Source organism: Dendrobates tinctorius, unplaced genomic scaffold, assembly GCF_039654945.1.
Source record: "Dendrobates tinctorius isolate UK_male_01 unplaced genomic scaffold, ASM3965494v1 ptg000167l, whole genome shotgun sequence".
NCBI classification, from domain to species: Eukaryota; Metazoa; Chordata; class Amphibia; order Anura; family Dendrobatidae; genus Dendrobates; species Dendrobates tinctorius.
In genome coordinates, this window is record NW_027361834.1 from 3325635 (window position 1) to 3613992 (window position 288358).

The 288358-nt window shown below is 44.8% G+C and overlaps 1 protein-coding gene across 4 annotated transcripts; it reads right to left on the reverse strand.

Annotated features, from left to right (window-relative positions):
* Positions 1-26139: 26139 nt before the first annotated feature.
* On the reverse strand, positions 26140-204214 carry DAZL (deleted in azoospermia like). 4 transcript variants are annotated; one of them, XM_073550732.1, is made up of 11 exons: positions 204015-204196; positions 188023-188139; positions 163456-163547; positions 138836-138887; positions 138039-138102; positions 137824-137957; positions 116850-116927; positions 116714-116764; positions 115373-115498; positions 70269-70364; positions 54942-59073 (listed from the first exon to the last, which is right to left on the reverse strand). In XM_073550732.1, the coding sequence occupies exons 1-11, from the start codon at positions 204015-204017 to the stop codon at positions 59002-59004; spliced, it is 885 nt and encodes a 294-aa protein (XP_073406833.1). In that variant the 5' UTR covers positions 204018-204196; the 3' UTR covers positions 54942-59001. The 4 variants fall into 4 exon arrangements, 3 of the variants coding, with proteins under 3 accessions (XP_073406835.1, XP_073406833.1, XP_073406834.1); XR_012221256.1 differs by lacking the exon at positions 54942-59073 and adding an exon at positions 74095-74226 and having other exon boundaries at positions 204015-204212; XM_073550734.1 differs by lacking the exons at positions 54942-59073; positions 70269-70364 and adding an exon at positions 26140-26275 and having other exon boundaries at positions 204015-204214.
* Positions 204215-288358: the final 84144 nt, after the last annotated feature.

A 288358-nucleotide genomic window follows, 5' to 3' on the forward strand; every position in this document is an offset into this window, starting at 1 on the left:
AAATAGGGGGATGGGGGATTGGGGTGAATGAAGAGAGATTGGGCAGCGATCAGTTAGGGTTGTAGTTAGGTGGCACAAAGGGGGGTTGAAAAAATGAAAAACGGCAGGCACAAGCTTTGATAAGTGACGTGTGTCACTTATCCAAGTTTTGCGGCTGTGGGATGTGTGTATGGAGGTGGCACTAAGGGGGCTAAGGAAAAAAAGCTAGCACAAGTGTTGATTGGTGAACTGTGTCACCGATCAATGCTCGGCGGCTGCGCACGGAGGTGGCACAAAAGAGGGGTGGAGGGGGGTAAAAAGAGGGGGAAGGGGGATTGGGGGGGATGAAGATAGATTGGGCAGGGGATCAGGTAACACTTACAGTTGGCGGTTTTCTCTTTTTTCTGCAGGGATTGTGATGCTTCAAGTTGTGGCACCACAATACCCAGCACAGGAGCTCTTACTGGGTCTGACCTCTCTGCAGGAATCCTCAGCTAAGAGTGAGGACCCCTGCCGAGATGCCAGACAGGTCATCTGCAGGTCAGAGACAGGTCACAGAGCGGTCACATCGCTGCTGTGACCTGTCATTGGTGGGATTGAATGATTACATCGATCCCACCTATCCCTGCTCTGCCTGGTGACCATGGTAACTGTCTAGGACCAGAGCTCACAGCTCCGATTCCTAGGCAGGTCATGGCCAGGTCACCAGCAGGGCACAGAGCGGTCGCAGCGTGACCGCAGCTGTGCCCTGTGGTTGGTGCAATCGCCGATCTAATCGATCGCGCCAACTAGCTCCTGCAGGCCCTGCTGGGCCTGCACCAGGCTCCGGTCTAGGATCGGTGCTAATACAGCAACCATCTGGGCCGGTACTGGCAGGGCACAGCGGTGATATAGTGCCGCTGTGCCCTGCGATTGGCGTGATCGATTAGATCGGCAATCGCGCCAATCCGGGGGCAATGCCAGGCACCGGATGACGGCACATTGTCGACACATGCTGCTTTACGGCATGTGTCGCGATGCGCCCGACAATGGAGGGCAATGGCTGCGTTAACGGACTGTTACACCGCGGACTGCCTAAACTCAGTATGAACCCAGCCTAAGCCTCACTCCTAAAGAACACTACTTTTTTTTTTTAACGTTTGATGGTATTTCTTGGTGAAAAAGGTAACATTGTCAGAACTTGACTCATCGGACATGGGGGGGGGGGGGGGGGAGTACGTTTGATATTGAAACTTCTTGGTATTTGGCTTTAAAAAAAAACTTAATTGATACAGTCATGTGCGAATTACATCTGTTCTCAGTGCATTTCTGCAGTGTGTATTAAAAGTGCATTAACCTTTTACCTGCAGATTTTCTGCATCTAATACAATTCAATGGGAGAAAAATCATTCATAAAACTCAGTGTCCCGCAAGAGAAATTGACATGTTGCATTTTTAATCATGCACCACAAGTCATTTTAAATTGTTAAAAAAAGCACAGTGGGCATGAGGTTTCTATAAAAACCCAACCACTTAGCTGAAACAAGATGATGCAGCTTTTGCGCAGTGAAAAAAAACTCATTGGGGGAACTTAACCTTAATGGTCCATTTGTGAATGAGAATAAGAACACTCATTACGTTCTTTCAACCTGTGGCTTTGCATGCCTCAGATCTTCTTCATATCCAATGAATTGTGCCATTTTCCATCACTTTTAGTAGTTCAAAGCTTTTCTCAATAAGTTACCTCATGGCAGAACAGCATATAGGCATACAGACAGAGTGCAATGCAGCATGGCGCTGTGCATAGCACAGTAAAGGAAGACTGAAATGAAGCTTGCAGCATCTGCAGGCTGTTCCTTAATTGTGCACTTATGAAATATATAAATTACAAAGACAGTGTTCTCAGCAATCAAGAAACGGAAGATTTAAAATCCTGACAATTTAAGAAAATCCTATTCCTATTCCACTTATCTGTGAATGGGAATCATCAGTTTGGCTTTGGAGTTTGCAAGACATAATTGTTTATTAACCATCTCATTTCCAGAGTACCAGGTTTATGGTCTGTGTCAACCGTTTGTCATTTAAGTTTTTATTGGTGTAACAATTTTTTCTCATAAATGTATATGTAGTTATTGATATTTGTTTTACATACGAGTTGTAAAGTAAGAAACAGAATCTTAAAAGATTTCATATAAAGTAAACGCATGTATATCACATAAAAGATACATAAAGTACATAAAGTGCAAATGTATCTTACAATAATAATAGAGCGAAGACAAATAGGAGTCTGGGCAGAAAGAAGTGGAGGATAACCCTTGATTGAGGATGATGCTTGAGAAGCTAAGATGGAGGCATTTCTGATCTACCATAGTCTCTAAAATAATAACCAGATGGTACGGAGAAGACGAAAAGTCACTGACACTCTAGAAAAATGAAATCCTGAGTAATTATAGAAGAAAAAAAATAGAAGAAAGATTAAAAAAGGGGAAGAGAATAGAGTGGAATGTAAGGAACAATATCTTCTTTTATTTGGGTCTTTGGTCAAAATTGTTTTGTTAACGAATAAGGGAATTACAGGTCAAATATGAATGAGGATCAGAAGGGGTAGAATACCAATAATATTCCTGGAAGAGCTGAAAAGACACTTATGGGGCATGATGAAAGTTAGGCTAGTTTCACACTAGCGTTTATTCCATGCAGCGCACGGCACCGCTAAGCCCCGCCCCCTGCCGGCTCCCTGCCCGCCCCATCCGGTCATCGCCGCCTACTATCGCACATGGACGCATGCGATCTGCGCACCCTATCCTTAGCAGGGTGCGCCGAGCGTGCCAAAATGCAACATGCTGCGTTCGGTGCACACGGGCGCACCTTCAAAAGTGCACAGTGCACGCTAAAATCCTACTAGCGCATGGCCAGCACACGATCTGCGCACCCTATGCTAAAGATAGGGTGCGCAGATTGCATGCGTCCATGTGCAATAGTAGGCGGCGATGACCGGATGGGGCGGGCAGGGAGCCGGCAGGGGGCGGGGCTTAGCGGCACCGTGCGCGGCATGGAATAAATGCTAGTGTGAAACTAGCCTAAGAAGATATCCTGCTGACGTTCCTCAGATAAATTCATCCTCCAAGTACCCTGGCATCCTGCACTAAAATCGAAAGTTATCTCTCTGGATGATTGCACCAAGGGGGTGATTAATACGATGCTTTATTGATAGATTGGCCACCAGGGTGTGTACCCACCATAAGAAATAAAGTGGTCATCTCAGAAAGCCACAATCACTGCTCTCCATAATGCATTGTCACAATGCTGCTGCCATTACAAGGGTTAATTAGGATCAAAGGTCACAAACAGCACGCATATACATTTTCCTTGAAAAGTTGCTCTGCACAGTGCCCATTTTCCTGCCCTATGCTGCTTAATTACAGCCTGAAGCAGCATCATGCAGTATTTTCATTGTGACTGCTGATACTACACTTCCCAAACTGCACATTAATAATGCAATGTGTGAGCTGTAACTACAACCACAACTCCATGTCTCAGCGTCACAGCTTCTGTGACATTAGTCCCCCAACCTCATGGACATTTTACTGTAACATTTTAAAATAAAGTATTTCCCCTAGCAATGAGTCTTCTTGGGAATGATGCAACAAGTTTTTCACACCTGGATCTGGGGATCCTCTGCCATTCTTCCTTGCAGATGCTCTCCAGTTCCGTCAGGTTGGATGGTGAACAGCCATTTTCAGGTCTCTCCAGAGATGCTCAATTGGGTTAAGTCAGGGTTCTGGCTGGGCCAGTCAAGAATGGTCACAGAGTTGTTCTGAAGCCACTCCTTTGTTATTTTAGCTGTGTGCTTAAGGTCATTGTCTTGTTGGAAGGTGAACTTTCAGCCAAATCTGAGGTCCAGATCACTCTGGAAGAGGTTTTCATCCAGGATCTCTCTGTACTTGGCCGCATTCATGTTTCCTTGAATGGCAACCAGTCTTCATGTCCCTGCAGCTGAAAAACAGCCCCATAGCATGATGCTATCACCACCATGTTTCACTGTTGGCATTATATTGGACAGGTGATGAGTAGTGCCTGGTTTTCTCCACACATACCACTTAGAATTATCACCAAAAACGTCTATCTTCGTCTCATCAGACCAGAGAGTCTTATTCCTCATAGTCTAGGGGTCCTTCTTGTATTTTTTTTTTATCAAACTCTATGCGGGCTTTCATATGTCTGCCACTAAGGAGAGGATTCCGTCGGGCTACTCTGCCATAAAGGCCCGGCTGATGGAGGGCTGCAGTGATAGTAGACTTTGTGGAACTTTCTCCCATCTCCCTACTGCATCTCTGGAGCTCAGCCACAGTGATCTTGGGGTTCTTCTTTACCTCTCTCACCAAGGCCCTTCTCCCAAGATTGCTCAGTTTGGCTGGACGGCCAGGTCTAGAAAGACTTTTGGTGGTCCCAAACTTCTTCCATTTTAAGTATTATGGAGGCCACTGTGCTCTTAGGAATCTTGAGTACTGCAGAAATTCTTTTGTAACCTTGGTCATATCTGTGCCTTGCCACAATTCTGTCTCTGAGCTCCTTGGCCAGTTCCTTTTACCTCATGATTCTCATTTAGTCTGACATGCACTGTGAGGTCTTATATAGACAGGTGCGTGCCTTTACAAGTCAAGTCATATAAGTTTAATTAAACACAGCTGGACTCCAATGAAGGAGTAGAACCATCTCAAAGAGGATCACAAAGAAATGGAGCTTCTACTCAATATTGCGCAAAGGGTCTGAATACTTATGACCATGTGATATTTCGGTTTTTATTTTGTAAAAATTTGCAAAAATTTCTAAATTTCTGTTTTTTTTCCCTGTCAAGATGGGGTGCAGAGTGTACATTAATGAGAAAAAAAATGAACTTTTTTGAATTTACCAAATGGCTGCAATGAAACAGAGTGAAAAAATAAAATTGTACATTCATTAATTATTAAGCAGAACAACCTGCAAAGTTCAACAACACTTAGCAGATGACAGCAAATGGTGAATAATGCTGTAGTAAAGAGTAAGGGCCAGCGCAGAACAAGCAGCTGTCAGTTTGGCCTGCACATGTGGGTTAGGCTACAGAGACCAATATTTTTAAAGCCTTACCAGTGATGGCACTCGCAGAAAAAGTTGACCCAATAAGGCTAGTTTCACACTAGCGTATGGCAAAAGCTGCGGAGGGATGCGGACTTCTTCCAGGAGGCTCCGCCCATGTCATCATGCGACCTGCATACCCCATGTTTAGCATTGGGCACGCAGGCCATGCCGATGTATGCGGATGCCTCCGCATGTGTTGTTTTGTACACAACGTGTGGCATTTTGTTGCGGTCACTGCACCGTCAAAACGACGGTGGAGAGAGGCAGCTCAATGTATGCATGGTCCCTAAATTAATATTGATTGTACCACCAGATACAAGTGCTTCTCACTAAATTAGAATATCATCAAAAAGTTAATTTACTTCAGTTCTTCAATACAAAAAGTGAAACTCATTGAGTTATTACACACAGAGTGATCTATTTCAATTGTTTATTTCTGTTAATGGTGATGATTATGCCTTACAGACAATGAAGACCCAAAAGTTATTATCTCAGTAAATTAGAATACTTTATAACACCAGCTTGAAAAATGATTATAAAATCCAAAATGTTGGCCTACTGAAATCTATGGTCAGTAAATGCGCTCAATACTTGGTCAGGGCTCCTTTTGTATCAATTACTGCATCAATGCGGCGTGGCATGGAGGCAATCAGCCTGTGGCACTGCTGAGGTGTTATGGAAGCCCAGGTTGCTTTGATAGCAGCCTTCAGCTTGTCTGCATTGTTGGGTCTGGTGTTTCATCTTCCCTTTCCTATTCTCTAAGGCCTGTTTCATATTTCCGTTTTGACGGGAGGCAATCCGCCAGAGCGGTTAAAAACGGATCCGCCTCCATCATGGGCTAAACGGATGCTACAGGATCCATGTTGTGTACAGATCCGCTGGAGGGGAAATTTAAAGGAACCGCGGCCTGGAAGAGAGAGAGAGACAATTTTTTTTCTTTTCTCTGCACGGCTATTCCGGAACGCCATTCAGGGGTTAAAAGCCCTGCTCCAGTGAATCTGCCGGGCATGCGCAACAGAAATTAGCGAACCGTCGCTCGGAAAAAACGTTGCAGAGTCCGTCCCATCCGCCCGGGAGACGCTAAAATTTTGATGGATCCGCCAAAACATGGGTGGGACGGACGACCGTCAATCAAGATCCGCCGCTAATGTAAGTCTATGGGGGAAAAAACGGATCCACCCCTTTTTTGGCGGATGTTTTTTTTTCCCGAAAATTGGCGGATTTTGACTGACGTCAAAAATCGGAGGTGTGAAACAGGCCTAAGAGGTTATGGTCAGGTGAGTTTGCTGACCAATGAAACACCGTGAGTTTTTAAACCACGTATTGGTACTTTTGGCAGTGTATACAGGTGCCAAGTCCGGCTGGAGAATTAAATTTCCATCACCAAAAAGCTTGTCGGCAGAGGGAAGCATGAAGTGCTTAAGAATTTCCAGGTAGGCGGCTGCGCTGACTTTGGTCTTGAAAAAACACAGTGGACCTAAACCAGTGGATGACATGGCTCCCCAAACCATCAATGATTGTGGAAACTTCACACTAGACCTCAATAAGCTTGGATTTTGGACCTCTCCACTGTTCCTCCAGACTCTGGGACGTTGATTTCCAAATGAAATAAAAAATGTACTTTCATCCGAAAAAAACACCTTGGACTACTGAGCATCAGTCCAGTTCTTTTTCTCCTTGGCCCAGGTAAGACACTTCTGGTGTTGTCTATTGGTCATGAGTGACTTGACACAAGGAATGTGACACTTGTAGCCCATGTCCTGGATTCGTCTGTGTGTGGTGGCTCTTGAAGCAATTACTCCAGCAGCAGTCCAATCCTTGTGAAGCTCCCCTAAATTTTTGAATGGCCTTTTTTTTAACAATCATTTCAAAGCTGCCGTTATCCCAGTTGCTTGTGCACCTTTTTCTACCATACTTTTTTCTTCCACTCAACTTTACATTAATATGCTTGGATACAACCAGCTTCTTTACAAATGACCTTTTGTGGCTTACCCTCCTGTGGAGTGTGTCAATGACTGCCTTCTGGACATCTGTCAAGTCAGCAGTCTTCCCCATAATTGTGGAGCCTACTGGACAGACTAAAGGCCCCGTCACACAAAGATGTACCAGCGATCCCGACAACGATATGACTTGTCAGGATCGCTGGTGCATCGCTACATGATAGCTGGTGAGCTGCCAAACAGGCAGCTTCACCAACGATCAGCACCAGCGAGGACGCTGGTCTCTAAGGTAAATATTAGGTTACTAAGCAGCGCGCGTCACTTAGTTACCTGATGTGTACCTTAGAAACCTGCGTGCTCGCGCCGGGAGCTGCCAGCACACAGATTTCTAAGGTACACATCAGGTAACTAAGTGACGCGCGCCGCTTAGTAACCTGATATTTACCTTAGAGACCAGCTCCCAGCGCCTGCTTAGAGCGCTGGGAGCCTCGCTGATCGTTGGCTCCCGCCTACCCTGTACCAACACAACAGTGCAGCTGATGGGCAAAACTGGACAGTATTTAATAAAAGCTTAAGGCTAAGTTCACATTTTGCTTTTTTTCTGCAGAAAAATCCTTATCTCTTGGCAATAAAAAGCTGCAGCCAAAAAACAGGTTTTCCTAGCTTTTTTTTTTTTTGCTGCTTTTCTTGTTGAGTTTTTCACTTTTTCAGGATCCCAAAGTACAGCTTTGCTACCACTATACAAGCATGAACAATATTTTATCAAATTATTTAGTGAAAGATTTTTATGTCTGAAAAAATAGTGACTATTCTGAACAAAAACGTTCACATGCGTTCATGAAAAAATACACAACTGCAAATGTAAAAACAGCAGGGGGCGTTCAATTGTTTACCTAAAGGCTCCTTTACATTTAGCGATGCACCAGCGATCCCCACCACGATACGACCCGGTCAGGATCGCTGGTGCATCGCTAAATGGTCGCTAGTGAGCTGCCACACAGGCAGATCTCACTAGCGATGCAGCAGTGGTCGTACTCATCTGTCAGACGTGGCGAGGGTGACAGTCTTCCGCCCGCGTCCATGGAGTCGCTCGTCGGTGCCAACAGGAAGCCACCGACGAGAAATGGACCAGGCCGATCTCGCGCGATCAGCGATGACCAGCGGGGGAGCCGAACGGAGGTGAGTATCACATGTAGCGATATCGCTAGTGATATCGCTGCTGCGTCACAAAATCGGTGACGCTTTAGCGATATCGCTATGCGTAAAGGGCCCTTAAGACATTGGCAGTACATTGAGTTGGTCAGGTATTGTTCAATTTCACTCACATTCATCAAGCAATGTTGAGTTTCACTCATCACAATTTAGTTAAACTTTACTATTACTAACATCCATGCTCAGATGAGTACACCAAGACATTTTGGTTTAAAAAAAATAAATGGGTTTCATATCCTCCTGTACCTGCTTTTTTTCCACTAAAAACACTGCAAAAACTTCTGACAACTCGGTTTGCTGCTTTTTTGCACATGTTAATTGCTTTCTATGTGTGAAAAAAGTTGTAAAAATGTGTAAAGAAGTGACCTGCTGCAGTTTTCAAAAAGGAAGCAGTTTTCCAATTCAGTCAGGAAAAAAAAAAAACAGGCGTGCATGAGATTTCTGAAATTTCATATCTATTGCTGGTAATGTAAAGTCTTAGTTACTCACCGGTTAACGGTGTTTTTCGGAGTCCATGACAGCACCACCTGAGAGAGGGGATCCGCCCTTCAGGAACAGGAAACCTACAGATACAAAAGGGCGGCACCTCTCCCACGCATCAGTTGGATTACAGAGCACAAGAGGACCACAATGGTTAATAGCAAAGTTTATACACAGTGTTTTTTATACAACTATTCCTTACTAGTGTACATATAAGAGAAAGAAGTGCATATCCAAAATTAAACTACAAAAAGGGAGGGAATATACGGGTGCTGTCATGGACTCCGAAAAACACCGTTAACCGGTGAGTAACTAAGACTTTATCGGTCGTCCATGACAGCACCACCTGAGAGAATTACAGAGAGTAATAACTATTTAGGGAGGGACTACAGCCTGCAGTACCCTTATACCAAAAGAGAGGTCTGTGGAAGCACCCAAGTCTAGCCTATAATGATTATAAAAGGTGCTCGGAGAGGACCAAGTAGCCGCCTTACATATCTGGTCAATGGAGACTTCTGATCTCTCGACCCACGAGGACGCCATGGCTCTGGTGGAATGCGCCCTCAGGTTTGCAGGTGCCGGTCTGCCCTTTGAGGTGTATGCAATTGAAATAGCCTCTCTAATCCACCTAGCTAGTGTATTTTTTGACACTCTACAGCCTTTCCTGGGACCCTGATGGGAGATAAATAGGGCATTTTCCTTTTTCCAGGGGTCAGTAACCGCTAGATATTCTTTAAGGCATTCTCTAACATCTAAGGTGTGTAATTTCTTTTCCTTCTCATTAGCTGGATTAGGGAGGAAGGATGGAAGGACTATTTCCTGTGTTCTATGAAAGCTAGAAACTACCTTCGGTAAGTACGCCGGGTCAGGTCTGAGTATTACCCTATCGTCCATAAACTGTAAATAGGGAGGACGCCTAGATAATGCCTGGATGTCGCTTACTCTACGAGCTGAGGTTAGAGCTACCAGGAAGGCTACCTTGAGGGACAGGTTTTTTATAGAGGCTGATGAGATGGGTTCGAATGGAGCTTCTGTCATGGCCGTAAGGACTAGGTTCAAGTCCCAAGGCATGAATCTATCCTTCACCACTGGCCTGGATCTACCTGCTGCTTTGATGAATCTACTGACCCAGTAATTACCCGCGATGTTGCAGCTAAAGAGGGCCCCCAAGGCTGAAGCTTGTACTTTGAGGGTACTAGTGGAGAGCCCCATTTCTAGACCTTTCTGAAGAAATTCTAAGATTTGATTTATAGGAGCCGAACCCCCAGCGACTACTCTAGAGTTCTTTAGGAATCTCTTCCAAATTCTGACATAGATCTTGGTAGTAGTGATCTTTCTACTTTTAAGTAGAGTGTCAACCAGGTCTGGGGAGAAGCCTTTATCTTTCAGCAGTGTCCGTTCAAACTCCACGCCGTCAGATGTAGGCCAGCCACCTGAGGATGAAAGACTGGGCCCTGGGATAGGAGATCCGGGATCTCCGGGAGGACCCAAGGATCGGACACTGACATGGTCCTGAGGCATGAGAACCAAGCCCTCCTGGGCCAAAACGGAGCGATCACTATAACTTTCGCTCTGTCTCTCCTGATTTTCCTCACCACTAGAGGTAATAGCGATAGGGGAGGGAAGGCATAGGATAGCTCGAAATCCCACTTTATCAGCAAGGAGTCTACCGCCAGGGGGTCTTCTCTGGGATTTAGTGAGCAAAATTGTCTTACTTTCCTGTTTTCTCTGGTGGCGAAGAGATCTATCTCTGGCAGTCCCCACTTCTGAACAATCAGGTCGAAGATAGAGTTTTTTAGGGACCATTCTCCTTGCCTTAAGAGATTGCGGCTCAGGAAATCTGCCGTGTTGTCTTTCCCCTTTATATGTAGAGCTGTTAATGATAGGAAATGCTGCTCTGCTAGCTGGAACAGCCGTTCTGCTACATTCATCAGGGATTTGGAACGGGTCCCGCCTTGGTGGTTGATATACGCTACGGTGACCAGATTGTCGGAAAACACTCGCACATGATGGCCCTGTAGATACACAAGCAGTTCTTTAGCCGCCAGCTCTACTGCTGTCAATTCTTTCAAGTTGGATGACATCTCTATCTGATGATGCTCCCATAGGCCCTGGACCAGAATTTCCCCCATATGAGCCCCCCAACCGGAAGGGCTAGCATCCGTGGTGATTATGCGGGATATGTCATATTCCCAGGGAACCCCTCTGGATAAATTATTCTCATCTAGCCACCATTCTAGGGACTCCCTTGTGTTTCGGGACAAGGTTAGCTGGCCCTCTAAGTAACCCCCAAGGATTTTTTGATGCCTTAAGACCTCGCCCTGTAGAGTTCTTGAATGAAACTGGGCCCACTGGACCGCCGGGATACAGGAGGAAAGTGAACCTAGAAGGGACATGGCTTTCCTGAGGGACATGGTCGGGTTTTTGGAAGCGTTCAGGACCTGACAGTGTAGGCGAACTAGCTTCTCCGGGGGCAGACGACATTCCTGTTTTACGGAATCTAGGATGAGGCCCAAGAATTGTTGAATTCTCATCGGCTGTAATCGAGATTTTTTAATGTTAATCAGCCATCCTAACCGTTCTAGGGCAGACATTGCCCTTTGTAGCTGTTCCAAACAATGGTTAGCCGTTTTCCCTACAATCAAGAAGTCATCTAAGTAGGGGACTACTAAAATGTCTGATTCACGTAGATGGGCCATAACTTCCGCTACTACTTTCGTAAACACACGGGGAGCGACTGCTACCCCAAAGGGGAGGGCCGCATACTGGAAATGTTGAACTGACCCATCTAACTGCACTGCCACTCTGAGAAAACTCGGATGATCTGCATGAATGGGTATATGGTAGTAAGCATCTTTCAAATCTAACACCACCATGAAGCAGTTTTGAAACAGTAATTTTATTGTTGAATTAATTGTTTCCATCTTAAATGGACGTGTGACCAGGAAATCATTGAGGGATTTAAGATTTATTATGGTCCTAAAGGAACTGTCTGGCTTGCGGACCAGGAACAAAGGGGAGTAGAAACCTTTCCCCCTTTCTTCATCTGGAACTGTAGTTAGGACCTTTTTATGGCAAAGATCCCGAACTTCAGCTTCCAGGGCAGACTGTTCTGATGAGGATGACCTAAGAGGAGTGACCTTAAAACGATCTTGGGGAACCCGGGAGAATTCTAGTCGTAGGCCCGCAGTTACCACCCCCAGTATCCAGTTGCTATTAGAGATTAATGCCCAGGCCGGGTAGAAGGCAGCTAGTCTCCCCCCTACCGGAGCAACTAGTCATTGGGGCGGCTTTTTAGTGTCCCGTGCTGGACCTTCCTGGCGCCCCCCTCCTCCGAACATGAATCCAGTACCTCTCCTTCTTTTGTCGTCCCATCTGCCCTGATCCCTGGACGGCCTCCTACGGAAATATCCTTTCCTAGTAAAGGGGCGTCTAAAAGAGGGGTTCGGCAGACTGGGGAACTTCTTTTTATCGTCCCCGGCCTTCTCTAAAAGTTCATCCAGGACGGGCCCAAACAGGTATTCGCCCTCACAAGGAATGGAACAGAGTCGAGATCTGGCCTGGATGTCTCCTGGCCAGCATTTTAACCAGAGAGCCCTTCGAGCTGCGTTGGATAAACCTGCGGTTCTAGCCGCCATCCTCGCAGAATCTGCTGACGCATCAGCCAGAAAAGCAGCAGCACTTTGGATAACTGGTAAGGCTTTTCGAATGTATGCTCTTGAAGTTCCATCCTTCAACTGGGAATCCAGCTGATCCAGCCAGACCATCAAGGATCTGGCCGTACATGTGGCCGCTACCGCTGGTCTCAATGCACCCGCTGACGTCTCCCATGTTCCTTTCAGAAAAGAATCCGCTTTTTTGTCTAGCGGGTCTTTTAAGGAGGCCATATCATCGAAAGGTATGGAGGACTTCTTGGAGGCTTTGGCCACTGCCGCGTCCAGCTTAGGGGCCTTGTCCCATTTGGTTACCACTGGGTCATCAAACGGGTACCTTCGTTTGAAGGCAGGTGGCAAAGAACCTCTTTTTTCAGGCTTTTTCCATTCTCTATTTATTAGGTTCTGGACTTTATCGTTCAACGGGAAGGATCTACGCTTTCTGGGATCTAGGCCTCCGAACATCACATCCTGTACTGAAAGTTCCGGTTTTGTGTCTGCTACCCCCATAGTAGACCTTACTGCTTTAACTAACTTATCCATCTGGTCTAAGGGAAAGCAGAAACGGCTCGAGTCTTCCTCTGAAGATGATGAAGTGGAGGCCGGGGAATCTGAGGAGATATCGATTCCAGGTGCGGCTGAGGACTCTGAACCAGAGAGGTTAACATCTCTTCCCTTAGAGGAGTCTTTTTTAGATAGGGCCTTCATTTCTGTCCTGATTATCTCCCTCAGGCTTGTGGTGAAGTCCGGTGTTTCTTCCGCCACCTGTATGGACGGGGAAGAGTGTAAGGGCCTGTCAATCTACCCCTAGCGTACCCCTATCCAACCCCTACCGTTTGTCGCACGCATGGCTGACACAACTTTTTAGGGTGGCCGTCTGGCAAAGGGCAATTACAGAGGGCACATTCCCTGTGCTTCTGCTTCCCCGTAGCTTTCCTTGCCTGCGAAGGAACAAAAATAAAACACTGCATCAGGGTACATTCACGGAGATCTCTTACCCATGCAGATGAGGCAGGTACCGGGTCACGGAGGGAGGCAGGAGGGTCCTTTAGCCTGGAGGAACTTCTGTGGCTCTGTTCGCCCGTCCGTTTCTTCTTCTGCTGGCCACTCGCCTGTGAGTTCACAGTGGCCTGTTTCTCTGGGCGCTCCTGCGCCTCGTCCTGCTGCTCTGTGGGGGCTTCTGTCGAATCCATTGCTGGGCCTTCAGAAGCACCCCAGCAGCGTCACCTCCTGTCTTTTAATGCCTCCCATAGTGTCCGGATTAGCAGGGCTGTGGCGCGGCACCTCCCCCCCGGGTCCTCCCCCCCGCGACTCCCCCCCCACATGCTCCGTTCCTCCCCCCCCCGGGTACCGCGCGCCGCCCTAGACCGCCGAGCAGCGGCGGCGCAACCCGGAAAGCCGGCCGGCATCCGACTTCCGGTTTCGGCGTTCCCGGCCCCGCCCCTTCCGCTGCGTCACTTCCGCAGCGCGATCAAGAGCGCGGGAGCGCGCGGAAAGGAGCCGGCACGGCGCCCCCGGCTCCGGAATGCCTGCCGCCCCCCCATGCGCCGACCCGCGCCCGCCGCACAGGCGCGACCGCCAGCCCCCGGAGAGAGAGAGAAAGAGAGGACCAAGCGGAGACCGGGTGGATGTAACAGGAGGGGTTCCAGGGGTCATACATACCTCGTGCCGGCCCTATGGAGACGGCTGTCCACCGGACCCTCTGCTCCGCCTGCTCCAACCACTGTCGTGGTGACCTACCCGGCCCCACCGTGGCGCATCCAGGGACCCGAGCTTGACCGAGGTAGGAGACCCCCCCGCTACCTGGGTCCGTCAGCCGGCCTGGGAATCCCTCGACGACTCCATGATGGACCATCTGTAGGAAGTCCCGTCCTATAGGAACAGGAAACCAACTGATGCGTGGGAGAGGTGCCGCCCTTTTGTATCTGTAGGTTTCCTGTTCCTGAAGGGCGGATCCCCTCTCTCAGGTGGTGCTGTCATGGACGACCGATAAAAATCACATTTTAATTTACATAAAAAAGTAGCAAAAAAAAGGCAGCAAAAACACAACGTGTGAATATAGCCTTGCTGGATACAGCACTGAGCGACACCTCTCCTAACTGGTAAGGTGTCATCCAGACAGTGCGCTAAAACAGGACATCATTGATGACGTCACAACACCGGGACAGAGCCAGAAGTGCTCAGGATCATGTGACCAGTTGACATTAATCATGGTCGGCTCACCACTACCTAGTACGGGTCTGGTGACCTCTCCCGTCAGAACACAAGGTAGGAGACATTTTCACTAATGTAAATACAGTAGGCAGGATGAACCAAATAACTTGGGGACACATTTAGTTCCCAACAATAACGTTGAGCGAATTTACAGACATGCAAAATATATCAGTGAAATATGTTATATGGTGTGAAGATCTGTGATTCCCATCTGTTTGGTCCTTTTATATACAACTTGTGTCATAATAACTGTTTAACAAATGTCCATAATCAATATTTTATCCGTTTTTAGCCCTTAGACAGAATGTTTTTTTCTCTGTACCCACGCATAATGCACAGGGCTGGTAGGGAACCATCACAGGTTGCTTTTTCCTCAGATTCTCTTTAGAATATCACATGAGATGAATTAAAATGAGATCGTTCTAAGGTTGGATCACAGAACGTGAACATATGGCAGCCATAATGTGAGACTGTTTCCCTTCACTCATGAATCAATAGTCTTGGCAGAATATTTATTTTCAGATGATCCTTCATAATCCTGGATTATGATTCAGGCTTTAGAATTTTTTTTTTCTTTCATAGAAAATAGACGGAAGAGATCCGCCAACGGCTGCATCGCCAGAAGCACAACATGGGTCTGAGGAGAAGAAACCTAAGGCCGGAGTCACACTGGCGAGGAATACGGGAGAGTGAGAGGCGCAAAAAGCACGCATTAGACACGGACCAATGTTTCTCTATGGGGTCACTCGCACCAGGCGTATATTTCTCCTCCGTATCCTACGCTCCGTGCCACTCACAGCATGCTGCGATTGTCAGCGTACTACGCCCGTAATACGCCAATGCAAGTCTATGGGTGTGCAAAAAATACGGATTACACACGGACCACACATGTGACTTGCGAGAAATACGCACCAGGTGTCTTTTAGAAACCCTGTCATAGGGCTCCATTATATGTCCATTTTGCAAGCCTGCGAGAAAATCTCGCCATACGGATGCCATACGGATTGCATACGGATGCTGACATGCGCAAAATACGCGACCACACCTTGATTACGGATGACATACGGAGCACTATTTAGGGGTCTGTCATCCGTATTACGCATGTAAAATACTGACCATATTTTGCACAGGTTAGTGTGACTCCAGCCTAACTAATACTATTTCACATGCTGATTTTGGAATCTCTAATAGATGCCATAATCTATTTAATTTTTTCCTAAAAGTGAGTTTTTCGGCTCAAAAAGCCACATAAAAGTGTGATACATTCTTGTAGGGGACCATGAGCTAAGAAAAAAAAAAACATACCGTACTTTTAGTTTAAAAAGCAACTCGATTGATTCCTCCAAAACTTTCTCTGTGTTCATATTCAATTGCGATGTTCAGTGCACGCTGAGGTGGGCTGTGCTCTCCAGACCACCCTTCTGCTGCCCATTTTTTCTACTACATGTAGTCCCGCCCATGCTCATTGATGGACAGCAGAGTGAGGCTAGTTTCACACTAGCGTTTATGAGCGCAGCGACGGCCTGCGCACGGCCGCCGCTAAGCCCCGCCCCCTGCCGCGCCCCGCCGGTAGCTCCGCCCACCGTGCGCAGTATGCGTTTGGCGGCGCATGCGTCCTTTTGACGGTGCGCCGACCTGCGCCAAACGCAACCTGCTGCAGTTTGGTTGCGTCGGCGCACCGTCAAAAAGGCGCATGCGCCGCCAAACGCATACTGCGCACGGCCTGCGCCCCCTGTAATAAAGATAGGGGACGCAGGGTGCATGCAGCATCATGCGCCGGTGGGCGGAGCTACCGGCGGGGGCGCGGCAGGGGGCGGTCTTAGCGGCGGCCGTGCGCTCATAAACGCTAGTGTGAAACTAGCCTAAGCCGGCAAAACTGCTAGAAGGGTCCGGAGTGCTCTCATCACCTTATTTCCATAGGAACATAAAAAATTATTTTCTCCAGAACTACCCAGTTGATTTTTATACTAAATGTATGGCTCCTCTTAGAATAAGATCCACTAAACAGACCTGTGATCGTTTTCAAACGCATTTGAATTTTTTTTGTTATAATTATATTTAGATGATAAAGCAGACCAAAAATTATAACGACGAGCTTGTGCATATGGGTGTAGTATAACTTTGCTTAGTAAGGACCCATAATTGGACAGCCATAGAGGAGCATAAGCCTCTCTAGTTTCTTGTATCGCCTCTGGTTTTCCACAAAATTTTACAGAAAAAGCTGAGGCGTGCTACATCAATTTCTGCAATTTTGAGGGAGAACAACATTGCACACTGACATGGGATGCATGGCTATAGGAAGGGCAGTAGGCATGTGCCCTAAGTGTAATGCATATTAGTGGGAAGTCCATTGGTTTGTGGGTTTACGCTACAATGTTCTTTCCTTCAATAAGAAATCCTAATAACTAGAAAATGCTACATTAAAATAACATTTTGCCACATGAAAACTCATGATTCTGGTGTATAAATGACTTTTTGGAAAACTGTAAACAGGAAGCAATATAAAATCCTAGCTGTCAAACTGTTGACTCATATGTAGAAATGCTGAAAGGGGTTTTCTGGACCAAGTTTTGGATTCCTATAAAAAGTCCCTACCAAGTTGTAATAATGCCCCCCAAATACCTTTTTCTGATTTTTCTCGTTCCTCTCATCTAATTTAGCTTGCAAAATCCATGTACATGCTTAAGAACAACCCCAAGCAGACATATAGAAGTGATTTTGTGTATCAGGCATTGCTAGGTAGGAAAGATTAGAAAGGTTCCCTAGATCTTCACAGTTGTGAAGGCCCCGGGGTACAGATCACTTGTGTTCTTCTTATAATCCAGCCTTAAATGCACGTTTAATAGAGACTTTATATTTTCTATTATCCTATTAATTCACAAACTGTGACGTAAGTGAATTAATTTCAGAGAGTTTCTAAATTACCAAGACAATCACATTTATTAGTTTTGTACAGAAGAACGGAGACGCCTGAAATTCAAAGATAAGATGCGCTGATGGTGTTCAGATCTTTATAAATAGCTTCCAGGTACTTCAATAACTTATCCAATTCCATGCCCTCTACTGAGATAATGCCTTGCCCTCATATCTACAAACTGTCACATTAATCTCTGTGTATCTATTTTTTCTGCATAACTTGGTGATCAGAAAATGAGTGATAATATGATATAAATTTAAGCTCATAGTCGACTGCTGCTTCCACATGTACGAGAACAACATATGAGTATATGAGACCCACCAGGGCCTTTGATGGCAAAGTAGAGTGCCCAGGTGTCTACGAAATAAAACAAACAGGATTTTATTACCGCTTTCAAATGTCCAAATAAACTGAAAATAGGAGGAAAACAGGAAATAAAGATGCGTGCTTTAAAAAATTCAGTTTGTCAAAGCTGTAAGTAGGGCAGACAAATTGCTAGAGTTTTAAAAGAGCTGGGACACGGGGTCAGGAGCCATGCAATTTTCAGTAACAGTGAAATTCACAACTTCACAAAGACTCTACAGTCAGGTAACATGAGTCATATCTTATTATCAGCAGTCTAACAGGGTATTACAGAGTAAAGGTTATTCTGCAATTCAATTTTCCAATATATTTTCTGCCTTTCAAAATCTCAGTTTTCCGCGATTCAAAAGGGACATTCATTGTTTACTCCCAGAGGATAAAAATCTGTCCTGGTCATGTGATGGACACACAGGTACACGGCTCGTTACAAGACGCCTCTACTGCACAAACCATACCCCTAATCAGGGCCGGCCCGAGAGATTACGGCGCCCTAGGCGAAACTATTTTATTGCGCCCCTACTATTCTTGGCAGTAGATGAAAACTTGGGATATAAATTTAGGAGCAAAATAAACCACAACAACAATGATTAATTAACTCTCTCCTAACTCTTTAATCTTCTGAGAAGTTGTATAGGACAAATATATACAAAGTAATCAATAACACAAAACAAAAACGACCATAGGTAATTAAAATTTTTGTTTCCTTGCCTTTTTTTTTTTTTTAAAAGGATGACACTAAGTCCCCGAGATTAATTTGTTTAGCAACTTCAGATTCTATCGAAATTGTTGCCAACCCAACCAACCTCTCTTGCGTCATATTTGCCCTTAAATATTTACACTTTTCTTTCCATCCCTAAAACTTTTTGCCTTTTGAAAAGATTTTTTTATAATTTTTTCTATTTTTTCTCTGGCGCCCCCTTTGGGTCGGCGCCCTAGGCGGCCGCCTAGTTCGCCTATACGTTCGGGCCGGCCCTGCCCCTAATCTGTCCTGGTCATGTGATGGACACACGTGCACAGCTCGTTACAGGGCACAATTCTAACGCACATACATTTCTAATATTCTGTTCTGGTTATGTGATGGACACATAGGTGCATGGCTGGATAACAGCACACAGTTTAAATGTACATACCGGTACATTACCTATAATGTGTCTTGCTCATTTCATGGCCACACCAGTGCATGGCTCATTACAGTCAGTAACTACGTCATGCTGATGGAGAGCTGGCTCCCCCTGAGTTAGGTCAGTGTACGATGGGCTCTCTTCCAACTGTCCATGCTGCTGACATAGATCAGGGCTGTTGATCTGTAAAGATGATAATGTTCTCCTCCTGGTCACTAAAGCTGGAGTCACACATAGCGACTTACCAGCGATACCGACACTGATATCAAGGTGTTAGGATCGCTGGTAAGTCGCTATGTGATCGCTGGTGAGCTGTCACACAGACAGCTTCACCAGCGATCAGCACAGCGATGCCGAGCGCCCGGCATCGCTTGCCATCCCTGTAAAAAATAGAATTAAAATAAAAAATATTGTTATTCTCACCTTCCGACGTCCCGCGCAGCATTCCTCTCTCCACGCTCCGGTCCCAGTAATCCTTTGCGAGAATGACCGCGAGACGTCACGGTCTCGCGGGAGCGCGAAGTCTCACGGTCATTCGTGCAAAGGATTACTGGGACCGGAGCGTGGAGAGAGGAATGCTGCGCGGGACGTCGGAAGGTGAAAATAACAATATTTTTTATTTTAATTCTATTTTTTACAGCTGATCGCTGGTCTCCCGCCTGTCACACGCAGCGATGCGTGCTGGCCAGCGGGAGACCAGCGACCAAAAAAATGTCCAGAGGTTTCTTACAGCGATCAGCGATACCGGCAGGGGGGCCGCTCGCTGATCGCTGTCACACACAGCGATCTCGCTGGTGAGATCGTTGTTACGTCACAAAAGTTGTGACTCAGCAGCGATATCGCTAGCGAGATTGCTATGTGTGACTCCCGCTTAAGACTACACTGAACCTTTTTGACTTGGCAGTGACACTGGAATGAGCTAAAGCAAAACCAGAAAGAGGGAACAGAGGACTAAATCATTCGTCAAGAAATTAGTTAATACAATCCAGTGTCAAGTCCCAGTAGAAATGAGGCCCAATTAAGATGTCCATTATTTTCCACATACATCAGTGTTTTCAGTTCAGATTTTCATTAGTGTGTTTGATATATTTTTTAAAAAATTGCAAACTTTCTCCTAATGATTACTATGTTAAAAATATAAGGCACACAAAGTGCATGCTTGTGCTGTGTGATTTTCACGGCCCAATAAACTTGGACGGTGAAATTTGGGCCATGACTTGAATCGAAACCGGCCATGTCGCCGTGAAAAACACCAACATGTGAACAGCACTATAGATTATAATGTTAAGTATTCTATCTATGTGAAACAACTGAATGGGGCCTAAGGGTCAGACAACAGAGTTGTAGATAATGAGCCAAGTTAGGTTTCAGAAATAGGAAACAGAAGTTGCATCAGGAGTACATTATAAAAGCAAAACCTACAGCAATATAAATAAGAAAATGCTGGGAAGCCATCACGCTGCCCAGAGGATGGAGTCAAAAGGTGGAGAGAGCAACACCAAAAAGGACAGAACTTTAATACATACAACTTCAATTCTCAAAAAGTTGGAACTATGTAAAATGTAAAGAAAAAAAAAATGCAATGATTTGAAAATCTCTTCTTGCCATTTTTTATTCACAACAGAACAAAGATCAGAAGGTGAACCTTAGATATCTTTCCATTTGTAAAAATTAACTCATTTAGTATTCCTAAGCTCATACACAATTGAATCATGCCCATTCTTAATATGGTGCAGCTTGAGGGCCTATAGATCACAAATGTCCAATATTCACGTTGTAGTTTTTCCATTTATACATGGATTTCTGCAGAATGAGTTTTTTTATGATATGTACTGTAAATGGTGGGATAGTCAATCGATTTACAATTTTTTCATTGATTAACATTTTTCTCAAACTGGTCCACAATGTTTAGAAACAGTGGTTCACACATACGGTAAGTGAATCTCTGACCATCTTTGCTTCTGAGAGACTCTGCCTCTCTAACATGCTCTTTTTATACAGTCATGTGACTTAATGGAAAATTGACCTTCAAGCTATTTTTTATTGATACCATTTTTTTTAACCCTGTCCCAATTAGGAGATATGTTGCTGACATAAATTTCTGAATTCATTAGTTAATATTTTCATATGATATGGAAAATTGTCTAACTTTCACCTTTTGATTTTTTTTTTTTTACATTCTGAATAAAATATGGCTGCAAGAGATTTCCAAATCATTAAATTCTTGTTTTCTTTACATTTTACATAGCATCCAATTTTTTCGGGAATTGGAGAAGTAGAACTACGAGTTGGGTGGGAAGCAAGCTACGGTAACTAGCAATGGAGTCACCACCTCTCGCTGAGTCATTGTGGCGTCACCTTCCAATGGGGGCAGAAATCACAGGAATGTGGCCAAATGCTTATGTAACACTTTTACAACTATCTAAATGGTGCACGAATGATTACTGACCATACAAAGGATAAAAGAACACACTGCTGGCCTGAGTATATGACTAGAAGTTTCCCCTGCTTATATACTCTGATAAGGGCAAAGATACAGTATGTACTTAGCCTAACAGTTACTATCAAGCCAATTTAAGTCTAGCCATAGGATGACTGAAAATCGCCTGTGACTCGCTGCTCACATAAAAACTGAAGTCATGTTGTAATATCACGTGTGACTGGATACACCGCCTCCAGCAGGGCGAATTTCTATAACACCCGTGAACCTGGATACACCGCCTCCACAGCAGGGCGAATTTAAACAGAGTTAAGGGAAACACCGGGGAAACCGTTACAATGGAGGGCCCTGCAATAGGGAACGGGAACGTGGAGACCTCCTGCACTCCCCTGAGTCAGTGTCCCTACACTCCTGACGATCCCTAGGCAGGTTCCACACCTGGCACCGAGCTTGATACCTCAAATTCCTAGCTCGCCCTGCACCTATCCCTTTCTAGTGAATTGGACAATGCAGAAACTAATCCCACCACTGCACTAATACACACACAAAGAAAGTCACAAACAGGGAAAAACACCACTTAGCTTTGCTCTGTTGCTATTGCTCCCAGCAACAGAGTACAACACCAAAGTTCAGCTTCACCCCTGAAGCGCGACACCTGAATTCAGCTTCCGCCTGAAGCTATTACACCAGAGCTCCCCTGAGCTGCCAGGAACTCCTCTCTGTAGTTCCTTCCTTCACCAGACTTGGTTGAAAATGAGCAATATCACCCAGTGAGTGAGACCACCTGCTACTCCTTTATAGATAGCAGCCAGGGAATCACACCTGCTTCATTATCGCGTGCAATAACACTAGCGGCCACCAGGGGGCAACTAAACTGAAGTAACCAGAGTGCAATGACCCTAACGGCCACCGGGGGCAAAACTAGAACTAAAACAACCACAGTATAATGACCCTAATGGCCACCGGGGGCAAAACTAACTTTAAGCAAACAGCTTCAAGGAAAAAAAAAGGTTACTTGTGCAAAATCTGTCATAATCCAACCTGGATCATGACACATTTTTTTTAATCTTATTCTCCATGGGGAAAAAAACTGCATGTAAATATCAGTTTGAAGTTGTTGCTACATTATTATTGCACTATAATGTGTTGCGTAGAAGTCTTATGCTACACTCACACAGAGCAGCGCTTCTACCGCATTGGCGGAGAAAACTCAGAATAATAGAATAGTATTGTCAGTAGTAAGTTCAAAAATATCTCATCTGTTGGATAAATATGGTGCAAGCGGACTACCGTACTAGTGTAGGAACTCAGAGAATTCCAGATTTTTAAAAAAAGTCTGAATAAAAATTACATTTATTGCACCTTAGGCCAGGTTCAGATCAGGTTTTAGACACCCATCAAGGCTCCGTTGGGGCTTATGCCTGAAGCTCTGAAAAACGGAATTCAGATGTATCCATCGACAGGGCCATACACTTTTATGAAGCAGATGGAGTTACTTTGAGTTCGGACTTCATTTTTGTCAGTGCCCGCCTTTTTAATCTGGTCATAAAAAAAGTCACTGCCGAAAAGGAGTTCAGACAGAGCACAAGCTGCTCTGTGTACTTCAGTAAAATCAATGGTCCCATCAGTGGATACAGTTTCTCAGGAATTCAAACAGAAGCCCTGATGAAGCCACTGACGCTGTTTAGCTAAATGTGCTGTAAACCCAATAGCACATAACCACAGGCATAAGAAAAGCCCAGAATACCAAATGTATATTAAACCATACTTAGGCTATGTGCCCACGTAGCGATTCTGAAGCAGAATAAACCTGAGCAGAATCGCACACCCTGCTCCCGGGAAAACGCATGCGTTTTTTGACGCGCTTTTGTAAGTGTTTGTCAAGCATTTTTGCATGCGTTTTCCTAAGCGTTTTTGCCAATATAATTGATGGTATGCGGAATCGCATAATGAACATGCTGCGTTTTTAATCGCTAAGGCCTCTTTCACACATCAGTTTTTTGCCTTCAGGCGCGATCCGGCTTTTTTTTGTAAAACCGGATCCGGCAAAATGCAATGCCGGATCCAGTTTTTCCCCATTGACTTGCATTAGCGCCGGATCGTGCCGGATGGCATTGCGTTTCATCCGTTTTTTGCCGGATCCGGCAACTTGTCTCATTCCGGCGTCTGGAAAAAACGGCTACTGTAACGTTTTTTGTCTCCGGCGAAAAAGCCGGAAGCGCCGGATCCGGCGCTTCCAGCTTTTTGCTACAATGAAAGTCTATGGGCGCCGGATCCAGCCACCGGATCCGTTTTTTTTAAGTCTGCGCATGCTCAGATCCAATTGGCCAGCCCCCAGGAACAGATATAACCTGCTAGACGGATCCAGCAAAAAAACGGATCCGTTTCTACAGTTCTCCAAAATTTATGCCGGATCCGTTTTTTCTAAAAATAGCCAGATCCTGCCTGACGGCAAAAAACTGATGTGTGAAAGTAGCCTAAGCGTTTCCGCAGCGGTTAAAAATGCACCATTGGCACATGTGTGTTTTTCATTAAAAATCAATAGGATGCTTTTTTTTTTTTTTTTTAAGCGTTTCTGCAGCAGAATTGCTTGTCTAAAAGCGCTGCAGAAACGCTTAAAAAGCGCTACGTGGGCACACAGCCTTAATCTTTTTTAGATAGATAAAATTTTAAAAATAACAATAAAACTAAGTGCTGCTATTAATATGCGGTGATATATGACTTTACACCAGCTCAATACACAGAGCCCAGTAGCGCTAATATGACTATAAAGTAACACCTTGTAATACAGTCACTTAAACTATACATCTATACAGACCAAGTCCACATAACAATGTAATTAGTGACCAGGCTGTGGTATAAAAGTGACTGTGCAAATATGGTGTACCTATAGGATTAAGGTTATAGTAGATGAGGCACTTACATGTAATGCTGCTGGTTAGGGGATCTCCCCGCTGCCCCAAAGCGTTTCACCCTTTCTTCATCAGGGGGTGTGTGGATGGATTTAAATAAATGGTACAGTCAGAGAAATTTCTGCAAATCTACAACAGACGCACACATCATTTTTATTGAATATCACATATTGTGCATATTTGGTGAAGTTCTATCCCCTTTAATTAGATTATACTTCTTACAAAAATATTTATTAGGTTAAGTGACTGGTGAAAGGATGACAACTCTTTTAAAGAAGCAATTTATTACTTGGAAATGCAATGCTGTAAATACCATGCCACAGATGTTTCATCTTGAGGCAGTAATGTTGTTTTTCACAGTAATTTCCCAATTAAAAAACTCTTCTTGAGTTTGTTAACTGATAAAAGGAAAGAAAAGTCCTGAACTCCATAAATGACTCAGTACAGCATGAAAAGCAGAAGTGCAGTATCATTTCACTGTAAAATGAGTCACGTTGACAGGTACGTGGTTAATTTTGTTTTTTTACAAAACTATTGTCTCACGCACAGAAGCTAATTAGGTATTTGCTTTATAACAGTCACATGATGCTTTCTGTTCATTTTCAGAATCCATCTTGGCTACAACTAAGGTCTTTAATTCTCCTGTGTATTTTTCATTCATTGAATGGGGTTATCAGCTAGTGAGGACACTGGTTTAGCCTCATGCATTTAAGCCAAAAAAATGTCCCCACAGATGGAGACAACCCTTTTATTACTGCAGTGATTCATACTCGGGAGATTATCTGGTATAAGGCTAATTTTTAAGGTCAGGGCTGTAAGGTTACATTGCCCATGATCAGGAATAGCAGCGTCTCCGCTACAGAAATGGACTTGCTGCGGCTTGTATATCCGTGCTGCGGGTGAGTTTCCGCAGCGGTACATAGAAGCACAGTGGGCGTGGGATTCCTATAAATCCCATCCACTGAGCTTGTAATGTAGAAAGCAGCCTTTTGGACGCAGAGCAAATGTGCTGCATCCATAATGCTCCTATTCCTGATCGTGAGCACGCAGCCTAAAGGGACATATGTAATACAAAATCGCAGTGGGGACACGCCATACGATAGCCATGTTTTGCAGCACTTGTAATAAACCTGAACAGTAAATAGACTTAAACTTGATTTTTTTATACATCACTAATAAGTGACTTTACACTTGTACTTCTCATGGAGTAACTTTACATGTGATACAACAGTGACATTTTCTGGGCATTTGAAAGGAAAATTGCATGATTAACAATTCCTTAGAGGAATTTTCACAAAATCAATATTCAGGAGCACACTCTACCTAAACTTCCTGAAACAAAGGGGATGGGAAAGGTTGCACCTGAATGATTGACACTTCGGTCAGGTGGCACCAGGGATGAAAGGGTTAAAAATCTCTCCGATACTAAAAATTTCTCTCTGTTCTTCAGAACATGTACATTGCAAGTAGTTTACAATTTTCACCATTTATGTTGTGAAACAACACTTTTAGCTGGAGATCAATGTCTTTTCACTTTAGTTAGTCTTGGATCCAAGCCACCTTACCCAAAACTACAGCAGAAAAGAATTTCATATCCAAATACAAAGACTTTTTTCACAGCACTTTATGTAACCCCCAAAAATTCCAAAAAAATTTGGACGCTGTGTAAAATGCTAAGAAAACAGGAATGCAATGGAAATCTCCTTTAGTCATATTTTATTCAAAACAGAATATGGAACATATATTAGCAATTGAAAGACATTTTATTATTTCATTTGAAAAAAAAATAAATTTAGAAATTGATGTCAGCAACACATCTCAAAAAAGTTGTAACAGGGTTAAAAAAAAGGTTGAAAAAGTCACACGACTGTGTATAAAAAGCATGCTCGAGAGGCAGAGTTTCTCAGTTCAAAAGATGGTCAGAGGTTCACCAATCAATAACTCCATCTAAAAATTGTAGAACAATTTCATAAAAATGTTACTCAACATAAAATTGTAAATACTTTGAATATCCCACTATCTACAATACAAAATGTCATAAAAAAATCTGCAGAAATCTACGTGCACAAGGACAGATGGTTAATATTAACCAACCCATAGATTTTCAATTGGATTCATTTCAGGGGTCTGGCTGGGCCATTCCAAAACTATGATCTTCTTCTGGGAAAGTCATTCTTTTGTTAATTTGGAGGTATGCTTATGGTTGTTTATATGCTGGAAGGTGAATTTCCTCTTCATCTTTTTAGCTGAGCTCTGAAAGTGTCTGCTACTTGGAATTAAAATTCATTCCACCTTGACAAAAGCCAGTTTTAGTTGCCAAAATAATCAGAAGCATAATGCTGCCTCCACCATGCTTCACTCTGGGTATTATGTTTTTTTACTGATGTGCAGTGTTGGCATTGCGCCAACTATACCTTTTGGAATTGTGGCCACAAAGTTCAACCTAAGTCTCATCAGACCATAATAAGTTTTCTCACATGCTTTTCGCAGACAATGTAGATTTTGGAAAAAACAGCGGGGCCTGGATGTTTTTCTTTGTAAGAAAAGGATTCCATTTGTTCACCTTAACACACGCCAGACATATGAAGAATATAGGAGATTGTTGTGAAAACATAACCAATACTTGACAGAAATTACTGAAGCTCCTTTAACCTCTTCAAGACCCAGCCTATTTTGACCCTAATGACCTGGCCATTTTTTGCAATTCGGACCAATAACTCAGAAACACTTCAACGGATCCTAGCGATTCTGAGATTGTTTTTTCATGACATATTGGGCTTCATGTTAGTGATAAATTTAGGTTGACAATTTTTGCATTTATTTGTGAAAAAACTGGAAATTTGTCGAAAATTTCGCAATTTTCAAATTTTTATTCTGTTAAACCAGAGTTATGTGACACAAAATAGTTAATAATTAACATTTCCCACATGTCTACTTTACATCAGCACAATTTTGGAAACAAAATTTTTTTTGTTAGGAAGTTATAAGGGAGTTGACCAGCGATTTCTCATTTTTACAACACCATTTTTTTAGGAACCACCTCACATTTGAAGTCATTTTGAAGGGTCTATATGGCAGAAAATACCCAAAAGTGACACCATTCTAAAAACTAGCCCAACACACCCCTAATCCCAACCCTAATCATAACCCTAGCCCACCCCTATCTCTAATCCCAACTCTAACCCAAACCACAAGCCTAACCCTAATTCCAACCCTATCCCTAATTCCAACACTAACCCTAATTCTAACCCTAATGGAAAAATAAAAATATTTTCTTTATTTTATTATTTGACCCTACCTATGGGGGTGATAAAGGGGGGATTTATTTACTATTTTTTTGATCACTGTGAGAGTTTATCACAGTGATCAAAATGAATGAATCTGCAGCGTGACAGGCGCACTGCGCATGCGCCCACCATTTTCCAAGAAGGCGGCGCCCATGATCCGGGACGGTGGGACACCGGGATGGCCAGAGGGACATAGGAGGTACTGGGGGGGTGAGGGGGGAATTGGAAGATGGGGGGGAGCGGAGGGAAGCAGATGTTAATGGCGGTGTCAGATTGCTGCCGTCAGTCGGTGTTGGGGGCCGATCAGCCCCGTCAGTCGGTGGCGGGGGGGTCGGATCTCGGTCTCCAGCCATGGCAGATGCTATTGCAGCATTGGCCATAGCTGGATTGTAATATTTCACCAAATTTCATTGGTAAAATATTACAATCGCTCTGATTGGCTGTTAAAAGTGAAACAGCCAATCAGAGCGATCGTAGTCACGGGGGGGGCTAAGCCACCCCCTCTCGAGTGAAGCACAAAGGGCCCTGTGTCTGCGGGTCGGCTGACCTTTCAGTGACCCCGGTCACCCAACATGTTCAGGAAGGCAATCTCCCCATGACACAGCATATGCGTCACAGGTCGGATTGGTACCAACTTTCATGACGCATACGCTGTGTCGAAGGTCGGGAAGGAGTTAATATAGCGTTATGCCTCTTGGCAGCCTGCTGGACCAATGCTCTTTGCATCAAGTTTTTGAAAGACTTCCAGTTCTAGATATTGTCAGTGTTGTCCTAAATTTAAGAGACTTCTTGATGACCGTCTTCACAGTGTCCCTTGGTCTATCAAATGCCTTAAAATATTTCATACCCTTTTCTTGACTGAAATTGCAACAAGACACCTTTGTGGGGTTGTAAGCTGTTCCCAGGCCATGGATTTGGCTGTAAAATGAAACTAAGAAAATGTTAGGAAAATACTATTAGAACAGCTAAACTTTATAGGAGGTGTAAGGGTACCGTTACACATAACGATGTCCCAGCGATCCCACCAACGATCCGACGTGGATGGGATCGCTGGGACATTGTTAGCTGATCGCTGGTGAGCTGTCACTTAGCCCATCCAGCGATCAAGACCAGCGAGCACGCTGGTTACCAACGTAAACATCGGGTTTCTAAGGGCCGCGGGGCCCTTAGAAACCCGATATTTACCCTAGATACCAGCGTGCACTGCAGGCAGGGCAGGAGGTGGAAACAGAGCGGCACAGACAGACCGGCATAGCTCTGACAGACTGGAGTAGCAGATAGCAGAGCTACTCCGGTCTGTGCGCCGCTCTGCCTCCACCTCCCACCCTGCCTGCAGTGCACGCTGGTATCTAGGGTAAACATCGGGTTTCTAAGGGCCCCGCGGCCCTTAGAAACCTGATGTTTACATTGGTAACCAGCATGCAGCATCGCTCATCGCTGGCTGCCGCTGCCACCCGCCAGCGGGAGACCAGCGATGAAAAAACGGGCCAGGACGATCCAGCACGATCAGCGATACCCCGCGGGGCGGCCAATCGCTGCTGGATGTCACACACAGCAATCTCGCTGGAGAGATCACTGATGTGTCACAAAATTAGCGATCTCGCCAGTGTGTAATGGGCCCTTAAAGGGTTGACACACTTCGCTGCTTCCTCAGGAAGACACAGGAAGTGTTCTGGTAGAGAATCATCTGTTAGTTTATTGTGGATAGCATAAACCTTGGCAGGTTTCAGCAAAATAAACGGCCTTGCCGGCATAACGGTAAGACAAACAAAAACAGTCCTTAGGAGTCTATTCCCTGCAGGGTTCACCTGCAGTTATCCCCCACATTCCTTTAGCTCCTCCGGGAGCTATGTGGGAGTTCCTGCTCTCCCAATACACAACATCCCACTGACTCTCATGGCCAGGTATTTAACATCCATGTGATGTCACATGACCTACCTTGAACTCACAGGTCCTCTCAGGACTCTGCATGTGGAGATACGGTGGATGTCCGCCCACCCGATCTATGAAGGTTCACTAAAACCAGCCCATAACATAGGTTCTTATTAATCTTCCCAGCACTTAGCATGCTGTGGATGTCCGCCCACCCGATCTATGAAGGTTCACTAAAACCAGCCCATAACATAGGTTCCTATTAATCTTCCCAGCACTTAGCATGCCAGAGGCAAAAACACTTTGGTTTTACATCACTGACCGCAGTATGCGCAGTGACACGTATCTCCCGTCACATAGTATGCCAGTGAATTTGACACGGGTTAATCAGATTCACTGTAAATGATGACAGCCATGTACGTACTACTATTTAACATGAGCTTAAATGTGATTGGTTAATTCTGAACACAACCACATCCCAAATAGTAACAGGGTGTTCACACTTATGCAACCATATTATTTTATTGTCCTCTCAAAACAATTTCAATTTATTTCTCAATGAATTTGTACAGATTGTGGAGGACATGAAAGGTCGAAAAAGTTCTGAAATGATTCTTCTTGATATGATTTACAACCATGTACTTAGGACTCTGCTGCTGTATCTAGAAATCTTGGGCTCAATTTACATCTCTATCAGTCACTGGAACCAGCAAAAAAGCAATAAGCAAATCAGGTTGGAAGTTCGCTGGTGTAGATGGGTTGAGGAGGTCGTGTAACAGCATATTTATTCTTTATTTCTCCTCACTCCCCCCACAACCCCGAAGATGAAAGCCCAATCTGGGCACATGCCGCCTTCGGCGGTCCATGGCTTCAGATAAGTGGCCGCCAGGAAAGCAATGATGTACTCTGCTCTGCTCACTGCTGACAGGGCCCGCAGCATCATCACACTTTTGTCACTGCCGGCATCCTGAAGAACGGACTCTGCTCCACGCAATGAACTCTGCCTCACCACCGACACTGGGCCAGCAGCATTGCACCGCTGGGATAACCCCTCCTCCCACCCAGGGCCTGTAGCATTGTCCCACTTCTGCTGCCGCCAACTTCCTGAGGAAGAGATCATGCCTCCTTTGATCCCGATCCACTGCTGACGGCCCCCAGGTAAAATACCTTAAATTCGGACTATAAGACGGACCCCAATCTTCTAAAAATCTTTTTTTTTCCTGTTTTCCATCCCAGAATTTGGGGTGCGTCTTATAGTCCAAAAAAATACAGTATATAAGGTATACATACACATTACATAAAAATTAGGCTGAACTTATTGTGATAAAGGAGGAAAACCATTGGAATAAACAAACATGAAAAAGAACAAAATGTAGAACTATTAAACCCAAATCTACAGAGAAAAAAGGCAAAACAAAACATGCCTGGTCATGAATGTTAATAGGACAGGAGCTGTATGTGCAGCAGGAAGCGATGTCCGCTTCCGTCACACTGTAGGAAGATGTGCTGCCAGTGGATATTCAGATCTAATACTGGAGACACCAGCAGTGCTGAGGTAAAAAGAGGCTGCTCACACTGCTGTCCACCCTGTCTATCTGATCTAATATTGGAGATATCAGGGGTGCTGAGGTAAGAAAAGGCTGCTCACACTGCTGTCCACCCTGTCTTTCTGATATAATCCTGCAGATACCTGGTGTGCTGAGGGAAGAAGAGGCTGCTCAAACTGCCGTCCACCTTGTCTTTTTTATCTAATACTGGAGATGTCAGGTGGGCCAAGTTAAGGCCAATTTACATTTAGCGATGCACCAGCGATCCCGACCACGATATGACCCGGTCAGGATCGCTGGTGCATCGCTAAATGGTCGCTAGTGAGCTGCCAAACAGGCAGATCTCACCAGCGATGTAGCGACGCAGCAGCGGTCGTTACTTACCTTTCAGACGCGGCGACCATGACGTCCTCCCGCCCGCATCCACGCGTCGCTCATCGGCGCCAGCAGGAGGCGCCCGACGAGAAATGGACCCGGCCGATCTCGCGCGATCAGCGACAGCCAGCTGGGGAGCTGGTCGGAGGCAAGTATCACACATAGCGATGTCGCTAGCAATATCGCTGCTGCGTCACAAAATCGGTGACGCTTTAGCGATATCGCTATGTGTAAAGCCCCCTTTAAGATGCTGATCACACTGCTGTCCACCCTATCTGATCTAATGCTAGTGATATCAGGAGTGCCAAGATAAGAAAAGGCTGCTCACACTGTTGTCTACTTTGCTTATCTGATCTGAACTATTATTGTAGATACCAGTGGTGCTTAAGAAGAGGCTGCACACACTGCGGGGTCCACCTTGTCTTTCTGAAAAAATATTGGTGATACCAGTGGTCATGAGGTAAGAGGCCCCTCACACTGCTGCTTAGGCTGTCTTAGTGCTGAGATGTGACCTGTTGAAAGCCTGAGAATGTGGTATATGTTATCACCAGGTCAAAGTAGCAGAGCTTCCTACCACACATGCTCACAGACACCTATCCAATTAACATCCTACAAACACGTCTATGAATAAAACAAAACAGTAACCCTTTTAAAATTTACAGTGATAAAAAAAAGTTTTGACAATTGAAGTATTTAACAATTTATTAATTACATTTTTTTTTTATTCCCAGGGAACCCAGAAAACTTGGACACAGTAGAGAATACCTTATAATATCAGCATATGAAAAGCAGTTAGTACTGTGTAAACACACATTCACAGACCTAATATTCAATTACCAATGGATATACTTCTGCTGCCACCCTGTGGTAGTTTTAAAAATGACAGTTAAACCAACCAGATGTATAGTAATTTCTGTAAAGTACAGTATACTGTAACACTATAGAAAAGTACAACTTTCTAAAAAAAAAATTGATCCAGACATCTTTTAGAAGTAAACACAGCACACAAGCATACCATGAATTTAGATAAGGCTTTAGAATATTAAATGCAAACTTGTAAGTATGCCAGGGTGGGCAATTCATTTTCCTGGGGCTACATGAGAGGTCATGACTGTTGTGGAGAGCCAAACAAATACGCTGAAATTCTCCTCAATACAAATATTAATTTGCATATTAATTTTATTGCTTAATATTGAGAATCAAGTATGTGAATACACTAATACATGCTAGCACAGGGCTTATAGTAATGTATCGTAATCAAAACCATATAATTAACGGCTTTTAGAAAGATTTTTATAAACAGTATCATACTGCTCTTTTTACACAGCCCCTGTAGCTTGATTGACAAATCCCCCCACACAGTATAATGTCCCTACTTCTCCCCTCACAAAGTATGATGCCCGACAGCTTCCCACACAGTATGATGTCCCCACTTCTCCCCTCACAAAGTATGATGCCCGACAGCTCCCCACATAGTATGATGTCCCCACTTCTCCCCTCACAAAGTATGATGCCCGACAGCTCCCCACACAGTATGATGTCCCCACTTCTCCCCTCACAAAGTATGATGCCTGACAGCTCCCCACACAGAATGATGTCCCCACTTCTCCCCTCACAATGTATGATGCCCGACAGCTCCCCACACAGTATGATGTCCCCACTTCTCCCCTCACAAAGTATGATGCCCGACAGCTCCCCACACAGTATGATGCCCGACAGCTCCCCACACAGAATGATGTCCCCACTTCTCCCCTCACAAAGTATGATGCCCGACAGCTCCCCACACAGTATGATGTCCCCACTTCTCCCCTCACAAAGTATGATGCCCGACAGCTCCCCACACAGTATGATGTCCCCACTTCTCCCCTCACAAAGTATGATGCCCGACAGCTCCCCACACAGTATGATGTCCCCACTTCTCCCCTCACAAAGTATGATGCCCGACAGCTCCCCACACAGTATGATGTCCCCACTTCTCCCCTCACAAAGTATGATGCCCGACAGCTCCCCACACAGTATGATGTCCCCACTTCTCCCCTCACAAAGTATGATGCCCGACAGCTCCCCACACAGTATGATGTCCCCACTTCTCCCCTCACAAAGTATGATGCCCGACAGCTCCCCACACAGTATGATGTCCCCACTTCTCCCCTCACAAAGTATGATGCCCGACAGCTCCCCACACAGTATGATGTCCCCACTTCTCCCCTCACAAAGTATGATGCCCGACAGCTCCCCACACAGAATGATGTCCCCACTTCTCCCCTCACAAAGTATGATGCCCGACAGCTCCCCACAGTATGATGTCCCCACTTCTCCCCTCACAAAGTATGATGCCCGACAGCTCCCCACACAGTATGATGCCCGACAGCTCCCCACACAGAATGATGTCCCCACTTCTCCCCTCACAAAGTATGATGCCCGACAGCTCCCCACACAGTATGATGTCCCCACTTCTCCCCTCACAAAGTATGATGCCCGACAGCTCCCCACACAGTATGATGTCCCCACTTCTCCCCTCACAAAGTATGATGCCCGACAGCTCCCCACACAGAATGATGTCCCCACTTCTCCCCTCACAAAGTATGATGCCCGACAGCTCCCCACACAGTATGATGTCCCCACTTCTCCCCTCACAAAGTATGATGCCCGACAGCTCCCCACACAGTATGATGCCCGACAGCTCCCCACAGAGTGATGTCCCCACTTCTCCCCTCACAAAGTATGATGCCCGACAGCTCCCACACAGAATGATGTCCCCACTTCTCCCCTCACAAAGTATGATGCCCGACAGCTCCCCACAGTATGATGTCCCCACTTCTCCCCTCACAAAGTATGATGCCCGACAGCTCCCCACACAGTATGATGCCCGACAGCTCCCCACACAGAATGATGTCCCCACTTCTCCTCTCACAAAGTATGATGCCCGACAGCTCCCCACACAGTATGATGTCCCCACTTCTCCCCTCACAAAGTATGATGCCCGACAGCTCCCCACACAGTATGATGTCCCCACTTCTCCCCTCACAAAGTATGATGCCCGACAGCTCCCCACACAGTATGATGTCCCCACTTCTCCCCTCACAAAGTATGATGCCCGACAGCTCCCCACACAGAATGATGTCCCCACTTCTCCCCTCACAAAGTATGATGCCCGACAGCTCCCCACACAGTATAATGTCCCCACTTCTCCCCTCACAAAGTATGATGACCGACAGCTCCCCACACAGTATGATGTCCCCACTTCTCCCCTCACAAAGTATGATGCCCGACAGCTCCCCACACAGTATGATGTCCCCACTTCTCCCCTCACAAAGTATGATGCCCGACAGCTCCCCACATAGTATGATGTCCCCGTAGCACTTACATACATTTTGATGTTCACACACACATGCAATTTCTTTGCTGACATGACTTTTCTGTGGCCTATAGATCAAAATGTAATAAAATAACCAAATAATTTAATGAAAAATTGCAATGTGTACATAAAAACCAGATGTAATATGGATGATTAGTATGGGATACAATTTTTTGTGTGCGAAATACGGAAAACACTAGGCACCAAAATGTAGTCCCAAAAGCAGTAGCAGACCGAACAAAAATTCTGTAAGTAAAAACAACACCAAAGGCAACCAGACTCCGGGAAAGTACAGTAGTACAAAAAAATGCCAGGGTGGTAGCAATTACCCCAGTTTACTCATGAAAAGGTAATTTCTTACCAGTAATTGGATTTTCCAGAGCCCATGACAGCGCCCCAGAGGGAGGATCCATGTTTTCGAGGACCGGAAACCCACAAGGATGGCCTGATCACTTGCTGAATATGCAAACATGATGGCTGCTATAATCCATCTAGCTAAGGTGACTTTGGAGGCCCCCAAATAACCTTTCTTTGGATCTTGAAAGGAAATGGAGACAAAAAAAATACTTCCAGGATTTTGTGGCTAATATGTAACCTTCGAGGCTCCTCTTCATGTCTAGACTATGGAAGTCAGTTTCTTTAGGAGTTCTAGGGAGAGAGAGAATGACAATTTACTGATCCTTGTGGAACCTAAAGGCCTAGTCAGGTTTTAACACAACCGTGTCTACCAAAAACTGAGTGAATTGAGGACCCACTGACAGTTTTCGGAAGGTTACTAATCCTACGAGCCAAGGTTAGGACCACAAGAAGGATAATTTTGAGTGTGGTGACTAATAGGGGCTGAATTCTTTGGTACAAAGCAGGCTTTAGCTAGGGCAGATAGCACCAAATTTAAGTCTCAAAGAAGAAAGCTTTCGAATGGGCATTGGCCTGGACCTAAAGCTTGCCTTTATGAATCTGGAAGTCCAATGATTGTTTGTGCATATAATGCACCCAATGCAGATACCGGTCCTTTTAATTGTACTCGTAGACAGTCCTTTTTTTCAACGAGTCTTGGAGGAATTCTAAAATGGATTGAACTAATAAGCGATCATCCTTTTTGAGCCCCGAGATATTTAGGAATTTTTTCCACGTTCTAGTGGCTATTGTTTTTATGCTTTTCTGTAAAATAGTAATCAGATTAAATTTTCTAGTAATTTCCTCTTGAAATTCCAAGTTGTCAAATATAGGCTGGATAATTGAGAATGAAGGATTGGCCAGTAGGATAGTAAACCGGGAATTTCTAGTAGTATCCCAGGGATTGTAGACTGACATAATTCTTGTCCAATAGTGATATGGCCTTTTGGGCAAAAAAGGGGCTGTTATGATCAATCTTGTCTGATCAGTTCTGATCTTTTTCAGAACCGCAGGAATTAGAGCACTTGGAGGAAAAGTGTACTTCAGTCCGAAATCTCAGTTGCGAAGGAAAGCTACTGAAGCTCTGTTCTCTGATATGATCCCTATGTGACAACTTTGAATAAGCTGAAACATCTCCCAGAGTGGCCATTTTACTGCCTAAATTTCCTGTAGAACAGGCCTGCACAACATTCCTCGTATGGGTCGCAAAGCATTTCTTGTACCCCGCATTTCTTTCTGGGAGAAGCTGGTTCCCTCTTCCTATATTCAATTGTATTTGCGTCTTTTAGATGCGAATACATTTGAACACAGTGGCGCTGGAACTGTTGCAGAGAAACACGCGTCGGCACCGGCATGCAGCAGCATGATGAGGTCAGCACGTTGCTGATGTCATTACACTGTTGACTGCGCCAAAGAGCCATACAGGAATGTAGATGAAAGCGCAGGAAACAGTAAGTGCTCCATGAAGGAAAAGATTATGTATTGTTGTAGAGGAGGGGGTTGTTACTGTAAGGGCACATAATGGTGAGACAATTGTGAAAAGGCACACAGTATAGCATGAAACAGTGTGTGGAATGGTACTTTGTTCAGAGGAGCAGTGTGGGGGGATATTTTGAAGACAGGCAGTGTGTGTGTGGGGGGCGGTATTTTGGAGAGTGTGTATGTGGGGGGTACTTTTGGATAGGCAGTGGAGGACATTTTGGAGTGTGTGTGGATGGGATATTTTGAAGAGGCAGTGGGGGGTTATTATGGAAAATGGCAGTGTGGGGGTATTTTACACAGAGGCAGTTTTGGAGAGCAGTGTGTGGGAGTATTTTGGAGATAGGCAGTGTGGGGGAAGATATTTTAAAGAGGCAGTGTGAGGGGGTGCATTTCGGAGAGGCAGTGTGTGGGGGATATTTTGAAGAGGCATAATTATGGAGATGGGCAGTGTAGGGCGGATATTATGGAGCTGAGCAATGAGGGAAATTTTGTGCAGTAGACAAATTATTTATTCAGGGGCGCAGCATAATATATTTCTATTCATGGGGAAGTATAATTAGGGGCATAACTATGGTGGTCGCATAGCTTGCCACTGTGACTTGTGGGGGAGGGGCTCACTGACACCAGCAAATACTTCAGCTGGTTGTGCGTCCTCGGACACAGCTTATGTGTATTGCGGGACACAGACCTGTCAGGTCTGTGAGCGGCAATCAGAGGCCAGTATAAGACGTGTTGCGTGCACGTCAGTGGGGACACATGGCGGTGAAGTCATGCAGTTCCGTTACTTTCACGCTGAAGTCAGAAGCCAACCGCAGAAGAGTACGCCGCACAGTGGTGGAGCGGAGCAAAGATAAGGATAATTTTTTTTTTAAAAATATATATATATATATATATATATACACTCACTGGCCACTTTATTAGGTACACCATGCTAGTAAGGGGTTCTACCCCCTTTTGCCTTCAGAACTGCCTCAATTCTTCGTGGCAGAGATTCAACAAGGTGTTGGAAGCATTCTTCAGAGATTTTGGACCATATTGACATGATGGCATCACACAGTTGGCGCAGATTTGTCGGCTGCACATCCCTGATGCGAATCTCCCGTTCCACCACATCCCAAAGATGCTCTATTGGATTGAGATCTGGTGACTGAGGAGGCCATTTGAGTACAGTAAACTCATTGTCATGTTCAAGAAACCAATCTGAGATGATTCGAGCTTTATGACATGGCGCATTATCCTGCTGAAAGTAGCCATCAGATGTTGGGTACATTGTGGTCATAAAGGGATGGACATGGTCAGCAACAATACTCAGGTAGGCTGTGGCGTTGCAACGATGCTCAATTGGTACCAAGGGGCCCAAAGAGTGCCCAGAAAAAATTCCCCACACCATGACACCACCACCACCAGCCTGAACCGTTGATACAAGGCAGGATGGATCCATGCTTTCATGTTGTTTACGCCAAATTCTGACCCTACCATCCGAATGTCGCAGCAGAAATCGAGACTCATCAGACCAGGCAACGTTTTTCCAATCTTCTACTGTCCAATTTCGATGAGCTTGTGCAAATTGTAGCCTCAGTTTCCTGTTCTTAGCTGAGAGGAGTGGTACCCAGTGTGGTCTTCTGCTGCTGTAGCCCATCTGCCTCAAAGTTCGACGCACTGTGCGTTCAGAGATGCTCTTCTGCCTACCTTGGTTGTAACGGGTGGCAATATGAGTCACTGTTGCCTTTCTATCAGCTCGAACCAGTCTGCCCATTCTCCTCTGACCTCTGGCATCAACATGGCATTTCCGGCCACAGAACTGCCGCTCACTGGATTTTTTTTCTTTTTCGGACCATTCTCTGTAAACCCTAGAGATGGTTGTGCGTGAAAATCCCAGTAGATCAGCAGTTTCTGAAATTCTCAGACCAGCCCTTCTGGCACCAACAATCATGCCACGTTCAAAGGCACTCAAATCACCTTTCTTCCCCATACTGATGCTCGGTTTGAACTGCAGGAGATTGTCTTGACCATGTCTACATGCCTAAATGCACTGAGTTGCCGCCATGTGATTGGCTGATTAGAAATTAAGTCTTAACACACAGTTGGACAGGTGTACCTAATAAAGTGGCCAGTGAGTGTATATATATATATATATACACTCACTGGCCACTTTATTAGGTACACCATGCTAGTAAGGGGTTGGACCCCCTTTTGCCTTCAGAACTGCCTCAATTCTTCGTGGCAGAGATTCAACAAGGTGCTGGAAGCATTCCTCAGAGATTTTGGACCATATTGACATGATGGCATCACACAGTTGGCGCAGATTTGTCGGCTGCACATCCCTGATGCGAATCTCCCGTTCCACCACATCCCAAAGATGCTCTATTGGATTGAGATCTGGTGACTGAGGAGGCCATTTGAGTACAGTGAACTCATTGTCATGTTCAAGAAACCAATCTGAGATGATTCGAGCTTTATGACATGGCGCATTATCCTGCTGAAAGTAGCCATCAGATGTTGGGTACATTGTGGTCATAAAGGGATGGACATGGTCAGCAACAATACTCAGGTAGGCTGTGGCGTTGCAACGATGCTCAATTGGTACCAAGGGGCCCAAAGAGTGCCAAGAAAAAATTCCCCACACCATGACACCACCACCACCAGCCTGAACCGTTGATACAAGGCAGGATGGATCCATGCTTTCATGTTGTTTACGCCAAATTCTGACCCTACCATCCGAATGTCGCAGCAGAAATCGAGACTCATCAGACCAGGAAACGTTTTTCCAATCTTCTACTGTCCAATTTCGATGAGCTTGTGCAAATTGTAGCCTCAGTTTCCTGTTCTTAGCTGAGAGGAGTGGTACCCAGTGTGGTCTTCTGCTGCTGTAGCCCATCTGCCTCAAAGTTCGACGCACTGTGCGTTCAGAGATGCTCTTCTGCCTACCTTGGTTGTAACGGGTGGCAATTTGAGTCACTGTTGCCTTTCTATCAGCTCGAACCAGTATGCCCATTCTCCTCTGACCTCTGGCATCAACAAGGCATTTCCGGCCACAGAACTGCCGCTCACTGGATTTTTTTTCTTTTTCGGACCATTCTCTGTAAACCCTAGAGATGGTTGTGCGTGAAAATCCCAGTAGATCAGCAGTTTCTGAAATACTCAGACCAGCCCTTCTGGCACCAACAATCATGCCACGTTCAAAGGCACTCAAATCACCTTTCTTCCCCATACTGATGCTCGGTTTGAACTGCAGGAGATTGTCTTGACCATGTCTACATGCCTAAATGCACTGAGTTGCCGCCATGTGATTGGCTGATTAGAAATTAAGTCTTAACACACAGTTGGACAGGTGTACCTAATAAAGTGGCCAGTGAGTGTATATATATCAAAACACAAAGTGGAAGAAGGGGTGAAATATACAAGGATTGGGAATATATATATATTATACACACAATTGGGAAAATAAGTATTTGATACACTGCTGATTTTGCAAGTTTTCCCACCTACAAAGAATGGAGAGGTCTGTAAGTTTTATCGTAGGTGCACTTCAACTGTGAGACCGAATCTAAAAATAAAAAAGTCAGAAAGTCACATTGTATGAGTTTTAAATAATTCAATTGTATTTTAAAAGCTGTCTAAGGACAGCAGGGACAAAATTGTAGACCTGCACAAGGCTGTGATGGGCTACAGGACAAGTAAGCAGCTTGGTGAGAAGGCAACCACTGTTGGCACAATTATTAGAAAATGGAAGGCACACAAGATGGCTGTCAATCTTCCTCGGTCTGGGGCTCCATGCAAGATAAGGATGATTCTGAGAAAGTTCAGGAATCAGCCCAGAACTACATTGGAGGACTTGGTCAAAGACCTGAAGAGAGCTAGAACCAGTCTCAAACATTACCGCTATGTAACACTATGCCGCCATGGATTAAAATCCTGCAGGGCACGCAAGGTCCCCCTGCTCACACCAGAACATGTTCAGGCCCGTTTGTAGTTTGCCAATGACCATCTGGATGATCCAGAGGAGGCATGGTAGAAAATCATGTGGTCAGATGAGACCAAAATAGAACTTTTTGTTATCAACTCCACTCGCTGTTTGGAGGAAGAAGAATGAGTACAACCCCAAGAACAGTCTCAACCATGAAGTATGGCGGGGGAAACAACATATTATGGGGGTGCTTTACTGCAAATGGAACGGAACGACTGCACCATATTAAAGGAAGGATGGATGGGGTCATGTATCGCAAGATTTTAGCCAACAACCTCCTTCCCTATGTAAGAACATTGAAGATGGGCAGTGGCTGGGTTTTTCTGCATGACAATGATCCAAGACACACACACAGGGCAACTAACGAGCGGCTCTGTAAGGAGCATTTCAAGGTCCTGGAGTGGCCTAGCCAGTCTCCAGACCTGAACCCAATAGAAAATCTTTGGAGGGAGCTCAAACTATGTTGCCCAGTGACAGCCCCGAAACCTGAAAGATCTGTAGATCTGAATGGAGGAGGGGGTCAAAAACCCTGCTGCAGTGTGTGCAAACTGGGTCAAGAACTACAGGAAACGTCTGACCTCTGTAATTGCAAACAAAGGTTTCTGTACCAAATATTAAGTTTTGTTTTTCTATTGTATCAAATACTTATTTCACCCAATAAAATGCAATTAAATAAAAATCATACATGATTTTCAGGATTTTGTCTCTCAAGTCTACCTACGATAAAAATTACAAACCCCTCCATTCTTTGTAGGTGGGAAAACTAAACTTGCAAAATCAGCAGTGCATCAAATACTTAATTTCCCCACTGTAGCGGGATGGGGCCCAGGATTAGGGACATATACCAGGATGGAGGATTATATATACACTGCTCCAAAAAATAAGGGGAACACTTAAACAACAGAATATAACCCCAAGTAAATCAAACTTCTGTGAAATCAAACTGTCCACATAGGAAGCAACACTGATTGACAATCAATTTCACATGCTGTTGTGCAAATGGAATAGACCAGGGTTCCCCAACTCCAGTCCTCAAGGTCCACCAACAGATCATGTTTTCAGAATTTCCTTTGTATTGCACAGGTGAAGCAATTATCACCTGAGCAATACTAAAGAAATCCTGAAAACATGATCTGTTGGTGGGCCTTGAGTTGGGGAACCCTGGAATAGACAACAGATGGAAATTTTTGGCAATTATCAAGACACCCTCAATAATGGAGTGGTTGTGCAGGTGGGGACCACAGACCACATCTCAGTACCAATGATTTCTGGCTGATGTTTTGGACACTTTTGAATGTTGGTTGTGCTTTCACACTGGTGGTAACATGAGTATGTTCGTTACTAGATTCCCTGAGCATGCTCAGGTTATCTCAGAGTAGCTTGGGCGTGCTCGGAGATTTGTTTTGTGTCGCCGCAGCTGCATGATTTGCGGCTGCTAGACAGCCCGATAACATGTGGAGAATGCCTGTTTGTTAGGCAATCCCCACCTGTATTCAGGCTGTCTAGCAGCCGCAAATCATGCAGCTACGGCGACACAAAATAAATTTCCGAGCATACCAAAACCACTCGAACACCCAGGCATGCTCAGAAATCTCGAGTAATGAGCATACTCACTCATTATTACTCACCACCTCTCGTTGCAACCTGTTCCACTCACTGATCACCCTCACTGTCAATAACTTTTTTCTAATATATTATTTGTATCTTTTCCCTTTCAGTTTCATTCCATTGCTTCTTGTGTTTCCATGTGGAATTTAAAAGTTCGTCCTTCTCAACATCATTTTTTTACCACTTCACCCTGTAAAAATCCTATAGCATCTTTGATCTTTCTTTTACTATCCCCCAAAATTTTTTTTAATGCGTTTGGTCTCCCTTGCAAGCCTCACTTCATTACTGGGTTTAGCTCTTCTAACTCTTGCCCTGCATTGTCTGCAAACAGCATTATATTCTTCTTTAGATATGTCCCCTCTATCCATTTGATATACATTTGTTTTCCTTTTTAGCAAGTGTTTTAAGTTGTGCGTTCATCCATCCTGGTCTCTTTAAATGCTTCCACTTCTTCCTTCTTTTTGGGATGATTGTGCAGTGAGAATTTGTCATCCTTCTTGGACATTTCTGTCCTTTAGAACCTTTCCTACCCTCTTTCTGAGTGCCATGATAACATTTCATGCTGGTCTCTGCAGACTTCACTCTTCTCCATCTTCAGCAGCACATTCCAACACGGTGCCCTTAAAATTAAGAGTAATATACTGCCCCATAAAGATATCGCCCATACAGCTCCACTGATTAAATAATTGCCACTTCCTGCACAAAATATGTCCCCCCACAGCTCTTCTCCATATTCCCCCCAAACAACCAGTCCCTCTGCATACTGAGTCATTCGCAATCCTCTACCCCGTTGCCCCATAATGTGGCCTCATTGTAACAGTAACCTTTCCCCCTCTTTTTACAATAGGTTGCTTAATATTCAGTGTGATGAGGTCAGAGGGTGGTGTGATGATCCTATCACACTGCTGCATGTCAGGACTGAGGCTGAATAGATCTGTTCTGCTCTGACCCAGTCCTGGCACCAGTGTTTAACTGTATTCACACCTGAAAGACATGAATATAGTTGAATATAGCGAGGTGAGAACCGGAGACTCCCCATTCTCTACGGGCTGCAAAACATCTTTCGGTGGGCCGCTTGTTGTGCAGGCTTGGGTTAGAGAGAAGTTTCTGTAGGTGTTTGAATAAGAGAGCATTGTGAGAATTTGTGATCTACAGTGGCATGTAAAAGTTTGGCACCCCTGGTCAAAATTACTGTTCTTGTGAACAGTTAAGCAAGTTGAAGATTAAATGATCCCTAAAAGACCCAACGTTAAAGATGACACATCTCATTTGTATTCTAAGTAAAAATTTTTTTATATACGTTATATATTTACACAAATATATACACACACACGTTTTCAACTTTTACATTTAAAAAATTACAAAGTGGAAAATAGGCCAATGCAAAAGCTTGAGCAACCTGCATGGTTAGTACTTAGTAGCACGCCCTTTTGCAAGCATCACAACCAAGACTCTATTCTGTTTTGAGGGATTTCCATCCATTCTTCCTAGGAAAATTCTTCCAGTTCTGTGAGATTCCTGGGTTGTCTTGCTATTTTGAGGTCTAGCCAGATTTTCAATGAAGTTCATATCAGGGGACTGTAAGGGCCATTGTAACACCTTCAGCTTGCGCATTTTGAGGCAGACTATTGTGATGCATTTGTAGAAGCCATTCTTTAACTTTTTTTTATTATTATTACAGATGGTGTTATGTTTGCATCAAGAATTTGTTGAAATTTCATTGAACTCATTCTTCCCTCTATTCATGTAATGTTCCCCGTGCCACAGGCTTTAACACAACCTCAAAGCATTATTGATCCACCCCCCTCATGCTTAGTGGTTGGCGAGATGTTCTTTTCCTGAAATTATGTGCCTTATTTTCCTCCACACATACCTTTGATCGTAGTGGCCAAGGAATTTTATTTGAACTTCATTGGTCCACAGGACATTTTCAAAACACATCAGGTTTAAATGTTCTTTTCAACACTTCTGACGCTGAATTTTATGACGTAGGAGGTTTTCTTCTGATGACTCTTACATGAATGCCATATTTGTCTCTGAACAGTAGAACAATGTACCACAACTCCAGAGTCTGCTATGTCTTTCTGGAGGTCTTTTGCAGTCAAGCGGGGGTTCTGATTTACCGCTCTAGCATTCCTACAAGCAGCTCTCACTGAAATTTTGTTAGGTCTTCCAGACCTTATCTTGACCTCCACTGTTCCTGTTAACTGCCATTTTTTAATTATATTTCAACCTGAGGAAAGGGAAACTTGAAAATTCTTTGCCATCTTCTAATAGGTTTCTGCTTTATGGGCCTCAACCATTTTCAGAGTGCTTGGCAGTTGCTTAGAAGAACCCATAGTTGTTTTTGGCATAAGGTTAAAGGAAGCTGGGATTTTCTAAAGTTAGGAAATTTGCATCACCTGGCCTCTCCTATCGATGATCGTGAACAAGTCATAACCCTAACAGGCCAATAAATGTCTCAAAATTTGGTCAAAGTTATCTGAGCACACAAATCTCCAAGGATGCCCAAACTTTTGCATTGGCCAATTTTCCTTTTTGTAATTTCTAAAGTGAGAAAAATTAAAATGACTTTTTTGCCTAAATTAAGTCTTAGTAATGTAATTCCCAAATGTTTACATGTCATTGTATATGTTGATGAATCCATTACAACTCCACTTTATTAATCAAGCATATTCCTGTAGTGAATTTAATGCTGCATACTGTAAACAAGTATGCATCTATTTTTAATTTTTTCTCCTTTTATATCTTTATTTTATAGTTAGAGTTGTCATGTGATGTTTACAGATATTCTTATTGGTACTCTGTAGCATAGATTAATTAATAATTCACTTATTTGATATTTGTGCCAGACAGGGATTAAAAGTTTCATCCTTCCTCTTACCTGAGTTATGGAGTCTCTGTTTTAGGCTTTTTGTTTGCAAAAACCCTGTGTTTTTCCTATGAACTCTCCACCTATCCTTGCCTCTAGGTGGCTTTTGTTTACAGTTATATCTCCTCTTACAAAAGATATTTTGAAAGAGGGCAAGACCAGGTTTGGGCACCACTTTTCGTTGTCTCCAGCCTACTCAAGGATGTCATCTATTGCAGGTATTCCCCTATGGTAAGGTATGGAACATAGTGTTGGATTTAGACTGTATATTCCCAGACAAGCAATTTGACTACAGAGAACACTGCTGCATTCGATGCACATCATGCTGGTGACCAAGCAGCGAACTGGACAATGTCTGCTTGTGTGTCTCCTAAAAACAATCGTGCTCTTTGGATCATAAGGAGATAAGATAAAATGCTTTCCTGTGGCTTTACTTAATTGAGCTTCCAGGCAGTCCAGCCATATCATTATTGACCTAGCCATAGAGGTAACTGCTATGGCCACATTATAAGAACCTGCAGAAGACTCAATTATTCTTAGGAGGTACCCCATGTAACAAAAAGGCAGCAACGGTCTTTTGGAGGCTTTGACACAACTACGCTACATTTTTGGAGGCCCGTTCCGAATAGCTTAAGCATCCTCTTCCAAGGGGCATTTCTGTTTCACTGCCAAAGGTAGAGAAACCCTTTTCACTGTGGATGCTTTGACTGCAGTTTTAGGACTGATAGAACTTTGTCATTAACCAGAAAGGTCTGATTATGATGTTCCAGGCCCTCAAACATTATATTCAGAATGGACCAAAGTGCTTTGTTATGCAATTTCTCCCGAACGTAGCGATACCGTGGTAAAAAGACGAATGCTTGGGGCACAGGGCAAGACTCAAGAGTGTAAAGACAGCTATTTAATTTTTGGAACACAAATTTGGACACCATGTTGCATTTACAGGGCTCCTAAGGTGCCAAAAAAACACAGTCAGAAGTGACTCCATGTGGCACACCTAAACCCCATAAGGAATTCATCTAGGTGCGTGAGGAGCATCTTCTTACACTAAACTGTTACTCTAGCCTCCATTTCTAATTCACGAATTCACGCAAGGACTAAAGAAAACTGACACGATAGTTTACTATGCAATTTTAAGTAAACATAATACCGCACATGTGGTTGTACACCACTGTTTGAGCACACGGCGTGTATCGTGTGGGAACGAGCACTACTTTATTTTTTGGACCACAGATTTTGTTTGCATAGATTGTGGGCGCCATTAGAAGAGCAAGCTCAACAAACAATCCAAGTGACCCCCATCTTGTAAATTTCACTGCTTAAGGAATTCATTTTGGGGTACGTAGTATTTTGAAACCACAGGTGCCTCACAGAATTTTGCAACATCGGGATGTGGAACAGTAAAAATTTTAGTTTTAACCCCTTAACCCCCAAGGGTGGTTTGCACGTTCATGACCAGTCCAATTTTAACAATTCTGACCACTGTCCCTTTATCAGGTAATAACTCTGAAACGCTTCCATGGATCCTGGCGATTCTGACATTTTCTTGTGACATATTGTACTTCATGTTAGTGGTAAAATTTCATTCAAATAACTTGCGTTTATTTGTGAAAAAAATGGAAATTTGGAGAAATTTTTGAAAATTTCGCAATTTTCCAACTTTGAATTTTTATGCCCTTAAATCACAGAGCTATGGCACACAAAAAACTTAACATTTCCCACATGATTACATCAGCACAATTTTGGAACCAATTTTTTTTTTGTTAGGAAGTTATAAGGGTTAAAAGTTGACCAGTGATTTCTAATTTTTGCAACACCGTTTTATTTTTACGGACCACATCACATTTTGAAGCCACTTTGAGGGGTCTATGATAGAAAATACCCAAAAGTGACACCATTCTAAAAACTGCACCCCTTAAGGTGCTCAAAACCACATTCAAGAAGTTTATTAACCCTTCAGGTGCTTCACAGGAATTTTTTGAATACCGTATTTAAAAAAAAAAAAAAAAAAAATCAATATATAACTTTTCCCAAAAAAAAAAAATACTTCAGGTTCAATTTTCTTTTATTTTACCAAGGGTAACAGGAGAAATTGGACTGCAAGTTATTGTGCAATTTGTCCTGAGTACGCTGATACCTGATATGTGGGGGGGAACCACTTGTTCGGCGCATGGCAGAGCTCAGAAGGGAAGGAGCACCATCTGACTTTTTCAATGCAAAATTGGCTGGAATTCAGATCGGACGCCATGTCACGCTTGGAGAGCCCCTGATGTACCTAAACAGTGGAAACCCCCCACAAGTGACCCCATTTTGGAAACTAGACCCCCCAAGGGCTTCACAGAAGTTTGTAACGTACAGCGGTACAATTAAAAAAAATCATTTTTTCCTCAAAAATGATCGTTTCACCCCCAATTTTTATTTTCCCAAGGGTAACAGGACCCAAAAAATTATTGTGCAATTTGTCCTGAGTACGCTGATACCCCATATGTGGGTGTAAACGACTATTTGAGCGCATGGCAGAGCTCGGAAGGGAAGCAGCGCCATTTGACTTTTTTGGCTGGAATTGAGATCGGACACCAGGTCGTGTTTGGAAAGCCCGATGTACCAAAACAGTGGAAACCCCCCACAAATGACACCATTTTAGAAACTAGACCCCTCAAGGAACTTATCTAGATATGTGGCGAGAACTTTGAACCCCCCAGTGCTTCACAGAAGTTTATAACGCCTGGGCGTGAAAATAAAAAAAAAAAAAATTGTATTTTTTCCACAAACATGATCTTTTAGTCCCCAATTTTTTCATTTTCACAAGGGTACAAGGAGAAATTGGACCCCAAACGTTGTTGTCCAATTTGTCCTGAGTACGCCGATACCCCATATGTGGGAGAAAACTACTGTATGGGCACACGTCAGGGCTCGGAACGGGAGTAGTGACGTTTTGGAATGCAGACTTTGATGGAATGGTCTGCGGGTGTCATGTTGCCTTTGGAGAGCCCCTGATGTACTTAAACAGGGGAAACCCCCCAAAAATGACCCCATTTTGGAAACTAGACCCCCCCACGGAACTTATCTAGATGTGTGGTGAGCACTTTGAACCCCCAAGTGCTTCCAGAAGAGTATAATGCCCGGGCGTGAAAATAAAAAATCATTTTTGCCCCCAATTTTTTATTGGACCCCAAAAGTTGTTTTGCAATTTGTCCTGAGTAGGCTGATACCCCATATGTGGGGGTAAAACACTGTTTGTGCGCATGGCAGAGCTTGGAAAGGAAGGAGCACCATTTGACTTTTTCAACGCAGAATAGGCTGGAATTGAAATCAGACGCCATGTTGCATTTGGAGAGCCCCTGATGTGCCCAAACAGTGGAAACCCCCAAATTCTAACGCCAACCCTAACCCCAACACACCCCTAACCCTAATCTCAGCCCTAACTCTAGCCCTAATGGGAAAATGGAAATACTTTTTTTTAATTTTATTATTTTTCCCTAACTAAGCAGGTGATAACGGGGGGTTTGATTTAGTATTTATGGCGGTTTTATGTTTGGCAGGTGTCACATGCTAAAAGACGTTTTTTATAGTAAAAATAGTTTTTGCATCACCACATATTGAGAGCTATAATTTCCATATTTTGACCCACTAAGTCATGTGAGGTCTTATTTTTTGCGGGACGAGTTGACGTTTTTATTGGTATCATTTTCAGGCATGTGACAACTTATGATCGCTTTTTATTCCGATTTTTGGGACGCAGAATGAACAAAAACCAGCGTTTCATGAATTTATTTTGGGGGGTGCGTTTACACTGTTCTGCATGTGGTAAAATTGACAAGGCAGTTTTATTTTTCCGGTCAGTACGGTTACAGCGATACCTCATTTATTATGTCTTTTTATGTTTTGGCGCTTTTATGCAAAAACAATTTTATATAAAAAAATTATTTTTGCATTGCTTTATTCTGCGAGCTATAACTTTATTTTTTGCTGATGATGCTGTGTGGCGGCTCGCTTTTTGAGAGACAAGATGACGTTTTCAGCGGTACCATGGATATTTATATGCGTCTTTTTGATTGCACGTTATTGCACTTTTTGTTCGGCGGTATGATAAATCATTTTTTGCTTCGTTTTTTATTTAAGGGGTTCGCTAAAGGGGTTAACTAATGGGACAGTTTTATAGGGCAGGTCGTTACGGATGCGGCGATACCAAATGTGTAATTTTATTGTTTTTTAATGAATTTATTAGGGAATATTGTTTTTTTTTAATATATTTAGCGATTTTTTAAAAAAATTTTTTACACTTTTTTTTTAACTTTATTACATTGTCCCAGGGGGGACATCACTGATCTGTCACATCAGATTGCTGTGACAGATCAGCAATCTGTCACAGGCATTGAAGCAGACGTTCTCATGCCGGCACCTTGCAGGCACTGAGGAAGCCAGCTCCCTGCAGGCCCCCGTCGCCATCTTGGATCCGGGGACCTGCAGGGAAGCAGACCCCCGCAGCAGCGCTGATCATTGCGCTGCTGTGGGGGGCTCAGAGAAGCACGGAGGGAGCCCCCTCCTTGCCGATGCTTCCCTTTAACCCCCGGTACACCGTGATCATGTTTGATCGCAGTGTGCAAGGGGTTAACGTGTCAGGGGCGGTCCGTGACCGCCCCTGACACACAGTGCTGGGTGTCAGCTCTGATAATCAGCTGACACCCGGCCGCGATCAGCGGCGCTCACTCTGAGCGCCGCTGATCGCTGTGACGTACTATCCCGTCCCTGGGCATTAAGTCCAAGGGCACATGGACGGGATAGTACGTCACATGGCAGAAAGGGGTTAAAAATGTATTTTTTTTCATCCTTGGGGATTTTCATTGGCAATTCATTGGTTGCACAACATTTTTTTGATCACTCATTATAAGGCTGGGATCACATTCTTGTGTTCTATATTGGGCATTTACAACAGGGTTTCCGTTTAAATCCCACAAAAACGTGATGCAGACAAAATAAACCATGGAAACCACAATAAAGAGGTTGATACACACTTTGGACCCCGTCTGGCATCTGTTCAAGTGGTATCCATCTTTTAGGAGGCCACACAACTGTGTTCGTCCACATTTGTGTGCTAAAAAATACGCCTAAAACGATGGGACACTCCTGGTACAGATGCCAAATGGGGTCCAAAGTGAATTCATCTGCCTCATTATAAGGAGTGTTTTTCACACGGAGACCCCAACGTAAGCACTCAGTGGAGAGCACAGGCAAATTGTGAACTGAGCCTTAGGCTGGGTTCACACGTAGCGGACGTTACCGCGAGAATTCCGGAATTCCATTCCGCGGGAAAAATCCCATTTTAAATTCCCGCGGAAAAACTAGCATTTTGCAAGCGTAATTAGCTTGCAGAATTGCTAGCGTTTTCCAAGCGATCTGGAGCATCGCTTGGAGAACTGATTGACAGGTTGGTCACACTCGCCAAACAGTGTTTGACGAGTGTGAAACTTTTTACTATTGAGGTCGCCTATGCGGCCTCAATAGTAAAAGATAGAATGTAAAAAATAAAAAAAATGTATTGTTATTCTCACCTTCCAACGTTCCGCGCAGCCTTCCCGCCTCTCTCCACGCTTCCGGTCCCAGTAATCCTTTGCGACAATTACCGCGATGACGTCCGTTCTCACGGGATCGCAACGTCTCGCGGTCATTCGCGATGACATCGCGCGAATGACCGTGAGACTTCGCGATCCCGCGAGAACAGACGTCATCGCTCGCAAAGGCTTATTGGGACTGGGAGCGTGGAGGCGGGAAGGCTGCGCGGGACGTCGGAAGGTGAGAATAAATATTTTTTATTTTAAATTCTATTTTTTACAGGGATATGGTACCCAAAGCCCGGAGGACAGTCTCCTCTCCTCCGGACCGTGGGTACCATCCGCAAATGTTCCGCTTACTTTTCGCATGGTGTGCACAGCCACATGCGGAAAGTAAGAACTATGCATTCCTATGGGTGCGGAATCGCCGCGATTCCGCAAAATTAATGAGCATGCTGCGTTTTTTACAGCGAAGCGATTCCGCCGCGGTAAAAACCGCATTAGCACAGCATTGCGGAATCCCATAGGAATGAATGCTTCCGTGAGAGTTCCGCTACGTGTGAACCCAGCCTTACAGTGATACCAGATTTATAGTTTTTTTTTTATGTTTGCCATCATGCTACCACCTAAATTTTTTTTTTTTTTTTAATAAAGAAGCTTTTCGTTGCCATATTTGAGAACTGTTAACTATTTTAGCTAACAGCTGTGTGCACTAAAAGTGATCAGACCAATTTATTAAGATTAGTGCAATAATAGCAGTTCCAGATTTAAATAATTTTTTAATGATTTGCCATGTTTATTTTTTGTGGAATGATTTGGCAGTTTAATCTTTTTTTACATAATTGTTTTGTGCACCAGTATGATAAAGCTACACTTTTGGAGTGATTTTTATTCTTTTGTTATGGCCTTCAACGTACAGAATAAACAACCATTTTATAGTTCAGGTCACTCCGAACGTGGCGAATTTAGTGTGATATGAATATTTTTCACCTTTGCCTTGAAGTCCTCGTGCACGGCACGGCGTAAGACATGTCAGTTCTGCTCTGACACAGCCCGATAGACCTTGCTTATATCAGTGTCAAACAGGCCAACAAACAGAGGTCATCCAATGGCAACTAGTACCTGATATTACAGATGCAAAGAGTTAATAGGGGGGGTCCTCTCCCTCTTTTAACCAATGGCAACTAGTACCTGATATTACAGATGCAAAGAGCAAAGAGTTAATAAGGGGGGGTCCTCTCCCTCTTTTAACCACTTAGCTGCCGCTGTTGTGATTGACAGCAGCATTTTTTACCGCAAACTGATCAGTGCCAATGCCACAATTCAACTGTGATGTACAGCTGACACAGACAAGATTTTTACCCACTGGTGTTTGTGGTTACACATTCCTCAGTGCCGTGCAAAAGCAGCATTAAGGAATAAGGTCCTTTAATGGCCTGAAATGGTGCATCAGTGGTCGTTAAGGGATTTATTCTTAAAAGAGCTAATAGGAGAAAATGAACCCCTTAGTTTGTTACCCGAGTTCAGTACACGAATACCCTATGTGTATCGGAAACTATTTGTCAGACACAGTGAAAAAAAAAAGCTCAGAAGGGATGGAGCGCCACATTGGAGCGCAAATTTCGCTGAGTTTGCGGGTGTCACACAGGCAGATCTGATCATCTCATCAGTATCATTGCACCTGTGTTACTGCCATCTTAGGCCTGTTTCACACTTCAGTTTTTTGTGTCAGCTAAAATCCGCCAAAAAGGCGGAAAGCGGATCCATTGCTAACTGATGTGAACGGATGCCACCGGATCCGTTATGCCAGATCCGCCGAATGAAAAATTTTAAAGGAAACGCTGCCCGACCGAGAGATTTTTCTCTGTCCGCCAGAAATGATTTCAGGGTTAAATTTCCTCCTGACTTCATTCCTCCGGGCATGCGCTCTATAAAAATGTGGATCCTGCACTAGAAAAAACGTTACAAATTGACAGATCCGCAAAAAACCGGATCCAACGGATGTCCATCCGTCAAGATCTGCCGGTAATGCAAGTCAATGGGGAAAAAAACGGATCCACCCAAAAAAAATGGCGGATCCGGTTTTTTTGCAGAAACGGCGGATTTTGACTGATGGTCAAAAACGGAAGTGTGAAACAGGCCTTAACCATATTGGCCTGCTGTGCCCTGAAGTGCATTTGGCTGGAGGTCTAGGCAGGTACAAACAATGCTGCCTTTTTTTCTGCTGTCTTGAATTTTTGGAGGATTTTAGTCCTCTTTTAGTTGCTGTTTATTGTAGTGACTAGTGATAGGGACCCTTGACGCTGTGTTGCGAGCTTGAATACTTTGGCCAAAATATCGACTAATACCTCACATTTTGGATGTATTTTTTTTTTGCACTTTAATATCAGGGTGCAGCTAGGCCCATTTTGTCTTGTAATCCGTGGTGCCTGTTCAAGTGGTATGCATCTTTATAGAGCTGGGCAGCCCACCTGATCTAATAGAAGGGCGTCACTAATAGGCTGGTAACCTGAATGCTTTGCATTACCACAGCACTACATACAAGTCCTCATTGTGCAATCATATACTAAGCAGCCACCCCCTCCATGAATTGGTAGGTAGTGAGTGGCTGACTCATCAGTATCTTTGCATCTGTGTTAGGCCGGTTTCACATTTGCGTTGAGCCGCAGCGTCGGCCTGCGCACGGCCGCCGCTAAGCCCCGCCCCCTGGCGCATGACGCTGCATGCGTCCCCTATCACTAAGGATGCAGGCCATGCGCAGTATGCGTTTTGGCGGCGCCTGCATCCTTTTGACGGTGCGCCGACCAGCACCAAACGCAACCTGTTGCAATTTGGTTGCGCTCGTTTGCCGGAGCTATCGGCGGAGGCGCGGCAGGGGGCGGGGCTTAGCGGCGGCCGTGCGCAGGCCGACGCTGAGGCCTTAAACGCAAATGTGAAGCCGGCCTTACTGCCATCTTAACCACATGGGCCTGCTGCGCCCTGAAGTGCATTTGGCTGGAGGCCTAGGCAGGTAAAAACATTGCTGCCTTTTTTTATACCGTCTTTTAGATCTCAGGGGCCAGAACAGCAGAATCCTACCATAAAAAGGCCTTAGGCCGGTTTCACATTTGCGTTTAAGGCCGCTGCTAAGCCCCGCCCCTGCCGCGCCTCCGCCGGTAGCTCCGTCTCCGGGCGCATGACGCTGCATGCGTCATGCGTCCTTTATCTTTATCACTGAGGCCGCAGGCCGTGAAAAGTATGCGTTTGGCGGCGCCTGCGTCCTTTTGACGGTGCGCCGAGCGCAACCAAATTGCAACAGGTTGCGTTTGGTGCGGCGGAGGAGCGGCAGGGCTTAGCGGCGGCCGTGCGCAGGTCAACGCTGCGGCCCTAAACGCAAATGTGAAACCGGCCTTATTTTACAAACTACACTCAATGATTTCATCTATGGGTGTAATAAGCATATTACCACAGGTGTGTGTCAGAATTTTATACCATTGTGCAGTGAAGAAAAAATAAATTACATTTTTAGCCCCAAATTTCACAAGGGTAAATAGGTAAAAAAGGCCCCATAATTTCCTACAATATTTCTCCTGAACATGGCAGTAGCCCATATGTAGCTGTACAACAATACTGTTTGGTCACATGGTGAGACTCGGGAGGGAAGGAGCGCATTTGACTTTTCAAAAGCATATTTTCCTATAATAGTTTGCGGATTGCATTTGCTAAGCCCCCCAAGACCCAGAATAGCAGCAACCCCCCTCAAGTTAATGTTAATATTTTTTGAATTTTTTTTGTTGGGGTTTCTTTTCCGCTTTACACAATTTTTTCAAACTTTTTACTTTGGCCCACTAGGGGATTTTAACTTTATCTCATCACTCGTCTAATAGTCCTGTCAACTAGCAGGCCCTGAGGTCATTATTTGACCTCCAGCTGCCATGACTACCATTGGCTCCCTGTGATCGCTTTGCAGGGGTGGTGATGGGGTGAAAAAGGGAGTCTTTTCCATCTCTCAACCTTGTAAATGCTGCAATCGCTACATTTCGGGGATTAAACAATCAGGGACGTTATCAGATTAACAGAGCCCTGACGCAGATTGTACAGGCATAATTGCCAAGATGTAATGGCACGTCCATTTGAGGGAATGTACTGCAAAATAAAAAGTCTTAGTGCATCCAATGTCAGAAGGAGTTTATAAAAAAAAAAAAAGTTAAGCCATCATTGCCGCAGAAATGACTGAACCACTTGATGGTGTGTATATGTGCATCTTTTATTATAGACACCAACGCTATGCAAACGCCAATAACTGGTATCAGAAACATTGTTTTTGAATCTCTTTATTAAATTTAAATTGTAGACAAAGATAAAGAGTAAAATATTAGAGTAGAAAGACAAACAGGATTGCTGAGAAAGTACTTTGATATTACATACTGTGAAATCTTCAAAACCACGTTTGACTTGAAGCAGTAAAACATTATTTAAAGGAGAGGAATAGTTACTTTAATCCCCCCACCCTCCCAACCAACTGGCTTTTCATTATTTTACTGCTTAAAATACTGTGTGTGAAGTACTTCATACCGTACAAAAAAGGCTGGGGAAAAAAAATAGGACTCCCAGTAGAAAAAAAACAAACATTTTTAAAATATTTTAATAACTGTTTGCAGTAGAATCATGAAACACTCATACTGAGGGCATGTTCCATATTCCTCTCCTCACTAGAAACCAAGTGCTGCCCTCAATACATTTAAAGCGAGGTTTCAGGATAGTCACCATTATAAAACCTAAAGCTACTATTCTGTGGATCGCTGTAGCCTATGAAAGCCAGAAATTGGCTCTGGATTAAATTGTTCAACACCTTCGCTCTATTGTGGGATTACATTTGCATAATTTAAAACCATTTAACAAAATTATTTTCTGCATGAAGTGTCAGAAAAGATGGTCTAGGACTAAAAGCTTATGAATGTTAGATGAGGCGGGTCACTAACAAGCATTTGGCTAGTGCACGGCTGAGGCTGCTGTAGGTCAGCATGGGACTGTACCATGGTCACACTGGCTGCATGTGTGGCTCTACCCTTAGATCAATCACAGCTCAAGCACCATGCTCTTACATGGTCTCCTGCTGAGACACCTGTGCTTAGCAAGTTTCACAAGTATGCCTCCCTCATGCACTTGGCAGACACTATAAGAAAGAACAGTAAAAGCCCCATCCACATCTACGGTGGTGTGCATGAGCCCCGAGGAAGCAAACTTTGATATTAAAGGGAGTGTTGTCACCCACCAAACTCAAATGAAACCACTTATGATTTATATAATATGATAAATCTTCTATACAAATGTGTGACTGTTTTTAGCGTTCACTAATTTCGTTTTAAGTAAAATTAGTTGTATCATAGATGTACATGAGGGGTCCTTGATGAACCCTTGCTGTGGTCAAGGGCTCAGTGGGGCAGTCAACCCCAGTAATCACAATCCTCCACACCTCCCCTTGTGTCTAATGAAAATGCTTATTTTGGAAAACTGCCTGAACTGAATCCCCAACTCCGTACACACCGACAGTGCAGCAACCAAGACCCCACAGTGTCCGTGCAGGCGTTCTCTGCCCCCTTCTCCTGTCTGCAGCTAGCGGCACACAAAATCATACAATAGTGGGTGACCGATGCTTATGTGGTGTCAGGGCATGGGATTTGAAAAGGCAGCGCTTTTTATCAAACAGAGGTATGGAGATTTGCAATTGAGGGGCGGAACAGTGCACTGAGCCCTTGACCATACCGAGAGAGCACCGAAGACCCCCTCCGTTACAAATGTAATAAAACATTTTATACAAAACAAAATTAGTGTACCAGGTCCCAATATAAATAAACAAGTGGTTTATTTTGAATTTTGGGGGTGAAAGACTTTCTGTAGGGTTGATCCTTAAACAGTCATTGGGATCATCTAGGTTTGACGGTATGGGAAGAATGGCTGTCAATATGATTTAATACATACAGTTTGTCTAAAAATCTGCAGCCTGGTTTTTGTTAAATCATTGTGATAAATTTCAGTTTCCTCGGTGCTTCGTGGCATGGTGCTGGTTCATGCGCAGATCAACATTGCAGCATTCTGCAAAATGGCAGCATTTTTCTGAAGACCGTTTGAGGTCGATCTTTGCATGTGCCATTTTCATGACGATCGCCACCAGCAAGAGCGCCGCTCACAGCTAAGATGGCGCCAGCCCAAAATTTAAATAAATGCATGATGATGAATGCAACAGAGGCCTCTGAGCCGAAGACCCTACCCACAGACCCACCAAGAAGCACCGAGGATACCGAAATTTATCATGATGATTTAACGAAAACCACGCTGCAGATTTTTACACTAAAGGTATGCAATAAATGAGTATGACAGGGCCATTCTGCCCATACCTTTACTTTAACATGGATGATCCTGATGACAGGTTTTCTTTAAAAGAATATGTCAGATGCACATCTCAGTTTAATGCATATTTTTTTAAAGGTGGTATCCAGAACAGGTAAAAAAAAAAAAAAATAAAAATCAGCATTTCATGAGTTTTGTATGGTATCATTCACTTCTATGGAGATCAAATGCAATTGAAGATCCAGCCACTGGACAAAGATGGTATGGGTTAAGGGAAAAAAATAACTCAGACTTGTTTTTCTGGTCCTGATCAACAACTTCATTGGAAGTGCAAAACTCTATGTTAACAATGTAGTAGTTGCTTATCCGAGCACAGGAATACAACGGGAGTTTTAACTACAGCCTCTCTGTTTATAAAATCAATTTTAAAAACCCTACATAATTCCTGGTAAAAGAAGAAATCTGTACCAACAGTAAAACTAGTGTAACAGATTTAGAAAGGGTTAAGTATTTGCCCAGTAATCCAATCTGCTGACTGGACATTTCTCATGTGGCAACCACAAGGCAAAAGGAGGCCAAAAAAGGCCTCACAGTTCTCCCGACAGGTCTGCGAACAGGTTAGGAAATTCTTGTATACACCATGAAACAATCATTCTAGAGCACCTTTCTTATGACACTGTGCCATTCCTGCAAGAGATGTAAGAGTAAATTGACATAAGGATGTTATTAAGTCTTTTGTCAAAGAGGTGTGTCAATACAGGTCTGATAGTGGACACCTTAACCATGTGTAAGGACACCCTCCCCCTGCCTGACTAGTAACACTCAATTAGCAATTGTTGCATACATTTCTAGGCGTAACAGAGGAATAACAATGCACAGGTCTTGGGAATGATGCTCCAGATTACGGAAAATACAAGTATTTACTAAAGCAAATCGGTCCGGTGAAATGACAGCAAATTGTTAAGTACTTTTCATTTACTTTGAAATAAAGCCAACACCTCATACCCATCAATAGTGCAACATAAACAGAGATTGGGTAGCGAGATGGCACCGGTCAGGTATATACACACCTGTGAATACAATAGGGGAGGGTGCAGTACCGTACCAGAATATAACCACGTGCACAAGAACAGGGAGTGCCATGTCAGAAAAATCAGTGAAGTAACATTGCAAAAAATACAAGGGTTTTTTCCATAAAAAAAAAATAATAAAACCCTGCAAAATCAATACTTTGTGCAGGTAAATTTGTAAGTGGCAAAGTACCAAATAGGTCACCTCTGCTGTGTCTATGGGGATTGTAAATTACAGCACAGTGCAAAAAGAAAAAAAATATACATTTCTAAACCACCACTTGTAGAAAAATATGTTCTTCTTATCCCCTCCAAGTGAGAAAAGTGAACTCGGGCTGTGGTAACTAACATCTAAATTAGAGACCAAAAGTTTAAGGTGCAATATCAAGCTTATCACATACAAAGGGGACAGACATGTGGATATAGATTCAGGCATCAAACCAAAAATACTGTATAACTAGTGATTAACATTACTCCGTGTCTATAAAATTGTAAAATTACAGGATAGTGCAGAAATAAAAACAAAAAATTACATATATATAGAATCTGAGAATAGCAGTTTGGTGGGGAAAAAAAAGCTAAACTTTTTTTCTAGACCAAGTGAGAAAAGTGAACTTTAGGCTGTGGTGATTAACAACTAATGTGAGACCAAAAAAATTAAGAGGTTTAGGTGCAATATCAAACTTATCACATACAAAGTGGACAGATACATGGTATACAGTTTCAACATCAAACTAAAAACATAACTAGTGATTAACACTGGTGGCTCGAATGTGAAAATTCGGCAAGTGCCAACTGTACGGAAAATGGTGCAAACAAACGCGTACAGGGTAACTGGGCTGCGTAAACAGCCTGCCATCTCCAGTACAATATGTACATTTAAATAAGTATATAAAACTTAACCATATTAACACACAAACATTAACAGGATAACGCAGCAACCCTCCAGCACAAGACTTAAACTCCAGCTTTGTCAAATGTTGGCTTCATAAAAGGCCTGCTTCTTCTAAACTGATTCACACGTCTGTCCTTAAAAATGAAACAAAAAAAGGCATGAAACAAAAATTTTGTATAAAAAAAATAAAATGACATTATTTAGTCAACGTTAAAGTGAATCTGTCACCAGGTTCTTGCTATGTAATCTGAGAGCAGCATGATGTAGGGGCAGAGGCCCGGATTCAACTGAAGTGTCACTTACTGAACTGCTTGATGCAGTTTTGATGGAATCCCTGTTTTCTCTGTTGTACTTGTAGCAGTCCTCAGAGTGCAGAGCTTTGTATAACCCCTCCCACACCTGACTGGCAGATTCCTGTGTACGCCATGCATAGTCAGCATGAAGTCACTCCGATTGACCTGACTGGTCTGCACGTGAGAACTAGTCTTCTAGTGATCATCTCCTAATGATAAAACACTGAGGGCCCAATTCATCAAGACTTGTGATGATCACCCCAGTCTTGATGAAGGGGCTTGCTGAAGTAAGACGCTCCTGATTCATGAATCTAGATCTTTGCCATAACAAATGCTGCTACTCATCATGAACTGGAAGAGCCGTGGTCCTCGTGCCCCAAACTCCACCCATTTTGTTGGAGACGAGAGAAACTGAGGTCCACATAGCTGTATGACAGTTTGTTTTTTTGCAGTTTTGAATGACACCATTTATTTTACCATTCAATGTACTGCAAAATGGGAAAAAAATGCAATTCCATTAAGGTTTTGCTTTTACAGTGTACAATCTGGGGTAAACGTTACTCTGAATCATGATTTACTACCATTGGGGGGGGATTGTGTTGCCATTTTCCCAAGGTCCATAACATTTTTGTTTTTCCATCGATTGAGCTGGTTGACTTGTTTATTTTGTGTGATGAGCAGACTTTTATGGATACCATTTTTGACTACATATGATATTTTGATCTTTTTACTGCATATTTAGCTTATTTTTTAAATTTTGATCAGACTTGTATGAACTCGGCGATCACAAATATGCTTATTTTAATTTCTTTACTTTGAATGGGGGAAAAAAAGGCAGCGATTTGAAGTTTTACATTTTTTTTATTATCTATATAATATAGTTGGTGTGTATCATGGAAAGAGCTAAGCTCCTGAGCCCCATAAACACAAGATTATCCCTGCAATTACGAATATGTACCGTGGGGAAAATAAGTATTTCATACTCTTCCGATTTTGCAAGTTTTCACGTGAACTAAAAATGGAGAGGTCTGTAATTTTTATGATAGGTACACTCCAACTGTGAAAGACTATAAAAATAAAAAACAGAAAATCATATTGCAAGATTTTTATATATGTTATAAGCTGAGATCCCAAATTTTACTACAAAAAACTGGGAAAATTATTGACTTGAGGATAAGCTGGGTATGCATTGTCGCCTCATACCCCATCCTGGCCTGCATGGCGCCTCATTCCCCATCCTGGTCTGCATGGCGCCTCATTCCCCATCCTGGTCTGCATGGCGCCCCATTCCCCATCCTGGTCCGCATGGCGCCCATGAAAAAAGCATAAAAGAAAAGAAAAAAAACAAAAACATCCTACTTACCCCTTCCCTGCGCCCTCTCGCTGCATATTGTTCCAGTGCCAGCAGCTCCAGCAGCTCACTCAACGCCTATGGGAGTGGGGAGAGGTGAATATTCATTACCTTAATGAGTGGGCACCCGTGATAGGCCAGCAGCTGCTGGAAGCCAGCGGCTAACACTGTGCACGCTACAAGAGAAATGAATATTCACTGCCAGTGCAGTAAATATTAATTTCTCTTTAACGGCGGGCACAGGAGTTAGCCGCAGCCACCAGCTACAGCCTCCTGTGACCAGCTGCCCATCTCCCGCTGTCTTCTGTGGCAAAGACTCGAGTATAAGCTGAGGGGGCGTTTTCAGGACAAAAAAGATGTGCTGAAAAAACTCAGCTTATACTGGAGTATATACAGTATTTATTAACACCAACCAGACTAAAAGTAATATGAACATGGATAAAGGAAAATACCAAACATACAAATGTACACACAAACAGCATAGGTAAACACCTGAGGGGTGGAGGATGGGGTTTAAATGAAGTAGGAGAGGAAATTGAATTATCACACACTCAAAACCTTGCAAGGGTCACAGGGTAAATCCACCAAATGCCTTCTCCAATTACAACTACCAACAACCTCCCTCCAGCCGTGCAGCATAAGCTACTCTGACCATGAGAGCTAGCCAGGACCCAATTTATATAACAGACGGGAGTGGCTAACAGTGAACAGCTGAGCGCCTTAATGCAGGAAAGCTTCCAGGAGCCCTCAACTGAGCAGATTAACCCATGCACTGCTAAAAGAAATTAAAGGGAATCTGTCACCTTATTTTCGCGCTGTATGTAATGCTGTACGCAATATTTCAGGTAATTTCTGTAGTTCTTGTCCATATTTTGCACGTGCGCATTGCAATCTCCACTCACACATGCGCAGTATGCTTTACCCAACTGCGGGCAAAGCCAGAAAAAGTAGCTCCCATGCGCAGGAAGAACTATGTCCCGGAAGTATTTTGTTGCCATTTCTGTGTTCCGGGACATAGTTCACCGGCGCATGCGCACTAATGCTTTTCAGCTTTGCCCGCAGTTGGGCAAAGCATACTGCGAACGCGCGAGTGGAAATTACAATGCGCACGTGCAAAATATGGACGAGAACTAAGGAAATTACCTGAAATATTGTGTACAGCGGCCAGAGAGGGGTGGAGGGAAGGAGCAAAAACACCGCCCATCAGACCGGACCCAACTAATTTACATACAGCGCGAAAATGAGGTGACATTCCTTTTAACACTGTAAAAGTGAAGGGCTTCAAATCAGTGCACGAGTTAAAGAAATCAGACTCTGCGGTCTTCTGGCTCCTCTTTGTTGCAGTAAACCAGTGACAATTTTATTGCATTAAATAAGTATTTGATACAATAGGAAAACAGTACTTAATATTTGGTACAGAAATTTTTGTTTGAAATTACAGGTGTCAAATGTTTCCTGTAGTTTTTGACCAAGTTTGCACACACTGCAGCAGGGATTTTGGCCCACTCCTCCATACAGTTCTCCAGATCATTCAGATTTTGGTGCTGTCACTGGGCAACATTGAGTTCCAGCTCCCTCCATAGATATTATATTCGGTTCAAGTCTGGAGACTGTCTAGGCCACTCCAGGACCTCTAAATGTTTCTTATGGAGCCACGCCTTAGTTGCACTGGCTGTGTGTTTCAGGTCACTGTCCTCCTAGAAGACCCAGCCACGACACATCTTCAATGCTCTTACTGGGGGAAGGAGGTTGTTGGCCGAAATCATACATGACCCAATCCATCCTCCCTTAAATAGGGTGCAGTCTTACTGTTCCCATCGCAGATAAGCACTGTATGTTTCCCCCACCATGCTTCTCGGTTTGGACGGTGTTCTTGGGATTGTACTCATCCTTCTTCCGCCAAACACGGCGAGTGCAGTAGATACCAAAAAGTTCTATTTTTGGCTCATCTGACTACATGACCTTCTCCCATGCCTCCTCTGGATCATCCAGATGGTCATTAGTGAGCTTCAAATGGGCTTGGACATGTGCTGTTGAGAGCAGGGGCACCTTGTGTGCCCTGTAAGATTTTAATCCATGACGGCATAGCGTGTTACTAATGGTAATGTTTAAGACTGTGGTCCCAGCTCTCTTCAGTTCACTTACCAGGTCCTCCCATGTAGTTCTGGGCTGATTACTGACCTTTCTCAAAATCATCCTTACCCCGTGAAACAAGATCTTGCTTGGAGCCCCAGACCGAGGAAGACTGACAGTCATCTTGTGCTTCTTTCATTTTCTAATAATTGTGCCAACAGTTGTTTCTTTCTCACCAAGCTGCTTGCCTATTGTCCTGTAGCCCATCCTAGCCTTGTGCAGGTCTACAATTTTGCACCTGGTGTTCTTACACAGCTCTTTGATCTTGGCCATGGTGGAGAGGTTGGAGTGTGTGGACAGGTGTCTTTTATACAGGTAACGAGTTCAAACAGGTGCAATTAATACAGGTAATAAGTGCAGAGCAGGAGTGCTTCTTAGGGCAGAGACAGTCTAACGTATTTATCGTGCGAGAATCACATGGTAAACCTCGTTCTGGCTGTCGGCTCTCCTGATGTGAGCTTGACAGCTGCAGAGTAATGCATCATGCTGTCCTGCTCAGGTCAGGAGAGTTGCCTGGCCAGTCCGTGCAGTTTGATGCAATTCTTGCACGAGTTTTGCGACCCTGACCTTAAACAAAAACTAACAGGTCTGTGAGCGAGAATTCTTGCCGGTTGGTAGGTGATCAAATACTTATTTCAGGCAAAAAATGCAAATTTATTTAGAACTATATAACGCTATTTTTTTTTTTTTTTCAATTTTAGATTTGGTCTCTCACAGTTGAAGTGCACCTACGATAAAACTGCAGACCTATCCATTCTTTGTAGATGGGAAAACTTGCAAAATCAGCAGTGTATCAAATACTTATTTTCCCCACTATATGTGATATTGTGTCAAGGAGTTTTTCCTCTTCTTCCAAGATCTGTAACTTTATTTTTTTCATGAACATGGTCATAGGAGGGCTTGTTTTGCTGGACTAGTTGTAGTTTTGGATGAGAAGCCCGGACTTTTAAAAAAAAAAAAAAACACAAGCCAGAAGAATCGACGCCTTAAAAATGTTGGGCTGAAAAGGAGGTTATCAACACTATTGATGGCAAGAAGAACAAATCAATCTTGGAACAATTAAAGCCAGACATGTCACTCAAAGCAAGGATCACCAATCTACGACTTACCTAATTTGGACATCATATGAAGAGAGGCATCGCTGGAGAAGGACATCATGGTAGACAGTATAGGAGAAACAAGACAAAGAGGAAGACCAGCAACCCAACTGCCTGATACAATCAAAATAATGGGGGAGAAGACCCTGGTGAACCCATCTTGGCTCATACAAGATCAATCTTATACAGATCTTTCATCCATCAAGTCACAAGGCCTCAAGATCGAGCCGAAAGTCATAATAAAATATTCAGTTTACCATTCAATATAGTGAAAAACCGGAGCAAAATTGGTTTGTGTGCCATTTTCTGAGACCTGTAATGTGATTTTTCAGTTGAAAGAGCTGATCACTGGTATTCCTTATTTTGAGATACAGAGTTTTGACTGCAATTATTGTATTTTTTTTCCTCTCTACTGGATCTACTGAATGGGTTAATTTTGAATATTTCTAGATTGTACTTTTACTGAAGCAGCAAAGCCAAAATTGATCAATTCACTTTTTAAAACATTTTTAATGGGGCGGGAGGGGGGTTGGAGGAAGCGGGCTTTTGAAAAATGTATTTTTTAAAACTTTAGATTCTTTGAGGGCACCTTGACCTGCAATTATAGAGAAAATTATATTATCTCATTAAGCCAACTCATGGTGCTTTATAAGAGCACTAAGAGGTCAGCTATGCAAGCTTTCAGCAGGCCCCCGTCAATCCAAAATCACGGGGGCGACACATGCACTTGCAGTCTCGTCATTTGTTAAAAGCAATGATGTAGGCAAGTCCAATCGCTACTGTTACATGTAACGTAGCCAGCATCTTTCAGGTATGGCGTGAGCTTTGCTCTTGAGCTTGTATCATACATAGGTGACAGACGTATGATGTATTAGTACATCCTACATTGAGAAAGGGTTACATTACATCAAGGTGACCGATACCCGCATTGAGGTCACTTTCTATGGTACAGAAAGCACAACTGAGTTGTGCGTTTTAGTGATGAGTGGGGGTGGTAATTATAAGCGCACCAGACCTTCACTACTTATCCGAGACATACATGCCTTTCCAGCAGAGAGTTTGCTTGAGAACATAACAGCTGGAAAAAAAGGGCTTAAAGTAGGAACACAATTTGGCTTTGGGAGCGCTTTTTTTGTTGATGACATTTGAAAAGCCCCTAAGTGCTAGAATAGCAGAAAACTCCCCAAAATTGGTCCATATTGAAAATTAGGCCTCCCAATGAATTGATGCACAGCCTCAGTGATCATTTTGGCCCCACAGCATCCACTCCCATACATTGTGCCCAGTTTGTGCTTCTGAACACACATACTCTGTGTATTAAATTGGTTCTTCCCTCTACAGTAATGCCATACATGTGGATGCTGCCCACTGCGATTCAGTCACACTGTGGGATTCAGGAGGGGGCACAGATGTCACTAGATTGTATTTTTGGAGGGGGTCATGTCACTTTTTTCAGGCTGTATGAGCTATCTGCGATGTGGCATCTCCCATATTTCTGTTCACAGATGACAAACTTAAAGGGAAGGTGCCATCCCAAAAATTTTTTTTCAGCAATTGAAAAAGTGTAAAGAATTAATGTTTACATTTTCTTAAAAAATATTATCATTTGTTTTTAATTTTGTAAAATATGAAAAATAATTTTAAAAAGTTTGGCATTTCCACTTAACACTAGGGAGAGCAGCTACTGAAGTTTGGCACAAAAACCTAGTGTACAACTAGCTCACATTACTGTCCTGCAGTAATTATGGGCGTACAGTGTCCATGATGTTTGATTTTGATATATGATCATGCCCTAAAATGGACACTGTATGGGTGGAATCTGCTGACATGGGGGTGGTGTCACTCCTCTCCTCCCCTACTGGGTGCTTGCTAAGGGAAAAGAGAGGATGACATTTAGGAACACAGTGAGCAGCCATTTTGATGGGGCCTGCAAAGTTACTGTCTTTTCATGTAAAGTCTGGATCAGAACAGGTCATCAATCAGCAGAAATGTTTCCTGGATTTCTGTGGAGCAGACAAGAAGACGGTCCATCCATGTGTATAAAACACAGCACTCTATGTACAATCCCTGGCACCGAACAGGGTGCCCCCCACAGACCAGCACACTGCTCTCCTGAAATACTCTGTGGCTGCTGTTACCCTGCTCCTCCACCATATATCAGGCCCTGTCGCCTCGCTTTCACACATCGCCAGGACAGGATCTGAGGAGAGGAATGGGGTCTTCGGTCACCGAGGATGGCAGGCAGCAAGGATTCTGGGAGCAGGGTGACAGCAGCACAGAGTATTTCAGGAGAGCAGTGCGCTGGTCTATGATGGGGCACAGAGGGAGATATATGGGGGAGGAGCAGGGAGACAGCAGCACAGAAATCCAGGAAACATTTCTGCTGATTGATGGCCTGTTCTGATCCAGACTTTGCATGCAGAGACCCCATTCCCCTCCTCAGATTCTGTCCTGGCGATGTGTGAAAGCGAGGCGACAGGCGCAGTCCGGGGTGACGCTGGGAAGCAGGCTGGGGGGAATGGAGCCATACAGTAACGATAAAAATGAGACCCCTCTCTTCAGCTGCTTCACTAGCCCTCCCCTGACTGCACCTGACTATTACCCCCCTGACCCGTGTGCAGGTGCTCAGCCAGAACCACCCCAGAATGGGTCCCCTTTTAGCAGATCACAAATAATACCGCCATATACTTCACACACAATGCCGCCATATAGATCATACATAATACCACCATGTAGATCACACATAAAACCAGCAGGGTGACAGCAGCACAGAGTATTTCAGGAGAGCAGTATCACACGGCAGAGAATTAGATACAAGGCTGAGCAGACAGTATCACACAGGAGAGGATTAGATACACGGTTCAGCAGTCAGTAGCACACAGGAGAGGATTAGATACACGGCTCAGCAGTCAGTATCACAGGGGAGGATTAGATACACGGCTCAGCAGACAGTATCACACAGGATAGGATTAGATACACGGTCCAGCAGTCAGTATCACACAGGATAGGATTAGATACATGGCTCAGCAGTCAGTATCACACAGGATAGGATTAGATACACGGCTCAGCAATATCACACAGGATAGGATTAGATACATGGCTCAGCAGTTAGTATCTCACAGGAGGATTAGATACACAGCTCAGCAGTCAGTATCACACAGGATAGTATTAGATACACGGCTCAGCAGACAGTATCACACAGGATAGATTAGATACACGGCTCAGCAGTCAGTATCTCACAGGATAGGATTAGATACATAGCTCAGCAGTCAGTATCACACAGGGGAGGATTAGATACACAGCTCAGCAGGCAGGATCACAGGAGACAGTATTACAGATATGCTCACACTGGTGTAACTGCCCCCCCCCCCCCCCCCATACACTAGACTATGGGCTGTATATGTCACTATAAAAGCAAAGGTGTCAGATTACCGGAGATCACTGGGGCTGTGTGTGAGTGAGGAGGCGGAGACAGAGCAGGAGGACACAGGACAGTGGAGCTGGAGCAGGAAGCACTGTGCAGAAAGTGGAGCTCAGCAGATAGCACTGGGCTACAGTAAAATGGCGCCCAGCCACACCTGCAGCAGTGAATGGTGCAGCCCACAGGGGCGTGCCCAGTTCTCTGCTAATGAGGCTGCAATGTGGGGTCGGGAGCCGACCGCAGTCTCCTATGTCCAGGGACGGCCATATTTGCAGACTGTATGAGTCCTCCACAGATCTGCAAGTCAAGATGTCAGCGCCCAGTGGCTACATTAAAACATTATTACAAACAAACCATAAATCCTGGTTAGTACAACATTTGCTTTAACAACATGTTTTGTTACTTACTCTTTTTTTTTGCAAATTATATAAAATTGCGGCACCTTCCCTTTAAGTGAAGGCTTGTTTCATTTTTGGGACAAATTGAAGTTTTTATGGGTAACAGGTTGAGGTACATAGCATTTTTTGCTCACTTTAATTATAAGGTTCAGTTCACATTAATCATGAGCTCGTCACTGAAATTATATGGTGGGGTCTCTACTTTTTCTTTGATGGGGCTGGTGGGGTTTGGCACGGGTTGTGTGTGAGAGGGGTGGGGTGGGGGCTGGGAGTAAGATTTAGGAGGACATGGTTGGTATCTTGTAAAAGGAAATGTAGAAATCAGCAAAACTTTTCCCACATCTGTCCAAGCTATCCTTATGCAGGCCTATCAAGAGAACAATAGAGCGCTCATCCACTCATTGCAATCCTCCACCTCTATTATGAGGACTCTTCAGTAGTGTAGTGGACTGCGTTTACCCCGTTCTCTTCAGGAAGATTCTCGGATTATAATATTTAGCATCTAATTATTAATTGCTTAGTATTGCCAAAACTGTTTAAATGTCTAAGAAAAATAAAGCTTCCATGAATGTGGTTTTAAAAACAAAGCAAAACAAAAAAAACCAGAAAGCTGTTTTGGTATTTTATCTCATATCCATAGGATAAAGAGCTGTTTTGGTATTTTATCTCATATCCATAGGATACCTCAAAAATTTGACAAGATATGGTCCCATCTCTGGAACCTGCACCCATCTCTAGGGTCAAGGGTCCCCTAACCAGCTAGGTGACCAACACATACAGACAGAATAAATGGAGAATGTGCAGGTCTCCCCATTTAATTCAATGGGAGTTGAAGAGCAAATCTGCTTTCTTGTTTCCGCAAACACACTATTCTCCTGTCTGCAGCCCACAGCGACCTGACCAGGTAGTATATGTGAACCTTGTTCTGGAGATATGACCTGGACCCAACTTTAAGACCTGCATTAATCAAACATTTAAAGCATATCCGTGGGACATTTGTGCCATAAATGACTGAGCAGATAACTTTTACTCTGCCTGTAGCTATTCCCCTTCACCGTTCCCCTGATTTCTTCCTTTTTCCCTACACTTTTCTAGAGAAGTCCCCTAAATTGAAAAAAAAAAAAAAAGGGGGGGGGGGAATCATTATGCTATTGAAGGTTGAAGGGAACCTGTCAGGACTATTTTAGTACTGAAACTAGTGGTAAAGCTGTAAAGGCATCTGAGCTACAATATAAAACACTTGTTTTGTGGCAATCAGATGTTTCAAAGCTCAGAAGTGAAGCCGCATTCAAATTAAACACGAAGCGCTTTAGGGTTTTGTCCAAACACTCAGAGAAGTATGGTACATAGATTAAACAGGTGTGCAATGAGCCCAACTAGATCTGCTCTTCATCAATCTCTGTTCACTGCTAAGAGCTCTCTTAGGCTGGGTTCACACGTACCGGAACTCTCGCGGAAATTACAGCGAGAATTCCGGAATTCCATTCCGCGGGAAAATCGCATTTTAAATTCCGGCGATTTTCCCACGGAAAAACTAGCATTTTGCAAGCGTAATTAGCTTGCAGAATGCTAGCGTTTTCCAAGCGATCTGGAGCATCGCTTGGAGAACTGATTGACAGGTTGGTCACACTCGTCAAACGTAGTGTTTGACGAATGTGACCAACTTTTTACTACTGAGGCCGCCTATGCGACATCAATAGTAAAAGAGAGGATGTAAAAAATAAAAAAAAAATATTGTTATTCTCACCTTCCGACGTCCCACGCAGCCTTCCCGCCTCTCTCAACGCTCCCGGTCCCAGTAAGCCTTTGCGCGAATTACCGTGATGACGTCCGTTCTCGTGGGATCGCGACATCTCGAGGTCATTCGCGATGATGTCGCGCGAATGACCGCGAGACTTCGCGATCCCACGAGAACGGACGTCATCGCTCGCAAAGGCTTATTGGGACCGGGAGCGTGGAGGGAGGGAAGGCTGCGCGGGACGTCGGAAGGTGAGAATAATAATATTTTTTATTTTAAATTCTATTTTTTACAGGGATATGGTACCCAAAGCCCTGAGGACAGTCTCCTCTCCTCCGGACCGTGGGTACCATCCGCAAAAGTTCTGCTTACTTTTCGCATGATGTGCACAGCCACATGCGGAAAGTAAGCAGAACAATGCATTCCTATGGGTGCGGGTTCGTCGCGATTCCGCGAAATTAAGGAGCATGCTGCGTTTTTTACCGCAAAGCGATTCCGCCGCGGTAAAAACCGCAGCATTAGCACAGCATTGCAGAATCCCATAGGAATGCATGGGATGCTTATTTTTCACGGCAAAATCGCGGGGTTAAAACCGCCGTGGAAACGCGAAAAAACTGCAACGTGTGAACTCAGCCTTACTGGTAGTCACACAAGAAATTCAAGAATTTCAAACACGTAATACTACCTCCCGCTCAGGTGGTCTACATCACTTACAACAGAATGTTGTCCTGTTCATCACCTGCCTCTGTGGTCAAGCAGTGGCTTCAGCTCTCAGGCAACTATGTAAAAGAGATCTAATCACTTATGGTCCCAGCAGGGACCTCTAGAGCACTTTGAGTTCAGAGAGACAAGTCACACTTTATGCCAATAGAGAAAAATGTTGGTTGATTCTCTATACCTTTAAGTAATAATCTTGTGGAAACATAGATCTTGGACGCCTCCCATCTCCATGGATAAGACATGATAAAATGGTCTGAATGCTTCTGTCCACTTTCTGGAATGGCAAAAATAGAAAAAAAAAAATCTAATGTGACATATGCTACACCACTGCAGATAAATGTTACCTGTGACTAGAAGGCCTGAAGAAATCACTGTGTATATATACACCGTATGTTTCGGACTATAAGACTCACCTTGGTTTTAGAGGAGGATATTTGGAGAAAAAAAAATTGAAGCAAAAAATGTGGCCAATTCTGTACTTAATATATCCCTATCCTGGTATATTTGGTCCCCTCAGGGTCTGTGGATGGATACCTGGCGTTGGTATTTCCATTGTCATACCTGTAAACTCAAAGAGCTGGATATTGACTTAAAGGGCCACTTAATATGGTGGTATTGGTGGTTTCCGAAAGGAGCCACCCCTTGGCTGGGTCCTTCCCTGCAGGAAGATCTGGCTAGTCCCGTGTTTGAGACTCTTAAATGAGGCTCCACAGACTTTATTTGCATATTCGTATTTCCCAGGGAGCATTGCACCTAGGATTTCACTGATTGAGCGCCTTTGCCGGCTGCCGCAGTGTTTTCATTGACTGGTCTCCCTGAGCTCAGTGATTGTTTTGTGATGTTGGTCTACTAGGCATTGCTCCCACCTAGCCAGAATCCTACTCCACACTGGGGAGGGGCAACACGCCAAAACAGCTGTCTGTGGATGGATACCTGGCCTTGGTATTTCCCTTGTCATATCTGTAAACTCGTAAAGAACTGGATATTGACTAAAAGGGCCACTTAATATGGTGGTAATGGTGGTTTCCGAAAGGAGCCACCCCTTGGCTGGGTCCTTCCCTGGAGGAAGATCTGGCTAGTCCCGTGTGTGAGACTCTAAAGATACTGTCACACTTAGCGATGTACCAGCGATCCCGACCAGCAATATGACGCGGTCAGGATTGCTGGTGCATCGCTAAGTGGTCACTAGTGAGCTGCCACACAGGCAGATCTCACCAGCAACATCGCTGGGGACGGGGGTCGCTACTTACCTGTCACACTAGGCGATCCTGCGTCTTCCCGCCCGGCTCCACGCTCGTTGCCCGTCTCTCCACAGGAAGCTGACGACGAGAAACAGTCCTGGACGTTCTCACGCGATCAGTGATAACAAGCGGGGGAGCGGTCGTAGGTAAGTATCAGACACAGCGATGTTGCTAGCAATATCGCTATAATGTCACAAGTTATAGCGATATTGCTACCGATATCGCTTAGTGTGACAGTACCTTTAAATGAGGCTCCACGGACTTTATTTGCATAACACACAATGTAACTGAGGGCCATCATAATGCATATAGGGGAGCTGTGGTGACCATCATACTCTATATAGAGGGCCATCATCCATATTTAAACTAGATACTAGAACCACCAAGGGCATTAATAGTAAATCAGACCCCAAGAATATGTATTGAATTTTGAGTTGGAATTATAGGCTTTTATTTAATTTCAATAAAACATAAAGAGGCAGGGTCACTGCTTCAGGAGGCTGGCTGCAGAAGAAGTAGGACGATGCTGTGGGCACCGGCCTGGGAGGAAGGGGTGTTCTGGTGTTGCTGTTCCTGTGCTCTCTTAAGAGGTTGGCGCTGAGCGGAAAGACCTTCCCAATGATTTCCCTGTGGTGGGCCTTGGGAAAATGGCCACCAGAGGAGTCAATGCGCAGATCGAGATTTCAGGAGACGAGATCTCAGAGCCGGTACACACCCTGCTCCTAGTCCAAGCCCGCAGCATCACCCTACTCCTGCCTCCGCGACGCTGCCTCCTGTGACCCCAGCTTCACCGCCGAAACCCAGCCGTAAGCCATTTTCAGATTACAAGACGTAACCACATTTTCTTCCCAATTTGGGGGGAAAAAAAGTGCGTCTTCTAATCCGAAAAATATAGCATACATGATTGGTTCACGTCATTTCCTCTCCACATACTACGTAAAGGAGTCTCTGCGCTGTGGGACTATACCACACTATGATTAAGAACATGACCGTTCGAAACACTTAAGGCTACGTACATTCCCGGGAATAGATGCTTTTCTAAATTTTAAATTCTTGACTTTTAACATGAATTTAATAAACCATTGTTTTTAACTCCATAATGAAATCTGAATAGCATTAAATATTAGGCATTCACATTAGTCAGGTTTCCAGCAAACCGAAGATAGCCTTGTTGCTTGGTGCTAGGCATGCATGAAATGGCCAAATTATGTGCCATTCTTCTTATTATCAAGAGTAGTAATGCTATTCATATTTGCTTTAGCGCTACAGAGTGCAACTTTGTTTGTTATATATAGAGAGGGCTACTCTTAATTCGCACCTGTTCACACCAGTTTTCAGCTTTGGCAGTGCCCATTTTTTGCTAATCATGCTGTAGATGTCTGGGGGAATTTACAGCAAGGGTATCATACTGTATGTGGGGGTGGTATTGTGAACATGGTATTGTAGCAGGTGAAAAAACTAAGCAGCTTCTCTGAGCAAATATCAATGATTACTTGTAGCTTCGATAAATTATTGATATTTGACAACTGGAGGTTCAATATCAGGCACCCATGCCAATTAGCTGTAACAGTCTCTGGCATAATCTGAATGTAAACATTTAAGGATCTACACTGCACAGCTTTCTCCAAAGTTTCACTTTATCATTATAAGGAGTTTTGCAGGCCAGAGATGTTCTTCTTCAAGCACTGCTATGTAGAATACAAACAGTGCGTAGTAAACTCACTCACAGAATTAAGCCCCCTTCTCACATAGCGAGATCGCTGAAGCGTCACAGATTTTTGTGACGCAACAGCGATCTCGCTACATGTGACACGCAGCAGCGACCGCGCCCCCCCCCCCCCCCCCAAAGATATTGCTGATCGTGCTGGAATGTCCTGGGCCATTTTTACGTCGGCCAGCGCGCATCGCTGTGTTTGACGCCGACGAGCGACTTCGTTAGCGACGCAGAACTCAGGGATGCAGGCGGGAATCGTTTGAAAAGCTACTGTGTGACAAGGTACTAACTACCGCCAGGTCGTTGCTGTGTCGTTGAAGAGATCTCCTCCGGGTTATCACAATGCTTTAACATTTTCAGAAAAGCAGGAAGATTAGGTCATCGGCCCGTGACCACAAATTGCGATGACTGGTTACACAGGCAAGCCAAATCTTTAACATTGCGTATCTTATGTCAATATCATAAGATACAGTGCCTGACAAAAATTTGCCCTGGTCAGAAAAACTCAATATTAAAGGGGTTGTCCGCTACTAGGACAACCTCTTCTTGATCTCAATGTTTGGCCCTGATAAAATTAAAAAAAGATCAGCTGCAGCCCCCTGACTTCCTCTTAAAGTTCAATATGTGCAAAGGCAGGGATAGTGACTCCATCGCAGATTGGGTGCCGGGCATCACGTGTCACACCAACTTCAAGAGACTCCTAGGACTGAGTGCCGACACCGTGGGAACGGTGCCTGCACGGGAGAAGAGTATAGGCTTTTTTATTTTATTGGCCCCAAACATTTAGATAAAGAAGGGGGTTGTCCTAGTAGTAGACAACCCTTTTAATGATGATGTTTTTGCACAGAGGAAAGGTGGCCCTCAGAATAAATTCCTCTGGTGGGCTCAATGTTCCCCAGTCCATCACTATGCATAACAAACATCTATCTTCTAACAAAGCGACATCGACAGGAAGGTGTAAATCTATTGTAAATGAGATGCTAAAACACAACAAAATGCAACAGCACCGTGTAGGGGTGAAAGTTTCTGCAAAGGAGATTATTTTATACCTCATTACTTCTATACTTTGCTTCTTGTCCTTGGCACACATATTAAAGTTCACTTGCCACAAGGAAACTCCATAAAGATGATCTCCTGTTGTGCAAATATGCTATTCAGTATGAGGAACCTCTCTTCTGGGCCTAAAAATAAAATTAAAGGAGTTTTCCCACAAACCAAGTTAATTTTAAAAGTTGATTTTAATCACAGCAGATTAAAATGACCCGACACAAAGCCGATTTCCACCACTTTCTTTTAAAGGGGTTGTCCCATGAAGAAAGTGGATTTTAACCCCCTCAACTTCCAATGACTGATATATCCTTCCATTGGAAGCCTCCCCGTTTGGTGCGGGCTCCGGTGATGAGCTTGCACCTTTTCCAACCCATGACCGCTGATCTGATCAGCAGTCATGGGCTCCTAACAGCCCCAGGTGGAATTGCGATTCACCCGCGGCTGTAAACATGCTAAGTCAATAACCCCACCCATTTCACATGACCGTGGGTCAATAACCCCACCCATTTCACATGACCGTGGGTCGCCGATGAGTTAGCATGGCAACGCGGGTTCTACTAAAGAACCCTGTGGTGGTCCTAGACGCCTCGTCACAACCGGAGAGCTAAATAAGCCTAAAGCAGGAAAAGAGGAAAACTAACTGCCCCAGAGCAGACCCCAAAGGAAAGACAGCCCCCCACATGTATTGACGGTGAAACAAGATGAAAACACAAACAAAGGCAGGAAAATAGGCTGAGCAAACGATGGGGCCAAACTAACTAGAAAGGACAGAAAAGGAAAGACACTGTCTGCAATCTGCCAAAAACCCTACCAAAATGTCCAACACAACCGATAGCAAAATTAACCCTGAAGTCACTAGACTTTTCCCACTATATCAGCACTCTGAAATATTCTGAGACAGAGCAAAAAGAGGCCAATCTAATAAGGGACAAAAAAAGGCAATTTGGCAAATACAGATAAATAAGAGTGGAAATTCAGCACAGCCCAGTCGGGCTGGCTGACCACACAAAAAACTGAATTGACCAACAAGAGCAAGTGTGAACATTAGCAAAAACAAACTTAACTTGAGAAGACAGGAACAGAGCCGAGTCCAAGACCTGAGAAGCAGACTGAATCACCAGCATAGGGCGTCGGCTGTCTTATATCGAGTCTGATACTCCGGAGATCCAATCGTTATCTTCCTCACCAGGTGGCAGATCACTACCAATTAAACCAACCTCACTACCTCCTGTCACCACCAGAGGGAGAACGGAAGGAGAACTCTCAACTGGTGGAGCAGAAAATGAGCTCATAACAGGTTTGGAATTGGTAAGAAAGCATATCATCAATGAACAATGGAGAGATAGTCAGTTCAGAATAATGCATAAAATAATATGTGGCTTCAATAAACCTCCGACTCCGCGGAATCCTGATAGGCAGACAAGTTGCCCAAAATGTACACTGCCCAAAACAGACACAGAACATGGATTGTGGTCATGTCCCGGGACACAAGAACTCTGGTTAAAAGTCCAGGATATGTATCTGAAGATATGTGGGATATGGGTAGAAGTAGATCCACTGTGTTGGTTGTTTCACTTTACTACGAGTAAAACAAGAGTGGGACGGCTACATGACTTGTTTCACACCATTGCAATGGTGACAAAACGTCTAAGGCCGGGGTCACACTAACCGACGCAAAATACAGTCAGTATTTTACATGCGTAAGACCGATGAACTAAACAGTATATATATATATATATATATATATACACACACACACACACACACACACACACACACACTATGTGTACAGTCATGGCCAAAAGTTTAGAGAATGACACAAATATTATATTTTCACATGATCTGCTGCCCTCTGGTTTTTAGGTGTGTTTGTCAGACGTTTTTATCACATCCAGAAATATAATTGCAATCATATCATGAGTAACAAAAGGTTATATTGACAGAATGAGTTAATGCAGCAAGTCAATATTTGCAGTGTTGACCCTTCTTCAGGACCTCAGCAATTCTCCCTGGCATGCTCTCAATCCACTTCAGGATCAAATCCTGACTGATAGCAGTCCATTCTTGCAAAATCAATGCTTTTATTTTGTCTGAATTTGAAGGTTTTTGTTTGTCCACCCGTCTCTTGATAATTGACCACAAGTTCTCAATGGGATTAAGATCTGGGGAGTTTCCAGGCCATGGTCCCAAAAACTCTATGTTTTGTTCCCTGAGCCATTTAGTTATCACCTTTGCTTTATGGCAAGGTCCTCCATCATGTTGAAAAAGGCATTGTTGATCGCCAAACTGCTCTTGGACGGTTGGGAGAAGTTGCTCTTGGAGGACATTCTGGTACCATTGTTTATTGATGGCTGTGTTTTTAGGCAAGACAGAGAGAGCCCATTCCCTTGGCTGAGAAGCAACCCCACACATGAATGGTTTCAGGATGCTTGACAGTTGGGCATGAGACAAGACTGGTGGTAGCGCTCAACTCGTCTTCTCCGAATAAGCCGTTTTCCAGATGTCCCAAACAATCGAAAAGGGGATTCATCAGAGAAAATGACTTTACCCCAGTCCTCAGCAGTTCACTCCCTGTACCTCTTGCAGAATATCAGTCTGTCCATGATGTGTTTTCTGGAGAGAAGTGGCTTCTTTGCTGCCCTCCTTGAGACCAGGCCTTGCTCCAAGAGTCTCCGCCTCACAGTGCATGCAGATGCACACTCACCTGCCTGCTGCCATTCCTGAGCAAGCTCTGCACTACTGGTAGCCCGATCCCGCAGCTGAAACACTTTTAAGAGATAGTCCTGGCGCTTGCTGGTCTTTCTTGGGCGCCCTGGAGCCTTTTTGGCAACAAGGGAACCTCTCTCCTTGAAGTTCTTGATGATGCGATAGATTGCACCTCAGTCAACAATCTTTCTAGCTGCGATACTCTTCCCTGTTAGGCCATTTTTGTGCAGTGCAATGATGACTGCACGTGTTTCTTTAGAGCTAACCATGGTTAACAGAAGAGAAACAGTGATGCCAAGCACCAGCCTCCTTTTAAAGTGTCCAGTGGTGTCATTCTTACTTAATCATGACAGATTCATCTCCAGCCCTGTCCTCATCAACACCCACACCTGTGTTAATGGAGCAATCACTGAAACGATGTTATCTGGTCCTTTTAAGGCAGGGCTGCAATGATGTTGAAATGTGTTTTGGGGGATAAAGTTAATTTTCTAGGCAAATATTGACTTTGCAAGTAATTGCTGTTAAGCTGATCACTCTTTATAACATTCTGGAGTATATGCAAATTGCCATTATAAAAAATGAAGCAGTAGACTTCGTAAACATTAATATTTGTGTCATTCTCTAAACTTTTGGCCATGACTGTATATATCTATTCTTTCGTTTCTTTATTAAAACTGTCAGTGTGAGTTTACTGTATAGCGCACTGAATTGACGGCTTTGCTAAAAGACACCTGGTGCGTATTTCTCACAAGTCACATGTGTGGTCCGTGTGTAAACCGTATTTTTTGTGCACCCACAGACTTGCATTGGCGTACTACGGCCGTAGTACGCTGACAATTGCAGCATGCTGCGATTGGCACGGACCGTAGAATACGGATGAGAAATATACGGCTGGTGCGAGGGACCCCGTGTGTAATGCGTGCTTTTAGCGCTTCTCACTCGGCCGTATTCCTCGCCAGTGTGACCCCGGCCTAATTCTGCAACACTGGCTAGCTAAAACACTCCCAGGGATAAAAGAGATCAAGGAAGGTTTAACATCGGTCTTATTTTTGGAACAAAGAGAAACAGAAAGAAATAAAGATAAAATGACGAAATTTGTTTTTTTTTTTAAAAATGGAGTGTGTTTATAGAAACGTCACTGACCACCAGAGAAATTCAAGACTTAATGAGCGCCTTTGTGGATTTGGAGTGGTGTCTATTAGAGGATTTGAGTGGTAATCTGGGTAAACTGAAATGTGTTATATGAGCTATATGGAGGATAAGGTGGAGCTGGAGATAAGGTGTCTGATTTCAGTCAATGTAATCTATAAAAATGTGGACGTAAGGGGGTTTGATAATTTTATATTTGTTAAGTTTATTTTTGCTTCTATTCAGGCTTAGGTGATAAGCATGTTTAAATATGTTCTTTGTAACAATTCAATGCAATGTTTATAACTTGTAATATGCAACTTCATTACAAAATCAATAAAAATGATGTTTCAAAAAAAAAAAAAAAAAAAATTACGCCATTTTCTGATACCAGGAGCGTCTCTTTCGTGATCTGGGGTTGGGCGAGGGCTTATCTTTTGCGTGCCGAGCTGACTTTTCAATGATACCATTTTGGTGCAGATACGATATTTTAATGCAATGTCGCCGCAAACAAAAAAAACGTAATTCTGGCATTGACTTTTTCTCGCTACGCCGTTTAGCGATCAGGTTAATCTTTTTTTATTCATAGATCAGGCGATTCTGAACATGGCAATGCCAAATGTGTATGTTTGATTTTATTTTTATTGTTTGATTTTGAATGGGGCGAAAGGGGGGTGATTCGAACTTTTGTTTTTTTTATATTTTTAAAAACATTTTCTTTTTAATTTTGGCATGCTTCAATAGCCCCCATGGGAGACTAGAAGGTGCCATGACCTGATCGGCTCTGCTTCATAGAGGCGATGGTCAGATCGCCTCTATATTGTAGAATTGCTGACTTGCTATGAGCGCCAGCCACTGGGTGGTGCACACAGCAATCTGGCGCCGACAACCATAGAGGTCTCCAGGAGACCTCTGGTTGTCATGACGACACACTGGTGACCTGCGACCACATGATGCGGGTCACCGGTGTGCGCATTTCCGGCGCGATTGCCGGAAGCGCTTGTTAAATGCTGTTGTCAAGTTTTGACAGCAGCAATTAACTGGTTAATAGCCACGGGTGGATCGCGACTCCACCCACGGATATTGTGGGCACATGTCAGCTGTTCAAAACAGCTGACCTGTCCTGGGAAAAATGTGGGCTCACGCCGGAGGAGTCCGACTTTGGCGTAAATGTACGCTCGATGTCGGAAAGGGGTTAATCAACGTATGACAGCGTCCTGAGTCAGATGTTGCCCTAGCTATTCCCTTTGAAATTGGAAGATCTCCAGCAGTACCATCAACTCAGAATTGTGAATTGCAGGAAAACAAAAAATACAACTTTGACATGGAAATAACGCTAAGTGACTCAAGAGTGCAAGAACTCAGAACAGAGATGTAGAAAAATGACAGCAGGTGTGTGACTAGGGAGTCAAAACGTGGCCTATTTGGCTTTTTAGACAATATATTTGCAACATCTGTGCAGGTTTCTGCTTTGGCAGCTGCGCCGCTGTTGCGGGTGATACTTAACAGCATCAATCCTATATTACTCCTGGAATTTGCGGTTCTAGCCGGTCTAGAAACTACATGGTTAATCCAGTTCATTTGGGTTTCTAGAAGCTGTCAGCACTGGGTGGGGCTGTTACTGTATAAACCCCACTGGCAGTCAATGCTTTTACCTGTGTGCTGTGCATCTGGGGTTTCTTCTTGACTTATCCTGTTTCCGCACCTCGGAACAGCAGTAAATCTGCTACATATGGGCGATCTCCTCATCGCCCATATGTAGCAAAGTCAATCGAGGTATTAGGTATCGCCACGTTCAGAATCACCCGATCAATAAAAAAAGCATTAACCCGATCGCTAAAAAGCGTAGCGAGAAAAAAAAATCAAAAACGCCAGAATAACGTTTTTTGGGTCGCCGCGACATTGCATTAAAATGCAATAACGGGCGATTAAAAGAACGTATCTGCACAAAAGTGGTATAATTAAAAACGTCACCTCGGCCCGCAAAAAATAAGCCCTCACCCCGACCCCGAAAAATGGAGACGCTACGGGTCTGGGAAAATTGCGCTTTTTTTTTTAAGCAAGCTTTGGAATTTTTTTTTTTCACCACTTAGACACCAAGCATGTCTATGTTCTCTTTTATCTATGAACTCGTAATGACCTGGAGAATCATAATGGCAGGTCAGTTTTAACATTTAGTGAACTTAGCAACAAAAGCCAAACTAAAAATAAAGTGTGGGATTGCACTCTTTTTGCAATTTCATAGCACTTGGAATTTTTTTTCCCGTTTTCGAGTACACGATATGCTAAAACCAATGATGTCATTCAAAAGTACAACTCGTCCCACAAAAAATAAGCCTTCACATGGCCATATTGACAGAAAATTAAAAAGTTAAGGCTCTGGGAAGGAGGGGAGTGAAAAATCGAAAAAAGCTCCGGTCATGAAGGGGTTAAAAACTGCCTTCAGCGTAATAAAGAACAAGAAGAACTAGAAGTGATAACATGGCCATCACAGAGTCGTGATCTCAACATCATCAAGTTTGTCTGGGATTACATGGAGAAAAAAAGAATTGCCCAAATCTGTGGTTCGTTCTCCAAGATGTCTGGAACAACCTCCCTTCCAAGTGCCTTGAAAAAACTATGCAAAAAGTACCTAGAAGAACAGATGCTGTTTTGAAGGCAAAGTGCACCCACACCAAACACTGATTCGATTAGATTTATCCATTCACTTTGCATTTTGCCAATTGGTAAAAATAAACTAATTCTATTTTTTAAAGCTTTCTTACATTGCAGAATTGTTTTTCCAAATAAAACTCTTGCACAATACTGTACACAGTGGGGGAAATAAGTATTTGATCCCTTGCTGATTTTGTAAGTTTGCCCACTGACAAAGACATGAACAGTCTATAATTTTAAGGGTAGGTTAATTTTGACATTGAGAGATAGAAAATCAAAAATAAAATCCAGAAAATCACATTGTATAAATGATATAAATCTATTTGCATTTTGCAGTGAAAAATAAGCATTTGATCGCTCTGGCAAACAAGACTTAATTGGTGGTAAAACCCTTGTTGGCAAGCATAGCAGTCAGACTTTTTTTTTTTTTTTATAGTTAAGGTTTGTGCACATCTCATGAGGAATTCTGGTCCACTCCTCTTTGCAGATAATTTCTAAATCATTTAGATTTTGAGGCTGTCGCTTGGCAACTCAGTGCTTCTTTCTATGGGATTAAGGTATGGAGACTGGCTAGGCTACTCCATGACCTTAATGTGCTTCTTTTGAGCCACTCCGTTGTTGCCTTGGCTGTATGTTTTGGGTCATTGTCTTGCAGGAAGGCCCAGCCACGGCCCATTTTTAATGTCCTGGCGGAGGGAAGGAGGTTGTCACACCGAATTTTAGGGTACATGGCTCCATCCATTCTCCCATTGATGCGGTGAAGTAGTCCTGTGCCCTTAGCAGAGAAACACCCCCAAAACATAATGTTTACACCTCCATGCTTGACAGTGTTCTTTGGGTCATAGGCAGCATTTCTCTTCCTCCAAACACGGCGAGTTGAGTTAATGCCAAAGAGCTAAATTTTTGTCTCATCTGACCACAGCACCTTCTCCCAATCACTCACAGAATCATCCAAGTGTTCATTGGCAAACTTCAGACGGGCCTGCACATGTGCCTTCTTGAGCAGTGGGACCGTGTGGGCACTGCAGGATTTTAAACCTTTATGGCATAATGTGTTACCAATGGTTTGCTTTGTCACTGCGGTCCCAGCTGCCTTGAGATCATTAACAAGTTCCCCCTGTGTAGTTTTAGGCTGATCTCTCACCTTCCTCATGATCAAAGATACCCCACGAGGTGAGATTTTTCATGGTGCCCCAGATCGATGTCAATTGAGAGTCATTTGGTATTTCTTCCATTTTCTTACTATTGCACCAAAAGGTGTCTCCTTCTCACCCAGCGTCTTACTTATGGCTTTGTAGCCCATTCCAGCTTTGTGCAGGTCTCTGATCTTGTCCCTGACATCCTTAGAAAGCTCTTTGGTCTTGCCCATGTTGTAGAGGTTGGAGTTTGACTAATTGAGTCTGTGGACAGGAGTCTTTTATAAAGTTGACTATGTAAGACAGATGTCTTTAATGCAGGTAACGAGTAGATTAGGAGCGTCTAACTGGTCTGTAGGAGTCAGAACTCAATGGTTGGTAGGGGATCAAATACTTATTTCTCACTGCAAAATGCAAATAAATTTATATAATTTATACAATGTGATTTTCTGGATTTTTGATATTCTCTCAATGTTAAAATTAACCTACCCTTAAAATTATTGACTGTTCATGTCTTTGTCAGTGGGCAAACTTACAAAATCAGCAAGGGATCAAGTACCTATTTCCCCCACTGTATATACCCTGCCGTATACATGCAGATACAAGGGGTATGCACAAAAGCAGTGAGTGAGCTCTGCTGAATATAGCCCCGCCTACCCACAGCATGAAAAGTCACATGACATGAGGAAGCTCAGCCAGCCAGAGATCATGTGACTAGAAGAGCAGATCAGGTCACAAAAAGATTTGGAAAGAAAAGTATTTAGAAATGAGCCCTTTCTATGCAGCCAAGTCACATGAAAAGTTCTAAAGCACTTGCCAATCAACTTTAACCTCTCCCCCAACATTGGTCAATTTCCAGTTTCATTTTTTCCTCCCCTTTCCCCACAAGAGCCATAACTTATTTTCCTGTCATTGTTTTGGCAGGCGAGTTGTACTTTTGAAAAAGACAATTCATTAAAATATATAGTGCACTGGAAAATGGGAAATAAATTCCTAGTGTGGTGAAACTGGGCAAATACGTAATTGTTTTTTGGGGAAAAAATTTTCGGTTAAAAAAAAAAAGTACAATGTGTGGCAACAATCACCTAGCATATGATGTCTCCGCGTCAAGTATGTTTACGGCGATCCCAAACTTGTCTAGTTATTTCATTATGTTAGTGGTGACAAAACAAACATTTTTGTATTTTTTTAATGAGGGAAAAAGGAATGGATTCGAACAGCCCAGCTCTGTCCCTGGCCTTATAAGCTTCCAAGATGAAAAAACAAATTCAGCGAGTAATTGTTGTCTTAAAGAGAAACCTTGACTATGGCCTTCTGGAATGGCAATCCGAGAATAAGAAAGTCTGACTAGAACAGTCACTGACAAGTAGTAACACACAGCCCTGACCAAATCCAAATTGTGTAAAAATCACTCTGCTAGATGAGAGAGGGGGGGAGGGGGGGGGGGGGGGGAGAGAGTAAAGAAGGAAAATAGTGCAATGTCCTCATTAACATGGAGGAGGGAAGAAACCATCTGGGGAAAGGTGCTGGATGCAAAACCCCCTTATTCATGTGGAGAACAAAAACTGAAGGATAAGATAAAGCCATCAATTGAGATGGAAGTGACTGCCACTAGGAAAGCCATTTTAACCCCTTCAGCCCCAAGCCCGTTTTCACCTTCACGACAAGACAACATTTTACAGTGTGACTATGTGGTAAAAACTCTGGAACACTTCAATGGATCCCACTGATTCAGAGACTGTTTTTTGATCCATCACCATGCCTAACGGTTGGCGAGATGTTCTTTTCCTGAAATTCTGTGGCCTTTTTTCTCCACACATACCTTTGATCATTGTGGCCAAGAAGTTCTATTTTAACCTCATCAGTACACAGTACTTTGTTTTTAACCCCTTCACCCCCAAGGGTGGTTTGCACGTTCATGACCGGGCCAATTTTTACATTTCTGACCACTGTACCTTTATGAGGTCATAACTCTGGAACGCTTCCATGGATCCCGGTGATTCTGACATTGTTTTCTCGTGACATATTGTACTTCATGTTAGTGGTAAAATTTCATTCAAATAACTTGCGTTTGTGAGAAAAACGGAAATTTGGCGAAAATTTTGAAAATTTCGCAATTTTCCAAATTTGAATTTTTATGCCCTTAAATCACAGAGATACGGCACACAAAAAACTTGATAACTAACATTTCCCACATGTTTACTTTACATCAGCACAATTTTGGAACTAAATTTTTTTTTTTGTTAGGAAGTTATAAGGGTTAAAAGTTGACCAGCGATTTCTCATTTTTACAACACCATTTTATTTTTAGGACCACATCACATTTGAAGCCACTTTGAGGGGTCTATATGATAGAAAATACCCAAAAGTGACACCATTCTAAAAACTGGACCCCTTAAGGTGCTCAAAACCACATTCAAGAAGTTTATTAACCCTTTAGGTGCGTCACAGGAATTTTTTTTGATAATTTAAAAAAAATGAACATCTAACTTTTTTTCATAAAAAAAATACTTCAGGTTCAATTTTTTTTATTTTACCAAGGGTAACAGGAGAAATTGGACTGCAAAAGTTATTGTGCAATTTGTCCTGAGTACGCAGATACCTGATATGTGGGGGGGAACCACTGTTTCGGTGCATGGCAGAGCTCAGAATGGAAGGAGCGCCGTTTGACTTTTTCAATGCAAAATTGGCTGGAATTCAGATTGGACGCCATGTCACGTTTGGAGAGTCCCTGATGTACCTAAACAGTGGAAACCCCCTACAAGTGACCCCATTTTGGAAACTAGACCCCCCAAGGAACTTATCTAGATATGTGGTGAGAACTTTGAACCCACAAGGGCTTTACAGAAGTTTATAACGTAAAGCGGTACAATTAAAAAATCATATTTTTTCCACAAAAATGATCTTTTCACCCCAATTTTTATTTTCCCAAGGGTAACAGGACCCTAAAAGTTATTGTGCAATTTGTCCTGAGTACGCTGATACCCCACATGTGGGGGTAAACCACTATTTGGGCGCATGGCAGAGCTCGGAAGGGAAGCAGCGCCATTTGACGTTTTTGGCTGGAATTGAGATTGGACACCATGTCGCGTTTGGAAAACCCCTGATGTACCAAAACAGTGGAAACCCCCCACAAATGACACCATTTTGGAAACTAGACCCCCTAAGAAACTTATCTAGATGTGTGGTGAGCACTTTGAACCCCCCAGTGCTTCACAGAAGTTTATAACGCCCGGGCGTGAAAATAAAAAATTCGTATTTTTTCCACAAACATGATCTTTTAGTCACCATTTTTTTATTTTCCCAAGGGTACCAGGAGAAATTGGACCCCAAAAGTTGTTGTCCAATTTGTCCTGAGTATGCTGATACCCCATATGTGGGAGAAAACTACTGTATGGGCACACGTCGGGGCTCGGAAGGGAAGTAGTGATGTTTTGGAATGCAGACTTTGATGGAATGGTCTGCGGGTGTCATGTTGCCTTTGGAGAGCCCCTAATGTACCTAAACAGTGGAAACCCCCCACAAATGACCCCATTTTGAAAACTAGACCCACTAAGGAACTTATCTAGATAAGAGGTGAGCACTTTGAACCCCCAAGGGCTTCACAGAAGTTTATAATGCCAGGGCATGAAAATAAAAAAATCGTATTTTTTCCAGAAACATGATCAATTAGTCCCCAATTTTTTCATTTTCCCAAGGGTAACAGGAGAAATTGGACCCCCAAAAGTTGTTGTCCAATTTGGCCTGAGTACGCTGACACCCCATATGTGGGAGAAAACTACTATATGGACACACGTCGGGGCTCGGAAGGGAAGCAGTGACGTTTTGGAATGCAGACTTTGATGGAATGGTCTGCGGGTGTCATGTGCGTTTGGAGAGCCCCTGATGTACCTAAACTATTGAAACTCCCCACAAGTGACCCCATTTTGGACACTAGACCCCCCACGGAACTTATCTAGATGTGTGGTGAGCACTTTGAACCCCCAAGTGCTTCACAGAAGTTTATAACACTCGGACGTGAAAATAAAAAAATCATTTTTTTTCCACAAAAATGATATTTTTGCCCCCAATTTTTTATTTTCCTAAGGGTAACAGGAGAAATTGGACCCCAAAAATTGTTTTGCAATTTGTCCTGAGTTGGCTGATACCCTACATGTGGGGGTAAAACACTGTTTGGGCGCATGGCAGAGCTTGGAAGGGAAGGAGCACCATTTGACTTTTTCAACTCAGAATTGGCTGGAATTGAGATCAGACGCCATGTTGCATTTGGAGAGCCCCTGATGTGCCCAAACAGTGGAAACCCCCCAATTATAACTCCAACCCTAACCCCAACACACCCCTAACCCTAATCTGAGCCCTAACCCTAGCCCTAACCCTAATGGGAAAATGGAGATAAATACTTTTTTTTTTAAATATTATTTTTCCCTAACTAAGGGGGTGATATCGGGGGGTTTGATTTACTATTTATGGCAGTTTTTATGTTTGGCAGCTGTCGCACGCTAAAAGACGCTTTTTATTGTAAAAATAGTTTTTGCATCACCACATATTGAGAGCTATAATTTTTCCGTATTTTGACCCACCGAGTCATGTGAGGTCTTATTTTTTGCGGGACGAGTTGACGTTTTTATTGGTACCATTTTCGGGCACGTGACATTTTTTGATCGCTTTTTATTCCTATTTTTGGGACGCAGAATGAACAAAAACCAGCGTTTCACGAATTTCTTTTGGGGGGTGCGTTTACACCGTTCCGCGTGCGGTAAAATTGATAAAGCGGTTTTATTCTTCGGGTCAGTACGGTTACAGCGATACCTCATTTAGGTCTTTATTTATGTTTTTGTCGGTTTTATGCAATGAAAACTATTTTATATAAAAAATAATTATTTTTGCATCGCTTTATTCTGCGAGCTCTAACTTTTTTATTTTTTCGCTGATGATGCCGTGTGGCGGCTCGTTTTTTGCGGGACAAGATGACGTTTTCAGCGGTACCATGGATATTTATATGCGTCTTTTTGATCGCACGTTATTACACTTTTTGTTTGGCGGTATGATAAATCATTTTTTGCTTCGTTTTTTATTTTTATTTTTTAAGGGGTTCGCTAAAGGGGTTAACTAATGGGACAGTTTTATAGGGCGGGTCATTACGGACGCGGCGATACCTAATACATGTACTTTTATTTTTTTTTTTATTATTTCCAAAAAATGGATTTATTGGGGGGAATTTTTTTTTTTTTTCTCTAATTTATTTGGCGATTTTTTTTTTAAATTATTTTAAACACTTTTTTTTTTTTTTTTACTTTATTAAATAGTCCCAGGTGGGACATCACTGTCCTGTGATAGATCGCTGATCTGTCACATCACAGATCACTGTGACAGATCAGCGATCTGACACAGGCACTGCAGAAGGCTTCCTCATGCCTGCGCTTTGCAGGCACTGAGGAAGCCAGCTTCCTCAGGCCCCCGTCGCCATCTTGGATTCGGGGGCCTGGAGGAAAGGAGCCCCCGGCAGCAGCGCTGCACATTGCGCTGCTGTGGGGGGCTCAGGGAAGCACGGAGGGAGCCCCCTCCCTGCCGATGCTTCCCTTTAACCCCCGGTACACCGCGATCATGTTTGATCGCGGTGTGCAAGGGGTTAACGTGTCGGGGGCGGTCCGTGACCGCCCCTGACACATTGTGCCGGGTGTCAGCTGTGATAATCAGCTGACACCCGGCCGCGATCAGCGGCGCTCACCACGTGGGCGCCGATGATCGCGCCGATGTACTATCCCGTCCATGGGCATAGGGGCCCAGGTCCCATGGACGGGATAGTACGTCGGATGGCATAAAGGGGTTAAAATACAGCAGGCTTTTTCAACTCTTTTGCATACTTCTGATGCTGAATTTTAGGTGAGGATGCAGGAGAGGTTTTCTTCTGATGACTCTTCCATGAAGGCCATATTTGTGCAGGTGTCTCTGAACAGTAGAACAATGTACCAAAACTCCAGAGTCTGCTAAATCTTTCTGAAGGTCTTTTGCATTCAATCAGGGAATCTTATTTGCCTCTCTAGCAATCCTACGAGCAGCTCTCACTGACATTTTGCTTGGTCTTCCAGACCCTATCTTGAACTCCACTGTTCCTGTTAACTACCATTTCTTAAATATTTCAAATGGAGGAAAGGGCAACTTGAAAACGCTTTCATATCTTCTTATGGCCTTCTCCTGTTCTGTGGACCTCCACCATTTTCCTTTTCAGAGTGCTAGGCAGCTCCTTAATCCCTTCATCCCCGAGCTGTGGTTGCCATTTTGAATATATGGTATCCATTTTGTCCTATGTAATGGTCACCAGGTAATGTGAATTACAGTATTCAGATGTACGGGATATCTTGTTCTCAAAGACTCCATTTTTGTGTTTGCGACGCCATCTTGTTGTTCACGAGTTAAATTTTGTAACTAGGTGAAAGTTCGCAGCTGTTATGAAATCAGACTATCCCAGTCCGAGCAAGATATGAAACCCTGAAGAATGTGCTATTGTTCTATTCTCTATGTCACGTAGCTAGGGACATGTTCCGATTTTCTTACAATACTATTGGCTTATAAAGTGAAGTATTACCATGATGCTATTGGTAGTTGAGAACTTTGCATAATTAAGCAAAAGATTATAAAAGTAGTGACTAAAATAAAGGGGACTAGTGATCTGCCTTGATCCTCCCGTACAGAGACCCCCGTCTCCGTGTGGTCATTCCCAGTTGCTAACAACGCCCCGTGGATTAATTTGAAAATCACTTGGTCAACCGTGAAGGGTTAATTTAGCCCTCCCTCAAAAGCTACCTCAACAGTAACACTGATGGGCAGGGACGTTTCACATTTCTTTTTCACACCCCTAAAGTTACTATTGATTCATAGGTCAGAGGGAACTTTTCTTTTGTTTGTGACCCTATTTAAAGTGCCACATGTGTTAATAAAGCAGAAGTCTTATCTAGTACATCATACATGGTTATGCTGAATTGATTTCTTCAAGATCGCGAAAACATAATTTAACACCTTAGTAACAAGAGTCAATTTTGACTTTAATGACCAAGCCAAAATTTACAATTCGGACCAGTGTCACTTTACGTGGTAATAAAGAGCTGGATATTGACTTAAAGAGCCACTTAATATGGTGGTAATGGTGGTTTCCGAAAGGAGCCACTCCTTGGCTGGGTCTTTCCCTGGAGGAAGATCTGGCTAGTCCTGTGTTTGAGACTCTTAAATGAGGCTCCACGGACTTTATTTGCACATTCGTATTTCCCAGGGAGCAATGCAGCTAGGATTTCACTGATTGAGCGCCTCTGCCGGCTGCCGCAGTGTTTTCTTTGACTGGTCTCCCTGAGGTCAGTGATTGTTTCGTGACATGTGTTAATAAAGCAGAAGTCTTATCTAGTACACCATACATGGTTATGCTGAACTGATTTCTTCAAGAACGCGAAAACATAATTTAACATCTTAGTGACAAGTCAATTTTGAGTTTAAATGACCAAGCCAAATTTTACAATTCGGACCAGTGTCACTTTACGCGGTAATAACCCTGGAACGCTTCAACAGATCCCATGGATTCGGATTCTGAGATTGTTTTATCATGACATATTATGTACTTCATGATAGTGGTAAAATTTCGATGACTTATTTGTGGGAAAAATGGAAATTTGGCGAAAATTTAGCACTTTTCAAACATAATTTGTATGCCCTTAAGCGAATTATAGCACACAAAATAGTAAACAACATTTTCCTTATGTCGACTTTACTTGAGCACAATTTTTGCAACAATTTTTTTTAGCAAGGAAGTTGTAAGGGATAAAATTTGACCAGCAATTTCTCATTTTTCTTTTTTAGGAACCACATTACATTTGAAGTGACTTTAAGAGGTCTGTATGACAGAAGGTGCTCAAAACCACATTCAAGAAGTTTATTAACCCTTCATGTTGGTACACAGGAATTAACGGAATGTGGATCGAAAAAAAATTACATTTAACTTTTTGGTCACAAAAATCATAGAATCGTAGAGTTGGAAGGGACCTCCTGGGCCATCTGGTCCAACCCCCTTCTCAAAGCAGGATTCGCTAAATAATCCCAGTCAGATGTCTGTCCAAATGTTACTTTAGACCCAACAGGATAAACAGGACTCCTAAATTTGTTGCGCAATTTCTCCCGAGAACGCCAATACCCCATATGTGGGGTAAAGCTACTGTTTGGGCACACGGCAGGGCTCAGAAAGGAAGGAGCGTCATTTGACTTTTTGAATGTAAAAATTGCTGGAATAATTAGCAGACACCATGTTGCGTTTGGAGATGTGCCTAAACAGTGGAAACTGCCCACTAACTGACACAATTTTGAAAACTAGACCCCTGAGGGAACTTATCTAGATGTGTGGGGAGCACTTTGAACGCCTAGGTGCTTTACAGAAGTCTATAACATTGAGCAGTAAAAAGAAAAACAAAAAACACTGGTATTACATACCTGGTAATGTGTTTTTTCATGAGACATGACGGCAACACGAGAGAGGGGATCCACCCTTCAAGGACAGGAAACCTTCAAGATAAAAGGGGCGGCTCCTCTCTCCGCATCAGTTGTTTTACAGAGCACGAGAGGAACTCTGCAGGTTAGCGCACATATAAATAATACATCCTTTACACTGCTAAACTTCCAACACCCAAGGGAGTGTATATAATGCTAATAATGCACCCAACTAATGATGTGATCAATAGGGAGGGAATATCAGGGTGCAGTCATGTCTCATGAAAAAAAACACATTACCAGGTATGTACTACCCATGTTTTTCCATCATACATGAGGGCACCACGAAAGTTAGAGATTTGTATTCTCTTAGGGAGGGTTCACTGTTGTAACAGTCTTCTCCTGAATGTGAGATCAGAGAAAGCAGATAGGTCTAACCTATAATGTTTGACAAAGGTAGACGGAGCGGACCAAGTGGCCGCCTTACAGATTTGGTCAATGGGACAGTCTGCTCTCTCTGTCCAGGACATCGCCATGGCCCTCGTGGAGTGTGCTTTTATACCTTCTGGAACAGCCCTGCCTGCACTACTATATGCTGGTATAATGGTCTTTCTCACCTATCTAGCTATAGTCTGTTTAGGGGCTTTAAGGCCCTTCTTTGCCCCCTGGTATGAGACAAATAAGGCCCTGTGCTTTCTCCAAGGTCTCGTTACCTCTAAATGTGCACTATCCGTTGAAAAATGGACTCTTTTAGGGATCATTCTCGTCTCGAGTGGTTCCTGTTCAGAAAGTCTGCCTTCAGGTTGTCTACACCTCGGATAGGCAGGGTTGAGAGGAACTGGTGTTCTGCCAGTCATGATCCTCTGTTTTTTTTCGGGCCCGGCCTCAAGCTGCTTAGCGGAGGCCATCTGACGAGAGCAGTCACCTTCAACCTAAAAGGGCCGGTGACTATCTGCATCAAGGACTGAGAACGGGTGTCTCCCTGGTGGTTTACATATGCAACCACTGTTTCGTTGTCCGATAGAGGAAACCATGTGAGAGTCCCAAGTGTGGTAACAATTCCTTTTGTGCCTTTTGATTGTTAGAACTTCCCAATCGTTCGGGGATAGATTTTCTTTCCTCCTGGGCCCAGAGCCAATGCCTGTGCAAAACAGGAAATTTCCCTCACACAGTAAAGAGCAGAGTTACATCTTTGCCTGTGTGTCCCCCGGCCAGCATTTAAGCCATACGGCACGGCGTCCCACAGTAGCCAAAGCTGCTGATTTTTCTGCTAGCCTTGTGAATCCTGCTGAAGCCTCAGCTAGGAATACTGCCGCTGCTCTTATGGCCAGTATTGCCTGTAGGATAGTCTCCCTGGGGACTCCTTGCTCTAGCTGATCCTCCAGGTTATCAACCCATATTTTTAGGGATCTAGACACACAAGTGGCCACGATGGCTGGCCTTAGTGCCCTAGATGAGGCCTTCCAGGCTGTTTTAAGACAGCTATCCGTCTTTCCGTCCAGAGGTTCTTTCAGGGAACCTAAATCCTCAAAGGGTAGGGAGGATTTTCTGGTGACTTTTGAGATCTCTACGTCAATTTTTGGAGCTCTATCCCAGGATGAGGATGCTCTTCCTCAAAGGGGTACCTCCTTTTCAGGGAATTGATTTATCTGGGACTTCTCTGTTTTTCCCATTCCCTTTTAATGAGTCCTTGCCACTGTTAGTTAATAGGGAAGGCTCTACGTTTTTCTTATAGCAAGCTGTCGAACATAAGTTCTATGGCTTTTTGCTTCCTCATCTACCAGCCCATGGTAGGCCAGACTGCTTTAATAAGCTTGTCTGTACTGTAGCTTCCACTAGGAATGTATCTTTCTCATCTGAGCTACTTTGAGTAGCGAGATTTAACCGAGTCCTCCTCTGATCCTATGGAGTCCTCATGAGAGAACAATGAGGAGCTGGCCTATCCCTTGCTTTGCTATCCGTGTCAATTGACTGCAAAGCCCTTACTGACTTACAGACTTCTGACTGGATCAGGGATCTCAGGCTCTCAGCAAATAGGGTGTCTGCTCTGCTACTGTTTTATCAATACAGCCCTGACACAATCTCTTATTCCTAAGGGACCTTTTGCATAAGGAACATTCCTTATTCTGAGATTTTGATTTACCCCTTTTATAGGGACCTCCAATGCTCTACCCCACCAATGTATGTAAAAAGAGGGGAGAGATGAGACAAGAAAGAGAAAGAACAGACTTTATCGTGCTGGACTTTCTCGAAGCTCACTCACCACTCGGACGCTTCACAGGATGGGTACCGGATCTGGAGGCTGCCTGATCTGTTCACTGTCTCCCATGGAGACTATGGACCCCTCCTTTTTAAAACCATGACGATCCGCCCATACGCTGTCCGAGCGGATTCCACTGTTATGGCGCGTCTGGCTCTTCTCATCTGAGCGAGACCGCCACTCCTGCACCTCCTGGTGCGGCTGTAAGTACTCTGGCAAAAGGCTTTCAATCTTACAAGCCGTTTTAGCTGCTGCTGTTCCTGATGAGAGCAGTCACATTCAACCTAGAATGGCTGATGACATATGCCAGCACTTCTGACAGCATTGCCCCTTTTTTTTTTCACCTGGTTGATCCTGCACCTGCTGGCCACTTGCGCTTTCTGGATTCATCCCCACGCATGCGCACTATACCTGGCTTGTGCGCGCACCCGGTAATCACTATCAGTGGGCGCTGAACTCTTCCCGGTGTGCACAACCTTCTCAGCGCTCAGGGTGCCATGACCGGTTGCTGGTGCGTGCTCTGTCTCCCGGTGTACACACTCCCAGCGCATACCGGCTTTTGGTGCGCGTCCCCGAGTCACTTCTGGTGTGCGCCCGCGTCATTGCCAGTGCGCACCCCGACTGTATTCAGTACGCGCTCTCTACTGACCTCCCGGCCATACCAGTCAAGGGGACTCTGAAATCCCTCTGCCCGCACCTGGACCTCACTTCCGGTGTGCGCTGCTCTCTGCGTTCCAGCGCCATGATACTGCTGCTCCCTCCATACCTGTGCCTCCTGAATTCGGCCTCACCTGGAGGGAGCATCCACTCGCCCTGGCCACTGCTGCTGCAGGTATTTCTCTAGGCATCCCAAATGGTGACCGGCCTTTTAGGCTCAACAGGGAGGGTAGATAAATCTGACCTCCGAGGAGTTTTACTTCTGCCCGGGCACCGATGTGTCTCATGTGCTGCATGGCCACCAGATGTCAACAGGGAAGGAGCACAGAAAGTGGCCTCCGAGGACTTCCATGGAGCATGTCGGCATCAGGGAGGGTATACCCATTGTGGCCTCCGAGGCTCTAAACTTCACCCGGGCATTTGCCTCACGGGCTGTGGCCATGCACTCGCTCAGGGGGGGGGGGGAATGGGAATACATGGCCCCCGAGGAGACTACTGGTACCTGGTGACGGATGTAGCAGACCAGTGCCTGCCAGTAACCAACCGACCGAGGCATCCTCTTCTTTCTTCAAGAATCTTCAAGAGTCTTCATCTTGAGGGTTCCCCATCAAGGACAGGAAACCAACTGATGCGGAGAGAGGAGCCGCCCCCTTTTATCTTGAAGGTTTCCTGTCCTTGAAGGGCGGATCCCCTCTTGTGGTGCAGTCATGTATGATGGAAAAAAATCAAATTTTCGCCACACATTTTGCATTTTCACAAGGGTAACAGGAGAAATTGCACCACACAATTTGCTTTGCAATTTTTCTTAAGTATCCTGACACCACATATGTGGGGGTAAAATACGGTTTGGGCTCAGAAAAGAAGCAGTGATGTTTTGGAACACTGACTTTGATGGAATGGTCTGTCGTGTCATGTCTCGTTTGGCGAGCCCCTGATGTACCTAAGCAGTGAAAAAAACCCACAAGTGACACCATTTTGATAGCTAGATCCCTAAAAGAATGTATGTAAATGTGTGGAGAGCACCTTGAACCTATAGCTGCTTCACGGAAGTTTATAAAGGAAAGCCATGAGAATTTGAAGAAAAAAAAAAAAAAACCTTTTTCCCACAAAAATGTCATCTTAGCTTTATTTTTTTTTTTGTTTCCACAAGGATAGCAAGAGAAAATGGACCCCAAAATTTGTTGTGCAATTTCTCCTGAGCACATCAATGCCCCATATGTCCATCCCTATGCGGTCGAAAACTACTTTTGAGGCACAGTGCAAAGCTCACAAGGAAAGGAGTGACATATTGGAGCTCACATTTTGCTGGATTGGTGTGAGCATGCAATGTCACATTGGCAGAGCCCGAAGTGCCAGAATAGCAGAACCCCCCCTAAAAGGGAACCCATTTTACAATCTACACCTCTCAATGGATTCACCTAGGGTTGTACGGATCATATCGACACCACAGGAGGGTCACAGAATTTTTATACCATTGGGCAATGAAGAAAAATAATTATATTTTTACCACAAAAAATGTTGTTTTAGCCCCAGATTTTACATTTTCACACTGGGAAAGGAGTAAAAATAGCATCAAAATGTGTCCCACAATTTCTGCTGAATGTAGAAATACCCCATATGTGGCCATCAGTACTGCTTAGCCATACGGCGAGTCTCGGGAGGGACGGAGCGTTGTTGGCAAATAGCGCTCAGTCCCTCCAGAGTCTTGCCGTTTGGCTAAGCAGTACTGTTCTACAGGAGGCGACCTGGAGCACAGAAATTTCTATAATAGCTTGCGGTCTCCATAAATTTTAGAAGTGTAATCCTGCCCAAGTGACCCCATTTTGGAAATCATATACCTTTGTAAATTTATTTACAGGTGCAGTGACGATTTTGACTCCACGGGTGTTTTCCAGAAACAAGCAGCAGTGGATGCTGCCTAGTGAAAATTGCAAACTGCCATTGTAGTGCCCATCACATGCATCCATAAATTAGGCGGGCTCTCATCACCACAGAATGCCAAACATGTGGTTGCTAAATGTGGTTTAGGCACACTGGGGCTCAGAAAGGGGGAGGGGGGGCCGCTTTTGGATTTGGGAGCACAGAATTTGAATTTCTTTTGTGGGGCGAGGGCCATTTTGCTTTTCCAGAGCCACTGTGCTACCAGTAATGCGGAAGCCCCCTATATTTCCGTTAATAGATGACAGACAAGAGTGGGAAATTGCTTTTTTCCCCCCTGGATTCTCCGATCCAAGGACAGTGGGGCTTTGTTCCCTCTGCCTGCTCACTAAATGCTGCGATCACAGCATTTAGGCGGTTAAAAGTTTCAGAAGCGGTGCCTGCACAAGTCTTGGCACTGAGAGCAGGTTGACAGCCTCTGTGTGAGCAAAATTACCAGGATGTATCCATGCTTCCAAGGTTAAGTACCAAGCGACCTAGACATATGGATACGTCTAAGGTCGTAAAGCGGATAAACATGAAGCTTACAATGAGGAGGAGTTGTTCACCCTGCTAGATCCAAGCTACAAGGAGAACTTTGCATTTCTTCTTCCTTAGGTGGAGAGGTATTCTAAAATGGTGCTATACCAGAAGGTCATTGTGGAAAATACCGTTATTTTTCGGATTCTAAGATGCACCGGACCATAAGACGCACCTAGGTTGTAGAGAAGGAAATTAGAAGAAAAAATTGAAGCAAAAAAATGTGGTCAATTCTGCACTTAACTCCTTCCCGACATATGACGTACTATCCCGTCCAGGTGACCCGAGCCCATATGAACATGGACAGGATAATACCTCATGTACTTTAATGTCATACCGCATTAAAATTCCAATGCCATCTTACCTCAGGGAAGATGGTGTCTGCCTCTCGGGCGCTCATCCCGCCCTCCCAAGCGCTGATAGGCTGTTCAATTCTGAACAGCCAATTGCAGCCTTGCTCATTGCAATGAGGTCTCAGGCTAAGATCGAGTACCGATGTACTCGATCCTAGGCCGGGGCCTTGCAACGCCAGGCACTGACGAAAACCCCATCGCCGATCACGCCAATCGCAAGGCACAGCAGCAGTATTATTTATTGTTATAGCGCCATTTATTCCATGGCTCTTTACATGTAAGGAGGGGTATACATAATAAAAACAAGTACAATAATGTTAAACAATGCAAGTCGTAACTGGTACAGTAGGAGAGAGGACCCTGCCCGCGAAGGCTCACAATCTACAAGGGATGGGTGAGAATACAGTAGGCGAGGGTAGAGCTGGTCATGCAGCGGTTTGGTCGATCGGTAGTTACTGCAGGTTATAGGCTTGTCGGAAGAGGTGTGTCTTCAGGCTCATTTTGAAGGTTTCGATGGTAGGTAAGTCTGATATGTTGTGGTAGAGTGTTCCAGAGTAGGGGTGATGTATTACTGCGCTGTGCCCTGCCAGTACCGGCCCGGTGCTGTAATAGCACATATCCTAGGACGGAGCAGTTCACTTATCCAAGCTCGTGCCTGCCGTTTTCCTTTTTTTTTTTTTTTTACCCCCCCCCCCCTGCGCACATACAGCTGCCACCGAAGTTTGATAAGTGAAATGGTTCACTTATCAGAGCCCGTGCCGGCTGTTTTAGACACTTACTTTCGCCACCTCTGTACTCACGTCCAGCAGCTGCAGAATTTCGATAAGTGACGTACTTCACTTATCAGAGCTGGGGCCTGCAGTTTTAGACTTTTTCTTCCACAGACATTTTTTTCTCCCCATTTGCTTTTTTTCTTTTAGCTTTTTCTTTTCAGATAGCTTACATCAATCACCATCCCCCCCCCCCACACATACAGTTAGCAATACACACAAAGCACCATATTCACACAAAAAATGTCCTCGTCAAATTCGTCCCAACAGCGCTATTTAGTGGAGGAGGCATATTCTTTCCTTGCCTTCGACACTGATGGCGAGGCGAGGGAGAGGATCCCACATGTCTGTACTTTTCAGATTCTTCATTCACATCCTCTTCCTCATGTCTTTCAGAACCGCCACGCAGACGCCCCAGGACAGAAGATGAGGCAGCGCCCACCATTCCCGCAGCTGAACCCCCGTATGGACATTGCCCCCCGAAAATTACGAGCCACTAATTCCTGATTTTGTGGCAGAATCAAGAATCAAGTTTGACACCACCGACCTCACAGAAATAAACTTTTTCAAAGTCTTTTTCTCTGAGAATTTTGTTACCCTCATGGTGGAGCTAACTAATTTGTATGCTCGTCAATTTTTGGAATAAAACCCGCATTCATCATTTTCTAACTGGTCTCCTGTAGATGCAGTTGAAATGATGCAGTTTTGGGGCCATATCCTTCATATGGGGATCCTGAAGAAGCCATAACTTCAGCAATATTTGAGCATTGATATTTTATATAACACTCCAGTGTTCCGAATGGTCATGGCCCGGACACGTTTTGAGGCAATCCACGAGATGACCCCAACTTTGACAGTCTGTTCAAAGTTCGGCCGGTCATCGAACACTTTAACAAAAAGTTTGCTGAAGTGTACTTGCCCCAAAGGGACATCTGCGTGAATGATTCCTTAGTTCAATTTAAGGGAAGGCTCAGGATTTCGTCAGTACCTGCCCAGCAAGAGGGCCAGGTACGGAATCAAACTCTAAAAACTGTGTGAGAGTACCTCAGGGTACACCCACACGTTTAGAGTTTACGAAGGGAAGGACACCAGGATTGAACCCGAGTGTCCCCCTGTCCTGGGAATGAGTGGGAAAATTGTGTGGGATTTGGTGCACCCACTGCTGGATAAAGGTTATCACCTTTACACTGATAACTTTTATACCAGCGTCCCACACTACAAATCCCTCTGTGCGAGGTACCGCAGCCTGTGGTACTGTCCGCAAAAATCAGAGGCCTCCCAAAAACACTACTTGGGCAGATGCTCAGAAAAGGTGAGAGCAGAGCCCAAAGTAGCGACCACCTGCTGGTGGTCAAGTACAAGAGGGATGTCATTCTCTTGACCATCATACACGATGATGGCAGCATCCTCAGCACTGGGGTACAACAAAGACATGGGGAGCATTTATCTCTCTAATGAACTCCTCCATCCGTACAATGCTTTGAGAAAGGCCAAGGTGTGGTACAAAAAGCTGGAAGTGCACATCGTCCAAATGGCAACGCTCAATGATTTCTTTCTGTCACGATGTGCACGCCACACCGATACGTCGTATCTTCAGTTTCAGGAGGTAGTGGTTAAGGCCCTGATATTTGGCACTCCGGAAGTAGTGGGCCCCAGTACTTCTGGAACTGAAGGTGCTCGTATTGTACCAGGTCAGCATTTTCCGGGGGTGGTCCCGCCAACCGGAAGAAAAGGTAAGCCGCAAAAAAGGTGCTGTGCGTGTTACAAAAGGGGAATACGCAAGGACACCATTTATCGATGCAACACTTGCCCCGAAAAAATCGTAGTTACTTACCGATAACGGTATTTCTCTGATCCCATGACGGCACCACGGAGAGAGGGATCCACCCTCAGGGACAGGAAACCTACAGATGAAAAAAGGCGGTACCCCTCTCCCACATTAGTTGGTTTACAGAGCATTACACAGAACTTTCAGCTGCAACTCAAATGGTTATAAAAAATCCAAAATTAATCAAATTACTCAACTTAAGCTTAATAGAGGCACCGTGTGGCTAAGTACTAAAGCTAACTAACTCACTCTAATGTGCACACCTGTGTGTGTGAAGGGGAGGGGATATACGGGATCAGAGAAATACCGTTATCGGTAAGTAACTACGATTTTCTCTTTCCCCCATGACGGCACCACGGAGAGAATTACCAAGATTGTACATCTAGGGAGGGACCACCGCTTCCAGAACCCTTTTTCCAAAGGTGAGATCTGAAGAGGAGGTCAAGTCTAGACGGTAATGTTTGAAAAATGAAGAGGGGGAAGACCAAGTGGCAGCTCTACATATCTGTTCTATTGAAGCGCCGGCTTTCTCCGCCCAAGATGATGCCAGTGCCCTGGTTGAATGGGCCCTTACGTCCTCCGGGATGGCCGCCCCACAGGAGGAGTAGGATAGGGTGATGGCCTCTCTTATCCACCTCGCCAGTGTGGCCTTTGATGCTTTTTGACCCTTTCAAGGACCCTGAAAACAGACAAACAGAGCCCTATCCTTCCTAAGCTCCCTTGTGATTGTTAAATACTGGACCAGGCATCTTTTTACGTCTAAAGTGTACCATACCTCCTCTGTTTTTTTGGGGGGATTGGGACAGAAGGAGGGTAGGGAGATTTCCTGGGTCCTATGAAACTGTGAGGACACCTTGGGGAGATATGCTGGGTCGGTTCTAAGAACTACCCTATCATCCAGCACATGCATGAAGGGTGAGTAGGCAGACAAAGCTTGTATATCACTAATGCGGCGGACGGAAGTTAAGGCTACGAGGAGGCAGGTCTTAATGGATAATATTTTTAAGGGAGCCTCCGCCAGGGGTTCGAAGGGAGATCTGGTTGGTGTGTTCAATACTAGGTTTAGATCCCAAGGGGGGGGTGGTACGTAGAAGGATCGGCCTAGATCTACTTGCGGCCCTCATGAACCTCCTAACCCACAGATTCCCGGCTAAGTCATGATTATACAAAGCCCCCAAGGCCGCCACCTGTACTTTCAGGGTGCTTGTAGCTAGTCCCTTTTCCAACCCCTTCTGTAGGAATTCCAGAATTTTCCCTATTGGGATCTCCCCCGTTGGGTCAGAATCTGATATTGATATGACTTTTTTCCATACTTTCCCATATGCCATAGTGGTTACTGGTTTTCTACTTTGCAGTAACGTGGTTACCAAGTTTGATGAGAAGCCCCTATTGCTTAGGAGTTCCCTCTCAAAAGCCAAGCTGCCATGTGTAGGTTTTTTATGTGTGGGTGATACACTGGTCCCTGGGATAGCAGGTCTGGAGATTCTGGCAGAACCCAGGGGTCTGTTACGGACATTCATCTCAGCCTGGGGAACCATATTCTCCGGGGCCAGAAGGGTGCTATTACTACTACCATCGCTTTGTCCCCCCATATTTTCCTCAGTACTAAGGGAATAAGAGATATTGGAGGGAAAGCGTAAGCCAGATGATAATCCCAGGGAATCGTGAAGGCATCTAGAGCTACAAGGCCCCCCCCCGGGGATCTTTTGAGCAGAAGGCTTCCAATTTCCGGTTCTGACTGTTTGCAAATACGTCTATCTCTGGTCGGCCCCAGAGGTTCACAATCTGGTTGAAGACTGACTGGCTTAGTTCCCACTCCCCCTGCTTTAGGCGTGTTCTGCTCAAGAAGTCTGCTGTTCGGTTTTCCGACCCTTTTATGTGGAGGGCTGTCAGGGATTCCAGATTGTGTTCCGCTAGGTGAAAGATGGACTTTGTTACTTCCATCACTGCTCGAGACCTGGTGCCCCCCTGGTGGTTTAGATATGCTACCACTACCCGGTTGTCTGAGAAGACCCTTGTGTGTTGGGAGCGAAGCGAGTCTAGAAAATGAACGAGAGCTAGTTTCACTGCCAGCAGCTCCTTCATGTTTGAGGAAACTGACTCTTTTTTGAGCCCAAGGCCCTTGCGCTACCTGGCTGTCTAGATGTGCACCCCACCCCCAGGGGCTTGCATCTGTAGTTAAGATTTTTGTCGCTGGTAACGCCCAAGGGACCCCCTTGGTTAGATTGGCTGGGTCTGTCAACCACGCTAAGGAGTGTATTGTGTTTGGTGAGATGTTTAACCGCCTGTCTAAATTTCCGTGTAGGGAAACGTCTGCGTCTAATATTTCCCACTGTAAGACTCGCGTGTGGCTTTGTGCCCACTGTACTGCTGGTATGCAGGCTGTCATTGACCCCAATAGAGACATTGCCTTTCTCAGGGTAGTTACTGGGGATGCTATCACTTGTGACACCATCTGTGTCATCTTTTGAATCTTCGCCTGTGGAAGATAACATTTTTGTTCCGCTGAGTCCAGTATTATTCCCAAGTGTTCCTGTACCTGACTTGGTACGAGTCTGGATTTGGGCAAATTTAGCATCCATCCTAGATTCACTAGAGATCCCATGACCATGTCCAACTGTTGTTTGCAGTAGTGAAAGGTGACGCCTAATACTAAGAGACCGTCCAGGTATGGGACTATCAGGATATTTCGCTCTCTTATGTGGGCCATTACTTCCGACATTATCTTTGTAAATACTCTTGGGGCAATAGCTAGCCTGAAGGGGAGAGCTCTGAACGGATAATGTTTCATCTCCCCCTGGATTGTCACCGCCACCCTGAGGTATTTTCTGTGGTCTCTGTGAATAGGTACATGGTAGTATGCGTCTCTCACGTCTAATACAGCCATGAAGCATGATGGGGGAAGCAATTTTACACAAGATTTTATTGTTTCCATCTTGAAACGCTGAATTTCCAGGAACTTGTTCAGTCTCTTTAGATTTATTATGGCCCTGTATGTTCCGTCTGGCTTTCTGAGGAGAAAGAGAGGGGAGTAGAAGCCTCTGCCCCTGTCCTGGTAGGGGACTTCTTGTAGTACCCACTTTTCCCTTAGGCTCGCGACCTCTTGTTGCAGAGCCAGCTGCTCGTGTGATGTCCTTTGGGCGTTATCACAAAAAAAATGGTTGGGGAGGGTATTAAATTTTAGTCTCAGTCCTTTTATTATGTTCAGAATCCACGGGCTAGCGGATATTTTTTCCCAGGCCTGGAAGAAGTAGGACAATCTTCCCCCGACCCGGGGAGCACCTTCATTGTGGCTTTTTGTTATCGGGGGGCTTGTTGAACATAAAGCCTTTGTTCTTATTTCTTTTATCCTCCCAACTTTCTCTGTTCCCTTTTGGGGGTCTTCGCCGCATAAATCTCCTGTTCCGAAAAGGCCGTTTGTATGCCTGATTAGGGAAACCGGGAAAGGATTTTTTCTTGTCCCCCGCCTTCTCCAAGATTTCGTCTAACGTTGGGCCAAATAAGAACTCTCCCTCACATGGGATTGCACACAATTAGGTTTTAGTCTGCAGATCCCCCGGCCAGCATTTTAGCCATAAGGCGCGTCTCACGGCATTTGAGGAGGATGCTCTGGCCACCAACCTAGTTGAATCTACTGACGCATCTGCCAGGAAAGCTGCTGCTCCCTTCATTACGGAAACTGACCTTTGTATTGTTTCCCTTGGGACTTTATTTGGGAATCTAGGTGGTCTAACCAAACCATTAAGGCACGTGCCATGCATGTGGCTGCTATGGCTGGCTTTAGTCCCCCTCCTGCCGCTTCCCAAGCGTTTTTCATAAAGTTTTCTGCCTTTTTATCCATTGGGTCCTTCAGGGTACCCATATCTTCAAAAGGCAGTGCAAATTTTTTAGAAGGCTTTGCAACCACCACATCCAGTTTAGGTGCTTTACTCCATAGGGAGCAGGCCGGATCATCAAAAGGGTATTTCCTCTTGGGTGTTAGGAAGGCTTTCTTGTCTGTTTTTTTCCATTCTCGTTTGAATAGAGAGTGGATTTTTTCATTCACCTGGAAAACTCTCCGTTTTTTTTGTTCCAGCCCACTGAACATTAACTCTTCCGCCGTTTTTTTTAGGGCGTTCATCTACCAGCCCCATAGTTGTCCTTACGGCTTTTACCAGTGCATCCGTCTCCTCAATAGGGAAGCAGCTGCGTCTCCCTTCTGAGGATGATGATGACTGGGAGGATGATGAATAACTCGAGTTAGATGATTCACTCCCTGATCCACTAACACTGGACTCTGGAGATCTATGCCTGGGATCTACGCTTTTTCCTAGTGGTTCTAACGCCCTTGAGGGTGTCCTCTACCTGGGTCCTTATCAATGTTTTGAGGTCTGAAGCAAACCTCGGAGATTCCTCCTGTATAGTCTGCTCTATGCATGCTGCGCAGAGCTTTTTCTGCCATGTAGGGGCCAGCTCCTCCGTGCATATAGCACATACCATGTGCTTGGATTTTGCTGTGCATTTGTGCCACTGAGAAGAAAATATTAATAATTGCACATTAGCAAGCGGCTTTCACGGAGATCACTCACCCCTTTGTGGAACGAGAGGTACCGTCTCGGGCGTAGAGATTATTTCCACCGCTGAATCCACTTCTGGCTGTGCTGCCATGGTGAAGTTTTGGCTGCGCCGCGATCCTGTATGACCGCTGCTGCGAGGAGTCGCGCTGGCGTTGTTTTCGTGGCTGCCGCCCCTGCTTCGGGGATCGCTGCCGCATCTCCTTCTGAGGCGTTCCACTCAGTGATCGCCTCTCCTCTTTTAGTGGGGCTTTAATATATACTTTTTTTTTTTTTTCAATTTGGCGCCTCCTCCCCGCTGTCTGAGCCCTCGCCGAAATTGACGCCCACGCATGCGCACTGCGGGATCTCCCAGCAGTGCATCGCGACTCATTAAGAAAGCTGCTGCGCGCGCGCGTCTGGTACCGGCGTTCAGCAGCCCGCGGTGACCGCCGCCACCCCCATCGCTGCAAGCCCTGCGGGCATATACCTTGCGGCTCCTGGTGACCGCCGCCACCCCCTCCGGGCCGCTTCCAGGTTCTGCCCCGACCCCTGTACCTTTTGCGGTCCCGGTGGCCGCCGCCATCCTCCGCAGGCCGCTCTGGGTCTGGCGCTCGGCGGGGGGCTCTCCTTGAGTGACCGCCGTCACTCTTTTAAAGGAGACAGCCACCCTTTTTTTTTTTTTCCTTTTCTTCTGGGATTAGCAGGCTTCGTCCACAGATCTTCGCTGCCTCTCCCCCACTCACTCTCAAGGCCCGCCGACCTCGGTGGTGGTGCTACGGGGGGAGCCTGCGCAAGGCCTCGACCCAGCCAAGGCAGGGAGCCCCGCTGCCTATCACCGGACTGGCTCGGTCCCTGGCATCCCACGTCGACTGCAGGTACGTGCTGTAGGTTCCCCGTCAGGGACAGGAAACCAACTGATGTGGGAGACAGGTACCGCCTTTTTCATCTGTAGGTTTCCTGTCCCTGAGGGCGGATCCCTCTCTCCGTGGTGCCATCATGGGGGAAAGAGAAATCTTGCCTGTGTATGAAGGATTGCTTCAAACCTCCATGCACTTCTAATTTACTTTACCGGAAACGGTAGATTAGTTGGGGCACATCTAGACTTGTTCCTTGGGGGTCTAGTATCCAAAATGATGTCACTTGTGAGTTTTTTTTTTTTTTTTTTAATGTTTAGGCACATCGGGGGCTCTGCAAACGGAACATGACGCCTGCATACCATTCCTTCAAAGTCTGTATTCCAAAACGTCACTACTTCCCTTTCGAGCCCCGACGTGTGCCTAAACAGTTTTTTCCCACATGTGGGGTACCAGCGTACTCAGGAGAAATTAAGACCCAATAGTTGTTGTCCAATTTGTCCTGTTACCCTTGGGAAAATTAAAAATTGGGGACCAAAAGATCATCTTTGTGGGAAAAAAAAAAAAATAGGATTTTATATTTTCACGCCCGGGCATTATAATCTTTAGTGAAACACTTGGGGGTTCAAAGTTCTCACCACACATCTAGATAAGTTCCTTAGGGGGTCTAGTTTCCAAAATGGGGTCAATTGTGGGGGTGTTTCTACTGTTTTGGCACATCAGGGGCTCTGCAAACGGAACCATTCCATCAAAGTCTGCATTCCAAAACGTCACTACTTCCTTTTTGAGCCCCGACGTGTGCCCAAACAGTAGTTTTCTCCCACATGTGGGGTACCAGCGTACTCAGGACAAATTGCACAACTTTTGGGGTCCAATTTCTCCTGTTACCCTTGGGAAAATAAAAAATTGGGGGCTAAAATCTTTTGTGGGAAGAAAAATTATGTTTTTTTTTCCATGCCCAGGCATTATAAACTTCAGCGAAACACTTGGGGGTTGAAAGTGCTCAGAACACTTCTAGATAAGTTCTTTAGGGGGACTAGCTTCCAAAACGGCGACATGTGTGGGGGGTTTACACTGTTTAGGCACATTAGAAGCTCGCCAAACACGACATGGTGTCCAATCTCAATCACAACCAATTTTAGTTTAAGAAAGTCAAACGGCGCTCCTTCCCTTCCGAGCGCCCAAACATTTTTGCCATATTTCCGTTTTTTTTTTCATAAATAAACGGAAGTCACAAAGAAATTTTACCACTAACATGAAGTACAATATGTCACGAGAAAATCTCAGAATCGCCAAGATCCGGTGAAGCGTTCCAGAGTTATTACCTCAAAGTGACAGTGGTCAGAATTGTAAAAATTGGCCTGGTTATTAACGTGCAAACCACTCTTGGGGATAAGGGGGTTAATATCCCCTACCCTGGTATATATGGTCCCCTCATCCCCATCCTGGTATACATGGCCCCTCATACCTAACCTGGTATACATGGCCCCCTCATCCCTATGCCGATATGCATGGCCTCATCATCCCCATCCTGGTATGCATGCTCCCCTCATCCCTAGACTGGTAAGCTTGTCCCCCTTATTTGAAGCCTGGTAGGCATTGCCCCCTCATCCCTATCCTGGTAGAAGTGGTCCCCCTCATCATCCCTGTCCTGGTATTCAGGGCCTGATCCTTATCCTGGTATGACTGGCCCTCATCTCTGCCCTGGTATGCATGCCCCCCCACTCTCGATCCTGGTACGATTGCCCCATCCCAGTCCTGGTATGACTGACCTCCATCCCCATCCCTGGTATGCAGGGCCCAATCAGAAGAAAAAAAAAAAAAATACATTACACTTGCCTTTCTCGGCTGCCTCTTGTTCCAGTGCTAGCAGCTGCTTTATGCTTGTAAGCAGGGCATGGCAGGAAAGTCATGCGCTGCTTATAATCCGAAGGACAGCTGCCGGAATACTCACTGCTCACCACGCCGGGACTGTGTGCATGGAGGGCAGTGAATAGTCATTGCTTTTTAGTAGAACGCACAGGTTTAGCCGTAGGCTTCCTGCACCTGCCGAGCAGTCACGTGTGCCGCTACTAAAGGGAATGAATATTCACTGCATTCCACGCCTTGGATGGGGGCCAATCACACCAGGATAAGGATGGGGCCATGCATACCAGGATGCCATTTATCAGAAATGATTAATATTCACGGGCCTTCACACCCATGGGCGTGGAATGCAGTGAATATTCATTTCTCTTTAACAGCGGGCACAGGAGTGAGCCGCTGCAGCCGCTCCTGCCTCCTGTGACCCGCTGCTCCACCTCCCCCCACAGCCAAAGCAGGTACATCCGGACTATAAGACATCTCCTATTTTCGTCAACATTTTGAGAGGAAAAAAGTGCGTCTTCTAGTCCGAAACATACGGTAAGCTGAAAACATTCCCATCAGACGTTAGCTGCAGGGAGCAAGCTTCCTTGCCCAACTATGGAGAAGAGGCCATTGAGACACAGCAGCGGCAGGGGTACACTGTCAAGGGCGTGGGCCAATTTCATGACACCAGCCCACCACCCGATAACCAAGTAATTTTTGACAGAGGGATACGTTTTATCGTTTTTATATTGATAACCCATAGATTATTACATAGTCTAGAGTACATTTCGTTGCTATATAAGCCTCAATAAAAATTGTTCAAAATGTTATATTGCTCATCCATAGGGTATTCCATGGTCTGGATTGCAGACTTGTTCCAAATGTATCAGTATCATATTGCTCATCCATAGGGTATTACATGTTCTTGGGTACATTTACTTGCTTTAAAAGGCTCAAAAAAAGTGTTCAAAACTTTATCATTATATTATTTTGTGGTCTTGACATGTTGGTATATAAGCCTCAAAAAAGTCTACAAAAATGTAGTCTGTGTGCAAACGTTGCAGATTTGGCGTGTTTTTTCTGCACGGATTTGTGACAAAACCTGAAGCAAAACCTGATGCCAGCAAAGTGAATGAGAAACCTTAAGTGTCATGCACAAATTGAGTATTTTTGAAGTGCGGAAAATAATCTGCTGCATGTCAATTCTCTGTGCGCTTTTCACCATTGATTTCACTCCGATCAATGCAAAACGCAGGCAAAAATCACACCAAAAATGCAGGTTTTGCACTTGCATTTTTCCAGCCAAGAGATTCAGAAATGGTGCCGAAAATGTACTCAACGTGTGCACATACCCATAGACTATTCCACGGTCTGGAGTACATTTCTTTGGTATATAACCCTCAAAAGTGCATAGCCCTTGAACAGAATGTGTATAATAACCCTCCTTTAGGTTTAACCCCTTCACGACCTTTGACGCCACGTAGGCATCATGAAAAGTCGTGACAATACGACCCATGACGCCTATGTGGCGTCATGAATTGATTGCTCCCCTGCGGGTCGGGTGACCGGGGTCACTGAAAGGTCACCCGACCCGCACACAAAGGACCCTTCAGAGTTAAGACCTGGGGGTGTGGCTTAGCCCCCACGTGCCTACGATCGCTATGATTGGCTGTTAAAAGTGAAACTGCCAATCAGAGCGATTGTAATATTTCACCAATGAAAATTGGTGAAATATTACAATCCAGCCATGGCCGATGCTGAAATAGCATCGGACATGGCTGGACACCGAGACCCGACCCCCCCCACACCGACTGACGGCACCGATCGGCAGCCGCCACCGTCTGACGGCACCGATCGGCAGCCGCCGTCATAATCTGCCCCCCGCCTTCCCTCCGATCATCCCCTCTCACCCTCCTTTGTGCCTCCGATCTCCCGCTATCTGTCCCGGTGTCCCGCCGTCCAGCGTCATGGGCGCCGCCATCTTGGAAGATGGCGGGCGCATGTGCAGTGCGCCGAATCGAATCTGCAACGCTGCAGATTTTCATTTATTTTGATAACTATAATAAACTTTCGTAGTGAAAAAAATAAAAAAAAAAAAGTAAATCACCGCCCCCCTTATCACCCCCATAGGTAGGGACAAATAATAAAAAAAACAAAATATTTTTTTTTTAGGTTGGACTTGGGGTCAGGGTTGGACTTGGGGTCAGGGTTGGACTTGGGGTCAGGGTTGGACTTGGGGTCAGGGTTGGGATTTCGTTAGGGGTGTGTTGGGATTAGTGTTGTGGTTAGGGTTAGGGGTGTGTTGGGGTTAGGGTTGGAGATAGAATTGAGGGGTTTCCACTGTTTAGGCACATCACGGGGTCTCCAAACGCGACATGGAGCCACCATTTATTCCAGCCAATTTTGCGTTCAAAAAGTCAAACGGTGCTCCCTCCTTTTCGAGCCCCGACATGTGCCCAAACAGTGGTGTACCCCCCACTTATGGGGTATCAGGGTACTCAGGAAAAATTGTACAACAACTTTGGGGGTCTAATTTCTCCTGTTACCCTTGGGAAAATAAAAACATGGGGGCTAAAATAATTTTTGCGGAAAAAAAATGATTTTTTATTTTCACGGTTCTGCGCTATAAACTTCTGTGAAGCACTTGGGGGGTTCAACGTGCTCACCACACATCTACATAAGTTCCTTGGGGGGTCTAGTTTCCAAAATGGGGTCACTTGTGGGGTGTTTCCACTGTTTAGGTACATCAGGGACTCTGCAAATGTAACATGACGCCCACAGACCATTCCATCAAGTCGGCAATTCAAAACATCACTACTTCCATTCCGAGCCCCAACGTGTCCCTGAACAGTGCCCCCCCCCCCACACACATATGGGGTACCAGTGTACTCAGGACAAACTGGACAACAACTTTTGGGGTCCAATTTATCCTGTTACCCTTGTGAAAATAAAAAATAGTGGGCTAAATAATCATTTTTTGAGGAAAAAAAATTTTTTTTTATTTTCACAGCTCTGCGTTATAAACTTCTGTGAAGCACTTGGGGGTTCAAAGTGCTCACCTCACATCTAGATTAGTTCCTTGGGTGATCTAGTTTCCAAAATGGGGTCATTTGTGGGAGGTTTCCACTGTTTAGGTACATCAGGGGCTCTCCAAACGTGACATGAAGCCCACAGACGATTCCATCAAGACGGCATTTCAAAACGTCACTACTTCCCTTCCGAGCCCCAATGTGTACCCACACAGTGGTCCCCCCCACTTATGGGGTACCAGCGTACTCAGGACACACTGGACAACAACTTCTGGGGTCCAAAATATCCTGTTACCCTTGTGAAAATAAAAAAAAAAAATAGTGGACTAAAAATCATTTTTTGAGGAAAAAAAAATATTTTTTTATTTTCATGGCTCTGCATTTATAAACTTCTGTGAAGCACTTGGGGGTTCAAAGTGCTCACTATGCATCTAGCATCTAGATTAGTTCCTTGGGTGATCTAGTTTCCAAAATGGGGTCATTTGTGGGGGGTTTCCACTGTTTAGGTACATCAGGGGCTCTGCAAACGTAACATGACGCCCACAGACCATTCCATCAAGTCTTCATTTCAAAGCGTCACTACTTCCCTTCCGAGCCCCAAAGTGTGCCCAAACAGTGGTCCCCCCCACATATGGGGTACCAGCGTACTCAGGACAAGCTGGACAACAACTTTTGGGGTCCAATTTATCCTGTTACCCTTGTGAAAATAAAAAATAGGCTAAAAATTTATTTTTTGAGGAATAAAAATATTTTTATTTTAACGGCTCTGCGTTATAAACTTCTGTGTAGCACCTGGGGTTTCAAAATGCTCACTATGCATCTAGATAAGTTCCTTAGGGGGTCTAGTTTCCAAAATGGGGTCATTTGTGGGGGAGCTCCAAAGTTTACGCACACAGGGGCTCTGCAAACACGACATGGTGTCCGCTAACGATTGGAGCTAATTTTCCATTCAAAAAGTCAAATGACGCTCCTTCCCTTCTGAGCCATGCCGTGCGCTCAAACAGTGGTTTCCCCCCACATATGGGGTACCAGTGTACTCAGGACAAACTGGACAACAACTTTTGGGGTCCAATTTATCCTGTTACCCTTGGGAAAATAAAAAATAGCAGGCTAAAAAATCATTTTTGAGGAAAAAAAATTATTTTTTTATTTTCATGGCTCTGCATTTATAAACTTCTGAGAAGCACTTGGGGATTCAGAGTGCTCACTACACATCTAGATAAGCTCCTTGGGGGTTCTAGTTTCCAAAATGGGGTCACTTGTGGGGGTTTCTACTGTTTAGGCAAACAGGGGCTCTGCAAACGCAACATGACGCCCGCAGAACATTCCATCAAAGTCTGCATTCCAAAATGGCGCTCCTTCCCTTCTGAGCTCTCCCGTGCTCCCAAACAGTGGTTCCCCCCCACATATGGGGTATCGGTGTACTCAGAACAAATTGCACAACAACTTTTGTGGTTCAATTTCTCCTGTTAGCCTTGTGAAAATAAAAAATAGCGGGCTAAAAAATAATTTTTGAACAAAAAAAAAATGATTTTTTATTTTCACGTCTCTGCGTTATAAACTTCCGTGAAGCACTTGGGGGTTCAAAGTGCTCACCACACATCTAGATAAGTTCCTTCGAGGGTCTAGTTTCCAAAATGGGGTCACTTGTGGGGGAGCTCCAATGTTTAGGCACACAGGGGCTCTCCAAACGTGACATGGCAACCGCTAAATATTCAAGCATATTTTCCATTCAAAAAGTAAAATGGCACTCCTTGCCTTCTGAGCCCTGCCGTGCGCCCAAACAGTGGTTTATGACCACATATGAGGTATCTGTGTACTCAGAAGAAATTGCCCAACAAATTTTAGGATACATTTTATCCTGTTACCCATGTGAAAATGAAAAAACTGATGCTAAAAGAAAATTTTGGTTGGAAAAATTAAAATGTCCATTTTTTCATTCCATATTGCTTTAGTTCCTGTGAAGCACCTGAAGGGTTAATAATCTTCTTGAATGTAGTTTTGAGTAGCTTGAGGGGTGCAGTTTTTAGAATGGTGTCACTTTTGGGTATTTTCTGCTATATAGACCCCTCAAAGTGACTTCAAATGTGAGGTGGTCCCTAAAAAAAAAAATGGTTTTGTAAATTTTGTTGTAAAAATGAGAAATTGCTGGTCAACTTTTAACCCTTATAACTTCCTAACGAAAGAAAATGCTGTTTCCAAAATTGTGCTGATGTAAAGTAAACATGTGGGAAATGTTATTTATTAACTATTTTGTGTCACATAACTCTCTGGTTTAACAGAATAAAAATTCAAAATTTGAAAATTTTCACCAAATTTCCATTTTTTTCCACAAATAAACGCAAAAATTATCGACCTAAATTTACCACTAACATGAAGCCCAATATGTCACGAAAAAACAATCTCGGAATCGCTAGGATGCGTTGAAGCGTTCCTGAGTTATTACCTCATAAAGGGACATTGCTCAGAATTGCAAAAAATGGCCAGGTCGTTAAGGTCAAAATAGGCTGGGTCATGAAGGGGTTAATGAAGGGTGTATCCGAGTCCCTAATTTTTGGTAGTTCTTGCTTCCTTCATAAATTCAACTGAAATTTCCTATTTTTTTTAAATTAAAATAAATCAAATTTTGGTTTACTTAAATTATATGGTTTTTAAATTTTGCATTATATACAAGTCATACAGGAAAAAATGTGTAACACTTTTTTCCTGTAAAATGCAATTTCTAGCCCATTTAGAATGTTTTATGGTCACTCATTAAAGTGGAGTAAAAGTGTGACACCAATGTTCCCAGCAGCGATCTGGGAGTCAGAGATGCTTCCAGAGGTCTTCCCCGTGCAGTTCTCCTTCCATTCAGCTCTTGTCCCATCTATTTGAACATTTCACTAACCCCCAGATCGCGTTGTAGGGTCTGTCGGCAAAAAAAAAATCAGCTTTCCCATTGAGTCCCATTATACTGGTTACTCAAAACGAGCATGCGAGTAATAGGAATTGCTCGGTTTCAGCATCTGAGCATTTTAACGCTCGCTAATCCCTAATCAGGACAAGTGATGAAACCCTACACTTTGAGACCACAGGCTAAACAGATCTGAACTCAAGGTTTTCAAAATCAAAACTGTTCATGTAGTTAATTTTTGAAGTATAATCCCTTTTATATCGCAACTTGAATTTTGATACAGATGTGGCTAAAAACAAATAGGTGAGGCATGTGTGATTTTTTTTTTCTCAATTCCAGCATAGTTTTTTGGAAATGCTTTTCAAAATTGTTGTACAAAGAATAAAAAGGATGGCACTCGGGACCCGTTGAAGTGCAGTTGGCGTGAAACAGCCGTTGTCCACAGTTCAGACATCTCTCCTGAGCCTATGCTTTTTATCCTATAATAAATTCACTTAGTAGCGTAGCTACCGGGGGGGCAGAGGGGGCGGTCGCCCCGGGCCCCGAGCTCTGAGGGGCCCACTGAGCTACGCTACTGTAACTATCGGCGTGCACAGCGCGCCCATACAGTTACATTCTGCGGCAGAGCAGGGAGAATCGATCTCCCTACTCTGCCGCCCAGCCGCTATGGGCCCCTGAGAAGGCGGTGGAGGGCCCCGATGCCAGCAGTGGGCCCCCCACCTCACAGCCAGCAACGTCGTCCTGAGCTTTTCTGTGCGCACAGGACCTGTGATGAGGTCACAGGAGGGGCGGAGTCAGGGGGTCACATGATCAGGGGCTTCAGCACAGGGCTCTGCTGTGCTGGTTGTCATGGTGCTGGATGAGGTGAAGTAACTTTCTGTGTGGGGTCAGGATTGGTTTACAGGGTGGATGTAGCACAGCTGTGTGTGTATGAGGTGTACAGAGCGGAGCCGTGTGTGTAGAAGGTGTACGGAGCAGAGATATGCATGTATGAGGTGTACGGAGGAGCGGAACCGTGTGTGTATGGGGTGAGCAGAGCTGTTTGTGTACGGAGCGGAGCCAAGTGTGTACGGGGAGTACAGAGCAGAGCCGTGTGTATGAGGTGTACGGAGCAGAGCAGTGTATGCGGCGTGTACGGAGTGGAGCCGTGTGTGCAAGGTGTACGGATTTGTGCCGTATGTGTACAAGGTGTATGGTGCGGAGCCGCGTGTGTACGGGGTGTGCGGAGCGGAGCCGTGTATGTACAAGGTGTACAGAGCGGAGCCAGGTGTGTACAAGGTGTACGGAGCGGAGCCGCATGTGTACAGCGTGTACGGAGCAGAGCCGTGTGTGTATAGGGGGTGTGGAGCAGAGCCGTGTGTGTATAGGGGGTATCAGGTGCAGTAAAAGGGACACATACGGCAGCAGTGGCTCAGTATTGGGGTATCAGGTGCAGTAATAGGGACACACGGCAGCAGTGGCTCAGTATTGGGGTATCAGGTGCAGTAATAGGGACACATACGGCAGCAGCGGCTCAGCATTGGGGTATCAGGTGCTGTAATAGGGACACATAAGGCAGCAGCGGCTCAGCATTGGGGTATGAGCAGGATGAGTGGTTTGTGCAGGTTGGGGATACATGGTGATGGGGCTGGAATATGAGAAGTGAAACGTGTCGTTGTTGTATTCTCTGTAGCCGAGTCCTGGCTGGAGGAGTCATCATGTTGGTCTGGGCCAGATGGAAAAGACGTGAAAAGTGACCGATTCCATCAGAAAGAACGTCAGCGGTAAGACACCAACTATACAGCCCTCCGACGAAGCCCACGCGAAACGCGCGTAGGGGCTACACGTGTGGCATACTAATCAGCTATGGGTAAGCGTTTTTGAATAGGTTTTCAATATGTGGCCTCCAAACAGATTTTGAGCTACTATGCTGTGACGGTTTATTACTGTGAGGGGGTCACATTGTGGGATGTTTTGGATATCTGAGAGTAAGACTTGAAGCACTGGCACTTTATTTATATCTATATATCCATTATACACACTTTTTACTCCATTGCTCTTAGTATTGCTGCATGTGTTTTTTCTGCACCTGAATTCTTCATCATATGGAGCTCTCTAATCATGTGACCCGTCTTTATGTGTTTCTTGTTTATATCATGAATGTTTGAGAATAAAAATTATTTTAATTATTCTTCTTGGTGGATGTCTTTACTCCAATTGTTTTTGTATACAAACCAACTATACCTGTGCAGTAATCACATATGTTTTGTAGGACTGGTATTTACCACTGACCATATTGCGGTAATATCCATGTTGGTCTTTATATAGGGATTATTTTCAGTGACAGTGCAGTCATTTCCTACATCCACTATTAGGGTGCGCCACCGAGTTGTAATCAAAGTTACCTAGTTAGGGGCCCACTCAGAAGTTTCACCCCCCCTGAACCGAAACCCTAGCTATGCCTCTGAATTCACTACTTCAGAACGGTGAGTGCCATCCTTTTTGTTCTTCTTTATACAGTACAACGTGGCTATGCACGTTTCACTTTGGATTGAGCACCCGTTCTATGGGTAGTTGGCGTGCAGCCCTGGTGTGTGAAATTGTACTGCACTATAGTGCATATGAAGGTGGCAGCAGCAGTGATGAATGGTTTTCTTGCTTTTGGGACTTTTCAAAATGGTGTTGATGGGTAAAATATTAACAAATATATTCTTTTAACATATTAGGCGAAAACCTGCACAGTTCAGAGAAGAATGGTGTTTTGTAGATATACAGCACTCCTGCACAGAGATGGTTCTCAAGAAGCGCTCCACTCCGTTCAAATCAAGGTACTTGGCACCTTTTACATAACTACTATGGTCACACAACTCCTGTGCTTACCAAGACAACTTCCACAGACCCCACAACAATCCGTATCTGAGGAAGGTCCATGTTTGGGACAAAATTGTTTTGGTCCATAAGACACACTTGAGTAAGAAAAACTGTTGCTTAAAAAGAGTGTGCGTCTTATAGTCCGGAGGCAGCTTCCTCTCATGGAGGAGAACGCAGACACCACCAAGTTCTTCCTAATCTCAGAGAGAAATCCTCTGCCTTTTCCAGCCTCACACTACACAATGTGATCGGTGCAGAGCAGCAGAGGAAGCTACCGCAACCTGCATGTCCTGAAAAGCTGAAGGATCTTCCACCCGGCAGCCCCAAGACATTTTAGGTGACTGGAAATGTTTAGCAGAAGACCAAACAAACCCTTAAATTTGCATAAAGCATGTTAAACTAGCTACATAAATAGCAAACTCTGACTTGCCCCCACCATAGGTTAGGTTGCTCAGTGTGTGCGCGCGATGTAAGAATACAGCACTGATCTCCTGGTCTAACCTCTTCTGCATGATTAGAAAGTGATGGGACGGACGCCTGTTAGCGAAGGTCCAAGTGCAGCCAAGTTTAGCACTGGCATATTTGAAAACTCCTATCAGCTCTACTGTTCTTCTCCCCTCCACATCCTCAAAATTAAATTTATGTGGATACATAAAAACCCTTTACTGCAAAAATCTTTTGCGAGCCATTTAAAACACACATTTTACATACTTTACCCTGGCCAAGTGCAACTGTAGTGCATGAGTTGTCGGATACAAGAATCTAAAAGTGGATATTTAAACATAAAGCTTAAAAACCTGCACGCATGTTTATGCCTCATAATTTTACAACTGTGGGAATACCTAATGTTACCTTTTGTGGACTTGTTGAAACAGGAGACAAGTTTTGCTCTTGGATATAGGTTTCTGGGAGCAAAATGTCATTGCTAGTGCTAGCCATTTCCATTTCGATCCCATGGTGGCAATTCCATGAGAAAGCCTGTCAAATCAATTACAAAGAAAATGTCAGTTTTGAAAAATAAAAACAAATAAAATCACAGCACGCTAAGCATCTGTTATATGTCATACTAGAAAACCCCAGAGCAATGAACTTAATCCTATACCTCTCCAGCTGTTCCAACACTACACTTCCAAACATGACCAGAGATTGCTGGTGCAGAGGATCATACTGTACACAAGCCAATTGGGTAAGTTACTGCCCATCTTTCCACTAATCTTAGGCCTGTTTCACACATACGTTTTTACCTGTCAGTTGATATGACTGGATCCACCGATCTAGGAATGTAAAAGGAACCGCGCTAAAAAAAAAAAAAGGACAGCCAATGTGCCGAGGGAAGACAAGTGCCGGAGGGACCTCGAGAAGAGAACGGGGTCGCGGGAACACATGTGCCGGGGGGAGCTCGTGATGTTGCGGGAGGTCGGAGCTCGGGTGAGGAGACGGCGGGAGCGATGGTCGGCGCTCGGGTGAGGAGACGTCGGGAGCGATGGTCGGCGCTCGGGTGAGGAGACGGCGGGTGCGATGGTGAAAGATTTTAGCAGCTCCCGGGATGGCAGTAACGGGTTAAAATGCTTCCCGGGGCTATGATTCCGGGCATGCGCGGTTCAAACTGACGGTCCGTCAGAGAGAAAAAACGTTGCAGGGTCTGTCTCATCCGCCTGGGAGATGCTAAAATCTTAGCAGATCCGTACAAAAACGGGAAGGACGGACGACTGTCCGTCAAGATACGCCAATAATGTAAGTCTATGGGGAAAAAAACGGATTCGCCCCTTTTTTGGCGGATCCGTTTAAAAAAAATTGGCGGATTTTGACTAATGACAAATAACGGATGTGTAAAACAGGCCTTAGTGATACTATGACCACTTGGGCATCCACTAATCCAGAGAACGGAGATCTGGAGCAAAGGAGGAGCATGCACACCACTGCTCTATTCATGGTCTATGGGACTGTCAAAGATTGCAGAGTACAGCCCTCTACTAACTTTAGCAGTCTCACAATGAATGGACCGACAGTGCAAGTGCTTGACCTCCGCCACATTCATTTAGGTCTCCGCCGAAACCCATTTCAGGACCACTATGCAAAGGAGATAACTTATCAACTTGGGAAAAAGTTGTAGATGAGATTGAGTTTCCTTTCCTAGAAACGTTTAGTTCTGCTATAACACTATAGTAACACAGTTATGTTCCATTTATTCACCTGAGGATAGGCCATGCTCCTCTGATCACCATTGGGCCACTGTGGTGGAACCTAAAAATTAAGAGTAAAGAGCTTTTTAAAACTGGTGGAAGACAGACGAAAAATTACAAAGTCTCTATAAAAATAGACACGTTACCTGGTAATATCCTGGTTGCTGACAACCCAGGGGAATCTGATGATACATGACCGGTGTCGTGCTCGAATAAGGCAAAGTCTAAAAAATAAATTATTGTTACTAGCAATTCACACAACAATCTATAGAAAAAAACACAGAGCCTGTTTCTGTATTGCATGTGCATCTGTTTAAGGGTTTTATTAATATTTTCATTTGCGCCTTTTTTAACCCCTTCACGACCTTTGACGCCACATAGGCGTCATGAAAAGTCGTGCCAAAACGACCCATGACGCCTATGTGGCGTCATGACTTTAAAGCCCACCTGCGGGTCGGGTGACCTAGGTCACTGAAAGGTCACCAGACCCGCAGATACAGGGGGATTTGCTCTTCACCAAAGGGGGCGTGGCTTCGCCCCCACATGGCTACGATTGCTCTGATTGGCTGTTTCAATTTTAACAGCCAATCAGAGCGATAGTAATATTTCATCAATGAAATTGCCGGCTGCAATTTCCCTTCATTCATTTTGGTCACTGTGATAAACTCTCACAGTGATCAAAACAGAATGAAAAGTAAATAAACCCCCCCATTTATCATCCCCATAGGCAGGATCAACTAATAAAATAAAGAAATTATTTTTGTTTTTCCATTAGGGTTAGGGTTGGAAAGAGGGTTAGGGTTGTGTTGGGGTTAGGGTTGGGATTAGGGTTAGGGATTTGTTGGGGTTAGGGTTGGAGTTAGAATTGAGGGGTTTCCACTGTTTAGGCACATCAGGGGGTCTCCAAACGTGACATGGTGCAATCATTGATACCAGCCAATTTTGAGTTCAAAAAGTCAAACGGTGCTCCCTCCTTTCCAAGCCCCGACGTGTGCCCAAACAGTGGTTTACCCCAACATATGGGGTATCAGCATACTCAGAAAAAATTGCACAACAACTTTGATGGTCTAATTTCTCCTGTTACCCTTGGAAAAATAAAAAATTGGGGGCTAAAAAAAAAAATCATTTTTTTTGGAAAAAAAAAAAGATTTTTTTATTTTCACGTCTCTCAAGCACTTGGGGGTTCAAAGTGCTCACCAGACATCTAGATAAGTTCCTTGGAAGGTCTAGTTTCGAAAATCGGGTCACTTGTGGGGGGTTTCTACTGTTTACGCACATCAGGGGCTCCGCAAACGTAACGACGACCGCAGACCTTTCCATCAAAGTCTGCATTTCAAAACGTCACTACTTCCATTCTCAGCCCTTACGTGCGCCCAAACAATGGTTCCCCCCCCCACATATGGGGTACCAGCGTACTCAGGACAAACTGGACAACAACTTCTGGGGTCCAGTTTCTCCTGGTACCCTTGTGAAAATAAAAAATTGCGCACTAAAAAATAATTTGAGGAAAAAAAAAATACTTTTTATTTTCACGGCACTGCGTTATAAACTTTTGTGAAGCACTTGGGTGTTCAAAGTGCTCACTATGCATCTAGATAAGTTCCTTAGGGGGTCTAGTTTCCAAAATGGGGTTATTTGTGGGGGAGCTCCAATGTTTAGGCACACAGGGGCTCTCCAAACACGACATGGTGTCCGCTAACGATTAGAGGTCATTTTCATTTCAAAAAGTCAAATGGTTCTCCTTCCCTTCTGAGCCCTGCCGTGCACCCAAACAGCGGTCCCCCCCACATATGGGGTATCGGTGTACTCAGAACACATTGCACAACAACTTTTGTGGTCCAATTTCTCCTGTTACCCTTGTGAAAATGAAAAATAGCATGCTAAAAAATCATTTGAGGAAAAAAAAATTTTTTTCTTTTCACTGCTCTGCGTTATAAACTTCTGTGAAGCACCTGGGGGTTCAAAATACTCAACACACATGTAGATACGTTCCATAAGGGGTCTAGTTTCCAAAATGGTGTCACCTGTGGGGGGGGTTTCACTGTTGAGGCACACAGGGCTCTCCAAACGCGACATGGTGTCCGATAACGATTGGAGATAATTTTCCTTTCAAAAAGTCAAATAGCGGTCCTTCACTTACGGACCCTGCCGTGCGCCCAAACAGTGGTTTATGACCACATGAGGTATCTGTGCACTCAGGAGAAATTGCCCAACAAATTTTCGGATCCATTTTATCCTGTTGCCCGTGTGAAAATGAAAAAACTGAGGCTAAAAGAAAATTTGTGTGAAAAAAAAAGTACTTTTTTTTTTAACCGATCAATTTGTGAAGCACCTGGGGGGTTCAAACTGATCACTATGCATGTAGATAAGTTCCTTGGGGGGGGGTCTAGTTTCCCAAATGTTGTCACTTGTGGGGGAGCTCCAAAGTTTAGGCACACAGGGGCTCTCCAAACGAGACATGGCAACCGCTAAATATTCCAGCATATTTTCCATTCAAAAAGTCAAATGGCACTCCTTCCCTTCTGAGCCCTGCCATGCACCCAAACAGTGGTTTATGACCACATAATCGGTGTACTCAGAAGAAAATGCCCAACAAGTTTTAGGATCCATTTTATCCTGTTGCCCATGTGAAAATGAAAAAATTGATGCTAAAAGAAAATTTTTGTTGTAAAAATTAAAATGTCTTTCCACGTTGCTTTAGTTCCTGCGAAACACCTGAAGGGTCAATAATCATCTTGAATGTAGTTTTGAGTAGCTTGATGGGGGCAGTTTTTAGAATGGTGTCACTTTTGGGTATTTTCTGCCATATAGACCCCTCAAAGCGACTTCAAATGTGAGGTGGTCCCTAAAAAATGGTTTTGTAAATTTTGTTGTAAAAATGAGAAATCGCTGGTCAACTTTCAACCCTTATAACTTCCTAACAAAAAAAAAAATTGTTTCCAAAATTGTGCTGATGTAAAGTAGACATGTGGGAAATGTTATTTAGTAACCACTTTGTCACAAAACTCTCTGGTTTAACAGAATAAAAATTCAAAGTTTGAAAATTGCGAAATTTTCTAAATTTACCAAATTTCTGATTTTTTCACAAATAAACGCAAAAATTATCGACCTAAAATTTACCACTAACATGAAGCCCAATATGTCTCGAAAAAAACAATCTCAGAATCGCTAGGATCTGTTGAGGCGTTCCTGAGTTATTACCTCATAAAGGGACACTGGTCAGAATTGCAAAAAATGGCCAGGTCATTAAGGTCAAAATAGGCTGGGTCATGAAGGGATTAAAGTCTATGTTATAGGTGTTCGCTTGATGTTTTTTGCAGTTTACCATTTCCAGATGTTTTCACACAATTCATTAATTGCATCAATTCGAAAATTTGTCAAAAATGTACGCCAGTTTCCAACTGAATGATTTCATGTACGCTAATAACTTTGGAGATAATTATAGACCCCTCAAAGTGACTTCAAATGTGATGTTCATTTGGATTACAACAAATATTTACCATATGCATTTGTGTAATATATATCCTGGCTGTTGCATTCACACACATCCACCACCCTGGCATTAACACTCTACACTCCATCCATATCAGACCCTCACTCCTTTCCTCTCCTATGTATAGCACTCACGCTCTTTTAACATTGTTAAATTGCACAGATCCAGTCAGTCCCACCATCCAACATAAGAGACGCTCCCACAAATCACTTAACCATCTACTCACTCTTTCTATCCTCCTTCTCCTAGTCGCAGGAGACATTGCTCTCAACCCTGGTCCCCCATGTTATAGAAAGTCAAACCCCCCAACTGCTACACTCAGAAACCCCTCTAATCTTATTAATATTCCCTGCATGCCTTCTGGCTCTCTTAATTGTGCCCTTTGGAATTCTCGCTCAGTGTGTAATAAACTCTCCTTCATTCATGACTTTTTCCTTTCTAATTCTCTCCTGTCTCTTACTGAAACCTGGATCCAGCAGTCAGACACAACCGCTGCTGCTGCTCTTTCAGATGGGGGATTACACTTTTCTCATATGAACCCCAAGATGAGACAAGAGAGCAGGTGGAGGCGTTGGTATGCTCTTATCATCAAATGTACCTTTCAGGTTATCCCTCAAGTACCCTCACTTGTCTTCCCTTCTTTTGAGGTCCATGCTGTCAGACTCTACACCCCCTTCTACATGCGAGTGGTATATCGTCCTCCCGCCCCCCCCCCCCCCCATCATTTTCTCGATCATTTTGCCACTTGGCTTCCACATTTTCTCTCCTGTGACTCCCCTACCCTCATCATGGGCGATTTCAACATCCCCATTGCTCTTCCCCTCTCCCCATCTGCTACCCACCTTTTATCGCTAACCTCATTTGGCCTTTCGCAGCTTACTAATTCTCCAACGCATGAAAACGGAAACTCCCTTGACTCTGTCTTCTCCCAGCTTTGTGCAGTGGATGATTTTGCCAACTCCCCTCTCCCACTCTCTGACCACAACCTTCTTTCATTCTCTATCAAGAACTGCCAGGCTGCTCAGGTCACCCCCACTGTCCATACTTCTAGAAACATACAGGCCATTAACACCCAGAAACTTATGAAGAACTTGCAGTCTTCATTGGCCCCTATCTCCTCCCTCTCATGTCCTGATTCTGCACTGAATCATTACAATGAAACACTTCAAAGTGCCCTGGATGAATTTGCACCTCTTATACATAGAACAACATGACACAGACAGCGACAACCCTAGCACACCCTGCAAACACGTTTCCTGCAGGTACTCCAGGTGTGCCGAACGTCTGTGGAGAAAATCCAATCTACATGAATATTTCATCCATTATAAGTTTATGCTTAGAACATATAACACTGCGCTTCACCTCTCCAAACAAACCTATTTCAACACCCTCATCACCTCACTGTCGAATAACCTTAAACGTCTCTGACACTTTTCATTCCCTGCTCAACCAAAGAGTGCAGGCCCCAACCACGGAGCTTCGAGCTGACGTTCTGGATAATTACTTCAAAGAAAAAATTGACTATATCAGACAGGAAATTATCTCCCAATCACCTCATACCATGCACTGTCCTCCCTCCCCCACTGCATCTAGCTCACTCTCTGATTTTGAACTAGTCACAGAAGTAGTAGTAAGCAGGCTCCTTGCATCTTCTCGCCCAACCACTTGCACCAGTGACCCATTTCCATCACATCTCCTCCAGTCCTGTTCCCCTGCTGTCACCACTCACCTAACTAATATATTTAACCTCTCTCTCTCTTCTGGTATCTTTCCCTCCTCATTTAACCCCTTTCTGCCATATGACGTACTATCCCGTACATGCGCCCTGGGACTTAATTCCCAGGGACGGGATAGTACGTCATAGCGATCAGTGGCGCTCACATGGTGAGCGCCGCTGATCGCGGCCGCGTGTGAGCTGATTATCACAGCCGACACCCGGCACAATGTGTCAGAGGCGGTCACGGACCACCCCCGACACGTTAACCCCTTGTACACCGCGATCAAACACGAACGCGGTGTACCGGGGGTTAAAGGGAAGCATCGGCAGGGAGGGGGCTCCCTCCGTGCTTCCCTGAGCCCCCCATGGTAGCGCAATGAGCAGCGCTGCTGCGGGGGGCTCTTTCCCTACAGGCCCCCGGATCCAAGATGGCGACGGAGACCTTCGGGGGGCCTGTAGGGAGCAGACTTCCTCACTGCCTGCAAAGCGCAGGCATGAGGAAGTCTGCAGCAGTGCCTGTGACATATCGCTGATCTGTCACAGTGATCTGTGATGTGACAGATCAGCGATCTGTCACAGGACAGTGATGTCCCACCTCGGACAATGTAATAAAGTTAAAAAAAAAATCGCTGAATAAATTATCAAAAAAAATAAATATTACCCAATAAGTTAATTTTTTGAAAAAAAAACAAAAACTAAAAGTACACATATTTGGTATCGCCGCGTCCGTAACGACCCGCCCTATAAAACTGTCCCATTCGTTAACCCCTTTAACGAACCCCTTAAAAAATAAAAAACGAAGCAAAAAATAATGATTTATTATCATACCATCGAATAAAAAGTGCAATAACTCGCGATCAAAAAGACGCATATAAATATCCATGGTACCACTGAAAACTTCAGCTTGCCCCGCAAAAAACGAGCCGCCATACAGAGTCATCTGCAAAAAAATAAAGTTATAGCTCGCAGAATAAAGCGATGCAAAAATAATTAATTTTTATATAAAATAGTTTTCATTGCATAAAACCGACAAGACATAAAAATGACCTAAATGAGGTATCGCTGTAACCGTACTGACCCGAAGAATAAAACCGCTTTATCAATTTTAACGCACGCGGAACGGTTTAAACGCACCCCGCCAAAAGAAATTCATGAAACGCTGGTTTTTGTTCATTCTGCGTCCCAAAAATCGGAATAAAAAGTGATCAAAAAATGTCACGTGCCCGAAAATGGTACCAATAAAAACGACAACTCGTCCCGCAAAAAATAAGAGCTCACATGACTTGGTGGGTCAAAATACGGAAAAATTATAGCTCTCAATATATGGTGAAGCAAAAACTATTTTTACAACAAAAAGCGTCTTTTAGCGTGTGACAGCTGCCAAACATAAAAACCGCCATAAATAGTAAATCAAACCCCCCCGTTATCACCCCCTTAGTTAGGGAAAAATAATAAAATTAAAAGAAAATGTATTTATTTCCATTTTCCCATTAGGGTTAGGGCTAGGGTTAGGGCTGAGGTTAGGGGTGTGTTGGGGTTAGGGTTGGAGTTATAATTGGGGGGTTTCCACTGTTTGGGCACATCAGGTGCTCTCCAAATGCAACATGGCGTCTGATCTCAATTCCAGCCAATTCTGCGTTGAAAAAGTCAAATGGTGCTCCTTCCCTTCCAAGCTCTGCCATGCGCCCAAACAGTGTTTTACCCCCACATATAGGGTATCATCAGCATACTCAGGACAAATTGCAAAACAACTTTTGGGGTCCAATTTTTCCTGTTACCCTTAGGAAAATAAAAAATTGGGGGCAAAAATATCATTTTTGTGGAAAAAAATGATTTTTTTATTTTCACGCCCAGGCGTTATGAACTTCTGTGAAGCACTGGGGGGTTCAAAGTGCTCACCACACATCTAGATAACTTCCTTGGGGGGTCTAGTTTCCAAAATGGTGTCATTTGTGGGGGGTTTCTACTGTTTTGGTACATCAGGGGCTTTCCAAACACGACATGGTGTCCGATCTCAATTTCAGCCAAAAACGTCAAATGGCGCTGCTTCCCTTCCAAGCTCTGCCATGCGCCCAAATAGTGGTTTACCCCCACACGTGGGGTATCAGCGCACTCAGGACAAATTGCACAATATCTTTTAGGGTCCTGTTACCCTTGGAAAAATAAGAATTGAGGGTGAAAAGATCATTTTTGTGGAAAAAATATGATTTTTTAATTGTACGGCTGTATGTTATAAACTTCTGTGAAGCCCTTGGGGGTTCAAAGTTCTCACCACATATCTAGATAAGTTCCTTGGGGGGGGTCTAGTTTCCAACATAGGGTCACTTGTGGGGGGTTTCCACATCAGGGGTTCTCCAAACGCGACATGGCGTCCGATCTGAATTCCAGCCAATTTTGCATTGAAAGTCAAACTGCGCTCCTTCCCTTCTGAGGTCTGCCATGCGCCGAAACAGTGGTTCCCCCCCCCGCATATCAGGTATCAGCATACTCAGGACAAATTGCACATTAACTTTTGCAGTCCAATTTCTCCTGTTACCCTTGGTAAAATAAAAAAAATTGAACCTGAAATATTTTTTTGTGAAAAAAAGTTAAATGTTCATTTTTTATTAAATATTCAAAAAATTCCTGTGACGCACCTAAAGGGTTAATAAACTTCTTGAATGTAGTTTTGAGCACCTTAAGGGGTGCAGTTTTTAGAATGGTGTCACTTTTGGGTATTTTCTATCATATAGACCCCTCAAAGTGGCTTCAAATGTGATGTGGTCCGTAAAAATAAAATGGCGTTGCAAAAATGAGAAATCGCTGGTCGATTTTTAACCCTTATAACTTCCTAACAAAAAAAAATTTTTGGTTCTAAAATTGTGCTGATGTAAAGTAAACATGTGGGAAATGTTATTTATTAAGTTTTTTGTGTGCCGTACCTCTGTGATTTAAAGGCATAAAAATTCAAATTTGGAAAATTGTGAAATTTTCTAAATTTTCGCCAAATTTCCGTTTTTTTCACAAATAAACGCAAGTTATATGAATGAAATTTTACCACTAACATGAAGTACAATATGTCACGAGAAAACATTGTCAGAATCACCGGGATCCATGGAAGCGTTTCAGAGTTATTACCTCAAAGGGACAGTGGTGAGAATTGTAAAAATTGGCCCGGTCATGAACGTGCAAACCACCCTTGGGGCTAAAGGGGTCATACATCCACTACTTAAAAAAAAAAAAAACATCCCTCGATCAAAACTGTGCCGCTAACTATAGACCTGTCTCTAATCTTCCCTTCATTTCTTAACTCCTGGAACACCTGATCCACTCCCATCTGATCGGCTATCTCTTTGATAACTCTTCTCGACCCTGTCCAATCCGGTTTCCGCTCTTTACACTCTACTGAACCTGCCCTCACCAAAGTCTCTAATGATCTATTAACAGTTAAATCTAATGGTCACTATTCCATGCTAATTCTCTTGGATCTATCTGCAGCATTCAACACTGTGGATCATCAGCTCGTCCTCACTATGCTCCGCTCCATCTGCATCAAGTTCACCATTCTCTCCTGGTTCTCCTCCTCTCTCTCTCTGACAGCTCCTTTACTTTATCTTCTGCTGGCTCCTCCTCTCATTTTCCACTTACTGTTGGGGTTCCTCAAGGATCGGTTCTAGGTCCTGTCCTCTTCTCTTCGTACACTGCCCCTATTGGTCAAACAATCAGTAGATTTGGTTTCCAGTACCATCTCTATGCTGATGACACCCAATTATACGCTTCCTCTCCTGACATCACGCCTGCCTTTTTAGAAAACACCAGCGATTGTCTAAATGCGGTGTCTAACATCATGTCCTCACTATATCTGAAACTGAACCTGTCAAAGACTGAGCTCCTTGTGTTTCCTCCCTCTACAAATGTACCTATACCCGATACTGCCATTTGTGTGTGGTTCCGCTATTACTCCCCAACAACATGCCCGCTGTCTTGGGGTCATACTTGACTCCAAGCTTTCCTTTGCCCCCCACATCCGATCACTGGCTCGCTCTTGTTTTTGAGATGCAGATAACATGTCTAGAATTCGACCTTTTCTTACCTTTGACTGAGCAAAAACTCTCTTATTCATTCTCGTCTGGACTATTGTAACTCTCTTCTAATCGGTCTCCCTCTTACCAAACTCTCCCCCCTCCAATCTGACTTGAATGCTGCAGTCAGGTTCATATTCCTCGCCAATCGTTACACTGATGCCTCTACCTTGTGCCAGTCCTTACACTGGCTACCCATCCACTCCAGAATCCAGTACAAACTTATTACCCTCACCCACAAAGCACTCCATGGCTCAGCACCACCCTACATCATCTCCTTTGTTTCAGTCTACCACCCTACCCGTGCCCTCTGTTCTGCTGATGACCTGAGGTTAGCATCCTCAATAATCAGAACCTCCCACTCCCGTCTCCAAGACTATACACGTGCTGCGCCAGTTCTTTGGAATGCACTTCCCAGGTTAATACGACTAGTCCCCAATCCCTAAAATTTTAAGCGTGCCCTGAACACGCATTTAATCAGACTGGCCTACAGCCTCAACACATTAACCTAACTGTCCCTGTGTGGCACAGTCAAAAGTTTTACCATTACCAGGTTACCCACATCATGTTCCCACATGCTTTATGCGTCTATCAGCCCTCTTTGTCTGTACTGTTACACACTTAACATTATGGCTGATCCAAACAATCAGGACAATTGTTACCACCCACCTTTCGTGTCTACCTTTTTTCCTCATAGATTGTAAGCTTGCGAGCAGGGCCCTCATTCTTCTTGGTATCTGTTATGATCTATGTGATTATTGTTATGCTGTAATGTCTATCGTCTGTACAAGTCCCCTCTGAAAAGTAAAGTGCTGCGGAATATGTTGGCGCTATAGAAATAAAATTTATTATGATGTGGTCCCTAAAAATAAAATGGTGTTGTAAAAATGAGAAATCGCTGGACAACTTTTAACCCTTATAACTTCCTAACAAAAAAAAAGTTGGTTCCCAAATCGTGCTGATGTAAAGTAAACATGTGGGAAATGTTATTTATTACGTTTTTTACGATATACAGTCTGATCAGAATGTTAAATAAAAAAAACCTCATGTTCAATTTTATAATCCTGTCACACACAGAAAGGTGAGGAGATGAGGACAATTACTAAGTGACGGGGGGCACAAACCAAAGAGGAGTACACCAACATTTAAGGGAGAAGCCTTATGGGCTTGAGCTGACAAAAAAAGTTGCAGAGATTCAGCTGCTTTTACTTAACTGCTCTCTTTATGCTTAAAGAGATTGTTCACAACTTGGACAACCAATTTGAATCCATGGTAGGAGAACACCTATCCTTGCCTCTGGTGCCGTTCCAGCAGTGCTAACACTGGCCTCATTGTTATGCCTTGCGGCAATTCAGCACTGGCTTCACTCTCCCCTCCTGACAAATCAAGACAACCAGGGAAAGCGAGAAAAGCCACAGCTCTCGCTTCCTCCAGATATCAAATTTCTGAGGCCGGTTTCACACTAGCATATGGCAGAGCTGCGGAGGGATGCAGACTTCCTCCATGAAGCTCCGCCCACTGCCGCACCTCCTCTGCTCAACTCCGCCTACGTCGGCATGCAGCCTGCGTACCTATCATTAGCATTGGGTACGCAGGCCATGCCGATGTATACTGATGCCTCCCGCATGTGTCGTTTTGACGGTGCGGTGACCTGCGCCGAACGCATCGTGTTGCATTTTGCTGTTGTCGCTGCACCGTCAAAACGACACATGTGGAGGCATCCGCATACATCGGCATGGCCTGCATACCCAATGCTAAAGATAGGGTACGCAGGCCGCATGCCGACGTAGGCGAAGTTGAACGGCGAGGTGCGGCAGTGGGCAGAGCTTCACAGAGGAAGTCCGCATCCCTCTGCAGCTCTGCCATATGCTAGTGTGAAACTAGCCTTACACAGTAGAGAAGAGTGAAGCTAGTGCTGATTGGCAGCAAGGACTCGTATGTCATGCAAGCCCAGTGAGAGCCGCTGCCGACACCGCTAAAACAGCACAGGGAGTGGCGGATTATAGGTATTATTTTACTGTGGAGAGACACAGGGATTGAGAAAGTTGTGAGAGTAGTAGACGACTCCTTTAAAGCAGCTGAATGAGCTTGTCAGTGGGTCAACTAGGTGTCCAAGGAATGCTAGATTGATCAGTGCAGCTCGAAAATACAGTTCCTGGACATTTTTCTGACTTCTTTATGGGACCTATTGTAGCAGCTAAATGGTTAGGTGCAGCTGCTGGATACACAACACTCACTTTTTACCTGCTCCAACCAATAGTGAGAGATAGCTGCTCTGGGGACAACTGCTAAATTTGGGGATACCTGGCAAAGTAAATAGATTAATCACCCAGCCCTACTTATAACACGCTTAGGCTTTAGTTATGCTTGGGAGTGGCTTTAATTCACACCCGTTTCTCTCTTTAGGATACTCCCCTTACCAGTCTTCTCTGCCAATGCTGCCCAGGTCCCTCGCTGGTCTCTTTACATCTTACTGTAGTTGTATGAGAGCTGCATCCAGTAAACGGTGTAAGAATTCTTAGCTTAAAGGGGACTGGTCATCAGATTGTACAATGTAAATGGCAAACATTCATAAATAGATCTCTCAGACCTGACGAGAATACACTATTTACTGGCATAATCCTTTACGAGAGTCCAAGTCAGGTTCCATCTACAGTCATATTAACAGTTCCTACCTGCTGTGATCTTGCACTGCTCAGTACAAGCTGCAGTTGTCACTCAGGCTGTGTGGCTGGAGATAAGAGTAAAGGTACTGTCACACTTAGCGATGCACCAGCGATCCCGACCAGCGATATGACGCGGTCAGGATCGCTGGTGCATCGCTAAGTGGTCGCTAGTGAGCAGCCACACAGGCAGATCTCACCAGCGACATCGCAGGGGTCGGGGGTCGGTACTTACCTGTCACACTAGGCGATCCTGACGTCCTCCCGCCCGGCTCCACGCTCGTCTCTCCACAGGAAGGGGACGACGAGAAACGGTCCAGGACGTTCTCACGCGATCAGCGATAACCAGCGGGGGAGCGGGTCGTAGGTAAGTATCAGACACAGCGATATCGCTAGCAATATCGCTATAACGTCACAAGTTATAGCGATATTGCTAGCGATATCGCTAAGTGTGACAGTACCTTTAATTTTTCAAAAAGGATTATACATTCTGACATGGATTGTCAAAGAAAATACAGCACCCTACCAGGTCTAAGAGTTATTCAATGCAATTAACATTGTAGAATCTGGCAACAGATCCGCTATAATAAGCCTATTTTTTTTTCTCATTTTAAAAAATTTTTCTTTGGGAGGGCTTTCATTTTGAAAACACATTCTGCCTTCTTGCATGATACAGTGGGGTGCATGTACACGTATATTATGACCACTACAACAAAAAGGAGTGCAGCTCCTTGTCTAAGGCCTCTTTCACACATCAGTGTCTTCAGTACGTACGATGACAGTTTTCCCACATACCGGAGACACTGACACAGGTAGACCCATTCAAATGATTGGGTATGTGCACATATCTGTTTTCTCACGGACCAAGTGTCCGTGTGCTCCACACGTCGACATGTCCATTTTGCACGGATCACACGGACTCATACAAGTCAATGGGTCCATGTAAACACGCACTGCACACGAATGGCGTCCATGTGTGTTTTTAAAGTCATATGGTTAAAATTGAAACAAATTGTTTTAATACTAGGCTCTGGTACATATCCACACAAACACACGGATGTGACAAATGGACACACGTACACGGATATCTCCGGCACAGGTTTTTCGATACCGGAAATATGAAGATGTGTGAAACCGGCCTAAGGGAGTGGATGGAGAAGCTGCATACACCATCTTATATGTGTGTCTTAAGTTTTTCAGCCTCATCTAGACCTCCAACGTATTGTAGATATTTAAAGGCTAGGTACAGTTTTTTTTGCATTTTACAGTTTGGCTTGTAGAGCTTGCACATAACACACTACAGCACAGGTTGCTTACAGCTTGTTTAGTCCCCATTTTGTCAATGACCTCTACAGCTAATTTCCAACATCTCTTGTACATAATCTAAGCTCAAAATCTATTTGCTTTAATTTTTTTTTCTTTATTATTGATTTGCATCAATTAATTTTATATTATCCATCACCTTCCTAATGTTCAGAAACAAAATGCACATTTTACCCCTTTACTAGTGATGGGCGAGTAGCAACATTGCTAGGGTGATCTCCGAGTATTTTGGCATGCTTGGAGATTTAGTTTTCGTCATCTCAGCTGCATGATTTGTGGCTTGTAGACAGTCTCAACACATGTGGGAATTCCCTAACAAACAGGCATTCCACACATGGATTCAAACTGTCTATCAGTCGCAAATCATGCAGCTGAGGCGATGAAACACGGGTATTACATACCTGGTAATGTGTTTTTTCATAAGACATGACGGCACCACGGGAGAGGGGATCCGCCCCACGAGGACAGGAAACCTTCAAGATAAAAGGGGCGGCTCCTCTCTCCGCATCAGTTGTTTTACAGAGCACGAGAGGAACTCCGCAGGTTAGTGCACACATAAATAATACATATTTTACACTGCTAAATTTCCAACACCAAGGGAGTGTATAATACTAAGAAAAACACCCAACTAATGACGTGATCAAATAGGGCGGGAATATAAGGGTGCCGTCATGTCTCATGAAAAAACACATTACCAGGTATGTAATACCCGTGTTTTTCCATTCTACATGACGGCACCACGAGAGAGTTACAGAGATTTGTATTCTCTTTAGGAGGGGGATCACTGCCTGTAACACTCTTCTCCCAAATGTGAGATCAGAGGCAGCAGATAGGTCTAATCTGTAATGTCTGAAAAATGTAGATGGAGAGGACCAAGTGGCCGCCTTACAGATTTGGTCGATGGAGGCGTCCGCTCTCTCCGCCCAGGATGTTGCCATGGCCCTCGTGGAGTGGGCTTTTAGGCCCTCTGGAACATCCCTGCCTGCACTACTATATGCTAGTATGATGGCCTCTCTCACCCATCTAGCTATAGTTTGCTTAGAGGCTTTAAGGCCTTTCCTTGCCCCCTGATATGAGACAAATAAGGCCCTCTGTTTCCTCCATGGTTTTGTCACCTCTAAATACTGTAGGATACATCTCCTAACGTCTAAGCAATGTAATCTCTCTTCCTTTTTATTACCGGGGTTAGGACAAAAGGATGGCAAGATTATTTCCTGAGCTCTGTGGAATTTCGACACTACCTTAGGGAGGTATGCTGGATCTAATCTTAACACGACTATCGTCCATAACCTGGGTCTGCTGATAGTGCGTGTAAGTCCCCAACCCTACGTGCCGATGTGAGTGCCACTAACAAGGCTGTTTTTAAAGTTAACACTTTATCTGATGTTGCGTCTATTGGTTCAAATGGACTTTCCGTTAGGGATGATAGGACCAAATTTAGATCCCAGGGGGGAGGTTTAGGAGATGGGACAGAGTCAGCTCTAGTACAGGCCCGGATAAATCTGGCGACCCATCTATGCTTGCCAGGTCATAATTGAATAATGCTGCCAGGGCTGAAACGTGTACTTTCAGGGTGCTGACCGCTAAGCCCAAGTCTAAACCTCTTTGTAGAAACTCTCGCACTGCCCTCACAGGTACTTCCCCCTCCTGTATTGGGCCTGAGGTGGACAAAAATTTTCTCCATATTCTCCCGTATATTTTTGTAGTCACTGGCTTTCTGCTACTGATTAGGGTGGTAATCAACCTTGCTGAAAAACCTTTCTTCTTTAACAGTGACCTTTCAAATTCCAGGCTGTCAAATGCAGCCTGGAATTCGGAGGATGATTGAAGGGACCCTGTGTTAGGAGATCGTGGTCCTCTGGGAGCACCCATGGGTCTGTCACTGACATCACTCTCAACCAATAGAACCACGTCCTTTTTGGCCAAAAGGGAGCTATCATGATTACCCTGGCTTGGTCCTCCCTGATCTTTTTCAGGACTAATGGAATAAGGCATATCGGAGGGAAGGCGTACAGGAGACCTGATGTCCATTCTATTCTGAAGGCGTCTACCGCCAGTGGCATGTCTGCTGGCCTTAGGGAGCAGAATTTTTGAACTTTTCTGTTGGCTTTTGAGGCGAAGAGATCTATTATGGGTTTTCCCCACCTCTGCACAATTTGTTGAAAAATGGACTCTTTTAGGCACCATTCGCCTTGCTTTAAGTGGTTCCTGCTCAGAAAGTCCGCCTTCAGGTTGTCCGCGCCTCGGATATGCAGGGCCGATAATGAGAGAAACTGATGTTCCGCCAGAGTTAGGATTCTCCCTGCTATTTCCATTAACGACCGAGAACGGGTGCCCCCCTGATGGTTCACGTATGCGACTGCTGTACAATTGTCCGATAGGACTTTCACATGATGTCCTCTCAGGTGTGTAAGTAATCCTTCCAGCGCTCTTTCGATGGCTAGTAGCTCCCACTCGTTTGAGGATAGATCTTTTTCCCCCTGAGCCCAAGTATCTTGGAGCCATAGGGTGTCTAGAGGGGCTCCCCAGCCCCAGGGACTGGCATCTGTCGTGACTACTCTGGAGGCTGCATATGTCCAGGGTACTCCCCTTGGAGAGGACTCTATCTGTAACCACCATTTTAGTGACTGGAGTACAGGATCCGAGATGGTGAGCTTCTGATCTAACTGCCCTTGAAGCGTCAGATCGCTTTGTAACACGTACCACTGAAGCTCCCTTGTGTGAAATTGAGCCCATTTTACTGCTGGTATGCAGGAGGTTAGGGACCCTAATACTGACATGGCTTTCCTCAGAGTCATTGTTGGCTTTCCTAATGTTGTTCTGATTAGGTTTTTGATTTTTTCTTCTTTCTCCTCTGGGAGGCGACACTCCTGTATTATCGAGTCTATTGTTAGGCCTAAAAAATTCTGGACCATCGTTGGCTCCAACCTGGATTTTTTGAAGTTAAGTTGCCAACCCAGAGTCTGAAGAGTCTATCACTACCTTGACTTGTTCCTGACAGTGAGCGAAATCTTTCCCCACTATCAAGAAGTCGTCCAAATATGGTATTACTAGAGCATCTTTTTCTCTGAGGTGTGCCGTGACCTCCGCAATTAATTTCGTGAAGACCCGGGGGGCTGTTGCTACCCCAAAGGGTAGCGCTTTGTACTGAAAGTGATGCCACTGAGATTTTATGTGGACTGCCACCCTGAGATATTTGCGGTCTTGTTGCCGGATCGGGACATGGTAGTAAGCATCCTTGAGATCCAGGACCGACATGTAACACCGAGGGAAGAGGAGTTTCACTGTAGACCTTATCGTCTCCATCTTGAATGATGGGACTACTAGATACTTGTTGAGGCCTTTTAGATTTACAATTGTCCTCCAGGAATCGTCTGGTTTCTTTATGAGAAATAGGGGGGAGTAAAAGCCTTCCTTTTCTTTTCTTTTTCTGGAACTTCTTCCAGTACGAGTTTTTGTACAAGCGATAATACCTCCTCTTCCAAACTCTTTTGCCTTTCTTGAGATGATTGTACCAGAGTTTGAATGAATTTTTGTGGTGGCCAGTGGTGGAATTTCAGACCTGACCCTACTATCTGTCGGATCCAGGTGCTGGATGAGATCCTTTCCCAGGCTGGGAGGAAGTGAGAGAGCCTTCCCCCCACCTGAGAAGGACCGTCACTGGGCGGGTTTTTTGGCTTCTCTAGGGGGCTTACTGAAATAGAAGCCTCTCCCTCCTCTGTATCGCTTGTCAGAATTGTTTCTGTCACGATCTTTAAATTGTTGCCTTCTGAATTTTCGGCCCCTCTGAAAGGAGCGCCGAAAGGCTTGAAATGGTTGTTTCGGAAAATTCTTTTTTGTATCACTCGCTTTTTCCAATACTTCATCCAATGCCGGACCGAATCAGAAATTTCCTTCACATGGTAGAGAGCAAAGTCTCATTTTTGCCTGGGTGTCCCCCGGCCAGCATTTAAGCCATACCGCACGCCTTCCTACATTGGTTAAGGCTGCTGACTTTGACGCTAGTCTGGCCGAATCTGCTGACGCCTCTGCGAGAAAGTCCGCCGCTGCTCTAATAGCCGGCAATGATTCCAGAATCGTTTCTCTGGGAACTCCTTGTTCTAATTGATCTTCCAAGTTGTCTGTCCATATCTTTAGGGACCTAGCTACGCAAGTGGCTGCGATGGCGGGCCTTAGTGCGCCCGCCGAGGTCTCCCAGGCTGCCTTAAGGCAATTATCAGCCTTTCGGTCCAGCGGCTCTTTTAGAAACCCCAGGTCCTCAAAGGGTAGGGAAGATTTTCTGGCGACCTTTGATATTGCTACATCAATTTTGGGGGCTCTATCCCAGGATGAGGATGCCTCTTCCTCAAAGAGGTATCTCCTCTTTAGGGAATTCGTTATCTGGGACTTCCTTTCTGGCTTTTCCCATTCGCGTTTTATGAGTGCTTTTAGTTGGTCATTAACAGGGAAGGTCTTACGTTTTTTCTTTTGCAGTCCACTGAACATGAGATCTTGGGCTGTCTTTTTTTTCCGCTCTTCTACTAGCCCCATGGTAGATCTAACTGCTTTAACGAGTTCATCCGTAGTTTCTACTGGAAATGTATCTTCCCCATCCGAGCTACTTCCTGAATACTGTGACTTATTTGAGTCGTCCTCTGACCCCGTAGAGTCTTGTTGAGAGACCCCTGAGGGGCTTGATCTCCTAGTTTTCCTCTGTGTATCTACAGCTTGTAATGCTCTTACTGATTTGGAAACTTCTGTCTGAATTATGGTCCTCAAGACTATCCGAAAATGAGGGCGTTTCCTCTGCTATGGTCTGGTTATTGCACTCCTGGCATAACTTTTTGTTCCAGGCTGCTTCTACAGGTCTTTTACATAAAGCACATTCTTTATTTTTTGATTTTCCTCTACATTTCTTAGGGACCTCCTATACTCCACCCCGCCAATGTATATAAGAGGAGGAGGAGAGTGAAAGAGAGGAGAAAAGAGAAAGAGAACAGACATTAGATTACTGGACTTTCTCGAAGTTCACTCACCACTCGGACGCTTTATAGAACGGGTACCGGATCTGGAGGTTGGCTGGTCCTTTCACTGTCTCCCAATGAGACTATGGACCCCTCTTTCCTGCGGTGACGACCCGCCCGTGCGCTGCCCGAGTGGCTCACACTACTGCTGCGGCGTGTCTTTGCTTTCTCCTCTGAGCACGACCGCCTCTCTTTTGCCTCCTGGCGTGGTTGCACATGCTCTGGCGAAGGGCTCTCCATTATGCTGCTTATAGCTGCAAGCAGTCACTTCCACTCAAAATTGGTGCTGTGACGCCTGCTCGCCTTTTCTGGCGATCTTAAATAGCACCCTTTTTTTTTTTTTTTTTTAGACCAACTGGTCTCGCACCTACCGCGCTTGCTGTGTGGACGCGCGCGCGTGTGTGCCTCATGCCTCTGCGTGCCCCCTCCCGGGACCGTGCACACCTTCTCTTCTCCCAGGCCCCGCGGTGCTGTGCGCGCCGCTCTACTTCCGGGTCGCCGCCACCACTTCCGGTTCATCGGCCATTATGCGCGCTCCCAGTGTGCGCGCCTCCCGGTGCGGCCATACGAACCCGGGCCGGGTGAGCGCTTGTATTTCGGGACCCCCCGACACCCTTTACCTGCACGGTGGACCCCTTCCTGATTTGCAGGTATACCTCATGCCTCGCTATTCTCTGGTTGCAGAATTACAAATCTTGGGCTGCGGGGTCCGGTGTCTGGTGTTCAACAGGGAGGGTACACAATCTGTGGCCTCCGAGGAGCTCTCTGCCCGGGCACCGATGTGTCTCCTGGGCTGCATGGCCACTGTATGTCAACAGGGAGGGAACACTACCAGTGGCCTCCCTGGACCTTCTTTGTGTGCTGACATCTTGGAGGGTCCATCCGCCAAGGTACCCGCTTCGCCTGGGCATCTGCCCTACCGGCTGTGGCCATGCCTTCGCTCAGGGGGGACATAGGCATATATGGCCCCCGAGGCGACTACCGGTACCCGGCGTCGGGTGTAGCAGACCCATGCCTGCCATTAATCACCCGACCCAGGCCCAGGCATCCTCTTCTTCCGGAATCTTCAAAGAGGCTTTCATCTTGAGGGTTCCCCGTCGAGGACAGGAAACCAACTGATGCGGAGAGAGGAGCCGCCCCTTTTATCTTGAAGGTTTCCTGTCCTCGTGGGGCGGATCCCCTCTCTCGTGGTGCCGTCATGTAGAATGGAAAAAACTAAATCTCCAAGCACACCAAAATACTCAGAGGACACCCGAGCAACAAATATACTCGCTCATCACTACCCAATACCTATACTTGTGTCATAATGTTGATACTTCCCATTAATCCCTGGCTTTGTAATACTCAAAAGTCCAGCTACACCTGAGAACACAATCTTATTATATAAGTTCACGTCTCAACTTGGAAGAGCGAGTTATAAACGCTCCCACACAGGTCGATATCTCGCGACTACCCCATCCACAGGAACCTTCAGCTCAGCTGAGCAATCCTATGTTCTTAAAGGGAACCTGTCACTAGGTTTGGCCAATACGAGTTACGGCCACCACCTTTCAGGGCTTATCTACAGGATTCTATAATGCTGTAGATAAGCCCCCGATCCGACCTGCAAAAGAAAAAAACTTTTTTCATTATACTCACCCAGGGGGGTGGTTCGATCCTATGGGTGTCACAGGTCCAGCGCCTCCCATCTTCTTGCGATGCTGCCCTCCTGCTTGCTTCATCGCTCCCGGCATCGCGCGTCTGTGCAGGCATACTTATCTGCCGTTATCCACAGCATTATAGAATGCTGCATATAATCCCTGAAAGGCAGTGGCCGTAACTCGCATCGGCCAAACCTAGTGACATGTTCGCTTTAATGAGAGCGCAGTGGCAAAATCTCTAATAGCAGTTTGTCTACAAGGAAAATAAAAGGATCAGCCACTAAAATTCAGTAGGCCAGATCCTTCTTTTCACTGCCACCATTTGTTGAAGGAGTTGGAAACCCTTCATATAGAGTATATCAGACCATCAGTATAACCCTCAAGCATCGGCATGTTTAACAGACTTTTCTCTAATGTTTAAAGGAGTCTTAAAGGGAATCGGCCACCCACTGGGATGCTTTTAAGCTATTACTATGGGCATACAGGTGACAGAGTTGTTAAAACAGTCCTGCCTGTATGCCTCAGATGGTCTGATTGTTGCAGAGAAATAGACTTAATCTTATATGTTAATTCATTCTTCCAGGCTCCGGGAAGTGCGATGCCTGGAAGAAAACTCTGCCTCCGGTGTTCATTTGTGTACCATTCCCCTCCCATGCACGCCATGTGACGTGCTGTTGTGGCGCCGGAATCCCACGCCAGGGCCCTTGTACTTGCACGATTAGAAGTACCTTTTCTGACCTGCTATGGGCAGTGTCTTCACCGTTCTTCTGCGTAAGAGTCACTGCTACTTCAGTAGCCCACAGCAGGGCGGTAAAGATACGCATAATTGAGCAAGTGCAAGGAGCAGGATTTCCGCACCACAACGGCACATCTCATAGCACTGTGGGGGTGGTACAGGAGGCAAGAGTTTTCTTCCAGGCACCGCATGCCCTGGAGCCTGGAAGCACTAACAAAAGATTAAAAGTCCATTTCTCAGCAACATGATCGCAGCTATGAGGCATACAGGTAGGACTATTTTAACAATTCTACTACCTGTATGCCCATAGTAAAAAAGTGTCCCAGGGGGTTGACAGATTCCCTTTAAGAATCTCCAATTAGTCTAGCCGAGTCTCTCCCTGACATCATAGAGTGAACAAATAATAGCAAGAGAACTTTACAAGGAAAGCCTTTTTTACTACCTGTAGCTAATTTTCAGTCCTTTGTGAAGAAAAATATGTTACCTGCACATATTGAGCCACTGGACTGAAAACTGGTGGCTGTTGAACATATGGCTCAGGGACATTAGTGTGCCACATGTTGGGACAGTGAGGCATAGGATTGCTAATGAATACAGGTCTGGGCTGTGTGTAGGTGCCTGTAAGTATAGAGAAATCAAACAATTAGTTACCTTCTCATTAAAACAACAGTTAACAAAACGAGCCAAATATATACGTACCCACATTCTGCTTCCGTATAGCAGGTCCAAGCTTCAGCTTTTTCCCATGAAAGAAGATCTGGGACTAAAGTTAGAGGAGTCATTGCTTAAAATGTGTAGTGTCAGTATACAGAGACATGCTGTCCACACTGAACACTTAAAGGTCGGTTTACATGGACTGACCAGTGGCATGATACGACCATCATCGGTGGTTGTTTAAATGCCTGTTTACACAAATCCAATATATCCAGAAGAAGCGAGAGCTGCTGTGCTCTTACTTCCTTTGGATGTATGCAATTTGTCTGAAGGTGGGGAGAGTAAAGCCAGCTCTGATTGTCCTCAGGGATCACGTGATCCCCGGGAGAGCCAGTGTAGACACCGCTGGAAAAGCCCAAGACCAGGGAGAGTATAGGTGTGGGCATGGATTTTACCAGACTATTTCTCCCACTAATCATGTTATAACATCCCTGTGGTGTGAGTGACATGATCTGCAAAAACAAAATGACCACTAACTCTTTGCAAAACTTGTGGATGCAAGTGACGTACTGACTCCCTGGGCATGTGCAGAGCACCGCTGAAGCTGTGGAAGGTGCAACAGGCTTTGCTGCACATGGCCAGGGAGGAAGAACATGACAACACGTACAAGATTTCCACAGGACACCTAAGATCCAATATTAACATATATTTAAAAAACAGCCATATAGGTCCAGACTTTTCTCAAGTTGTATCTGGAATGAGGGCAGGCTATATGTGGCATCAGGGAAGCTTACTGATGAAATACTGTATCTCTGACACAAACTCTAGTTAAGTGTACTTACATCTACTATCTTCTGAACATCAACATCATCATAATATGACACAAAACCATATCTAAAAAAAAAAAAAAAAAAATTCAAGTAACAATTAAGTACCAGTAAAGTAAAAAGACAATCCCATTTCAGGATTGATATACAGATGGCACCCCGCTCAAACATTCAAACATGAGCAAGAAAGTAACACTAATGGAGTGTATATATATATATATATATATATATATATATATATATATATATATATATATATATATATATATATATATATATAGTATACACACATATACACACACATATACATACACACATGCATACATATACACACACACACGTATATATACGTATGTGCATCAGATCTTGAAAGCATTCATAATAAAGGTAGTTGAATACAAAGCGAGAATAAATATAGACAACTAGAAACAGACACGTAACAATAAATAGTGACATCTGATACAAGTACCAAATGGAGAGCAATATAAGGCGGCGAATATGTTACTAGATTCTACAATAGCCATCCTCGTGGGTTGTTATGGTTTACACCCTGAAGTCCTGCTAGCTCTCCTGCTGTGCCTAGAGACTATACTTCCTAGTAAGCAGAGCTGTACCTGTGTCACAGCTCACATACCCACCCACCTTCTGTGTCCACCCCCCCTACAAAGCACCATCCCTAAATTGTTACCAAGCTTCAAGAGGAATACAATGTGCACACAATTATTAGTCCATTGAGTATTTTGACCACATTTTTATACAGATTTCCCCAATTCCAGTGCCGGGTATTAAGATGCGAGACTCGTCCGAGTTTCTCGCATGAGTGATTCCGGCCTTACAATGATACCTGGGTGATGAGATCTGTCTTGTGATGATTGTTTAATCTTCATTTGTAGTTTAAAGTTAATGAGATTCTCATGCTCCTGGGCAGCCTGTGGGGGTGGGTCTTTTTGTGGTGCTCTCCTTACATATTCACCCATATGGCTTATGACAGTGACCTGCACCCTATTTTACACACTGAATATAATATGGTTTAAAAAAAAAAAGTCACATTAAATCAGGCAGGCGCCTTTTTTCAAACAAAGTGGCGCCGGCAGCTGCACCTGCGCAGTAGCATCTATCGCATTCCGATAGATGCTACTGTGCAGTTGCCATTTTGGCAGAGAAAAGCATTAAGTTACGTACCGGTAACAGTATTTTTCGGAAGCCCATGACAGCACCACGAGAAAGGGGGAGCCGCCCTTCAGGAACAGGAAACCTACAGATACAAAAAGGGCGGCACCTCTCCCACGCATCAGTTAGATTAAAGAGCTTGAGAGGACCTCCAAGGTTAATGGCACATTATACACAACCTGAACAATTTAACCCACATGAAACTTGTAAGTGGAAGAAGTGCGCACCCACACGTGAAGGGAGGGAACTAAGGGTGTTGTCATGGGCTTCTGAAAAATACCGCTACTGGTACGTAACTTAATGCTTTATTCAGACTCTCATGACAGCACCACGAATTACAGAGATGTAAACACTATCTTAGAGAGGGACTACAGCCTGCAGCACCCTTAGGCTGTGTGCACACGCTGCGGATTTTGCTGCGGTTCCGCATCGGTTTTGGCCGCTGCGGTGTACAGTACCATGATTCCCTATGGGAATCAAAAACCGCAATGCAGACGGTGCGGAATTTTCCGCGCGGATTATCTGCGGTTTTCAATCCGCAGAAAGAATTGACATGTCAATTCTTTCTGCGGATTCTGTTGCGGTTTGCCATCTCCTCCATTGAGATGAAAAACCGCAGGGCAAAACCGCAGAGCAATCCGCAGGTATTTTGACCTGCGGTTTCACCTGCGGATTTTACAAAATAAGCGCGGATGAATCCGCACCTAATCCGCAGCGTGTGCACACAGCCTTAACCCGAAGGTGAAATCTGATGAAGCACCCATGTCTAGCCTATAATGGTTAAAAAAGGTGCAAGGGGATGACCACGCAGCCACCTTACATATCTAGTCGATGGAAACTCCAGATCTTTCTGCCCAAGAGGTTGCCATGGCTCGGGTAGAAGGCGCCCTTAAGTTCTACGGAGTCAGAGCGCCACCTGCTGTATAAGCTAGAGAGATTGCCTCCCTAATCCATCTTGATAATGTACACTTTGAAACTCTTTACTTCACACTAAGCAAGATCGCTGATGAGTCACCGATTTTGTGACGCATCAGCGATCTTGCCAGTGATCTCACTGTGTGTGGCACGCATCAGCGACCAGCCCCCCCTGCCGGGTATCACTGATCGTGCAGGAATGTCCTGGGCATTTTATGATCGTTGGTCTCCCGCTGGCCAGCACACATCAGGAGACCAACGATCAGCAAGCTCTCAGCACTGTAAGCAGACGCGGGGAGCTGGTATCCAGGGTAAATAGCGGGTAACTAAGCGCGCGTCGCTTGGTTACCCGCTGTTTACCCTGGATACAAGGGTCCTCGCTGGTCCTGATCGCTGGTGAGATCTGCCTGTTTGACAGCTCACCAGCGATCATGTAGCGACGCACCAGCGATCCTGACAGGTCGTATAGTTGTCGGGATCGCTGGATTAGTGACAGAGATACTCTGATAGACATCTTCTAACATCTAAAGTATGAAGTTTTCCCTTCTGGCTAGTGGGGTTAGGGAGGAAGGAGGGGAGAACTATCTCGTGTCCTGTGGAAGTCCGAGGCAACCTTGGGCAAGTAGGCAGGGTCTGGCCTAAATACTACCCTTTCGTCCAAAATCTGCAAGAAAGGCGGGTTTCTAGAGAGTGCTTGGATATCGCTTATTTTAAGTGCTGATGTAATAGCTACCAAAAAGGCTACTTAATTGAGGCAGATACCATGGGTTCAAAAGGAGCCTCCGTCATAGCCGTAAGGACTAAGTTCAAGTCCCATGGTACGCACCTTACCCTGTGAATGGGCCTAGATCTGCCAGCTGCTTTAATAAATCTGGATATCCAGTAATTTTTTGCAATATCAATTAAATAAGGCACCAAGGGCTTAAACCTGCACCTGGAAGAGAAGATCTGGAAATACCCAGGTGGTCGCAGACTGACATTGTCCTCCGCCATAAAAACCAAGCCCTTCTGGGGCAATAAGAATGATTCTTGCCATGTCTTCTCTGACCTTCCTTACTAGCAGAGGTAACAGGGATAATGTGGGGGAAGCATAGGCCAGATCGAAATCCCACTTCCTCAGGAAGGTGTCCACCACAAGAGGTTTCTCCCCCAGATTCAGAGGAGAGAACTGTTTTGCTTTTCTGTTATGTCCGGTTGACCCCACATACAGACAAATCTGGCTGAAGATGGCTCCATTCAGACACCACTCTCCTTGTCTTAGTGTGTTGAGGCTTAGAAAATCTGCAGTGGTATTGTCTTTTCCCTCTTAAGTGTAGCGCTGTCAAAGATAGAAAAGTCTTCGTTACTCACCGGTTAACAGTGTTTTTCGGAGTCCATGACAGCACCACCTGAGAGGGGATCCGCCCTTCAGGAACCGGAAACCTAGATACAAAAGGGCGGCACCTCTCCCACGCATCAGTTGGATTACAGAGCACAAGAGGACCACAATGGTTAATAGCATAATTTATATACAATACTTTTACACAACTATTCCTTACCAGTGTACATACAAGAGAAAGAAGTGCATACCCAAACTAAAGGGAGGGAATGTACGGGTGCTGTCATGGATTCCGAAAAACACCGTTAACCGGTGAGTAACTAAGACTTTATCGGTCGTCCATGACAGCACCACCTGAGAGAATTACAGAGAGTAAAACTATTTAGGGAGGGACTACAGCCTGCAGCACCCTTATACCAAAGGAGAGGTCTGTGGAAGCACCCAAGTCTAGCCTATAATGACTATAAAAGGTGCTCGGAGAGGACCAAGTAGCCGCCTTACATATCTGGTCAATGGAAACTTCTGATCTCTCGGCCCACGAGGTCGCCATGGCTCTGGTGGAATGCGCCCTCAGCTTCCGGGGTGGCGACCTGCCTTTTGAGGTGTATGCTATTGAGATCGCTTCTCTAACCCACCTGGCTAGTGTACTTTTTGACACGCTACAACCTTTCCTAGGGCCTTGATGGGAGACAAACAGGGCATTATCTTTTTTCCAGGGATCGGTAACTGCCAGATATTCTATGAGGCATTTCCTAACATCCAAGGTGTGAAGTTTCTCTTCCTTCTCATTAGCTGGATTAGGGAGGAAAGATAGAAGGACCATCTCCTGTGTCCTATGAAAGCTGGAAACTACCTTAGGTAAATACGCCAGATCAGGTCTGAGTATCTCCCTATCGTCCTTGAACTGTATATAAGGAGGACGTCTAGATAATGCCTGGATGTCGCTTACCCTACGAGCTGAGGTTAGAGCTACCAGGAAGGCTACTTTGAGGGACAGGTTTTTTATGGAAGCTGATGAGATAGGTTCGAATGGGGCTTCTGTCATAGCCGTGAGGACTAGGTTCAAGTCCCACGACATGAATCTATCTTTCGCTATTGGCCTGGATCTACCTGCTGCATTAATGAATCTACTGATCCAGTAATTACCCGCGATGTTGCAGCTAAAGAGGGCCCCCAAGGCTGATACTTGTACTTTAAGGGTACTAGTGGAGAGCCCCATATCCAGACCTTTCTGAAGAAACTCTAAGATTTGGTTTACAGGTGCCGAACCACCAGCGACCACTCCAGAGTTCTGCAGGAATTTTTTCCAAATTCTGACAGATTTTGGTAGTGATGACTTTTCTACTTTTAAGTAGGGTGTTAATCAGGTCTGGGGAGAAGCCTTTTTCTCTCAGCAGTGTCCGTTCAAACTCCACGCCGTCAGATGTAGGCCAGTCACCTGAGGATGGAACACTGGGCCCTGGAATAGGAGATCCGGGATGTCCGGAAGGACCCAAGGGTCGGACACCGACATGGTCTTGAGGCAAGAAAACCAAGCCCTCCTGGGCCAAAATGGAGCGATAACTATCACCCTTGCTCTGTCTCTCCTGATTTTCTTCATCACCAGGGGTAGTAGCGATAGGGGAGGGAAGGCGTATGCTAGCCTGAAGTCCCACTTTATCAGAAAGGCATCTACCGCCAGGGGGTTCTCTGTGGGATTTAGGGAGCAAAATTGTTTTAATTTTCTGTTTTCCCTGGTAGCGAAGAGGTCTACCTCTGATTGTCCCCATTTTTGTACAATCAGGTCGAAGATGGAGGTGCTTAGGGACCATTCTCCTTGTTTTAGTGGATTGCGGCTTAGGAAATCTGCTGTGATATTTTCCTTCCCTTTTATATGTAGAGCTGTTAAAGATTGAAAATGCTGCTCTGCTAGCTGGAACAACCGTTCTGCCACATTCATCAGGGGTTTGGAACGAGTCCCGCCTTGGTGGTTGATATAAGCCACGGTGACCTGATTGTCGGAGAACACTCGCACATGATGGCCCTGTAGATACACAAGTAGCTCCTTAGCTGCCTGCTCTACTGCTGTCAACTCTTTCAGGTTAGATGACATTTCTATCTGATGATGCTCATATAGGCCCTGGACTAGGATCTCCCCCATATGAGCCCCCCAACCGGTAGGGCTAGCATCCGTGGTGATTATGCGGGATATGTCATACTCCCAGGGGACCCCTTTGGATAAATTATCCTTGTCTAGCCACCACTCTAGGGACTCCCTTGTGTTTCGGGACAAGGTTAGCTGGCCCTCTAAGTAACCCTCAAGGATTCTTTGATGCCTTAAGACCTCGCCCTGCAGTTTTCTTGTATGAAACTGTGCCGGACTGGACTGCCGGGATACAGGACGAGAGGGAACCCAGAAGGGACATGGCTTTCCTGAGGGACATGGTGGGGTTATTGCAAGCGTTCAGGACCTGATAGTGTAGGCGAACAAGCTTCTCCGGGGGCAGACGGCATTCCTGTTTCTCAGAATCTAGGATCAGGCCTAAGAATTGTTAGACTCTCACCGGCTGTAACCGAGACTTTTTAATGTTAAGCAGCCATCCTAACCCCTCTAGGGCAGACATTGCCCTTTGCAGCTGTTCCAAACAATGTTTTGCGGTTTTCCCTACAATCAGGAAGTCATCTAAGTAGGGGATCACAAGAATGTCTGATTCACGTAGATGGGCCATAACTTCCGCTACTACTTTGGTAAACACACGGGGAGCGACTGCCACCCCAAAGGGGAGGGCCGCATATTGGAAATGTTGGACTGACCCATCCAGCTGAACCGCCACTCTGAGATACCGCCGATGAGCTGCATGAATGGGAATATGGTAGTAAGCGTCCTTTAAATCTACCACCACCATAAAACAGTTTTGAAACAGCAATTTTATTGTTGATTTAATTGTCTCCATCTTAAACGGGCGTATGACCAGGAATTCGTTGAGGGATTTAAGATTTATTATAGTCCTAAAGGACCAGTCTGGTTTACGGACCAGGAACAGGGGGGAGTAAAACCCTTTCCCCGTTTCTCCCTCTGTGACCACAGTTAGGACCCTCTTGCGGCAGAGATCATGCACCTCGGCCTCCAGGGCAGCTTGTTCTGGTGTGGAAGACCTGAGCGGGGTGACCTTAAATCGATCTTGGGGAACCAGTGCAAATTCTAGGCGTAGACCCGCAGCTATCACCCCCAGTATCCATTTACTATTGGAAATCATGGACCAGGCTGGGTAGAAGGCAGCTAGTCTCCCCCCTACCAGAGCAACTAATCATTGGGGCGGTTTTTTAGTGTCACGTGCTGGACCTTCTTGACGCCCCCCTCCTCCGAACATGAAACCTGTACCTCTCCTTTTGTCATCCCATCTGCTCTGATCTCTGGACGGCCTTCTACGGAAATAGCCTTTCCTGGTAAAGGGACGTCTGTAAGAAGGATTCGGTAGACTGGGGAACTTCTTTTTATCATCCCCGGCTTTCTCCAAGAGTTCATCCAAGACTGGGCCAAACAGATACTCACCCTCACATGGAATGGAGCAGAGTCGTGATCTGGCCTGGATATCTCCCGGCGAGCATTTTAACCAAAGGGCCCTTCGAGCTGCGTTAGATAAACTCGCAGTTCTAGCTGCCATCCTCGCAGAGTCCGCTGAAGCATCAGCCAAAAAAGCTGCTGCACTTTGGATGATTGGCAGCGTTTTCCGGATAGATGCTCTTGAGACTCAGTCCTTTAGTTGGGAATCCAATTGGTCTAGCCAGACCATCATGGATCTGGCCGTACATGTGGCAGCTATCGCTGGTCTTAGAGCACCTGCTGACATCTCCCATGTTCCCTTAAAAAAAGAATCCACTTTCTTATCTAGCGGGTCTTAAGGAGGCCATGTCGTCGAAGGGTATGGAGGATTTTTTGGAGGCTTTGGCTACTGCCACGTCCAGCTTATGGGCCTTATCCCATCTGTTTACCACTGGGTCATCAAACGGGTACCTCCGCTTGAAGGCAGGAGGTAAGGAGCCCCTTTTTTTCAGGTCTCTTCCATTCCCTATCTATTAGGCTCTGGACCTTATCATTTAATGGAAAGGCCTTCCGCTTCCTGGGATCTAGACCCCCGAACATCACGTCCTGAGCTGAAAGTTCCGGTTTTGTGTCTTCTACCCCCATGGTGGACCTTATTGCTTTAACTAGCTTATCCATCTGGTCTAAGGGGAAGCAGAATCGACTCGAGTCTTCCTCCGAAGAAGAAGAAGTGGAGGCCGAGGAATCTGAAGAGTCATCGATCTTTAGGGCGGTCGAGGACTCAACCTGAGAAACTAAATTCTCTTCCCCTAGAAGAATCCTTTTTAGATAGGGCCTTTATCTCTGTCCTGATTATGTCCCTCAGGCTTGTGGTGAAGTCCGGCGTTTCTTCCGCTACCTGTATGGACGGGGGAGAGTGTAAGGGCCTGTCAATCTACCCCTGGGCCAACGTCCCCTTCCACCCCTACCGTTTGTCTCACGCATGGCTGACAACTTTTTAGGGTGGCCGTCCGGCAAGGGGCAACTACAGAGAGCACATTCCCTGCGCTTCTGTTTTCCCGTAGCTTTCCTCCCCTGCGAAAAAAACATAAGGGAACACTGCATCAGGGTACATTCACGGAGATCTCTTACCCATGCAGATGAGGCAGGTACCGGATCACGGAGGGAGGCAGGAGGGTCCTTTAGCCTGGAGGAACTTCTGTGGCTTTGTTCGCCCGTCCGTTTCTTCTTCTGCTGGCCACTCGCATGCGGTTTCACAGTGGCCTGTTTCTGTGGGTGCTCCTGCACCTCGTCCAGCTGCTCTATGGGGGCTTCTGTCGTATCCATCGCTGGGCCTTCAGAAGCACCCCAGCAGCGTCACCTCCTGCCTTTTAAGGCCTCCTTGTCCGGGTCAGCAGGGTTCTGGCGCGGCACCTCCCACCCGGGACCCCCCGCATGCTCCGGTCATTCCCCCCCCCCGCCCAGTACCGCCGTGCACACGCGGCAAGCCGGCCGGCACCCGACTTCCGGTTTCGGCGTCCCCGGCCCCGCCCGTCTGAGGCCTGCGGGGAGCGCGCAGAGGGAGCCGGCACGGTGCCCCCGGCTCAGGCAAGGCCACAGCCTCCACGCGCGCCACCGCCGGCCCGGACAGGAAGAGACCGGACCACAGGGAGAGCGCACCAGGAGGGGCCCGGGACATACATACCTCCTGGTGCCGGCATTATGGAGGCGGCTGTCCACCGGACCCTTGGCTACACCTGCTGTTACCACCGTCGTGGCGACCTACCCGGCCCCACCGTGGCGCTTCCAGGGACCCGAGCTTGACCGAGGTAGGAGACCCCCTCGCTACCTGGGTCGGTCAGCCAGCCTGGGAATCCCTCGGCGACTCCATGATGGACGATCTGAAGGAAGCCCCATCCTCTAGGAACAGTAAACCAACTGATGCGTGGGAGAGGTGCCACCCTTTAGGTTTCCTGTTCCTGAAGGGCAGATCCCCTCTCTCAGGTGGTGCTGTCATGGACGACCGATAAATGTCTTTCCGCTGTCTGGAAAAGGCGTTCTGCTACTTCTATCAGAGCTTCGGATCGGTTCCCACTTTAGTGGTTGATATAGGCCACTTTCACCTGGTTGTCCGAGAGAATTCTGACATGGTGACCCTGCAGATATACAAGGAGTTTTTTTTTTTAATTGACAGCTCTACCGTCGATAGTTCCTGGACCACAATATTCCCGATATGGGCACCCCATCCTGAGGGACTAGCGTCTGTAGTTACTATGCGGGATATACGATTCTCCCAGGCAACTCCTGAGGACAAGTTGTTCTTGCTAAGCAACCATCTTAGGGAACTTAAGGCAGATGTACCCAATGTCATTTTTCTGTGTAGGCACACCCCCCAGGGCCCTATCTTTAAATAAAATATCTCTCTGAATGGCTCTGGTGTGGAACTGAGCCCATTTGACGGCCAGGATACAAGATGTTAGTGAACCCAATAGGGACATGGCCTGCCTGAGGGTCATGGAGGGTCTATTTACTGCCGTAAAACCTGATGACGAATGTGAATAATTTTACCAGTTGGCAGCCGACATTCTTGATTTTCTGAATCTAAAATGAGGCAGAGAAACTGCTGGACTTTTAAGGGTTGTAAATGGGATTTTTCAAAGTTTGTCAGCCAACCCAAGTGTTCTAGAATGGATATAGACCTTTCTACCTGGAAAAGGCAAAGGTCTGCCGAATTGCCTATAATCAAGAAGTCGTGTTAAGTAGGGAACAATTAAGATGTGTGACTCTCAAAGGTGGGCCATAACTTCAGAAATTAACTTCGTGAAGACTCGTGGCGCTACTGAAAGACTAAAGGGGAGGGCTCTATACTGGAAATGCCAGACTACGCCTCTATGGAAACAGCCACTCTCAAGAAGCGTTGGTAATCAGCATGAATAGGCACATGGTAGTATGCGTCCTTTAAATCTAAAACCACCAAAAAACAGTTTTGAAACATCATTTTTATTGCTGAGCCAACTGTTTCCATTTTAAAGGGTCGAGCTACCAGAAACCTAATAAGGAATCGAAGATTGATAATGGTCCTGTAAGAGTTATCTGTTTTCCAAACCAAGAATAGGGGAGAGTAAAAACCTCTACCCTCCCTCCTCGGATTCCGGAACTTAGACTAGGACCTTTTTGTGGCACAATTTGACAATCTCTGTTTCAAGGGCCGACTGTTCTGAGAGGGACAAACAGGAGTTATCTTGAATTTATCCCCTGGGGCCGAAAGGAACTCAAGGTTTAGTCCTGCGGATATCACACCCTGCACCCAAATGCTGTTGGTGATACGAAACCAGGCTGGATAAAAGGCCGACTATCTACCCCCTACAGGTACGAACACGTAGACGAACACGTAAACATGAAGCCAGTACCTCTCCTTCCTGTCATCCCACTTGGAACGGTCCCTTGTCAGTCTTGTCATGATCTCAGTGCGGGTTTGTCTCACACACTTGGGGTTAATGTCAGGAACCAGTGCTGATGACTGGCACTTCTGGGGTTAAATGTTATGATCCCAGTGCAGGCTCTTACCTGCACCCCTGGGGCCTATTATTATGGCCTCTCCCTGGGTCTGGGAAAGCTTCTTATAGCCTCAGGAAGCTCCCATCCCCGTCAGTTATACTTTCGCCCTTGGCAGAGTTGTGTTTGACCCGAGTGTTTGTGCTGTGTTCCTGTTTGCCTGATACTCTGTGTATGACTCGGTCTGTTCTCTGGATACTGCTTGCTGGATTCTGCTTGGTACCTTCTATGTCTGTTTGGCTTTGACCACTGCCTGGCCCAGACTCTCCGTTCTGTCTCATCCCTGGTACTTTATTGCTGTCTCTGTGTATGACCCGGTTTTGTCTGACTGAGTATTCCTGTATTAGTGTCCTGCCATCTCTGGCAGCAGGACGCTAAGCCCCGCCTCCTTGCAGTCACATGACCGTAGGTCCTTCACTGCTCACTGACTTCAGTTCCTCCAGGTCCTGTTTGCCTAAACTGTCCGGCCGTGTCTGACCCCGGGCCCCTCTGCAGTGTGGGTGAGTCCTTGCTCAGCGGTGGCTGCACACCGACCCAAACAGGACCGTGGACATTATAACTGACCATTAAGTTTTTTTTTTTCTCTGCTGAGAACTATGGATCCCATACAATCTCTGGCTGAACAGATGAAAAATCTGAGTCAGATGTTTCAGGGTTTATCTCTGGAGCAGCAAGCTCTTGCTCGTTCTCAGCAGCAGGTTTCTGAGACGGTGCGGTGGGCTTTAGCTGCTGGGTCTCTGGGGGCTGTGGCGAGTGATGTTGTTTTGGTGTCTTCAGAACCACCTGTTAAACTGCCTGACTTATTTTCTGGAAACAAAAAGGAGTTCAGGGTCTTCACGGAGGGGTGCAAACTCTTCTTTAGTTTGAGGCCATGTTCCTCTGGAGACGAAAGTCAGAAGGTAGGGGTCATTATGTCTTTATTAAGAGGGTCCCCACAAGCTTGGGCTTTCTCCCTTCCTCCCACTGCCCCTGAGAGAGTGTCTGAATGCATTTTTTGAGGCCCTCCGACACATATGATGAGCCGGACCAAGTGCGATTGGCAGAGGACATGGTGATGAGTGTCTGTCAGGGGAAACACTCGGCTGAGTGGTTTTGTACTGAATTCTGCCGCTGGGCCGCAGAGGTCTCTTGGGACGACGACGCACTCCGAGGACTCTTTCGCAGAGGCTTGTCCGAACGGCTGCAGGATGCCTTGGCACTACATCCCCCACCTAACTCACTCGAGGACGCCATGACCAAGGCCGTCCGAATGGACCGCAGGTTGCGGGACAGGGGGGTGATGCAGGTGGAAACTCCATTGTTCCCTAGTGGAAAAGAGACTGTTTCTGTACCCATGGACATAGGGGCTCTCTCCCTGAAGGAAAAGGAGCGACAACGCCGGAGAGAAAAGCAGTTGTGCTTCTACTGCGGTAAAACGGGACATTGGAAAAGGGAGTGTCCTGATTGGCCATCTTAGACTCAATTCGCAGGAAACGACTAGGTCTGGGTTGTCAGCGGGGAGACTACTCAGACCCACAGGTACCCTTTTCCTCGTCTTCTAAGGTGTTGCTTCATGTGCAACTGTTAGTGGACGGTTGTTTTTTTTCCCCTCTACAGCCTTCGTGGACTGCAGATCATCCATCAATCTTATTGACTCCCAATTGGTCACACGCTGTAAGATAGGGACAGTTAGACTCAAGGTTCCGATCAAGGTGATGGCTATTGACTCCTCCCCCCTCACTAAAGAGGGAATTCTCTTTATGTCTGACTTGTTTTTGCTCAGAGTGGGCGCTACACATGTGGAAAACTTAAGTTGTTTGGTTCTGGACAATCTACCAGCAGGATTGGTGTTGGGCATGCCCTGGTTACAACGCCATAACCCAGTTATTAACAGGTAAACGGGGGAGATTGTTCAATAGGAGTTTAATGATTCGATGTTATGTGATAAATCTGCACTACTGGTGGAACCTGTTAAATCTGTATCTGTGTCATCTGTCGAGCTGGAAGGTATTCCGGAGTACCTGAAAGAATTCGAAGATGTATTCTTTGAAAGCGAGGCCGAGACATTGCCGCCACATAGACCCTTTGACTGCGCTATCGAGTTAGTCCCGGGGGCTAAATTGCCTAAAGCCCGTCTGTTTAATTTATCTGGCCCTGAGCGCTTGGCCATGAAAGATTACATTGCTGAGAGTCTTCGCAAAGGACATACGTCCCTCAGTCTCACCTGTGGCGGCAGGGGGGTTTTTTTGTAAAGAAAAAAGATGGCGGTTTACGTCCCTGCCTCGATTTTTATGAGCTCAATAAGATTACGGTACGGAACACTTATCCCCTTCCGTTGATTCCCAATTTGTGTAACCAACTTTCAGGGGCAAAATGGCTCTCCAAACTGGATCTTCGAGGGGCATATAATTTGATAAGGGTCCGGGAGGGGGAAGAATGGAAAACCACGTTCCTCACGACTGAGGGACTGTTTGAACATTTAGTCATACCGTTTGGTCTTACCAATGCCCCCGCCATATTTCAGAATTTCATCAACGTGGTATTCTCGGATCTCATAGGTCGTTTTGTTTTCATTTACTTAGACGATATTCTGATATACTCTCCCGACAGTCTCATCTGAATTATGCACGAACTGTTCTCCAGAGACTGAGGGAAAATCATCTGTATGCCAAATTGGAGAAATGTGTTTTTTGTTCAAGAATTGTCTTTTTTGGGATTGTGTCCTGTGAGGGTTTTCGCATGGAGCCCAAGAAGGTGCAGGCCGTTGCAGATTGGGTTCAATCCCGAGATCATGAGGGTCTCCAGCGCTTCTTGGGGTTCGCCAATTATTACCGCAAGTTTATTCAGGGGGTTTCACAGGTGGTTAAACCACTCAGATCTTACATGTAAAAGGTGCGGATGTGAGAAATTGGTCCTCGCTCACAAAAGAGGCCTTTGAGACCCTGAAAAGATGCTTTATGTCTGCTCCCGCGTTGGTACAGCCAGATCCATCGAAACCATTCATTGTGGAAGTGGACGCCTCCGAGGTAGGGGTGGGGGCGGTGTTGTCCCAAGGGCCTGCCACCCTAACCAACCTCAGGCCATGTGCTTTCTTTTCCAAGAAGTTCTCTGCTGCGGAAAGAAATTACAACGTGGGCAATAGAGAACTTATTGCGGTCAAATTGGCGTTTGAAGAATGGAGGCACTTTTTGGAGGGGGCCAGTCACCCGGTTACTGTGATCACCGATCACAAAAATTTGTCATACATTGAGTCTGCTAAAAGACTAACGCCCAGACAGGCCCGTTAGTAAACTAAAAGCGGGAAAAAAAGTAACTATTACATTTCGTCCAGGGTCTAAGAATGTCAAGGCTGACGCCTTATCTCGCAGTTTTCAGCCGGTGTATCCCCCTGAGCCACCGTCCTCCATTCTTCACCCTGGGGTTGTGTTAGTAGGGGTCTCGTCTGAATTGGAACGGGAGATTCAGGCGGCCAAGCCGGGGGGTAAGTTGTTTGTCCCATAGCAACTTCGCCTGAAACTCTTGCAGGAGTTCCATAAATCCAAGCTGAGTGCTCCCTGGTATATCAGCCACGCGTCTGGCAGTGGCTAGGATCTTTTGGTGGCCTACCCTTAGTTCGGACATTAAAAAATTCATTTCTGGTTGTGGGGTCTGCGCTTGTTCTAAAAGCTCTCATAGCCGGCCGGCAGGGGAGCTGATGCCCTTGGCAGTGCCTGAAAGACCATGGACTCACTTGTCCATAGATTTTGTGACCAATCTCCCTCCATCTAAGGGTAATATGGTGGTATGGGTAGTGGTGGACAGATTTTCTAAGCAGGCTCATTTTGTACCCCTGTCCGCACTACCGTCAGCTGAGACTTTATCCAAATTGTTTGTGCAGCATGTGATCCGGTTGCATGGGGTACCCCTGAATGTGGTGTCTGATCGTGGTGTGCAGTTTGTGGAAAAGTTTTGGCGTGCTTTCTGCAAAAAATTAGGGATATCTGTCTTTTTCGTCTGCATACCATCCTGAGAGCATTGGTCAGACAGAACGCACTAATCAGTCCCTGAAACAGATCCTCAGGTGTCTAACTTCTGCTAGACAGAATGACTGGTGCAAAGCACTGCCGTTGGCTATATTTGCCTTCAATAGTCGGGTGAGTCCTTTCTTAATCAATTATGGGTTCAGTCCTCATTTTGGGGAGTTTTCTCGTCTGGACTCGGGGTGTCCCGGGGTTGAGGGTTCTGTTCAGTGATTAAAGAATACGTGGGTGGAAGTCCAGCGGAATATATCTAGGTCTCAGGGCAGGTATAAGTTTTTCGCAGACAGGAAACGAACACCAGGTCCCACGTTTCAGGTTGGAGAGGTTTGGCTCTCCACGCGAAAAGTTAAGTTGAAGGTTCCTTCAAGCCAAGTTGGGGCCCAAATTCATTGGCCCATACAAGATTGTGGAAAAAATCAATCCAGTGGCGTATAGGCTGTGCCTTCCACCTTATCTCAAGATCCCTAACATCTTCCATAAATCTCTACTGAAACCTTTTGAAACAGTCCAGGGAGACTCCGAGTCCGCTGCGCCTCCTGTTTTGGTCGAAGGGCAGGTGGAGTACAAGATTGGTCATATCGTAGACTCCAGGTTGGTACGGTGGTCGGTACAGTACCTGGTTCATTGGAAGAGGTATGGACCAGAAGACAGGTTCTGGGTGCCGGCCCGGTTGATGCATGCGGATCCCCTGGTGCAGGCTTTACATGCTAAGTACCCGGGCAAGCCTGGGGTTCCAGAGGCCCCCCGTTGAGGGGGGTACTGTCATGATCTAAGTGCGGGTTTGTCTCGCACACTTGGGGTTAATGTCTGGAACCAGTGCTGATGACTAGCACTTCTGGGGTTAAATATTATGATCCCAGTGCAGGCTCTTACCTGCACACCTGGGGCCTATTATTGTGGCCTCTCCCTGGGTCTGGGAAAGCTTGTTATAGCCTCAGGAAGCTCCCATCCCCGTCAGTTATACTTTCGCCCTTGGCAGAGTTGTGTTTGACCCGAGTGTGTTTGTGCTGTGTTCTTGTTTGCCTGATACTCTGTGTACGACGGTCTGTTCTCTGGATACTGCTTGTTGGTTTCTGCTTGGTACCTTCTATGTCTGTTTGGCTTTGACCACTGCCTGGCCCCGACTCTCCGTTCTGTCTCATTCCTGGTACTTTATTGCTATCTCTGTGTATGACCCGGTTTTGTCTGACTATTCCCGTATTAGTGTCCTGCCATCTCTGGCAGCAGGACGCTAAGCCCCGCCCCCTTGCAGTCACATGACCGTAGGTCCTTCACTGCTCACTGACTTCAGGTCCTCCAGGTCCTGTTTACCTGAACTGTCCGGCCGTCTCTGACCCCGGGCCCCTCTGAAGTGTGGGCGAGTCCTTGCTCAGCGGTGGCTGCATGCCGACCACAACAGGACCGTGACAAGTCTTTTCTGACCGAATTTTCTCCTGCTGAAAGGAAGTTGGTAAGAAGAGGATGCTAGGTTGGGGAATCTTTTTCTCATCCCACGCCTTATCCAGCAGCTCATCCAGGACTGAACCAGAGATACTCCCCCTCACATGGAATGGCACAGAGCTTAGATCTTGCTTGGATATCTCCTGGCCAGCATTTTAACCACAGCGCTCTGCGGGCCACATTGGAGAGGCCCGCTGCCCTTGCGCCATCCTAACTGAATCCACTGAGGCATCCGACAGAAAGGGCACGGTCCCTTGAATTGTTGTAAGGGCTCCCAGAAGTCTCCCGAGGTGCTCCCTCTTTTAGCAGAGTCTCGGGTTGGTCTAGCCAGACCATCATAGATCTGGCCGTGCAAGTGGATGCCACTGCTGGCCTCAGGTATCCGGCCACCATCTCCTAAGTTTCTTTAACAAAGAGGTCCGCTTTTCTATCTAGGGGATCCTTAAGGGCCCCCATATCCTCAAAGGGTAGGGAAGATATTTTTGATGCTTTGGCAACTGTTGCATCTAATTTAGGGGCTTTATCCCAGACGTTAACGGCTGGGTCAACAAAGGGGTATCTCCGCTTGAGGGATGGAGGTAAGGAGCCCTTTTCCGGCCTCTTCCAATCCCAGAGAATCATCTCTTGAATCTTTTCATTCAAGGGAAAAGATCTACGTTTCTTTTGATCCAATCCCTTAAGCATAATGTCTTGCATGGACAGTTCTGGCCTGGGTTCCACTATCCCCATTGTTCCCCTGACCACCTTTACTAGTTTATCTACACGGTCTATGGGGCAGGCAGAAGCGGCCCGAGTCTTCCTCGGATGAAGAAGCTGAGAAAGAGGATTCAGGGGAACCTTCATCTCTCCTCCAGTCTACCGATGAATCTGATTCTGGGAGATCCTTTTGCCTAGAACTTTCACCCTGAGTCAGGGATTTTATGGACTTCCTTACTTCTGTCCTGATGATGTCCTTCAGACTTGAGGTGAAGTTGTGAGTCTCTTCTGCCACCTGAGGGGAACATTAATGGGCAATATAGACTCTAGAATCAACGCTGCTCCCCCCTCCCCGAGACCTCACCGTCTGTAGGATATAGGGGGGCATAATCTTTTGGACACAAAACCGGTAGGGGGCATCTACGGAGGGCACATTCTCTGTGCCTTGCCTTATCTGTGCATTTCTTCCCCTAGGAATAAAAAACATAAAGGGGGAGGCTGCATCACTGAGTGAACATTCACGAAGATCACTTTCCAGTGATTGCAGAGATAGGTATTGGAACACGAGGGGGGAATTTCTCAGCCGATGCTTCTGTCTGCAAGAGCTTCTCAGGCTGGATCGGTCACTCAACTGGCCACGACTTGCATCCCGGTTTTTCTGTCAGTTCTGAGGCTTCTCTTTAGTCTGCTGCTCTGCAGCTTTTTCCGGCTGCAGTGGATGCTGCAGCTGCTCATCATCCATTGTGAGGAAAATGGGCCATAAGCATGGATTCCCCTGCTTGTTGGCCATATATACCTTCCCCTCCGGTATCCGGGTCAGCAGGTGATGCAGCGCCTCCTCCCTGGCATCACCTGAACCCTCAAGTGCCTGAGTCACAGTGGGACCTAAATCAGGCCTCCGGTCCCCCTAGGATGGCGGCCGCCTTTTCCCTGGCTCCAGAACTCCCGATAATGCGTAGAAGGGAGCGACCCGAAAGAGTCCGCCGGTCCCGCCCCCGACGTCACCCGGAGATCCCTGATGGCGCCGAATGCGCCAGAAGCCACTCCGGGATGCCCGGAAGAGAGCCGCACGCGCCCCCGCTGGAGCCGGGTAACACGGAGCCCACGAAAATTATTTACCTCGGCGTTGGCTACTTATGGAGACGGCGATCCTCCAGATCCCGCTCCCTGCTGCTCGCTCACTGACATGCTGTCCATCAAGGACCACCGTGGCGCTTCCAGGACCCCTGCACCAGTCGAGGTAGGAGACCCCCCGCTACCTGAGCCGGCCGAGCCCGGGAACGTCCTGTAGGATCAAGTCCCATCTGGAACAGGAAACCAACTGATGCGTAGGAGAGGTGCAGCCCTTTTTGTTTCTGTAGGTTTCCTGTTCCTGAAGGGCAGATCCTCTCTTGCGGTGCTGTCATGGGAGTCCAAATAAACAAAAAATTAGGCCCCATCAAGATGGCGCTGGCGGCACCTGCGCAGTAGCATCTATCGAAACGATGCTACTGCGTAGGCAACACCAGCTCTATCTTGGTGGAGCCTTTTTTTTTCCCGCTAACAAAATGACGCCGACGCAGTAGCATCTATCGGAACATGATAGATGCTACTGCGGAGGAACCATTTTGTTTGAAAAAGATAAATTTCTTACACAAAACTACATGTGTATATAAAATGAAAGTATGCATATTATCCCCGTATCATGCTACAGCATAGTCGCCTGCCTGATGAATGTGATTTTTTTTTCTAATACATATTATATTCAGTATGTAAAATAGGGGCCAGGTCACTGACGGATCAGTGACCTGTCATAATCCCATAAAGATGAACACGTAAGAAGAGCACCACAAAGACCCCGTCCACAGGCCAACCTAAAGCAAGAGAATATTCCAGGCAGCGTCCTCCTCAGAGCCTGGAAGAGGTCATTTATATAAAGTGATAAAACATTATTTCTCAACGAGATATCTGATATGAGGCAAACAGGGATGACTTTTTTCAGCAGTCTAACTTGTATGCTAACAATAGTTTAGATGGGTCAAATGTTTTGACAGATTCCCTTGAAGGAATAAAGGCAAGGCCCCTTCGTCACCTGACCTGCACCCTACTGAGAACTTGTCGGCCCTTCTTAAATGGGAGATTTATGGTGAAGAAAACCACCACCTCACTGAGCAGTCTCTGGGATCCTGTGGTTGGTGTTGCCCAAAACGTTCATCATCAACAGATTAAGAAACTGACAGACTCCATGAATGGCAGGATATGGCTGTCAATGCAAAGGAGGGTGGTTATATTGGTCACTGAATTTTTCTTTTAAGTGTCAAATGTATTTTTAGTGATTTATTATTCTCTAAAAAGTTGAACAAACTTCACTGCGCTTATGCGCAAAAAAAAAATAAAAAAATAAAAAAGGACTCAGATGAATAGAGGCCAATAGATCGCTAAAACAATGGTTGCAATTAAAGTATGACCCTTTTCTAGTGTTGCACACAATAGCTGTCAAATAGCAGTGAAGCAGTAATTAAACCGCTCAGAGGCTGTGCACATTATGCTCACTGACCTCTAAAAAACTTTTTGGTTTGCACACAGTTAATGGCAGATGGCAATAAGACAGTAGATTAAACCCCGCAGACACTAGGTACATTAAGCTCTATCCAATGACAGTGGTTGGCGGTGGGTTTAAACACTTACTTCAAGTCTCTTGATGAAGAGGGACCGTGTCCCTTGAAACGAGTCGTTCAGACTGACCCTTCACACTACCCGTCCAGCCCAGCAGCTGGTCACGTGACGTCACGCCCCCAGCGTTCTCTTCCCTGCAGTGTGTCAGCGGCGGTGCTTCGGCTGGAGCCCGCCGTCAGCCTCTGCTTTCCTATAGCTCCCCGACCCCGCTTGTCAGCTGGATTTCACTCATCAGCGGCGTTAGGAGAGCGCACTTTTACAAGCTACACGCTGCTTCACTGTCTAAAAGCGGAAATCAACAACCTCTATTATTACAAGTGTTTAAACCCACCGCCAACCACTGTCATTGGATAGAGCTTAATGTACCTAGTGTCTGCGGGGTTTAATCTACTGTCTTATTGCCATCTGCCATTAACTGTGTGCAAACCAAAAAGTTTTTTTTAGAGGTCAGTGAGCATAATGTGCACAGCCTCTGAGCGGTTTAATTACTGCGACACCGCTATTTGACAGCCATTGTGTGCAACACTAGCAAAGGGTCATACTTTAATTGCAACCATTGTTTTAGCGATCTTTTGGCCTCTATTCATCGGAGTCCTTTTTTTTTCTTGAGCATAAGCGCAGTGAAGTTTGTTCAACTTTTTAGTCTGTAAATTACCTTGCAGGACCTGCACAGTGCCTGTTCTTCACTTGCAGCTATTGCAGTAGTTTTTTAGGGAAAGCGCCAGTGTGTATAATTTATTGGTTTATTATTCTCCCTTTATTGGATGAAAAACAGATGGGAAAAGTTACATTTTTCATTTAGTTGCATAATAAAATTCTGCACATGTAGATATTCTCATGAGAGAAATGCTTAGCTACTTACCGGTAGCTGTGTTTTTCAGGAGCACACGGCAGCACCACGAGAGAAGGGATCCGCCCTTCAGGGACAGGAAACCTACAGAGATAAAAAGGGCGGCCCTCTCCCTCACCTCAGTTGGATTACAGAGCATGAGAGGACCTCCTTGGTTAGTAGCAATTTATGTATATACATCCAATTAGATATTCTTCACACCCGTGGCTAAGGCCTAACTCCCAAGAAAAAACAAAAAAGGTGCTGATCCATACATAAGAAAATGAAGAAAGGGAGGGAATGGAAAGGTGCTGTTGTGTGCTCCTGAAAAACACCGCTACCGGAAAGTAGCTAAGCATTATATTCAGTCGCCACGACAGCACCACGAGAGAATTACAGAGATGTAAAGAACCTGAGAGGGATAGCTGCCTCAAGCACCTTTCTCCCAAACGTGAGATTGGAGGAGCCACCCAAATCCAACCTATAGTGTTTAAAAAACATTGATGGAGAGGACCACGTAGCTGCCTTACAAATGTCCTCGATGGATACCTCCGACCTTTCTGCCCATGATGTCGCCACAACTCGTCTCTTTTCCAAGAATCTGTGGCCGTAATTTAAGTAAGGAGACACCACCTTACGTCTAGGGAATAAAGTTTTTCCTCTGACTGGTTAACAGGGTTTGCGCAGAAGGAGGTAAGGACCATCTCTTGTAATCTGTGAAACTTTGAAGCAACCTTGGGCAGATTCAAGGGGTCTGGTTCGAGTACGACTCTGTCTTCCCTAAGCTGAGTATACGGAGAAGTCTAGAGAGCCCGCAGATCACTAATCCTCCTGGCAGATGTCAGTGAGACCAGTAGGGGAGTTTTGAAGGATAGAATTCTAATAAGGGCAGAATCAATAGGCTCAAACAGGGCTTCTGTTAGAGCTGATAGCACCAAGTTCAAGTCCCATGGAACTAGCTTCTTAATGATGGGCCTGGACCTAGCCGCTGCTTTTATAAATCTGGATACACAGTAATTTCCCGCTAGGTTACAGTGCCCCTAGGGCCGAAACCTGGACTCTGAGCGCGTTCATGGCTAGACCCAGCTCTAATCCCTTCTGCAGGGATACGAATTTTCTGACCAACCGTTCTTTTTTGAAATTAATAATCCATCCCAACTCCTGAAGACTGGATACTACTTTCCGTAATTGAGCGGTGCACTGTGATTCCGAGTGTCCCACAATTAGCAGATCATCTAAATAAGTGATCACGAGAATATCCTGTTCGTGTAAATGTGCCATAACTTCCGCCATTATTTTAGTGAAAACTCGGGGTGAAACAGCAACCCCGAAGGGAAGTGCTCTGAATTGGAAATTGCTTACTATTCCCCCCAATGAAACCGCTACTCTTAGGAACTGCTGGTGGTCTGTGCGTATCGGGACGTGATAATAAGAGTCTTTAAGGTCTAAGACCACCATGAAACATCCGTTAAATAACAGCTTTATGGCAGATTTAACTGACTCCATCGTGAAGGTGCGAATTAAAATAAATTTATTGAGGCCTTTGAGATTTATGATAGTACGGAAGGAGCCATCTGGCTTCTTGACCAAGAAGAGGGGGGGGGGGGGGGGGGGTAAGATCCCTTATCTCTTTGTACCTCTGGAACTTTCACCAGGACTCCCTTCTGCTGAAGTTCCCGGACCTGACTCCAGAACCAGTTGTTCTGTAGATGAAGAACGAACGGGAGTCAAAATGAATTTGTTATTAGGTGTTTTACGAAACTCAAGTTTTAGCCCTGTCTTAATGACGCTCCGGATCCAATGGCTATTTGAAATACTTGTCCAGGCCGGATAGAAGTGTACAAGCCTGCCTCCAACCTGGTCTGTCAGTCATTGCGGTTTTTTGCGGTCACGGGAGGAATTGAACATATATCCTCTACCTTTCCTCCTACTGCTGTCGTATCTCGTTAGCACTGAGCCAAATAGATGCCCCCCTTCACATGGGATACTGCACAGTTTTGACCTGGCCTGCATGTCACCTGGCAAACACTTCAGCCATATGGCTCTGCGGGCAGCATTAGACAAGGCCGCTGATCTGGCAGCTAGTTTTACTGAGTCCGAAGATGCGTCTGAGAGAAACACCGCTGCACCCTGGATCATAGGGAGGGAAGACAGGATCTCTTCCCTAGGGACCTTGTCCTTGAGCTGTTCCTCTAGGCGGTCTAGCCACACCATCAGAGACCGGGCAGTACACGTGGCTGCAATAGCTGGCCTAAGAGATCCTGCCGAAGTTTCCCAAGACCCCTTAAGGAACACATCAGCCCTTCTGTCTCGCAGATCTTTTAAACTACCCAAATCCTAAAATGGTAGAGAAGTTCTTTTACAGGCCTTGGCCACCGCTGAATCAAGTTTTGGGGCTTCATCCTATGCGGCTGACGCTGTTTCCTCGAACGGGTACCTCCTTTTAAATGCAGGCGGTAAGGAACCCTTTCTTTCGGGTTTTTTCCACTCCCGAGTAATCAGGGAATTGATTTTATCAATGACGGGGGAAGGATCTACGAGACTACCTGTCTAGTCCTTTAAACATAAGATCCTGCATGGATCTCTCCGACTGGGGCTCCTCAATCCCCATAGTGGTGTTCACCGTTTTCACGAGCCTGTTAATCTGTTCAAGCTGGAAACATGAGCGACCTGCTCTGGCCTCCGAAGACGACGAGGATGAAGGGGACGAATCTGATTTTAGCTTCCCTGAGTCGCTCCCCGAATCTGAAACCGGGAGCCTGGGTTCTACCTCTCTAACCCGCCTTTCCTGTTCACCACGTGAACTTTCCTGCCTGTAGTAAGTGGTACCGTAGTCTGATGTGTCTCTGCGGCCTGAGTACCTGCCGGACTTAGCCTTCTCTTTTTGACTGGCCTTAGCTCCTGTAAGGCTGCTACTGCCACTAAACCGCCGTTGGGAAGCTGAACTGTGGGGCTTCTCTGAGAGAAGCTGCTGCGGGTGCTCCGGCGAATGCTACTGCTGCTCCGGTGAATCCATTATATGCAATGGGCCTAGAAGCACCTGGACGCCATTGCGGCACCTTTAAATAGCCGGCCTCCCCCAATGGTACCCACCCCGGATGGGGCCAGCCTGCGAATACAGGTGGCCTGCCCGGTACAGTGATGAGCGCTGGGGACGCCCCGGGACCGCGCCCCCGCTAGGCGACGTCCATTCACTGGACAGCGTCTCGTACCCTCCCCCCCCCGCCGGTGCCTACCGGCCCACAAAGCGTCACGTCATCCGGGAGAGGCCAGCGCCGCAGGCCCCACTGCGCATGCCCGGCCGTGTCATCGGACCGCGCCGCCGGTCGAGTCATCAGGAGCCGCCCCCTTCTGTTGCGTCACTGCGGCGCGCCCCGACGGCACCGCCGCCCCCACTGCACAGTTAGAGCCCCGCACGACCCGCCGACATCCGCGAGGGGCAGGAGCACATGCCACCAGCCAGCACAGACCCGGACCAGGGTGGTCCCCGCGCGTATACTTACCGGTACGCGTGGAGACGGGCCCCTTAAAGTCAGCCCTCCCTCTGGAGGGTGCTTTGTCCTGCTGCCGCCTCACCAGCAGTACCCCCTGCCATGGGCGCTTCCAGGACACCGGACAGGCCACGGCAGGGGCCCTCCCGCTGACCAAGTCGACCAGCCAGCCTGGGAATCTCTTCCATCTTCTGTCTCCACAGGTTTGTCTGAAGAGGTTCGCCTGTCAGGGACAGGAATCAACTGAGGCGAGGGCCGCCCTTTTTATGTCTGTAGGTTTCCTGTCCCTGAAGGGCGGATCCCCTCTCTCGTGGCGACTGAATAAAATCTAACAAATTTCTTAAATATTTAGCGTTTCAGTTTATTAACCTTTTCGATTGAACCGACAGAAGTAGAGTTGTTCAATCATACAACTAATCAACAAACACACAAAATTGCCTAATATTTGTGTACAGTTTGTGTGCGGCAGTTTGTCCTTTCAAATATTCCTCCAGCCCTGACCTAGTTGGTGCTATCATAACTCTATCCTGCAGTCAGTAACGTTACAGACATTACACCACAGATTTCTTGGATTTGGAAGATACCCAAGAAAACTGACTTACAACCCAAACATGAATGAGAATCAAATCCAGCACACAAAATAATTGAGTATTTTACAATTTGAGTTTTATGGATGGTTGTTTCCAAGAGTACCCTAACATTAGTCATTAAAAAATTAACAGCACATGGATGCAACTCTTATGGACACCATGTGCTGTCCCATTTATTTTCCCAGTGGCATTTACACTCGAATAGAACAAAATTGATCTCTCTCCTTTTTCTGTGTGGATCTTTGACATGTGAAAAGACCCATGGGACCAATATTGGTGCTTGTTCAATCCAATAAGAAAAAAAAAAAAAAAATACACAAATAGTACATATATGTAAAATTTGAACTTGTGAATGGAGCTTTGAATATGGAGAAACTAACCAGAAGGGATTTAAAAAATAAAATAACTAAATAAATGCACCACCAACTAAATGGGACCAATCAGTCCTTGCTACACACCATTTTAAATAAACTCACCCCTTTGATACACCACTCCGGTCTGTAATTATTTTTACTTCTTTCACAGCTCCAAATCTAGAAAAGTATTCTTTAATTTCAATTTCATCCATCTACAAATAAAAACAAGTAATAAACCTATAAAGCAAAGGTGTGGAATGTGTTGACAAGCAGCAGCATTATTTTTTATGCATTGTTTATATAGCGCCATCATATCCCCTTTGTGACAGAGCCAATTTGGTACTTAATGACCAAGCCAATTTCTACATTTCTGGCCACTGTCAATTCATGAGGTTATAACTCTGGAAAGCTTTAACAGAGCCCACTGATACGGAGAATGTTTTTTCATGACATATTGTACTTCATGTTTGTGGTAACATTTCTTCAATATAACTTGCGTTCATTTATCAAAAGACAGAAATTTGGCAAAAATTTGGAAAATTTAGCAATTTTCAAACTTAGTTTTTGCACCCGTAAATCAGAGTAGTGTCACAGAAAATGGTTAATAAATAAAATTTCCCACATGTCAACTTTACATAAGCACAATTTTGGTAAACAATTTTTGTTAAGACGTTATAAGGGTTAAAAGTTTACCAGCAATTTCTCACTTGTTCCAACAAAATTTAACAGAAAATACCCAAAAGTGACACCATTCTTTAAAAAACGAACCAAAACAAATTATACCCCTTAATGACCGGAGGTTTTTTCGATTTTTAATTTTCGTTTTTTGCTCCCCTCCTTCCCAGAACCGTAGCTTTTTTATTTTTCCGTCAATATGGCCGTGTGGGGCTTACTTTTTGCGGGATGGGTTGTACTTTTGAACAACACCATTGTTTTTACCATGTAGTGTACTCGAAAACGGGAAAAAAATTACAAATGCGGTAAAATTGCAAAAAAAGTGCAATCCCACACTAGTTTTTTGTTTGGCTAGAATCACTAAATGCTAAAATGACCGGCCATTATGATTCTCCAGGTCATTACGAGTTCATAGACACCAAAACATATCTACCGCATATACTCGTGTATAAGCCGACCCGCGTATAAACTAACCCCCTAATTTTGCCATAAAAAAACTGGGAAAACTTATTGACTCATGTATAAGCAGAGGGTGGTGCTGCACAAGGGTTAATGGTGGTCAAAAAAGATGCTCCATAAATAAATACCCCCCATAAAATGCTGCACATGGGTTAATGATTGCATAGGCAGCCTCAATAGTAAAAAGTTGGTCACACTCGTCAAACACTGTTTGACAAATGTGACCAACCGGTCAATCAGTTCTCCAAGCGATGCTACAGATCACTTGGAAAACGCTAGCATTCTGCAAGCTAATTACGCTTGCAAATCACTGGTTTTTCCGCGGGAAAATCACAAGAATTTAAAATGCAATTTTCCCACGGAATGGAAGTCCGGAATTCTCGCGGTAACTTCCGCTACGTATGAACCCAGCCTAAATGGTGGCCCAAGAAGATGCTCCAAGGATAAATACCCCCCATACATTGCAGCACAAGGGTTAATGATGGCCCAAGAAGATGCTCAAAAGATAAATACCCCCCATATGCTGCTGCACAAGGGTTAATGGAGGCCCAAGAAGATGCTCCATAGATAAATACCCCCCAAAGACACTCACCTCTCCATCGCTGGGAGCCAGGTGCCGGTGTCGCCATTAGCTCAGGACCCTGACACTGGCTATATTTACCGGTCCCCGCTCCATCGCTGTCTCCTGGGTCCTCTGCAGTGACGTTCAGCAGAGGGCGCGCACTGACTAAGTCATCGCGCCCTCTGCTGAACGTCACAGCCAGAGGACCCGGGAGACAGCGATGGAGCGGGGACCGGTAAATATTGCTCTGCTCCCCGTCATACTCACCCCCTCCTGGCACACGCTCTATTCAGCCCCTGCTTCCCCCATGGTCTTGGCGCCCCAGCTGTTCCTGCATTCAGCGGTCACTTGGTACCGCTCATTAAATATGCACATTCATAACTTTAATGAGCGGTACCACATGACCGCTGAATGCAGGAACAGCTTGGGCGCCGAGACCATGGGGGAAGCAGGGGGTGAGTATGGTCTCTGACACCCCCCCCCCCACAGTATATGACTTGCATATAAGCAGAGAGGGGGACTTTCAGCCCCAAAAAATGGTCTGAAAATCACGGCATATACGCGAGTATATACGGTAGGTTCTCTTATCTAAGTGGTGAAAAAAAATTCCAAAATTCGCTTTAAAAAAAAAAAAAAAACTTGTGCCATTTTCTGAGACCCGTATCGTCTCCATTTTTCGTGATCTTGGGTCAGATGAGGGCTTATTTTTTGCGTGTCGAGCTGGCGCTTTTAATGATACCACCTTTGTGCAGATACGTTCTTTTGATCGCCCGTTAATGCATTTTAATGCAATGTCGCAGTGACTAATAAAACTTAATTCTGGCATTTTGATTTTTTTCTCGCTACACCGTTTAGCGATCAGGTTCATTTTTTTTTTTATAGATCGGGCGATTCTGCACGCAGCGATACCTAATGTGGGTGCATGTGTGATTTTTATTTTGAATGAGGCGAAAGGGGGGTGATTTTAACTTTTAGTTTTATTATTTTTTCATGTTTTAAAACTTTTTTTTTTTTTTTTTAAATTTTGGCATGCTTCCAAGCATCCACAACTTGATTGGCTCTGCTACATATAGGCGATGAGCAGATTGCCTATATGTAGCCGAATTACAGCATTGCTAGGAGCGCCAACCACCGTGTGGCGCTCATAGCAATCAGGCATCAACAACCAGAAAAGGTCTCCAGGAGACCTCTGGTTGTTATGCCAACGCATCACTGACCCCCGATCACGTGACGAGGTCGGCGATGCGCTCATTTACTGCCGTGCCAGAAGCTCTAGTTAAATGCCCGCTGTCAGCGTGATTTATCTAGTTAAAGGGAATCTGTCACCCTTTTCCCCCCCCCCCCCCCGAGTATGAGCTGCCACCACTGACATCAGGGGCTTATCTACAGCATTCTGTAATGCTGTAGATAAGCCCCCGATGTAACCTGAAAGATGAGAAAAAGTTCGATTATACTCACCCTGGTGTTCGGTCCGGTCCGATGGGTGTCGCCGTCCGGCACCTCCCATCTTCATACGATGCCATCCTCTTTCCTTCCCGTCGCAGCTACTGCGCACTGCTCTGCTCTGTTGAGGGCAGAGCAGAGTCCTGCAGTGCGCAGGCGCCGGGAGAGGTCCAGAGCCTGCGCACCGCAGTATTCTGCTCTGCCCTCAATAGGGCAGAGCAGTGCGCCTGAGCAACGACAGGAAGGAAAGAAAAGGACGTCACCGTTAGAAGATGGGAGGCACCGGACTGCAACACCCATCGGACCAAGACCGGACCGACCCCGGTGAGTATAATCTAATTTTTTTCTTATCTTTCAGGTTACATCGGGGGCTTATCTACAGCATTACAAAATGCTGTAGATAAGCCCCTGATGTCAGTGGTGGCAGCTCATACTCTGGAAAAAAAGGGTGACAGATTCCCTTTAATAGGCGTGGTTGGACCGCGATTCCGCTTGTGCCTATTGCAGGCACATGTCAGCTGTTTAAAACAGCTGACATGTCGTGGCTTTGAGGTGAGCTCACCGTCGGAGCCCACCTCAAAGCGGGGGCTACTGGCTGCTGAAGTACTATCCCATCAGCGGTCAGAAGGGGTTAAGGTGTGTAAAACCACATTCATGAAGTTTATTTAACCTTCAGGTGCTTCATGAGAACTAAAGCATTGTGGAAGGAAAAAATGAACATTTACTTTTTTCACAAAAAAATTTACTTTGAAACCAAACTATTTTTGCAAAGATATCAGGAGAAAATGGACCACAAAATTTGTTGTGCAATTTCTCCAGAGTACGCCAATACCCCGTGTATGTGGGGGAAAACCACTGTTTGGGCGCATGGCAGGGCTCAGAAGCGAGAGTGCACCGTTTGGCTAACTGAAATATGAATTTAATTACTATTATAGTGCCATTTAATCCATGTCACTTTACATGTGAGGGCTATACATAAAAACAAGTACAGTAATGTTAAACAATACAAGTCACGACCGGTACAGGAGGAGAGAGGACCCTGCCCGAGAGGGGCTTCACAATATACAAGGGATGAGTGAGGATACAGTAGGCGAGGGTAGAGCTGGACATGCAGTGGTTTGGTCGATCGGTGGTTAGTGCAGGTTTGTCGGAAGAGGTAGGTCTTCAGGCTGGTTTTGAAGATTTCCACGGTAGGCGAGAGTCGGATATGTTGTGGTAGAGTTTCAGAGTAGGGGTGATGTGTGGGAGAAATCTTGTATGCGATTGTGGGAAGAGGAGATAAGAGGGGTGTAGAGGAGATCTTGTGAGATCGGAGGTTGCGTGCAGGTAAGTACCGGGAGACGAGGTCACAGAAGTATGGAGGACACCGGTTGTGGATGGCTTTGTTTGCCATGGTTACGGTTTTGAACTGGAGTCTTTGGTTAATGGGGGGGCCAAGTGCAGGGATTGACAGAGGGGAGGCCAGGGAATTGCGGGGGAACAGTTGGATCAGTCCAGCAGCAGAGTTTAGAACAGATTGGAGGGGCGCGAGAGTGTTAGGGTCCCGCTTCACTTAGCGACGCACCAGCGATCCCGACGATACGACTTGGAAAGGATCGCTGGTGAGTTGCTAAATGGTCACAGGCAGATCTCTTCAGCGACGCAGCAACGATCCAGCGATAAATGTAACGACCTCGCCAGTCATTGGTACATTGTCACACAGCAGCTTTTCAAACGATTCCCGCCTGCGTCCCCAAGTTCTGCGTCGCCAACTAGGTCGCTCGTCGGCGTCAAACAGCGATGTGCGCTGGCCAGCGGGATGACAAAAAAATGGCCCAGGACATTTGAGCACGATCAGCGATGTCCAGGGGGGGGGGCGGTCGCCGCTGCGTGTCACATGTAGCAAGATCGCTGTTGTGTCACAAAATCGGTGACGCTTCAGCGATCCCGATATGTGAGAAGGGGGCTTTAGAGAGAAGGCCACAGAGCAGGAGGTTACAGTAGTCAAGGCGAGAGATGAGGGCCTGGACTAGGGTTTCTGCAGATTCTTGGTTGAGGAACGTACGGCAGGAAGTGGAAAGCACTTGGATATGTGGTTTGAAGGAGAGATCAGAGTCAAGGATTACCCTGAGGCAGCGAGCTTGTTGGACTGGGGAGTGTGTGCAGCCATCTACTTTAATGGATAGGTCCGTTGGGGGGGGGGGGGGGGGGTCGAGTGAGATGGAGGAAAGATGATGAATTCTGTTTTGTCCATATTGAGTTTTAGAAATCTAGTGGAGAAGGATGAAATAGCGGACAGACATTGTGGGATTCTGGTAAGTAGGTAGGTGATATCTGGTCCAGAGATGTAGATCTGTGTCTCATCAGCATAGACTTGATACTGAAAGCCGTGAGATTCTGTAAGCTGTTCAAAGCCGAAGGTGTAAATGGAGAAGAGCAGGGGTCCTAGGACTGAACCTTGCGTGACTCCGAGAGATAGGGGGTGAGGTGAGAAGGTGGTCTGCGAGTGGGAGTCGCTGAATGTCCGGTCTGTTAAGTATGACGAAATCCAAGATAGGGCCAAGTCAGTGATGCCAAGAGATGAGAGTCTGTAGTAATAAGGAATGGTCCACTGTGTCAAAGGCAGAGGACAGGCCCAGGAGGAGGAGGACAGAGTAGTGTAGCTTGGTTTTGGCAGTTAATAGGTCTTTGGTGACTTTAGTTAGGGCAATTTCAGTGGAGTGATGCGGCCGGAAGCCAGATTGTAAGCAGTCGAAGAGAGCAAGAAGAGAGGTGGGATGACCGTTCAAGATGGACGTGTTGTTCCAGGAGTTTTGATTCATAAGGGAGAAGTGATATGAGCGATCGCTAGATACAGAGGATGGGTCAAGACAGGGCTTTTTGAAGAATGTGTGATTGAGGCATGTTTAAAGCTTGAGGGGAAGATGCCAGTTGATAGCAGTAGGTTGAAGAGATGGGTTAGGGTTGGAATAAAGACTGTGGCGAGGTTTGAGATGAAGTGGGATGGAATCGGGTCAAGTGCACAGGTGGGCGAGATGTGATCTTGAGAGTTGTGTGGAGAGTCGATCTTCTGTAATGGTGGAGAAGTTGGTTTTAGAAGAGGAGGGCTGAGCAGTTAGGAGGAAGGGCTCTGGGTGTTGTCGACCAAAACTGTCTCTGAGGTTATCAATCTTCTGCTTGAAAAATGAGGCAAAGCCTTCGGCCGAGATGAGTGGAGAGGGAGGAGGTGCTGGGGGACGGAGGAGAGAATTGAAAGTGTTGAATAACTGTTTAGGGTTGTGAGACATGGAGGATATGAGAGATGAGAAATAGGTTTGTTTTGCTGCAGCGAGTGTGGCTTTCAAAGTAGTGAGGGACTGTTTGAATGCGATGAAGTGATTGTTAGAGTGGGATCTTTTCAATCTCCGCTCAGCAACCCTGGTAGCCAGTCTCAGTTCTTTGGTCAAGCTGGTGTGCCAGGGCTGTCTGCTGATTTTGCGAGCTTTGGTATATGTGAGAGGGGCAACAGATTCCAGAGCTACAGTTATTGGGGTTGGTATTTAATAGAGCGGCATCCGCATTAGGAAACTTATGTCTGTACTAGATTTAGGATGATGTAGGTTTAGGATAGTGATGTAGCGTTGACCATGTGTTGTGCAGCACTGTGAGCAGCACACCTTGAGAAGGAGATGTGGTGAACAGCTATCCCGCCTATCTCTTTAGCTGTTCACAAAAACCCAGCCCTGTTAAAAGAGGAAATAACATATCTCAGCAGCAAATATGATGCTGGACCTTGACATCCGGGTTCATATCACCAAATGAAAGAATTTTGATGATACACATCTCCCCTCATACTTAATGTGTGTTACAGTAATATTGAGAATTATGTGTAAATGTATCACACCTATGTTTTTATGTGGATAGGATATTTACATAGTGAGCCTCAAGAGGGACAGTATTACTGATGTATGTAAAGTGCTATTGAAATATTAGTACTCTATAAATAAATAAAAAATTAATTATTACCCAAGTTATGTAGGTATGAGTTAGCTACGTACTTGAATTCTACGTTATGTGTGCCTAAATTTTTTTTGTTTTTGTATTATTTATTTTAATCTATATATACCTATACGTATGTATGTTTCTATGGATTTAAATGTGTTTATGACATATATGTAAAACGAAAAAAGTGGTTTGGTACCGTGTTAGCCAGTAGAAAAAAAATATATAAAGTGCTCTCAGTGAGAAACAAGCTTGATGACGGCACATAAACAGTCCCGAAAGCTTGCTTTGTAACAACATTCACTATTATTTGTTAGCCATTAAAAGGTATCATAGCCACAAGATTCCCATTTTGTTTCTCTCAGAGAGCACTTTATATATTTTTGACATATATGTGAAAGATATAATTAGTGTATGATATATCTATCTGCTTAGAATATATATCTATCTAACATACTAGCTGAAGAGCCCGGCGCTGCCCGGGCATAGTAACTGTGGTTAGTTATAACAAATTATCTTCCATCCCATAGTCCTGTGCCCATATACCCATCATACATATCCACCATCTCATAGGCCCGTGTCCATATACACATCATACATATCCTCCATCCCATAGTCGAGTGCCCATATACCCATCACACATCCTCCATCCCATAGTCCCATGCCCATATACCCATCACACATCCTCCATCCCATAGTCCCATGCCCATATACCCATCATACATATTCACCATCACATAGTCGAGTGCCCATATACCCATCATACATATCCACCATCTCATAGGCCCGTGTCCATATACACATCATACATATCCTCCATCCCATAGTCGAGTGCCCATATACCCATCACACATCCTCCATCCTATAGTCCCATGCCCATATACCCATCACACATCCTCCATCCCATAGTCCCATGCCCATATACCCATCATACATATTCGCCATCCCATAGTCGAGTGCCCATATACCCACACATCCTTCATCTCATAGTCCCATGCCCATATACCCATCATACATATCCTCCATCCCATAGTCCCGTGCCCATATACCCATCATACATATCCACCATCCCATAGTCCAGTGCCCATATACCCATCACACAACCTCCATCCCATAGTCCCGTGCCCATATATCCGTCATACATATCATCCATCCCATAGTTCAGTGCCCATATACCCATCACACATCCTCCATCCCATAGTCAACCATTATGACATCATAATGAGCGGCGGGGCTGGCAACCTATGATGACATCAGCGTCACCATGGCAACCATTATGACATCATAATGAGGGCCGGGGCTTGATACGCACACACTGTTTCCCCATTATGTAGATAGCGGCAAAATTGTTTGGTGAATTGGAACGCGCTGGGTTAAAATTTCGCCTCACAACATAGCCTAGGACGCTCTCGGGGTCCAGACGTGTGACTGTGACAAATTTTGTGGCTGTAGCTGCGACGGTGCGGATGCCAATCCCGGACATACACACTGAGCTTTATATATTAGACTAGCTGAAGAGCCCGGCGCTGCCCGGGCATAGTAACTAACTGTGGTTAGTTATAGCAAATTATAATTATCCTCCATCCCATAGTCCCGTGCCCATATACCCATCATACATATCCATGATCCCATAGTCGAGTGCCCATATACCCATCACACATCCTCCATCCCATAGTCCCGTGCCCATATACCCATCATACATATCCTCCATCCCATAGTCGAGTGCCCATATACCCATCCTCCATCCCATAGTCCCGTGCCCATATACCCATCATACATATCCTCCATCCCATAGTCGAGTGCCCATATACCCATCACACATCCTCCATCCCATATACTCATCATACATATTCTCCATCCCATAGTCCCATGCCCATATGCCCATCATACATATCCACCATCTCATAGTCCAGTGCCCATATACCCATCACACATCCTCCATCCCATAGTCCCGTGCCCATATACATATCCGCCATCCCATAGTCCCGTGCCCATATACCGTCATACATATCCTCCATCCCATAGTCCCATGCCCATATACCCATCATACATATTCGCCATCCCATAGATATCTATCCATTCCAGGACCAAACTTAAATAGTTTAAAGTAAGACATTTTTGTAAACGACATTTCTAGTGAAGATTTTTGGGCTATTAGGTAGCAATTGTCCTTGAAGTGGTGTATCCACCACTTTGACCATAACGTTGCTGCGTTGCTTTACTCGGGAGAATGCAACATACAATTGTCCATGGGCAAATACAGGTTTGGGCAAAAAGAAATGCCAAATCGATCGAGGGTCTGTCCTTGGGATTTGTTAATGGTCATAGCAAAAGCAGGTTTTAGAGGAAACTGTCGACGTTTTTATTTAAAAGGTAACCCAGTTTCTGAAGGACACAAATCGATGCGTGAAATAAATACAATGTCTTCTTCAGCTGAGCCAGTAATCACTTTAGCCTGTATGATGTTGCGGAGTAAGGCAGTGACAATGAGGCTAGTGCCATTGCAAAGACCTTTCTTGGTGTTCAGGTATCTTAATAGCATCACAATGGTGCCAATTTTAAGTTTTAAGAGATGTGATGGCATTCCTAGGAGATGGTGTCAGAGTTTAAAAATTCAACTGGGTAGTTTTCACATTCCTCTGCCTCATCAGCATCGACAGAATCATCGCTTGTATATACAGTATAATCACCACTGATGCGATCCATTACTTTAGAGTTCAGAAAATCTACGTCATTTTTTGGACATAGTATAGCATGTGATGCAGCAGTGTTGAGGCTTTGTCTGTCATTAACATCAATGCAAATATGGTCTCCAAAGATCTCGGTTACTATAGAGCCAGTGGAAAGCATGTCTGGAGGAATTTCAATGACATCCTCTCCAAGGTTATGTTCACTAGACAGCTCACCATTTCGAAGCTTAAGCAACCAAGTGCTGTATTCAGGATCAGTGGAGCGCATGTTGTTGATTAGCGGTAGTCTGGTAAAATGTTGCCAATGTTGGGAATATTTAATGCAGGAATCTACAATGTCTGTTCTTGTTCCATGAGCGATGACGGGAAGACATTGTCTGAAGTCTCCTCCAAGAACAATAACTTTACCTCCAAGCGGTGTTTTACTTTTTTCAGCAACATTTGTTGTCGTGATGTCACGTAGAAGTCTATCTATCGCATTCAATGCATGTTTTTGGACCATAGTGCACTCATCAATAATAAAAAGTTTTGTACTCTGTAAATGTTTTCCTGCATTTGTATCGTTTTTAAACCTGGAAACGGATGTTTCGTTGATCGGAATAGGTATGCCATATAGAGAGTGGATTGTTCGGCCTCCTCGTATCAAGTTAGCTGCTATTCCTGTAGTCGCTGCAGGTGAGACAATTTCTCCTTGTCCTCTTAAATGATGTGTAAGTAGATGGTATAGGTAGGTCATCGAGAAAAAAGCTCTTTGGTGTTAAACTGCTATTTTGAAAAGCTTCAGTAATGACATCGTAGGCAAAAAGTTGCTCCTGATTAAGCGTTTCTTTCATCTCTGCAGCTTTAACATATGGTTTAAGGAGGTGTTTAATATTTTTTGCTGGGCGTGGTAAATTGAAATCAGCTTAAGTTTTTCCATGGACTATGAGGACATCTTGGACATCCTTCACAATCGATACACTCTTCAGTGTCGCCAATGGCGGATCTTAATAGGGGCGGATGGGGCGGTCGCCCCGGGCCCAAGGTTTTTTGGGGGCCCAGGGCAGTGGCGTATCCAGGGGGGGCAGGCAGCAGGGGGGCGCAGTCGAGCCGCCCGGCCGCCTAACGCAGCGGTCCGCAGTATTTCCCCCCCTTCCCTCCCCCCCCCCGGCGGCTGTGTTCTGCTGCTACCAGTCCTGGGAGTCGGCGGTTCTCTGTGTCGGCTGTCAAGCTGACAGCCAACGCAGAGAAGGAGGCCGCGCCGACTCCCAGGCAGCAATTGTACTTGGCGTCTATAGACGCCAGTACAATTGAAGCTCTGACCGCCGGGTCAGAGCGACGTCAGCAGCGTGATCAGGTCATGTGATCACGCTGCTGACGTCACTCCCGGCGCCCAGAGCGAACGCTGGTGGTAAGTGTGCTCCTCTGTGGAGCTGAAGAACCACCGAAGATGGGGGTTAATGAGTGGAGAGGGGGGGTTAATGAGTGGAGAGGGGGGGTTAATGTGGGGGTTAATGAGTGGAGATGGGGGTTAATGAGTGGAGAGGGGGGTTAATGAGTGGAGAGGGGGGTTAATGAGTGGAGAGGGGGATTAATGTGCGGGGGTTAATGAGTGGAGATGGGATTAATGTGGGGATGGGGGTTAATGAGTGGAGATGGGGGTTAATGTGTGGGGGTTAATGAGTGGAGATGGGGGTTAATGAGTGGAGATGGGATTAATGTGGGGATGGGGGTTAATGAGTGGGGGGGGTTAATGAGCGGAGAGGGGGGTTAATGAGTGGAGAGGGGGGTTAATGTGGGGGTGGGGGTTAATGAGTGGAGATGGGGTTAATGAGTGGAGATGGGGGTTAATGTGCGGGGGTTAATGAGTGGAGATTGGGATTAATGTGCGGGGGTTAATGAGTGGAGATGGGATTAATGTGGGGATGGGGGTTAATGAGTGGAGATGGGGGTTAATGTGTGGAGATGGGGGTTAATGTGTGGAGATGGGATTAATGTGGGGGCTTAATGTGGGGATTGGGGTTAATGAGTGGAGATGGGGGTTAATGTGTGGGGGGGATGTGGAGATGGGGGTTAATGTGTGTGGGGGATTTGGAGTGGGGGTACATAATGTGTGGGGGGATTTGGGAGTCGGGACGAGGGGTTATTGAGTGGGGATGGGGGGTACTTAATGTGTGTGGGGGATTGGGGATGGGGGGGATTTGGAGTGGGGATGGTATTTAATGTATGTGGGGAGATTTGAGGACACAAAATGAAGAGTATGTATGAGGGCATGTATGAGGAAACAGTATGGGGGATGGGTGCAGACAGTAAGGGGTGCGAACGGGTGAATGCATGTGGACACAGTATGGGGAGTCGGGGATATGTGTGAGCAGACAGTATAGAGAGTGAGGGGGTAAATATATGAGGAGACAGTATGAGGAGGGAGGGGAATAGTGTGAGGAGACAGTATATTGCAGATATTTGTATTTAGGGGCATTATAATGACACTTCTATCTTTAAGGGGATCGGGTGGAGATTTGCTGCAGAAGACCAGAGAAGATGGAAGTCTGCAGAGACGAGACGTGGATGAGCAAACTCATCATGGGGTCTGGACAAGAAGAAAAGGAGAACGACTCCAGAGATGACGTCATCTATAAGGTACCTGGATGTAAATATTATTTGTGATATTGACTAATTCTCATGTTTTTTATTTATGTCAGGAGCATTACAGGGGTTGTCCAGGTCTGTGCTGAGTCTGCAGACATTCTATGTGACTGCAGACTTCTGAATTCTCACAGTGCTCACTGAACGCTGTCAGGATTCTCTCATGCTGGTAATTTACATACATGCGGTCACATGCTGACTAGACATGTGTGGCCTCACTCAATGAAAATGAACGGAGCGAGGCCGGGCACGTCTAGTTGGAATGTGGCCAGAAGTATACAAATCACATGCTTGTGCTGACATGACTGTACATCGGCAAGGGAGAATCCTAAATGTGTGCAGTGCATTCGTTGTGAGAATTCAGAAGCTGCAATGTCAGGATTCAGCTCTGCAGGTTCCAGTACTCATCACATGGACACCTCACTCATATACGATTTTCATAGTTATGGTCCTGTGACAACGAGCTTCTCTTCCTGCTTTCAGTTTTTTACATTGAGAGCATTAGGGAGAGCAGCTCGTGGGTACATGACTAGCTGTGCAAGTCGCATATGTACTTTTGGGGGGGGGGGGGGGCGAACCAAATTCTTGCCCCGGGTGCCAGAAAGCCTAGATACGCCTCTGGCCCAGGGGCAGGCTGGGCCGGGTGGCAGAGCGGCAAATGCCCCCCGGACCGCTCCCCAAGCACCTGTACAGGGCCGGCCGTGCCCTGTGCTGTGACGCCGCCGGCAGCAGACAGCCGCCCGCGTCACATTCTATGAGGGGCCGGGAGCTGTGCACGGCCGTCACCTTGACGGCTGCTCAGCTCCGGCTGTACTTCCGGGTCAGATGTCGGGCGTGCGCGATGACGTCATCGTGCACGCGCCGACATGTCCCGGAGGATGCTGAAAGCAGAGGCGCTGCTGGGGAGCGAGCCGGCTGTGAGGTATGGGGAACTTTTTTTATTTATAAAATGAATTAAATGGTGGAGGGGGTGACTGGGGCCTGTATATGATGAAGGGGGGGTGACTGGGGCCTGTATATGATGAAGGGGGGTGACTGGGGCCTGTATATGATGAAGGGGGGGTGACTGGGGCCTGTATATGATGAAGGGGGGGTGACTGGGGCCTGTATATGATGAAGGGGGTGAGTGGGGGCTTCACAGGATGAAGGGGGTGAGTGGGGGCTTCACAGGATGAAGGGGGTGAGTGGGGGCTTCACATGATGAAGGGGGGTGAGTGGGGCTGCACATGATGAAGGGGGGGTGAGTGGTGCTGCATATGATGAAGGGGGGGTGAGTGGGGCTGCACATGATGAATTGGGGGTAAGGGAGACTGCACATGATGTGGGGGTAAAATTAACTGCACATGATGATGGGGTAGTGGGGCTGCACATGAAGTTGGGGGGGAAGGGGACTGCACATGATAAAATGGAAGGGGGGATAAGGGGCTGCAAATGATGAAGCGGCACTGCAGATGAAGTGAGTGGGTGATAGGGGACTGCAATGGATGAAGTAAGGGGACTTCAAATTAAAGTGGGGACATTAAAGTGGATCCCCTATGGCCAGGATCACGTTGGGCGATTTTGTGCGTATTGGCCGTAGGCCTACAGCTTATGTGCAACGTCTTTTTAGGCCATGTCCACACGTGGTGGAATGGTGGCGGGTTTTCCGTATGGACCCGCAGCAAACCAAGTGCTGCGGTCCGTACGGCTGTCAATTCCCGCACGGGGACCGCAGCGCTCAGGTGGGAAGGGGGGTACAGGGGCCCAGGTTTTATGAACAGCCCCGGGCCCATAGTCCACTTAATCCGCCACTGAGTGTCGCTGTGGTATGTATGACAGTAGACTTGTAAAAAATGGTCCTTAAATTCATTCCACAATTCAAGTGGATTACTGGGGGGCCAAAAATACAGATATAAGCAAACATGTCTCTAAGTTCGGAAGGTGTTGTGAGTTCATTTTTCCCTTCACCATTGAGGTCTGATGAACTCCCTCCTCTAGTGAAGGAAGGTAGTGAGACTGATTACCAAACACCTGGGCAGCTAGATGATAACTGGGTGGCTGGAATTGAGGACTGGATATAAGGCTGCCAACGCCCTTCTTCCTGGCTGGTGATTTTCCTGCTGGATTCTTGGAGACCAGTCTGATTCCTGCATCTCAAAGCTAAGTTTTTCTGCTCTGCTTTGTACTCTTCAGTTTTGTTTTTGTTTTGCCTTGTTTTTTGGGAGTTCTGCCATCCCCGGCCGGGGGTGAGCTAAATTCCATTTTTGTCTCTGATCTGTTGATATTTTGCTCTGTCTTCAGAAAATACCTGAGTGCTGATATAGTCTTTTGAAGCCTAGCGACTTCAGGGCCTGTTTTTCCTATCAGTCGGTTGGCTCATTTTGATAGGGTTTTTGCGGATGGCAGACAGCAGCTTTCCTATCCTGTCCTATGTAGTTAGCTTGGGCCCCATCATTTGCTCAACCTATCTTTCTATCAGTGTTAGTGTTTTCATCTTGCTTCACCGTCATTATATGTTGGGGGCTGCCTATTGCTTTGGGGTCTGGTCTGGGGCAGTTTAGTTTTTCCCCTTTCTGTCTTTAGGCTATATAGTTCTCCGGCTGTGATCGAGGGGTCTAGGGCACCGTAGGAACCCCCCACGGCTACTGCTAGTTGTTGTGGATAGGTTCAGGGGTCTGCAATCCGATAGCTGCCAACCTCTCTGGTTTTTCTGGACTTAGCTGGTGTTTTGTTTTTTCCTCCTTCTGTGACTCATCATAACAGGAAGGCATGTTAAGAATGCAAGCATCTCTTAACCCTCCGTCAGGAACAATGGATCTGACAGGCGCAGCTCTTCTACTTTCATTTCTCCCTTCTCACCAGATTTTCAGGAAACCCCCTCCCTCTAGATAGTCTCCTGGCTCTAGCTGCTGTGTGAAACCTGATTCCACAGTTGGTCTCCAGAGCTTCAGGAAGGAAGATATAGCTGTGCTGGCTTCTCAGGCTCATTGGTCCCAAACACATCACATTTTATAAGGTTGGTATGTAATGTTTTTAGTCATTACTATTGTTTATTTAGCTTGTTTTATGATTGGATAGAGAAAGGTTTGTGGATATTTCATATAAATAAGGCAGATTTTCTTACAAATGAAAGTGTACTTCTCAGGAGTTTTGAAATTTGTGTATATCCAAGTTATTACTTTTATGTTGAGTAAATGGGATTGTTTTGCACCTGATAATGTGTAGTCTCATTACATCCCTATGAAGGTCTCTGATCACTTTTAGATCACTGAAATTGAGAAAATTAGATAATCTAGGCATTTTTCTAGCCTGCGCTCGACAGGCACATTGTTCCATTAGGAGTTAGTGCGAATATTGTTCCTGACGGAGGGTTAAAGTATGTCTCCAGATGCCATCATCGAATAATAATCCGAGTGCTAACGCAGCATCCTTAAAGGTTTCGTGCATAACTCCATTGTCGGTTTTAATGCTGTCAAAACTGGTAGCAGCTTTTACATGCAGTAACAACAAACGTAAATAGCGTTCTTGGTCTTTCACACTAACAGTATACATTCTTCCAATAACTGAGACCCCCTCGTTTTCTTTGTTCACATGTGCCTTGTTTCCAAACGTAGTGTTCTGGAATTTCGCGGTAGAAATAGTTATGTGCATTGTGGTCGATCCTATTAAGGTTGAAATACGCCATAAGTGTAGAATTGGAAATGAGCTTTTGATGGATGCTGTCTGCAGAGTCATTCTCATGAAAATAGAGTGGTTGAGAGTTAGGTAGATGTACGGCTAGGCGAATGATGGCATGAGATTGTTTATGCATAGGAAAAGCAAAATATCCGCCACACAGCCTCAGGTGCACTAACATATCTGGAATCCCTAAATTGGTGTGTTTCATCATGTTGGATGTTATTTTGGGAAATTTCAAGGTTGGCTTTGTCATGTCCTTTGTAAACGTATTTAAATAAATATTTTACACTTTGAAGGGAAGCACATATTTCTACATTAATATGGCACTTGTATTTGGTGAGTAAAAATGGGTTATATGGAACTACCCATGAATTGTCAATAGTCTTGGAATGGTGTTCATATGTTTTGCCAATGGGTCTGCGGTAAGTGGGATAGCCATCCTTTTCTTTGATGGTATATGGTTGGTATTGTTTAGGGAAACCTTTGCTACACTTTCCAAGATCCATACAGGGAGAATTAGGATTGTGTTCTCCACAGGGACAATGAATCATGTGTTGAAGAACAATGTTATGGAGCTGAGGGTAGATTGTTTCATCAGGTATTTCAGCCCAGACTACATTGTCTATGTCCGCCTCAGTCCGTAATTTAGACAGGCTGTCAAGAATAATTAAAATATGAGCGTGTGGGAGACCACGCTTCTGAAATTCAATGACATGGACCATTGCGGTGACGTTTCCAAATAATCCACTGCTAATGTCTTTTAAGAGGGATTCCAGTTTAATTTTAAAGAGGCGTGCAACCAAGTTTGGTCTGTGTTCAACACGCTGCCACAGTTCTAAATGTGCAGTAATCTCACTCCACTTAGGATTACATTTCATGGTGATAAATAGATCTGGTCGACCATACTTCGTAACAATAGCCATAGCATCCTTGTAGCGCTGCTGCATGTTTCTTGGACTGCCTTCAAAAGAAGATGGTAAAATGACAGTTTTTCCAATAGGGATGCCCTTTTGAATCGATTTTTTGAGTAGATGTTCTTGAAGGAGGCAGTAATCCTCCACTTTTAAATCTTTTTGGTGGTTGCGGATGTAATGTAGGCGATTAGCTTCGATTTTGACATAAGCATCTATTAAATATTGCTGTTAGCTTACCACCAAGGAGTGGATTAAAGTAATTTCTGACAGATAACATATAGCAATAGCATTGGAGTTGTGTGATCCTCCGCTGACTTTTGCCTGGAGTCCATCATGCCATCCTTGGTCTCCACAAGGGAAAAATATTGGATAGGAGGGCATCCAAATTGCTATGGAAAATGCTAATTTGTTTTGTTTTTGGAGCTAAAGGGTTGTGGGGATCAGGTTTTAAATGAATATATATGTCTCTATTGAAAGGTGGCTCACCATTGTCATTTTGAAACACGACTGCTACTTCACTGGGATTACTGCAGCGTCGAGGGTCTTGAGTACGATCTTGTTTAATAGCCATAGTGATGTTTGGCATGACAGTTCCATTTTGTAGAGATTTAATTTTTTCTTTTGCTTCCACATCACGTAACATTTGATAAGCTGCCACAAAAGGATTAATAGTTTGGATTTGAAGGGCAATAATGTTCATCAATGTAGGATGACATTTTTGATTTTCTTTACATCGTAAGCGTTGTTCGTTTGCGGTCGCGGTATCGAGAATGTAAAGTTGGTCATCTGAGGGATGTAGTGTTCCAGTTCTATGATAGATCTGGCAATGTATGCGGAAACAGTATGGGCCATATCCAAGAGGTGGTGAAATATTTGCACCCATGGAGGCAAAAGCAAAGGAACTGTTAATACTTCGAATATTATCCATGAAATTTTTGCTAAATTCACTTTGCCCTTTCAGCAAACGTGTAAAGACATCAGGATACTGTAGTATGGGTACATGGACTTTACCCTTCTGACAGCAGAGCGTAAAGTAAAGCTGTTATCAGAAGGTATCTCTGCTACAAAATGCAAAGCTTGGCAATGCTCACATACATGGGTCATGTCACCACAGCTGTGTTCAGTAATACTATTTTCATCATTAGTGAAAATGTGAGGTTGTAGTAGAAGTGCATGTCCAAACGGGGGGTTGCGCCTGGTTTTGAGACCAACGTATATTTGTCTTGGTTGCACTTTCTGCGGGCTAACTGTTGCAGCTTGTATGTGAAGAAACTGTGCGTCGGTATTGACTAATGGTGGTATTGATAGGGCAGAAACAGATTGCTGATTAGTTATGTCAGTGAACGGCATACAGGATGAAGTGTGGTAGTAACTTGTTCCACATGCTGATGTGGAAGCATCCTGTTGTGAGTCTAATAATAATGATGAGGAAGAAGCAGTCTGTTGTCGGCGGTGACAGCGTGCAGATGCTTCTTCAGCCAATCTAATGGATGTAGAGTTAGGGGATTCGTGTGTGAGACGACGGCATTTATTAGCCTTAATCTGGTCAAGGCGATAGTGTTTTTCCCTCAGGAGTCTCATTAGCACGGCGTTTTTGACATAGTGCTAAAGCTGCTTTCCTTTCACTGGCATTGGCATACTTTTTGGTATGACTCATGTTGGCACAGGGTAAAGGAGTCTATTTGGCAGTTATCTGGCAGTGAAGAAGGCGTCCTGGAGTGTTGTAGTGTAAACGGATACTTATAGTACTTATAGTCTTCTTATAGAAGTGGGGTACAGCAAAACAGGGCATATAAATGGCGTGAGATAAAGGACTAATTAACTGGTGTAATTATGCAGAAGACTTAAACTGGGGTCCTCCTGTAGTTATGCTTAACGTTTGAAGAAACTGGTGTCCTCCTAGTCGAGGCAAAATTGGCCCTGTAATTGCCCAGCAGTAGTTATGAAGTGGTAGAGGCAAATTGGCCCTGTAATTAGACACTGGCAGTGAACAGGCAGAGGAGCAAGGCAACACGTCCGCACAACAAGTCGGCTTGAGGTAAATGACGAAATTCCGCGGGATCCAAGGTGGCGTTGGCGAAATCTCGCGAGATTTCGCCGACGCCATGTTGAGTATCGCGGGATTTCGCCGATTCAAGATGGCGTCGCAGCAACAACATGTGGACTACGTCTGGATCCAGGATGGCGCCGGCGGAAGAAGTCGGGGATCGTGCCGATGCCGACCCTGGAGCAGCGGCGATGATGGCGTGAGTATGAGAGACGAAGTGAGAGAAAGGGTCGTATGTGGAGTGAAAGAGGGGGGGGGACGTGAGTGGAGATGGTGAAAGGTGAGAGGAGTGTGTATTGAGGAGGTGTGTGTGTTGAGGGTTAACATGGCAAGAGGTGTGTGGTGACGGCTGGCATGGTGAGGAAGGTGTGTGTTAGGAAGGTATATGGTGTCGGGGAGTGTGCGGGGGGCAAAGAGGCACAGTGCTACCGCCAAAGGCAGACGTCACCAAGTTACAACCGGACAGAAGCTGCTTAGCGCATTTATTATTAGAGAAGAGGGAGAAGGGATTCAGACAGTGAATGTAGATCGAGGTGAAGATTTCTGTGAGGGCGTGCAAATTTGTGGAGTGGGGATTGTGGACAAGGAGTGGAGAGGGATGAGAATGTAAGTAGTTTGTGGTGAGAAAGAGGTGACAGAGGGAGCGGAGGCAGATGAATATGAGGTCCAGTGTGTGGCCATCTTTGTGAGTGGCTGCAGAAGACCACTGATTGAGGCAGAAGGAGGAAGTGAGATAGAAATTTAGGGGTAGCTGAGAGGGAAGTGTTGGGGATGGGGATGTTGAAGTCGCCCAAGATGACGAGAGGGCGGGACCGGATTCCTTCCTGGTGATTTAAAGTATGCTACAACTACCCGGTTGTCAGAGAATACTTCTGTGGTGTCCCTAAAGATTTTTCAAGAATTCTAAAAGGGCGAACTTTACGGCCAAAATTTGTTTCATGTTTGAGGATACTGATCTTAGGTCCTCTGTCCAGACCCCTTGAGTTATTCTGGTTGTTCAAGTGAGCCCCCCCCCCCCCTCCTGGGGCTTGCGTCTGTGGTTGGAACCTCAGAGATTGAAATCGCCCACAAGGAATGCCCCGGGTTAAGTTGTCTATCCTCATCCACCATTCTATAGAAAGTACTGTTTTTTGATGACAAGGTTAGCAGACCTTCTAAATGCCCTTTTAGAGACTTTTCGGCTGATAAGATTTCCCACTGAAAATTCCTGGTGTGTGTCTGAGCCCACTGAATGGCCGGGACACAGGCAGGCAGTCTTGGAACATAGGAGGAACATTACTTTCCACAAAGTCGTAGAGGGGAGGTCCCTTATCCAAGATATAATCTGCTGAACTCTCTCTGCCGGGAGGCGACACTCCTGTTCTTTTTTAATCCAATGATACCCAAATATATTCGATTTCCCTAGATTCAAAAGCCAGCCTAAGTTCATCAAGGAATACATGACTTTCTCTAGTTGGTTCTAGCAATGCTGGATTGAGATGTCGATCAAAAATCATCCAGGTATGGGACAATTAGGATATCTTGTTCCCTCAAGCATGCCATTACTTCGCCACCATCTTGGTGAAAACCTGTGGAGCCATGACTAGACTGAAAGGGAGGGCCATGAACCGATAGTGCTTTACTACCCTACTAGACCTTTTATCAGGACTGCTACCCTGAGGAATTTCTGATAGTCTCTGTGGATGGGGACAAGATAGTAGGCATCCTTTAGGTCCAGAATATTCATGAAACAGTCCAGAAACAGTATTTTACCAATGTTTTTATTGTCTCCATCTTGAAGGTTTGAACCTTCAATAACTTGTTCAGTTTCTTTAGATTTAGGATTGTCCTGAAAGTTCCATATGGCTTTTTCCTCAGGAACAGAGGGAAGTAGAATCCTTAGTCTTTTTCCCAGTAAGGGACCTCTTGAAGGACTGCTTTCCCTATCAGGCCAAGAACCTCCTGCTCTAAGGCTAGTTGCTCTTCGTTTGAAGATCTCTAGGGTGTCACTACAAAATTTGGTTGGGGAGATGAGTGGAACTGAAATTTTAGATCTGATTTTATTAGATCTAAGATCCAAGAGCTGTTAGATATTTTTTTCCCAGGCCGGGAGAAATAGAGATAACCTTCCCCCCACCTGGGGAAAACCCTCATTGGAATGTCTTCTTGGGGGGGGGTAGTTTGTTGAACAAGAACCCTTTGGTTTTCCCCTTTCTAGCCTCCAACGGATACATTTCCTATAAGTATTGGAGAGGCCAGGGAAGCGTTTATTATTCCCCGCTTTATCCAAAATATCATCAAGCATAGGCCCAAATAAGAATTTGCCCTCACAGGGAATGGAGCATAGTCTTGACTTTGTTTGGAGATCTCCTGGCCAACATTTAAGCCGGAGGGCTTAAATGCATTAGAAAAAAACTGCAGTTCTGGCTACCAGCCAGAGTCTGCTGATGTATCAGTCAAGAAAGCAGCTGCCCCCATCAGCACTGGGATGGAGTCTAGTATAGCGTCCCTAGATGTTTTCTTTCTCAGCTGTGATTCCAGCTGGCCTAGCCAAACCATCAGTGATCTGGCCATACAAGTGGCAGTTATTGCAGGTTTTAGTCCCCCTCCCCGGCGGCCTCCCATGAACCCTTCAGGAAGGTAACCGCTCTTTTGTCCATGGAATCCTTCAGTACTCCATATCCTAAAAGGGAAGGGAAAACTTTTTGGAAGCCTTAGCAATTGCCACGTCTAATTTTGGCGCCTTCTCCAAAAATGAACATGTCGGGTCATCAAACAGATACTTTCTCTTTGGGGATAAAAGGCCCCTTTCTCTGTTTTCTTTTCTCTCTGGGGTGGTGACTCAGAATGCAGAGTCTGCACCACATAGTGCTCCTGCTTTTTCATGACTGGGGGATGGTAAGACTGCCAGAGCTCTATCAGAAGCACTCCTAGTGCTTTCTGGCAGTAAATAAGCCATAGCACTTCCCCCTCCCCCCATCTCCGGGACACCTGCGGCTGATTCAGAATCTTATCACACCTAGACAGCCGCACGCCGTCCATAGGGACGCCCCCGGGGAGGGGTGTACGGAGAGCGGTATCCGGGACACTCACCGCGCCGGCGAGGACGTACGCAAGCGCAGACTGAACTTCCCAGGCATGCCTTGCAGCGCCGCGTGCGCACTGGAACCCCAAAATTTCATTGCACACGTTTTTTCCAGCGATGGTCCAGGCGGTGAGGATCTAATGAGGGAGCATACCAGAGCGCTGATCCATCATCTCTGCTGCCTGTCCTTGCATACCCTAGAGGCCCACTGACCCCAGCGGTGACACATCAGGACACCGCGCCAGCCACCGCTGCCTGAATAGGCCTGGCATTCCACGACGATTCTCTTTTGCCACTCAGGTATGCCTTCCTTTAGAGGTACGCCGACTAAGTCCCCTGTCAAGGACAGGAAACCAACTGATGCAGGAGATAGGTTTCGCCTTTTTATCTGTAGGTTTCCCGTCCTTGAGCGGCAGATCTCCTTTCTCCGTGGTGCAGTCATGGGGCAAGGAGAAAGCGAGTCTCAGCTAGAACAAAAGCTACTGGCACCTTGGAAACAGGGCTTTGGGGTCGGTTAGTCAAACCACCGACTCCTTAATTTCCCAGAGTTCTGACTCCACGACTCTGACTTCACAGCATTGGTCACTACTGAGCAAATACATAAAGTGCAGCACAGATTCATTTCAACTTAAAGCAGAGATCCTTAGATCAGGATTAGAACATACATTTATAGGACATTTCTTTACTTTCTTAAATTCTTCTGAAAAAATATTCAGCACGTGCTGCATCGAATTACTGTACCCAATGTATTATATATTTTACGAGTCGGTCAATTTTACACCAACTCCATCAAAATGGACCAACTCCAAAGCACTGCTTGGGAATGTTAGCAGCATATGGATTATAAAAAATGGTAATCAATGATCTAGCCCTACCGGTGGTGGTGCAGTACCACCCCAACATGCATTATTATTGCAATGCAGGGTGTGTCATGATCAGCACTCTGGCCGAGCATTCAGTCATCAATGGATCAACCTGGTGCGTCGGCTTCTTTGCCAGATCTCCGACGTGTCACATTGTCCAGCTTCTCATCCAAATGATCATATACAGATTAACCCCATTCTGACATTGGGAGTAACAGTACGCCCACGTCGGAATCCCTCCCCTTGATGTGGGCTCTAGTGCGGACTCGTAAAATCTAATATATAATTGCCAATCGGCTCTGTCACAGCTTCCGGCGATTGTGTCGCTATCCCACAATCCACCGCGGCTGGAAGCTGTGACAAAAACGGCACCACCATATTGGAACACCCAAGTTATTGGTATTCAGATATGGCGGCCGGGAATCAAATCCCCGCCGGCTGAGCCAATGAGCGTTGCCACGTGGGATTTAAATACCCCCCACCAAGCCGCACGGCTCCGCTCATCGACTGAGACTTGGCGGGGGATTCAAATCCTGCACGGCACCGCTCATTGGCTCAGCCGGCGAAGGATTACATACTTACCTGACTGGGAGGAACGTTGCCGCGGCGCTTCTCTTCTCACTGGAGACCGGGGCAGGAGTGCAGTGTCGGAATCGTGCATGCGCATGCATAGTGCTATCCGGCGCCATTTTACTGAAGACACATTTGCAGTGTGCCTTCAGCAATATGGCGCCGGACAGAGCGGTATGGGCATGTGCGTACTCCGGCGTCGCACTCCTCCCCCGGGAGAACGTGACAGCGCTGGAGCACAGGAAACAAAGGTGAGTATAAATTTTTTTTTTTCTTCTGAATGTGTGCAATTTAATAGGGGTGAGATGACCATACATAACAGGATAGTGGGGTGAGAGGTAGCATGCATACCAAGATAGGGGGTGAGGGGACAATGCACTGTTTTTTTCTGTATGTGTGCAGTTTAATAGGGGTGAGCGGACCATACATATCAGGATGGGGGGGGGGGGGGGAAGGGGTGTGAGGGGTCCATGTATATCAAGATAGGGGGGTGAGAGGGCCATGCATACCAAGATAGGGGGGTGGGAGGACCATGCATACATTCAAATCCCGCGCGGCACCGCTCATTGGCTCAGTCGGCGGGGGATTTAAATCCTGCGACGCTCAGCCATTGAGCAATGCCGCGCGGTTTTGGCGGGGGATTCAAATTCCACATGGCACAGCTCATTGGCTCAGCCGGCAGGGCGGGGGATTCAAATCCCCTGCCAAAGCCGCGCAGTACTGCTCATTGGCTGAGCCGCCCGCCGGCAGATGTTCATTTCACCGACCTCCCGATGCAATAGCGTCGGGCCTATTTCTAGTATATAATAAATTTGGATCAGTAGTACAATGCAGGATGTCCCATAAATGTCTGTTCTTATCCTGATCTAAGGATATAGGATTTTAGCTGAAATGAATCTGTGCTGCACTTTATGAACATCCTCAGTAGTGACCAGTGCTGTGGAGCCCGAGTCATAGAAATTGAGGAGTCTGAGGTTTGGCTTACAAACTCCACAGCCCTGAGAACAGCAAGAGACATGAAAAAAACACAACTGCTCAGGATCAGGACAGGGAATAAGAAATAAACATCAGAAATAAAGTGACCAATCCATTTAATACAGTTTGATAAATAGATCAAAGGTAGAAACTCATCAGCAAAATAGAAACTACAGCACATACCCGAACGTCGATTCCTCCAACAAAAACTGTGTTTGGCATTATTTTACCCTCAGGCAACACATAACCCTGGTTTGCTGCCTGATCCTCTTCAGGGGAACTTTGGCATGCGGATGAAGACTAAAAATAGAAAAAATAAATAAATAAATGTATGCACAAACTATTACTGCAATGATAAATATACCAATGATCACTATCCTATCTAATACATGGGAATTAGATGAGGGTTATTCTCATTCTCATTTAGTGACAGCCCAACTGCGTTTCTTCACCGATTAATTACTCCCTGCACAGAGGTGCCCCCAGCAACCTGTCTGTGCAAGGAACCGCAGAATAGCCCTGTTCCTGCAGGAGAATAGGGCTATGCTGCAGTTTTCTGCACAATCATGTGCATTTACACTAGCCAATCACTGAACAATTTCATAAGAACACTTGGTTTCCAGATATTTGGTCAGTGTAAACAAGCTGCTAATCACCCAATAAAAGAGCAAAATGATTGTTTGCCGGGTGAAAGGATTAAAAAAAGTATTTAGAAAAAAATCATTAAAACAGGATATGTGATGCTGAGAATAATGGCAGTATATGTGCTCAATTTATTACTGATCGTTCAGTGCATATTGAAAACGTGATTGGACTGTATGCAGCAGGGCTGTGGAGTCGGAGTCGTGGAGTCGGAGTTAGTTTTGGTTGGAGTTGGAGTCGGTAGAAATGTACCGACTCCAGCTTTAAAAAAATGTATTAATATTTCATAATTGAACTTTCATATGAATTTTATAAATGTTACTCAAATATATATGTTCTATCAAACTATGAACAACAGTGATAAGCAGTTCTGCTGGAGATAGAGACATTTCTTACTTCTTGTGTGTCACTGTTCTCCACTGCCCTTATCTAATCTTATACTTGGTTAACCTCATGCTGTCCCAGCCCCCCTACTTACAATGTATGAAACTGAAAGTGAAAATGTGTTGCAAATTCTTAGTAGTAAAGCTCCTCCTCTAGACTAGATCATACTAGATGTCTTCCAAGCATCTCACAGCTGCCTGCTACTCAGAAGAGGAAGACTGTAAGAAGTATTATCCTTTCAACAAACTTTACATCAGTTAACTGTGTACATGAGGAATAATAACAGTATTACTGACCACTATATCAGTTGTACGACCTGGCAATAATTTTGTACAATTGTTTTTAGGAAAAACAATTGTCATTTGGATTGTGAATGTAGAATTAAAAACCTGAGAATGTCAAAGAAGCATCACATTAAATCAGCTGTATTTGAACATTTCACCATCACTCAAGATAGAAAACATTATGTCTGTCAGTGTATGACAAATGATCCAGACGAAAACAAATGCTATGAAGCCAAGATGAGTGCATATTCAGGCAAAGATAAAAATGCTCCTACCAGAGCTTCTAATCTAAAGAGACATTTACAGCGCTTTCATCCAGAAGTACTGAAAGCAGTGGATGAGAAAGACTGCATCCAAACCAATGAACCAGTGCCCAGCTCTTCCAGCCAAACAAAGGAGCAGAGAACTTTGCAGCCATCAGTTGCAAGATATTTTGTCAGTGACAAAGTTACTGTGACAATGACAGTAGATACATTTAAAAAACAGATCATAGAGCTTTTGTTGTAAAGGATAGTGTGCCTATTTAATTATTTTCACGACCAGCTTTTGTGTGTCTGAATGGGGAAATGGCCCGCAAGCTTGGTGTTTCTCTGGAGAGAGAGAGTATTAGAAAATTAGTAATCGAAGAAGCTTTTAAACAAAAGGAAGAACTTAAAAAAACTCTCAAGGGACGCTTTCTGTTTCTTAAAATGGATGCCTGCACACGTCACAGAGTGAACTATTTTGCCATCAATGTCCGATTTGTTTGTGACAAAAATGAAATAGTTACCAAGACATTGGCAGTAAAAGACACCAAAGCTCATCACACCAGTGAGTTTCTCCAGGTCTTGGTGGAAAAGGTTCTGCAAGACTATGAACTTAAAGAGCAAGTTCTTTCTGTCGTAACTGACAATGCTTCAAATATGATAAGTACTATTAAGCTAATGAATGAGAGTAATGATGGTGACCAGCAGCTAGAAGAACATTCTGGGTCCACAGACACAGAAATGTTTGAAATAGAGGAACACAGTATTGTAACTGAGGAGCAAACTGAAGTTGCTTCAGATGAACAGCAACATGATAGTTTAGATGATCTTGTTGAAACTGTGTCAATATGTTCTTTCATTCATCACATGCGCTGTGTTGTGCATACGCTAGAGCTGGCTATGAGACAGTTTGCAAGAAGGACATGCTGCTGCACTGATTGGCAAGGTGAGAAAATTGGCTACTGTTGCCAGAACCCCTAAAGTTGACTCAATTTTGAAGAGACGTGCTGGGAAAGGGGCAATTATTGATCAAGCCACACGATGGGGCAGTACTTACTTAATGATTCAGCGCTTGGTTGAACTGAAAACCTTTCTTGTAGACATGGCTAACCCTCAACTGACGCTAAATGAAAGTCAGTGGAATCATGTGACTGAGCTGGAAAAATTGCTAGAGCACCCATTTACAGTGACTAAAAAATTACAAGCAGTGGACTTAACTCCAGGTATTTTCTTAAAGGAGTGGAAGAACCTGATGTTTCACCTGTCCCAAAGAGGAGGGTTAATTGCAAGTGGCATTGCTACATCAATGAAACGGAGAGAGGAGCTACTATTACAAAATAACATTCTTTTGGCAGCTGTTTATGTAGACCCAATGCATCGGATTCTTCTAGATGATCAACAGCTAAGTAAAGGAAAAGAAGCTCTGTTTGAAATAGCAGTAAGGATGAAAGGGTTGCAGAACAGTCAGGAGGAACAAGAAGAATTTGGTCGTCCTGCCATATCTTCACCCTCATCATCAACTGATGAAGAATTTAATTTCGAAAAATATTTGGATCACAAGGACCGTGCAAAGCGTTCCCGCATAGAAGAAGAGTCATCCCCATCAAGGAACACAGCCAGTACATTTCAGCAGAATTTTTCATGTGCACTAAAAGAAATTGAGAAATTTGACCGTTCATCAAAAATAACAGTGCAACAAGCGATTCCTCTGTATCCTGACATTGTCAGAGATGTTGCCCGAGTGGTTACTGCTTTGCCACCAACACAAGTTAGTGTAGAGAGGTTGTTCTCTGCTCTCAAAATAATTAGATCAGATTTGAGGGCATCCATGAAGGAGGATCTGACAGAGGCAATACTTTTTCTGAGGACAAATTTATAGATTTCTTCTTATTAACTGCATAAAAGTGTTTATTGCATATTTACTTACAGTTTAGAAAAGTTTCTAAAAGTTATTTGCTATATTCTAATTGTATTCTAATAAATGTAGTTTTTGCTCTAAGTGGTCTGATTACTTATATGATGGTGAGAAACTGAATAAACACGATGTTTAATATTTTACAACAGTAAATTTGTTGTTATGAATTGGCCATTTATGAAGGAGTCGCAGTCTGATAAAATCCAGGAGTCGGAGTCGCAACTGTGGCTTACCGACACCACAGCCCTGGTATGCAGGCCATTAAATTACACGGAAATGGCAAACATAGTCAATCAGAAATCATTTAATAGCTGCCATCGTACACTGTAAACGAGTGCTCAGAAGGGCACAAAATCACTGAATCAGAGGGATAGCCACAGGACAAAGGATCAGGTCACTACTTATAAATTCCACATTATAGTGATAAGTGGCATGCCATTCCCCTTTCAGCATTGTATAATACAGTGGGGCATGTAAGTTTGGGCACCCCTGGTCAAAATTATCATTATTGTGAACAGCTAGGCAAGTTGAAGATGAAATGATCTTTAAAAGGCATAAAGTTAGAGGACACATTTGCTTTGTATTTTAGGCAAAAGAGAATAAAAATTATATACCGTATATACTCGAGTATAAGCCGACCCGAGTATAAGCCGACCCCCCTAATTTTGCCACAAAAAACTGGGAAAACGTATTGACTCGAGTATAAGCCTAGGGCAGGGGCGTATCCGGGGGGGGGCAGCCGGGGCAGTTGCCCCGGGCGCAGCCAGCAGGGGGGCGCAGTCGGGCCGCCTAATGCAGCGGTCTGCAGTGTCTCCCCCCGGCGGCTGCGTTCTGCCGCCCCCCGTCCTGTGTGTCGGCTGTTCTCTGTGTCGGCTGTCAAGCTGACAGCCGACGCAGAGAAGGAGGCCGCGCCGGCACCCAGGCAGCAATTGTTGTACTTGAAAGCTCTGACCAGAGCGCCGGGTCAGAGCGACGTCAGCAGCGTGATCAGGTCATGTGATCACGCTGCTGACGTCACTCCCCGGCGCCCAGAGCGAACGCTGGTGGTAAGTGTGCTCCTCTGTGGAGCTGAAGAACCACCGAAGATGGGAGTTGTTCATGATTGGAGATGGGGGCTTAATGTGGGGATGAGGGTTAATGAGTGGGGGGATTAATGAGTAGAGGGTTAATGAGTGGGGATGGGGGTTAATGTGGAGATGGGGGTTAATGTGTGAGGGGTTAATAAGGGGAGATAGGGGTTAATGAGTGGAGGTGGGGGTTAATAGATGGGGGTTAATGAGTGGAGATGGGGGTTAATGAGTGGAGATGGGGGTTAATGAGTGGAGATGGGGGTTAATGAGTGGAGATGGGGGTTAATGAGTGGAGATGGGGGTTAATGAGTGGGGGGATTTGGGAGAAGGGACGGGGGTTATTGAGTGGGGATGGTGGATACTTAATGTGTGGGGGTATTTGGAGTGGGGATGGGGGGGTTATTGTGTGTGAGGGATTTGGAGTGGGGATGAGGGATTTAATGTGTGGGGGGATTTGGAGTGGGGATGGGGTACGTAATGTGTGTGGCGGATTGGGGATGGGGGATTTAATGTATGGGGAGATTTGAGGACACAATGAAGAATATGTATGTATGAGGGCATGTATGAGGAAACAGTATGGGGGATGGGTGCAGACAGTAAGGGGTGTGAACGGGTAAATGTATGTGGACACAGTATGAGTAGCGATGGGAAAAATGTATGTGGACACAATATGGGGAGTGAGGGTGATGGGATGTGTGCAGACAAAGTATGGGGAGTCAGGGGAATGTGTGAGCAGGCAGTATAGAGAGTGAGGGGGTAAATATATGAGGAGACAGTATGGTGAACAGGTGGGATGTTAGAGGAGAAAGTATGAGAAGGGAGGGGAACAGTGTGAGGAGACAGTATATCGCAGATATTTTTATTTAGGAGCATTATAATGACACTTCTATCTTTAAGGGGATCGTGTGAAGATTTGCTGCAGAAGACCGGAGAAGATGGAAGTCTGCAGAGACGAGATGGAGGAGAAAACTCATCATGGGGTCTGGACAAGAAGAAAAGAAGGAGGACGACTCCAGAGACGACGTCATCTATAAGGTACCTGGATGTAAATAATATTTGTGACACTGACTTATTCTCTTATTTTTATTTAAGTTAGGAGCATTAAAGGGGTTGTTCAGGTCGGTGATGAGTCTGCTGTCATTCTATGTGACTGCAGACTTCTGAATTCTCACAGTGCTCACTGAACGCTGTTAGGATTCTCTTGTGCCGGTAATATACATACGGTCACATGCTGACTAGACATGCGTGGCGTCACTCAATGAAAATGAACGGAGCGAGGCCGGACACGTCTAGTCAGAATGTGGCCAGAAGTATATAAATCACATACTTGTGCTGTGCTGACTGTACATCGGCAAAGGAGAATCCTAAAAGTGTGCAGTGCATTCGTTGTGAGAATTCAGAAGCTGCAATGTCAGGATTCAGCTCTGCAGGTTCCAGTGTAATCACATGGACACTTCACTCATATGCGATTTTCATACTTATGGTCCTGTGACAACGAGCTTCTCTTCCTGCTTCTCTCAGTTTTTTACTGAACATTGAGAGCATTAGGGAGAGCAGCCCGTGGGTACATGGCCAAGTGTGCAAGTCGCATATGTACTTGGGGGGGGGGGGGGGGGCCGAATCAAATTCTTGCCCCGGGTGCCAGAAAGCCTAGATACACCTCTGGTCTAGGGTGGAAAATGCAGCAGCTACTGGTAAATTTGAAAAATAAAAATAGATACAAGTAAAAGTAAAATTAATTGAGACATCAGGTTAAGGCTAAAGTGCACACGTAGATTTTCCTCCTGCGGATTTTTCTGCGCAGATTTGAAGAAATCCACAGGTCAAATAACCTGCATTTTTCCTGCGGATTTCTTCCTTTTTATTGCGGTTTTCCAGTGGCTTTTGTGCGGTTTTCCCACTGCGGATTTGGAGAATGGAGCAGGTGGAAAACCGCACAAAAGTGACATGTTGCATTTTTTGTACAGCACAAAAACTGCGCAGAAAAAACCACAGCGTCTGCACAGCGGTTTTTTTTTCATTGATTTACATTGTACTGTAAATCACTTTGCGGATCTGCAACGTTTCTGCGCGGTAAAATCTGCTACGGATCCGCAGGAAAAATGCATCGTGTGCACATGGCCTAAATGTTTTTGAATATCCATATTGAATCTGGAGCCCCATATAATGCTCCATACAGTTCATGATGGGCCCCATAAGATGCTCCATACAAAATACAGCCCATATAATGCTGCACAAAGGTTAATAAAAACCCCATAAGATGCTCCATAGAATAATATGCCCCATATGCTGCTCCATAAAGGTTATGGCCACATAAGATCTTCCATAGAGTATGCCCCATATAATGTTCCATAGAATAGGCCCCATATGCTGCCCCCATAAGATGCTCCATAGATTATGACCCCATATGCTGCCCCCATAAGATGCTCCTTAGATTACTGCCCCATAAGATGCTCCATAGATTATGCAACAATATGCTGCATTTAAAAATATAAAAATGACACTCACCTCTCCGTCGCTGGGGGCCAGGTGCCGATGTCACTGCTGGCACCTGAGATATTCACCTGTCCCCCGATCCATCGCTGGCCCTCCGCTGTCTGAACATCACTGACAGATGCGGTGCCAGACAGCAGCAAGCAGCGATGGACCCTGGACTGGTGAGTGTCATTATACTTACCAGTCCTGGCGCGGTCTCTGCAGCCCCCAGCTTCTCCGCAATCTCCCTTCCTGCCTTCAGCGGTCACATGGCACCGATAATTAAACTCATGAATATGCGGATATTAATAAGTGTAATGAGCAGTACCATTTGACTGCTGAAGGGAGATCGCGGAGAAGCTGGGGGCTGCAGAGACCGTGCCAGGGCGGGTAAGTATGACCTGACACCCCCGCCCCCCCTTCCGACCCCCTGGTGTATATGACTCGAATATAAGCCGAGGGGGACTTTCAGCCCAAAAAAATGGGCTAAAAATCTCGGCTTATATTCGCGTATATACTGTATTATAAGACACTATACATAATATAAATATCTCATCAAAATTCACAATAGATTACCTCAAAAGGTGCAAGCTGAAGAGATTACAATGGTCCTCACTCTCCCCTAATCTGACCATTGAAAATATGGCTAGACCTCAAAATGGTAGTGCATGCAAGATGACCCAGGAATCTCACAAAATTGGAAGAATTTTTCAAGGAAGAATGGATGAAAAGCCCTCAAACAAGAATTGAAAGACTCTTTGCTGGCTGTGATACTTTCAAAAGGGGGTGCTATCTCTATATATAAAAGTGAATGTATGTATGTATCACCAACCAATCACGAAGCATCTTTCATTTTACCAGAGCTGTTCAAAAGAAGCTGAGCTGTGACTGGTTGCTGTGAGCAAGTTTTCCTTGCAACCAATCACTAAGCATTTCTCATTTCACCAGAGATGGTTAAAAGTAGCTGAGCTGTGATTGAGCAGGTTTTCCCACTTAACACCTCAGCAGACACTGACATGGTGGGAGAAATCTAGCATCTTCAGGAACATAAGCTCTCAGACATTGTCTGCCCCCTTGAAAGGAGCAGAGAGCACATGACAAAAATGAATCCCCCCCTCCCTGCCAATATCCCCATCACACATCCTCTACCCCGTAGGCACATCTTCCCTCTTAAAAGGATCATTGGTATGGAAGTCAGAGCAAATCCATCCAGGGCTTTGGTTTTGACCCCAGGCCTTTCTTAAAGGGATCCCTGGTATGGAAGTTAGGACTGTTCCACTCAGTGGTTGTACTCCCAGTCTCTCTTAAAGGGATCTCCTGTATGGAAGTTAGGGCAAATCCCTCAACGCTCTGATTCTGACCCCAGGGTTCTATTAAAGGGATCATTGGCATGCAAGTCACAGCAATTCCACTCAGTGCTCTAGTTCTGATCCCAGTCTCTCTTAAAGAGATCCCCGGTACGGAAGTGAGGGCAAATCCACTCTGCACTTTGGTACTGACCCCAGGCCTCTCAAAGGGATCTCCGGTATGGAAGTTAGGGTAAATCCTTCAGCGCTCTGATTCTCACCCCAGGCTTCTATTAAAGGGATCATTGGTATGGAAGTCAGGACAAATCCACTCAGCGCTCTGGTTCTGACCCCAGTCTGACGGGATGATGTGGGATATTAGGGGTAGTAGTCCGGTGGCTCTGGCTGATGGGATGATGTGGGATATTAGGGGTAGTAGTTATATATACTAGCTGAAGAGCCCGGCGCTGTCCGGGCATAGTAATCGACTGTGGTTATAGCAAATTATAATTATCCTCCATCCCATAGTCCCGTGCCCATATACCCATCATACATATCCACGATCCCATAGGCCCGTGCCCATATACCCATCATACATATCCTCCATCCCATAGTCCCATGCCCATATACCCATCATACATATTCTCCATCCCACAGTCCCATGCCCATATACCCATCATACATATTCTCCATCCCACAGTCCCATGCCCATATACCCATCATACATATTCGTCATCCCACAGTCCCATGCCCATATACCCATCATACATATTCGTCATCCCATAGTCCCGTGCCCATATACCCATCACACATCCTCCATCCCATAGGCCCGTGCCCATATACCCATCATACATATCCTCCATCCCATAGGCCCGTGCCCATACACCCATCATACATATCCTCCATTGCATAGGCCCGTGCCCATATACCCATCATACATCCCATAGGCCCGTGCCCATATACCCATCATACATATCCTCCATCCCATAGTAGAGTGCCCATATACCCATCACACATCCTCCATCCCATAGTCCCGTGCCCATATACCCATCATACACATCCTCCATCCCATAGTCATGTGCCCATATACCCGTCATACATATCCTCTATCCCATTGTCCAGTGCCCATATACCCATCACACATCCTCCATCCCATAGTCCCGTGCCCATATACCCGTCATACATATCCTCCATTCCATAGTCCAGTGCCCATATACCCATCACACATCCTCCATTCCATAGTTAACCATTATGACATCATGAGGGGCAGGGCTTGATACGCACACACTGTTTCCCCATTATGTAGATAGGGGCATTATGACATCATGAGGGGCGGGGCTTGACGCACACACACTTTTCCCCATTATGCAGATAGGGGCAAAATTGTTTGGTGAATTGGAACGCGCGGGGTTGAAATTTCGCCTCACAACATAGCTTAGGACGCTCTCGGGGTCCAGACGTGTGACTGTGCCAAAATTCTGTGGCTGTAGCTGCGACGGTGCGGATGCCTATCCCGGACATACACACACACACGTACATACACACATTGAGCTTTATATATTAGATATATATACTAGCTGAAGAGCCCGGCGCTGCCCAGGCATTGTAACCAGCTGTGGTTAGTTATAACAAATTATAATTATCCTCCATCCCATAGTCCCGTGCCCATATACCCATCCTCCATCCCATAGGCCCGTGCTCATATACCCATCATAGATATCCTCCATCCCATAGTCGAGTGCCCATATACCCATCATACTTATCCGCCATCCCATAGTCCCGTGCCCATATACCAGTCATACATATCCTCCATGCCATAGTCCCGTGCCCATATACCCGTCATACATATCCTCCATCCCATAGTCCAGTGCCCATATACCCGTCATACATATCCTCCATTCAATAGTCCAGTGCCCATATACCCGTCACACATCCTCCATCCCATAGTCCCGTGCCCATATACCCATCATAGATATCCTCCATCCCATAGTCGAGTGCCCATATACCCATCACACATCCTCCATCCCAGTCCCATATACCCATCATACATATTCACCATCCCATAGTCGAGTGCCCATATACCCATCATACTTATCTGCCACCCCATAGTCCCGTGCCCATATACCGGTCATACATATCCTCCATGCCATAGTCCCGTGCCCATATACCCGTCATACATATCCTCCATCCCATAGTCCAGTGCCCATATACCCGTCATACATATCCTCCATCCCATAGTCCAGTGCCCATATACCCGTCACACATCCTCCATCCCATAGTCCCGTGCCCATATACCCATCATAGATATCCTCCATCCCATAGTCGAATGCCCATATACCCATCACACATCCTCCATCCCAGTCCCATATACCCATCATACATATTCGCCATCCCATAGTCGAGTGCCCATATACCAATCATACTTATCCGCCATCCCATAGTCCCGTGCCCATATACCGGTCATACATATCATCCATCCCATAGTCCCGTGCCCATATACCCGTCATACATATCCTCCCATAGTCAACCATTATGACATCATAATGAGCGGCGGGGCTTGCAACCTATGACGACATCAGCGACGCCATGGCAACCATTGTGACATCATGAGGGGCGGGGTTTGATACGCAGTTTCCCCAGTATGTAGATAGGGGCATTATGACATCATAATGAGGGGCGGGGCTTGACGTGCACACACTTTTTCCCCATTATGTAGATAGGGGCAAAATTGTTTGGTGAACTGGAACGCGTGGGGTTAAAATTTCGCCTCACAACATAGCTTAGGATGCTCTCGGGGTCCAGACGTGTGACTGTGCCAAATTTTGTGGCTGTAGCTGCGATGGTGCGGATGCCTATCCCGGACATACACACACTATAAGCTTTATACACTCACTGGCCACTTTATTAGGTACACCTGTCCAACTGTGTGTTAAGACTTAATTTCTAATCAGCCAATCACATGGCGGCAACTCAGTGCATTTAGGCATGTAGACATGGTCAAGACAATCTCCTGCAGTTCAAACCGAGCATCAGTATGGGGAAGAAAGGTGATTTGAGTGCCTTTGAACGTGGCATGATTGTTGGTGCCAGAAGGGCTGGTCTGAGAATTTCAGAAACTGCTGATCTACTGGGATTTTCACGCACAACCATCTCTAGGGTTTACAGAGAATGGTCCGAAAAAGAAAAAAAATCCAGTGAGCGGCAGTTCTGTGGCCGGAAATGCCATGTTGATGCCACAGGTCAGAGGAGAATGGGCAGACTGGTTCGAGCTGATAGAAAGGCAACAGTGACTCAAATTGCCACCCGTTACAACCAAGGTAGGCAGAAGAGCATCTCTGAATGCACAGTGCGTCGAACTTTGAGGCAGATGGGCTACAGCAGCAGAAGACCACACTGGGTACCACTCCTCTCAGCTAAGAACAGGAAACTGAGGCTACAATTTGCACAAGCTCATCGAAATTGGACAGTAGAAGATTGGAAAAACGTTGCCTGGTCTGATGAGTCTCGATTTCTGCTGCGACATTCGGATGGTAGGGTCAGAATTTGGCGTAAACAACATGAAAGCATGGATCCATCCTGCCTTGTATCAACGGTTCAGGCTGGTGGTGGTGGTGTCATGGTGTGGGGAATTTTTTCTGGGCACTCTTTGGGCCCCTTGGTACCAATTGAGCATCGTTGCAACGCCACAGCCTACCTGAGTATTGTTGCTGACCATGTCCATCCCTTTATGACCACAATGTACCCAACATCTGATGGCTACTTTCAGCAGGATAATGCGCCATGTCATAAAGCTCGAATCATCTCAGATTGGTTTCTTGAACATGACAATGAGTTTACTGTACTCAAATGGCCTCCTCAGTCACCAGATCTCAATCCAATAGAGCATCTTTGGGATGTGGTGGAACGGGAGATTCGCATCAGGGATGTGCAGCCGACAAATCTGCGCCAACTGTGTGATGCCATCATGTCAATATGGTCCAAAATCTCTGAGGAATGCTTCCAGCACCTTGTTGAATCTCTGCCACGAAGAATTGAGGCAGTTCTGAAGGCAAAAGGGGGTCCAACCCCTTACTAGCATGGTGTACCTAATAAAGTGGCCAGTGAGTGTATATTAGATATATACATATTTTTTTTTTTAAAGGGAACCTGTCCCCCCCACCCCCAGGGCGTTTTTAAGTAAAAAAAAGCCACCTTCAGCAGCACTAAGGCTGCACTCTGTGAAGGTGGCTCTTCTGCTTCTGACCCCTAGTAACACCGAAATATTGATTTTTATAACTAGGTCTCCATACCTGTATTGCGTCCCGTAGGTATGGTGTATCCCCCTGTATCAGCCGCCTCCCAGCCGTCCATAATGCCCGTCTTGCGTCTGGGCGCCGCCTCCAAGCCATCCATCATGCCCATCTTGTGTCTGGGCGCCGCCACCCATCCGTCCATCATGCCTGTCTTGCGTATGGGCGCCGCCTCCCATCTGTCCATCATACCCATGCGCCGCCGCCTCCTCCTGTGTTGTATGCCGGCACCTGCGCTGTGACAACAGTTCTCAGGCATGCACAGTGCGCGCTGCCCGGGAACTGACATCAGGCCATCAAGCCTGCGTGTTTTGGAGTCCCCCAATACCCAGCCCCACAGTGTGAATACTTCATAACATACTGTGGGGCTGGATAAGGGGACTCCAAAACACGCAGGCTTGATGGCCTTATGTCAGTTCCCAGGCAGCGCGCACTGCGCATGCCCGAGAACTGCTATCACAGTGCAGGTGCCGGCGGCACACAGGGGCATGATGGATGGATGGGAGGCGGCGCACAGACGCAAGACAAGGGCATGGTGGACGGATTGGAGGCGACGCCCAGACGCAAGACAGGCGCATGATCGACGGCTTGGGAGGCGGCTGATACAGGGGGACACACCATACCTATGGGTCGCAATGCAGGTATGGGGACCTAGTTATAGAAGTCATTACTTCGGCGTTACTAGGGGTCAGAAACAGAAGAGCCACCTTCACAGAGTGCAGCCATAGTGCTCCTAAGGTGGCTTTTACTTAAAAATGCCCGGGGGGGTGACAGGTTCCCTATAAGAGGTGAAAAAAAAAGTGTGGCAATTAGTGAAGAGCGAGTATAGATCAGGCGAGCTCTGAGATTTAGATTTCATCGCCTCAGCTGCATGATTTCTGGCTGCTAGACAGCCTGAATACACATGGGCATTCCCTCACAAACAGGCAACATGTATTCAGCCTGTCCAGCAGCCACAAATCATGCAGCTGCATTGACAGAAACTAAATCTCCGTGCACGCCAAAATGCTCAGAGGTCACCTGAGCAACGAGTATACTCACTCATCACTTAGTGGCAATTTGTAAGACACTTTTTTTTGCCAGTCACCATTTTCCAAGACACGTCACATTTTCATGTTTCAGAAATGGGGCTAGGTGAAAGCTTATTTTTTTTGCATGCTGTGCTAATGCATTTACTGATAACTTTTTGGGTAGATACAATGTTTTGATCGCTTCGTATTGTATTTTCTTGCAATGTTGTGGTAGGCAAAAAATGTAATTGTCAATCGCTTTTGTTTTCTCGTTTACTGATAAAATTAGTTTATTTTATATTTTGATCAGATTTTTCTGAACATAGCAATACCAAATATGTCCCCTTTGAAGCTTCGATCAGACGAGCGCTTATACAGTGAGCTGCTCTGCTATATATACCAAGAATCACAATCTCTTAAGAACGCCAGCCATGGGTCAGCATTCACAAGATCATCATAACGACAGGCACAAGGGTCATCAGCAGATTCCTGTGTGGAACGACGCACACCACTGCCGGCCGTGTGTTAAATGCCGCTTTATGAGATTGACAGTGGCATCTAACAGCTGCAGTCGAAGCTCCAATTCACCGGTGACTGTTAAGGGCATGTCACACTGAGATATCGCTAGCAATATCGCTATAACTTGTGACGTTATAGCGATATTGCTAGTGATATCGCTGTGTGTGATACTTACCTACAACCCGTTCCCCCGCTGCTTATCGCTGATTGCGCGAGAACGTCCTGGACTGTTTCTCGTCGTCAGTTTCCTGCTGTGACGACGAGCGACGTGTGGAGCCGGGAGGGAGGACGCAGGATCGCCTGGTGTGACAGGTAAGTAGCGACCCCTGCGATGTCGCTAGTGAGATCTGCCTGTGTGGCAGCTCACTAGCGATGCACCAGCGATCCTGACTGCGTCATATCGCTGGTGCATCGCTAAGTGTGACAGTACCTTTAGAGGCAAGTGACATCTGATTAAATAAACAGTGTGCAGGCCTGTGTCAAAGGCAGGGACACGACAATGTACAAGTACATCAAAGGTCATGAAGAGGTTAAAGAACTGAACCGCTGCACAGAATAAAATATGGAGTCCTGCCTAATAAATTGTGGGGCATTTTACAACTCACAGATTACTTCCTAATAAATCGTGCGGCATTGCACAACTCCTAGATTACATAATTCACTATGGGTCTGTTTACACAGACTGACAGGCAGCACAGAATGGCTGCGGAATCCAAGTACAGGAGCTCGGTGCATCATGGTGGGGCCAAACATTTATATATGCACCCTCCCACCTGCTTGTTTTCCATCTATCTCCATCCTTCTCTGCCTCCATGAAGCCAGAGCTGTCAAATATAGAGGGTGGACATGGAGGGAAAACAAGCAGGTGGGAAGGCGTATACCAGCGTTTCCCAAACTCCAGTCCTCGCGGACCCCAACAGGTCATCTTTTCAGGATTTCCTTAGTATTTCACAGGTGATGGAAGTATCATCAAGGCATCAGGAATTCTCTCACATGTGTAACACTATGGAAATCCTGAAAACATGAACTGTTGGGGTCTGCGAGGACTGGAGTTTGGAAACCACTGGTGTATACAAATAAGGCCTGTTTCACACTTCCGTTTTTGACCATCAGTCAAAATCCGCCGTTTTTGCAAAAAAACGGATCCACCATTTTTTTTGCGGATCCGTTTTTTTCCCCATTGATTTGCATTACCGGCAGATCTTGACGGATGGCCATCCGTTGGATCCGTTTTTTTGCGATTCCGTCAATTTTTTTGCATCCGCCGAGACGCCTGGACGGACCATGTAACTTTTTTTGTGCTGCATGATCCGCATTTTTCTAGTGCGCATGCCCGGAGGATTGAAGTCAGGCAGAAATTTAACCCTGAAATCATTTCTGGCTAACAGAAAAAAATCTCTCTCCCCCCCCGGGCAGCGGTTCCTTTAAAATTCTTCATTTGACGGATCCGTCAAAAAAACCGGTCCGGTGGCATCCGTTCACATCAGTTAACAGCAGATCCGCTTTCCGCCATTTTGGCGGATTTTAACTGACACAAAAAAACTGATGTGTGAAACACGCCTAAGGCCCCCGCTGTGAAGCACCAAACACCTGTTCTTAGTTTGAGCAGTCATCCTGTGCGGACCCTAAACCTTTACAGATTCAGGCTGAAGGAAACACATTGCTCTGTGGTAAAGCGCTCAGCCTGCAGAGGCTGCCATTGTTCTCAGCAGCACAATGTTTACACAGGGCGAGGTGCTGCCGAGAAGACGCATCTGTTGGCTACATACAGGTTCGTTTTGCTCGTTCATATAACGCCTGTTCCCTTATCAGCCATTCCCCCGGGTATAGCCCCTGTAGCCGAGTTACCACCTGCCTGTGCGAGCAGTGTGCAGACACCGGACCTGACACATCCCCGGCTCACACACAAGGCCGGGGCCTGGCTGCCGCCCATGTAACCGCTCCTGCCACAGCATGGCGCGGCCAGTGTGTGTGTGACGCCCAGCAGAAGTGACAGGAATACGGCAGACATAAGCGTATGGCGGCATTGTACGGGACCCCGAGCGGCCATACTCACCATCCTGTCAACTCACAACACGAACACGTAAAAACAATAAAATCAGGAACTCGCCGCCAACTAGTGAGCGCGGCGTTGGGCGTGTCCTATTTATAGCCTTCCCCGGAGCAGCGCATTCGAGCCATGGGGGGAGGAGGAGGAGGGGCACATAACTACGTGGCAGTTACGCTTGGAAAGCAGGGAGCCGAGGCCTGCGAACGGTTTACTTCATTTGAAACGAAATACAAGGTGAGCAGCGCTGCCATTACTGGTGCGTGAAACCCTTCTCCCCCCCCTATGGGATGCGCCATGTGATAAGATCGCGCAGTTATTTCTGTGTCCCTGCGCCAGAGGTGATTGTTGTAAAATAGTCCATCTGTGAGAAATAGGTATCAAGGCGCGCAGGAAAGTGGCGCGTAGTTAGTTGCAGGGCAGTGTAGGCCGCAGCGTGTCACTGTGTGGGCTCACCTGCACGGTGCAGGCCTCTGTGCACAGCGCGGCTCACCGTGTCACAGGCGGGGAGATACACGTCTGTAGTGAGCACCAGGGAAATAACAGGCCTTATAACCAGGGTCAAAAAGAATGCTGGGAGTCATTTATTGGGGTTCTGGAATAAAAAAAAAAAAAAAAAAAATCTAAAGGAGGAAGTGATTAAAAACATTGGTAAATCCTCTCCCGCTGGGCTGTGTTGCAGCAGAGATGTGACCGCTGCAGCCGATCACTATTTGGTTCTGGTGATGAGTACACCACATGAGCTCAGAGGACAGCGATTGGCTGCAGGGCTGATCTGCACCAACCACTTCTCTCCTGATTTTACCAGCGGGAGTTTGAGCTGCAGCAGATTGCTTCCTATGACCTGGCTAAGGAGCGCTGTGATTTTCAGGGGTCTAGTGTGTGATCTAGAGCTCCCCAGCAGTCTGTAGGCATCTGGAAGGTTCACTCTTTAAAGTTACATTTTTCTGTCTTAGGCTACTTTCACATTTCCGTTTTGAAGCATCAGGCGCGATGCGCCGAAAAATGGAAAAAACGGATCCAGCGCCTGCTGCCACCGGATCCGGCTTTTTTCCCATAGCCTTACATTATCGCCGCATTGCGCCTGATGGCCATGCGGTGTGTCCGGCTTTAGCCGGAAACGGCAAAAAATGCCTGTCCGGCGTCTGCAAAAAAACCTTCCATGGAACGTTTTTTGACAGCGCCGGACCGCTTTTTTGCAGAGCGCATGCGCGAAGACTCTCTTTCCCTCTCCCTCTCCTGCACCGTATCCGGCAAAAACAGATGATCCGGCGGGCTGCAGCTCCTACCGGATCAGGTTTGACAACTTTTCGCCGCAGCCCGCCGGATTTAAAATCCGGAAATGTGAAAGTAGCCTTAGGCTGCAGTGACACATTTGGTTTGCAGCTGACAGTAACTTCAAGTGTAACCAGTGTTTTATTTTATAAAACACGTGACAGGAACTTAGTAATATATCTGAATTGATCAGTCATTATCAAAATTCTCAGTTCTGTGGTAAAATCTGTGTTATTTGATGTGGATTTTGTATGCAGGGCTCTGAGGCTGGAGGGGAGCTCTACAGCCCACTTTTGGTCCCAATCACAGCCAGCTTTGGGCTATGTGCACACGTTGCGGATTTAGATGCGGATTCACAGCGTTTTTGGCCGCACAGATTCGCATCAGATCCGCAGTGTAGTGCACAGCCAATGTTAGTGAATGGGAAATATGTTCTGCACATGCTGTAGAAAAATCCGTGCAGATTTGCAGCGTTTTTTTTCCGCAGGATGTTAATTCTTTTTGCGAATGTGCAGCATTTCTGCACCCATTGACTTCCATTGAGTCAGGCACATCACCAGCAAAATCGCAGATGTAAAAAAGATCTGTAGATAGATAATACCAAGCCTGATGTTTAGTAATGGTACATAAAGAGTTAAGACACACAATCTGTGTTAGGCCGGGGTAACACTTGCGAGAAACTTGCATGAGTATCGCACCTCAGTACCCGGCACTGTTTCCGGCCCTCGGACTGGAGCGTTCAGCTGCATAGAAATACATGCAGCCACACACTCCGGTCCCGAGTGCCGGCGGCAGTGCCAGGTATTGAGACTCGTGCGAGTTTCTCGCAAGTGTGACCTCGGCCTTAAACGCAATGTCTATTTAATTTAAAAAATAATTGAAGAAAAATGGCGTGGTCTCCCGCGCAATTTTCTGCGCCAGAGAAAGTATGCCAGTGACTGGGGGCCGATGTTTATAGCCTAGGAAGGGGTTAATACCCATGGATCTTCCCAGGCTATGAATATCAGCCCACAGCTGTATATTTAGCCTTTACTGGCTATTAAAATAGGAGAACCAAAAAAAAAAAACGACGTGGGGTCCCCCTATAGTTAATAGCTAGAAAAGGCTATGCAGACAGGTGTGGGCTGATATTAATAGCCTAGGAAGGGTCCATGGATATTGGCCCCTCTGGCTACAAACACCAGCTTATAGCCGCCCCAGAAATGGCGCATCTCTAAGATGCGCCAATTCCGGCACTTAGCCTCTCTCTTCCAACTGCCGTGTAGCGGTGGCATATGGGGTAATATTTCTGGGGTTAATGTCACCTTTGTATTGTAAGGTGACATCAAGCCCAGCTTAGTAATGGAGAGGCATCAATAAGATACCTATCCATTACTAATCCTATAGTTGGTAAAGGGTTAAATAAACAGCCAGAATAAAGTATTTAATGAAATAAAACACTGTGTTACGGGCTGGCGGAACGCACCAAATAATAAAGATGGAAAGATGGTATTTAGGTGCGTTCACAGCCCGTGGTCCACCGTGCAGAGGTGTTAACTGCTGCTCGGTAATGGCGGACGTGATATGGCGGTATAATAACAGAACACACGGGGTCAACCTCACCCAATGTGTACAGAGCCGCACAACCGCCAAATAGTAAATGCCGCAGCCTGTTATTGCTCACAGAGCTCGGCAGTGTGAGCGCTAGCGTACAGTTACAGAGCTCAGCCCTTAGACCGCAGGACTGAAGTCCCTCTAGACCGCTAGCGCTCGGCACCGCGACTGCAATTCCAGCAAGTGTTAAATAAATTGAGAGTGCAAGTGTGCACAGTGCCACTCAGGTAGACGCCAGTAATTGCCCTGGGTTGGGCCAGATAAGCGCACAGGTTGTGCAAGGCGTTGCACCGGCGTGGCTGTCACTTGCCCCGGTTCGATAGTGCACTGTAGTGGGCGACACCATCGGACGCTAGTGTGCAGATGGCTGGTATGCACTGTGGCCTACAGACTAGCCACTGACAGGCGCTGACTCGGACTCTAAACCCTACCAACATACGTATCAAAAGGGAAGGGGTTTCAAATGTCAGTCATCAGATACATGCATCCATCATCATACACTCCAAACTATTTGAGTCTATACTAGCGCATGGCCGAGTGGCCATGCGACCCTTTTATAGCAGCGTCCTTCCAGGACTTTCCTGATGGTTCAATCCGAGCTGGAGAAGGACCTGAGCATGTGACCTCCAATCTCCAATGAGAGATCGTCCCACGGGCATGCTCAGTGGACCCAAAGGAGGACTTAGTCCCTGGAGTAGCTCGCTGCTGACCAGCCTGCGTTGCTAATAGTTGGACCAGAGGTGGCGGCAGCAGTAACTAAACCTACAGAACTGGTCTGAGCAGAGCGCCTGGATCGACGAGTCTGCTGAGCAGCCTCCTGTGCGGCCGGAGATGAATGGGAGACTGCCGAATGCAAGGCTCGGGATTCCTGCTGTGCAGCGATCAGAACCCGACACCTAACATTCCGTTTCCCATCTTTATTCTGCTAATCCATGCAACGCCCTCTGTTACAGAACCACTCAGCACCCAGAATATGTTGTGCAGTTATATTTATATATAATAGGTTCCATGTGAGATGCATATCCCTAATGTATCAGCAGTGTCCGCCCCCCCCCCCCACCTTTGTAATTCCCACAGTAAACATCCGCAGGCTCCGGCCACCTGCGGCCTTTGTAATGCATGTCTGGCCTGATGCATGTCTGGCCTGATGCTTGTCTATTGGCCGGCCCTCTGTATCTGTGTGATATATTCTGTGTCCTGTGAGTAAAGTGCTGTCAGACTGGAAATACATGGAGAAGCAGTGATCTTTTATATGCGCCCATGCACTCAGAGGAATTCCAGCCAGCATCATTCATTCAGACTCCAGCCAACGCAGAGCGGACCTCCGAAAACACTGGGTGGTACTGAAAGAGGTACCCCAGCTTGGTAGACCCCGTTACACTGGTGGCAGCGGCGGGATATGATACCCCTTCTACAGGAGGAAAGGAATGAATGGAAAACAACTACCAGAAGTTAGAGGACTACATTAAAAGATCTGGTGGAAGCCCGAGGGTTGATCGCCAGCAACAAAACAAAAGCGGATTTGATAGCAGCCATCATGGAACACGACAGTGCAGCGCCCCCCCCAATGTGAACGTGGAGGAGACCGAATTCCAGAGGGAGGTAAAGAACAGACTGGTGTTCTATGGCCCAAACCCTGCAGTAGAGATCATACGAGAGGTGATGGCTGATGTGCGTACTGATCTGAAGGAAAAGATGGCCGAGCGGACCAGGATAGAACTAGTCAAGATGGAGATGGCAGAGCGGACCAAAGTGGAGCTGGCCAAGATGGAGATGGCAGAGCGGAGAGAGGAGAGTCAGCGAGCAGGGGGAGCTCTGGCCTTCGACCAGGTACCTTCAACAGTAAGCCACAAAAAGATCCAGTACAATGGCCTTCCGACAGTTGGGGGAGGCAGAGGAAGACATTAATGGCTTTCTGCAGGACTTTGAGCAGCAGTGTGCCCTTCATCAAGTAAAGCCGGAGGAACGGGTTCAGATTCTGGCCAGCAAGTTGACAGGCCGGGCAGCGGACGCCTATCGCACGGTACCTGATGAGGACTGTATGGACTATGAGCGGATCAAAGAAGTGATCTTGGCCCGGTATGCGCTGACACCAGAGGCCTACCGCCAAAAGTTCCGCGGACTTATAAAACGCGTAACCGATACCCACGCTGAATGGGCCTGTAAATTACGGCGATCACTTCTACAGTGGGTACAAGGGAGCCAAGTAACCACTAAGGAGGACGTCCTCCAGCTCTTCCTGTTAGAACGATTCTTTAATGGACTAAACCCCGAGACACAGGAATGGCTTCGGGACAGGCGGCCAACAACTGTTGAGGAAGCCGCTCGTCTGGCCGATGAACATCATGATGCTAGGAGGCCGCAGTTCTCCGGATCAAAGGTGGTCACTAGGGGCCCTCCCACACTAGGGGCGCGATGCCACACCTGCCGTCAGCTGGGCCACCTGCAAAGACGATACCCCAACCGGACTCAGCATACCCAGTGGCCAAAGGCGGGAACAGCTACCTTCAGCCGGGCTGCTGTACACTGCTACCAAGGCGAAGCTAACCCGGCATTGGGGGCTACGACTAACCAAGGGGTGGAAGAGATGGAGGAAGTGCTGCATGAAGTAGACCCCGTGCAGGCAGCCCGGGCAGATAATCGACAACGGCATCGACAGGTCGTGTGGGTTAATGGGAAACGTATGCAGGGACTAAGATTCCGGAGCAACTTTGACCCTTGTGAAGCCTCATCTCGTCCGGGACCAAGAGAAGACGGACCGGACAGTGGCAGTCCGTGTAGCAGGGGGAGTCATACATCGACTACCCACTGCCAGGATTCACCTGAACTGGGGAGTCGGGGATGGCCTTGTTGAGGTCGGCTTGATGGAGGATTTGCCTGCAGACGTCTTGCTGGGAAATGACTTGGGGCCAATGTTGTCTGCATTCTCGGTGGCCCCTCTGGCTGAGACCTATCCTGTGACCACCCGGAGACAATCTCGAGCTGTGGAGGCGGAATCACACTCAGAGGAGGCCCAGGTAAGACATCCCAGCCCTGCACATATTCCCATAGCCACACACATTTCTTGGGCCACACCAGATGAATTTAAGAGGGAGTTACTTGAGGATACTTCATTGGTGGGATATCGTGGGAAGGCACAGGAGGGGAGAGGAGTACTAGAAGGGGAACAGTTTGTATGGAAGCAGGGACTCCTCTACCGGATCACAGAGCAGCACCACACAGGGACGAGCCCCACTATAAAACAACAGCTGGTAGTTCCCAAGAAGGATAGGCAGGAGCTACTGCGAATCTCTCATGATAAACCCTTGGCCGGGCACTTCGGCGTCAGTTGCACCAGGCATCGTCTGACACAAAACTTCTTTTGGCCGGGGGTAACCTATGATGTTCGTCAGTACTGCCAGACCTGTGACAGTTGTCAGCGCATTGGCAAGAGGGGGGATCGATGCAAGACCAAATTACTCCCCCTCCCCATTGTGGAGGAACCATTTAGCCGAGTAGCGGTCGATTTGATAGGGCCGTTAGCCAAACCCAGTCCGTCCGGGAAAAAGTATATATTGACAGTGGTAGATTATGCCACACGGTATCCAGAGGCGGTTGCGTTACCTAACATACTGGCAGAGACGGTGGCGGCCGCCCTGCTCCAGGTTTTCTCACGGGTTGGATTTCCCCAGGAGATTATCTCGGACCAGGGTACCCAGTTTACAGCAGAGGTGACCAACCAACTGTGGAAGCTGTGCGGCGTAAAGTCCATTAGAAGTGCCCCGTACCACCCGCAAACCAATGGGATGTGTGAACGCTTTAACGGGACATTAAAACAGCTCATTGGGACTTTTACCAGGACCTACAGGGACTGGGAGAAATTCTTGCCACACCTCCTGTTTGCCTATCGGGAGGTGCCCCAAGAATCCACGGGGTTCTCCCCGTTCGAGCTGGTATACGGGAGACGGGTAAGGGGACCCCTAGACTTAGTGCTGGAACACTGGGAAGGGGAGGGCCTCATAGAAGGGGTACCTATTGTACCCTATGTGCTGGAATTCCGGGACCGCCTACAGGAGCTGACTCAGGCTGTACGTAAGAACATGCAGGCGACCCAGCGGCGCCAGCGCATATGGTACGATCGGAGGGCCAGAGAGCGCACCTTGGAAATAGGACAGAAGGTCCTGGTGTTAGAGCCCACTAAGCAGAATAAGTTTCAAGCTGCATGGCAGGGGCCCTACCAGGTAGTGGGGAAAATAGCCGACACAACCTATAATGTCGCCGATTGTGACGACCCCAGGGTTATCCGCATGTTCCACGTGAATATGCTGAAGCCCTACCGGGAGCGCCCTGAAGAGGTAGTGGCCATCTGTGCACCTGAAGCAGAGGATTTAGCCGGACTTCCCTTGCCGGATGTCTTAGGGGAAAGGACTCGGTCTAAAACATGGGACCAGGTACACTTGGGTGAAGACCTAGGCCCCCGGGAGAGACAGGCGGAGGCGTTGTTGAGGCTGCGACAGAGGATGTTTTCAGAGAGACCGGGGTACACTCGCCTGGCACAACACAAGGTTGAGACCCAGGATCAGACCCCCCCCCCCCTGCGACAAAACCCCTTCTGCGTCCCTGAGTCTGTACGAGAGGGGATGCGACAAGAGATACAAGAGATGTTGCGTTTAGGGGTCATTGAAGAGTCAGTCCCTGGGCATCCCCCGTAGTGTTAGTGCCCAAGAAAGATGGGACTACACGGTTTTGTGTAGACTATCGTAAGCTCAATGAGGAAACAGTGACGGATGCATACCCCATGCCGTGTGTGGATGAGTTGTTAGACCGGCTGGCAGGGCAAAGTATTTGACCACCATCGATCTATGCAAAGGCTACTGGCAGATTCCCCTTAGTCCTGACGCTATTCCCAAGTCGGCATTTGTCACCCCGTTCGGCTTATTCCAGTTTCGAGTTATGCCATTCGGGATGAAGAATGCCTCGGCGACCTTCCAAAGGCTGGCTGACCGGCTTCTGGATGGTCTCCAGGACTATGCTTGTGCCTACCTGGACGACATCACCATCTACAGTGCGACATGGGAAGAGCATCTAAATCACCTAGAAACAGTATTGGACAGTATCCACCAGGCCGGAATCACCCTGAACCCAAACAAGTGTCACGTGGGCAAAGCAGAGGTTCAGTACTTAGGGCATTGGGTGGGATGTGGGAAACAGCGACCAGAACAAGCCAAGATTGAGGCCATAGCCAAATGGCCCATGCCACGCACTAAAACCCAGGTCATGGCGTTTCTAGGGACAGCAGGTATTACAGGAAATTCGTTCCCAGTTACAGCAGCGTAGCCAAGCCCCTCACTGATTTGACCCGTAAGAACCAACCCCGCCAGGTAACCTGGACCTCAGAGTGTGAGGAAGCCTTCCGCCAACTAAAGGACGCCCTCACCAATACCCCTGTATTGGTCGCACCCGATCCAACTACACGTTTCCTTGTTCATACAAACGCTTCTATGTTTGGATTGGGGGCAGTACTGAGCCAAGTCGGGCCGGACGGCCAAGAACACCCGGTAGCTTACCTGAGTCGGAAACTACTGCCCCGTGAAGTAAGCTATGCGGCCATCGAGAAGGAGTGCCTGGCGGTAGTATGGGCACTCAAGAAGTTGCAACCAAATTTGTATGGACGACAGTTTTCCCTCCTAATGGACCATAATCCCCTAGTCTGGCTTAATCGGGTCTCTGGAGACAACGCCAGATTGCTGCGGTGGAGTTTAGCCCTACAACCTCTGGACTTCACCATCCACTATAGACCCGGCAAACAAAATGGTAACGCCGATGGACTAAGTCGACAAACGGAACTTGTACCAACCCCATAAACTTCGGTCATCCCCAAACCGATCCGTTGAGGATCAGACTGTGTATGCCGATCGCGTCGTTGAAAAGGGGAGCCGTGTTACAGAACCACTCAGCACCCAGAATATGTTGTGCAGTTATATGTATATATAATAGGTTCCATGTGAGTTGCATGTCCCTAATGTATCAGCAGTGTCCGCCCTCCCCCCCCCACCTTTGTAATTCCCACAGTAAACATCCGCAGGCTCCGGCCACCTGCGGCTTTTGTAATGCATGTCTGGCCTGATGCTTGTCTATTGGCCGGCCCTCTGTATCTGTGTGATATATTCTGTGTCCTGTGAGTAAAGTGCTGTCAGACTGGAAATACATGGAGAAGCAGTGATCTTTTATATGCGCCCATGCACTCAGAGGAATTCCAGCCAGCATCATTCATTCAGACTCCAGCCAACGCAGAGCGGACCTCCGAAAACACGGGGTGGTACTGAAAGAGGTACCCCAGCTTGGTAGACCCCGTTACACCCTCGATCACCTGTTAAAAAAAATAAAAATAAATAATAATAATAATAATAAACAAACAGTATACTCCCTGTTCCGACGTAATCCATTTAATAACGAGTGTCCCACGATGATCTCCCCTATAGAGCAGTCACATCAGGAGATGTGACCTCTCTACAGGGCCTCCAGTGACACACTGACAGGAGATAATGGCTCTGCAGTGTTATCACTGAGGGTTCACTGGAGTTCATGCTCTCACTTTACGGCACTGCTGCGTGAGAATTTTCTCACACAGCGGTGCCGCAAGTGACAGCCTGAACTCCATTGACCTCTGACGGCAGAGTGATGCACTGCATAAGGATACCTGCCGTCGTATCAACGGAGCCCCTGGAGAGCGGTCACATCTGCCGATGTGACAGCTCTCCACGGGAGATCGTCGTGGGACTCTCGTTATTACATGAATTACGTCGGAACAGGGAGTATACTATTGGTTTATTATTGTATTCTTTTTTTTACAGGTGATCAAGGGCGTCGGGGATTAGCTGTATGGGGAGTATGTGACCTGTGTATGTGTTTTTTGTTGGTTGTTTTTTACTCTTGAACACAGTAACCAGATGATGGGACTACTACTGTCCCATCATCGGCTAGCTGTCACTGTAGCAGGCATAGCTGGATGGGACTAGTAGTCCCATCGGATAATGCCTGCCTACATACAGACAGACACCTACACATACACACTGACACCCGCACACAGACATGGACATCTCCGCCCACACATTCTTCCTCCTCCTGATCTGCAGCGTTTCTCGCACGCAACTCTGCAGCAAAACCGCAGATCTTTTTAAATCTGCGGTTTTGCTGTGGATTTGCCTGATTCAGTGGAAGTCAATGGGTGCAGAAACACTGCAGATCCACAAAAAGAAATTACATGCTGCGGAAAATAAAACGCTGCAAATCCGCGCATATTTTTCCACAGCATGTGCACAACAAATCTCAATTTCACATTGACTTACATTGGTAGTGCACTACACTGCGGATGTGATGCAATTCCGCACTTCCAAAAACGCTGTGGAAACACATCAAAATCCGCAATGTGTGCACACAGCCTTTGGGTCAGAAATGTCAGCATCTCTTGGCAGGAATGAATCAGCATAAAGTTTTTGTTGCAGATTTCTTTCCCACTCATTAGTATGAAATAATTGACATGATGTAGATTTAAATCCCCACCAAATCTGTAAGTCAAAAATAAGTAACATTGAGCATAAGACTTCATGATTCTCTTTCACTTTCCTGGCATCAGGAAACCCTTCAGGTTTTGTGACAAATTTTCGATGTGTGCACAGGCCCTAAATGCTACTGCACTTCCAATACAAAGCTGCTTCTTACAGCAGCACTGGAGATCGTTTATTTTGGAACCATTGGCACACCAAGACCTCTGTTCCCAAACTGTCAGTCAAGCAGGATGCCAGGAGGCTGAGGAGCAGTACACTACTGAAAAGAGAAGACCACCATGGCTAAGTGGTAAAACAGCTATTCATTACAGGGCCCTTAAATAGGTTTTTCAACTCTAAAGCAGTGTTTAGACAGACGTATTTTACAGTCTGTATATACTTCACAATGTCCATTGTTTTTCTATAAGGCTGCTGAGCTTGGATGAGGAGATCCCCAAGCTTCTTTTTTTCCGTCTGCAGAGTTTACATTCTGGAGAACAGTTTCCCATCTGCTTCTGCCACCAAATCCATACTGCACTTACTCCACCCGGCCATTGTCCTCAGTGATCTCAGAGCCCACCCACTACTCCCAGTCCCTCTATGACCATCTTTAGACTACTGTGCAGCCCTCCTGTTTTTGAACAGCAGGTGTACATGTTTGGAAGAAGTTGTGATTTGCTTCTTGTGCATTGTTCAGTTAGGCTGGTTTCACATTTGCGTTTTTTAGCGCTGGAAAAAAAACGCATATGTGCGCATGCGTTTTTTCCCCTATATTTAACATGGGTGCGCATACCTGCGTGCTTGTAAGCGCATGTATGCGATTTTCATGCGCTGCGTTTTTTTGGGGTGTGCGTTTGTATTTTCCAGACGCAGCATGTTGCATTTTTTGGCCCTGCAAAAAAGCGCATGCGCACATATGCGCACGTTTTGCGCTAAAAATGGCCATTATAGCCTATGGATGCGCATATGTGCGCACTGGCATGCTCATGTATGCGTTTTTTTGCATATGCGTTTTTTTTTTTTTAACCATGGAATTTAGGGGTTTGGGTTAGAGTTAGGGTTAGTTAAGGGGGTTTAGGGTTAGGGTCAGGGTTAGGGTTGGGGTTTGGGTCAGGGTTAGGGTTAAGTATGGTTTGGTTAAGGGTTAGGGTCAGGGTTAGGGTCAGGATTAGGGTTAAGTATGGTTTGGTTAAGGGTTAGGGTCAGGGTTAGGGTCAGGGTTAGGGTTAAGTATGGTTTTGTTAAGGGTTAGGGTCAGGGTTAGGGTCAGGATTAGGGTTAAGTATGGTTTGGTTAAGGGTTAGGGTTAGGGTCAGGGTTAGGGTTAGGGTTAGGGTCAGGGTTAAGTATGGTTTTGTTAAGGGTTAGGGTTAGGGTCAGGATTAGGGTTAGGGTTAGGGTTATGGTCAGGGTTAGGGTTAGGGTCAGGGTTAGGGTTAAGTATGGTTTTGTTAAGGGTTAGGGTCAGGGTTAGGGTTAGGGTTAGTTAGGGTTTAGGGTTTGGGTTAGGGTTAAGTATGATTTGGTTAAGGGTTAGGGTCAGGGTCAGGGTTAGGGTTAGTAAAGTCATGGTTTGGGTTAGTGTGAGGGGCCACCTAATGTTGGAAAAAAACGCAAACGCGGTAAAAACGCACTAAAAACGCATACAAACGCATAAAAACGCTGCGTTTTTTTCATGCATGCTCATAAAAATGCTTGAAAAAAACGCAGCAGTTGTATGCTTTTGTATGCGTTTTTTCAATGCGTTTTTTTGCGGGAAAAACGCGCTGCAAAAAAAAGCAAGTGTGAAACTAGCCTTACTTGTGCCCAAAACTCAGCTGATGTGCAGGACCTGGAAATGGACAGTTGCATAGCTCAGGAAGAGCCAGGGAATGAAATTTATTTATTGTGCTTACTTATATTGCACCATCATCAGATCACTGTTGCCCTTACTGGTGTATGGGGGCCCCCCTCTTTTTGCTTCTGCTCACCGGCCCCAGAGGCAAGATTCGGCTGATTCAGAAACTGAACGTTCAATTAAAATCTATTGCCGTACAGAAAACCACCAGTTTCCTGCATCACAATATTTAGCAGCTGCCAGGCAATCAGAGGCTAGCAGCTGATGTCAGCGCGTATGACGGCACAGTTAATCGCCGTTGCGTCTGCGCCTCAACTGGATGAGGGAGAGGATGCCATTCCGTGGCAAGTAAGAGGAAGCTTCTTTTTTGTACCGAAAGCCGCAATATGATGGCAGTAGGGGAGACACATGGAGCAACATGTGGGGCAGGATGGGAGACACATGGGTCAACATATGGCAGGGTGGGAGTGGGAGACACGTGGAGCAACATATGGGACAGGATGAGAGAAACATGAGGAAACATATGACTTTAGACATGTGGGGCAACATGATGACTGAATGGGAGACACGTGGGGCAACATGATGACAGGATGGTAGACCCATGGTTAAACATGTGATGACCGGATGGGAGACACATGGGGCAACATATGATGGCAGGATGGGAGACACATGGGTCAGCGTATGATGGGAGAAACATGGGGCAAAGTATGATAACAGGATGGGAGACACATGGGGCAATATACGATGGCAAGATGGGAGACACATGAGACAACATATGACAGGATGGGAGACGCAAGGGGAAATATATGATAGGATGGGAAGCAAATGGGGCAACATATGATAGCAGGATGGAAGACACATGGGGTAACATATGACTGGATGGGAGACACATGGGACAACATGTGATGAGCGGGTGGGAGGCAACATTTTAGGCAGGATGGGAGACACATGGAGCAACATATGATTTCAAGATGGGAGACACATGGAGCAACATGATGGCAAGATGGGAGACACATGAGGCAACATATGCTGACAGGATGGGAGACACATGGAAACGGGGCATGATGGGAGACACATAGGGCAACATGATGGCAGGATGAGAGACATATGGAGCAACATATTGGGCAAGATAGGAGACACATGGGGAAACTTATGGGGTCAGGATGGCAGGACACATGGAGATCATATGGGGCCAGTAATGAGACATGAGGGGGTCAGAATGGAGAACATTTGGGAAGAGGATGGGGGACGTTATTACAGTGAGAGGCCATGATGTGGGACATTATTACTGTAGGGGCTAATTAAGGGATATTATTACTGCTGTGATTTATTTTTAAGGAAACTGTTTTCAGTGTTGAGGGTCCTGTTAATGTGCAGGGCGGCACTTCGTCACTTTTTTCTTCATCTGGCACAGTGTAAAAGTTGGGGAAAGTGCTTTGGAATCGGTGCCCTAGATACCTGTGTATTGTTTTCTGCAAAGACGAGGCATGGCAATCTGTACTGGATGAAGAATAAAAGCAAAGATGAAGGATTTCAACTAGAGATGTCACTGTTGACTCAGTGTGTTACCTGTACTCTGACACTTAACACTGTATACTATACGCAGAGCACCTGTGTGTAATGTCACTGGTGATCACTGTGTTACCTGTACACTGACACTATATACAGAGCTCCTGTGTATAATGTCACTGGTGATCCCTGTATTACCTGTACACTGACATTATATTCAGAACTTCTGTCTATAATGTCACCGGTGTATTACCTGTACACTTACACTATACACTGTATACTATATACTGAGCTCCTGCGTATAATGTCACTGGTGAGTCCCTGCATTACCTGTACACTGACACTACACAATGTATACTACGTACAAAGTTCCTATGTATAATGATACTTTTGGTAATATTAGTATCATGGTTTTTTTTTTATTAATGATTAGTATTGTATTATTCGGTCACTATGTGGTGATATGTGGTCCGCCCATGGTGTCGTTGAATTTGTCCCCTGAATGTGGTAGTATTCAGTCACTATGTGGTGGTATTATGTGATATGGACATGGTATGACTGTATTTGTCCCTTGTATGTGGTAGTATTCAGTCACTATATCGTGGTAATATATAGTCTGGTCATGGTGTGGCGGTATTTGTTCCCTATGTGTGGTATTATTGATCATTTAGAAAAATGTAAGTGACATTTCCTTAAAGAAAAATATATTAAAATATACCTGAAAAGAGTATTGGGTATTTTAAGAAATGTTTAATAGCTTAGAGTAGAATAGGACCCTGCCAAAAGAGTCTACCTTGTTGTGGTGGCGGCTTAAAACATCTCTTGGCCAAAGCAAAAGCTGCTGGCTATGTGTGTGATATGGTGTTCTATGGGAACTGTTAATGTGTGATTGGTGAGGAATCAGTTTTCCAAGAGTGGGCAGGAGGACTGTAGAGGGTTTGAGGGGTGGAGGCGGAGCTTGTGCGGAGTCTCAAAGGGGCCTGAAAATATTGTCAGTGTGGGACCCTGAAATTCCTTGTGGCAGCCTTGGCCATCATATTCCACAGCGCTTTAGACATCAACATCATCACTGTTTCCATTGGGGCTCACAGTCCAAATTCCCTATCAGTATGTCTTTGTAGTATGGTCGAAAACTGAAGAACCCAGAGGAAATCCATACAAACACGGGGAGAACATACAAACTGCTTGCAGATGTTGTTCTTTGTGGTTTTGAACCCAGGACCCCAGCACTTCAGCACTAGCCACTAAGCTACCATACTGCCCATGCTTTGCAAACGCAACGCATCCATGAGACAGGGCATGCAGAGGTAAGGAATATTTTCAATTAGACCCACTTAGCACTTAGTTTCAGACATCAGCCATCTTGGAAAATAAAATGTTATTTTGGTTCTCACAAAAAAAAGTGCAACATTCTAATGGGACACAGTGCACCCTCCAAATAAGACTGTTTTTCAGCTTAGCACGATAGTTCAGACTCAGAACTTCGACGTGAGAACATTTTTTATGATTCTTTTTATTGCATGTGTACAAAATTAAACATAAAAAAACTTGTGATTCCTCGGTATGAAATTGGCTCTGTGCACTTTCTTGGATGTCCTTCCATGACTCTGCACAGACAGCTGGGGAATACAGGGGGCCTACATCTCCATATTGGAAAGTCATAGGTGCTACATTTGCTGTTTTATGTGTTCTCTCTTTATTTTGTGATTATTCTAAATGTCTCAAGGTGATACATGTCATGTAACATTAATACTCAGTATTTAACCCTAAATTAATACTATTAATATAAATGCTACTATGGCACAATCAACGCCTGTGGATATTAGTTGTAAAATGCAGGCCATTAGTGAGGTTAGTAAAAAGTATGGTATTATAATGTCTGTTACTGTCCATGGGGACCTGCTGAATACGGCCATAATAATCCATCAGTTCACCGCGATCGTCCTTTATATACTGCTGCCAGAGATTGACAGTGGCATTTAAATGGTTAAACTGCAGCATGCAGAGCAAGCTTCGGTCACTGCAGTTGCAGGCAGGTTAGGCCAGGTTCATATTGCGTTAAAGCAGCCCGTTCAACGCATAGCGTTGACGGACTGCTTTAACGCTCTAGCATAACGAGATCGCGTTATGCTATACCCGCTAGCGCAGATGATTCACCTGTGCTAGCGGTGACGGAGACTCAGACGCTGCAGCCCGCGTCCAAGGATCCGTCACTGAATGACGGCACATCTCTAGCGCATGCCGATTATGCGCCCGATAATGGGGGTTAATAGCAGCATTAAAGGAGTTGGCCACTATTTATTAACCCCCCATTGTATCCCCCCGGGGCCCCTAATGAATATTGTCATTACCTTGTGCTGCCAATACTGCCTGTGAGCGGCGCTATGCAGGCAGCTGAGTCCGGGTCACGTGACCCCCAGTGTCATGCCGTTCTGTTTGTATTTGGTTGTCGGCGTGACAATGCATGTTTTTTGCTTTAACCCCTTACTCCTTTCCCCCTAATTGAGCTGGGATACTGCTGGATTTTACCTGTGTGGAGCCTGCTCAGTTCCCTGCTCTGCTGCGTAGCTGCACATGTGGTGTTAGGTCTTTGCTCTGCTGCATGACCATTCACATGTGCGGACCCTGGTCGCCGCTGTGGAAGCTGTCCGCGGGTTGTGAGGTTATTTGCAGCTGGTGCATGACATTCCACGTGGGTCTAGGCTTGCAGACGATGCCAGGTGCTCTAAGCTGCAGTTCCTGCACTGATTGTGCTGCGATGGTTTCTGTGTGTGCTTAGGGCGTGCGCAGCCACACCTCCCCTGCTTTTATCAGGGATAGTGTGTGTACTTGAAATGCTGTCCTCGGCCAATTGCTGAGGGGCAGCTCCTTTATAAACTGACTCTGCCCTATGGGCGGGGTCAGAGCTACTCACAAAGCTCCTGGACTTTGCCATGTGTGTCTCGTGTCTGTGGACCTAGTCTGTCTCGGTTATGGTACCAAATTCCCTGCCTTGTCCTGTTCCCTCGCCCTGCCCCGGAGGCGGTATAGCCAGGCCTGAATCCCTGATCCTGTACCTGTCCCGTACCTGACCCCGTCTAAATTCGCCCTGGCCTAGAGGCGGTGTATCCAGGCTTGAATCCTTGATCCTGTACCTATCCTGTACCTGACCATGTCTGAACTGTCTGCTATGTTGTGTTTCTGGAATCCCTCTGTGTTTTGAGCCCTGCACCCAGTGACTCTGAGACTCTTGTAACCAGTGTTCCTGCAGAGCATCTAATATGCTGTGCTCTGACTACCATGTGGTGCTAGCTCCATGCAGGCCCAGCAATCCTGCGGTGTTAGCACCATCACGCTTGAGTTCCTTCCTAGGTCCGATGCCCGGAGCCTGACGACCGCAGTCTGGAACCTGATGACCGCTGCCTAGAGCTTGGTGACTGCAATGGTGCCTGTAGGTCGTGTTGGATGCTTGGAACTAAATGACTCTTGTCTGATGTCCTGTGGGTGACTCTGATGTCCTGTGGGTGACCCTGATATCCTGATGACCTCGTGTACCCTGATGTCCTGATGACCTCGTGTGTCCTGATGACCTCGTTTGTCCTGATGACCTCATGTCCAGATCCTATGCTTACCTGCCCACGGTCCGGAACCTGATGACTGTGACTGTGGCCAAAAGTATTGACACCCCTGCAATTTTGTCAGATAACACTCAGTTTCTTCCTGAAAATTATTGCAAACACAAATTCTTTGTTATTATTATCTTCATTTAATTTGTCTTAAATGAAAAAACACAAAAAGAATTGTCCTAAAGCCAAATTGGATATAATTCCATACCAAACATAAAAAAGAGGGTGGACAAAAGTATTGGCACTGTTCGAAAAATCATGTGATGCGTCTCTAATTTGTGTAATTAACAGCACCTGTAACTTACCTGTGGCACCTAACAGGTGTTGGCAATAACTAAATCACACTTGCAGCCAGTTGACATGGATTAAAGTTGACTCAACCTCTGTCCTGTGTACTTATGTGTACCACATTGAGCATGGAGAAAAGAAAGAAGACCAAAGAACTGTCTGAGGACTTGAGAAACCAAATTGTGAGGAAGCATGAGCAATCTCAAGGCTGCAAGTCCATCTCCAAAGACCTGAATGTTCCTGTGTCTACCGTGCGCAGTGTCATCAAGAAGTTTAAAGCCCATGGCACTGTGGCTAACCTCCCTAGATGTGGACGGAAAAGAAAAATTGACAAGAGATTTCAACGCAAGATTGTGCGGATTGTTGTGAGTTCATTTTGACCTTCACCGTCGATGTCTGATGAACTCCCTCTTCTGGTGAAGGTAGGTAGTGAGGCTGATTACCAAACACTTCTGATCTGGTAGATGATGACTGGGTAACAGGAAATTCTGACTGGATATAAGGCAGCCGACGCCCTTCTGAGTCGCTGGTGATTTCTCTGCTGGATTCTTGGAGACCAGTCTGATTCATGCTTCCCAAAGATAAGTTTTTGCTCTGCTATTGAACTTATTAGTTTTGTTTACCTTGTTTTTGGGAGTTCAGCCATCCCCGGTCGGGGGTGTGCTGAGTTCCAGTTTTGTCTCTGATCAGTTTGTCTCTTTGCTCTGTCTTCAGAATTTACCTGAGTGCTGATATAGTCTTAGCGACTTCAGGGCCTGTTTTTCCTATCAGACGGTTGGGTCATTTTTTGGTAGGGTTTTTTTACGGATTGCAGACAGCAGCTTTTCTATCCTGTCCTATTTAGTTAGCTTGGGCCCCATCATTTGCTCAACCTATCTTTCTATCTGTGTTAGTGTTTTCATCTTGCTTCACCGTCATTATATGTTGGGGGCTGCCTATTGCTTTGGGGTCTGCTCTGGGGCAGTTTAGATTTCCCCTTTCTTTCTTTAGGCCTATTTAGTTCTCCGGCTGTGATCGAGGGGTCTAGGGCATCTTAGGAACCCCCCACGGCTACTGTTAGTTGTTGTGGATAGGATCAGGGGTCTGCAATCCGATAGTTACCAACCTCTCCGGTTTTCTGGACTTAGCTTATATTTTTGTTTTTTCCTCCTTTGGTGACTCATTCATAACAGCGGATGTTGGATAAAGAACCTTGACTAACATCCAAACAAGTTCAAGCTGCCCTGCAGTCCTAGGGTACAACAGTGTCAACCCGTACTATCCGTCGGCGTCTGAATGAAAAGGGACTGTATGGTAGGAGACCCAGGAAGACCCCACTTCTTACCCCGAGACATAAAAAAGCCAGGCTGGAATTTGCCAAAACATACCTGAAAAAGCCTAAAACATTTTGGAAGAATGTTCTCTGGTCAGATGAGACAAAAGTAGAGCTTTTTGGGCAAAGGCATCAACATAGAGTTTACAGGAGAAAAAAAGAGGCATTCAAAGAAAAAAACACGGTCCCTACAGTCAAACATGGCGGAGGTTCTCTGATGTTTTGGGGTTGCTTTGCTGCCTCTGGCACTGGACTGCTTGACCGTGTGCATGGCATTATGAAGTCTGAAGACTACCAGCAAATTTTGCAGCATAATGTAGGGCCCAGTGTGAGAAAGCTGGGTCTCCCTCAGAGGTCATGGGTCTTCCAGCAGGACAATGACCCAAAACACACTTCAAAAAGCACTAGAAAATGGTTTGAGAGAAAGCACTGGAGACTTCTAAGGTGGCCAGCAATGAGTCCAGACCTGAATCCCATAGAACACCTGTGGAGAGATCTAAAAATGGCAGTGTGAAGAAGGCACCCTTCTAATATCAGGGACCTGGAGCAGTTTGCCAAAGAAGAATGGTCTAAAATTCCAGCAGAGCATTGTAAGAAACTCATTGATGGTAACCGGAAGCGGTTGGTCGCAGTTATTTTGGCTAAAGGTTGTGCAACCAAGTATTAGGCTGAGGGTGCCAATACTTTTGTCTGGCCCATTTTTGGAGTTTTGTGTGAAATGATCAATGTTTTGCTTTTTGCTTCATTCTCTTTTGTGTTTTTTCATTTAAGACAAATTAATTGAAGATAATAATACCAAAGAATTTATGATTGCAATCATTTTCAGGAAGAAACTGAGTATTATCTGACAAAATTGCAGGGGTGTCAATACTTTTTGCCTCAACTGTATATAACTTACAGAACATACAACATAAGCATACAGAACATACAACACATAACATAGAGTACGTACTCACCGCACACACCTAATTCCCCGAAGCCATCAATCACCTGTAATAAAAAAAAAAATAATAAAGCAACCTATACTTACCTTTCCGCCATAGTCCAATTAATAACGAGGGTCCCACGATGATCTCCCCTGGAGAACAGCCGCATCAGCTGATGTGACCGCTCTCCAGGGGCTCCAACGATGAAATGACAGGCAAAGGATTAGCTGTGTATCCCTCTGCCGCTGTGAAAGAGGTCCCGTAACCCTAACACTAGCCCTAACCGTAATTCTCATGCAGTATTGCTGTAAAGTGAGACTTTGACCTGAGGTAACCTCAGTGATGGACTGCAGGAGGCATTGTCTCCTGTCAGTTCATCACTGGGAGGCCCTATCGAGCAGTGACATCACCTGATGTCACTGTTCGATAGGGGAGATCGTCGTGGGACACTCGTTATTAATTGGACTGTGTCAGACAGGGAGTATACAGTTGGTTTATTATTTTTCGTTTTTTTTCTAGGAGATCGAGGGCGTCGCTTGGATCTGAGAGTTAAATAAAAAGATGAAAACCTTGTTGTGTTTTATTTCATTAAAAGACTTTATTCTTATGTGTGTGTTTTTTTTTTTTTTAACCGTTTATTATTATAAGATTAATAATGGATAGGCGTCTTATTGACGCCTCTCCATATTAACTGCGTTTAATGGCACCTTCCAATAGCAAGGTGACATTAACCCCTTATATTACCCCACATCCCACCGCTACACGGGAGTGGGAAGAGAGAGGCTCAGCGCTGGAATTGGCGCATCTTATAGATGCGCCATTTCTGGGGCGGCTGTGGGCTGGTATTTGTAGCCGGGGGGGGGGAATATCCATAGTCCCTTCCTAGGCTATGAATATCAGCCCGCAGCTGTCTGTGTAGCCTTTCTAGCTATAAAATATAGGGGGACCCCACGTCATCATTTTTTTTTTTTTTTTTTTTTTGGGGGGGGGGTCCCCCTATTTTAATAGTCAGTAAAGGCTATGCAGACCGCTGCGGGCTGGTATTCATAGGCGTATAGGTAGGCGTATCAATAGGTAAATCTACGATAAAGAGAAGACTGCATGAAAGTAAATACAGAGGGTTCACTGCACGGTGCAAGCCACTCATAAGCATCAAGAATCAAAAGGCTAGACTGGACTTTGCTAAAAAAAAAAATCTAAAAAAGCCAGCACAGTTCTGAAAGAACATTCTTTGGACAGATGAAACCAATATCAACCTCTACCAGAATGATGGAAAGAGAAAAGTATGGCGAAGGCATGGTACAGCTCATGATCCAAAGCATACCACATCATCTATAAAACACGGCGGAGGCAGTGTGATGGCTTGGGCATGCATGGCTGCCAGTGGCACTGGGTCACTAGTGTTTATTGATGATGTGACACAGGACATAAGCAGCCGAATGAATTCTGAGGTATTCAGAGCCATACTGTGTGCTCAGATCCAGCCAAATGCAGCCAAACTGATTGGTCGACGTTTCATACTACAGATGGACAATGACCCAAAACATAAAGCCAAAGCAACCCAGGAGTTTATTAAAGTAAAGAAGTGGAATATTCTTGAATGGCCAATTCAGTCACCTGATCTCAACCCAACTGAGCATGCATGTCACTTGTTAAAGACTAAACTTCAGACAGAAAGGCCCACAAACAAACAGCAACTGAAAACCACCGCAGTGAAGGCCTGGCAGAGCATCAAAAAGGAGGAAACACAGCGTCTGGTGATGTCCATGAGTTCAAGACTTCAGGCAGTCATTGCCAACAAAGGGTTTTCAACCAAGTACTAGAAATTAACATTTTATTTACAATTATTTAATCTGTCCAATTACTTTTGGTCCCTTTAAAAACAGGGTGGCACATGTGAAGTAGCTGAAACTCCTAAACCCTTCATACAATTTTAATGTGGATACCCTCAAATGAAAGCTGAAAGTCTGAACTTCAACTGCATTTGAATTGTTTTGTTTAAAATTCATTGTGGTAATGTCTAGAACCAAAATTAGAAAAATGTCTGTCCAAATATATATGGACCTAACTGTATATCCATAGATATTTCCATGGTAGATATATCCATAGATATTTCCAAAGGTATTTATATCCATAGCTATTTCCATAGATAAATCCATTGATATATTCATAGATATATCCATAGATATTTCCATAGATATATCTATCGATATATCCATAGATATTTATGGAAATATCGATAGATAGATGGATAGATAGATAAATATGGGATAGATATATCTATCTATTGTAGGGATTTGCTCTGGTAGGCAATGGCAGGGATGCAGTAATGAGGCAACGCACGGACTTATAGTCCAACTTCAGTGGTTTAATGTCACTTTGAAACAGCAGGTTAACAGAAAGCAACAGAAAAACACAAATAGACTCCAGCTTGGAGAACCACTGATCCCAGACCCACCCTTGCAAGGGACGGGCTTAATAAGCATCTGCCAGGTCAGCAGCATCCGCCAGGTGCCATTCCCAGGGTTGTTTGGAGTCTTGCTGCTTTTGCTCTGCAGTACGGGTAATCCTGCTAACAAATTCACCATGTGCTAAATACCAACCTCCATTACATAGCCCATAAACCCTCCTACAGGTGAGGTAGACATCACATGGGCTGATCACGTGACCATGACATCATCGCAGGTCCTGTCTTTAGGGAAAAACCCGGCCAAACATTAACCTGCTGGGAGAAATGTATCTCCCATCCAGTAAAACACCCTTTGTTGTACCACTTTATCTATCCCATATCTATCTATCTACCGTATTTTTCGGACTAAAAGACGCACCGGACCATAAGACGCACCCCAAATTTTCAGAAGGAAAATAGGGAAAAAAAATAATAATGTGTCAAATGGGGGTCCGTCTTACAGTCCAAATTCAGCTTACCAGGGAAGGGATCCGGCACAGGTGGAGTGGTCACAGGGGTCATTCAGTGGTCCAGGCTGGTGCGGTGGTGGCGGCTCTGTGCTGGGCCACTGTGCTGGGGCAGGTGGGCTGTGCTGGGGCAGCTGGGCCACTGTGCTGGGGCAGGTGGGTTCTGTGGTGTGGTGGTGGTGGCGGCGGCGGGCTGTGCTCCGGTGCAGGAGCATCGGCATTTCCTCAAAGCCCCCCGCACATCCGTTGCTGGCTGCTGCCATGTTGCGGTGGCCTCTCGGGAACATGGACGCCGGGAAGATGGCCGCCGGTCTGGGGCGGCGCATACTCAGGTTCAGATCTCGTCCCGAGATCTCGGGAGACAAGATTTAAATCTCGGCAACGAGATCTGAACCTGAGCATGCACCGTCCCCGGACCGGCGTCCATCTTCCCAGCGTCCATGTTCCCGGAGGCCACCGCAACATGGTAGCAGCCAGCAACGGATCTCCGGGCTTTGACGAAATGCCGGGGAAGCCCCCCCATGGAGAAGAGTTACAGCTGCTCTCTTTCTTTGGATGTCGGTTAAGTCCCAAGAAGGGGGAGAATGAAGCAGCTGATTGGCTGCAGGGCACACGCCGGAGTAACAACATAATGGGAGACTTGGCGCCGACATCATTAAAACAAATGTATGCTTTTATGATTTTATACAGGGGAAAATAGCCATTGAGAAGGTGTTGTACGAGTACTGGACAGCCCCTTTAAGGATACAAACAATTTTCGTTTTTGCGCTTTTAATGTTTGTTTGTTTTTTTAAAAGACAAAACTTTTATTATTTTTGCACTGATGTAGACTTATGAGGACTTTTTTTGTGGGAATGTTGTAGTTTTGAATAGATGTCAGCACATTTTATACCTTTTTAATGTGGTCTTTTATCATTCACTCATGAAATAAACTGGATCTGGAGAGAATGTTGAGAGTTATAGTAAAGTCAGAACGATGACAGCAGGTGGGGGCTTTTGGGACTATTACTCCCATCAACCTACACCTGCTGCTGCTAAGAACAGTGACAGCAGGAGCGGATGATCAGGGTTTTCCTCACCCGCCGCCTGCACTATAACTAAATAAATGAATGAAAAAGCTGGCATGCATTGCCCCCTATTTTCTATAACCAGCCTGGCAAAACTCACAACTGGGGGTCATCTTCAGCAAGGTTGGTTATCAAGAATAGAGGGGTCCCCACGCTGTTTTTTTAAATTTTAAATAATCATTAAAAAAAACGGCATGGGGTGCCCCCACGTTTTTGACAACCAGCCTTACTAAAACAGACAGCTGGGGGCTGGTATTCTCAGGCTGCTAAGGGGCCATTGATATAGGCCCCCCCCAGCCTAAAAATAGCAGCCCACAGCTGCCTAGAAGAGGCACAAGTATTAGATGCACCAATTCTGGTGCTTTGCCCGGCTCTTCCCACTTGCTCTGTAGAGGTGGCAAGTGGGGTTCATATTTGTGGGGTTGTTGTCACCTTTGTATTGTCAGGTGACATCAAGCCCATGGATTAGTAATGGAGAGGTGTCTATAAGACACCTCTCCATTACTAATCCTATAGTTACATTGTAAATAAAGACACAGCCAGAAGAGTCTTTTATTAGAAATAAAACAAAACACAGTTTTCCTTTTATTTAAAAATAACAGACACAGTTATATTATTATAAATCTTGCCAAATCAGACAAGGTGATTTTCTGGATTTGTTCTTCTCAGTCGCATGACTCAGGAGCCGAGTGTCATGCGACTTTGCTCCGACCCTCTCGCACAGAGAGGATCGGTGCATAGCTGCGGAGGAAGCAGAGAAACTAATTTCTCTATCTCCTCCATTGCTGGCGTCAGCGTATAGCGCACAGCACTCGAATGATATCCAAGTGATGTGCGCTGTGTCACTCGCACCCATATGCTTATGGCCAAGTGTCGGGGCAAATCGCAGCATGGCTGCGTAGTCAGAGTCGTGGAGGCGGTGCTCATTTTGGTGGAATCGGTATAAAATGGACCGACTCCTAAAATATATAATAAATTGGCTACAGTAGTTCAATGCAGAATGTGCTGAATATTTTTTCATAGGAATTGGGGAAAGTTATGAAATGCCCTATAAATGGCTGTTCTATTCCTGATCTAAGGCTACATTCACACACAGCGTTTTTCTGGCGTTTTTTGAGGATACGTTTTTCAGCTGATAAAGCAGATCAGCTTTTTAAAAAACCGCATCACCTGAAAGGTTTTTGAGCTCATAGATAATGTTTTCAATAGCAAAAGCAGATTAGAAAAACGCCACACAAACTGACATGCTCATTCAGCCCAAAAACGGATCCTCACAAAACAATGTGTCTGAATGTCATATCTTGAAACCCATTGACTTTGCTGGGATGCCCAGAGTCACTGCATTTTACTGCAAAAAACGGATCCGCAAAAACGCTGTGTGTGAATCATGGCCGTAGCCAGCGAGGGGCAGGGGGGGCAGCTGCCCCCCCCCAGAAGCAGGGGCACGCACCTATCAAAACTCACTTGTATGCTGCAGTGCTCCCATCCTGCACCGTCTCCAGACTGCAGGGGGGCAATCTCCTCTCCTCTGTCCTGTCTTCTGCCGTCTTCACCAGAGAGAGGAGGAGGGGGGGAGGGGTGCCTGCCCTGCACAGGATCCGATTCCTGGGCCCCGAGCTGGAGAAAGTTGTGCACACACTGCAGCTGGCAATAAGAGATAGTCTGCAAGAGGGACATGCTGGAAATCTGATTGGAAAAGTGAGGAAATTGGTTATTGCCGCCAGAACCCCTAAAATTGATTCCATCTTGAAGAGACGTGCTGGGAAATGGGTAATTGTCGATCAAGCCACTAGGTGGGGCAGCACTTATTTAATGATTGAGCGATTGCTTGAACTAAAACCGTTTCTTATAGATATGGCGAACCCTCAGGTAACCCTAAATGAAGGTCAATGGACACAGGTGGCTGAATTGAAGGAATTGCTTAATCACCCATTTACCGTGACTAAAAAATTACAAGCTGAGGATTTAACTCCTGGCATTTTCATAAGGGAGTGGAAGAACTTGCTATTTGAGGCAGGGCCCTCATTCCTCTTGGTATCTGCTATGATCTATGTGATTATTGTTATGCTGTAATGTCTATCGTCTGTACAAGTCCCCTCTGAAATGTAAAGTGCTGCGGAATATGTCGGAGCTATAGAAATAAAATGTATTATTATTTTGCCTGTCGCAAAGAGGTTTAATCGCAGATGGCATTTCTGCTTCAATGAAACGGAGAGAGACACAGCTATTGGAAAATAAACATTTTCTGGCAGATGTTTATGTGGACCCAAGTCATCGTATATTGCTGGATGATCAACAGCTTACTAAAGGAAAAGAAGCTCTGACTGAGGTAGCTGTTAGGATGAGTGGCCTACAGGAGGACTGCCAGGCGCAAGAGAACTTGGGTCCTGACAGTGCTACTGCTGCCATATCTTCATCCTCATCAGATGAGGAGTTTGACTTTGACAAGTATGACATGGAGCAGGAAAAGCATTGCCGCAAGGAAAAAGATTTCACTCCATCTCCTATAGCAAGCAGATTGACCATATTTCAGCAAAATGTTTCACTTACTCTCAAAGAAATAGAAAAATTCAACCGTTCATCAAAACTGACTGCATGAGGCAATTCCTTTATACCCGGAAATTGTTAGAGATGTTGCCCATGTGGTTACGGCTTTGCCTCCAACCCAAGTTAGTGCAGAGAGGTTGTTCTCTAGCCTTAAAATTATTAGGTCAGATTTGAGGTCATCTATGAAGGAGGATCTGATGGAGGCAATTCTATTTCTTAGAACAAATTCAGAGACTGCACAAATGTTATGTAGTATGTTTTTGTTGAAAACTGTTTTTTTGCCACTTACACAGTTTATTACATAGTGTTATGTTCTATCTAAATATCTTGATTATTGTATCATAAAAATGATTAAATGTCTGATGTTCACATTGTACTACAATACATTTTTCACTTAAATATAAGCAATATATGTGGGAGACGGAGTCTTGGAGTCGGTGGAAGGGAAATTGAGGAGTCGGAGTCGCAGGTTGGGCTTACCGACTCCACAGCCCTGCTGAAAACAGCCGAGAAAAATAACATTTATGGGAGTTGCCCCATAGATGAATACTGGACCGAGTGCTATGCGATATTTTAGCGCATAGCACTCGCCTGTATTTATCACAAGTGTGACACCATCCTGACTCTCATAGTTGTGGTCTACCTATGTTGTCAGTTACAGACCTCTCTCATCTTTTTAAGTGGGAGAACTTGCTTAATTGGTGGTTGACTAAATACTTTTTTTGCCCACTGTACCTCTTGTGGTCGGGCATTCCACATTCTGACTGCTCTAACTGTAAAGAACCCTTTCCTACTTGGCTGCCGGAATTAACTTTTCTCCATGTGTAACAAATGTTCGATTAAATTTTTAAGGTTCTGGAAAGTGATAAGTCATGTGCCAGTACTATGCATTGACCACATATGTAGTTATACAGTTGTGCTCAAAAGTTTACTACCCCAGCAGAATATTTGCTTTCTTGGCCTTTTTTCAGAGAATGTGAATCATAACACCAAAACTTTATCTCCACTCATGGTTAGTGGTTGGGTGAAACCATTTATTGTCAAACTACTGTGTTTTCTCTTTTTAGATCTTAATGACAACCCAAAACATCCAAATGACCTGATAACTTCTGTGCATGTTAACACAAATGGGTTTGAATGACTAAATAACATCTTCACCTGTGACCTGTGACAAATGCCAGGAAAATTGTTAGGGTTGCAAAGAAAAACCCACAAATAGCATCAGCTGAAATACAGGACTCTCTGAAAACTAGCGATGTGGCTGTTTCAAGATGCCCAATAAGGAGGCACTTGAAGAAAAATGGGTTGCATGTTCTGGTCACGTCACCAGAATAAAGCCAAATAACCCTGATCAAAAGTTTGTCACAGGTGAGGATGTTACCTTTAGTAGCCATTCAAACCCATTTGTGTCAAATTCTGTGCATGTAATCGGGCCAAAATCACCAGGATATGTATACTTTTGACCAGGGTCATTTGGATGTTTTGGCTTGTCATTATGATTTAAAAAAGAGAAAACACAGTAGTTTGACAATAAATGGCTTCACCCAACCACTAACCATGAGTGGAGAAAAAAGGCCAAGAATACAAAAATTCTACCGGGGTATGTAGCACAACTGTACATATAAATGAGATTTGTAATAATCTAGTTTCCACCTTTGAATTGACTCTAAATTCCAAATATCTTTTTTTAAAATGTGGAGCCCTGATTGGATCCCATATCCAAGATGTGGACTTACAAGGGATTTATAGCGGGGTAATAATACATTTAGATCACAGAATGGATAACCAAGGAACGGCGCTGTCTTTGCCAACGAGGGAAATCTTTATTCAAACTAATATAAAACAAACTAAAATTATATACAAAACACATTTTGACTGTTTGCAGCCTTCTTTGAGTCTTTTTCTCCATTAGGGACGTTATCACTGTTTACATATGGATCACAGGATTTTATCTCTTTTTTTTTTTATACACCCTAAAATCTTGTTTGCTTTTGCAGCTGCTTCCTGACATGGAGTACTGCTGCTCATCTTAAGGCCCCATCTCCCATAACGAGATCGTTAGCGAGATCGCTGAAAAGTCACCGATTTTGTGACGCAACAGCGACCTCGCCAGCGATCTCGCTAGGTGTGACACATAGCGGCGACCGCCCCCCCTGCTGGATATCGCTGATCGTGTTCGAATGTCATGGGCCATTTTTTGATCATCGGCGTCCCGCTGGCCAGCATGCATCGCTGTGTTTGACTCCGACGAGCGACCTCATTGGCGACGCAGAACTCAGGGACGCAGGTATGAGTCGTCAGATAAGCTGCTGTGTGACAAGGTACCAACGATTGCCGAGGTCGTTATACGGACCGCCGGATCGTTGCTGCGTCGTTGAAGAGATCTGCCTGTTTGGCAGCTTACTAGCGACCATGTAGCGACGCACCAGTGATCCCTACCAGGTCATATAGTTGTCGGGATCGCTGGTGCGTCGCTATGTGAAAAACGGGACCCTTACTTATAACCAGAATACACAAGTCCTTCTCCTGTTCTGTAATCTCTAATATATTTACATTTATTCTATATACAGCGGTATGATTACTACCATTGCGGTGCATTACTCTACATTAAAATTCATCTGCCATATGGTTACTCTTGCAGGAATAATTCCCAGATCCTTTTGTAACATTATAATGTCAAAGGTTAATAATCAACATATGCAGTTTGGAGGGTGCCTTGATCCATTGGAAAAGGTAGGGATATCCAGCCGTTTTTTGGATAACAAATTTAAAAAAAAAATATTACTAGAATTGAATAAAAACAAAACATTTTGGAAATGGTCTCACTTTTTCTATTGTACTGGGTATGTTCTGTTTTTATTGAATTCTACTAAAATAGTTTTGAAAATTTTAATTTAAAAAATGGATAGATATCCCTATCGTTTCCAATTGCTACCACCAAGCAGGAGTGGTTTTTCATCCAAGCTGAGGATTAGGTCATTAACGTCGGTGGGCTGGATCACCCTCTCTTATTTATTGCCTTGATCCATTACTTTTAGATTCAGAACAACTGAGGAGTTAAAATAATTTTTACTTAAAGGGAATCTGTCAGCAGTTTTTTACTATTTCATCTGAGAGCAGCCCGATATAGGAAAAGAGACCCTGAATCCTAATATTTATTGCTTAGTTTACTGGGTGCAGCCATTCTGACACAATCAGAGCTATTAGATTTAGCAATGCAGCAGAGCTGAGAAAGCTAACCCCACCCACTCCACAGCTAACCTCGCCCACACCAGGATCTCCAGGATTAGGAGGGATTTGCGGTGTAACATAATAAATGATGAGTAAAACATCAAAGCAAACAGAAAAAGGGTCTGTGACCCACACTGGTAGCTGAGACTGGCTAGCCCCATATTATACGAGGTCACAACCAGGTTCTGCCTGAGGAAGGCAGCACTAATTAGTCCTCAGAAGCACATAACCCTGAAATATGCAGGGATTCTACACTACCCATTATAGAACTGTCGTATGTGCTACTTACTACCAGGTTTTAGCTAAGATACAAGACATATGTGTAAGGATAGAAGAAAAAGCTAATGGGGGGGTGTGGCTATGCCGTGAACGGGACAGGGCGCTGGTACAGAGAGCTCCTCCTCATCCTGTCAGATCCTGATCGTTGGACCCCTTCCTGACAACGCACTTACAGCTGGCTGGACCCCATTGGACACCTGGGCGGAGGAGATAGAAGCGGGCGGCTGGTTTCCCCACGAGGTGGCGGCCATCTTGGGCGCGCAGCTCAGCTGCTGAGAGCTGCAGCGCCGACTTCCATTGCTGCACCGCCGCCGGGCAGTGAAGAAATCTGTCTTGCAATCTGAGGGGACACGCGGTGAGTGCCCTGGAAAACGGGCCCCGCATGATATCCCTCTTCATCTATTGGCTCACTGTGCTGGTTGGTGCCAATATTAGGGGAGGCTCTGTGCGCCCTCCCCCACTGCAGCTGCCTCTGCGGGGGTTCCTCCTCCCTCCTTGGGTCATTAAGATCTGGACAGTACCTGGCTATCGTCCATATAATCCCTCGGGCGTCCCTCAGTGGCCTAATCCATAATTAACTGTTGCCAGCCCCGCTGCGATTCCCATCTAGTGGGCAATACCCGGATTACACGTTTTAATTGTCCCGCTAAACCTCACTGCAGACAATCATGAGCCGACTTAAAGGGTCGGGAGCGGCGGAAAAACTGAAGGAATTTGCCAGAGCTGACCCCGCTGAAAGTGCGCTACATAATAGGAGCACATCCTCTCAAGCTCAGCGCAAAAATCGCCATTCTGGGGGTGAGGAGGAGACGGAACAGGAGAAATTGACCCTTAAACAAGCATCGGAGCAGTTGATGCAGGCTATCTCGTTGACCAGGACATCCCTGACAGAGAGAATTGAGGATGTCTATACGGAGGTGGGGAGACTCCGTCAGGATATGCAGGCTATGAGGGGACGCATTACGGAGGTGGAGACAAGGGTGTCCAAGGTGGAAGATACCATTACACCCATGGAGGCTAAATTAACGAAGGTGGCGGGCTCCATGAATGCTTGGAAGCAGAAGGGGGATGATTTGGAAAATAGAATGCACCGGAATAATATCCGTATTGTTCGACTGCCTGAGCACTCGGAAGGTCAGCATCCTGAGCAGTTCCTGGAGGATTGGCTTAAGACCTCCTTGGGGGATGAATTCTCCTCAATGTTCGCTGTTGAAAGAGCTCACAGGGTCCCCACAAGACCCCTGCCTCTGGGGGCCCCACCTCGGCCATTCCTGGCACGCCTGCTCAATTGCAAGGACAGAGATACCATTCTACGTCTCGCACGCCTGAAAAGTCCTATCAAGTTCAACAATGCTGTCGTTTCCATCTTTCCGTATTTCTCCATGGAACTGCAGAAGCAACGGGCACAATTCTTCAAGGTCAAGAAGCAGTTCAGGGACAGGAACATTGTATATTCGATGATATATCCGGCCCGGCTCCAGATTGTCCATGAAGGCTCCTCCGTATTTTTTACAGATCCGGCGGAGGCGACTGAGTGGCTACGGTCCCATAGGGGATCCCCTGCGAAAGATTCCTATTGTGGCGGCTGTTACCTTGAATCCTCTCAATCTAATTGGAGCTCTCTCGGCGAGTTCCCAGATGCCAGCTACACCGTACACTGTATACAGTGATGGTATCCCCTTGTTTATGTTTTGATGGGGGCGTAAGACTGTACGCCTATATAATTTAGGTTCCTGTTTTGCTTTTTCTTTCTCAAAAGTTTTTTACTTTTTATAATTGTTTAGATAGAGGCCGCAGCCGACGCCAAATTCTGCTATCTGTGTGGGTTCTCTGCACCTGGTTCAGGCATCATCATGCATTATATCCAGATAGACGGGAATGGGTTCTGAGCTGATTTGTATGACCTGGAATATAAGAGGCATAAAAACCCCTCGGAAAAAAATTAAAGTGTTCTCACAAATTAGACATTACCGTCCTCACGTGTGGCTCTGATGGAGACTCATTTGACCAAAGATACGGTTCGATGGGTACAGAAACCATGGGTGCAATGGTTTATACATGCTTTTCACACCAGCTACTCAAGGGGAGTTTCACTGTTGGTTCATAAGGATGTTCGATGGGAGGTTAGGGAGGCCCGGAAAGACCTCGAGGGACGATTTGTGTTTGTGCATGCACTGATTAATTCTCAGGAATATGTCATCCTTTGTATTTATAATCCCCCTCTGGCCAATATATCAATTATTCGGAAGGCATTGAGCTTTGCTTTGAATTACCCAGACGCACATGTCATCTGTATGGGAGATTTCAATTTAGTCATGAACAGCCATTTGGATAAATTGAGACTGGGTGATGGAATACAGGGTGGGGTTCCCCCCCCCCCGGGCACATCCCAACTGTCACAATTCATGGCGGGTAGCGGGTGGCTTGATCTATGGAGGGTGCGCCATCCAGAGACAAGAGAGTATACTTGTCATTCCTCCACTAAGCGCTCTCTGTCTCGTATAGACTACATTTTTGGGTCTAGCGGTCTGGTGGCATGGGTGGATGATATCAAACATGGAAGTAGGGGGATTTCGGATCATAGTCCAGTTATTCTCAAGCTTAAATTTGGGCCATTGACTAATAGGATAACATGGAAGTTGAACCCTTTTTGGCTGAAGTTGATAACATCCCCTGATAGAACGATAGATCAATTACATTGCTTCGTCTCATCCCACCCCGAACCCCAAAATATTAATGTATTCTGGGATGCTCTTAAAGCTTCTTTACGGGGTTGTTTATCCTCTACAATTTCTCATATTAAGCGAGTGACATCGAAGGAGGATGGTGAGATGGAGCGACGTCTGAAAGATTCGGAGGCAGCCTATATATTGTATCAAACTAACAGGGTAGAATGGCTGACCGCTCAAAGGTTATATGCTCAATACACTGACACTAAAATGAAACGTAAATTATTCTTTGCCCGGCAGTCTTATTTTGAAATGTGGAATCAGGCGATTACATTTCTGGCATATTTAGTACGACAGCATAATGCTAGTAACACAATTCTACAGATTCGTGACTCAGATGGTACTTTGGTTTCCTCAACTGAAGAGATACTAAAATGTTTTTCTGACTATTATGGTTCATTGTACAATTCTAAGACTGATGTGGATGGCCCGGAGTGTTTAAATTATTTGTTAGATATAGAATTTCCTAAGCTAAGTCCTTCCCAACGGGCCTTTATGGATGCAGAGTTTACTCTGGAGGAGGTAGAGGATGCCATAAAAGACATGTCCTCTGGGAAGGCCCCTGGGCCGGATGGATTTCCTGTGGAGCTATATAGGAAATATCAGGATATACTGGCACCCCTTTTGTTGACAGTGTTTCGTTGGATTTGGGAGGGGGGATGCATGCCTGAGTCCTTTTATGAGGCCAATATAGTAGTTCTTAAAAAGGAGGGGAAGGACCCTTTAGATTGAGGATCTTATGGATCTTATAGGCCTATATCACTAGTAAATGTGGATTATAACATTTTTACAAAAATTTTAGCCAAAAGAGTAAATTCAGTCATTAGATCTTGTACACCCTGATCAGACGGGTTTTATGCCGGGTAAGAGTACTTCCATAAATATCAGACGAGTCCAGTCAGTGGTCCAATACAGCTCTCTGGTACCAGATAATGAATGGGCATTGGCATCGCTGGATGCGGCCAAGGCCTTTGACTCGCTTGAATGGCCTTTTCTCCGTGCATGCTTTCAGAGGTATGGATTTGGTGAAAGATTCCAAAAATGAGTTAATGTTATATACATGAAGCCCAAGGCCCGGTTATTGTAAATAACTCCATATCTGAATCATTTTCACTGCATAGAGGAACTCCTCAGGGGTGTCCCCTTTCCCCGGCCCTTTTTGCTCTTGCTATTGAGGCGCTGGCAATACATATAAGATCCTCCCCTAATATTGCTGGTATAGAAATAGCAGATCAGATAGATATCATAGGCCTATATGCTGACGATATGGTGATATTTATGGACAAAACTGTAGAGACCCTGGCAAGAATGATCACTACCATAAATAATTTCAGTAAATATTCTGGTCTGTACATAAATTGGGAGAAATCTGCTTTGATGCCTCCTTCCCACACTCCAATGCCACGAATTGACTCTCTCCTTACTGCCCATTGTAACTAGTTTTAAATATTTGGGTGTTCAATCATATCTCTCAAGGTAGTAAATTTGATCTGCAACTCAATATGCAACCATTGCTGGAGATGGTCAGGGGTAAATTCACGATCTGCGGTAAACTTCCACTGTCTGTAGCCGGACGTATTAATTTAATTAAAATGATATTACTCCCCAAGCTTAGCTACTTTCTTCAACATAGTGCGGTGGTGGTACCCAAATCCTTTTTTGCTAATTTAAATTCCCAAACCACATCCTTTATTTGGGGGAAAGCCAGGCCTAAAATTAAACTGACCACTCTGCAGAGGCCCAAGAGGGGAGGAGGGGCAGCGTTACCCGATTTCTTTTTATATTATCTAGCTGGACAGGCCAAGGCCATAAGTACATGGATGCCTGGAGGTCATTTTCCGAATTCTGAGAGTCATCTACTTCATGCTGCAGGGATTAGTTGCCCACTGGGTTTTTTGGAAATGAGGAAAATAAATGTCTCGAGACTGCTACCTCTGCTTCGTCTGGCACGATCGATATGGAGACAGATCAAGGGGGTGGTTAGATTTGGGATGTTATAGCTGAAATGCCCCTATGGAATAATGACTACTTCCCGGTGCTACTTAAACATCCGTCTGCTGAGTTTTGGGCTCAATATAGTGTCTCTACGATAGGTGATCTATATGATCATGGAGCATTGGTATCCTTTGAGCAATTACAAGTTAATCGTGGAGTCCCGAGATCCCAGTTTTTTCGTTATCTACAGCTAAGATCAGCTTTTCAATCGCACATGAGATGTATGGGTATAGATAATGCCATTTCGTCTCTACCTCTCATAGGGATTCTTAAATCACAGTGCCCTCAAGGTCTCATCTCTCTATATACATATATGCTGTCAGTGGGGACAGAAAATGCCTTAGATTCCGTTAAGAAGAAATGGGAGAGACTCATCCCGGATACACAGGGTGAGGAATGGGAAGAAATCCTGGAGTCACCAATCTGGGTGTCTCCGTCTGCCAACAACAGGATGATATAACTGTATATTATTAATCAATCATATTTGACTCCAATTCGACTCTTTAGGATGGGTCGATACCCGTCATCGGAATGTTTAAGATGTCATTCAATACATTCAATAGATGCAGACTTTATTCATATGGTCTGGTGCTGTGCTGTTGTTGCACAATACTGGAGGGGGGGTGACGTCTTTATTAACATCCTTGGTACAAACCCCTGTTCCCCTTGAGCCACTGATTTGTCTGTTTGGAGTGTGGGATGAGGAGGCCTGGGGTCATTATGTGGGGATTTTTCTACGGGAAACACTGTTCATGGCACGGAAGATACTAGCATTACGGTGGATGGGGAATTCACCCCCTTCTCTTGGGTCCTGGATCACTCTGGTAAACTCGATTATCCCATATGAACGTACACTGTATCAAAATAGAGGATGCCCGGGTAAATTCAAAAAGATTTGGGAGAGGTGGAACTCCTCTCACCTCACTTTGCAGGGCGGGGATGTCGCACAGTAAGGGTACCGTTACACCTAGCGACTCACCAGCGATCCCGACCAGCGATATGACGCGGTCAGGATCGCTGGTGCATCGCTAGGTAGTTGCTAGTGAGCTGCCATACAGGCAGATCTCACTAGCGACATCGCTGGGGACGGAGATCGCTACTTAGGCCTCTTTCACACTTCAGTTTTTTTGCATCAGTTCAAATCCGCCAAAAAGTCAGAGAAGCGGATCCGTTCTCAACTGATGTGAACGGATGGCACAGGATCCGTTTTTGGACGGATCCTGAAAATGAGGAAATAAAGGAATTGCTGGCCGAGAGAGAGAGAGAGATTCTTGTTTTGTCCGGCACCCAGAAAGAAATTCGGGTTAAATTAGTGTCTGGAGGATCCGCCAGAGAAAAAAACGTTGCAAGCTTCGTTTTGAATTCTTTGAGAATGGTGACGGACAGCAACTTTTGGCGGATCCTCAAATAAAACGGATGCAACGGACAGCAATCCGTCACAATCCGCCATTAATGCAAGTCAATGGGGAAAAAAAACGGATCCTCAAAAGAAAATTGAGGATCCGTTTTTTTCAAAACCTGGCGGATTGTGACTGATTGTAAAAAACGGAAGTGTGAAAGAGGCCTTACCTGTCAGACGCGGCGATCCTGCGTCCTCCCGCCCGGCTCCACGCGTCGCTCATCGTCACAGCAGGAAGCGCCGCAGGAAGTGACCAACGAGGAATGGTCCAGGAGCTTCTCGTGCGATCAGCGATAAGCAGCAGGGGAGCCGGTCGTAGGTAAGTATCACATGCAGCGATATCGCTAGCAATATTGCTGCAACGTCACAAAATCGGTGACTTTACAGCGATATTGCTAGCGATATCGCAGTGTGTAACGGGGGCTTAAACCGTTTATTGTATAGAAGTAGGCTGCGGAACTGTTTACGTTTTGGTAGATGTAGGTAGGTTTAGAAGCTAGGCAGGTTTTTATTACTGGTACAATAACACAATACTACTGTGATTCACTTGATATTATATCTGCTTTATTCACACACAATTGATGCACATATTATGCTTCACGTCTTCATGTTACCTGAGCATATATATACTATGTATCACGCTTAACATTTTGTACTAAATGTGTGTATTATATAGCTGCTAATGGTTTAATAAACGAATTTAAAAAAAAAAAAAGCTAATGGGGGATAACATAAATGTACTGAAGAGCGCTACATAACATAAAATATAAGCAAAAAAGAATGGGAAGAATGACTGCACTTCTATACTTAAATGTATTGTGACCATTATTTTAGAAAAGATGGCGTCTAAAGACCCCTAGAATGAGCTCATCGAGTCCAAACAGTGAGGGTATAAGACCAGACAAAGTAAGAATCCCTACAGTAAGGCTCTGTTCACTTGTCTAGTATCATCAGTTAGAGCAGATCCAGCAGCCATCAATTGACAAAAAAGTGTTGCAGACACAACTGTTTTGACCAGCTTGAAAAAAACTGGTTTCAACTGAATCTTTTTTTTTTTCTTTTTTTTTTAACAATGAAGTCTATGGAAAACTAATTAAACAGTCCGGCCCCTGTGCACTGAAATGTGATTAGCAGAAAACTTCCCATGGTGACTACAGAGGAACATCAATGTGGATTCCCTCACCAAAGATATCAATGTGATCAGTATTACCGCGCCATTACAGCCATCGCTTTACTTGCTGACAGGTTCTATTTAAGGTGCATTCACCCCGGTTGACCACAGCCGTTAAAGGGGGTTTTCACCCAGAAGGAAACTCAGCAAGCAGTACAGCGTGCAGAATAACTGACAGTGAGCAGTATATACAAAGTCAGGGTTCGGCTCTGCTTGTTGGGGTCGCGTCACTGCAGGAATGTGATTTGGGCTGCATGGTGGTCATGTTCTGATCAGATTGTCATCTGCTTTACTCAACAGAACATTGAGAGAAGATATTGAGGATCTATTCAGCACGAAACTGCAACTGTGGAAATCACATTCCAGCAGTTACATGACAAAACGGTGGATGCTGTTTTAATGGCTGCATTCTGCCGGTGTACATGGACCTTTCTCCTGTCCAAGATAATTGTTGAATTCAGCATCTAGTAGAGATAGCAGCCTATAGTCTGGTGTGTGTACTGGTAATGATACGGCGTGGGTATGTGCACACCATAAGTACAGGCTGCAGACATTTCTGCACCAAAAACGTGTCACTTGGCAGGAAAATCGCCTTCATATTGCTGCTTTTTTTTAATGAGATTTTTTCCCATTCTTTAGAATGGTTGAAAAATGCTGAAAGAATAGACGCTGCGGTAGTAGCGTAGCTACCAGGGGGGCAGAGGCCCCGCGCTCTCAGGGGGCCCACCCGGAGCTACGCTACAGTTACATTGTGCGGCAGAGCAGGGAGAATCAATCTTCCTGTTCTGCCACTCGGCCGCTATGGGGCCCCTGAGCAGGCGGGGGGACCCAGTGTCAGCAATGGGCCCCCCGCCCGTCATCGTAGGTTCAGCTGTATCGGCTTCATGCCGATACAGCTGACCGCATTGATGAGAGAAGGAGCGAGCGCTCTTTCGCTCATCATCCCCCTGTCAGCGTCTGACTTCACCGACGCCGACACTGACAGTGGGCTTGATGACGTCAGTACTCGGCACCTGCAGTCGGAGATGAGTTGGAGCAGCACAGGAACCAGGAGGGAGAGAGGTGAGTATTTAGTTTATGGGAGAGGGGTGCATTATACTACAGAGGGTGGATATGGGGGCTCATTATACTACAGAGGGTGGCTATGGGGCTACATTATATACTATAGAGGGTGGCTATGGGGCTGCATTACACTATAGAGGGTGGCTATGGGAGTGCATTATACTACAGAGGGTGGCTATGGGGCTACATTATACTACAGAGGGTGGCTATGGGGCTACATTACACTATAGAGGGTGGCTATGGGGCTACATTATACTACAGAGGGTGGCTATGGGGTTCATTATACTACAGAGGGTGGCTATGTGGGTGCATTATACTACAGAGGGTGGCTATGGGGCTACATTATACTACAGAGGGTGGCTATGGGGTTCATTATACTACAGAGGGTGGCTATGGGGGTGCATTATACTACAGAGGGTGGTTAAGGGGGTGCAGTATACTAATCTGGGTGGCTATGGGGCTATAATACACTACAAGGGGGTGGCTATGGGGTGCTTTATACTACAGAGGGTGGCTATGGGGCTGCATTATACTACAGAGGGTGGCTATGGGAGTGCATTATACTACAGAGGGTGGCTATGGGGTTCATTATACTACAGAGGGTGGCTATGGGGCTGCATTATACTACAGAGGGTGGATATAGGGGTTCATTATACTACAGAGGGTGGCTATGGGAGTGCATTATACTACAGAGGGTGGCTATGGGAGTGCATTATACTACAGAGAGTGCATTATACTACAGAGAGTGGCTATGGGACTGGATTATACTACAGAGGGTGGCTATGGGGTGCATTATACTACAGAGGGTGGCAGTGGGAGTGCATTATACTACAGAGGGTGGCTATGGGGTGTATTATACTACAGAGGGTGGCTATGGGAGTACATTATACTACAGAGCGTGGCTATGGGAGTGCATTATACTACAGAGGGTGGCTATGGGAGTGCATTATATTACAGATGGTGGCTATGAGGCTGCATTATACTACAGAGGGTGGCTATAGGGGTTCATTATACTACAGAGGGTGGCTATGTGGGTGCATTATACTACAGAGGGTGGCTATGTGGGTGCATTATACTACAGAGGGTGGCTATGAGGTGCATTATACTACAGAGGGTGGCTATAGGGGTGCATTATACTACAGAGGGTGGCTATGGGGATGCATTACATTATAGAGGCTGCCTATGGGGGTGCATTACACTACAGAGGCTGCCTATGGGGGTGCATTACACTGCAGAAGCTGCCTATAGGGGTGCAAGATGCTATAGAGTCTGCCTATGGGGAGGTCATTATACAATATAGAGTCTGCCTATGGAGAGTGCATTATACTATATGGAGACCTATGGGGAGTACATTATACTATATGGAGGACTATGGGGAGTGCATTATACTATTTGGAGATGGACCTATGGGGAATGCATTATACAATATGGAAACCTATGGGGAGTGCAGTATACTATGTGGAAGCCTATGGGGAGTACATTATACTATATGGAGACCTATCTAGTGGCCCATCATACAGTGTGGTGATTATAGTGACAGGGCTATCATAGTGTTGGAGCCATTAAATAGTTTGGGGGATATTAAGGGGTCAGTATATATACAGTGAGGGTGCATTATACTGTGTATAAGATAGTATCATACTGTGTATAGAGGAGCTGTACAGGAGGGAGACTCTGGACATTATTAAATGTAAAGTGGGCACTTATTGTTATAGGGGAACTTACAGTAGGTTACTGTGACTGTCAAATGGGCACACAGAGGGCATTATTACATTCTAGGGGACAAAATGTGGGCACTTTTCTAGGGCACTTGCACCCGGCCTTAGTATTTTCTAGAGGGTTGCTTTAAAATTTAGAGGTCACACAGGGCCACACAGCAGGTGCACTGATAGGGTCACATATGGCAGCAGCAGATCAGCATTGGGGCATCAGTAGGATGAGGAGTTTGTGCAGGTTGGGAATAGTCCCGTTTTGGACAGTGCTGAAAATGTGAGCAGTGAAACACGTCTTTGTTGTATTCTCTGTAGCCGAGTCCTGGCTGGAGGAGTTGTCATGTCAGTCTGGGCCAGATGGAAAAGGCGTGAAAAGTTAATGATTCCTTCAGAAAGAACGTCAGTGGTAAGTCATTATCTGTAGCTGTGCTGTGATCTCTTATACAGTATGTTCTGTAGGACGGGTATCTACCACTGACCATATGGCGGTAATATCAATGTTGGTCTTTATATAGCGATTATTTTCAGTAACAGCGCGGTCATCTGCTGAGGTTCTCCTCCACTATTAGGGTGCGTCACCCAGTTATAATCAAGGTTACCTGGTTAGGGGCCCACTCAGAAGTTTCGCCCCCCCCGAACCAAAACCCTAGCTACACCTCTGCGCTGCGGACATAAAACTGCTTCAAATCTGCAAGGAAAACATAAGCGGCTTTTCCATGAGATTTCAGACATCTCATTCACTTTTCTATTACTATCAAACAGCGTTATTGGGATCATGGAGCTCTTTACTACAAACATGTCTGTCCCTCCAGTTGAAAGAAATTAACATTTTCCTGGAGGGAAATTTATACTCCACATTATGTCAATTCAGTTTTGTCTGTTGACGATAAAGTGCAGTTTGCAGCCATTTTTATTTGAAAAATGTGAAATATACCCAAATCAGTCATAACCCACAAGTACTCAAAAATATTTCACATTCACCACACATCGGGTGGGCCTGCGTGATCTCAATTGCCGGGGCTGATTTCAGTTCCAGTCCAACCCTTCTGTCTACAGTGATTACTGTGCCGCAACCCCAGGCCTACATTCTGCAGCAATGTCTCATTATACAGGGAGTGTTGGGTGGGCTTCCAATCTTCTCAGGTACGATTCTGAGCTCCCTCATCTGAGCCGGCCCTTACATATGCCTTAACCCATTTCTTATATATAGTTTCTAACCTGATCCAACCTCTAATTTTCCTATCGAATTGACCCCCTACCAATAGTGTTCACCTTCCCAATTTCAGTTGGAGCCAAGTAGTCTGCAGCTTAAGCAACATTTTCCCCCGTCAGAACCATCTTCAGAAACTATTAACTATCCCTCAACTATGACCCACTAGCCGCCTGTATTATGCCTCCCTGTCCCTTGTATGGCTTCTGGGGTTGATTTCTCCCCTCACCACTAATGGCTTCAGTACAGAGTGCATATGCCGTGTCTGACCTTCTGCCCAACTGCTACCTAGTTCTTTTAAATACTGGGTCACATTTATTATGATGCAGCATTGACTGTCTAGATTTACTTGGATTTCCATAGTAACTCGCTATCTTTTTACATTTTACCTTTATCTATGATGAAGGGAAATAAAGTCCTATTACAAAAATGGACACAAAACTAGTCAGCAAACTTTAAGGTATATTTTTTTTATTACCCAGAACACACCATTAAATGTTCTAGTTTGATAATGCAGACCTACCTATGCACTTTCTAGACACTAATCAAAATGTAATCAATCAAAATATGGTCCTGATATAAGGTAAAAACTATTATTTTTCCATTAATGCAAACTACTGTCTATGTAAAAATGTTTGAAGTTGTTGCAATGAAGCATTTCATCAGCAGAGGGCAGTGTCTTCCTGCTGTGATATTTATACTGCTCAGAACTGAAGCTACAAATGTGCATTCATTATTTGCAGATGGACTAAATGCACATTCTGAACTACTTTTTTTTTGTCAATGTATTTTAAAATTTGCATTATGTCTTAGAACTGAGCAATTTAATATTTTCTTTAAAAGGGGTTGCCCACTTTCTGCATTTTTGCTGCAAAAGATTAAATATATTGGTGGCCCGACTCTAACGCATCGGGCATTCTAGAATATGGCCAGCGGGAGACCGACGTTCAAAAGATGGTCCAAGACAATCCACCACGATCGGCGATCTCACAGTGGGGGCCTGGTCGCTGCTGCGTGTCACACTAAGGCTAAGTACCCACTTTGCAGAAATGCTACAAAAATTTCCACAGCATTTCCGCAACTCCCGCCGCAGGAAAAACTCATGTGAATTCGCATGCGTTTTCCCCGGGATTTTCGCGTGCGGAATTCAAGCGCATTCCAAGAGATTTGAAGCATCGCTTGGAATGTGATTGACAGGTTGGTCATACTTGTCAAGCATAGTGTTTGACAATTGTGATCAACTTTTTACTATTGATGCTGCCTATACAGCATCAGTAGTAAAAGATAAAATGTAAAAAATAATAAAAAATTTTTTAAAAAAAGGTTATTCTCACCTTTGACGCCCCCCGATCTCCTCTCCACGCTCCTGGCATCTTCCGGTCCCAGTAATGCTTGGCGCGAAGGACCGGAGATTACGTCACTCTCGCGAGAGCGCAGCGTCATCAGCGGTCTGGTGAGAGGAGGGAAAGAGTCCGGGGGCCGTCGGAAGGTAAGTATATCACTATTTTTTATTTTAATTCTATTGTTTACAGGTTTATGGTACCCAGGGCCTGAAGGAGAGTCTCCGCTCCTCCGGACCCTGGGTACCGGCTAGCACCAGTCATCTCCCGGCTGCGTCGCCGCTGACCTCCGTGCGGCAGGAGATGACCCACAGCAACCTTTGGGAGATCAGCGGCTAGCACCGCAGATCTCCCGACGGTAGCGGTGGCGTGCGTCGTTCAAATTCCGCACCAATTCGCGGTCGGACTGCGCCTGTCGCTGATTGCGCCCTGCCGGCCGTCCGCGACAATCAGCGATGCGGGATTTCCGTTACAGACAGACAGAATTAGACGATTATATAGTAGGATATATACACCGTATTTTCAGGCGTGTAAGATGACTTTTCAACCCCTGAAAATCTTCTCAAAAGTTCGGGGGTTGTCTTATACGCCGGGTGTCGTCTTATACAGCAGGTGCGGAGCTCTGGGGTCGCCACATATTGAGCCGTCAGCGCCATTACTGGTGAGGATGGACAGTACAATTGCTAACTAGATACGAACGTCAGGGTAGGAATCAATGTTTGTCACAGTTGCTGGCCGGAAGACTCCAGACTGCACCCTACTAACGAAGCTTCCTTGCCCTCCAGTTCCCAAACATGATGGAGTGAGGCTGATAGTCACCTTGGCGATGGACACTTCCCTGGAAGAGTTCAGCGATCACTGAAGGGCAGAGCTCCACGGAGAAATTACATCCGCCGATGTTCTGCACCCCGCCCTGAGCCCGAATCACCCAGAGAGGAAGATGTGGCCTGGAGATGTCTCCCCGGGTCACTGCTTCCGGAGGTGAACGAAGTGGCGAACTGATACCTGGACCAGCCGAGCGTCTACTGCAGGAGAAGCCTGCGGGTGCACAGCAACCAGGCTGCCGTCACCACACTCTGCACCCAGCCTGGTGGAGCAGCTCCTCAGCGAGGCGTGTTTCTCTAGATCCAGCGCCGCACTCTCTTTTCTCCATACCCCGGGCGTCACAGATGCCTGCAGCTTGACTCACACCTTCACAGAGCTCCACATCCGCCATATAAGACGACACCGGGCGTATAAGTTGACCCCCGACTTATACTGCAAGTATATCCCAAACTCTATATTTTATATGGAAAAGTTGGGGGTCATCTTGTATGCCAGAAAATACGGTAATATTTGGTATTGGCATGGTCACATCGAACCGCAGAATAAAGATATTATGCCAATTATACTGAATGTTGTTTGGTTAAGAAAAAATAGAATTGTTGGTTTTGTTTTGCTCTTTTTGCCTCTCAAGAAAAAAAAAGAAATCAAAGTCACATGTACAACAAAATGCCACCAATGAAAATTACAGCTTGTCCCACAAAAACCAAGATGTTCTACAACTGTGCTGATGGAAACCTGTGAGACTTATGGCTCGCAGAATATGGAGACCCTGAAACAAATGAATACTTTTCAAAGAGCGTAATATTTAGACAAAAGTAGAAGAAAAATATATGAAACTATGTACATTTGGTATTGCCCTATTCGTTCTGACTCACAGAATAAAGGTAACACTTTATGTATGCAGCATGGCGAATAGCGCAAAATTGTTAACGCAAAAACAAAAAATCAGTTGCAGAAGTACTGTTTTGTTTATAAAGAGTTAATAAAAGTTTGTTAATAAGTCCTATGAATCCCAAAATGATTCCACTGAGAAATGTAATTCGTCGAAAAAAAAACATGCTCCTGGGTGTACATAAGATTCTTTATTTTTCATGCCATTTTTTGGAGGCAAGACAAGCAATTCTGCAAGGATTTTCAAATATTTTTGTATGACTTAAACCATGTGGGTGAAATAAAATGTTGTACCGTTATGTGGAAACCTATTATGTGAATTTCACATTCTTTTCCACTTTTTTTAGTCCCACTAAGGGACTTGAACCTATTGGGCTAAGTTCCCATGGTGTTTTTTTAATGCTGTGGATTTCTGGCAGCAGTTCGATACCAATTAGCCAATTTAGGTTGCTATCATTTTTATTGCTCTTGACCTGGGAAGGGTATGTTATCTAATCCAAAAAGACCTAAAGGGCGCAAAACCCCATTAGAAATTACCCCTCTCTAGCAAGTCAATAAAAATAAGCTTTTATTTTATTCCATTAATATAGATATTTTATGGGGTAATTTGTTAAAATGACAATCCTAAATTGCCATAAATAGACTAGATTAAGTTGGCCTGTGACTTTGTTCAAGTTTTTAATTTTGGGGCTGTGTGTATTTGAGTTTGACAGTCCTGAATCTACACCAAATTGGGAAGGAGCTCAGTGCCGAACCACCACACTTGTTGTTCCCCTCTGCTACCCTGTTATTTCCAGCTTACTCTTCCTACAGTTGTTGAAGGGTGTGACATTGCTGCTACCGTGTTTCCCCGAAAGTAAGACCCTGTCTTACATTAATTTTACCCCAAAAAGTCCCACCCTGTCTTACTTTCGGGGGAGGTCTTACCATTAGCCGAAAAAAAATGACAATTTCTTTTTAACCAATAAATTAACATTTATTAACATGCTGTTATACCCCATAACAGTGCCGTATCCTACTGCACACAGCCCCACACCCCATAACAGTGCCGTATCCCACTGCACACAGCCCCACACCCCATAACAGTGCCGTATCCCACTGCACACAGCCCCACACCCCATAACAGTGCCGTATCCTACTGCACACAGCCCCACACCCCATAACAGTGCCGTATCCCACTGCACACAGCCCCACACCCCATAACAATGCCGTATCCCACTGCACACAGCCCCACACCCCATAACAGTGCCGTATCCCACTGCACACAGCCCCTTACCCTATACAGTACATGTTTCCCTACTTGGTTTTTAAATGCTGGACGTTTTCCTCTGCGGTGCGGCTGTGGGTGCGGAAGGCCTGTGCTGCAGGGAACGCTGTGCCAATCAGCAGGGAAACAGCGGTGACGTGGGGCTGGGGCGGCCAATTACAGCCCGAGCTGCTGGACCAATCAGTGCTCGAGCCGGGGGCCGGCGGTGACGTGGGGAACAGGGGCGGCCAATGAGCTGTTGAGCTGGGCGGATTGCGGGGTTAACACGGCGAGTTAACCCCATGAGCGCTGGACCCGCCCAGCTGCACCTGAGGACACCTCTGGAGCCTGGGGACCCAATGGGGGACAGCGGCGGCCCAAAGGTAAGGGCCTTACATTTCACAGCGGCCCCCAACCCTGCCTTACATTCGGGGGAGGCCTTACATTGAAGGACCCCCGTAACCCCCACCCTGTCTTACTTTCGGGGGGGTCCTACTTTCGGGGAAACACGGTATAACGTGGGAACCAAAGCAATGAGGATAAAGATATGTATTGCCGGATTAAGTGAGTATAATCCTCAAGGAAGGTTCCCCCTACAGTTTCTGTACATTGCTATGCACACCCCATAGGTGCAGTTATTGTGGTTCCTGAATTGCCCCTTTTTGCTAACAGCATAGCCTATTCCAACACAGGCAACCACATTACTTCCTTCCAAAAGGTGATGGGGCAACAAACATGGTTCTGAAGAAAACTGCTATAGTCTCTTCAATAGGCTGAGTAATTTTGGTATGTGATTTACCCTTTATTACTGTCAGCGTAACCGAACCAAGCAGTAAGGTTGGTCAGCAGTAGAGGGTTTTCATCAGAACACTAGCAGCAAGCTTAGTGAGCCATCATCAGAACACAAATCCTCAGCCACTTTACTCTAGAGTCTTTATGATTATGATAATCTCTCCCTCCACTCTGGGTCTTAGGAGTGGCCCATGCCCACGATTACCATTTAAATTTTTAGTTAACGTTGGGTGTGCCACACAAATTAGGTGCATCTGTGATTATATATATTTTTTTTGTTTGTTTTTACTTTCATCTTTGAGGAAATCCAGCTCTCACGTGGCTGACAGTTTTGGTTACCATTGACTTTGACACATCATTTTGTTTTAATTGAATAACAATTTATATTAAATATTTTCAACTTTAATCTTTTTTTCCATCGAATTTTGATGTGTGATTAAAGTTATACTTTAATTTTTTGGAGCAATGTATTTATGGCGCTTTCCTTTTCTGACTATTTGTTTTTATTACATTTATTCCATGGCGCTTTACATGTGAGGAGGGGTATACATAATAAAAACAAGTACAGTAATCTTAAACAATACAAGTCTCGACTGGTACAGGAGGACAGAGGATCCTGCCCGCGAGGGCTCACAATCTACAAGGGATGGGTGAGGATACAGTAGGCAAGGGTAGAGCTGGTCGTGCAGCGGTTTGATGGATCGGTGGTTACTGCAGGTTGTAGGCTTGTCGGAAGAGGTAGGTCTTCAGGTTCTTTTTGAAGGTTTCCATGGTAGGCGAGAATCTGATATGCTATGGCAGACAGTTCTTTGGGTAGTGGGGAGTCAGTGCACGGATTCACAGAGGGGAGGGGCCGGGGAATAGCGGGGGGACAGGTGGATTAGTCAGGCAGCATAGTTTAGAATAGATTGGAGGGGTGCAAGAGTGTTAGGGGGGAGGCCACAGAGCAGGAGGTAGTAGTAGACCAGGCAGGGGAAGATGAGGGCATGGACTAAGGCTTTTCATATTCTTTGTTGAGGAATGTACGGATCCGTGAAATATTTTTGAGTTGAAGTCGGCAGGAAGTGGAAAGGGCTTGGATATTTGGATATGTGGTTTGAAGGATAGATCAGTGTCAAGGATTACCCCGAGGCTGCGAGCTTGTGGGACTGGGGAAAGCGAGCAGCCATTTACTTTAATGGATAGGTCTGTTGGGGGTCGAGTGAGATGGGGGAAAGATGATGAATTCTGTTTTGTCCATATTAAGTTTTTCAAGTCTAGCGGAGAAGGATAAAATAGCAGACAGACATAGTGGGATTCTGGTTAGTAGGGAGATGATATCTGGTCCAGAGATGTAGCTCTGTGTGTCATCAGCATAGATGTGATACTGGAAGCCATGAGATTCTATTGATTATGTACAAACTGATTAGCAGAGTGCCACTTCCTACTGGCAGCACCTACACTTATTGGGGTCTCTATGTCCCCCAATGATCAAGACAACAAATGGATTTTACTATAAGTTAAAAAAAAATCCAATTTTTGTTATAAGGGTCCGCTTCGTTTGGTGAAAACAGGGCTTCCTTCTGCTGGTACTCCTCATGATCAACTGTGATTTGTTTGAAAAAAGAAATGAAATATTGCATAGTACAAATGGACTGTCCATTCAAGTTACATGCCGGGACTAGTGATGAGCAAACGTTCTCTAATAACTTCTTATTCGAGCATCTGGGAGTGCTTGTATATTATGTGTGAGTCCCTGCGGCTGTTAGACAGACACAACACATGCTGAGATTGCCTGTTTGTTAGGGAATCCCCACGTGTGCAGGCTGTCTGACAGTTGCAAATCATGCAGCTGCAGGGGACTTGAACATAATATACAAGCACTCCTACATGCTTGGATAACACCTGAACATTCTTGGATAAGACATTATCTGAGCACATTTGCTCATTCTAGTCTGGACCTTCTTTGTAGTTATGTTATCTGAGAGCATTAGAGTGTAGGAGCACAGTCTCTGGTTACAGATATGTGTCACTTACTAGGCTGTGTTTTGTCATTTCAATACAATCAAGTTTTTTATCAACAGGAGATTATCAGTACAGGACAACTGGCCTTTGCAGGGTAGCCCAACCATGCCCTCACCACTGATTAGCGGTTCTCTGCCACTATACAATGCACACAGAAAGCTGTGGTGTTGCCGGGGTTATACACAACTCAACAACTGAGCTCTGCTAGATCCGCAGCAGAGAAAACTTTTTATATCAACTGCTGCAACCAGTAAGTGATACATTATTGTAGTCAGGGGTTCTACCTCATGCTGCTGTCAGATTAAGTAGCAAAATCCTGCCAACAGATCTCTTTAGCTTAAAATTATCCATTAAGGCCAGTTTCACATTTGCGGTTGAGTCCGCAGCGTTTGATGCGCATACATCCGTATGCGTCCTGCGTACCTATCTTTAATATGGGGTACGCAGGGACATGCATTTGTATGCGTTTGCGTCGTTTCACGGTATGTGGCAGGGCGTGGCAAACGCATCGTGTTGCATTTTTTTGCAGCGTCAAATATCCGCAGCCATCCGCACTATAGTAATGCCAGCGTACGCAATAATTTACATAAGACAAACCCATTGGGCGTGGCTTGTGTAAATTCAAAATTTGCCGGGAAATAGCATTTGCCTATCGTCCGCAAACACATGCATGCGTTTGCAAGTATTTTTGCATGCGGTTGCGGACGATACACTGCTGACTTAACTGAATATGTGAACCTAGCCTTGTTTAGCCAGAACATGCTGTTTATCTTAAAAAATCACATTTGCCTGCAGTTATCCCACTCTGCCCTATGCCAAACACAAAGGAATTCACGAAGCTGAGATCTGGGGAAGCTTTTGTTCCCCACTTTGCCTGCCTGAAATACAGAGAGATTATTGTGGTCATGGGTAATTTACTTTCCCTCAACCATTTTTTGTTAATTTATGTATTTGTTTGCTAATAGTATAATGCACCGTTACCAAAACGTTCCCCATGTCCTACTGCCAATCATTTTCCTATAATCAATAAACCCCTTTTCTCTTTGCACTTTTAAATACCCCTCAGTTTTCTTGAATATAATTCAGTAAAAAGTACAGAATCCATTAATGTTTGAGACTTTAGTGGAGCAATAGACAAGGCAGCCTAGACTTTTCACAAGTAGTTCAAAGGTTCACTGTATCCTGTAATTTGCATTGCTGCTCTACTATTATGCATCTCCACAATGCCTGCCCAAAATTAGCCTACCAGTAATTACATCTTCTGATCCTAATTTCAGCCCCTCCTCCAGTTACGCATTCGAGCTTTAACCCTTTCATGCCAGAACCTGTTTTCACCTTCATGACCAGACCATTTTTTTCAATTCTGACCAGTGTCACTTTATGAGGTAATAATTCTGAAACGCTTCAATGGATCCCACTGGTTCTGAGAATGTTTTCTCAGCATAGAGTGCAGGATAAATGTGAGCCGAGTCTAAGGACTCCTTCACACATCCTGGTGATTCCTGTATTGGTGAGATCCATGGTCTGTGTGTCATCTGCATGTACGTATGTGACATCCTTGTATCCATTTACTATTCGTGTGGCACCCGTGTGCCGTCTGTATGTCCATGTGACACTGGCACCTGAGAAAAGCAATAATTAGCTGTTCCCAGGAGCCGTGTGTTGAAGACAGCTCTCTTCATTGTTGCCCAGTCTCCCTGAGATTAGCGCGTCCAGGCAATAATGATAGGACTTGTATTCAGCACCCGCTGTGTACATCTGTTGTAAAATTAAGAATTAAATTTTAAAAAAAAATGGCGTGGGCTTCCACATAATTTTCATAACCAGTAGAGGGAAAGCCCATGTTTGGGAGCCTAATGTTAATTATCTGGGAAAGAGGACTATATCCCAAATGTTTACAAGGCTATTAATAACAGCTCACAGCTGTTTGCTTAGCCTTTTCTGGTGAAAAAGATGTAGTGTCTCCCTTGGAGCACACCTTCAGTGACCTGCGGTGACGTCATAGAGGTTACCGAAGCTCAATGAAGCTGCGGTTCCCACTCTGTTTGCTGGGAGCGGCACGATTAACTGCAGTGGCCTCAATGAGATCACCGCTAGTGCTAGCGGTGGTGACTTAATGACGGTTACCACAGTTCATCGGGTGGCTCATAGTGAACTGAGCCTGGGAACTGCAGCATCAGTGACCAGTGGTAACCTCTATCACATTACCGCTCGTCTCTGAAGCTGCACCCCAAGCTCAGCTCAGTGTCTCCTGGATGTCAGGGTGAACGGTCGCATCATGTCACCGTTCATCAAGACATCCAGATGCAGCAGAGATGGATTACGGTGTGGGTCAAATAGATTATCTTCTCGTCGGACAGGTGAGGAAAATGGTGTTTTATTATTTTTGGTTTTTTTACAGGTGACATTGGCATCAATGGATTATCTTCTCGTCAGACAGGTGAAGAATATATAAATTACCTCAGTTGCCATTACCAGAGAGCAAGTGAGAAGAGCGAAGCTAAGCGCCAGATTTGGCGCATCTTCTGGATGCGCCATTTCTGGGGCGGCTGAGCGATAATGTTGGTAGCTGGGGAGGCAATATCTCTGGCTCCTTCCCAGGCTATTAATATTAACCCACAGCTGTCTGTTTAGTCTTGCTGGTTTTAATTTATAGGAGTCATTTTTTGGGGGGTCCCCTGTAAACTCACCAGTAAAGGTTAAGCAAACAGCTGTGAGCTGTTATTAATAGCCTGAGAACCTTTTGGGATATTGTTCCTTTTCCCAAATTATTAACCCATTTCCGATATTGGGCGTACATTTACGTTTATATCAGACTCCCTCCCTTTGATGTGGGCTCCGGCGGTGGGCCCACATCTTTCTCGGGACTTGGCAGCTGTTTTGAACAGCTGACATGTGCCCGGAATAGCCCCGGGTGGAATCGCGATGCCCCCGCGGCTATTATCTCGTTAAATGCCGCTGTCAAACGCTGACAGTGGCATTTAAGCGCTTCCGGCAATCGCGCTGGAAATCCGCCCACTGGTGACCCACATCACGTGATCACGGGTCACGAGTGGGTTGGCATGACAACCGGAGGTCTCCTGGAGACCTCTATGGTTGTCACTGCTGGTTTGCTGTGAGCGCCACCCAGTGGTCGGCGCTCATAGCAAGTGAGAATCATAGAATCATAGAATCGTCGAATTGGAAGGGACCTCCTGGGCCATCTGGTCCAACCCCCTGCTCAAAGCAGGATTCGCTAAATCATCCCAGTCAGATGTCTGTCCAGCCTCTGTTTGAAGACTTCCATTGAAGGAGAACTCACCACTTCTCGTGGCAGCCTGTTCCACTCATTGATCACTCTGTCAAAAAGTTTTTCTAATATCTAATCTGTGTCTCTTCCCATTCAGTTTCATCCCATTGCTTCTAGTCTTTCCTTGTGCAAATGAGAATAAAGTTGATCCTTCTACAATGTGACAGCCCTTTAGATATTTGTAGACAGCTATTAAGCCTCCTCTCAGTCTTCTCTTTTGCAAACTAAACATTCCCAAATCCTGCAACCTTTCCTCATAAGACAGGGTTTGCAGACCGGTCACCATTCTGGTCGCTCTTTTCTGAACTTGCTCCAGTTTGTTGATGTCTTTTTTAAAATGTGGTGCCCAAAACTGGACACAATATTCCAGATGAGGTCTGACCAAAGAGGAGTAGAGGGAAATAATGACTTCACGTGATCTAGACTGTATGCTTCTGTTAATACATCCTAGAATTGCATTTGCCTTTTTTGCTGCTGCATCACACTGTTGACTCATATTCAGTCTGTGATCTATTAGTATACCCAAGTCTTTTTCACATGTGCTGTCACTTAGCCCTATTCCTCCCATTCTATATATGCTTTTTTCATTTTTATTGCCCAGATGTAGTACTTTGCATTTCTCCCTGTTAAAAACCATTCTGTTAGTTGCTGCCCACTTCTCCAGTTTATTTAAATCTTTTTGAATCCTCTCTCTCTCTTCTCTAGTATTAGCTATCCCTCCTAGCTTTGTGTCATCAGCAAATTTAATCAGTTTACCCTCAATTCCTTCATCTAAATCGTTGATAAAGATGTTGAACAATACAGGGCCCAGGACAGAGCCCTGTGGTACCCCACTTGAGACATTCTTCCAACTGGATGTGCAGCCATTTACGACCACTCTTTGGGTCCGATCACTAAGCCAGTTATGAATCCACCTAACAGTTGCCTTGTCCATTCCATACTTAGTCATTTTTTCAATAAGGATTGTATGAGAGACTTTGTCAAATGCTTTGCTGAAGTCAAGATATACTATATCTACAGCATTTCCTTGATCCACCCAATCAGTGATACCGTCATAGAAGGAAATTAAGTTAGTCTGACATGACTTATTAGTTAGAAACCCATGCTGACTCTGTTTAATCACTTCATTCTTATCCAGGTATTGACATACATGTTGTTTAATAATTTGTTCAAAGATCTTTCCTGGTATAGAAGTCAGACTCACCGGCCTATAGTTGCCTGGGTCCACCTTCTTCCCCTTTTTGAAGATAGGAACAACATTTGCTCTTCTCCAGTCTTCTGGCACTTCTCCTGTTCTCCAAGAATTTTCAAAGATTATGGAGAGGGGTTCAAAAATTTCTTCTGCTATCTCCTTCAGTACTCTGGGGTGTAATTCATCTGGACCTGGAGACTTGAATTCATTTAGGTTAGCTAAGTGTTTCCTCACTATCTTTCTGTTTATAGATATCCTGGATTCTTCTATTCCCTTAATAGGACAGTGAATAACAGTTGATGTTGCATTTCCTTTCTGAGAGAAAACAGATGCAAAATAGGAATTTAAAAGTTCAGCCTTCTCAACATCCTGTCTTACCATTTCATCATTTTCATCCTGTAAAAATCCTATAGCATCTTTGACTTTTCTTTTACTTTTGACATATCCCCAAAATCCTTTATTATTGCTTTTGACATCTCTTGCAAGCCTCAGTTCATTTTCAGCTTTAGCTAATCTGATTTGTGCCCTGCAGGTTCTGCAGACAGCATTATATTCTTCTTTAGATATGCCTCCCTCTTTCCATTTTATAAACATTTTTTTCTTCCTTTTTAGCATGTGCTTAAGTTCTGTGTTCATCCATCCTGGTTTCCTTAAATGCTTCCTATTCCCTCTTTTCGGAATTGTTAACAACTGTGCTTTGAGAATTTCATTTTTCAAGATTTCCCATCCTTCCTGGACATTTTTGTCTTTAAGGATATCCAGCCATTGGATCCCTCCAATTCTCTTTCTGAATCCCTTAAAATCTGCCTTTCTGAAATCTAACCTTGACGTCTGAGTCTTCACAGGTCTTCCACCTCTAGTAATCCAAAATTCTAAAATAGCATGGTCGCTACCTCCTAGGGTCCCAGCCACTTTTACCTCCTCAACCATTTCCTCCCTGTTTATAAGGATTAGATCCAAGGTAGCAGTTCCCCTTGTTTTCTCCCTTACCTTTTGGAAGATAAAGTTGTCAGCAAGAGAGGATAAGAATTTCCTTGACCTGTTAGTTTTGCCTGAGAGAGATTCCCAACAAATGTCTGGATAGTTGAAATCTCCCATGACAACTATGTCATATTTTTTGGAGAACTTGGCCATCTGATGCATAAAGAGTTCATCTATATCTTCGGCTTGCACAGGCGGCCTGTAGTAAATGCCTACAATGGTGTCCTTTCCATTGTTCTGTCCTTGTATTCTTACCCAAACAGTTTCCACAGAACTCCCAGTCTCTGAAGCTTCAATCTCTGTGCAGATATACGCGTTTCGAACATACAATGCGACACCCCCTCCTCGTTTATCAAGTCTGTTTCTTGCAAATACGTTGTATCCTTCTAGTCTTGTATTCCAATCATGTGTATTGTCCCACCAAGTTTCAGTGATTCCAATTACATCATATTTCTGTTCCTGTGTTAGTAGTTCCAATTCTCCTTGTTTGTTGCCCATGCTTTGTGCATTAGTATAGAAACATTTTAGTTTGTGATTGGTTTCTCTTTCTCCAATATTTTTATTAATTAGATTCTTTCGTCTTTGTTCTTCCTTTCCACTTCTAATAGCAGAGTTCTCAATAGCATTTGTCAGGTGTATGGCTTTTTCTGGTCTTTTGCTTCCCTTCCCATGTGGTTCTAGTTTAAAGCTCTCCTTACAAGTGTAGCAAGGCGACTTCCAAATACATGCTTTCCAGTCTTCGTAAGGTGCACCCCATCTCTAGCAAGTAGTCCATCGTATAAGTAGTTCACTCCGTGATCCAGAAATCCAAATCGTTGCTGACGGCACCATCGACGTAGCCAGTTGTTCACCTGCAGAATCTTATTCCACCTCCTTGTTCCATGGCCATCCACTGGGAGGATGGAAGAGAAGACCACCTGCGCTCCCAGTTCTTTCACTTTCTTGCCTAAGTCTTCAAAGTCTCTGCAGATGATTTCCAGGTCGTTTCTTGCGGTGTCATTTGTCCCCACATGTAGTAGCAGGAATGGGTAGTCATCTGTAGGTCTGAAGAGTCCTGATATCCTGTCAGACACATCTTTAATTTGAGTAATTCTAATAGAGGCAAACTGATCATCGCCTCTATGTAGCAGAGCCAATTGGGTTTTGGGAGCTTTTAGTCTCCCATGTTGACTATGAAAGCATGCCAAAAGTAAAAAAAATAGTTTTTAAAAATATAAAAAAATATAAAAGTTCAAATCACCCCCTTTGCCCCATTCAAAATAAAACAATAAAAAAATCAAACATACACGTATTTGGTAACACCGCATTCAGAATCGCCCAATCTATCAATAGTAAAAAAAGATTAACCTGATCGCTAAACTACGTAGCAAGAAAAAAGTAAAAACGCCAGAATTGAGTTTTTTTGGTCGCTGCGACATTGCATTAAAATGCAATAATGGGCGATCAAAAGAACGTATCTGCACCAAAATAGTATCATTAGAAACGTCAGATCGGCATGCAAAAAAATAAGCCCTCACCCAACCCAAGATCACGAAAAATGGAGATGCTACGTGTATCGGAAAATGGTGCAATTTTTTTCGTCTAAAAAAGTTTGGAATTTTTTTTCATCACTTAGATAAAAAAGAACCTAGACCACGTATCTCTATGGGGCAACTAGGGGGGTTGGAGGAGGGAGCGAGGAATGGTTAAAAAGGGCTATAATTCCTAATTTCACTGACCAAGAGCTGGAGTTTCTCAATGCCAAGATTACAGAGGATGAGGTTAAATCGGCTATCAAGGACTTTGGTAATGGAAAGGCTCCGGGACCAGATGGTTTTGGGGGTGAATTATATATATATATATATATATATATATATATATATGTGTGTATTTCGGGTCCTTCATTGACCTCATTGTAGTTATAAGTTGGTTTAGCATTGGTACTCATGTGTGTCATTAACAATTGGCATTAAAAAGCAGTATCTGTTGCAGCAGTTTTTTGAACTCAGTCTGCATGCTTAGAAGCCACTTCCATTTTATACAAGTGGTTAATGATGGGGTTATAACTTCTTTTGGGCAATATCATGCAGTATTTTTTGTGACATTTGAAATGTGGCATTGTCGGTCTTTTTGTTGCTATTGGAAAGAGTGTGAACATACACTGCATGCTTAGAAAACACTGATTTAACCAACATTAGGTTTTTCCTACAGTGAGCACATCTGAGTTGGCTCTAATAGTTTTCTGAGCACCATTTTTTCATCTTTACCAACTATTAGTTGGCGGTGTAAGCAGTATCTAATTTCTGTAGCAACTTTTGAAATTTAGTCTGCATGTTAAGAGACTATAGTCTATTTTGGCAAATCAAGGGCCCAAACCCCTGGAGTATTATTATCCTTTGACCACGTTGTGAAATTATGTCAATCGTCACCAACTGCCTATTGTGTTCTTTTTGTTTTTAATTGGGGTCTAGGGTCCTCTTAGATATAGGATCGTCTATGTCTATTGATAGGGGTTCCTTTAGGACATCGGGTAGAAGGGTTCCCCTAGCGGCTGTAGGGTGATACAGGGCTCCCAGGGTCAGCCATTGTGGAGCGGGGGCGCCACAACGTTCCCCCCTAGGGTGCCAACCTCCACAGCCAGGAAGGTGACAGCGTAGTTGACGTAAGAGGGACTTCTAGCTTACCCATTTTATTGGTAATTTTGGAACACGTTTGTTTTTGTTTGTGCACGTTTTTTTTTGGTGTGAACCATTGTATATGGTTTTTTAATCAATAAAGATAATTTTTAGGGATATATATGATTTAACAGACTAATTAAATAGAAAAAGGAATAACATAATTTTTGTGAACATGTATTCCCATTAAAATTAGATTTTAATGATGAATTTAAAAACACCTATTCCCGTGAGCAAATGATAAAGAAGACAAATAATTGTATACAAAAAAGCCCTATTAAAGGCTACAATGGACTATCTGTACCCTTCCTTGCCGTGGAGGTTGGCACCCTAAGGCTGGAGTCACACATAACCATTAAAAAAACGGTCCCATTTTAACGGTCCGAAATTGCACAAAGGTATCTTAACCATTGATCCATTTTTGATGCGATTTTTCTTCATTGATGCGATTTAAATCGCATGTAAGGATCCGTTTGACATCCGTCTGGCGAGATTTTCTCGCAGGGTAGCTAAATGGACATATAATGGAGCCCAATGACAGGTTTCCCCACACAAAGAATGAATAGATCTAGACACTGTGATAAAACACTCCGGGATCGCCTTTGCTGGGGTCAAAGGTCACGTGCGTTCAGCATGAAACTCAGGCGCAGAGCTGGGATTCGGGTGTAACTGACCCTGAGTCAGGTTTATTAACGGTGAAAGCAATGCAAAAAGGAAATAAAACACAAAACAAATCCTTGCCTGTCCAGCACTAACTAAACAATGGACAACCTAACTACCAACTGGTGGGCTTCTCCCGTCCAGCCAAACCACAGTTGCAGTGGGCACTGCTTCCACTCACGTGTGTCTCTCACACAGACAGGCTCTCTGTGTTCCCAGGCTGAGACACTCACACAACCACCTGGCATCCTTTTATATCCACCTCCCATTATTCATTAGCAAGCAGGTGCGATACTGACCAGACTAGGCCACATAGGAAAGGAATCTGGGCGAGATATACCTGCCCTCATCCACTATTCCCACATGATTCTCACAACACATATATATATATATATATATATATATATATATATATATATATATATTTTATACATGTCATAGAGACTCATTAATATATATTACAAATTCATACAGTTCATCATAGCAGAATAGCCGCAGAAACATTTGCCGGCTTTTGTATAATTATTCTCCTGCCCGACATGAAATGACACATGGTTTACATATAGTTAACCATTTCATTTCATGTTTTTTTTGTTATGTCTATCACTATTAATTACATGAGGGTTTGTGGGTAAAATTTTGGACTTGTAGCGGTTAATTTAAGGGGTTAATTCGTTGTATGAAATTACGGGGACTCCCTGCAGCCTCAGTGACGTCAGCGGGAGTCCCAGCAATTTCATACAACGAATTAACCCCTTAAATTAACCCCTACAAGTCCAAAATTTTACCCACAAACCCTCATCTAATTAATAGTGATAGACATAACAAAAAAAACATGAAATGAAATGGTTAACTATATATAAACCATGTGTCATTTCATGTTAGGCAGGAGAATAATTATACAAAAGCCGGCAAATGTTTCTGCGCCTATTCTGCTATGATGAACTGTATGAATTTGTAATATATATATTAATGAGTCTCTATGACATATATATATATATATATATATATATATATATATATATATGTATGCGTGTGTCTAGATCTATTCATTCTTTATTTAACCGGTCTCTGTGATTTTACTGTATTGGAAGAATTGCCGGCTTTTGCTAAAGGACACCGGGTGCGATTGTATCGCAAGTCACACATCTAGTCCGTTTTTAGTCCCATTTTTTCTCGCCCCATAGACTCGTATTGTCGAATCCGATCCGAAAATCGGTGACAATCGCAGCATGCTGCGATTGTCTCGGTCCGAGGATCGGATCTGATCAAAATCGCATGATGGGAGCTGCCCCATAGAATAACATTGGGATGAATGCAATGTGATTTTTTTTTTTATTGCATTGCATTCGTCCGATTTAATCGCCAGTGTTACCCCAGCCTAATAGATACCATTGTTTGGCGCCCCCACTCAACATCGACTGACCCTGTCTCCCCTATCTCACCCTAGTAACACAGGTGGGAAAACAATGTCAAATAGAAAAGAAATGAAGGAAGGGAATAAAAAGGAAAACCTTTCTAAAATAGAAAAAATAGCCACAATAAAAAGGTATGCCCAAACCTAGATTATAATAGGGCTGACCACTGACATTTAACCTCACAAACATGGAAATGTCAAAAACAATTAATTATTGCCTACTATAGAACAATGGGCCAAAAAACCACCATACATTGCTCAGAGCATGTTTCACAGAATATACATGCACCAAGGACATAAATAGTCCGACAAATAGAATATAGCAGTATATGGCGGATAGTCGCCTCTGATAATTAGAATAACCACAGGTGGTGCAATAGAATAGACATGATATTAAATTGTCCCATAACAGACACATAGATGAAAACATAAATCAAACACCACCTAGTGGTTTTACTTATCATTTAAAGTCGCCCCGACGCGTTTCCCCGGTGTAACGGTTCATCAGGAGGCCGCAGACTTTAGTACCACTGATACTGGATATACTCCATGATGCCCCAGATAACAAGATGTAAAAAGGCATGGCGGCGGTCTCAAGAGATAGGGTTAAATACCCCCGCTATCATGTACCAATAAAGCCAATTGGGAGCACGGTCACACAGGATACAGATCATTCATTTAACCTAGCCAATCGCTACGTGTTTTACATTTCCTCACCCTGCTGCGTTCCAAAACAAAGCCAGCGTGCGTGTCAAGTGAAGTGCGCATGACCGGAAATGATGTACCGGAAATGATGTACTCAGAAAAAATCAAAGCACGTTACCTCGCAACCAGCAGTAACATCCGGGCGAGTACAAAGATCAGGAAGTGCCAGCATATATAAAAACAATATCCAGACTATACCGCACTATCGCACAGACCCACAAACATCCGGACTTTATTACATAACCGGAAGTATCAGCATATATAGATAGAATAGATAGGAACAATGTCCAGGTTCTACCGCAATATCGCGCAGACGCATAATCATCCGGGCAAAAACCCGGAAGTGTCAGCATATATAATAAAATAAGTAGAAACGATGTCCAGGTCAAAACGCACTATCGCGCAAGCGCACATAAAAATGGCACATATATCAATTTCAATTTGAACAACTATATCCATAGCTGAGCTATTAAAATTAAATGTAAGCGTCTCCAACAACAGGGATGTATTAATGCAATAACACTAGGAAAAATGAATTTATAATAATATGCTTAAATAATGATAAATAAAAACATCATATTTATTTATAATAAACAAACTCATAATGGAGTTAGTGTGAAAATTACGCACTACTTACAAAAGGACTAGCTACACATTTTCAAAATAATGAAAAATTTATAAGGGCCAAAGCAATCATGACTCTTAGAGGAAACATGTGAATGACAGGCACTCATTCAGACCTTTTGGGGAAAGGGATTGGAGTCTAAATATCCATTCTGCCTCTCTTTGTATAATTTTATCAAGGTCTCCCCCCCCGGGGTTTGGGTCTGACCAACTCAATCATACAAAAAGTTATATCCTTCAGGGATTCACCATGAACCTCATTCATATGTCGGGCAATAGATGTATCTATTTTATTTCTGATGTCATTCAGATGCTCACCTGCTCTTATCCTAATAGTTTTGCCAACATAATCCAGAGGGCAGGTGCATGTTGTTTTATTGACCATACCAGAAGATCTGCAATTACCAAAATCCCTAATATGGTATATCTTCCCATCTACCGAACTACAGAATGTTTTACATTGTAACATAACACCACACCTCGAGCAGTTCCCACATTTGAAAAAACCTTGTGGTTTCCGATCAAGCCAAGTACCTTCTTTTTTTGGTCTCTGATAAAAACTATGCACCAAACGGTCCCCAAGGGACCTACCCTTCCTGTAGGTAATACTAGGCTTCGGCGTAATAATGCCCTTCAAATCAGGGTCTGCCAAAAGAATACCCCAGTGCTTTCTAAAGATGTGGTATACCCTTTCCGCTTGGCCATCAAAAGTGCCTATCATCCTAACCGTCTTCCCATCATTCCTCTTTTCTTTAACCCCCAAAAGTGAGGATCTATCAGCCGATAGCACCTCATAATATGATTTTCTCAGAATATGTTCTGGATAGCCTCTCGTTTGAAACCTATGATGCAAATCATCAGCCTGGTTTCTAAAGGTAACCAAATCAGAGCAGTTCCTCCTGATACGGAGGAACTGTCCCTTTGGTATACCTCTTTTTAAAGGGGTTGGATGATGACTTGTCCATTTAAGGAGATTATTTATAGATGTCGGTTTCCGATATGTAAGAGTCTCAATGTTGCCATCCTGTTTTTTAATAATAGTCAAATCCAAAAAATTGATACTATTGTTGTGACACTCAGACGTAAAACGTAACCCTATATTATTGATGTTAATAGCTTCCATAAACCGGTGGAACTCACTTTCGGGGCCAGACCAAAATATCAGGATGTCATCTATATATCTGGCCCATAATGTAATATAGGAGTTCCACCACATGTCCTCACCACTAAAGATGAGTGTTTCGTCCCACCAGCCCAAGAATACATTAGCATAAGTGGGGGAACAAGGGCTCCCCATTGCTGTACCCCTGAGCTGGTGGAAGTACTTACCATCAAAAAGAAAGTAGTTATGTGTAAGGGTAAATAAAAGAAGCTCCTCTATCAATAAATTATGATCTCCACATTCAACCGCTCTGGATTGAAGGAAATGATTCACCGCTTTCATTCCACAATCATGTGGAATGCTGCTGTAGAGTGCCTCTACATCAATAGAGGCTAGGATTGTATTCTCATCAATAGAAATTCCTTCCAGCAAATTTAACAAATGCGATGTATCTCGAATGAAAGATGGGAGAGATGTTGCAAATTGTCTTATCAAGTTAAATACCAACATTCTGTGTTAACGATTCTATGCCTGCCACAATTGGTCTACCTTTTAAAGGTGCAAGACCCTTATGTATCTTTGGCAGAGCATAGAATGTTGGTATTACTGGTTGAACAGGTAACATAAACTTGAATTCATTCAAAGAAATAAGTCCCATCCCTCTTGTATTTGTCAAAATCTCAGTTAAAGCAGAATGATACTTTTTTGTGGGATCCCCACATAGCACCTCGTAGGTGCCATGCTCATACAGCACAGAATGACACATGTGAAGGTATTTTTTATGATCAAGGATGACCAAATTCCCACCCTTATCTGAAGATTTTATAACTATCTCATTATTTTTTTCTTGTGCCACAAGGGATTCCCTTTCACCCTCAGGGAGATTATAGGTATTTTTGATGCGATCATTCTTGATTTTACACAAATCAGAGTCCACCATCCTCATAAAGATATCAACACTAGTGCTACTCGTCATAGGTGGCATACGAGTACTCCTATTCCTTAAATCAGTGAAAGGGCCCTTGCCACGTGATTGATTGTTTTCTTCTAGAAGAGATGTCAAAATTTGGACACTATCATAATCCTCCTCAGATATACCCAACCTTTTGCATTCATCTCTGTTATGTTGCTGAAGGAAAAGCTTCCATTTCAAATTACATCTGAACAAATTCAAATCCTTTACCCACCTAAAACAATCAAAAGAAAAGGTAGGCACAAAATTGAAACTCTTCTGCAACAATAGATAATCATTACCAGATAGCTCACAAGATGATAGATTGATAATCTGTCTCTGATTTATACTTGTCTTCTCCTCAGATCGTAGCCCATTATGGGGCCTCTGTCTAAAAAAAGACTGTGGTACTGATGAGGAAGATGCAGGTGATGCACCAGGAGAGTTTTTCAAATCCCTCACATTTCCCCGTTGCCTGTACTGACCTCTTGGCATGCGCCATTTGCCCCGATTTTGTTTACCTCTCCCCCGATGACTATAATAATCAGAACGCTCTGTGTCTGAAGTATCCAAATCAGATGAAGATACCTCCGCAACAGTTTTAACTTGATATTCGTAGGCTTTATCTTTAAATTCAGCAAAATCACGCACAAACTGTGCGTGTTTTCTGTCTTTTAATCTAGTTTGGAACTTTTCCACTGAGGTCTGTATTAAAGGCTACAATGGACTATCTGTACCCTTCCTTGCCGTGGAGGTTGGCACCCTAATAGATACGATTGTTTGGTGCCCCCACTCAACGTCAACTGACCCCAAATGTGGGAACTGCTCGAGGTGTGGTGTTATGTTACAATCTAATACATTCTGTAGTTCGGTAGATGGGAAGATATACCATATTAGGGATTTTGGTAATTGCAGATCTTCTGGTATGGTCTATAAAGCAATATGCACCTGCCCTCTGGATTATGTTGGCAAAACTATTAGGGAGCTTAGGATAAGAGCAGGTGAGCATCTGAATGACATTAGAAATAAAAGAGATACATCTATTGCCCGACATATGAATGAGGTTCATGGTGGATCCCTGAAGGATTTAACTTTTTGTATGATTGAGTTGGTCAGACCCAAACCCCGGGGGGGAGACCTTGATAAAATTATACAAAGAAGAGAGGCAGAATGGATATTTAGACTCCAATCCCTTTCCCCAAAAGGTCTGAATGAGTGCCTGTCATTCACATGTTTCCTCTAAGAGTCATGATTGCTTTGGCCCTTATAAATTTTTCATTATTTTGAAAATGTGTAGCTAGTCCTTTTGTAAGTAGTGCGTAATTTTCGCACTAACTCTATTATGAGTTTGTTTATTATAAATAAATATGATATGTTTTTATTTATTATTATTTAAGCATATTATTATAAATTCATTTTTCCTAGTGTTATTGCATTAATACATCCCTGTTGTTGGAGACGCTTACATTTAATTTTAATAGCTCAGCTATGGATATATTATAGTTGTTCAAATTGAAATTGATATATGTGCCATTTTTATGTGCGCTTGCGCGATAGTGCGTTTTGACCTAGACATCGTTTCTACTTATTTTATTATATATGCTGACACTTCCTGATCTTTTTACTCGCCCGGATGTTACTGCTGGTTGCGAGGTAACGTGCTTTGATTTTTTTCTGAGTACATCATTTCCGGTACATCATTTCCGGTCATGCGCACTTCACTTGACACGCACGCTGGCTTTGTTTTGGAACGCAGCAGGGTGAGGAAATGTAAAACACGTAGCGATTGGCTAGGTTAAATGAATGATTTGTATCCTGTGTGACCGTGCGCCCAATTGGCTTTATTGGTACATGATAGCGGGGGTATTTAACCCTATCTCTTGAGACCGCCGCCATGCCTTTTTACATCTTGTTATCTGGGGCATCATGGAGTATATCCAGTATCAGTGGTACTAAAGTCTGCGGCCTCCTGATGAACCGTTACACCGGGGAAACGCGTCGGGCGACTTTAAATGATAAGTAAAACCACTAGGTGGTGTTTGATTTATGTTTTCATCTATGTGTCTGTTATGGGACAATTTAATATCATGTCTATTCTATTGCACCACCTGTGGTTATTCTAATTATCAGAGGCGACTATCCGCCATATACTGCTATATTCTATTTGTCGGACTATTTATGTCCTTGGTGCATGTATATTCTGTGAAACATGCTCTGAGCAATGTATGGTGGTTTTTTGGCCCATTGTTCTATAGTAGGCAATAATTAATTGTTTTTGACATTTCCATGTTTGTGAGGTTAAATGTCAGTGGTCAGCCCTATTATAATCTAGGTTTGGGCATACCTTTTTATTGTGGCTATTTTTTCTATTTTAGAAAGGTTTTCCTTTTTATTCCCTTCCTTCATTTCTTTTCTATTTGACATTGTTTTCCCACCTGTGTTACTAGGGTGAGATAGGGGAGACAGGGTCAGTCGATGTTGAGTGGGGGCGCCAAACAATCGTATCTATTAGGGTGCCAACCTCCACGGCAAGGAAGGGTACAGATAGTCCATTGTAGCCTTTAATAGGGCTTTTTTGTATACAATTTGTCTTCTTTATCATCTGCTCACGGGAATAGGTGTTTTTAAATTTATCATTAAAATCTAATTTTAATGGGAATACATGTTCACAAAAAATATATATGATTTAACAGTTGATACCCTTTTTGGATCAATTTTTGATAGTGAATTTTGTAAAGTCTTAAAAGATCAGGTCTCACGGACGCTAACTGATATGTTTAACATTTGGATAGGGGGAGGGGAAATACCCAGCCATGCTAATACGGTTTATATAAAACTACTGCCTAAGGGTTATAAGAATTTGGGGGACCCTTCCCATTACCGGCCAATTTCATTTATCCACCAGGATTTCAAGCTGATTTCTAAAATTTTGGCAGATCGACTGGTAGCGATTTCGCCTAGAACTATCATGTCACACCAATCAGGTCTTACAGTTGTGGCCAAAAGTATTGACACCCCTGCAATTCTTTCAGATAATACTCAGTTTCTTCCTGAAAATGATTGCAAACACAAATTCTTTGGTATTATTATCTTCATTGAATTTGTCTTAAATGAAAAAACACAAAAAGAATTGTCCTAAAGCCAAATTGGATATAATTCCACACCAAACATAAAAAACAGGGTGGACAAAAGTATTGGCACTGTTTGAAAAATCATGTGTTGCTTCTCTAATTTGTGTAATTAACAGCACCTGTAACTTACCTGTGGCACCTAACAGGTGTTGGCAATAACTAAATCACACTTGCAGCCAGTTGACATGGATTAAAGTTGACTCAACCTCTGTCCTGTGTCCTTGTGTGTACCACATTGAGCATGGAGAAAAGAAAGAAGACCAAAGAACTGTCTGAGGACTTGAGAAACCAAATTGTGAGGAAGCATGAGCAATCTCAAGGCTACAAGTCCATCTCCAAAGACCTGAATGGGTTTATTCGGTGGAATGAGAAGATATATACAGACACTCTACTCGAACCACCAGTGTATACACCTGGATTTTTATGAGCTGTATTTCCATTATAAAAGGGCACACACCCAGGGCTGCCCATTGTCGCCCTTAGTGTTTAATATGGCCATCGAATCCCTGTTGAGGGTCCTTAATAGCGGAGAAAGCCACGAGGGGATGAAAATAGGGAATGAGATGTTCCGATCTGCTTTGTTTACTGTTTGCATAGTGTTATATATGTTTGATCCATACAAAGATCTTATGCGAAGGTTGAAGCTCATAGAGAAGTTTGGGGAATTCTCAGGTTTTAAAGTTAACAAAAACAAATGTGAGTTATTATTTTTGCGAGGGGATGGGACAAGAAACGTTAGTGAACTCACCGACAACGGGGGGATCAGGGTAGCAAAATCCTCGGTCAAATACCTGGGTGTTCACTTGGGCCGCACGGCGGATTCAGTCTATGCCCTAAATTATCCGTTGTTTTTGAAAATATAAGCACAGCTGAGAGGTTGGAGGGGTCTGCCTTTGTCACTTTTGGCCAGAGGACACCTGATTAAAATGATGAGCTTTCTGAGACTGATGTACCCTCTTCAGACGATTCCCCTGTTACTTAAACGAGGAGATATATCTAGATTGAATGGAGCGTTCACAAGGTTTCTTTGGGGAGGGAAGAGGCCTAGAATAGGTTTGAGTACTCTTTTATGTCCCCTGTGGAGGAAGGAGGGATTGAAATCCCCAATATTAGGGGGTATAATCTGGCATTTTTGGCTAGGCACGTGATTGATTGGTTGCACAGAACGAGTCGTCATTCGGATGTGTATTTGGAGAATGAGTTTTGTAAGCCTTGGGACTTGGCCTCAGTTCTACACTCCCCCCCCGTCCTGTCTTGGTTCGACAGTGAGGACCTCGATGATATGTAGGGACATAATAGTATCCTGGAAGGCGGTAAGAAAAAAATTGGGAATACCGTGGAAGTTATCCAAATATCTCAATCCATGGGCCCATCCAAATTTTCAATTAGGAAGGGAGAACAGATTATTTAAAGAATGGCGAGAGAAGGGTGAACTGAGAATAAAAGATTTGATGCATGTAGATGAAAGGAGATGGATGACTGAAGCAGAGGTGACTGAGAAGTTTGCACTTAACAAGTATCATGGTATGCAATATTCACAAATACATCACTTTGTTTTACGTGATCTGCGTGATGTTTCTAAAGAATTACTTAAAAACGAATTTGATATCCTGATTGAGTGTGATCTCCCCAGTTATCAAGAATATACGGGGTCCTGAGGGATTGGTTAACTCGGGGAAACAGACTTGCGCAAATGCGTGGATAAAGCAGTTGGGAGACATGGACATTATGGACAAGATTACTCAGGGGTTGTGTATATTAAGGAAAAATATCACTAAGGCTAATTTCACATTAGCGTTTTTTTCCGCAGTGCATCGTGCGCAATAGAAACTCATGCAAAAAACGCATCATGCGTTTATGCATGCATTTGCATTTTTATGTGCATTCGTTCTCTAGGGGTAAAAACCAGTATCTACACATTTTTATGCCAAAAATGCATGCGCGCGAAAATGCAGACGAACGCATACCCATGCGCACGCCTGTGGTCCCATAGACTGTAATGCATTATTTTGTCGCATTCTGAGCGCAAGCATGCGCATGCATTTTTTTGATGCCTTTCGGCGGACCCAAAAATGCAACAGGTTGCGTCTGGCGCACCTAGGCGAACACCTTGAAAAATGCATGTGCATGAAAACGCATACAAACGCGTGCAAACGCAAGACCATGCGCACGCCATATTAAACATAGGTACGCATACACATGGACGCACACGATGTGTTGCGCAAAAAACGCTAATGTGAAACGAGCCTAATGAAAATTGGGGTGACACCTTGTTCAGAATTATTCATGGGGCCATATATGGTTTTAGTATCCCAATGCAATCAGATGTTATTCAGATGCGGGTCAGAACGCACGGATATGTATCACGGTTTGTGGGGATGTATAGTGATACAAAAGTTCTGTTCATCAGTTCCGGAGTTTAGCAAGGGGATGGGGGGAAAGACTGGGATCTCAATCCAATATGTTATGATTGGGTCACCAAGGAGGAAAGCAAAGACCAAGCTAAGCCACAGAAAACCAGAGAGGTTGGTAACTAAGCGGATTGCAGACCCCTAATCCTATCCACACAACTAACAGTAGCCGTGGAGCGTACCTACGATGATTCTAGACGCCTCAACACAGCCGGAGAACTAAATAAGCCTTAAGCAAGAAAGGGGAAATCTAAACTGCCCCAGAGCAGACCCCAAAGGAATAGATAGCCCCCAAACATATATTGTCAGTGAGACAAGATGAAAACACAAACGCAGATAGGAAAATAGGCTGAGCAAACGATGGGGCCCAAACTAACTAGACAGGACAGGAAAGGAAAGACGCTGTCTGCAATCACTCAAAAAACCCTGCAAAAAAATGCCCAACACGTATGATAGAAAAAATACTGAAGTCACTAGACTTTGCCCACTATATCAGCACTCTGGTATATTCTGAAAACAGAACAAAGAGAGGCCAATCTAATAAGGGACAAAAACAAACTGGCACAAACAGTAACATAGATGGAAATTCAGCACAGCCCCAGCCGGGGCTGGCTGACCACAAAAAACTGAAATAGACAAAACCAAATCAAATGTGAACATTAGCAAAAGAACACTTAGCTTGAACAAGCAGGGACTGAGCTGGAAACTAAGACCTCATGAGGCAGGAAAAAATTTAGATAGAGGGAGTCGGCTGTCTTAAATCCAGTCAGAAACTCCCAATGTCCAATCGTCCTCATTATCAGGTGGCAGGCCTCTGTTAATTAGATCAGCTCCATTACCTCCTGTAACCACCAGCGGGAGCCCGGAAAGAGAACTCGTGACCCCTCTGTCAATACAACCATCTCCACTACCTTCACCAGCAACCAGAGGTAGGCCAGAAAGTGAATTCACAACAGTACCCCCCCTTGAGGAGGGGTCACCAAACCCTCATCCACGCCACCAGGCCGATCAGGATGGGCCCGGTGAAAAGCACAAACCAATCTATCGGCATGAATGTCAGAAGCAGAGACCCAAGAATTATCCTCCTGGCCATAACCCTTCCATTTGACCAAGTACTGGAGTCTCCGTCTAGCCAAATGAGAATCCAATATTTTCTCTACCTCATATTCCACATTGCCTTTAACCAATACAGGGTCAGGAGGTGCTGCCATAGGAACTACTGGCTCCACAAACCTCTTCAACAGAGATTTATGAAACACGTTATGGATCTTAAACGTAACTGGAAGAGCCAATCGAAAAGAAACAGGATTAAGAATCTCCAAAATCTTATAAGGTCCAATGAATCTTGGCTTGAACTTTGGAGACGCAACCTTAATGGGAATATTCTTTGACGACAACCAAACCATATCACCCACTTTAAACCGGGGACCAATGGTCCTATGCCGGTTGGAAAACCGTTGGGCTTTTTCCTGAGAGAGGGACAACATATCCACCACTTGGTCCCAAATCTGCTGCATTCTCTCTACCACAGTGTCCAGACTTGGGCAGGTCGAAGATTCCACTTGCCCTGAAGATAATCGAGGATGAAACCCAAAGTTACAGAAAAAGGGCGACATCAAAGTGGCAGAACTAGCTCTATTGTTTAGCGTAAATTCGGCCAAGGGCAAAAATGAGACCCAGTCATCCTGGTCAGCAGATATAAAACATCTCAAATAGGACTCCAAAGTCTGGTTTGTTCTCTGTCTGCCCATTGGTCTGAGGATGAAACGCAGAGGAGAAAGATAACTGAACTCCCAGATTGGAACAAAAAGTTCTCCAAAATCTGGAAACAAACTGGACCCCTCTGTCCGACACAATGTTCTCAGGAATCCCATGCAACCGAACCACCTGTTGTAAAAACAAGGGCACCAACTCTGAAGAAGATGACAACTTTGGGAGTGGTACAAGATGGATCATCTTAGAAAATCTATCACAAATCACCCAGATAAGTCATTCTCTGAGAGACAGGAAGATCAGAAATAAAATCCATTGAGATATGGGTCCATGGCATCTTGGGCACCGGCAGGGGCATCAACAACCCACTAGAACGAGAACAGGGTTTAGACCGAGAACAAGCCCCACAGGACTGCACAAAATTCCTGACATCACGAGATAAGGCAGGCGAGCAAAAAGACCGACTCACCAAATCTCTGGTACCAAAAATACCTGGATGACCAGCCAACACGGAGCAATGAATTTCAGACATTACTCTCTTCCTCCACTAGACATGAACATACAATTTTCCCATAGGGCAATGCTCAGGTTTATCCTCCTGAAATTCCTCCAAGGCACATCTTAAATCGGGCGAGATGGCGGAAAGAACTACCCCCTCACCTAGAATGGCAGTAGGCTCGGTCAGAATAAGAGAATCCGCAAAGAATCTCCTAGAAAGGGCATCCGCCTTAACATTCTTAGTGCCCGGAAGAAAAGAGACCACAAAATTAAAACGCGTGAAAAACAAGGCCCTCCTAGCCTGTCTAGGATTCAAGCGTTTGGCTGATTCAAGATAAATCAAATTCTTTTGGTCGGTGAGGACCACAACTTGATGTCTAGCTCCCTCCAACCAATGTCTCCACTCTTCAAATGCCCATTTCATGGCCAACAATTCCCGATTCCCCACATCATAATTACGTTCAGATGGGGAGAATTTTCTAGAAAAGAAGGCACAGGGATTCATTTTAGAAGTCACCGGATCTTTTTGGGACAAAACAGCTCCTGCACCAATCTCAGAAGCATCTACCTGAAATGGAAGTGAGACATCAGGTTGCCGTAAAACCGGAGCAGAAGTGAATCTCCGCTTAAGCTCCTGAAATGCCGAGACTGCCTCTGGAGACCAATTCACCACATCAACACCCTTTTTGGTCAGATCAGTCAGTGGTTTGACAATACCAGAAAAATTACCTATAAATTTACTATAGAAATTAACAAAACCCAAAAACTTCTGGAGAGCCTTCAAAGAAGTGGGCTGAACCCAATCATAAATGGCCTGTACCTTGGCCGGGTCCATTTCAATAGCCGACGGAGACAAAATAAATCCCAAAAATGAAATCCTCTGTACACCAAAGAGGCATTTCGATCCCTTAACATACAGGTAATTTTCCCTCAAAATCCGGAACACAGTCCGGACATGTTCCACATGAGAATCCCAATCACTGGAAAAGATCAAAATATCATCGAGATAAATGATCAAAAACGTATCCACAAAGTCCCGGAAAATATCGTTCATAAAAGATTGGAAGACAGAAGGGGCATTAGTGAGCCCAAAAGGCATTACCAAGTACTCAAAATGTCCCTCCGTATTAAACGCCGTCTTTCATTCATCCCCGTGCTTGATGCGAATAAGATTATACGCCCCCTGAGGTCAAGCTTGGTAAACCAGCAGGCACTTTTAACTCTGGAAAATAAATCAGAAATCAGGGGTAACGGGTACTGATATTTAGCAGTGATTTTGTTAAGGGAACGACAGTTAATACAAGGCCTTAATGAACCATCTTTCTTGGTCACAAAAAACCCCAGCACCTAAGGGTGAAGAGGATGGTCTAATATGACCCTTCTCCAACGACTCCTTGATATAAGATCGCATAGCATCATGTTCAGGTACCAATAAGTTGAAAAGCCGACCCTTGGGAAATTTACACCCTGACATCAACTCAATTGCACAGTCAGAACTTCTATGAGGAGGCAAAGATGCAGACTTACTCTCACTGAATACATCAGAAAAATCAGCCAAATAATCAGGAATATCATGAGACTGGGGAGAAGTGGAGAAAACAGGAGTGTCACTAAGACCACACTGACAACCCCAACTCACCACAGACACAGATTTCCAATCCAAAACAGGATTATGAGTTGCAGCCAGGGAAAACCCAGAACAATAGTATCATGCAAATTGTGCAGCACCAAAAATTTACAATTTTCTTGTTGGTCTGGGGCAACCGCATTATCACCTGGGTCCAAAACTGGGGTTTATTCTCCGCCAAAGGAGTAGCATCAATACCCTCAAAGGGATAGGAGTCCGCAGGGGTATCATGGGAAAACCACAACGTTTAGCAAAGTCCAAATCCATCAGATTAAAAGCTGCTCCTGAATCCACAAAAGCCTTAGAGGAAAATGTAGATAAGGAGCAGATCAGAGTAATTGCCAAAAGGAACTTAGGTTGTACACTGCCCACAGCAAATGTGTGCGCAAAACGTTTCTTTAGTTTAGGGCAGACAGAAATAGTATGAGAGGCGTCTCCACAGAAAAAACACAGCTTATTACGCCTTCTAAACTCCTGACATTGCGCCCTAGACAAAACCCTATCACATTGCATGGGTTCAGACGTTTGTTCAAAAGGCGGCAACGCCTCTCGTGTAGTTTTACGTTCATGTAGACGCCGATCAATTTGAATGGCTAATGACATACTGGAGAATCATCAAGACCAGAGGGAACAGGAAATCCCACCATAACATCTTTTACGGTTTCTGATAAACCCTTCCGAAAGAGAGCTGCTAAGGCACCGTCATTCCATATAGTAAGGGCCGCCCACTTTCGGAATTTGTGACAGTATAGCTCTGCAGAATCCTGACCCTGGTTCAATGCCAATAGGGTTTTCTCAGCTTGATCAATAGCATTAGGTTCATCATACAACAACCCCAAGGCTTGAAAAAATGCATCCACATTAGTCAGAATAGGATTTCCAGGTGTCAGAGAAAAGCCCAATCCTGGGGATCGCCGCGCAGCAAGGAGATGACAATTATAACCTGCTGCACAGAGCTCCCCGATGAGTTAGGCTTCAAGGCAAGAAATAGTTTACAATTATTCTTAAAATTCAAAAATTTAGACCGATCCCCAGAAAACACATCCGGAGTAGGGATCTTTGGTTCAACAGCAGGTGATTGAGCGAGATAGGCGGAAATTCCCCGCACTTCAGCAGCGAGCTGCTCAACACGATCAGACAAATGCTTAATCTCCATCAAAGAAAAAATCCTATGGCCCAAGAGAAAAAGTGGAAAAAATATATATTAAAAAAACAATTTCTGACACTTTTTTTACAATTCTCTCCTGCTTTTTAGTACCCTAGAATCTGCGGTTTAGGCTGGTGATTCTGTTATGATTGGGTCACCGAGGAGGAAAGCAAGACCAAGCTAAGCCATAGAAAACCAGAGAGGTTGGTAACTAAGCGGATTGCAGACCCCTAATCCTATCCACACAACTAGCAGTAGCCGTGGAGCGTACCTATTATGATTCTAGATGCCTCGACACAGCCGGAGAACTAAATAAGCCTAAAGCAAGAAAGGTGAAATCTAAACTGCCCCAGAGCAGACCCCAAAGGAATAGATAGCCTGTTAAATATTAATAATCCGTTAATTTCTTATAAGACTCAGTTCTGTACATTGCTTTAGCTTACACAACATAGGCTATTTTTAAGCTTGGCTCATGGTAGAAAGACAGCTCCATATATGTAGAGACCACGTGCTTTAGGAGACGTATATAATTCATGGCTAACTGTAGAGGTCGCTCTTCTTCCCTCACCATCATGAGACACAGACGCAAGATGACACAACTCAACAGCTGGTATGTTACTTGACTACGAAGAAGCCGAACTGAGAGACAGACGCCATTTGCCATGTGAGATCCCGGAGAGAAAGTAGAATACACGTTGCTTTGGTATGAACTGATGGACAATATCTCACCTATTTTTATTCACCTGTTTTTTTGTAATAACCTTTCTTTGATGGAAGAATCCAAATAAACCACTATATTTTTATCTGGTAATTAGTCCTGAGTATTTTACAGGATAAGCATTATTTTACATTGGAGAGCCAGCCATATCTGAATTTTTGTACTTTTTTTGCGGATTTCCCTCAACTTGCACACACGGGGGATTGGACTTTGCTAACGTCAAATCATATGTGCAAGTTATCGGGAATTCCACTACTTACAAGAATCACACAGAACCTAGAAGTAAGAATTGCCAGATAGATTGAGAAGTACTACAAGTGCCAAAGTGCCAGACGTGCTGAAACCAAGACAAGAGCCCAGCGTTGTCTATCAAAGGAACAAGCTGAGAAATTTCAAGGTAAGAGAAATGGATGTCATTAATTGTCTTGCTAAGCAGAGTAAATTGAAATTTAAGTCTGTAGACAATTCTAATTCAGAAGTTCTATGGTTAAGTTTATATGCCGAGTGTGAACTCGAGAATCAAAGGTTAGATTCTAAGTTTTTCAATAGAGAAAGAGAGAGATTAAAAAATATTCTACAGATGGTAGATATATTTCATAGATCTGTGTCAGAGAAATCCAAAAATGATTGTTGTGATGTTCCCGAGATTCACTGTAATGTGGAGAAACAGTTACAAGTAGCAGCTATTGAAGGTGACCTTGCAGACGTGGAACAAGATGGAGAAGTAGGAGGAGACTTCAGAACTGACGTAGAGGATGTACAAGGGAAAGACGTACCACTAAAAATAGACGACTCACAGGCCCAAATCCGAAGGAAAACTTTGATAAAGATATGCCAAATAATTCCTGCTTATGACAACAAAATAGATGTTTGTAGAAACTCTGAGATTTTTGAAAGTTGTGCTGATACATTTGATTTATCTAACGAGGAGAAGAATCAGTTGTTCAAAATGTGAATCCCTGTAAATTTTGCTAGGAGATTGTCTTTAAAGTTATCTGGTGAAACACATGAGAATTTAACTGATAAGGACAGATTAAAAATTCTCATTTTTTGTTCATCAAATGAAAATCATCCAGATATTGATATTCTTCAAAAATTAAGGATTGGTCGGAAGGAATGTATTTTTACGTTTATGTCCATATATGAACGCTTGTATAGAACGGTCATGGAGAATGTCAAAACACCGTCCCTCATAAGGAGTTTTGTAAGCAAATTTTGGTTTTTAAATCCTGCATCTCGTGTTATTGCGTCACAAAAAGATTCTTTGTTTGAATGTGCGCAATCCCTTGATTTTGCCAGAAAACACGAGAATCGTGAAAGGAAAGTAAATTGTGCTAATTTTGGGAAGACAGGCAGAGTAAAATCTTATCAGAAGCTTGTATTAGCAAAACCTTCTAAAATGAGTTTTCTTCAAAATCAACAAATATATGAGGAACAAAGGAAATCACATGTTTGTTACAAGCCCTATGGAATGATGCAAAAGATCACCGAAAAGACACAAATTGAGTTAAGAAAAATGATGAGTTCTGATCTTCTTCCTGTAACAAAGATGGCCGAATTTAACAGACAGAAACAGGTGGTGAGTGACATCATGGCCTGTAAACTGAATACTCTGCTCCAAGAATCTATCAGCCTTAAAATGGCAAGAACCTTTCAGGATATTTTTTGCAGAGAAATAAGTATGGGTTTAGGAATTGGCTAGAAAAAGTAATTATATATATATATATTTTGTGTAACAGTGTTATACAATTAGTGAGTTATATGTAATTATTTTATAGAGTATAATCCTGTAGTTCTATAGTTTGTATATACATATTCATACAGTATATATAGAGTGTTTGTAGAAGTAGAAATAGTAGAACTGTATTTTTTAATGAAAATTAAAATCTACATCAGTAATAATATATAGAATTATGAATATGATATTAACCTTATTTTTTATGTTTCCTTAGAATTTTCATTTCAAAGCAGGACTTAATCGAGAAAAATTCTCTTCCAAGGATTTATGCCTTTATTTACACAGGAAGTTGCAATAATTGCATGATTTTATATATCTAACCCTTAAAAGGAAATAACTAATTGCTTTTAAAATGTTCTGGGTGTGTGCTTTACTGCATGGTTTGAATGACAACCACAGCGGGGGAATTTGAACCTTGTTCTAATAATACAAGTAGACCAGTATACTATGTCCCTGTTGCTTAGGGAAAGAATTTTTAAGGGGGTCTCAACTTTTGCAAACCAATGGAATTTTTTTTCCAGGCCTAAATGTCAAGTATAGCTATACATATACATATATTTATGTCATGTGGGGAATATTCAAAGAAATATTAAGAGACTAAATTGAAATAGTTTACAATGCATTGATAATTAGGATAATTTGGGTTAAAATATGTGTATTCATCACACCTTCGTATGTGAGGTATTTGGTTTAAAGTTAATATGTGACACAGTCTGAGTGACAGTGACTGAGTGTATGAGCAGCTGCTGAGCGAGTAATGTGATATGTTTGTGAGACCTCAGGATCCTGAATGCATGAGAGAAAGGAAAAAAAAAAACCCCAAAGCTTTTATCTTTAGGAAATTATTAGAATATTAAGATACATAATGAAATATTATCTATACAAACATATGTTTCTATATTTCTATAGTAATTATTATTTCTTGATTTAGTTAATTGTGGATAAGTGCAAAGTGCAATCGCACATCAAAATGGTTTATGCAAATTAATTTTTCCAAAGGATAATTTTATGATATTCAAATTAATTTTGATGGTTACACATCTTCAGACAAATAATGGTATAAGCAAGTATAAATTCACATAATTTATACATTAATTATTTTTAATTTTGGTTTTGATAAATGAATTATTTCATAGAACAATATTTTTTGGTATTAAGGGGGAAATATGTTTTTGATCCTGACTACATCATCACATTTGATTAATACCTCTTCTTCACACATTTTAATAGGAAAGAATATTAATAAGGTACAATGGTATAAGTATTGGGTATAATAACAAGTATTATAAAGAGTCATTTCTTTACACTAAGAGGAATTACATGCAAAGTTGCATAATTTGAATATTTTGGTAACACAAGTTTATGACAATTATGAAATAATCCAGATCATGGAAATATTAAGGGTATATGTTACTGAAGACATAACTACTCTGCATCAACATAAAGGCCTTATTCTTATTTTTATTTTTATTCTTATTTTTCATTATTTTTAATTCTTTCACCAATATTTAGTAAAGTAATATCTACTGAGAATATTGCTTCATTAAATATAGCAATTATATGGTTCTATTACTAAGGAAAATGTTTCACTTCTGAGTTATATGCAACAATTCTTTTATTCATTCATTCGCTCACTCATATATTCTTATTTTGGTTCATGGCTTTACATTCCTACATATTATTAGTATAATAAATATATTCCTTATTAATAAAGATGATAACACTGGTTACATAAAACACAGTGACACCTATGGGTTGAAAAAGGTAATTACACCTATGACATAAAAAATGTTCTATCACATGAAAAAAAATGGATAATAATGTATTATCACTTATTATTGGTTTATTATTTCAAATATTGAAATCCATATACGGTACAAATTCTGATAATAATTATATGGATATTACTGATTGCTATGGTACGCTGTGATATTATAGGATAGGAAATTACCAGATTTGGTATAGGATAGGGAATGAAGACTTCAAGCAAGATACTGATATTATGTTAATAAAGACTTTTCACATTTCTAAACTTCATTGATTCTTATCAGTTGCAAGAAGAAGAATGCCGCGATCCAGAAGTCCCAGAAGGTAACAAAGCTATGATTACTGAGTAATGAACTGTGTTAATTACAAATGCAGTATCCACCACTGACAGTCACAAGTGCAGTATCCACCACTGACAGTCACAAGTGCAGTATCCACCACCGACAGTCACAATTAAAGTGTCTAACCTGACAACCAGAGGACGATGATCCTATGATGCTGAGATGAACGGTGTTATCACGTTCTTATCAAGTTCCAGAGGTTTTCAATCACCTGAAAAGCTTCGATGAAAGCTGGTGAACAATGAAGGTAATTATCAGGAAGCTACAACCCTGACATATGTCCTGTGCATTAGGACAAAGACTGGTTATGGTGCTATGTTTAGCAAGGAAGAGTCATTTTAACCCTTGCTTTGCTGACCAAAGACGTCACACCTGTTCAAAGACCAGTACCGATGGAGGATTCCAGAATATCCAAGGCGAGCCAATATAAGCCCAGGTTTTTAAAGATGACACTGCACAGATATTAAAGCTGCATAGACTTTGTTTTCGTATTAACATTTGAAATTATGGACTTTGATTTGATACACAACACAATTTCTATATGCTATAGAAAAACTATTTTTAAAAGAACCAAGAAGAGGACAGAAGACATCAAAATGAAGACCAGATGACATCAGATGATGACTGGACCTGAGATGCTTCAATTTAGACTTAGGGAAGTATAATTATACATATTTTATATAAATATTGTTCACGACTTACCATAACATGAATTCACATCAATTATGTCATTGAGTACTTATAACGGTAATCTGATATTATTATTATTATTATTATTATTATTGATATTAAATTATTTTGTCAAAGAAGAAGAAAAGAAGAAAAAAGATCATTATATTTGAGGGTTCCAGTTAATGTCTGTCTCCCTCAAAAGGGGGAATTGTTAAATATTAATAATCCGTTAATTTCTTATAAGACTCAGTTCTGTACATTGCTTTAGCTTACACAACATAGGCTATTTTTAAGCTTGGCTCATGGTAGAAAGACAGCTCCATATATGTAGAGACCACGTGCTTTAGGAGACGTATATAATTCATGGCTAACTGTAGAGGTCGCTCTTCTTCCCTCACCATCATGAGACACAGACGCAAGATGACACAACTCAACAGCTGGTATGTTACTTGACTACGAAGAAGCCGAACTGAGAGACAGACGCCATTTGCCATGTGAGATCCCGGAGAGAAAGTAGAATACACGTTGCTTTGGTATGAACTAATGGACAATATCTCACCTATTTTTATTCACCTTTTTTTTGTAATAACCTTTCTTTGATGGAAGAATCCAAATAAACCACTATATTTTTATCTGGTAATTAGTCCTGAGTATTTTACAGGATAAGCATTATTTTACATAGCCCCCAAACATATTGTCGGTGAGACAAGATGAAAACACAAAAATGGTGGGGGGAACAAGAGGCGCAATAGTGCCCTATCACTAGTGACACTAGAAGTATGAGCGGTATAATACAGTTCCACTCACCTATTCCAGTTGTGTAACCCACAACTGGCTTGAGAGCATATCACAGAATCAGCTGCTGCAGGACCTCCACCAACCACTCGCACGTGGAAAAACCTTCAGAAAGTTGTGGGAAGCAAGGTGTGTTGCAGTCCGCGCTGCCGAGATTCACAAATCACCTGGGATGCAAGATGTTGTAGCAGTGTACTCCTTTATTTCCTCCTACGCGTTTCGGCGCCCTTCCTGGCACCTTCCTCAGGGATATTACATCAGCCATAGGAGCAGGGAATTTATAGCCCCTTACATTAGCAATTATGGGTGTGTTCTGTTTACATGTGATGTCATAATGGTCATCACTGGGGGAGGGGCCAACATTTTTGGCGGAATTTCACATAAATAGCATGATAAAACAAGAAAATGGTCCAAAACACTTGCTAAAATGTACATAAAAATCTTACAAACAGAATGATGTAAAAATTTCCATGAAAAATGCAGCAGAAACATTGCTAAAATATCCAGACTATCACTGCAGAAAAAATGCTTTATAAACCCATTGTCACCCGACTTTCAGGGTAGTAGAACCCATGTATTTGCTGGTTTCAGTGTTTTCTCTTGTGACTAATGTTGAGCGCCACCGTCTCACTGGTATCAGTGCCTGTGGATCGAAGGTTCTATAAACTGCTTTTTCATGACACTATCCTGTTAAATATATGGTCCTATGGTTGTTATAAAAGAATTGTTATGAAAAATTATCAAAGAAATATGTCAAAAATATTATTATTATGGTAACAAACAATCTTCTTTATTTTTGTTTTAGGAGGGGAGCAAAGAGTGGTACTGCTTTTAAAATAAACTTCATAAAATATAAACCAGATTATTCCTAAGATCAACTGCTTCTTAAAAGTTTTTATTTTTATTTTATTTTAATTATTTATTGTCAATAAAAAATTATCTAAAAAATTGTATTAAAACTATTAAAAATGGCTTAAAAACTGTGTTTCTCATCTTCCGTGTGTTTATGGTCACTATTTTATATATTGGCTGTGGTGGTATCACCCATAGATCGTGTGTCTATTGGTACAGCAAACCTAGGTTCTAATACCCAGGAAGATCACAGGTCTCCATACAGGCGCAAACAATATAGCACAAGCAATATAGCATAAAGGACAACGAGGAGAAAATACACGCCATCAGAAAAACCAGAAAGTTCACATAGCTATTCATTAGATCTTGTGTTGGTATTCATATACTATCTTCAATAACCAGAAAAAAACAAGACAAATTCATATAGCTGTTCATTAGATCTTGTGTTAGTATTCTAAAGCACCAGTAGATGGCAACACATACATTCATACCAAGCAGTGTGGATGCTGTTACTATGTAGAAATAGATATATTAAACCATCAGTTTATTGTTGTGAATTCGTGTATCTTGTGTTCGAGTGAACATTATTCTAACAAATACTAGTGAATTGTGATTTCTATATACCAGTGGGGGAAAAAAAATAAATAAATAAAAGTAAATACAAAACTGTGGGTGAAACAGATTTGAAAATAACAGATTTTAGAAAGGGATTGGGAGTGATCTCAGTGTGTATGTGTTTATACTGATAGCATCTATTACCTGTGATTGTGTCACCCACTTAGATAAATGTCAGGAAGTGAGCGTGGTGTGGGAATTCATATCAATTCAGAAATTATATTCAAGCCTTTTGGTTTTAATGTGTCCAGCTTAAACATCCAATATTTCTCACGTTTTTTTAGGTGTTCGAACCTATTTGGTACATTGTCTGCTATGTGATCAATGTATGTATGTAGTGCCATCTACTGGTGCTTTAGAATACTAACACAAGATCTAATGAACAGCTATATGAATTTGTCTTGTTTTTTTCTGGTTATTGAAGATAGTATATGAATACCAACACAAGATCTAATGAATAGCTATGTGAACTTTCTGGTTTTTCTGATGGCGTGTATTTTCTCCTCATTGTCCTTTATGCTATATTGCTTGTGCTATATTGTTTGCGCCTGTATGGAGACCTGTGATCTTCCTGGGTATTAGAACCTAGGTTTGCTGTACCAATAGACACACGATCTATGGGTGATACCACCACAGCCAATATATAAAATAGTGACCATAAACACACGGAAGATGAGAAACACAGTTTTTAAGCCATTTTTAATAGTTTTAATACAATTTTTTAGATAATTTTTTATTGACAATAAATAATTAAAATAAAATAAAAATAAAAACTTTTAAGAAGCAGTTGATCTTAGGAATAATCTGGTTTATATTTTATGAAGTTTATTTTAAAAGCAGTACCACTCTTTGCTCCCCTCCTAAAACAAAAATAAAGAAGATTGTTTGTTACCATAATAATAATATTTTTGACATATTTCTTTGATAATTTTTCATAACAATTCTTTTATAACAACCATAGGACCATATATTTAACAGGATAGTGTCATGAAAAAGCAGTTTATAGAACCTTCGATCCACAGGCACTGATACCAGTGAGACGGTGGCGCTCAACATTAGTCACAAGAGAAAACACTGAAACCAGCAAATACATGGGTTCTACTACCCTGAAAGTCGGGTGACAATGGGTTTATAAAGCATTTTTTCTGCAGTGATAGTCTGGATATTTTAGCAATGTTTCTGCTGCATTTTTCATGGAAATTTTTACATCATTCTGTTTGTAAGATTTTTATGTACATTTTAGCAAGTGTTTTGGACCATTTTCTTGTTTTATCATGCTATTTATGTGAAATTCCGCCAAAAATGTTGGCCCCTCCCCCAGTGATGACCATTATGACATCACATGTAAACAGAACACACCCATAATTGCTAATGTAAGGGGCTATAAATTCCCTGCTCCTATGGCTGATGTAATATCCCTGAGGAAGGTGCCAGGAAGGGCGCCGAAACGCGTAGGAGGAAATAAAGGAGTACACTGCTACAACATCTTGCATCCCAGGTGATTTGTGAATCTCGGCAGCGCGGACTGCAACACACCTTGCTTCCCACAACTTTCTGAAGATGAAAACACAAACGCAGATAGGAAAATAGGCTGAGCAAACAATGGGGCCCAAACTAACTAGACAGGACAGGAAAGGAAAGACGCTGTCTGCAATCACGCAAAAAACTCTGCAAAAAAATGCCCAACACGTCTGATAGAAAAATTACTGAAGTCACTAGACTTCGCCCACTATATCAGCACTCTGTTATATTCTGAAAACAGAGCAAAGAGAGGCCAATCTAATAAGGGACTAAAACAAACTGGCACAAACAGTAACATAGATGGAAATTCAGCACAGCCCCAGCCGGGATAGAGGGAGTCGGCCGTCTTAAATCCAGTCAGAAACACCCAATGTCCAATCGTCTTCCTCATTATCAGGTGGCAGGCCTCTGTTAATTAGATCAGCTCCATTACCTCCTGTAACCACAAGAGGGAGCCCGGAAAGAGAACTCGCGACCCCTCTGTCAATACAACCATCTCCACTACCTTCACCAGCAACCAGAGGTAGGCCTGAAAGTGAATTCACAACACCGATGCTTTGGATTTTCCATTATGACTTGGACATGTAAATGGGAGGGGGGAGGAAGTCGGTATTGCATGATCTAGCAAAGAAATGCATCCTGAGGTGATGGCTTATGAGCGAGAGCCCAACTTTATTCTTTGGGTCGGTGCAATTACAGCGATACCAGATTTATGTTGAATCTGTTTTATTGAAAACAATTAGACATAACATAACATATAAGACAGCAACAAGAATTGTACACCAAACCGCACTAGGTTACAGTATAATCAGTCCCCTGTAAAGGTAAGATGTCTTCCGGCTCATATATTCGTATGCCTCGAACGAGCGGAGGTTGGCGCATATTCCTCAAAATTATCTTATGTAAGAGAATAAACAAGAATTTGTCTTCATATCTTAATAAACTCAACTGTATGAACATTCTTCATACCATAGCTACTCGTATATAATAAAACAAAATGTAAAAAGCGTCATTATGCTCTGTGTGTCCTCCAGTACATTATCAGCATCCCTAATCAAATATAAGGAGATAATAATTGCGAGCATACATAACGGCATCTTTACTTGTAACCAATGGGAGTGCACTTCTAAGACAAAGAGAGAAAGAAATTAAGAAGGGGAAAAGAAAACTCACAGGAGAGGAAGTGGGGAAAGAGGAAAGAAAGAGAGAGGGGAAGGGGAGGGGGTGAGGAAAAGCGGGCCTCGGATTTCCGAACCGACCATTAAGGAGCTTCCTCGAGTAATCGAGGGAGTTCAGAAGTTTCCTTGAATAAGATCCAAGGCTGCCACGCTTGGACCAACCGAGTGTTATCACCTTCCATTTCAGCCAATAATTCCTCCATACGGAAAATGTCTGCAAATTCCGCCAACCATTCTGCCATAGTTGGTGGTGTTGTCGTGTGCCAGTGGCGTGGGATTACCATCCGCGCCGCGGTAATGCAAAACCAAAGAAGGCTCTTCTTCTGAGTGGATATAGAACCCGGAAGAATTGATAGGATGGCAATCTGTGGGGATGGGGGGAACATATTTCCCGGTAATCTTTTGATAAGCCCGAAACACCTTTTCCCAGAAGGATCGTACAGCAGGGCACTGCCACCAAATATGGAGAAGTGTACCCCTTTCGGTCCCACAACGCCAGCAGACATCGTCTACTGACGGGAAAATAGATTTTAGTCTGACGGGGGACAGATACCACCTGGTCAGTATCTTAAAGTTTTTCTCTCGTGCGCCCCCAGCCAGAGACATTTTGTGCGTGAAGAGGTATGCTTTGTCAAGGTCTTCACCTGAAAATTTACATCCTATCTCATCCTCCCACGCTCGTATATAGCTCAGAGCCCTGTCCGAGTCTCCTGTGTGGAATTCCGGAGAGATCCCCATCGGGAAACTTCTCTCGTAAGGCATCCCAGGATGGAACACTCCCCCCCCACTAGAACCCGTCCTAGTCTTAAGTCAGAACTACTATGCCAACCCAGAAATTGGTCTCTGTGACATCCTGGGGGAAAATCCGGATTACCAAATATTGGTGTCAGTGGATTTAGGGTGCTAATACATTTATTTTTATTTTTAAAACGATTCCATATCTGTAGGACTTCTCGAGTCAAGAAGCCAGTGGATTCCTCAGATTCGTTTGCACCCAAATCATAATGTTGGATCCATGGAAGATGGCGTAATGGGATACTAAAAGATGTTTGCTCCAATTGAACCCATTGTTTAGAGCGGTAGTTGAATTGCCAGTCAAATAAACGTGCAAGTAAGGAGGCCCTATGGTAAAGTTCCAGGTCAGGGAGACCCGCACCACCTCTGGATTTTGGAGCAGTTAAGATAGAATATTTTAAACGGGGTCTAGAAGCCTGCCAGATAAAGTGGATTATCGCAGATCTGATGGTCTGGAAGAATGTCTTCGGCGGTACAACCGGAACCGCCTGGAACAGGTATAAAAACCTGGGAAGAATGTCCATCTTAAATGAATTCATCCTACCAAACCATGACATAGATTTCCGTCCGTATTCCCTCAGACGTTTCAGACTCGATTCTAAGAGGGGCACGTAGTTTAATTTGTATAGGTCAGTCATGTCAGTAGGAATTTGAACACCCAAATATTGAATGGCCCCAGTTTTCCATCGAAAGGGGAAGTTTCCCATTATGCTTGTAAGTTCTGCCTGTCCTAAGGAAATGTTGAGGGCTTCAGTTTTCTGAAAATTGATTTTAAAGTTACTGACTGCTCCATATTTTCGAAACTCCTCCATTAGTGATGGGAGAGTGATGTGTGGTTGGGATATATACAGTAAGAGATCATCTGCATAAAGAGGGGCCTTATAATGAACGCGGTCCACCCAGAGACCGTGCACACTGGAGTTCTTCCTAATCGCCACCGCCAAATGTTCCATAACTATCGCGTATAAGAG

Bases quoted from the DNA above. Each gene is read 5' to 3' on its own strand.
- DAZL (XM_073550732.1), bottom strand. The intron at 163,548-188,022 runs GTATGTGCTGTA...TTTTATTTGTAG, and splicing joins TTGGAGGAATCGACGTTCGG to ATGGATGAAATTGAAATTAA. The intron at 116,928-137,823 runs GTAACATATTTT...TTTATTTTTTAG, and splicing joins CAGTGGCTCAATATGTGCAG to ACTTTGCCTTATTCGAGCAC.